The 251,217-nt window shown below is 42.8% G+C and overlaps 1 protein-coding gene and 2 long non-coding RNA genes across 10 annotated transcripts; 1 reads left to right on the top strand and 2 right to left on the bottom strand.

Annotated features, from left to right (window-relative positions):
- Positions 1–42,062: 42,062 nt before the first annotated feature.
- LOC120406184 lies at positions 42,063–46,905 on the bottom strand. Its single transcript, XR_005599126.1, has 2 exons — positions 45,257–46,905; positions 42,063–44,538 (listed from the first exon to the last, which is right to left on the bottom strand). It is a non-coding gene; the product is annotated as an uncharacterized LOC120406184 (long non-coding RNA).
- A 4-nt stretch (positions 46,906–46,909) lies between these two features.
- TBC1D1 (TBC1 domain family member 1) lies at positions 46,910–236,665 on the bottom strand. Of its 7 annotated transcripts, none has more exons than XM_039540595.1 (22): positions 236,485–236,665; positions 224,229–224,733; positions 152,330–152,863; positions 148,253–148,342; positions 141,802–141,906; positions 141,118–141,250; positions 139,405–139,496; positions 132,103–132,213; positions 127,940–128,068; positions 124,077–124,163; positions 120,583–120,818; positions 118,721–118,879; positions 116,439–116,558; positions 115,064–115,203; positions 97,186–97,371; positions 87,355–87,516; positions 82,950–83,108; positions 70,855–71,099; positions 70,125–70,284; positions 59,107–59,276; positions 53,585–53,755; positions 46,910–47,702 (listed from the first exon to the last, which is right to left on the bottom strand). In XM_039540595.1, exons 2-22 carry the CDS (start codon positions 224,643–224,645, stop codon positions 47,502–47,504), a joined length of 3,807 nt encoding a protein of 1,268 aa, XP_039396529.1. In that variant the 5' UTR covers positions 224,646–224,733; positions 236,485–236,665; the 3' UTR covers positions 46,910–47,501. The 7 variants fall into 7 exon arrangements, with proteins under 7 accessions (XP_039396529.1, XP_039396527.1, XP_039396528.1 ...); XM_039540593.1 differs by having other exon boundaries at positions 235,969–236,665; XM_039540594.1 differs by lacking the exon at positions 236,485–236,665 and adding an exon at positions 235,781–235,886.
- On the top strand, positions 170,934–173,309 carry LOC120406183. 2 transcript variants are annotated; one of them, XR_005599124.1, is made up of 4 exons: positions 170,934–171,050; positions 171,441–171,593; positions 172,411–172,527; positions 172,697–173,309. It is a non-coding gene; the product is annotated as an uncharacterized LOC120406183 (long non-coding RNA). The 2 variants fall into 2 exon arrangements; XR_005599125.1 differs by having other exon boundaries at positions 170,935–171,050; positions 171,387–171,593.
- Positions 236,666–251,217: the final 14,552 nt, after the last annotated feature.

The raw sequence follows: 251,217 nt of genomic DNA on the forward strand, positions 1-251,217 counted from the left end.
TGCCAAATCACATGAAATCTCAGTGTTTCATTCAGTCTTGTTAGAAATCAGGGACCATACAGAGACTCGGTGTTTTATTAATATTAGCACCACCAAGTCTCCATCACAGTCACTGTGCTGCCCTTCTAACTACAGTGCTTTTAATTAGCCTCCCCAGCTGGTGAGATAATTAGCTCCTCATCTTATTAATTCCCAGTCTTCTTAGGCAATTAAGTACTGTCCTCCTCCACCAGGTCTTTCGTGGTGGAGCTAATTATTGCTTAAGTGATCAGAGTGTGGGACCCTGCACCCCTCCCACACCCCAACCCCCTGCCCCATCATGGAGTCCCCTTCTGTACCCCAAACCCCTCATCCCTGATCCCATCCCCAGCTGGAGCCCTCCCCAACCCCAGGCCCAGCCTGGACCCCCCTCCTACACCCCAAATTCCTCATCCCCGGCCCCATCCCCAGCCAGAGCCCTCACTCCCCTGCATGCCAACCTCCTGACCCAGCCCAGAATCCCCTTCTGCACCTCAACCCCATACCCTAGCCCAGTGAAAGTGAGTGAGGGTGGGGAAGAGTGAGTGATGGAGGGAGGGGGGATGGAGTGAGCGGGCAGGGGAAAAAGGGTGGGGCATAAGCGGGGCCTTGGAGAAGGGGCGGGGCAGGGGTGTTCAGTTTTGTATGATTAGAAAGTTGGCAACCCTAGTGGGAAACCTACATAAATGTAAGTTAAAGTTCTCATTTAAACATCCAAACATGTCCTAATAAGTGTCTTCTGTTTGAAAATACCCTGAAGAGGGGGATCCTGAAGGTCCTCAACAATCTTATTTGTGTTTGGTCAAAAGGTAACAGATTCCAGTAAAGTTCAGTGAAAAAGGAAAGTGACAATTAGAACAGGTCCAAAAAAGAGCCATAAAAATTATTTGAAGTCTTGAAAAATGCCCTGTGGTGAGAGACTTAAGAAGTTCAGGCCATTAAGATGATCAAAGGGTAAGATGTGACTTGATCATGTTCTATAAGTAGCTACATAGGGAGAAAATTTTTGACAGGAGAAAGATATTTACTCAAGCAGACAAAGATCCCGTGGCCACCAAACTGCAGACATATTCAAACTGGAAATAAGGAACAAAGGTTTAACGGTGAGGGCAATTAACAATTGCGACAATTTACTAAGACTTGTAATGCAATCTCCATCACTCAACATTTTAAATCCAGACTGAATGTCTTTCTATAAGATTTATCCAGAAGTTATAAGGACTTGTACAGAAATTACTGGGTGAAATTCTATGGCCTGTATTATGCAGGAGGTCAGACTAAATGAACATAGTGGTCTTTCTTTATCTTAAAACCCATGTAAAAATCAGTCATTTTCCTTGAGGTGTACAAGTTGGTAATATGAAGAGGACAAAACCATTGCACCAGAGGCCAGATGGTATGATAAAAGATGATTAATTGAACCCAGCAAGAAACATATCGCTTTACTCACAAAAGCCAACATCAGAAAGACCAGTCCTGCCACTGCTGTCAGTAAGTTACTTAATGGCTGAAAATTAACATCTGGGGCTGGATGCTCAAAAGGAATTAGGAGCTCAGTTTAGGCACTTAAGTGCCACTTTTGGCTCCACAGTGATGCCCCAAACCTCCCCCCGAACGCTGTATGCAACTGAACACAGTCAGTGCCTAGGCTGGGCTTTCATGGTTAAAGTTCCCTAAGCACATAAATTGTCACTGGTAAAGTGCCCTCGGGTATCTCAGCTTCCACCTATGGGCACAAGCACTGCTACCTTACTATAGGAATCTATCTCATCCCTCAGCCCCAGAGTAATGCTCAAAATACCTGGGGATAGACATCCACACACCTATCACATCTGCAGGGCCTGACCTAGTAAGTGTGTGCAGACCACGCCCAACACCTGATTTCTCCCCACCACCATAGGGCAGAATGAAGGGCACCGATGAGTACACAGTCCCCCAGTCCATACATAGAAGCCACATGGGGGGCCATGGAGAAGTATAAGGTGAATGAGAGAGAGGTGTCTAGCCTGAGCCAGTGAAACAGACAGTGAGAGACAGCAATTTGGGGACCCAGCAGACTAGATAGAGCTAGATGTAGGGGGCAGATGGGAATGGGGATTGGGTTAGTATGCAGGTGGACAAAGCAGAGGTTAAGGACAGCTGGGGTAGACAGCTAAGGAGGGGAAGGGGAAACCACTGATAGAGCAGGGAAGCAGAGAGGGTATCATAGGGAGGGAGAGGGACGGCTTGGATTGAGCTAGAGATGGGGGAAGGACAACTGTAGGTGGAAGAGGGTGAGGGAGGGGGAACAGCTGCTTGGCAGAGAAGGGGCAACCAGACCTACACCAATGATGAGCAACAGCATATTCATGCTGCAGCACTGTCTCCAGCAGCAGCATCAACACAGGGAGCAGAGGCAGAGGTGCCCCACCCTGGGCCTCAGTCCAAGCCTGATGGCAGCTGGCTATGCTGCAACTTCCTGGGCCTTTTATGGGGGCCATGTATGCAGTGCTACCAATTGGACCCAGACACACTGCCACACCAATGCAACATGCTGCACAACAGTCTTACCATCACCACGGACAGGAGCCATGCATCCTTCATCTCGATGCAGATCAGCATAGCCCTGGCTGCACTGTCCTCGGGATCCTTTCAACAAGTCACTGCCCAGACCTTCAACATCACCTCAAACCTGGCCTTCAGGTATGTGACGTTATTGATATAAATTGGGACCATATAGAACATGGGTTGCAACCAAGGTCCTGCAGTGGCACCAAATCTTAGATAAAGGGGGTCATCTAAGGTGTCTAAGACCAGATTATGGGTTGCTGGTTATAATTATGCTGTCTGTATGTCTGTATCATTTTTAGTTGAAGTTATGAATGTTGGCTCTATGCTGTCTGTATTTCAAGTTTGTGCTGTGCTTCTGGGGGAAGCCTCCCAGACAAGCTGGTGTTAGCTCTGCCTAGCCTGCTTGATGGCCCATTAAGGACCATCAGCTACACAATTGACCCATGGAGAGAAGGCAGACACGCCTTGTGACTCAGCAAGGTATGCAGAGACTTGTCCATGTGACTGCAGACTCCATTTTGCTGTGATTTTCCACAGTGAGAACAAAGAGATTATTACACCTGGAAAAGCCTATATAAGGCTGATGCTTCATCTCCATCTTGTCTTCAATCCTGCTTCTTACCTAAGGAGAGACTTTGCTACAAACTGAAGCTCTACACAAGGGACTGAGGACCCATCCCAGCGGGGGATGTTCCAGAGACTTGATTTGAACCTGCAGTTTATGCCATCGCTGCTGCAAACCTGAACTAAGAACTTTGCCATTACTGTATGTAATCGATTCCATTTAACCAATTCTACCTCTCATCTCTACCTTTTTCCCTTTGTAAATAAACCTTTAGATTTTAGATTCTAAAGGATTGGCAACAGCGTGATTTGTGGGTAAGATCTGATGTGTATATTGACCTGGGTCTGGGGCTTGGTCCTTTGGGATCGAGAGAACCTTTTCCTTTTATTGGGGTGTTGGTTTTCATAACCATTTATCCCCAGGACGAGTGCACTGGTGGTGATACTGGGAGACTGGAGTGTCTAAGGAAATTGCTTGTGTGACTTGTGGTTAGCCAGTGGGGTGAGACCAAAGTCCTTTTTGTCTGGCTGGTTTGGTTTGCCTTAGAGGTGGAAAACCCCCAGCCTTGGGCTGTGACTGCCCTGTTTAAGCAATTGGTCCTGATTTGGCACTCTCAGTTGGGTCCCGCCAGAACCGCATCGTCACAAGGTACTACACCAGTTTCAGATTGTATTCTCCCCCGGGGGAGAATGCAATCAGCTCCTTTCCGACTCAGCCACCCAAAGGTGAAATAAGCTAGATTTTTCCCTGACTGCAGCCTTCCCACACATGCTATGGCTGGTGGATGGCACGTATGTTACTATCAGAAAACCCCAGCACAAGGTGCATGTCTACATCTCCAGGCATTGAATGGATGCCATGAACATGATGGTCATCAACAATGCACATCTCAAAAGCCACTATTATTTACACTTGCCGTTCAGAGGTGAGCACCATCACCAGACACCCGAGAGTGCCAGCCTTGAGGACCTCCTCTGGAATCACATTGTGCAATGCATAAATCAGATACTTTCACTAACCTGCTGTCCTGGGACAGGGACCAGGGAGGTGGGTTGGAGGGGCTAGAGCAGAGGATGAAGGGGAACAGAACCTTCCTGCTTTGTCATTGTGGCTTGTGCCTTTGCAGTGGTGTAAGTACCTTACCCAAGTGCCTTCTGTAACTGATGGCCCATAAAGTGCTTTCCAATGTTTTCTTGAATCTGTCCTACTTCTATTACTTATGGCATGGCCAGTGAGTGATCCACATGGTGTCCGGCTCCCCAATCTCCAGCACTGCCAGGGCTGAGAGGGTGACCATTGCCACTCTCAGCTGTTTGGGAAGCTGGGACACCCAGGCTTTCCCCACACTGGACCTCCCCTTCACCTAGCAATCACCTGCAAGGCAACCTTAGCCTGCTTCCAAATAAGTCTCCCCTTCATCTTAATGGCCTCCAGTCCCTGTGACCTCCCAGGGCATTGACCCAGGAGCTGCCTGCAATGCCTGTCACTATCAGCAGAGCTCCATTCCTGAGGCCAGGCATGGGTGAGTTCCTCATCTTGGGCTGCCATAAAGTTGTTAATGGTTTCAGTTTCAGGCTCAGTAAAATTAGGCCTACACTGAGCATGCCACCGCCTCCACCCTGGTGGCCAGTGGCTGCTCCCTTGCTCTGGGACCTGGGACTTTTAATGCTGGTGCTGGGGTGCAGGCCGGTTAGGACCCAGGCTTCAGCTTTATTGGGTGGTCAGAAGTGGTACTGTACAGTGACTTCATGAGCCCATGCTTGTGTGTGCTGCTGAAACCTGACCCTTTCTTAGCACAGAACAACTGTGTAATGCCCAGGTCCAGCCACTTGGGTGCTACTAAGCATCTCTCTCTGCCATAGGCAGTTAAGTAGTTGCTGAACTTCTACCTTGTTTGGCTGCCTCTCTCTCTCTACAGACTGGCAGCACGCCAGCCTGACCTGGCGCTGGGTGCTGGGTTGCACGGCAACCAGCAGCTGGCACTGAGCCCAGCTGTAGAGTAATGCAAGACACTCTGGCGGCAGGTGGGAGGGAAGAGGGAGGATTACCCATGCCCGGGAGTTTTGAAGCAAAGGATTGCCCTCTGTTGAGGGTCGGGATGTGAGGGGACCCCTTTCCCTGTGTCTCCCCACGTTCGTACTTATGTCTTCCTCTGGCAGTGTATGGCCCTGATGGAGTGGTGGGGTTCCCTAGCTGGGTCCCGTGGAAAGGGGTGGGCTGTGCCTGTTCTGGGGCAGCTGTTGGGGCTGTGTCCAGCTGTATGACTCCTGTTCTTCCCCTGCTCATTCTGTCCCCAGCATTGGTGAGTATTATGGTGCTGGGCATCCTATTGTGGTGTTCTGTGGGAGCTATGTATTGAGGGTGGGCACTGTTTGGGGAGCATGGGCCAGAGTGACAGGGGTGCCGGTGGGGTGTTGTTTTGGAGAGTGGGCAGGGACCATGTGTGCTGTCTTCCCTGCCAGCCTGAGGCTGCCATGTGGTCCCAGAGTGTATGTTTCAGCATAGGAATGAGTTGATGGTGGATTTTTGCAGTGGCAAGCTGGCACTGTGACAGACATTTGGATCATCAGGTCCTCTAGGGCAGCGACTAGTCCTAGAGGGAGAACATGATAGGAGACAGCACCCCTCCCTGTGAAGATCAGATCAGGGAAGACCATTCTCTTAAACTGCTCTAATGCATAGACCCATGGGTCCTCTGCTGCCAGAAGGTGCAGGGCTTCTCTGATGTGACTGAGTGTGACTGCTGCTAGAATGTGCCTTGGGCTGGGTCTGCCAGGTTGCTGAGCCTGTGGAAGAGGGATAAGGCAGTGAGTATGTGTGTATGGAGTTTCCCTTGTTCACACCTTGGTTGCTTTGCCCTCCTTGGGTCTGGGACTACATGTTTCTCCAGTGATTTGGAAAGATTTTTAAACTCACCACGTGTAGAGTCGGTTGCCTGTGTATCTAGAGTACTGGAGCAGTGGAGCTGCTTGACAGTCAAGTGAAATGGTGTTTTTTGAGAGGAGCGGGTGTCGTCTTAGTTGGTGTCCTTGTGATTTCATGTTTTAAGATAGCAGTTTTTAGGAGGTTCTGTACATGTCTGTCTGGTTACATTAGAGCTGACTTTCAGTGGGTCTATTGCTCTGCTTGACTATCAGAGGTGGAGACTCTGTCATATGCATGTCAGTCAAGGTTGCCATGTGTGGGCCTTGCCAAGTCTCCGGGCTGGAGTGAACACATCCTCACAGGTATTTACTCCTGACTTCCATTGACATCAATGGCAGTTAGTCACCTACATACCATTGACCATCTGGCCAATGGAACCTCACTTGGTTTTCTTCTGAGCATCATTTTGTAAAGTGTCTCTCTCTCTCCCCCTTCATACTATGGGAGCCTAAGAGGCTAACTCAGGCTTTGAGCAGCTCAGTGCTGTTCCTGTGATATTTTTAGCAGCCTAACACTTAGGCAGTATGACGCTCAGTGTCACAACGCCTAAATCCTTTCAAGCATCCAGCCTCTGCTCCATAGGAATACTACTGAGATGAGAGTAGAAATGGATGTTACTGATGCCTTGAACTCTTGGCTAACCAGAAGTTGAAACAGACAGGCTGAATGGAGACTCTCTCAAACCCCTGGAGAAACTTCACCAGATGAATCATCCAGACTGTTAAGATGTTTTTTTCATGTCAAATTGCATATATTTAAATTTATCCATACAAACTCACTTTGGTTTAAATCTTGGTCCTTTTCAAGTCCATGGAAGCTTAGCCATGGACTTCAGTTGAAACAGGATTTAGACTTTCTAACATTTAGAAAGGAAACATTGGGCCTGATTCTCTTCTCACTTCCACTCATTTTACACCAGTATAACACCACTGAGTTCATTTACCCCTCAAAAGAATCAAGCCCGGTCATTTTCTGGACAAATGTATTCTTATATTGAAAGAGATACAAAACAAGAGAATAACTGCAATGACCCTAAGGGGTATCTTAATTTACATAGGGAGAACTGAGAGCTGAATTTGGCCAATAACGTTAAAGCAAAATGGACACAATTGATCAGAATGGCATGACCAGGTAATACAATTATCCGGTTTCCTTTGCCAGTCTGATGTTCAAACAAATCATAAATGGTGTGTTTGAAATGCATTAGTTCACTGGAAGGCATCTGGCCTCAGGTCAGGAACTGAATGACAAAGTGTATGACTTCAGGCATTTACTTTAGGATTGTGTAGCAACCTGCATGGATACACCCTCCATACTGAAACGTATCCAGCTAATCTGGTTCATCGGGTCAAAATAATCTTTGCTTCCAGTTCCAACCCCACCCAACATCCCCCTAAAGACTAAGCATGCAGTACACTTTTAAATTGGTAGTGACTGCAGAATAATGTCAAAAAGAGCTCGGCGTAAGCTCAAAAGCTTGTCTCTTTCACCAACAGAACCTGGTCCAATAAAAGATATTACCTCACTCACTGTTTTCTCTCAATCTAAACTGGCAAGACACTAATACAAATGTACAGTACAATGATCCACCTTTCGAAAAGTATGTGCTGAACTGAGAATCTAGTGTGAGGGGCCAGAACAAACACAGAAACCTCTTCATTCCTGTTAAACCTTCTCAGGTGTGCAAGGCACTTTCCTAACTCTCGTCCCTTGAAGTCAATAGTAAAACTCCCATTCGCTTCAGTGGGAGCAGAGTTAGGTCAGTCATGAGTGCTTCTGAATTCCAGTTGGATTCATTTATTTTTACAGCACCCAGAACTGTGCCTGATGCTTCAGAGTACAAAGAAAAAGCCAGAGACTCAGATCTTCAAAGTTTTTAGGTGCCTAGATCACACTGTGGATGCCTTCGAGGCTCTGGGCCAGAGTCTCTTCCTGAAATGTTTACCGTCAAGCTTTTGAATGAAACACGAGAATAATAAACCAAAAAGGGGAAGGGCTGAGGCAGGACAAGCCTAAGCGCCGACTCTGGGAGTGCTCTGGGGCTAGAGCACCCACTGGGGGAAAATGGTGGGTGCCAGAGGTGTGCACAGGGGGTGTGCTGGGTGTGCCCAGGCACACCCTAATGACCTGAGCAGTACCAGCAGGTTTACAATGGCGCCAGACCCATGCTCAACAGGGACCCATCAGCCGGCCAGGCGCTGCACTTCACTTGCGCTGCCAGCCAAGAGGCTACCACAGGCTGGCTCCTCTCCTCTCTAGCCCCTGCCCCATGCTCCGCTCAGCTGTCCGGCCAGCCCAGGTATGTCCACCCCATCCCCTCCGCCCACCTTCTCCTCCGCTGGCTGGGAGGCTCTCAGGAGTCACATCCCACAGGGTTCTGCCTGCCCCACTCCCCAGTGCGGCTCCGGCTCATCTTGCTCAACCTGCCACCTCCCAGGGACCTGAGCCACCTGGGACCAATGCAGGGACCAGGTCATTCACAGCCAGCATGGGCGGGGGGGCTCGTCTGGGCCCCAGGCAAGGAGGTTCTGAGGGAGCCCGGCCCAGGCAGGCCCCTCCGCTCCCACTCTGATCCGCCACCAACCCCAGCTGTGACGCTGGCTCAGCCCAAGCAAGGCAAATAGCCCCCGCCCAGCAGGCCAGTGAGTGTGGCTGGGGGGGCAGGCAGGGTTGGGGGAGTGGGTCTCTGGAGGTGGCGCTGGGCAGCGGGGGTCTGTGTGGGGCACTTCTGGGCCCCAGGGGGAATGAAAACAGCCCAGGTCCCCCTCCTGCAGCGTTCTTTGCTTCCCTGCAGAAAGTGAAGGAGAAACAGAAGTGTGTGATTGGGAATCTTCATGGCATAGTTTGGGGGCATTGCCCCCACAAATAGAGGTGAGGGCCACATGGGGTGCAAGGTCACATGCTACTTCCTCGTGCCCCTCCATTTCTGTGAACGCAGAGTTGCTGCGCAGCCCTGCTGAAAAAAGGAGGTGCTGCTCACCTCCCTGGACTTTGCAGCTGGACACCACCTTCTGGGTCCTAGTGCTGGTTGAGCTCCCTTCTGTGTGCTGGGAGCCATCCTTCATTTTGTACAATAGTGAGTTGTGGGGCGGGGCAGGACAGGGCATGGGGAAAGAGGCAGTTTGGGAAGGAAGGGGGTGGAATGGGGAGGAGATGGAGTGGTGGGGACAGGGCATGGATGGGGAAGAGAAGGGGATAGAAGAAGTGGGGGCCCAGCGTGCAGATCCCCTTGGCAGCAGCTGGGGCTCCCCGGTTAAGCAGGCCCATCAAACCCTCACTCTGACAAGCCCCACCTCCCCTTCACCTGTACCACCCCAATGAACCCCCCCAGACACCCTCCCCACAGAGCCTCAATCACCTACATCTAGACCCCCGCCCAAATGAACCCCACCTCCCCTGCACCCAGACCCCAGCCCCCCCTGAGTTCCAACCACTTTCACTTGGTTCCCCCTGCAGACTCCCATTGCCCCTGCACCTGGAATCTCCCTGTACATCCAGATCCCCCACTGAGCTGCCTGCACCCAGACTGCCCCACACAGAACCCTCTTACCCGTGCCCGTCCAGCCAATTGCTGCCTCCCCAGCGCTACACGTGACCTTTGTTGACTTACGTCAGTCATAGCACTCTTCCACTGCTGTGCTCCAGCTTGGCTGGCGTTTTCTGTGCCCGTCCCATAAGTGCCGTCACATCACTGGTCAAGGGGATGTCCAGGGGGTGGAATTTGGTGTGGACTCTGTTCTGAGTGGCGGCATGGTAAGGGGGCTGGGCCGGCGGGATTGGATATGGGTCAGAGGGTCTCGGAGGCAGTCAGGGGACAGAGAATGGGGGTGTTGGATAGGGCGTGGGAGTCCCAGGGGGCCTGTCAGGGGTGGGGGTGTGGCTAGGGGTTGAGGCAGTCAGGGGACAGGGGGATTGGATAGTAGATGGGGTCCTGGGGGTGATTAGGGGCAGAGGGGGTCTCTGGAGGGGGCAGTCAGGGAACAAGGAGCAGGGGGCTGGATTGGTCAGGGGTTTGGGGGCCTGTTGGGGGCAGGAGTGTGGAGAGGGGTTGGGGCAGTCAGGGGACAGGGAGGATTGGATGGGTCAGGGGTTCTGGGGGGGGCTGTCAGGGAAGGGGTGAGGAGAGGGGTCGAGACAGGCAGGGAGCAGAGGGAGTTGGATGCGTTGGGAGTTCTTGGGGTCCTGTCAGGGGGCGGGGAACGGTTGGATAGGTGTGGGAGTCCCGGGGGGTCTGTTTGGGGGGGGGTGTGGATAAGGGTCGGGGCAGTCAGGGGACAGGTAGGGGTAGGGTCCTAGGGAGGCAGTTACAGTGGGGGTGTCTCAGGAGGGGGCAGTCAAGGGACAAGGAGCAGGGGTTGGGGGTTCTGAGGGGGGCAGTCAGGGGGTGGGAGATGGGAGGGAGTGGATGGGGAGAGGGAGGGGCTCCCTGGGTGTACACCCTAATGAAATGTGCTGTGCACGCCTATGATGAGTGCTGAGCACCCACCAGCAGCCCCCCATCAGCTTCCCCACCCACCCCCTGCAGATCAGCGCTGTTTCACAGCATGCAAGAAGCTGCGGGGCAGGGAAGGGCAGAGGAGCGACGATGTGGCCCACTTGGAAGGAGCGGGTGGAACAGGGCAGGAAGAAGGGAAGTGTGGGTGGGAAGAAGTGGGGCCTTGGGGGAAGAGGTGGAGTGGGGGCGGGACCTGGGGTGGAGCCGGGATTGAACACCCCCCCGCCGCCCCCGGCACTTTGAAAAGTCAGCACCTGTGAGAACAAGTGTTAATGATACAATGATGTAATCACACTGTTATGGCATGTGCATAACCTGGCTGTTCCACTGTTTGTAGTGTTTTCTTTTACCCCTGCTCAGTTAAACCCTCTTCCAACTGCCCCCTTGATTTCCCCTTCCGGTGCCTCCATACTAGTAGCCCCCCAACCGTATTTCCTAATCTCTTCCCCCCACTTCCCTCAGGACAGTAAACAATCCTTTGCTGCAGACACAATCACACCTGGAGTCTGTTACTAATCATGTCTGGGGGACTCTGAGCTCCAGGACTAGTGAAAGGGTCTCTCCTAGTGCTCCTACTCTTCCACCTGGGGAAAAAGGGGCCTTTCACCCTGGGAGGTTTGGGGGAGGGGGCATCTCCTGTCCATGTGGTAGCTAAAGAGGAAAGGCTAAAGGCCCTACCTCCCTCAAAATCCTCAGCCCCTGAGCTTCTGGCCCTGATTGTTTAAAAAAATAAAATGAATACTGAAAACTCAACTAGGCTACCGCATTCTAATCTATTTGCACCAAGGGTCAGTCCCTAATTAGGGGGGTGTAAATGTGCTGGAGGGCATTTTTTCTATAGCTAAATCTCCACACAACATTCTGCTACATTTGTCCCCAAAAGAGCCTACTTCAGCTTCCACTGAAGTCAAATGACCGAAATGAGACTTGGATCAGCCCGGAAGAGAGATCTTGCATGTATTTCCATTAAGTGCCAGAGCTAGCTGAACTATACACTAGCAATTAGATGACCAGGAGCAAATAATTTGGAGCTTAAGCAGAAATATAAACAACTGTTTTCTCTTCACTAAAGAAACTATCAGTGACTTCTCATAACTGAAATAATCTGAGGAGAAAAGACATACTCTGGCTCTTCCCTACCCTTCTCCCAGTGCAGAAAGGCATTTCCTACTACCGCCTTCCCTCTCCTTTGTCATGCCCTGCAGAATGTACTTCCACTGCCTCCTTCACTCCCATAACTGACCTGAGTCCAGGTGTCCATCCCAGCCACCCATTTTGTCCCTCCCCACTTGACTCTGCTCCACAACACAAACCCCCTAACCAGATGTACCTTCCTTCCCTTACACAATCTTAGTGAAATGGGAGAAGTGGGTGTGTTACATGTGTGCTTGTCCTGGCAGGTGACTGGCTGCTGTTGTACTTGCTGAGAAAGGACTTTGGAAGGTTAATGCAGTATCAACTCTTGCCAAATTGGTGTCTCTCCAAAGGAATTAAGATGCGCAGACAATAGAAAAAATATAAACAAACCTCTTTGAATCTTTGTACAAAGTATTGATGGGGCTTAGCTCAACTAGCTGCTAAGGAGTGGCTGCCCCTAGAAACTATTATGGTTTCAGTTTGTTAATATAAACTATCTGGCAGTAATTTTGTAGGTTTATTGGTTAGGTTGTCTCAATACTAAAGAGTCACGTATGTATTGCATCCATCATTTTAGAAAGACATCCTGGCATATGGGTGGAGACTGGAGTCTAAACAAGTGAGCAATAATGTCTGAAGCCAGAATATGAGAAGACATCCTGTATACCATGTCACAAAGGAACTTCCACAAAGAAATGTGTGAGGCATCTCAGCCAGTGACAGCCAAGGAACTATCATTATCTCTCAGTGCCTGTATTGGCTGTCTGGCAAGTATGTATGTGTGGTATTCAGTGAAGTAGTTTTCCTATCAAGTAAGCATCCTCAACTCTTATTATCTTCAGCTGGTGAGGAGCATGGTCATCCCCTATTTGGCAGCAGGCCAATGAACACCTGGTAGGATTGGGTCCCTCAGTAATGCCAAAATGTTCTTATTGGATCATGTTAAATATTTGGATTTTTTTTAATGAAATAAATAGTGAAAACTCAGCAGTGTTATGTATTAATATGCTAATTTCTTGGGTTAAGATGCTGAAGTCCCATATTTAGGCTCCCCTGCAATCCACAAGACTCCGACTGAACCCTGCAGGCACCTAAACTCACTCAGCACCTATGTTTTCAGGATAAAAGTTCTCTAGGTGTCTAACTTTCTGCCTCTTGCACATGCACTGCTGCACATCCAGATGCCTATCTCCTGCCTAAGCCTCATAGTGACCCACAAACTAGGGAAAGAAAGGCATTTGCCTGCCTGTCTACCTCACATGCAGGTTTTGAGCTGGTAGGCATGCTGAGAGGCTGCCTCCCAGAGCAGGTTCCATTCAGAATCTGGCCATCACAGGAGAAGGAAGAGGTGGTGATGCTGATGCTGCCACCCACAGGATAGTTTTTATCCCAGTGGTTAGAGCAGTCACCTGGGATGTGGGAGACCCAGCTTCAACTCCCCACTCAGGAAGAGGAAAGAAAGAATTTGAACACAGGACTCCCACATCTCAGGCATGTACTGTGACCACCAAGCTATGGGGCTATTCTGATGTGAGGCTCCCGCACTTTCTCCTGTTGAAGCTCCTCCACTGTGGACCCCCCCTGCTTAGCATGCTGGCATTTGTGGATCACAGTCTAAGGCCCCTGTCTCTCCCCATTCATTGTATAGGAAGCCATGGTGCTTAACTCTGGCTTTGTGGATTGCAGTGTGGTTCCTGTGATTTTCTAGGCATTGTGACACTGAGTGCAGCAACACCTAGATCACTTTGTGCATCCAAACTAGGGTGACCAGATGTCCCAATTTTATAGGGACAGTCCTGATATTTGGGGCTTTTTCTTATATAGGTACCACCACCCCTTGTCCTGATTTTTTACGCTTGCTATCTGGTCATGCTAATCCAAGCCCAAATGTCTCTCTGCTAATTTGGGATTTGTAAACATACTGCAGTGTACTTCAGCTAAACAAGCCTTAGCTGCATTCTCTTTTAGTGTTAGCTAGATATTAGTTAAGTGACCAGGAGCCAGCAGTTTGGAGAGGACAGCATCGCTAGCACAAATATAATAAACACAAGCATTCTCTCTTCACCAAAGAAACTATCAGGGGCTGCGGATGCCCAGGTTATTGGTCCTGAAAAGACAATGCAGATGTTTGTTATGCAGCCCCCAGAACAAAGCTCTCTTCCCTCTGTACAGAGCCCGTCTCTGCTACCTTTTTCTCTCACTTTTTTATTGCTGAACCTTCTACTCCTCCCACATCCTATCCAGGACCAGGTGCCCAGCTCAGCCACCCCTTCCTTCCCTCTTCATCTGAATCTGCCCCAGAGACATGCCCCAAGAAGCCACCTGCTCCTTCCTTTCCTTACACAACTTTGGTGGGAAAGAAGAAGTGGTAACAGCAAGATTGATTTTAAATTATGGGCTATATTCTTCCTCTCGATAGTACAAATGCTGCTTGTGGGGGATGGTACAAGGAGCCTTACCCCACTCTGTGCACTTGTTATGAATGGGATACAGCAAATAGCAAATTCTGTGCTTATTGGAGTACCAGGACTGTTCCTTCCTAGCACCTCACGGTACAAACAAGGAGACTGACCAATACCAGTTCTCCCACCTTCCACACCAGCTCACAGAGCTGGCTAGACATGGCAGGGTGAGCAGTCTGCACCACCCAAAGGCATAATGCAGAGTCCACACTTGCGCTTTGTGTGGAGGAGCTCCTGAAGTAATTGTGTAACCTTTGGCTAGCGTTTACTTCACCGCCCCACTCCTAATGCTCCAACACAACTCATATAGTAAAGCACATGAGACCTAGAATTCAGTCATTGAGGATTTTCAGCAAGGATTGTATAGAGTCAAACTCCTCACAATCAAGTCCAAAAAGAACAAAAGGAATTAACTTAATTCTTAAGTACCAATTTTATATAATCTTATAATTCTAAAAAAAATCATAATTTCTACTAACAAGGCTACATCATAATCCACATAATCTTCAGTGATACATAAATTAAACAAAAGAAAAATTAAATCTAAAGCAGTCAGTACCCACAGAAACACTGCAAGAATCAAAAGCTCAAATTGAGTTCATCTGTGTCAGTCTTTGTTCATCAATTCTATACAGTCTGCTGAGTCAAAAGCAGCACAATAATATCTTCCCTCTTCTTGCTTACAAAAATCTCCAGTTGGAATCCAGGCAGATTCTTTCTCCTTCTTTGGTGGATTGTGGAATTACTCAATTAGCTAGTCAGCTAACTAATTAACCAGCCAATCAGTATTACCTATATAAATGAAAAACCCTGACGCAAAATGCTTCAGAGTTAGGGGAAGCGAGCCTGCTTTCTGATGCCATGGTTGAGCTTCTCCCTACCCATGCAGGTTACATGTCTTATTGCAAAGCAGTTGCCCTGATTACTTACTTTCAATAGAATCTATTAGTCCAGCTACAGGAAATCTATTGAGGATGCCTAAATCACCACACCTAATGCCAGAAACTTCTGGGCATGGAATGCTAATTGTGCATCCGCCTAGCAATAGTGATCTAGAGTAGAGAACTCATTCCTCTCCCCTCCTTCTCTCCAGATCTCTTTAAGAGATCCCTATTAGGCATGTGGGTTAGAATACAGGCCAGAGGCTAAATGTCAGAGTCTGGCTCTTTGAAGAACTAATTATTCATCAAATACATACACAAGTAGTGTCACACAATTCACTGGCACTGGACAGGTCGGGAACTTTCTTCTGGCCATTAATGAAATTCTGACTTCCTGTGTCAGGAATCACTACCAAGATGTATAGAATATATGTACTGACATAATGTACAAAATGAGCAATGCAAGTCTTGACTGCTAGTGCCATAACCAAAACTTTTACCATGTAGTAATTAAGGCTTTGTAAACTGATTTGGATCAAAGTAAGAGCCACACCCATATGACACTAAAGTCAAACCAAAGCATGGACTTCAAAATAAGTTAAATTTAAAAAAGAAAACACTTCTACATAAGCCTGCACTTCCTGAGTTTGGCTGAGACTGGAAGTACCAACATACCACAAAAAAGGCAGCTGTTCTAATGTTTCCAGCCCAAACTGTGCATCAAAAAATTGAGCTAACATCCTCAACTGCTTTGGATAAGAGCACAAGCTTCTGAATGACTTATCCAAACACAGCTACTGAATCTTCTGAGCTTCACTCATCCCTAGCTGTCATGGAGTTCTCTCATGACTCTGTCTGGCTCAGGAAAGGCAGTCTTTACATTACAGGTATCTACGGGATAGCTGTAATAGCTGTAAACTGACTGACGTGGCAGACTGGCAAGGGAATCTCGAATAGGAGCAGAGAGGTTATTTTACCTCTGTATTTGGCACTGGGGCGACCACTGCTGGAATAGTGTGTCCAGGTAAAGGTGCCAGAGTGGCATACAGACTTGTGGGGAGGATTTCCTTGGTGCAGAAACAGAGGGAGACAAGACTTAAGACTTCCTTCTGGGCTTTGCCAGAGGCAGAGGCTTTACCGGGGCAGGACTGCAGCATGCAGTGCTATGGAGATTCTGTGCAGCACTACAGTCCATGTGGCAGGCTTTGGAAGCTGTTGTAACTGAGGCGCTGCAGCGCTGGTTGCAGCGCTGGTAGAGGCTTTCCAGTGCTGCAACCACCGCTGTCCACTGCAGGGCAGCGCCAGCGCTGCTGCCTGGCCTGGGCTGGGCCCTGGACCCTGGCAGCGTGGGCGTTGCGATTGCAGTTGGTGATCCAGCGCTGCTCATCAAGGGACACCACACACACTCAGCGCTTTCCTCCTCCGGGAATAAGGAGATATCCCAGAATGCTTTTTAACTAAAATTTTTTGTTTTTTTTGTTGTGTGGCCCTGTTTTTGTTTTGAACTGCCCGTTTCCGTTTTCTACGGAGCTTCAGCTGTGATCTGCTGTGTGCAATCTGTGAACAATCAAAACAAATCCTCTCCCTCCTCTGTTGTGAACAGCTCTGCTCCTCTCTTGCTTGCACTGCTGCTACAAAAAAAACACACACAGCTCCTGTTTTGCTGATTCCTCTGTACCTGGCTGTAACAAAGGAAGCAGGCAGGCAGGAGGCACAGAGGGAGTCGTGCAGGCTGTTGTTTGCAATTAAGACTAAGGGTAAGGGGTCAGAAAAAATTTTTTTTTTTTTCAAAAAGCTAAACACACAGTGTTGGCTCCAAAAATCCTCTCTCCTTTCCCCGCTCCTGTCACACTAGACCCCCACACCCCCTCTTTGAAAAAGCATGTTGTGGCCACTTTGAAATGCTGGGCCCATAATGCAATGCATCACTCCCCGCAGCGCTGGCAAATGCAAATGCCACCACACAGCTGCTGGCTGCTGTGAGTGTGGCCACACACCAGCGCTGCTCCTACACAGCTGGATGACCAGCGCTGCAAACCGTAAGTGTAGCCAAGCCCTTAGGGTACATCTACACCAGTGCTACAAGGTGTAAACGCAAGCTCCAGGAGACACACCCACACTAGCACTCTAAAAATAGGGTTTCACTGCAGTGGCTATTGGGTTAACTGCCCCGAGTACATACCCATCCAAGACACTCTACTTTTAGCACAGTAGCTCGCTCAGAGCACATACTAGCTGGAGTATGTCTTCTGAAGCTGGGAATTACACCCCCACTTTGAAGTGCAGCCATATCCCTAGATAGGCCAGGTCCCTGTCTGGAAAGGGTTAATCAGCAGCCTGAGGCGTAAGGAGTCTCACCCTGCTGCATCTTGTTAAGCTTGAGAAGGGAATTTAAAAGGGGGAAGCCCAGCAGAGCAGACAGGCTGCATTGTGGTGTCTGGCATATATCAGAAGCCAAATAAGTACTACAGCCTGCTTGAGGCTCTGTGCTAGTCTCTAGGGGTACATCTACACTACAGGATTATTCCGATTTTACATAAACTGGTTTTGTAAAACAGATTGTATAAAGTCGAGTGCACGTGGCCACACAAAGCACAATAATTCGGCAGTGTGTGTCCATGTATTGAGGCTAGCGTCGATTTCTGGAGTGTTGCACTGTGGGTAGCTATCCTGTAGCTATCCGATAGTTCCCGCAGTCTCCCCCGCCCTTTGGAATTCTGGGTTGAGATCCCAATGCATGATGGTGCAAAAACAGTGTCGCGGGTGATTCTGGGTAAATGTCGTCACTCATTCCTTCCTCTGGGAAAGCAACGGCAGACAATCATTTTGCGCCCTTTTTCCCTGGATTGCCCTGGCAGACGCCATAGCATGGCAGCCATGGAGCCCGTTTTGCCTTTTGTCACTGTCACCGGATGTGTACTGGATGCCGCTGACAGAGGCGGTACTGCAGTGCTACACAGCAGCATTCATTTGCCTTTGCAAGGTAGCAGAGATGGTTACCAGTCGTTCTGTATCATCTGCCGTGCCATTATAAGTTGGCGATGAGATGACGGGTATCAGTTGTTCTGTACCATCTGCTGCTGTCATGGGTGCTCCTGGCTGGCCTTCACTGAGATCGGCCGGGGACACAAAGACAAAAATGGGAATGACTCCCCAGGTCATTCCCTCCTTTATGTTTTATCTAAAAATAGAGTCAGTCCTGACTAGAATATGGGGCAAGTGTACTAGAGAGCCAGTGTATCAGAGAACCAGAGAGCACAGCCGCTCCGTATCAGATCCTGCAGAAATGATGAGCTTCATGCCATTCTAGGGGGTGCCCCTGCAACAACCCCACCCGTTGCTTCCCTCCTCCCCCAACCCTCCTGGGCTACCGTGGCAGTGTCCCCCCATTTGTGTGATGAAGTAATAAAGGATGCAGGAATAAGAAACACTGACTTTTTAGTGAGATAAAATGAGGGGGAGGCAGCCTCCAGCTGCTATGATAGTCCAGGCAGTACAGAATCTTTTCTTTAGACATGAAGGGCGGGGGCTGATGGAACTCAGCCCCCAGTTGCTATGATGAGGACGGTTACCAGCCGTTCTGTACCATCTGCCAGGAATGACCGGGAGTCATTCCTATTTTTACCCAGGCGCCCCCAGCCGACCTCACCTGAGGCCAGCCAGGAGCACTCACGGGCTGATGATGACGATGGATAGCAGTCATATTGTACTGTCTGCCGTCAGAAAGGGGATGCTGGTGTTCAGCGCTGCAGCACCCCGTCTACCAGCAGCATGCAGGAGACATAGGGTGACATTGAAAAAAGTCAAGAAACTATTTTTTCCCCTTTTCTTTCACGGGGGGAGGGGGCGTAAATTGACGAGATATACCCTGAACCACCCCAGACAATGTGTTTGACCCTACAGGCATTGGGAGCTCAGCCAAGAATGCGAATACTTTTCGGAGACTGCAGGGACTGTGGGATAGCTGGAATCCTCAGTCCCCCCTCCCTCCCTCCATGAGCGTCCATTTGATTCTTTGGCTTTCCGTTACGCTTGTCACACAGCACTGTGCTGTGGACTCTGTATCATAGCCTGGAGATTTTTTTCAAATGCTTTGGCATTTCGTCTTCTGTAACGGAGCTCTGATAGAAGAGATTTGTCTCCCCATATAGCGATCAGATCCAGTATCTCCTGTACGGTCCATGCTGGAGCTCTTTTTGGATTTGGGACTGCATCACCACCCGTGCTGATCAGAGCTCCATGCTGGGCAAACAGGAAATGCAATTCAAAAGTTCGCGGGGCTTTTCCTGTCTACCTGGCCAGTGCATCCGAGTTCAGATTGCTTTCCAAAGCGGTCACAATGGTGCACTGTGGGATACCACCCAGAGGCCAATACTGTCAATTTGTGGCCACACTAACTCTAATCCGACATGGCAATACCGATTTCAGGGCTACTCCTCTCGTCGGGGAGGAGAACAGAAACCGGTTTAAAGAGCCCTTTATATCGATATTAAGGGCCTCGCTGTGTGGACGGGTGCAGGGTTAAATTGGTTTAATGCTGCTAAATTTGGTTTAAACACGTAGTATAGACCAGGCCTAAGTGTGAGTTTGAAGCTCAGGAATGGGGGGTGGCATTGGCACAGTTTATTCTAGCTGGTGCTGTTGCATCGCAGGCGTATATGAACAAAGCTTTTCAGTCAGTTTGATTAGCAGCAAAAGTCATTTATTTCTCTCCAGCATACATCTTTATACTCTTGCAGCAGGCAAGCAAGCAGTTGCTAATTGGTTAACAAGGTACACACACCCGCAGCTGTGACTTCATAAACTAGCCAAGGCCAACTTCTCAAAACAAAGCTCAAAGCCTAATTAACCCATCTTAAAAACCTAAACATTCTAGCTTCCCACAATACCAGCTGCCAGCTAGCAAAATATTTCCCAACACCTCCCCCCTCTACCCAAAATCAAAAAAGGAGGGAAAGAAAAAAAGGAATAAAAACATTAGCAAAACATTTTCAACTTATAGCATCACATTACTACAATCTATTACACAGCAAAACTAAAAGCAAATTTAAACACCAGCTGCCTAACTAAACCGTAACAATATCTTCCGCAATGCCCTACTTTTACCTATACATCCTTCCTCCAGGTAAAAGTGGTGGCCCAAGGGGCCAGGAGGGTTCTGCCAATATGCAAACACCCACAAAGCAGGTTTCCAATAAGGGCTTCCACTGCAGCAACATCAAACAAAACAAACATAAATACACAAAAATCAAACACATAAATGGTGTAAATTCTACAGGATTCCCCCCTTCTCTATAGCACACCAACTTGTGGCAAACTTCTATTAAATCATCCTCAGATGTCAGGCGATCAAACTGACACTGAGGAGGGGGTCCTAGAAAAACACAACATAAACCACATAAAATAAAAGACAATTCTGGCCAGAAAAACAAACAAACAAACAAACAAACATAAGACACAGAACATAAATTTAACTCTGTAAACAAATGCATGGTATATCAAATACTAAGCAGCTAACATCCATATTCCTCGATTATCTAAAATACAAAAACAAATATACCCCTACTGGGCAATCAATCATTACTTAAAATACACAAATACCCTTATTAATTTCAGACAAAACAGGGGAATCACTTCATCAATTAAATCATTTACAGTAATACAGTTGCATCTTGGCTTACTTCTAAATTCAAAGCTATTCACAGCTTAAGGGTTCTTACTATTAACTTCTACCTTTAAACACAAACAAAAAACATCACCACTTATATGCCCTTAAGCCTAATACAATTTCAATTACATAGCACTATATACATTCTTCAGCTAATACAACAAAATTATTTATAACCAAACAATTACAAACTAATAACTTTACCTAAATTTATTTACAAACATTTCAAAAACACCAAAACTTTACTCTTTAGCAACTTTGCAAAATTCAACTGCTGTTCCCTCTAGCAATCACAGAGTTAACTTTTACTCTGCCTAACATTACTCGCTTGTAGTTAATTACCTTCTCTATCAACTACACCCTCAAGGTTATCAACCAGTTTTCCAAGCTTCTTGTCTGTTGCCCGCCGCCTGGGCCCGATCCTTTTTTCCTCTTCAAGTTCTCTATCTATCGCGTGCCTGCCTGGGCCCGATCCAAAGCACTTTACATAAAGGTATTTTGGGTCACATAAATTCAAAGCCATTCTCCCAAATTACCTACATTTATGCCTAAATAACACCATAAACTCCCCCCCCCTTTGAGAATACTCAACAAACCTTTTGGCTGAGTTTTCTCAAACTTTAAACAAAAACAATTAGGCTCTAAAAACAGGGGTAGTAATGGGGAAATACCATTTACAATCCAATTAGGGAGGGCAATACATGCTAAAAAAATTCCACAACACAGGGCGCAGCCTGTAAAATAAACCCCAAAATCCAATCAATACCACATTTTTAGCAGGAGTCCCACATTTTTTCCTGCCAGTGTGCAATTCTTTGCTTCTTTACCAGGGTCAGTTCTCAATGCCCTTTTAGTCAGGAATTTCTAGACATTGGCAATATCAATGATGTGAGTGTTTTTTCTTCTGTTCCACCACCATCGTGGTTCAAGTTCTACGGGGGAAATTATCAGGATATCATCCTATACATTCAGGCAAAGCAAAAATTATTTCAATCAATTAAATCAATCAGGGAGGATCAAACAAACGGGATCCTGGCACAGCTAACAAGCAGTTGTTCTCCAAGGGCTCAGGGTGTGTACATCTTGTTGCTTTCTCAGTCATTCCATCCACCATTGCAGCAGTCATCTCTAATACTGACACTGTTGCAGTTTCTTCAGTCCTACTGTTTGCAGCCTCAAATCCTGAATGAGCAGTGGTAATATCTTGGACTAGTTCAGGAAATAGTTTTCCAGGCACTGCTTCTAAAGGCTTTAAAGTTTCAGCTGAGGTTTCCATAGATGTTACAGTTTCTGCAATGATTTGTTCTTCAATTGCTGCAGCTGTAACAGGCACAAATGTTTTTTGAGCCCCAGAGCTTTCAGTACTAAAAATGGGTGAGCCAGTATCTGCCAGCTGCACAGCTAAATTCTCTTGCTCCTCTTCGTCTCCCTTTCCACACACAGGCAGTTCTTGAGGACACATGGCGCTCTGTAGAGGGGCCCCATTTACAACTGCCCCTGGGCATTCTGATACTAGGTTAGATGGCGCATCTCCTACATCATTCTGCATGGGGGCCTCAGCTGCAACCGCTTCAGTGGGCTCTGATTCCAAGGTAAACACAGTATCTTCTACCTCTGTCGTCACAGGTGCCTCAGTTACCCCACTCTGCATTGTATCCCCCATAAGAGCTTCCTGAGTGATCTGCCGCCCATCGGATCCCTGAAGCCGAGCGGTTCGGGTGGGCTTGCGCAAAGTGATGTCCATAGCAAAGGCAGTTTGGGGAGGGCCAGTGGAGCCAAACCCTCGAGACCCGCGGTCAATCGGGGTCGATCGGGGCACACATCCTTTGAAAGGTATTAATTGAGCAAGACGTGTACCAGCAGTTATAGTCACAGGGGACAGAGGTACGTACCATTATCCCAATATTCCCCATATAGTCGGCATCAATAAGGCCAGGCAAAACAAAAATACCTTGTTTCGATGTTGACGAACGGCCAATCAAAAGGGCACTCAGGCCAAATCCTAATGGACCATCGGTGTTGGAAGGAAGAACTTGAACCTCGTCAGTCTCTAAAACTACATCTGTCGCTGTGGCCAAATCCACTCCGGCACTGCCACGGGTTGCTCCGGGAGGTGTTCCAGGCAGCCGGGTTGGCGGGTGGAGGCACTGTGCCGCGCGCCCTCCGAGGGGCGCTCCGTGATCCGCTTCCGGCAGCGGTGTTCCATCCTTCTTGTAACGCGCCCAACAGTCGGCGCGCGATGTCCAAACTTATCACATCGTGTACAAGCGCCAGTTGCAGCTTCAGGTAACACATCAGAGGCCCGCTGCTCATTTTGCATAGGGCAGTCCCGCCGGAAATGCCCGGGTTTTCCGCAACCAAAACAGGGGCCGGCTGGCCGGGTAGGTTTTCTAGCCCCCCGCTGTCGCCCGAGCAGGGGTTGTAATGCCACGGCCAGTGCAGAGGCCTGTGCCTTAGCATGAATTGCTGCCTTATCCGTCTCCTCAAGCATAGCGGCCCTACCACATGCCTCAATCATTTCCATCAGGGTCGCAGTCTTGGGCAAGGTGGCTAATATCGGCGGCAAGTGGGATTTGCATTCTGGGTTGCAAGATCAAGTCCAACTGCAGTTCTGGCCTCTGGCGTCAGATTAGAGAGCTATCAATAGCCTCTCGGCGATCCAAAAAGGTGGAATAAGGTTCCGATAGGCCTTGCATAATTTTAGCGTAGGGAGGGCTCAGCTTTCCCATCTGGGGCACCGCTTTAAAGGCAGCCAAAGCCAGTTCCTGCGACTGCTGCAGGATCCGGGGATCGAGGCGGGCTTGCAAATGCGGGTCAACAAAGCGACCGGCTCCCAAAAACGTATCAGCAGTGGCCACGCGCCGAGGATCATCATCCGGTAAATCCAAATTGCGGACAAGAGCCAAGTCAACTCTCTTAGCCCAATCATCTTTCCACAACAATTTCTGTGTAGGTGTAAGAAGCATGTCAGCTAGCTTAATCGCATCATACGGACACATTGCTTGGCCAGCAAATACCTGTTCAATGATAGACTGTACATACGGATTATCTAGTCCATAAGCCATGATCGATTTCTGTGCCTCACGGATCAACTTCCAGTCCAAAGGGGCCCACCGTCTATGATTAGGGTGTTGAGGGTCTGGCGTAATCACCGGAAAGGCCTCAGGTGTTAGACCTTCAAGGATGGCTTCTCTTAAAACCCCATGCCAGCGCTGTACCGGATCCGGAGGGTCCCCAGTTGGAGGGTCCGCGGCCAGGCGGGGCGGAAGGGCAAGTCGGATGAAAGCGCTCGTGAAGATGCGGCCGCGATGATCCAGGTGGAGAACCGTGCAACTGGTCCAACTTGTCACACATATGCTGCAGCTGTCGACCCTGGCGCTCCATCTCCTTATAGAAGGCATCAGACTGAGTAAACTGAGTAAACGTAGTCAAATCGGGATATGGCTTTGATGGCACATGTTCCACCCCCCCCTTCGCTCCCCGCAATCGTGGCACCCCAGGTCCCGTGGACACGGCATGGCTTTGGAGATACGCAAGGCTGTCTCCATAGGCTCGGTATCGGGGTAACAGGACCGTAGCAGGATCAATCATGTCGGGGCCGATAGCCACATTGGAGGGTAGCGGGCCGAGCAGGCAACATCATCCATAGGGTAGGGGTTGGAAGCCAAAGGTATCACCGTGTCCTCACCACCGAAAAACTCTCTGGCTCCAACCGGCAACACAGAAGGCATTCCGGGCGTTGGGCGGCAAAGCTCAGAAAGGGCCACCTGCACTCCTGCCTCGGCCACGAGAGTTTCTACTATCTCCTTCGCCTTATTCCATACTGGACTCAGGGAGAAGGCCTCCTTATCGCCCTGAGCCACCGACTTCCAAAGCTCGGAGCCTAGCCGCTCCCAAACAGTTTTATCAAAAATTGTACTTGGTTGAACAGAAAGTCCCCTTCTCCGTCCCCACCGCAGCAGAAGGGATAACGACAGAGGAGCTTCCCCTGCCGCGCTCGATGCGCATCAAACATTCATGCACCGTCCTTTCTTCCGCTGATGCAGTGGTTCCCATATTAGCTGCTCACCTCTGGGCTGGGGTGTGCCTCTCTTTTCAGATGCCCTGCGGCTTGCCACTCGACACTGAGCTCGGGTGCGCCTTTTTTTCGACGCCCCCGGGCTCCTAGCCGCTCGACACTGAACTCAGGTGCGCCCTTCTCTTCGGACGCCCTGCAGCCGCCGCTCGACACTGAGCTCAGGTGCGCCCCTCTTTTCGGACGCCCTGCGGCTCCTAGCCGCTCGACACTGAGACTCAGGTGCGCCTCTCTTTTTCTCCTTTCAGTTCAGGCCACCAACACTGTCCTCATTCAATCACGTCGGGGTCACCATTTGTTGCATCGCAGGCGTATATGAACAAAGCTTTTCAGTCAGTTTGATTAGCAGCAAAAGTCATTTATTTCTCTCCAGCATACATCTTTATACTCTTGCAGCAGGCAAGCAAGCAGTTGCTAATTGGTTAACAAGGTACACACACCCGCAGCTGTGACTTCATAAACTAGCCAAGGCCAACTTCTCAAAACAAAGCTCAAAGCCTAATTAACCCATCTTAAAAACCTAAACATTCTAGCTTCCCACAATACCAGCTGCCAGCTAGCAAAATATTTCCCAACATGGTGCTTTCCTGCAAAGAACAGGGCTAATCACTTTGACTATGTGCGCTGAAGATTTTGCTGTTTTATTATTTTCTGTTGGACTCTAAGCAAAGGCTGTGGAAGAAGCTGGACTTTATAAAGTTGCCTGGCTAGAGAAGAAACTGGACTGGAGCTGCTGCAACACTACTTTTGGCCATGAAAAAGTGCTAGAATGGTAGGGTCTGTCTCAGATACACCAGGAGCAGCCCAGGATTGGGAGGGTGCAAAGATAGCCCCACCCTCTCCTTAGGCTGTGAGTTCTGTGCTGTCACCCCACTGTGTTGTGTCCTGAGGAAGGTGTGGTTGGTGGCAGAGAGGGAGAACTAGCTATTCCAGTGGAAGGCAAAGATCTGCTGGAATCCAGCCATTCATAGCATATCTCCCCCTTTTCCTCACACTCCCTGATGTCCTCTCAAGTGCTCACACCGCAACTCTTATCTGTCTGGCACCACCAAGCCAGCCCCTCCTCCATGATACCTCCCATCCACAGCTGGGTAAAGCTAGAGAAGGTGAGGCACTGTTGCTCATGCAGCAGTGCATTTTGCATTTTTAACATACTTGTTCCCGAAAAGGGAACATGCTGCACAGTCAGGATAATCTGCACACACTACTCTCTCTTCCTTTACCATGCCCCTTTCACCCCACTCCCCAGCATTGCATAGCTTCTAGTGGGGCTAGCAGCAGCAGCTAGGCTAGGAGGGGGATACTTCTACATAGAAACCATTTCCTTCTAGGCAGGTCTCCCATTGGCTCTGCTTCCCTCCTCACAGTGCGGCAGAGATGGACAATATGTACCTTTATGACTTCCCATAAGTACAAAGGACTGGAAGAGACCTCCTGGGTCATCAAGTCCAGTCCCCTGCTATCTCAGGCAACCACACCATCTAATCAAATCCTTATCAGCCTCTTGCTATCAGCATGTCTAGTCTTACAAAAGTCTGCCACTTTGGGGCTGCAACACTCCCTTTTGCTGAGAAACTCAGCCCATTCTCAGAGCTAGGCTCATACTGCTGTGTGACCTTGCAAATGTCCTTATTGTTGGGTTAGCACAGCCCCCTGCAATAATGCTGCCGGTATGAATTCAGTTTCACAGAACAACAAGTATTTGTTATTGGGCAAGGGTACAAAGGCAGCGTTCCTCGTGCTGCTGGTAAAAACAGCTTCCCTTCCTTCCCAGGGCAGGAAGTGCACACCCCCTTCAACTTCCTCTCAGAGTTACTTACTGAGACGGGGTCCTTTCTCACTGAGAGAAGCCACACCCTTAGGGTTGGGTGTGGATATGCCACATACAGACCCAGCCAGAACAGAAACTATTACAATATTCAGCCCTGCATTGGAATCCCCAAGGCTGCATCTATGCTGGCCTGTATGGGATCATAACTAATCACTACTGCCCTTGTGTTCCGAGCAGGGTTAGACAAGGCCCCTGTTAAGGCAGCTTTACATAGACTTTTGCTGTCTTATCACTTGATTCCTTAAATGCTGAAATTCTCTTTGTGTGTTTGTTAGATTGTTATGCTCCCAAAATAGCCTGTTAGCTACAATAAAAAGGTGTGGCGTGGGAGGAGGAATTGTTGGGAGGGCCACAACATTTTTTGGTTTGCAGTTCTTAATCTTGAAACACTCTAAAGACTGAAGAAAATATGGTTGCTCTAGTGTTTGTCAGTAGACATGCAGTTGGGTGTGAATTACTTCACAGGGAAATCTTATCTTTTAGAATCTTCAGCCAATCAGGTTTTTCAGACAATTAAATTTACTTGCTAATTTGGACTCTGAATGTTCAGATTTAGGCAGTGTGATCTCTAGTTCCCATAATGTTGCCTGTAGCCCCTTGCAGCAGTTACTTCACGTCTATTTTTGTGTTACAAATAGTTGGCACTTACTGTATGTGTTTCACTTTTGTGTGTTTTGGGAAAATACCTGTTTCAGGCTCTCTGTCTATCGAAACACATTCATTCGGGGCAATGGAAGTTAGTAGCCTTTTGCTAAAGTAAACCACCCACTGCACTTTCCTCCCATTCAAAGCTGTCAATAATATGAACCCGGGTCATTTTATTTTTATGGCACTCTGTCTGAAGAACGTGTAAATATTTCTGCTATTTAAGGGTTAAGATTTCAAGTAAATGATTAACCATGCTCTTGCATTATGCACTTTTTCATTTACCCTCCTGTTTCATTACATTCCCCCTTCTTGTACTATCCATCACACACACAACTAAATTCTATATTTATTTGGGCAGTAGATTGTTACAGTTCTCTATTCAAAATGACATGGCTGAAATGCTGTCAGTGGTTTGGACTAGGCCAGGGGTCGGCAACCTTTCAGAAGTGGTGTGCCGAGTTTTCATTTATTCACCCTAATTTAAGGTTTTGCGTGCCAGTAATACATTTTAATGTTTTTAGAAGGTCTCTCTCTATAAGTCTATAATCTATAACTAAAATTGTTGTTGTATGTAAAGTAAATAAGGTTTTTAAAATGTTTCAGAAGCTTCATTTAAAATTAAATTAAAATGCAGAGCCCCCCGGACCGGTGGCCAGGACCCGGGCAGTGTGAGTGCCACTGAAAATCACCTTGTGTGCCGCCTTCGGCACCTGTGCCGTAGGTTGCCTACCCTTGGACTAGGCAATAATTTAGTTTCAGCTCGTTTTTTCTGAGAACAAAGGATGCTATCTGGCATTTGCTATTAATTATTTGAGTGAGACTAATATGGAATTCCAATATTTAATTGTAAAAGGCTCGTATGAGAGTATATAAGGATCTAGATTGCATGCATGCATAAATCCAGTGTACATTTTCTTGGAGTGGGGGTGTTGGGGGAGAACCCTAATATCTAATTACATTCATTGCCTGTTGCTGAAAATGTCTCTTTCACACAAGGTAATACTCCTGTTCCTTTGCGCCATGCTACTGATTAGTAGTGTTCTGCATGTTAGCTAATATTCTGTATTTAGTTTTATGAAAGGCAGTGTTGCCTAGTGGGTAGGTCATTGGATCGGGATGGAGGACACCCGGCTACCATTCCTAGCTTTGTTTCTAACCTCCAGGGTGCCCCTGAGCAAATCAATTCATCTTGCTGTGCTTCCATTTCTCTGCCTGTGAAGTGGGGATAATAATATCTACCATCTTTGTAAAGTACTTTGAGATTTACAGAGAAAAAGTACTATGTAAGAGCTAAGTAGAGCTGGTTGTAAAATGGAATTTTACACAAAATGCCCACTACTCAAAATCTGTTTTTGTTCTGAACTAGAACAAAAAGCTGAAATTTCAAAATTCCTTACAGTCAGGAAATTCCAAAACATCTTGATTTGGAAACAGTAAAACATTACGTTTTTGTAATGTCAAAACATAATATTAATGGATATTATATATTAACATTAGAATACAATATAAAGGTCAAAATGAAATGATAACTGACCTTCCTTTTGAAAATGTCTCAAGTATAGACACATGCATACAAAGAGTTAATCTTAGGCAAAACTGGACTTTCTGAAAAAAAGTGTTCCATCAAGAATCTTCTGGCTAGCTAGAGCTAACTGTTTTTTAAATACAAATCTAGGGGATAAAATCAACGTGACATGAATCATATGCAGTGGTATATGTGAGCCCATTTGTGTCCAAAATAGTCATGTGCAAGGCAAAAGTGACATAAGGCAGGCCATCTATCTTGTCCCTCTTTCCCCCATAAACAGCAGAACAAGTGAAATTGTTGGGGTCAAATTCTACTCGCACGTATGCCAATGTAAATCCAGAGTAACTCCTTTGATTTTTGGATCTATACTGATAGAGCTGGTACATGGAAATAGACGCAAACTGAGATGATGGTGGTGGTTTCCCACACTTCCCGTGCTACTTTGTATATGAAATCCACCAAATTGACTGTACTGGCTCTGCAGTCAAGCATGCTATAGAAAGAAGTGACTAACACCCACATATGACTTATCATTCAGCATGCTTTCAATTTTGTGTGGTTTAATAAAGCCAAGGGAGAGGCTCTGGGTGTGGGTGACACACCTGCCTTGTTTTTGTTTTTAGAGGTTGGCTGCTCAGTGTTTTCCCTGAACAGGAACACCTTGTTCATAAGAACTAGTTGCAGTCTGGGTGCAGATAGGCCACAATCTGAAGAGATGGATTCTTACACCAGTGGAGGCTAGTGATGGACTTATTACTGATGATAATGAAAAGATTAATTTTCAATTGCTCATATTAAAGCAGCTGTTTGACAGAGGGCTAGATTCTGATCTCAGTTACACCAGTGAGATTGAGATCAGACTATGAGCCAAGGTCTCCAAGAGGCACGTAACTCTGCTCTTTTAAAATAAGACCAACATCACGCTGAACACGAGCTTCTCCTCAGAGTAACGTGTTCTTTAATCTTCAGGCACCCAGTCCTGACATTTGTATTTGCTCCTTCCTTACTGAAGCAATATCCCTGTAGTGGTGGTTTTGCTTGTGCAAAGACTGCAGGGTTTAGCATGATTATAACAAAGCGTGCTTACCCATTATTATTGAGGTCCAGTTCACTTGCATGTCTTGTTTGAGATATAAAGACCTGAAATAGATGGATGTCACTATGACACTGCAGAACAGTGAGCAAGAGAGGATTCAGGACTGTTCTGTACTAGATAACTAAAGATAGCACCACAGTTGCATGATACAGATGTGTTTATGGTACATGGCACTTACAGGGGACCTGCAAAGATTTCAGACAGTATGAACTAACAGCAGGGTTATGAGTGCCATAAAGGCTTCAAAACAGCCAAGGCACCAATAAATAGCTTAGTTTATAATTAGATATTTATTATCTTTACCAAAAAGTCCAGGTTTCCCCATCAATAGGCATTTGTTACCTCACTACATTTTGTCTCATTCTGGGATGTCCCAAGTACCACTCAGCCTTTCTGAACTGTGGCTCTGACTATAGACTAGTGGTGGCCAGTGGTTAATGCAGCACCTTCTATTGTGAGAAAATCACTCCTCACTTTGATTTAAAGAAAGGGTTGGCTTTGTTATCCATGCCACGATCAAGCTGCATATCAAAGCTCGCATAGCACACAGAAGTGCAGCCAGTGGTAGGAGCCATTAGATAGAGGGGCATGGAGGGGAAGCTGCTGCTATTCCAGTCTATATGTTACATTAGCAGTAATGGGGAGACCTCAACACAGCACTCCAATCCAGGGCTGGATTAACGCAGGGGCTTTAGGGGCTGCAGCTCAGGGCCTTGGGCTAAGGAGGCCCCAGCAAAAATAAATCCATAATTATATACAATTCAGTGGTCACCAACCTGTTGATTGTGATCAGCTGGTCAATCCTGGAGCTCTGCCAGTTGATTGCAGTCTCTGGGCTGCTGAAAGTTCAGTGGTGCCAGCAGGGCTCAGGCAGGCTGCCAGCCTGCCATGGCCCCGTGCTGCTCTCAGAAGCAGTTGGCTGCTGGCATATCTCTGTGGCCCCTGATGGGGGGGAGGAGGCTCCATGTGCCGCCCCCACCCCAGCACTGTCCCTGCAGCTCCTATTGGCTGAGAACTGGCCCATGGGAGCTGTGGGGGTAGCAGATATGGGCAGCATGTGGAGACATGCTGTCCCTCTCCTGACAAGGGTGTGCAGAGATATGCCAGCAACTGACTGCTTCTGGGAGTGGCATGGGGCCACGGCAGGCAGCCTGCCTGAGCCCTGCTGTGCTGCCAGCTGGGAGCTGCCTGTGGTAAGTGCCTCCTGGCTGGAGCCTGTGCCTTGCACCCCAACCCCTTTATAGGATATCAGGATTGGAAGGGACCTCAGGAGGTCATCTAGTCCACCCCCCCTGCTCAAAGCAGGACCAATCCCCAGACAGATTTTTGCCCCAGATCCCTAAATGGCCCCCTCAAGGATGGAACTCATAATGCTGGGTTTAGCAGGCTAATGCTCAAACCACTGAGCTATCCTCCTCTCCTTACCCCAGGTCAGAATCCTCTCCTGCACCCAAACTCCCTCCTAGAGCCCACACCCCTCACCCTCTCCAGCCTCGAGCCCCCTCTTGCACCCAATCTCCCTCCCAGAAAGAAACTAATATAACAGCTGTTCTAAGGTAAGAAGTAGGCTATTTTGAATTAACTGAACTATATTCTACATGTTATAAGAGTGAAATGTACCCACAGAATGGCTTTACATTAATTAAAACCCAAGTTTAGTACAGCATTAATAGCCTTGATGCCATAATTGTGATTTTGTTTTAAAATTAGGAAAAAAACTTGTATGTAAGGGCCCCACAAAATCTAATAGCCCCGGGCCCACAGGAGAGTTAATCCAGCCCTGCTCCAATCAGTCCATTCCCCCTTTTGTTCCTGGCACACAGGTAATGTAAATATTAAGAGTATATCTGTATGGAACTAGTACAGATAGAAATGCCAAGGTACTTAGTTTTGACCTTTCCTACTATATATGTATTGAAGCATTCCAAACACAGCATATGAAGTGAAGTCAGTGGTTAGGGTGCTAGCATGGGACGCAGAAGATCTGAATTCAAGTCCTGGTTCTGTCTTGAACTACCTGTCTGACCATCAGCAAGTGATTTAGTCTCTCTGTACTTCATTTCCTCCTTTGTAAAAAGGGGATAATAGTACCTTCTTACACCATCCCTGTAAGGTAGGGATCAAGGCACTAAAGATTTTGAGGTTCTCAGATACTATAGTAATGCCTGAGATAAGTAGTATAATTGTATAAGGTATTATACTAGTCTTTCCCAAAGGTTCTTCCCACCCCAGTAGTTGCTCATGAGTTAGGATTCTCTTGAACATTATCAGCTCTAGTCAAATTTTCCATAAAAAATCTTTTCAACAAAAAATGATTATTAAATGGAAATTGTCACAAAAATAGATTTGTGTGTGTGTGTCAAACTGTACTGGGGGAAAAATGACTTCCTGACCAGCTCCTCTCATAACTACCACCACCTTTAGGAGTTTGTTTCTCTGCCAGGGAAAACATCTTTAAACACAAGTTGTCTGAAACAACATTGCCATCTAGTGGAGAACTAGATTCTTAAATAAACAAAGAGATACTGTGCCCATCTAACACATTCCTCCATTCAAATCTCTCACAGATTTACAAACAGTGAGTATATCCCTACTTTGCAATGGGAAAACTAAAGCACAGAAAAGTTAAGTGACTTGCCCAAAGTCACAGAGATATTCCAGTCCAAAATATGAATCCAAGGGCCAAGATTTTCAGAAACGCATGTGTGATGTTATGCTCCTAATTCCATATTTAACTACTTAAGGGAGTTAGTAGAAGCTGCTGGGAGCTCAGAACTTTTGAAAATCAGGCCTTTTTGTTTAGTTGCCTATATGTGGCCTTAAGAGCCTAACTTTAGATACCCATTTTGAAACTCAAGGCCTATTCACCACTTTCCACTTTAAGAACATAAGGGTCTTTGATTTGTCCTATAGCTCAGGTCTTTATAGAAAACTCTAACAGTGAACAAGAGCCTATAAATATCATTTGTAACTCCATATTTAGAACCTTTTCAAAAGGAAAACATTTCAATGTTTACTCCACCACATTTTCTTTTTCTGAAGGAAAAAAAATAGAGACAATTCAGCTGACTTCTAAATACATATAATCAAATTTGGAGACTTAGAATACGTCTACACTACCCACCGGATTGGCAGGTAGTGATTGATCCCTGATCGCGCTGCCATTGACTCCTGTACTCCACCAAAGCGAGACGCGGAAGCAGAGTCGATGGGGGAGCGGCAGCAGTCGACCCTGTGCCATGAGGATGTGAGGTAAGTTGACCTAAGGTACGTCCACTTCAGCTATGCTATTCTCGTAGCTGAAGTTGCGTATCTTAGGTTGATCCCCAACGCCGTGTAGACCAGGCCTAAGTCAATCGATAAAGGATTTTTTTAGCAATGCTTTAAGTGGAAATAGGGTGACCGGATAGCAAGTGTGAAAAATCGGGACAGGGGGTGGGGGATAATAGGAACCTATATAGGAAAAAGCCCAAATATCGGGACTGTCCTTATAAAATCGGGACATCTGGTCACCCTAAGTGGAAATCAGAACATAGCCTTAATTAGGGAGTTGCTCCTGATTCCTCAATAATTGGGCATGACCAAAACCCTTGTTGTCATTTAAAAAAGTGATTTTTCCATTTATTGGATGGTTGGTACCAGTGAGGATGAAGACTGTAGTGGTTTCAACTGATGTAACATCTGTTACAGTTGATTGGTCTATTAACAAAGTAGTGCTGGCTACAGGAGTTTCAGTTCCTTCTCCTCCACTCCGCCCTATCTACATTTTCCTCATAAACATGTGTCTTGTTTACCAGTTCTCTTTAAAACACTTTTTCAGTGCCAGTTGATTTCTTGGTACTGGCATGGGAAGCTATGGTTTGTTTGGGGTCAGCTGGGAAATTCAGAACAATCAGGAACCTTCAAATTGCACAAAAGTTACCTATTTAACAGTGATCTTATTTTTATTACCCATGTCCTCCCATCTCTCCTTTTGTCTGTCATACTCTTGTTGCATCTTTTCTCAGATGAGATTGTAAGCTCTTTGGAGCAGTGTATGGGGTCAGAACCCATCCCCATAGATTGGATAGATTTGGTCTAGTTCAACCAGAAATTATGGACTTGATGAAAGAATTACTGGTTGGGGTTTTACGGCCTGTGTTATGCAGGAAGTCAGACTATGTCATAATGGTTCCTTATGGCCTTAAAACCTATGAATTTAGCAAGAAAACAGTATTAAACAGAGAGAAATACCCCTCTCTGTGAACAATTTACCATTTTGTGAGGCATTCAGATGTCAGTGACAGATTTGGTACTTGGTGCAAGAGAGAGTGTGGATGGTGGGAGAGCATGTCAGGCAGTTATGTCTCCCTAATTCTCAGGGCCAGTGTGCATTAGCTCCATTGATAGAGAAGCCCTGCAACTGCTCTAAGTTAAGCCACGGGGGTAGGTTCCATTAAAGGTGTACTTCCTATGCCAGTGGAGGTTAGGCATAGAAGAACTCTGAGCTGATACATTTCTTCTCTCCACTCTTTTCTTCCACCAATGTACCTCTGTGCTGGGAGGGTGCAGAGTGGGAGCAGGGTGGTAGCACAGGACCAAGTAGTGGCACAGTTACACCAGTAGGAAGCTCTCATCTCAGAGGGGAATTCTCTGCTGGCCATTTGTGTCTCTGCTCTGCCCGAGTGACACAGTATAAATTACATTTAACCTGCACCACACTGAGTAGAACTAAGTGTCTCTCATACCTACTTCAGTCAGGAGAAAAACTGCTTATCTGCTTTGGAGAATCATAGGCTTACATCTAAACTTTAGAGGGAATAAAACTGCTCCCCCCAGCAGACTGCCCATCTAATATTAAGCAATAAGGAGAAGATAAAATGAAACAAGAAGGGGGGGCTCTGCCAAAAGGGGTCTTTTTTAAAAAAAAAAGCTACTTCTTCCCTTCCTGATAAACATAAAATAATTTAAAAAAATAGAAGTGCAGAAAAGTCACAAATTACTTGATGGCTGGAGAAAATGCCTTACAGTGAGATTTACAGAGCTCAATCTATCTAGAATATAAAAAAGAAGACTCAGCGGTGCCTTGATTAGGATGAATAAGTACCTTCACTGGGGAGAAAATACTTGGCACTGAAGGGCTCTTTAATCTACCAGAGAATGGCATAACAAGAACCAATGGCTGGAAGCTGAAGCCAGACAAACTCAAATTACAAACAAGGCATAACTTTTAACAGTGAGGGTGATTCCCAAGGGAATTGGTGGGTTCTTCATCCATTCATGTCTTCCAGTCAAGACTCTGTGCCGTTCTGGATGATATGCTCTAGCCAATCACAAGCTACTGGGCACAATACAGGGGAAACTGTGTGCAATTTAATATCCTGCAATACACATAAGGCCAAACTAGATGATCTAATGGTCCCTTCTAGCCTTAAACTCTATGGATACTCCAGCAAGTACCTCAGTATTAAACTACTATGGCTGTTACATCTTAATACCATTAGGCTAAGTCGTAGGCAACACAGCTCACAGAAGACTCATCTTGGGTCTTTGTGTCCCATCTTTGGTTTATGAGATATGGTGGATGATGGGAGAGGAATGGAGAATGGACTTTTAATGGAACGTCTACAACAACCTTCCTTATGGAATCACAACACTATGGCTTCATCTTTTTTTCCAAAGTCACCCCTGTAGTCCACAGTGCAGAGACATTTCATGGCACTTGGTGGGCTCTGGCTGGGTTTGCTAAAACCTACAAGTCACACAGAGGTTTTGGATAAATCCCTGTTGTCAGCTTTTTACTTCTTAAACTCTCATTTCCTCCTTTCACGCATGCTTTTATTCTAAAATGTCCTATAACCATTGAACTTCCTACTTCTTTTTTAAGTAAAGGCTGACAATGAATTTTTTTTTCCCTTTGGGTGAGGCATGAAGCCATAGAAAAGGGGAAACAAGATTTACTGCCCTTCAAGGCATAAGCAAATGCCTGGTGATTAATAATTTATATGAACCCATTAACACTAAGCTCTTAGTTAGCCCAGAAACTGCAGTCAGGGCTGCCCCATTCTGAGGCAGTTTAATAATGTCTTGTAAACATCTGGTGGAAGGAAAATAGACGTTCTCTTCTTTCTGAAACTAATGTACATGGTTTAAAAGAGGGCATCCATTTCACAATGCACCTTCTAAAGGAGAGGATCTACTATGTTGCATTAGTAAATAGAAATAATGAACAGTAATTAAATAAGCTACCTAAAGATGTTCAGTGGATAAGACACACCAACAATTTTGTTCACCATGGGACAGATTCTAGGAGAAATAAGTTTTATGAAACTTTCTCCTTCCCCCATGCAATGTCTACCACAATTGGAATGCAGATGCAAGTATGCCTCACCATCCTGCCTTCTACACTTGCCAGCAGAACTGACGTGAGATATGCATGGTTCAGTTTTTCAAAGGAGAGGGGAATATGTGGCACCACCATGGGCTCTCCTTAAGCTCCAATAGGAACCCTGAGTGAGTCAGCTGCAATTTACACTGGGGGTCCCACTTCAATACCCCCCTCCCTTTTCCCAGCCCCTCCCCCACAAGTCAGTGAATTAAAGCAGTGATCTGACCCTATTGATCTAGTTTAGCAACCTAATGATTACAAAGATTTTATGGCCACACTGTTGAACTCAGGTGCCTAAAAATTTAATCCATATTTAAAGTACCTTCATCTTTTTTCAGGCATTTAAAGAAGAGACTGTAGCAAGGTTTGAGGTTAACTGCAGATAGCTTAGTGATACGATTCTGGTGAGGACCTTCGAGTTGTAGGGCAGTGCAATGGACTAACTATATTTATTTCTGTCTGACCCAAGGCACTGAACTGCTGCTTGTTACTATTTAGAAACCAAAATTAAATAATGAATGGCCTGGTTGTCTGAAGTATTGTGCCCCCACTGATGTCTCAGATTCAGTTTGAAGAAGTTTTCCTATTACGCAGACCACTTTCCCCTCTCTCTCTTGCAACAGTCACAAACCTTCACGACCACAAGGCTCAGTTACTGTAACTGGTCCTTAGTAGGGCTTCTTCACTGCTTGGAGTTGGACAGTGCATTTACTCACTGGTTTGAGAAGCCATGAACACACTTAGGCCGTCCCACATGCATTCCACTGGCTGCAAATAAAGTTGCACATTTTGTTAAGCTGGCACAGTCAATTTTGTAGGCCTTGGATGTACTTAACTAAGCACAAAATCATGTCTCTGAGGGTACGTCTTCACTACCTGCCGGATTGGCGGGTAGTGATCGATCTATCAGGGATCAATTTATCACAAATCGATCCTTGAATGCACTTCCTGTCGACACCAGAATTCCACTGCTGCGAGAGGCGGAAGTGGAGTCGACGGGGGAGCGGTGGCCGTCGATCCTGCACTGCGAGGACGTGAAGTAAGTCAATCTAAGTCAATCTAAAACATGTCAACTTCAGCTATGCTATTCTCATCACTGAAGTTGCATATCTTACATCGATCCCCTCAGTGTAGACCAGGCCTGAAATGATGGACCTGAAGGTATATTGCTTATGCTCCTTTGCCATCAAGCTCAGTCCACTTGTCCCAACTTCTAAAAGTACCCAAATATTTACCCCTTCTGAAAAAAGTAGCATAATACTTATTACCTCTCTGACGGCTCACTTTTCCTGTATGGAGCCCACTCAAAATGCATTATTATTCTTCACTTTAATATTTCTAATTTCATTGCACTGTAGCCATTTGTAGGGTCCCATATTCTTTTTTTATCTGTATATTGCTTCAACTCCCAACACTGAAATCACTATTCTGGATTCCTCACCAAAAATACTTAGCGTAAGGTGTGTAGCAGGTCAAAGACTAGTCAGCAGATATGGATCACACTCAGTGGGACTGGCCTCTCTGATGGTTTGGCTTGAGATGAGGTGCCCTGCAGAAACAAACTATTTTCCTCAGTTGAAAGCCACAACACCTAGCTGTAGTCATTTCAGGTAGCTCTGGCTTGGCTGAGAACACAGAACTCAACAACTATTCAACTTTCCAAGCTCCTCTGCTCTTTCCAACTAACACTGGCAAGAAACGCACCTGTGAAGGGACCAAGGCTACACTTCCATTCCACAACCTTTCATACTGCAGAAGCCAGTATCACCAGGGAAAACATCCTGAATCAGAGGAAATCCAGTGCTGGAAATGTACAAGAAACAGACTCCAGGTGGGAGTAGTAATAGGCCTATACATTCTACAATAGATTTTGCAAATAAATCTGGGAAAACAGGACAAACCATGCTGTTTCTGGAAACAGAGGATGACTTCCTAATCCCTAGTTAACTAGTCAGGAACAAGCACTTTCTGAGGAACAAGATGCATCAAGGAGTAGCGAGCAGGCTCTCTCCTCCCAAGGGTCACCCTGAGTAAGTTTACTTACAAATAACCTTTGAATTGGAAACTTGCCGTCTTGGAAGAAGAGAAAGCCACAGCAGGGTAATGGCTGCATTCCACTTTTAGTTGGAAGAAAAGAAACTTACTCAATCACATTTTAAATCAGTTATTCTAGCACATCGTGTTCAAATAAGGAGAGAGATTAAAGAATTGTCATAGTCACTTCTGAGGGAAATAGTCGTCTTATCAAAATGATACCTGGGGGTTGATATGATCATGTAATTTCAGAGTGTCTTTCTTCCCAAGACCTGGATCCAATTCCAGAGCAGATTTAGGACTCCACCTCTCACTCTCTCTCACCACCTCCTGCTAGGGAAACATTCCCTTTTAGAAATATCAGATAAAAGTTTCCCAAAATCTCTTTGTAGTTTCCTAAAACACCCGGAACATCCCTATGCCTTCCTTATAATCACAATTTTATTGTCTCCATCTATTCTCTATAAGAATAGCCCATTTGGTTTTGCTTTTCATATATAAACTACAATCGTGACAACTTCAGTGATGTCCAGTATGTTAAAAAAGTAATCCCCTTTAAGCCATTTATATAAAGAGGCCAGAAGGGTCTTCCTGGTTATGAAATATTTGTTGACTTGCTTTTGGTTAACCTGAAAAGGCCTGTTTTGAGGGACTGGACCTTGCAGCCTCAGACTATTCAGGTGAAAGGAACATTTTCTGGCAACATCATTCATCGGCAAATGATCCACCCTGTGTTAGGTTATATAAAACTAAGGAGGTGGGCCTTTCAAAGGAGGTGTCCGGGTTCTACCCGGATCAGTTAGTTTTATTGCCCATTCTTTGTCCTCCCACATTTATTTTAGTGAAGCTCTATTAAAGAAAGACTATTCCACATCACAGGGTGTCTGTGGTCGTAAGTTAAACTCTACACCCAGTAGATCAATCTAAGGAAGGTTAGGCCTCCTGTATTCAAAGCATGTGGTCATCATATTTACTGGGTAATCAATTCTATCTAGGTACTTACGTGGCCACATCACCATAGCATCATTTCACAGTCTTTAACATAGTTATCCTTGCGACACCCCTGGTAAAGGAAGGATGTAAATCCCAATATCTCTAAACAGATGGAGAATGAAGGCAGAGAAAGACTGAGGCCCAGATCCTCCAAAGGGTTTGTGTACACAGCAACTAGACACCCCTGGCTGGCCTGTGCCAGCTGACTCAGGCTTGGGCTGTGGGGCTGTTTCATTGCTGTGTGCACTTCTGGGCTTGGACTGGAGCACCCTGTGAGGTGGGAGGCCTCGGGCTCTGGCCCAAGCCCGGAAGTCCACACAGCAATGAAACAGACGTGCAGCCCAAGCTGGCTAGCAGGGGCCAGCTGCAGGTTTTCTTTGCCATGTAGACATACCCAAAAGTTAGGTGCTTAAATACTTCTGAGGATTTTGGATTAAGTGACATGCTCAAAGTCACAGACACTATGTGGGGGAGCAGGGAATTGAACCTCTACCTGAGTTCCAAGCCAGCACACTAACCATTGGGCCGTTCTTCTGGTGTTACTATGTTTAAATTTTGGGGAAAAATCTTAAGATAGAGGTTTGCCGGCAGTGCTGTACTGTGTAATTGTTAGATGGTTTTTGGCAACACTCTCGCACTGACTAACTACATCACTAACGCTACAAGGTGCTAGATACTCAGAGTATTTTGGGGAGGGGGAAAATGACACTGCAGCAGTCACTAGTAGAACTTATCAAACAGGGTAAAATGATCTTTCAATTAAGAAAGAGGGATATTAGCCAAATATCATGGAACAAACAGTATTCAGTCAGCTCTGATCACCAATAGGAAGTCACCATTTAGGTACAGATGCCACACAATGGAATCTGAGATACCTCCATGGCAGCCTCTTTTGTACATAGGGAAATACTCATAAAAAACTGCTCAGCTGTTACAGGTCACATAGTGTCTCCCTCAGTTGTATTATGCTTTAAATGAAAGTTATGTGCACACAAGTAAAAACACTCTTCTAAAAATAGGTCACTTGCAAGAGGGAGAGAAAACCTAGTAAAATATCAAGATTAATTTAGAAATCAGATCATGTACAGGAAAAGATTTTTGGATTTGAGAGAGAAAATTGTCAGAACCATTTCAATGAAAAGGACGGAACCATCTACCTACACTCAGGCCAAAAGACTGAGCAAGCATAATGTTTAGCATATGGTTCCTTGCTCCCCTCCCCCACTTCTAGCACATAGCATAATAGTATATAATGCAGCTCAAGTCTATCCATAGGGGCCAGGGAACTGTCCTGCTAAAAGAACTGTGGTGTGTGTGTGTACACACACACACACACACACACACACACACACACACACTAAAGCCTGGCTCATGTATGTGTTACATTCTCTAAATTCCTTTTTAAGTGTCTTACAGCCATCAGTCTATTCACCAGCTCTCCACATTTGTTCCATTATAAGTGTCTTAAATGGAAATGTAGAATACTACAGTTGCCCTCCTACTATTGGGCCATTGCCTTCAGATTCCTGGAAGTACCTCCAACTACATAACCAAACCCCATGAAACCATATTAGCAAAGGAGAAACATTCACCCAGATGCTCAGCCCTCGGAATCTCCATTCACCCAATCAACACTCCAATTATCCGGCAACTTGGAGACATTCAATGGGCAAATGGAGGTTATGATGCTGGTATGATCCATTCCCTCATACCCTTACCCTTTTAGTGCAGCTGCAACCTAATTGTAAAGTGTTTAACTCCAGACATATCGGCAGGGAAGTTTGAGTTTTGGAAAGAAAGGAAATGGGATCTGGGAGTGACATGGGATGGGCTTCTGTACAGAATGGAGGCAAACAGCAGCTGGAAGGAATCAGCAACAAAGATCAGACGTGTCTAGAAAAAACAGGAATTCCTTCAGCTGGTAATGACATGATTTAAAATGTTAAATCCATTAGATTTAGAAAAATATTTTTCTCTGCTCTGGTCTTCCATGTCATCTGTATTCAGTAAGGGGAGTGCAGAGGAGAAGTGGGATATAAAGATCTTCTGTTTTCATATATAGACTGAGTGAAATCCTGGTCCCATTGCAGTCAGTGGCAAAACTCCCACTGACTGCAATGAGGCCAGGATTTCACCCATTGAACATTTTTTTCTTTTAAAATTAAAGCATGCAGTTTAATGGTCACATTATCATGTAATACATGCTCGTCTGTACTGACAGAAGAGGAGTGTAAAAAGTTAGTAATACATGTATCCAATCTAGGTGCGAATGCATCAGACTGATCATTGTGGAAGACAGGGGGGAGGGATAGCTCAGTGGCTTGAGCATTGGCCTGCTAAACCCAGGATTATGAGCCCAATCCTTAAGGGGACCACCTTGGGATCTGGGGCAAAATCAGTACTTGGTCCTGCTAGTGAAGGCAGGGGGCTGGACTCAATGACCTCCCAGCCCTATGGGATAGGTACATCTCCATATATTATTTATTATTACAGTTCCATCCATCATTGACTTGGATGGCACTTGGGTCTTTCAAACCTTAGCAATTAATTGTTTTTGCCCTATACAATAGAAGCCCATCAAATAGTTTTCAATTTTAAGTTATATAAATATTCCACTGCTTTATTTTCATTTTGTTAATCAGCTGTATATTCAGTTATAGCGCACTAACCTCCATGCAGAATGTGCTTACTACAGCAAAAAATATACAGGTGGAAATGAGTGTAATGGAAACACCGATATTCACACACACTATCACTACAGTAATTTGATAAAACAAGACCAGAAGAGGTTAACATTCAAAAATTAAATTTACTGGGTAAAAACTGCAATATGCAAACTTAAGTTCACTGATATAAAAATACAAGTCATTTATATGTTGTATACACACAAAATATATATGGAAATCATTTACACAGCTAGAAACCAGGAATAAAGTTCAGGATATGATCATGCAAAGCTTCACTCCTGTCACTCGCAATGGTACTGCCCAGAGACTGCTCACATGTGTAAGGCTCACAGGAATGGTCTTAAGTCTCTTAAATTCAAGGGGAGAAATGTGTAATTGTTAAGGTTGAATGTGGAGACCATTACTGGGTAGCCTTAAAACTTGTCAGATGTGTTGTTCTTATTCCACAATAAGGGTGAAATTGTCTTCAAATAGACAAGACATGTGCACTGAAAAGAATGGGAAAGGTGTATGCATATAAAGGTGTATGCATATAAAGTAAAAATGTGGTTTATTATTCTCCCACGAGCCAGCTACAGAATTTCTATTAATTAATGGATGTCTATTTGAACGCAACATAAAAGAACGCCCATGCTGGGTTCTCATTAATATTCAATTGTAGAACCCCAACCTCCCCAGATGCTCTCCCCTGCCCAAAGGAACTCACGCTTCTACCCCATTCTTTCCTCTGACCAATGAGAGAAATAGGATTCTACGAAATTCTATCCTTTTGTGGAACTTGCTCTCATCCTTGCTCTCTAGCCCAGACCTAGCAATTGATTCCTAATGACTAGCAAAAACAGACAGAATCTCTCATCCTCAGGCCAATAGGATTTGCTGCCCATCGCATCTCTGCCCCCTGACACCAGACCACCTTGTCTGTGTAATAGGAGTGCTCTATAAAAGAGATGTCTGTACTTAAGAGTTAGGTGATAAAGTACCAGTAGATAGCACTCAGGAACACACAGCACACTTCCCAGGTCTTTTTAGATCCCAGACACTAGTTGCTGTGCATTTCCAATGGCTTCTTTACTTCACCCCTCAAGAGCTTGGAAAAGGGAACCAATTTAACAAATCTTAATCTGCTCCAAGAAAGGGAAAGTGGCCAAACCACCCAAATAACGGTCTACCCTTTTTGCCAATAAACCCATTTTCACAGCCCAACACAAGACGTCCCCATTCAGCGAGCACTGATGAAACAAACAGAGCTTAATTTCCACTAAACAAATAACGCTTTAGTTCAATATTCAAATTCTGCAACTGTAACAGGGCAGAATTTTTTTTTTTTTTACATATTGCTCCAGCAGTTCCGTAATATCTACATGTGTCTCAAAAATGGGGACACATACATTAATGGGGCGTATTAAGTAGGGTGGATCAGAAATTTTCCATCAAACCTGGTTTTGGACAGAAAATTGGGTTTTGACTAAATGAAATTCTTAATGTGAAGTGTTTGGTTTCCATGGAAAATTTCAACTTTGTGCTGAAAAACCAAAGACCCAAAACCTCCAATATGAAAATACATTCATGGTGCCTCAGGTTCCCATTCTTCTCCATGAGCCAAGCTTCCCAGCTGAACTACGCCTGTGTGGGTGTGAGATCAACGGGAGAAGAGTGTAATTACAGTCATTGGGTCAGATTCCAGCCCATGCTCTGCCCATGCTCTGCTTTTTACACTACTCCAGCACTGTGTCCTCTGGACATTCTGGGCTGCAGAATAACACATTAGAAAGTCTGAGGAAGCTGTTAGTAGTCAGACCAGCCCCAAGACACTGCTCTAATTAGTGCTAGAATCTGAGAGCCACAAAGGTACTGAAGCCACCGTCGATCCCCTCTGCCTTCCTGTGTTCTCTCTCCTGAGAGTTGCAGCACAGAATCTGGCCTAAGGTTTATCCACCTCCTTTGAAAGCATGAAGAAGCACTCTCATTGTGGAGTGTACATTTTGGAGTGGGGAAGGGAAGGAAAAAGGGGAATTGAAAATGAAAAGAAAATATCACGGACCATAGTAACATCAGAAAAAGCCAGAGATTTTGAAGTAACCAACAAGGGGCAGAATTATTTAGTGTTTGAGAGTGCAGGTCTGGGACTCAGAAGACCTGGATTTTAGTCCCAGCTACCACTAACACATTGTGCAACCTGTGACAAATCTCTCTGCTCCTTTGTGATACACTTCCTCACTCTGTATTAAAGGGGAATCATAATGTTTACCCACCTTTGTAAAGTGCATCGACCTCCTCAGATGATGGGCGCTGTGTCATTATTCTCAGGTTCTATATAATGATCTCTTAAAAATAAACAGACCAAGGTATAGACATGCCAACGAGAAAACAATGAGGGCAGCGGCGTGTGTGTCATCAGCACCCTTATATTACTCACAGAACGAGCACAGCGTAAGGCGCAAGTTGTGCATGGGAATGAACTCTTGGGACCACCTCCTGGGGAATCCTGGGAAGTCGCTCTCCTTTTCCCCTTTTCTTTTTTCTCCCCCTTTTCTGCACACCATCGGGGGAGGTGGGGGAAAGGACAGAGACTAATCACCTGTGGGAGAGGCAAGGGGGAGAAAATTCTGTGAGCTTCAACTTGCAGCTTTCCTCAGACCGTACCCTTGGAAGGGAGGGAGGATTTTTCCCTTTTGGGTCTAGGACATGGATTTATGGGTTTCCAACTCGCTAGTATCTCTTAACTACAGGTAAGGGAGCTGCTTTCTGTTCTGATACAGCAGCCAGCCTGTAGGGATAGTTCAGGATCCTCTCCCTCAGCAACACAGAACTATACTGCTATTGGTAGAGTCCCCAGAAGCAGAGGGGAGCTGAAGGTGTGTGTCAGAGGTGTCATAACACCACCAAGCTTTATTACTTCTCTCTCATTTCTGCATGGAAATGCCTGGGCTTTGCAAGGGTTGGTGACTTGGAGCAGGGCACCTCCCTTACTCCACATTCTTCCGTCCTGCCCCTCCACCCCGTTGAGATCTAGTGGCACAGGGCAGAAGAGGCAGGAAAATGATCCCACAGAAACAGCCCACTCATCTGATGCCATGTAAGCAAGGGAGATCCTAATGCAGTTCTCCCATTAATGCTCAGCTCCTGTGCTGTGGATGGCCTGGGCCTCAGTGTGTCAGTCAGGTGGGCTATTTGGAACTTTAGCAAAATCTGGTGCATTTGTACATGGACAGGTTTCACCCTGGAAAACTCTGCTTCTTGGCAAAATCAAACGGTCACAAACATGTGGACACTTGAGACTGAAAACGGATGCCTACCTACTAACCACACTCTCCTCTGCGAAGTTGTTTTAGCCCCCATTTCAACTCAGCATCATATTGTCTGAAGGAAAATAAATTCTTGAAAAAGTCTTTGGGCCAGAGGCTTTCCTCCACTTACACTGGGAGAGAAGCAGAACACCAGCCAAATTACTGCACAACTTGAGTCATACCAAAAATATACATCCTAAGCCAAGAGATACAGAGGCAGGTCCCAAGTTCACAACTGGGGCTCTTAGTGTGTCTAAAAAAGTTTGATGTCCATCAGTTTTCATTAATAACTATTTAAAAATCATACTGTGATCTCAGGGAAACTCTTAACATATTAGCTTCTGAACTATCACACAGAGAATTTTGTTTTTGTACTTAGATGCAACAAAACGTGCAAACATAAATTTTGGCATGGATCATTAACTTTTCTCTGTTGCTCTTTTGTTTAATATAAAAAGCCAATGTATGAGTAATGGCCCCAAGATGTCCAAATGCAACATAACTTAGCCCTCAAACTGTAAAAGAGTATGATGTAAAGAGATTTTAACATGTGAAGTGTGAGCTTCTGTATGGTTTCTCAATTCAAAAACAAAACACAAGAAGTAAAGAGATTTGTAATGTCTGGCTTGTATAGAATTTAGACTCTAAGCAATCAATGTGGATTTGGAGAACCAGCCACATCTAAGAAATTTACAGGAATCAATCTGTAACTTAGAAATTAAAGAGCAAATTCTCCAGTTTAATCCACATGCTGGTATTTGATTCGCACCAGAGTGCACATTACAGCTGCAAGCAGAATGTACCATAGAGAAACATGCATGAAGATAAAAGATCTTCCACCACATTGTGGATTAGAGAAATAAATGTGCCCTAAAATTTTAAGAATAAGAAATTGACAATTTAGGAAACTCGCATCTGAAATACTAATCTCTACTATAGCAGCAAATTGATACCTGTAACACTGAGTTTGGGGAAGAACAATTTTGTGGTACTATTTGGTCTAATTAAACAACAACAAGTTATCTGGATCTCCTTGGACATTATTGCACCTGTAGTTGAAACAGTGATGCTTTAACTGGCCAGAAAACTACTTGCATTGTATATTACAGAAAAGCGAGCTTTTTAAAATGTGTAATCTTCCGCAAAAGATGCATTGTAAATAGGCCGCGGTCCTAATTCATACTTTAGCCCAATATCCTTTATAAAGCAGTTTAAGTATGTCTGGCACAAAATCAAGCTTTGAAGTGCCTCCACCATTTCAGAGAAAGAGTCTTAAATATTGTTCTTCTCCAAAGGGTGGATGGGCACCGAGTACCAAATGAAACTAAAACTCAGCAGGCATTCAGTTCCCTGAAAGAGGCTGTCTGACATCACACAGCAGATCAGAAATAAATAAAATGATGCCTTTAGGCATGATGATAAATCCACTACAATACTGTGAGAGTGACAGACTCCGCCATGACAATGTCAGTATATTCTGTTGAGAAAGTAAAATGCAGTTACCTTCAATGGTACATTTATCAGATCATGTCAATCAACAGTACTAAAACAATGGATGTCAAAACAAAACATATTAAAACAGTATGTTTTATAAAAACTGATGGCAAAATGCCCCACAATTATAGTTACGCACAACCAAGTCCACCTCTCCAGGGTCCTTTAAGCACACAAAGCAGTTATCAGAGGCCTTAATAACATGATTAGTGGAACCCAGCCAAGCCGCAGGGGAATTACACCCTCAGAAATCTATCGAGTATGATCACAACCTATCTGTGAATGCTAATACTTTGTAGCCCCAAAAAGGCAGAGTCAGTTCAGAAGCTCTTCACTGCTGTAATTCTCCAGCCTTTTACAGGGCACACTATTTTACATGGAGTTTTCTAAATAGAAAAAGGAACACACGTAACCAATATGAAGCACTTAGGTTTAGAAGCACTTATGGAAGAGTCCATGACCGCAGATATTTACAGTACATTGTATCTGGAGTGTACATATGTTATTTAGTTATTCATTCCTGCCCATCATTATACTGCATATTTTATAGTTCACAAGAATTCTATAAGTTAACAAGCAAGAGTCTCCTCCCTGAGAAACGTGCTTCTCGTATTTTTGCAGACACTCCCATCCCCTCACTTGGCTACAGTAAGGCATGGACAATGCTAAGAAGACAGTGTCAAATCCCAATGATGACAGTAAAAAACAGTTCTTCCCTTTCTCTTTGTGGAACTTGTCTGGTCCATTACAATAGCAGCTGTCAGTTGGCATCCAGGCAGTCTTGCCTGGTAAGTAGATGTTTTCCACCTGGGCTGCCTGTCTGCGTGCGTAGATCTTCCACTGTCTGCAGCAAGGCTTTCCTCTCCAGCTCTAAAGTGAGAATGGATTGCTTCAATTTGCACTCACTGTTCAGTAAAAATTCTACTGTAGCTTCTAGGTTTTGGATCTTTCCATTTGCCACCTTAAGGGGAAAAAGAAAACAAGAATTTCCTAAAAACTGTGAAACCAGTGGACCTTACAGACAGAGTTCTCCTCAGTCCTTCAGGCTTTTAAGAAGTCCTAGTGAGATATGTCATGTTTGCAGCAGATTTTCCAGTTATGTAGAAAACACACACTGAATTAAAGTGTAAGTACTGCTACTTCCACAAACCCAGTATTACTTATAAATAGCATTGTCTACAGACAGCAATCCATTTTTTTCCTCTTTCTCTCTCTAATCTTTATTGTTTAGGTGCTAGTATGATTAAGCCTAGAATATAATACAGAGCAGATTAAAAGTTAAATCTACAAATAATTAGCTAATAGAACTTTACATTTATTAGCTGCCACCCTTTAATTAAAGATAGCATCACTATTAATCCAGGAATCTACTCACTACAAAATTACACTCCATAGATATCAAGGAACAGAAACATTATGACTCAGGACTAGCCTAAATAAGTAGAAGTCGCTGCAATTTAGAATTTTGGGCTGTGTGCTTGCTTGAGGTGCTGTACCGGGCTTGGAGCTAGCCGCACCATGCTTGCTCGAACTGCGCTCTGTTGGTGCGGCGGTGGTTGGATGCTCACAGCAGCCACACAGCCAGCTCTTGAAATTCTGAATCGCAGAACACTTGTTCCAGCCTGGAATGATTTGAATTCCCACCTGTCTCTTGCAGGCATTGCTGCGAGCTGGGCGATTTTCCTGTCTGGCCTGCCTCGTCGCAGCGGAATCCGGCACCTGCAACGATGCAAGCATCTCCTGCGCAGAAAGCCAGGATCAAGTCCAGAATCTGGGTCGTCAGTGGCGCGAGACCGGGAGCTCGGGCAGCGATCGCTGTGAGCGGCGAAGTGTCAAGCTGAGGGCGAGGAAGTGCCGGAGCCAGAAAAGAAGAGGAGGAAAGCCGTGAAAGTGAAAGAAAAGCAAAAGATGAAAGTGATGCAGCGCGGAAATGCGGCAAAAGGCAAAAATGTGAAAAAAAACGGCAGACAAGCGACAGCGGTGCCCCCAGACTGCAAGCGGGCGGCGAGCCCCCCACCAGTGGCGCAGGTATGCCGCAGCCACTGCCCCGGGTCTGCCGTGAGACATGGTGAGTCTGAGGAGGACTCATCCCAGAAGAGTGCAGGGGGACAGCTCCTCCTCCCTGAGCGCTCGTTCCAGGGAAGTAAGATCAGGAACAGCTGGCTGTCAGCCCCGATCCGGCCATGACCCTGACCATCATCCCTCGCCATCCCATCTCACACCAGCCCCAGACAAAGGATCCGCCCATTTACCGGCAGGGAAGGATATACACAGAAAAAGGATAAATAAAGTATTAATATAACTAAATAAGGAAAAAATATAGGAATAAATAATAAAAATTTTATAAAAAATTAAATATATATAAATAATCAAACAATAAAATATAATAATAGCAGAATGGGGATAGAGAGAAAAAGGGACAGAGAAAAGCTGGAAAAGCCTCAGCTGGAAGCTCTCTGGAAGAGTGCTTTCCTGAGAGCTTGCAGAATGGGTGCTTGGGGGCCTCAGGTCTCTGCTCTCGCCATTGCCATGGGCCTCCTCAGATGGGCCTCTCTCTTCAGGGCAGCATGTCTGGTCTGTGTGCTGCTCCCTGTCTCTCAGGGCTTCTCTGTGTCCAGTCTGTGCTCTCTGTACTGTGATGGGTGATGTGAATGTGTGTACTCTGTGTGTGTGCACTTTAGAATTAGTGAGTGCCTGTGTATGTTTGACTTTTACTTTTACAGAATTTTACTTTGCATAAGAATTTTACATTTTATAAGAAATTTTTTGCTTAACAAGTTTTCTTAGCATAAGAATTGACCTTTTGCCAGCCAGTTTTGACCCACAGAGACTTTAGCATAACAGAGTGGCCTCTTGTGGCAGGCCTCAGGACTTCGCATGCTTTTCTGCTTTGCACCTGCGCAGCTTTGGCTTTCAAGCAGCTTGCACAGCTAAGCACTTTTGTACAGCACTCTAGGCTTTTGCAAGCTTCAACTAACTGAAGCAGCTGCACACTGCTTAACACTTCGCTAAGCAGCACTCTGTCAGCTGTGCAGGACGTGCTGCAATCATAGGCGACTGTCGTGCTCTCTCTTCACTTTGTTCTCTCTTCATTCTGAGACCTGTTCCTGACTCTTTTAACTGACTCTGTTCTCCTTGTATGTGTGACTTGTGTCCACCTTTGACCTTTTCTGTGTTAGCTGCACTTTATCTGTTACTTTTTCAACATCTGTATGCCTTCGCTCATCCCACAGTCGGATGCCACGAAGAAAAGAGGAATTCCGGAGCCCAGAGACAGCCCCTGAGCCAGACTGAAGGCGAGCAGGGCAGAGAGAGCAGGAGGCGGAGCAGCCAGCCAGAGCCTGAGAGCACAGCAGAGCAGCAGCAGGGGCAGGGGGAGAGGAATAGCAGGCAGACCAGCAGCAGGAGAGAGGGGGAGGATGAGGGAGCGCAGGAAGACCAGCAGAGCAAGACTCGCTTCAGAGTCCCGAGCACAGCAGGAGCAGAGCCCCCTGTGTAGTGCACAAGACCGCCCCCTCAACGCCAAGAGTCCTGTCCCCCTCACCCAACCCCTGTCCGTGCCAGCGGTGAGCCGCCCCAAGCCCCCCTCTGCAACTCAGAAGTCTGACAACTGTCCTGATGTGTAGGGGCGGAGCAAACTGGCTGAACTAACACACTACCAAATAAACCAAGCACAACCCAACTCCAATATTTACTGTTTTACATTATTTGTGTATTTTGACTGTTACTGTCAGTTTTGTTTCTGTTTTATTGTCTGGTGTTTCTGGTGTTGTTACTCTTTCTGTTGTTCTGTGCCCACAGCATGTGTTGGCTCACTTGTCTGTGCTGGTCACTGCAGTGGGCACACACAGCCAGCACACACACACACCACAGACAGCAGTGGCACCAGGCACTGCACACATGGTGGCAGCTGCATGGGCAGTGTCTGTGCTTGGTGCCTGTGGTGGTTAAAGGCAGGCTTCCTTCACATGCATGTGGCTTGCAGTCCCCATCCTCCTGTTCCCGATCCCCCAAACCCATAGACCTCCCCCCCCCTCAATCACCCCTCTCCCCCACCCCCCTCCCCCCAACCCCAACCCCCACCCCACCCCCAACCCCACCCCCAACCTCTCCCCCCACACCACCCCCCCCCACCCCCCCCCCCTCACCCCCCATCAAACCCTGCACACCCACACCACCCACCCCCCACCCCATGCACAAACACAGAAAACAAACATCAAGAAATGATTGAACAACGAAAAAAAAGAAATTGAAATTAAAACAAAAATTTACTTGGGAAAAAAAAAATATGATTTGGGAAAAAAAGAAGTGGAAAAAAATGATCTTGATCTTGCTCTCACAGAAAAAGTTCAAGTCAAGCTCTCTCTCTTCAAGCCCGCCACTGCCGCTCCTCTCTTCCCTCATGCCGCTGGGATATTCTTTCTGAATCTCTGATTTCCTGCTCTTCCCAGCTGCCAAGATTTGCTCTCACCAGCCAGGCGAGCCAACTCTCTCACAGATTGTCCCAGCAACAGCAAGGCTCACATCACACAGCAAGCGAGCACGAGCGGCAGCAATTTTGAAGGTCCTGAGTTTTTGCGAAAGCACGGAGTCCACCAGTAAGGTCGCCATCTCTCCACACCTGTCCCACCACCACTCCACCACCATTCTGCTCTTGTTGCCGGTTTCTGACAGGGGCATAGGCGTGTTTAGGGCGGCTGAGGCCAGCTTCATAGGCCAGGGCAGGGCTGCCAGTAGGCCGGGTGAGGTCTTTGTGGTCCCCCTGCCTTATTTTGCCATTAGGAAGAAAGAAACTGCCTTGCCACGCCTGAAGCGTGCAGACCAGCCAGAGTGAACTGAACTGCAGCGCGTTGCCCACCCCCCAGCGTTGATGGCGTTGATAGCGTGCCCCAAGGGCAGCACCATTGCCATTGGAAAATGGCTGGCCGCGTGGTAGTGATGTGCTGCGCTGGTGGTGCTCCGTGCCAGGGGCCCCACCATCTGAATCCCATGCCACCGCCACCCGGCCATCCCAATCATGCATTCACCATCTGCTGCATGGCCTGGACATTGACAGTCACTTGATCACAGTTGCTAGCAGTTTGACAGTTGCGAACAGCCGGTTGAATAGCAAAAGTGGTGGCCGCCTACGTGTGCCGCTGTGCCCAGCTGGCTGGTGGTGCCGGCTGGTCCCCAGAGGCTGCTCGGCTCTGCGCTGGCTGGCTGCGCGCTTGTGTCCTGGGCTGCTCAGGCAGGGGCACAGGCAGTTCAGGGCACAAAGGAACACAGTCACACAATCAAGAGTTTTTCGCCTACGCTCTGTGTCATCCCAGACCTGCAGCACTATGTCCCAGACCTGCAGCACTATTGTTTCCCCCCCCCCAGAATTGTTTCACCCCACCACCCACCCCCACCCCCCCACCCCACCCTGCCCCACCCTGCTCCTGCTGGAGGCTGTGCTCTCTGACTCTGCGCGCCCTCTCTCCTCTGCTGCCGGAGCTCTCTCGCTCTGTCTCAGCATCACTGTGTGGAAGTGAGGCGAGAGGATAACAATGGAGTTGACAACAAGCATGAGATCAGAGCGCTCCATGCTCGCTCAGTGTGTGCTGCTCCGTCCTGTACGTAACCGACCAAGAGAAGAGCGCGACAGATTTCGCTTCCGCTTTCAAGAAAGAAGGAGACGGGGGGGGGGGGGTGATTTCAACACATTTCCCCCCCATGCATGCATGGGAAATCAAAAAAAAAAATGGGCAGGCGGGGGGGCGGGGATGGGGGGGTTCAGTGCACACCCCACCGCCAAAAGCGAAGCTGGCCCTGTGAATGTGGGATAAAGAATTAATTGTTTGTTATGTAGATATACACAAATATTATATCGTCGAATCGTCGAATCAAAATTTTAAGTAGATTCGAAATAGTCCTGTAGTGTAGACAAGCCCTCAGAAGGAAAAAATGTGTCTGCCAACGACTGAGGAACAAACCTGCCACTATGTTTCCCATGCCTAGAGGTGACTAAGATGAGTAGGATTTGAATAAGCATCCAAAGGCCTGTATTCCATCTTACCTACTATGTCATCTAGCTTCCAAGTTTTTGTTTTTGATCCAAGAGGCTTGAAAATCTAAATATAGAGCCCATCCCTTACCCTCATATTCCCTTTAAATTACCCATGTACTCAGAAGTTGTATTAACATGTTTTTTGCAGATCAGACAGAAAGAAGGAGCACTGAGGAGTTCAGAATGGATCAGCTCCTTCAGAGACCAACCGTACCATCTCTGAAGACCTGCCTTGTCTCTCTCATCTCACAGAGGGCGAGTTTTGAAGCAGCCACCGACACAACTGCAGACTGAATGGACTGAGGTCAGATACTGGACATCAAGATGTACTATTTCATGTCTTTCTGATCATCCTGGATCATGGGTTCTCAAACTTTCTCATAACAAGGATCACCTCTTAATAGAGAATGTGTCTCATAGACATCTCTCCCATTTGTGACTGCCTGACTACAGCAATTGCTTAAATGCGAAAATAATGTTAAGACTGTATTAATGTATCTTTAGCTGTCTTCTCCAGCTGCTAAATTTCATTAACTGGAGTGAGCCAGCATCATGTGACCCCAGCCAGCTTTCCATAGGCCACCAGCAAGCCCTACATTCGGGAACCTCTGCTCCACACAAACTTAAAAGGTTTTAAATACTGGTAAGTCCACCTGGTACCAACTGTAAATAGGAAACACTGAAGACAGTAATTTCAGTTATGCCTTAACCTGGATCAAATCTGGCCCACATCTCCTCTATACAATGGTCTCTTCTGAAAATATGTACAAACAATGGTTCAATGGCTCGTTAGCTGGAAATATAAACTGTACCTGCAACTCCTCCAGTAGATCAAAGTTCTGTTTTCTCAAACTAGTGTTTGCCTTTTCCAACTTATCCATTCTCTGATTGTCATTGAGAGATGAATCTATCAACTCATCCTGAAGCACGTGATATTCAACTTCGTAAGCTTGCAACTGCTTGGCGATATCCATTTCAAACACCTGTTATACACATATCAGTATTAGATGCTATGAAGATCAAGAGAATCAAATGCATAAAAATTCTGTTGGTTTATTTTTAGGGTGTAGAGTACTTTTCTAGCTTATGTCCCATAGTCTTGAGACAGTGCTGTCCAATGGGTAGATGCACGGGAGTCAGACATGAGTTCATTTCAAATTCTGACATTAACTTGTTGTATGACTTTCAGAGGTAACTTACACCAAAGTTTACAAAATGTGGCCACCGTTTTACGTGTTTCCATTTTTAGGTTCCAAACTCAAGTCAAGTTGGGCATCCAAAAATGGAGGTGCCCAAATTTAGGTGTCACTTTTGAAAACTGTAGCTCAAACCCCTTTGTGCTTCAGCCACCACACATGAAAAATGTGGATAATACCTATCTACTTTCATATAGCACATGAAAAGTACTGTGTGTGCAAACTACTTCACCTATTTCTGATCTTGTTATAATATTTTTAGTGTCTGAAAAAATATTAAAACTCTATCATTACTTCAAAAGATTTCATAGAGAAAACATTAAACCATGTTGGAGCAGAATTCTATTTTTAATCACTAGCTGTTAATCATTGACAGTATCCTCAGTTTGTATCAAGACAAATATTGAGCCACACCCTGCTCAAGAGACCTTATGCTTTAAAGGCAGACAAATAAAGCAAAGTACATTGAGAGAGAACCACAGGGAAAAAAAAATACTATAATGTTCTTCCCCCTGCTTGTGGTCTTAGTATATTTGCTTTCCAATTTTCCAGGAAAGCTAAGTGGTAGACCGTATTACTCTAAGGCCCCGAAGTACCTCACTGAATGCAATGAAAAGATGAAATGAGAATGACACAAATGTCAAATCACAGAAACAAATGGAAAACAAAACTTGAGTCACTCAATAAAGATACAATAGGAAAATACCCCAAGTACAGAAGTTAATCAGTTGTTCCTTATTTTAACTTCTTGTATCATATTTCTCTTGGAAAGGAGTCAAAAGTCAATTCCCATCTGAGATACTCATTGAAGTAATGAGAAATATTGCCCGTTTTCCTCATTTGCTTTGGGATACAAGGGGTAAAGTTTTCATTGCTACAGGAGGGATATAACTTAAGAAGATATCAGCTGTATAATAAGATGACTGTAAAATCTTAGAATTCATGTTACCTGCTTATTACTCACACTATAAAAATGATCCCTAATAGTTTTATTGCAGCATGAGTGTAAATGTTTGGGCTTCTGAACATTAAAGGCTGGATCTCAAACATAGTTTAGGTACAAGTAAATCACAGAATCATAGAAACATAGGATTAGAGGGAACCTCAAGAAACAGGACCAAGAATACATAGATTATCCCTGACACCATCTTCTTAACATATTTGAAGATTGTTATAGGTTCCCCCTTAGTCTTCTTTTCCCAAAACTAAACAAACCAGGTTTTTTTTAAATTTACAGGTCAGGTTTTCTAAAACTTTTAACATTTTTGCTGCTCTCCTCTGGACTCTCTCCAATTTGTCCACATCTCTCCTAAAGCATGGTGCCCAGAACTGGACACTGTACTCCAGCTGAGGCCTCACCAGTGCTGAGTGGAGCAGGACAAGTACCTCCCATGTCTTACATATGACACTCCTGTTAACATACCTCAGAATTATATTAGCCTTTTTAGAAGCTGCATCACACACATTCAATTTGTGACCCACTATAACCCCCAGATCCTTTTGATCAGTACTGCTGCCCAGGCAGTTATTCCCCATTTTGTAGCTGTGCATTTGATTTTTCTTCCCTAAATGTAGTACTTTATTGAATTTCATCTTGTTGATTTCAGACCAATTCTCCAATTTATCAAGGTCATTTTGAATTCTAATCCTATCCTCTCTAGTGCTTGCAACCCCTCTCAGCTTGGTGTTATCTGCAAATTTTATAAGTGTACTCTCCACTCCATTATCCAAGTCGTTAATGAAAATATTGAATAATATTGGACCAAAGCCAGATCTATGCTGGACCCACTAGATATAGCCTCCCAGTTTGACAGCGAACCATTGATAACTACTATTTGAGTATGGTCTTTCAACTCATTTTATAGTAATTTCATCTAGACAACTTCTCCTAGTTTGCTTACGAGAATGTTATGAGGGACTGTCTAAACCTTACTAAAATCAAGATACATCACATCTACAGTTTCCCCCTGATCCACTAGGCTAGTAACTCTGTCAAAGAAGGATGTGAGGTTGGTTTGGCATGAATTGTTCTTGACAAATACATGTTAGCTATTACTTATTATCCTCCAGATGTTAATAAATTGATTGTTTAATAACTTGTTCCAGTATCTTTCTATGTATCCATGTTTGGTTGACTGGTCCAGAATTCCCTGGCACTTCTTTGTTCCCTTTTAAAAAGAACAGATCCTATGTTTGCCCTTCTTCAGTCCTCTGGGACCTCACCCATCACCCATGAGATCTTGAAGATAATCGCTAATGGTTCTGAGATTGAATCAGCTAGTTTGTTAAGTACTCTAGGGTGAATTTCATAAGCCTCTGCTGTTAGATGTATACATCTAACTTATCTAAATAGTATTTAACTTTTTCTTTCTATATTTTGGCTTGTGTTCCTTCCCCCTTGTTAATATTAATTGTGTTAAGAATCTGGTCACAATTTACCTTTTTAGTAAAGACTGAAGCAAAATAGGAATTCAACACCTCAGCTTTCTTGATAGCATCCATTAGCTCTCCTTCCCCTCTAAGTAGAGGACCTACACTTTCCTTCAGCTTTCCCTTGCTCCCAATGTATTTATGGAACCTCTTGTTATTGCTTTTTATGTCCCTTGCAAAGTATAACTCATGTTGTGCCTTAGCCTTTCTGATTTTGTCCTCATATGCTTTTGCTACCTTTTGTACTCATCTGTAGCAATTTGTCTACATTTCCACTTTTTGTAGGATTTCTTTTTGATTTTCAGGTAATTAAAGAGCTCCTGAGGGAGCCTCATTGGCTACTTACTATTCTTCCTATTTTTCATTTGCATGTATGGGATTTCCATTTTCTATGAAAATGAAAGATTCAGTAGAAAATACACAGTTGTGACTTTCAGAATCAACCTATGCAATTCAGCAAGGCAAACTGTTAGTTTTGTCATGACCGCTGTCTTCCAAACTCCCTTGCACTCAGAGAGGGGAGGGAAGTCCCTGCTGTCATAACCAAAGCATCAAATCCAAAAGGACAGAACGTTAGGCAAATCAAAAATTTCACCTAAAAAGCTAACAAACTTAGGGCAAGTTATGGCATGGAAGCCACAGGCTACAGTTGGGGGAGGTGGGAAGATACGGATTTGCCTAGTAGCCTTGTAGAAGTTGCGATCAATCAGCTGCTCTCTAGAGCAGCAGTCCTCATCAAAGGAGAGCAGCTGTTCAGTCCTCAGGTCATTTTACCTGCCTGCTCTGAAACTAGAGCAGTTTGAACGCAGGGCAAAATACCCCGTCGCTTCTGCTCAGACCTAGCAGTTTCCCTCCCTCAGACCTAGCAGTTTCCCTCAGGCATAGGTCTCTCTGTAAAACCCTGCACTCTGGCTTTTGTGCACTGTACATAATCTACCTCTGGAGAGTACCAACACTTTTAATGTCCTTCCCCCTTAGATCCCAATCCTCTCTAATTTTGCCCACCTTCCTCTAATATTAAGTGTTGGGAAAAATCCTTAGCTAGTTTAATGAGCATGTTTGTTTTAAAGGAGCATTGCTGCCAGCAAAGAGAAAGCCATTCCCCCAAGGCCATTCTGCAGGGTTGTAGTGCTTTCACCCTGGATCCTTCTGGCTTGAAGGCCACTCTCACTTCTCCCCCCCCAAGTCTACCTGTGGACAGGCAAATGCAGCTCCAACTGCAGAGTGAACCTCATCATGTTTTGGGGAAAGGGGAAAAAGTCACCACAATTCAGTTCTGTGTTTGTACTGCACCTAGCACAAGGAGGTCCTGGTCCATGGTTAGGGCTCCTAGGCACTACAGCAATACAGATAATAAAATAGCAATATTTGCCATCTGTATTTCCCCTCACTGTGACTCAGTTGTCACGGCCAGGTCATTTTCAGGATAATAGGGTCTATATGCAGACCACTGCAAACACGGGTTATCTGTGTTCTTCACAGACCCCCAAATACAGTATACTCCTGATTATCCAAACAGCCTGGGCAACATGGATTTTATTCAGATAATCGGGATTTCAGGAGCCGTTCAGCAGTGGGGTGGCTACCAGGTCCTCCTCCTTGCAGTCCAGGCTAGGGGGAGATGTCTCTGCTCTATCCTGCCAGCCACCCTACCGTCCCCCGGCACCCTCTGGGAACAGGTGTCACTGGTCCTGCAGCAGTGCAGGGAGAACGCTGCAGCTCTGCTGTCATGCCCCTGCTCCATCACTCCTGTGAGGGTGAGGCTGCAGAGGTCTCCCTGGCTGCCACAGGAGCCATTCCTCAGCAGGGTGGCCTCCTCTGCACGCGGGGTCTCGTCCTCCTCTTCGCAATGCTGACTGTGGGTCTTTTCTCTATTATCCAGACCTCCACATTATCCCAATCCCTTCCTTGTCCCCCAGCATGAGAAAGATGCCCTCTGTAGCATGTACCTCACACCGAGGGACAAGGAAAAGATTTGGATAAATGAGACTACACTGTGCATCCGTTAGAACCACCTTTTATCACAGCAGTGTTTCATCATTTCCCTCCCCAATGGAATAACTGACATCTTGAGGGATGACTCAATGTTTCCCAGTACTATGACGGAATGCAGGAGACTATACCATCCCATCTCCTCTGTCTGGAAGACAAGTTTGCTGTTCCACAGCATTTTGCTATGTATTAACAAACTTGCATCAGACAACTTGGCAGAGCAGACATCATCAACAAAGAGACGTCTATGGCGTGGGTAAGAAAAGATAACATGCACAAGGCTCTTGTAAAACTATTTTTTCTTCTGAAATTAGATGTAGAGAATCAGACTCTGGAAATGGGTAAGCCTAGTAGTCATTCAGCCCACCTTACTGCCTATCCTGTAGAATGCACTGTACCTGGGATACAGTATTATTGCCAACAAAATGAAAATCAATTAAATACACTTAGTAAAAATCAGAACTGTAAATGTAATTAACAATGCAATTAATGATGACTAACTAATATGTAAGGATGCCCAGGTACTATATAAGTAATATGGTTTGAAAGCTTCTTTAACATATTCCAAACTACAATTAGTAACCTATTCTCAACTAGGAATAGCACAAGCACTTTTCTCCATTGTGATTTTACAAAAGAATACTACTGCTCCTAACTTCTGTTAATAAGAACATAATTTCTCTTGATAATAGGTAAATGTTCAGATTGTCTCATACTTGATTAATGGTCTTTTCCATCTGTACCAAGCTCAGGTTTGGGAGAGTGTTTTTAATAAAATCCACTATGGTTTCTAAGTTCTCATGTTGCAGAATCAAGGGTTTGTGACTTCCCAACAGGCTTAAAGCCACTTTAAATATAACCTCTGATCCCTGAAGAAAGAGCATATCTGTGAAAACAAAGAAAAACAAAAAGTACGTAAAACAAGCACATCTTTTGATAAGAATAATACAACAGTAAAATTTCCAAAGTATAACACCTTCATATACTATAGAGATCAAGAGACTAGAAATATTCACCAATCAGGCATTTTTATAATTGTGTTTTCTAGTTAAACAATTTTTTTTTTACAGTACCTTACACTAAAAGCGGAAACGGAACTTTTATAAAAGTTTTACACTGAAAAAGAAACATTTCTTTAATCCATGGAATTTGCATCACAGGAAGTCAATAAGACACACAGTGTGGGGGATTTTTGAAAGGATCAGATATACATATATTTTATGTCTGAACTGTATTTTCAGCTATGCTAGCTAAGTCATATGCTTCAAGGGCATGAACTGAGCAATGCTATGTAAGGCCTGGTCTACACTAGGAGTTTATGTCGAATTTAGCAGCGTTAATTCGACTTAACCGTCACCCGTCCACACCAGGAAGCTAATTAGTTCGACCTAGAGGGCTCTTTAGTTCGAATTCTGTACTCCTCCCCGATGAGGGGAGTAGCGCTAAATTTGACATGGCTATGTCGAATTAGGCTATGTGTGGACGGAAATCGACCTTAGTAGCTCTGGGAGCTATCCCACAGTGCACCACTCTGTTGACGCTCTGGACAGCAGTCCGAGCTTGGATGTTCTGACCGGCCACACAGGAAATGCACAGGGAAAATTTGACACGCTCCAGCGCCTTGTGGATGTTCTGCAGGACCGCAGGCAGGACAGAGCCCCCCTGCACTGTATCTGCAACCGCCCTCCCCCGCCACAAAGTCCCAAACCCCCCTCACCCAAAGTAACAAGAAGGAGGGGCGACAGGGGCCGTGAAAACTGTCACTGCTCCCCTGCAGAGTGCACAAATACAAGAAGGCTCTCATTCCCTAAATGTTGAGAAGTCCTTCCCTTCCTGGCTCACTGAAGCCCCAATCCCAGTTTCATCCCCTAACTGTGTAGTTGAGTATTAAAAGTAGTTTGCTGTTAATTACTATTTCCATCAAGTTTTTCTACAGAAGACTGTCTGTGAAGGGAGGGGGGGGGGAAGGGGGTTGTTAATTGCATAGGACAGTCACCTTTACCAGGGTACAGACATGGGGGCAGGATCAACAGCAGGTCACACACACAGTGCAGTCAGTAGGCACCCTGGTCGGTCTGGGAGGTGTTTTCCATGTTCTGTGTGGGTGGGTGGTACGTGACTTTGTGGCCTGGGAGGGCGGTTACAGAACTTATGCAACGGTCCTTGTCCCGGACCACAGAGCCACGCAGCAGGGGAATCTGTAACCGTCCTCCCCCGCCACAAGGTCACATAGCCCCCGCACACAGAGTCCCGAAAAGGAGGGATGGCAGGCTCCGTTGAAACAACCAGTCCAGCACTGCAGACCGCTCTAGGAGCAGGAGCCTGTCATTCCTCGAGTTTAGAAGCGGTGTTAACATCACTGCACACCCTACCCACCACAGTCTGCGTCCCTGTTTCAACCCTTTAACGCGAATTCATTAATAAATAAAATGTTGTTAATTAACAATGTTCCATTAACTTTATTTTTAAACGTGTGTTGGAAGGGGGGAAACGTGGTGAACGGGGTATGTAACCGCAGAAGAAAGTCAACAGTAACTGAAGCAGGGGCAGGTTCAGCTTCTCTGTAAAGAAACTGAACAGTCACAGGTTACGCTGCTCGCTGAGGAACCTAGCTTTCAAAGCCTCCCGAATGCACAGTGTGTCCCGGTGGGCTCTTCTAATTGCACGGCTGTCTGGCTGAGCGTAATCAGCAGCCAGGCGATTTGCCTCAACCTCCCATCCCGCCATAAAGGTCTCCCCCTTGCTCTCACAGAGATTGTGGAGCACACAGCAAGCTGCAATAACAATGGGGATATTGGTTTCACTGAGATCCGAGCGAGTCAGTAAGCTCCTCCATCTCCCCTTGAGACGTCCGAAAGCACGTTGAATGATGACAGTTACCCAAGACCACCCTCGACACATTTTTCCCCCCAGCATGCATTGTGGGGAAATCCCAGAATTCAAATGGGCAGCAAGGACTGCGGGAACTGTGGGATAGCTTCCCACAGTGCACCGCTTCCAATGTCGATGCTTGCCCCATTAGTGTGGACTCACAAAGTCGAATTAGTGTCCTTAGTGTGGACAAACAAATTCGACTTTGTAAGGTCGATTCCACAAATTCGAATTAAGTTAAATCGAACTAATCTGGTAGTGTAGACATACCCTTTATGAGTTCCTTCTCCTGTTCTGCTGAAATAGTGTACAAATAGCCAAATATATGAGAGAATGAATGTGCATGTGTCCACACATGCATGCGTTGTGTAGTGGGCTGTGGTTTTTTCTAAAGCATTAGATGCACATGTGGCATTATGCCCCATATTCTTCATAGCAATATTATTATGATATGATTATGGCATAACTATGATGTATTTCATGTAAGATATCACTGAAAAGGTTATGATTCTCTGAATATGATTATACTATTTGTATGCATGTATCATTTTGGTATCTGAAGTTAGGAATTTTGTCTATGCACCTATTACAAATGTGTTTACACCTGGGGAACGCCCAGTAGGCAGAAGGCAATCAGTCTAGATGGCTGGCTGGGAAAGGCCATTAGGAAGAACAATAGGTTTTAGAAAATGCTAATTTCCCACCAGGGAGCCTTCCTGAGGACACTATAAACAGCCTCTGACTCATGGCTGCTATGGCCCTACAGGGACATGTGACCAAGTCACCTGGTACTGGACTCCATCTTAGAATACCAGTGTTTTTGCACTGAAAGGCATGGGAACTAAAGTTGGAGACAAAGAGTTCCTGCCATATGCAAAAGCTATTTAAGGGGAGTGACATGACGTGGTTCTTCACTGACTCCCCGCCCAAAGGAGATGCTTGGAAACATCTGAGAAACAAGGACTGAACTGGGAGAGAAAGGCTGAACCTAGGCTAGAGGGATTTCTAGCCTGTGAAAGGAATACTTGGGGTTTTAAGCTGCAAGCAAGTGAAGAGTGCCTTTAAGAGCCTCCAGTCATCTTAAATCATCATTTAGGGTGAGAATGTGCTACTCATATCCAATTTCTTTAGTATATTAAGCTTAGATTGCATTTTTGTTTTATTTGCTAGGTAATCTGCTTTGATCTGTTTGCAGCAGTGGCTCCAGGCACCAGCGCTCCAAGTGCGTGCCTGGGGTGGCAAGCCGCTTAGAATCTATCTTTTGTAGTTAATAAACTTGTTTTTGTTTTGTCTAAAACCAGTGTATGCAGGAGCTATTACTTGGGGCAGAAAACTGTGTATATTCCTCTCCACATTGAGGGAGGGGGCAAATTTAATGAGCTTACACTGTACAGTTCCCTGTGCAGTGCAAGACTGTACAATTTGGGTTTACACTCCAGAGGTGAGTGCGTGCCTTAGGAACTGGGAGGTACCTTAGCTGAGCATTCCCATGAAGAGCTGATCTTAGCATTTGTGTGTAGCTGCAGCTGGGTGTGTCCCTTCCTGTGTGTGTGCTGGAGGGGGCTTGAGGCCTGTCACAGCAGTACAGTGTAAAGGGAGCCCAGGCTGGTGGGTCAGGCGGGCTCTGTGGTACCCCAGTTCCAGTTGGCACCCCGGGGGGAACCCATCAGAATACATCAGGACCATTATTTTTCAATTATTTAAGTGACAATTGTGTGTTTCACTAGCTAGATCAATTGCCCTGGTTGGTAGGGTGACCAGACAGCAAATGTGAAAAATCAGGACAGGGGGTGGGGAGTAATAGGAGCCTATATAAGAGAAAGATCCCAAAATCAGAACTGTCCCTATAAAATTGGAACATCTGGTCACCCTACTGGTTGGTGAGTTATCACCCAAGACATCCAGTACATATTTAAGCTATGTATAAGCTAGGCAATGCAGTGAAATTGGACAGTGTTACCTCTTCTTGTATGTGTTATGTTTTTTGAAGGGGGTCATGAGAACTCAATGAGGAAGTAATAGGAAGCAGCAGAATTTATTGTTCAGATGTCAGTTCTGAGCTTGAATGGGATTATAAATTAAAGAACTTTAATAAATCAGTAGGTATCTACACTTTAATTATAAGGACTGAGTGTAATCTTTCTTCAGCCCTATTTCTCACCTACTGGAGGGAAGTGGAAAACTGCATTAGGAAAATGTACCACACTGCGTATGGGACTTGAGTTAAAGAAATCAGTTTTCTAACAGTATCTGGTTTATTTGCTTTTTAATATAAGCATCTGATAAACATAATAATATCCTAACAAGCCACACGACTAATCACATTTGTAGTATATCTTGATATCTTACTAATGTAGGCTGTGTATTAATGCTGCAGGTGGCCCCATGAAGACAGCATCCTGGTACACATTCAGCACAATGCAGCCACAGTATCTAGCTACCTTTCAGCATAACTTCCTTTCCATCTCTTCCTTTTTCCTTTACAAACAGCTGACAATCTAGCACAGGTCTTTACGGAGACAGGAAATACATGAGAGCAACCCTGCAGCAGCCAACGATACTGCTCACAATCATCTGGCCAGAGGAGGTACAAAAAGCTCTTTTCCTCCATAGACTCTCTTGCTACTAGACCTCAAAATCTGCTCTGGGTTTTATAGAGCGACTTTCATACAGGAGGAAGTATCCAGTATATTACACAAAGTTATTAAGGGGAGGGGAAAACCATATGGAGGGTAAGTGGATTTTTGTTTTCAGTTCAGGTTTGCTAATTACCAAATATATCTGTGTTTATACAAAGGCTTCCTATCTCTCTTCCTTCTACTTCAACCTGCAAATGAAGTCATGCTGCTGAACTGGTAGCATCACAATAACTTACATGGCAATAGGCTGATGCCAAACACATCAGAACTTCATGATCAAATAGAAGGAGAAATTGAGCAATGAGGGAAAATGCTAATGTCAAAACCACAAGTCTCTCTGGTGCAGCAAAGAACATAAGAAAACACTGGCTGACTACATTTCTCTGTACAAATATTCTCTCTTTTGAAGCTTGCATCAGAATGAAAGTTTCCCCCTACAGTTCCTTGACTTTACCCTGAAGTCATAACTCATTTCACTCCTTTCCTGTATTCATCTCTCTCTCACAGAGGGACAGACAGAGCATGAAGCACATGTAATAACTGATAATAAATCTTATATTTCTGCCCCAGTCATCCTAAAAACAGTGCAAACAGCTCCAGTTCCAATTCGGTACATTCTATAAGAGGTAGGGCTGCTCTGAAAGATGTAATGGAAAGTGAGCATCTGTCTTCATGTGTCTATAGAAACTTGAAAAATACAGGACATTGCTCTTTAAAGGAATCTACAGTATTTAATATTAATACAGAGAACACCAAGTAAGAATCAAGAAAGATGAAGTACAAAGCAGAACCTAATTAAGCAGAGAATAATACATCTACATGACCCAACACTTGCCCCTAGAAGAGATGCAGATTAACTCAAAGTGACCTATACAGTATTATGGTATGAGCTGGATTGATTTTATACTTCTGAAATACCTCACTCGTATATAAAATAGTGAGCAGTGAACAAAGGCCCATTTGTTTTAGGAGCTTATCCATCCCTAAGGCTTGCTGTAAGTGGGCTGCAAGCCAGCGACAATGCAATGTAGGCATCCAAATTAACGTCAGCATGACTGGCAGACATCAGGATTTCAAATCAAGTTATCTACAATCTTGGAACAGAATAAATGTTGTTCTTCCAAGTCTCCTCCACCACTAAGTAAATAGGAGGTTTTAGAGAACCTTTGTTTTGCAGTACCCTCACATGACCTTCTATTCTGAAGTGCTGAAAGCTTGGACAGATGGAGGAAAAAGGAAAAAGGCAATTTTGCTACTTTCTAGCATGACACAGCTTTGTAACTCCAGAACTTCTTTATAACCTATGGCTTTAATACACTGGAGTATAGCCTTCAGAAGACAGTGGGCTGTAAGGTAGTCTAAATGCAGTGTACCTTTAACTACTACATTGTTACATAGCAATTGGGTTGCAAGGAGTCAAGGAATGAAAGATTGGTGCATATGTGCCTCATGCACTTCAGTCCAGAGTCTCTAGCCAGCAGTATCTTGGCATACACCCTGGTCTTTACCCAGCAGGACCAGGCAGTGTGCATGTGCCCTGAGAATCCTCATGCTCTGCATCAAGGGCATATAAGGGCAGAGAGCACCAGTGCTCCTCAGTGCCTCTGGCTTTGAGAGGGAGCTGGCAGTCTGCGCGACTGCCAGCTAATTTCTACTGAGTAGTTAATAGTTTTGATATTTTTAACAGCTTTTAGTATGAAATGGTCAAAGCGGAGACTCTGAGGTTACTGCCTGGGCATAGGCAATAGTGGAATGTGCATATGGACAACCACACAAAGGAGAATGGGAAGTTACTCGCCTGTACGGTAACAGGAGTTCTTCGAGATGTGTTCTCTGCATGCACATTCCACAACTTACCCACCACCCCTCACCGTTAGAGTCCTTATCCTTGAGATGCTGCAGTTGAGAGGAAACTGAGGAGCACTGGGGCACTCTGTTCTTATATGCCCTCGATGCAGAGCATGAGAACTCAGGGTCATGCACTGTCTGGATACTGCTGGCCAAAGATTCCAGACTCAAGTGAATGAGGTGCCCATGCACCTATAATGGAAAGTGCATATGGACAACACCTCTCAAAGAACTCCAGTTCCTGTAGGGTAAGTAGCTTTCCGCTGAACGGGCTGCCCAGTCAAAAGTTGGCAGGTAAATCAGTTTGCCTGGTTAGTCTGCATTTGAGACACTAGAATTCAACTTTTTTTTCTTCCTCCCTAGGAATCTAATAAATGAGTGGTAAAACCAAAACCTCTCAGGTTGTGCAAAACTGAGTGAGCAGTTGTGTAGGAACTGCCTGGTTCCCAGCACTATGTGCAGTATTGCCAACTCCAACCATTCAAAAATCATAAGATTGGTTTAATAGTGACAATTAAAAAAAGAAGTTTGAGGTTTCTATCTTTCTTCAGGTTTCTGAGCCTTTGGCATGGCTGAGGATGAGAAACTTTCATTTTAAAAAGGTGCCAGTTCAAGATTCTCACCTAATCATATGCTCCCAGGAGTTGCTGTTTTAAGAAAGCCACCAAATATTGTGAGTTTCAATGCTGGACCTGTGCTTCTGGGAAACAACTATGATTTTTAGGAGGTGGTTTTAGTCTCACATGCTCCTCTGCTGTGACAAGACCCTAGTTCCACATAAGTCATTTACTTATCTCAACCTTTTATTCCACTGTAAATTCCTTGCTTTTTAAAGCTCTATAATCTTCCAGTGGCAAATTAAAAGCAAAATACATGATATGCAAATCTATATATTGAGGAGTCACAAATGTATTAGGTTGGGCATAAACTAAAAGCATGTGTCTTTTATGTATCTGCAGTCAAACAGTTCACACAGGATCATACTGACACATGATAATTGATAATACAATTAATCATGGATGATTGAAAAGAGGAATGTTGATTATAAACTCAGTGCATGACACTTTGATTTTCATTCCAGATTCCTGAACAGAATTATTGTCAGTGAGGCTAGCCTGTTTAGAACACAACCTTGTTCCCTGATTAGGTGCTGTGCTCACCATAACTAGCTGTGTATCAAAAAATGCAGCAAATATAGATTTTATCTATCTAATCTATTCCATCATTATCACCATGGTATCTTCCAATTCCATATTTTGCATTGACTTAAACAGGAACAGGACTATTCTCCTTGAAATACATATTTATGATTTGCTTTTGTATTGAAAAAGAGACTGATTAGAAAGGTTAGGAAGGTGGTCATTTTAATGCATGAGTCATTAAATCTTTGCACCTTGTGTGCTTGATCCCTCAAATCTATTTACCAAGATAGGAAATGAGAATGATTAGAGGCACAGAAACAACTTCCATACAAAGAAAGCTTTAAAAGGTTGGGAAGAGAGGAAACAAATGAAAGGACACGCTAAAGATATATGCAATGATGAAGGGCATAGAGACGGTAGACTGGTAAATAGAAGTGCTCATTCTCATAAGAAAAGATCATGGGGACATTCAATGAAATAGAAAAGCAGAAAATTTAAAACTGATAAAGGGAAATAAATACCTTTTCATGTAACATGCAGTTAGTATACGGAACTCATTGCCACATGATATTATTGAGGCCAAGTTCTTAATAGGATTTTTCTTTTTAAGGAACTGGATATTTACATCGATGCAGACAATGGGTAACAATTTTCAAAAAAGTGATACAACAGCCTAAATAACATTGGGACTTAGGTGCTTTTGAAAATTTTACTCAATAGCCAGAGTTAAAATAGCCAGGGTTATTCTTCGGGGCATCACCCAATCTCTAACTAAATGTTATTTAGGAAGAAACTTTCCCTGTGGATAAGTTGTCCATAACTGTGACTGAAAGGTTTTTTGCACCATTTTCAGAAGCAGCTGGCCCAGACAATTTTGGACGCAAGCATACTGGAGTATGTGGACCACTGGTTTTACAACAATTCCTATGCTCTGAAAACAATGCTTGATTGTATGTTTCTCTCGATGTGTTTCTCTGTACTGTGAAGCTAATGTATTTCTAGGATATATAGCACCACTGTACTATACTATACTGTCTCCTGGGCTCTTATATGCATCAGCTCCTGCCTATTGCCTAAGCAAGTGGCTCTCAACTTTTCCAGTCTACTGTACCCCTTTCAGGATTCTGATCTGTCTTGCATATCCCCAAGTTTTACTTCACTTAAAAACTACTAGCTTACAAAATCAGACATAAAAATACAAGTGTCATAGCACACTCTTACTGAAGAATTGCTCACTTTCTCATTTTTACCATATAATTACTAAATAAATCAACTGGAATATAAATATTGTACTTCCATTTCAGTGTACAGTATATACAGCAGTATAAACAAGTCATTGTCTGGATGAAATTTTAGTTTGCACTGACATCACTAGTGCTTTTTATGTAGCCTATTGTCAAACTAGGCAAATATCTAGATGAATTGATGTACCCCAGGGGTACGCGTACCCTTGGTTGAGAACCACTGCCCTAAGCAAGCAACTAATCTGGTTGAAATAAGTCATTCTTGTTGTCTTATTAACTTTTGGCCAGTGTATTTGTTCTTAGTGAGGCAATTCATTCATCTACGCGTGGCTCCACTACAGCGATCCAGGCAAAAAACACACTTTTTATTTCAATATATAGGTATAGTTAGTTGAGCCACCCATTTATGGGTATACTGATTTAGTCATGTATCAGAGGTGTAGCTGTGTTAGTCTGGATCTGTAAAAGCGACAAAAGAGTCCTGTGGCACCTTATAGACTAACAGACGTATTGGAGCATAAGCTTTCGTGGGTGAAAACCCACTTCGTCATGCATCTGACGAAGTGGGTAGTCACCCACAAAAGCTTATGCTCCAACGTCTGATTTAGTCATGGGTCACCAATTGCCTGGTTTTGAGTATGCATTCTATTGTATTCCTAGACCACTGTGTGACAACACTGGTCTTGTTCACCTAATTATAAAATGTTAGGCATATAGCTCCTAGAATATCTAGCTCCATATTTATTGGGAGATATTGGAAAGAGAAAATGCTGATGAAAGAGATGGACCACAAGTTCTAATACAAAGGATCAAAGAGATTGATCCAAGATTCAGAATGATCTACCTGTTGAAGTCAGGGTGGAAGCAACATACAGAAAGTCAACGGATCTACACTACTGCTTAAGTCAATGTAACTTATCTCATTCAGGGGTGTGAAAACAACACCCCCCTGAGCGATGTAAGTTACATCGACTTAAAACAGTGTCCACACCACGCTATGTTGTCAGGAGACTGTCTCCTGTCGACATAGCTTCCACCTCTTGCGGAGGTGGAGTAATTATGCCGATGGGAATGCGCTCTCCCATCGGCATAGTGCATCTTCACCAGATGTGCTGCAGCACCGATGTAGCACGGTAGTGTAGGCTTGCCCTAAGGTGTAAAGAGAAAGACAGAGACTTACTCCCCACTTGTACACAACACTCGGTGATGTCACCAAGAGGGGATGAGAGGGAACAGGCTCTATGAGTTCATTTATGCAAGCTAAATTGAAGGGATGGACAAAAATCTAACAGTTACTATTATAACAAAGGGACACCAGAAATAAGATATGAGAGGATTAGTGCATATGGAATACTGGTGAACCTTGAAAATATATAAGGAATCAACAACATCAACAACAGATGTAATGCCTGCAAGAGAATGGGCAATGATGGGTCTGGAGTCAGGCAAGCGGAACAGTGTAAAATCTCAGAAAGTGTCTGACCAGATGTTAAATGAAAAGATTAGATCCCTACTGAATACTTCAGGAGCAAAGCAGGCTAAAGTTAGCACTATTATACAGCATAGAACAATGTTGATATAGCCTCACTGCAGCAATGCCAGCATTCCTTTGTGAAGGGGAAGCCTTGGACACTGCAGAAGTGGGATTTCCAACTTAATGAACACAGGAAGGCTCAGTAATTGGGAAGTATTATAGCACTCGGCTGAAATGAGAAGAATGAGGCAATCCAAAGAGAAAAAAAAAGTTAATAGAGGTGAAGAGACAAGACAGTCAGTTCCAACCTTCTACTGTCTCTGAACAGCATTTTGCTATAAACTCCACAACTTCGCTTCCTATAAATTGACTTTTGTCACTACACAATACATCAGTGGAAGGACCTATTCATCAAAAATAGGATAAATATTGTCTTAGGTGTATGAAACAGCCTGGACCCTGTAGCAATACAAACACAGTTTCAAGAAGACCAGAAAGGTATTTTTATGCAGTTACCGAACACTCTGGCAACAAATCCCAGGGGAAACTGAGAGGCAAACATGGTCAGGAACCAGGGGGCAGCATAGAGACTAGGGCCAATCTCATGCTCCTCCAAGTGATTGTAGAGATCTCTATGGTAATCATGAAGAAGTCTGGAAAGTTGATACATCTGGATCTGCAAAGAAGAGAAAAAGAAATGAAGAACTGACTAAGAATAACAGACTAACTGAAAGTTATAAGAACAAAGCTCATGCTACACTTTCTCATGAGAAAGAAGGAGTGAAAAATATCAACCAATTAATGTTCAAACACACTTATAAGAAACTAAAGTAACCTGGAGCCTTTTCAGTGACTCAATGGGTAGCACTTCATGATTGCCCACATTAACCACTCCTCTCACCCCTAAACTGGCAGAGGTAATGCTCCCTGTTTCAGAGTTCCCTGTATTTTCTCCCTACAATAGCAAACTATGCAGGGCTATCTGAAGACACACTTTCATACAAGGGCTACTTGAATGTAAGTTAGTCTTAAGCAACAGAGTTGTGTGTGTTTTTCATAATTTCCCCATTGCCTCTCTTAAACTGAAACATAAATCTCTTTAAGATCGAATCCTCTTTATAGCCCCCTTCTCCTCTTTCGTGATTCTGCATTGGAGTCAAAAAGCAGAATCTGACAATCACATCACTAAAAATTATATTGCTATTATTAGCAGCATCCTTTTTACAGAGGCATAAAAAACAAATACCTGTAAAATAGTCATGTCGGGACGATACTGTTTCCTTAGGCCCATGTCAAACATAAGAAACTTCAACATCTTAAAAGCATCTTCTTCAGTCATATGAAGCAGCAGAACTCCTGCTACAAAACTAAGGCCCTGGCAATACCCTACTTCCGGATCCAGAAGAGAATAGGCCTTCAAAATATTGTAGAGTGACAGCTGCCCAGCTCCCAGTTGTGCTGAGAAATAAGGATGTGTTGGAAAGGTGCGTCCTGTGAAAACAACTGAGGTTAGCAATTCAAACTTTAAACAAAACAAAACAAGCTTGCTAGGTTACCAAGTTAAACAATCTTTTTAAGTCAACTTTCAATGCTGACATTATTGAGTTTATTATGTAAGGCAAAGAGAGCTTTTGTACCTTAGAAATATACATATTTTTGTAATTTAAAAAAGACATGGCTTATCGGCAACTGCTGGGGTCCAAATAAAGAAGTCTTAGACCAATGTTCAGCTATTTGGGCCAGATTCTGATCTCAGTTTCTCAATCATAAATTGAAGTCAGTGGTGTAAACTTCAGATTTACAGTGATGCAATGATAAGAATCTGATCCTCTAAACCTAAAGCAAACAGGACCACCACTTCCACCCTCTACTCATTATCAAGGAAGTTTTAATACTTCTTTTGTTCCAGGGCAAGTGAAGTGTCTTTTGTAGTTGCCCACTTGTTAAATATCACCCCACCCTTCAGCTTCTGGAATGTTGCTGCACTGCTCCTGCTGGAGGTGTGCTGGCAGATACCATCAGGGCTCTTGTTTCAAAAAGACAAAGCCTGGGGCTGGTTCTTCCTGCATTCTGGTTACTGCTCTGAGCTACCAAGTGAAAAGCCTGCATTTGATTATTTCTGAGTCTGGTCTCATGGCTGCCAAGGCTGTTAAGGAATTGAGCACTGCAGAGGCAGTGTGATTAGCTTCCCAAGCGAAAGAGCAGCTTGCATTTTTCTGCAGGGACTTCTTTGCCTAAGCTAGGAGTTATTCTAATACATTCTTATGAGAGATCCACATAGCCTCTCTCTGTCAGCAGCAAGGCCCCCCCCAGCACAAGTCATTCAGAGAGAAGATATAAATTGCAGTCTAGAAAAAATCCAGTACAGAGGGGGGTCCTGAAAAAGGAGTGGGTGTGGTGGAAGCAATGTTGCTGATCTCACTATTTGGTGTATTTCTTAAAGCCCTAGCTGCTGATGGAGTCCTGTAATTAGATGAAAATCAGCTTTTCCTTAAAACAAAAAAATTTGGGGCCCTCATAACTGCAGAGAAAAAGCTTAAATATGTGACCTAAATGCACCCTTAAAGGCTCAGATACTAAAAGGTAAATAAAAAAGCTCTAAATTTACTTTTGAAAAATATTGATTTTTAAGCTAATGCTTGAAGTTGATAAGTTTGGGAGGAGCGAGAATACTGCAGGCATTTACCTCTGAACATGGCACATCCCTACACTGTAGCGCCAAAAAGCCACAAGCCAACAAGCTCAGCAGGAGAAAAAAGTGAATGTAAATCCAGTTATTTGTTCCACATTCACTCGTGCATTCTGAGTCAGAAATCTCCCATTGACTTCAACAGGCTTTGGATCAAGTCCCATGAAAGGCAAGATATAAAAGTCATCTTAACGTTAAGTAGACTGATTTTTTTTTTAAATGTACTGAAGCTACAAACTCCTAAGAGTTCTGTAACTGAAAGATGAGACCAAAAAAATCCTCTAATTTTTAGTTTATTTTGTTCATACACAAAGTGCTGTCAAATCCACAAGTGAAACAATCTCAGATTATCCTCCTCAACTAGCCAGTTAAGACTTTGGAGGATCAGGACCTACATCAAATGAACCTCGTGGCTCTAAGGTGAGCAGAGATTCTCATGTGTAAGTCTTTGCAGGATTGGCCACTCAGTTTGTATAGATACTTCACAGAACAAGAGGGAAAAGAAGTTTTTTAAAAACCCAAACAGGAAAATGTGATTAAAAAAATAATTTAAAAAAATGGCAGAGAAACTGAGGCAGGTGCAGTACATGATTCTATATTTTTTTAATTGAGCAGAGTGTAAGCTCCTTGGGGCAGGGACTGATTTTTTTGTTCCATGTTTATACAGTGTTTATACAGTGCCTAGCACAATGGTCCTAGTCCTAGTCACTATCACAATACCAACGCAAATACATTTCAAGCAGACAGTGATCATCTGATGGTTCTGATAACAATGGCTATACCACTGTACAATTAAGTATATCCCCAACTTCAGAATGAGACACAAATATTTAAATATTTATACTAATGCATAATCACAACAGGATGCTCCAGCTGAACTGTATTATATTGATTCATGGCAGCTGTGCTGTCACTGCAGAGTCTTCAGTGCCTAGCAGCACACTGGGCATTGTTTAATACAATTCACGTCCTTTTGAACCTTGTTTTCTTAGGCAAAGTTAACATCAACAAGGATTTGTCTTTCTTCACGACTCCAGCTCTGACAAGGTCAGATTCCAATGCCCTTACTCATAGTTAACTGTACTTTTCAATTCCGTGAATTCATTGGCACTTCTTGTGCTGCTCATTAGTTTTAACTATGAGCCTGGCTGTGCACCTGCTCAGGAGTGGGGGCATGAACTACTCACATTGCCAGCTGCAACACAGGGAGGGAGAAAAGGCCAGCATCTTCCAGTGGGCTGCTACTGCATGTGGGCAGAGCATGGCAAGAGCCATGACCCAGCAATACCAGGAGAGATAAGCTGGAGTGCCGATGAGAAGCGCAGTCAGGAAAGTAACAAATACTTTCCTCATGGACAACCAACCTAATTCTCAATTACTGAGGGACAATCTCCACTTATTGATATATTTTGCTTTCCACAACCAAATCTCTGTACAACTTTTCATGAGTGATGTACCCGAGTATTCAGATTCTAATATGTAAACTGTATTGTTAAATCTATTCACCTAAATTTGGGTTATTGCTGATTATGTACTCTATGTATCCTATGCCTTGAAAAAGGGTAATCTAAGTACTATACCCAGATGTACAGACACTCTTTTGTCAACCTATGTATTATATAATTTTTTAAACATTAGCTTTAATAAAAATTTTAAGCTACATGTTGAGAAAATCCCTCTTGTCCTCAGAACACACAGGTTCCACCAAACAGCTATGCATTCTTACACAAGAATTTTTGAAGATCTATTTCAGATAAACGTATCTGATAGCCTAGAGAAACGCTAGTTGAAACATGCAAATTCTTTGTAACTACCTGTCCAGCTGTTGCTGCTTGCCTGTTCACAACATTTTTTTTTTTAACCTCCCTCCTTAGGAGTATTTAGTTTTCTTGTTTCATCTTATTAAAGTTTTAAGGCTTGGTCCGTCCTTCAGATACCGCTTTCTCATACAGCTTGAAAACGTTAACGACTTAATTTATGCAAAAGTGCACAATTACTACTTTTGCCAGGACACGCATTTGTTTTATATATCTGAGCACATAACTGAGACCATGAAGAGACAGTGTGTGCACACACACTTTTATTAGCATGGGGCAAAAGACCTGTAGGCTACTGAACCATCAAGCCCCAAAAGTCTGCTGGTGAGCCATCTTATGCAATATTGACTAACTACAGGAAATGCTAGCCAGACCTCCCTCCACCCCCACCCCCCAAAAAAACAAAACAAAACAAAAAAACTTCATACTATGAAGCTGACTAGCCAGAGTAGATTTCAGATAAGATCACTGAAGCCTATATTCCCTTCTCTATTCTTAGCCTATCTGTGTCACCCTGGGGCATGACCCAGGTACCCCTTGGTGCCAACTGGCAGAGGAAACAGGGGTTGCACAGGGTTTTAGAAGGATCCCCTGGGTTGGATATCTGCATAATATTTCACCAAAGGTGGCATGTGAGGTCTCTACCAAGAGTCAGTTGCTCACTGGTCGACACAATCATTGTGAGATGTACATATAGACAATCCTTAAACAGTTGGGTATCTATACTGAAAATTATGCTCTTAAGATCTTAGAGTTAAGTCAGGTCACTGATAGGTGACATACCTTGGAAATGTTCCTGTCGGACAGGATATAACTGACACATATAGTTGGTCCAATAAAAGATATTACCATAGCCATCTTGTTTCTCTAATATCCTGATGCCGAGTGGCTACAACACTGCATACACCTATCTCCCTTTCTGGCCATTTGTGTATTGTATGTTTCACAGTGTATGCTAATTTGCAAACTGATCCAGGTGCAAACTGCGAGATTGCAAAATTTACAGGAGAGGAAATCTACAGCAGAGGGTCTCAACCTTTCCAGGCTACTGTACCCCTTTCAGGAGTCTGATTTGTCTTGCATACCCCAAGCTTCACCTCACTTAAAAACTATTTGCTTACAAAATCAGACAGAAAAATACTAAAGTGTCACAGCTCACTATTACTGAAAAATTGCTTACTTTCTCATTTTTACCATATAATTATAAAATAAAATTGGAATATAAATATTGTACTTACCTTTCAGTGTATAGTATATAGAGCAGTATAAACAAGTCATTGTATGAAATTTTAGTTTGTACTGACTTCAATAGTGCTTTTTATGTAACTTGTAGAATTAGGCAAACATCTAGATAAGATGATGTACCCCCTCTGCGTACCCCTGGTTAAGAATCACTGATCTACAGGACCAAACAAACAGTAGGGAGCTGCCCTGTTAATGAATCCAGACAAAGGATTGGTGTGGTACATCTTGGAGTTCAATGAAACACCTTCACCTAGGAGGCAACTGACAGCATGCCTGCCCCATGGAACAAGGGTCATAGCCTGCCTGCTATAAAGCACTACAAGGATTTTGGATCAGCAATACTTGGTTAGACATGAGAGTATCTTGTTAATTAACTCTAGGCTCAGTCTAGAACATGTTAGGAGGGGTCAGAAGCTGGAAAGAGGTGTGGCGGGGGTGGGGACTTGGGGGAAGGGGTGAAATGGGGGCATGAGGGGGCAGAGCAGGGGCAGGAAGAGGTGGGGAAGAGGCGGGGAAGAGGCGGGGAAGAGGCGGAGCAGGGGCAGGAAGAGGCGGGGCAGAGCGGGCTGGGGCCAGGTCGCTCTCTGCTGCCGGTGCCAAGTCCCCCGCTATCCCTAAGACCGCCCTGGACCCCACAGCCCCTTGAAGCATGGGGACCCCCAACACGCGGGGCCTGGGGCAGTTGCCCTAGTCTGTCCTATGGACAGCCCAAACATTGGTGGAGCCGGGCCCAAGTTCCTGAATATTGGTGGAGCATGGGCACCACAGGCCCATATAACTTGCTGCCTATGTGCAGAGGGACAGTGGGGCCTGTGAGGTCTAGAGGAGAGTGCTTGTGTGTTGCTTGTGGCCGGTGAAGATGGGGAGCTGACCCAGGGCAGGCACAGCCAAGGCTTCCTGATGCTAAGGATGGGTGATGCCTCACAACACTAGGTACTGCTGGGAAGCGTCACATTGGGACTATTCTTAAAAGTTATTAAAGGCAGATCAATGGCCACTGCTCAGCCAACAAGCTGTGCAACTGGAAGTGCTCTATATTCTTTTGCTTTTTTCTTATTTTTTGTGCTGCTAAATGTTGGAATGCGATAGGCTAATAACCCTCAGCACTGGCTGTGACAGAGCAGTGCACTGGGTAACACAAATATTTAAATACTCATAATGTGAATTGCAAGCAGTTGGTTGGCAGCCGTAGAAGTAATATCATGATCAAATCTACATCAGCCAAAAACCCTGCACAAAAATGTCCTCATTTTAAATGTGTTTTTGGCCTTTTACTATCAGCCCTAAAACAAACAGCTTTGTAATATAACAAAAATTATTTAGCCAGATTCCCTCTCCTTTATTAGTAATTAACCATCTCTCTCCACTTTTCCGAAGAATGCTAAGCTCTTTGTAGTAGATGCAAGTGTAGCCATCCACCAACTAGAGGGGAGAGGAAACATTCTTCTCTACCATATAACATCTGTATCACTTTAACTAATCCTAGCCAATTCCCTCACAGCTTGGTACCTGTGTAAGCTCACCTGCCTCTGCTGAAGGAATTTACCTCTTTTCCTCACAAGTAAGAGCTTGTCTACACATAGAGTTGTTCAGGTACAACCCTAGGCACTAAGACAATCCCTTACAGTAGAACCTCAGAATTATGAACACCAGAGTTACAAACTGACCAGTCAACCACACACCTCATTTGGAACCAGAAATATGCAATCAGGCAGCAGCAGAGACAAAAAAACAACAAAAAAGCAAATACAGTACAGTACTGTGTTAAACCTAAACTACTAAAAAATAAAGGGAAAGCAGCATTTTTCTTCTACATAGTAAAGTTTAAAGCTGTATTAAGTCAATGTTCAGTTGCAAACATTTGAAAGAACCATAACATTTTTTTCAGAGTTACAAATATCCTCCAGTCCTGAGGTGTTCATAACTCTGAGGTTCTACTGTATTTCAGGAAAGGATGTAAAACTTCCTCATACCCAACTACTTCTGGTGAAAGTCTGTAGTATATTTAAAACTGCCTGATTCTAGGTTTAAAGTATAGTTCATTCAGTTATACTCTCTATACAAAGAATTGTAGTTTGTCTTCCCACATGCATATTACTGCCAAAGTTTACTGATTTTATTAGTCTCAAACACAATTTTACCATAATCCTTGGTTACTGGGGAAAACCAACCTAGGGCCCAATCCCACAAGGGGTTGAATACGCCTTTGTGCTGATGCAAAAAAATAAAAATAAAAAGATCCAACTGCAGGATCAGAATCTGAAGGCTCAGTTGTGCCCAACCTCTCAGAGAGGGCAAAGACTGTATACTCTATCGATGACAACTTCTATATGAAGAATTAGGCCATGGTCAACCTATTCCACACCAGCCAGTGATATTAGATAGGGGCAGAGGGAGAAAATGTTACACCCTCCTCAAGGATGACACTGCAGCCATGCTTTCTTGCCAATCCTGAAAGCATCGACCTTGTGTGAGGAACAGTGCCTCACAGGTGCTCTTGCTGGACTAGTGAGTGCATCTCCCTAACATGGGGCTGAGGTTTAATGCAGCAGTTTAGTCCCTACATGGGGGGGCTCCAGGCCCCAGCACGCCAAGTGCATGCTTGGGGCGGCATGCCACGGGGGGCTCTCTGCCGGTCGCCAGGAGGGCGGCAGGCGGCTCCAGTGGACCTCCTGCAGGCGTGCCTGCGGCGGGTCCGCTGGTCCCGCGGCTGGGGTGGAGCATCCGCAGCCAAGCCTGCGGGAGGTCCACCGGAGCCGCGGGACCAGCGGACCCTTCGCAGGCACGTCTGCGGGAGGTCCACTGGAGCCGCGGGATCGGCGACCGGCAGAGCGCCCCCCACGGCGTGCCGCCGTGCTTGGGGCAGCGAAATCGCTAGCGCCGCCCCTGGTCCCTACTGCTCTCAGCTAAATTACTATTCTACAAAAATTCTTTATTGGACTAATAATAATAATAAATATGAGGTCCACTAGGTTAGCTATGTGCTACCTCTTTAGGTTTACTAAACAACATCTAAAATGCTCAATGTGTATTAGTCATTTAGATTAAAGCAAAAAGTTGTACCGATTTTCCCTCAAGTTTTAACCAATTAACCAAATGACAGTTGGTTAGCTATTTACAATTCATGCCTTCCATAAATGACAACAGTTTCATTACAATTTTTAGTAATCTATCCTAATGATTATTCTTTCATGGACCTGTGAAAAAAACCAAACCATAAACCACATTCTCCTTCCATAGTACTCTGAAATACAGGACCAGTTTATTCATTTATTGTTGTAGAATTCAATGCATGTTCTTTAGTCTTAGAGTTAATCAGGGATTACAACTGAGGAATAGTTGGAGTCTTATAAAAATAGATTAAATGTTTGTGTTTGAGACTGTACACTGCATTAAAACAATTATCTAGGAGGAAAAAGGAGAATATTTATGTTTTCAACAGGGCTACAGGCCACAGCATACCAAGTAATTATGGCTATGTAAGCAAAATTTTAATTGCCCTTCAGCCCCTAGCAGATTACTCCTGGGGGAATTCTGTGCCAAAAAATTCTGTGCACAATATTTCAAAATTCTGTATATTTTATTTGTTAAAATAATACAATATAATCAGGCCACTTTCAATTATTTTGGTAATTTATTTTAGAATATCTGTCAGCAAGTATTCCTGTAACAATACAGACAACAAAAAAGATTCAGGAAATGTTTTTTGACAAACATATTCCTTACTAGGCATAGTAATACTGAACTCTGAATACAAATTAATTTAAACTACAATACAGAAACGTATTTCCTGCACTCCACAAAAACAGTGCAAAGGCGTGGGGGAGGGAGGGCCAGGGGTAACAGAGGAGCTGAGGGACGTAATTGCTGAGAAGGAGCTTGAGTGTGATCTTGGAAGGTTGTTGGGTGTGCGTGGGAAAAGTATGCAACAGAGTTTTTTTTTGTGGAGGAGGGATTGTTAGGGAGTTGGGGAGCCTCCTCTGTGCAGATAGCCTCTCCTATTTAGTCAAGCACATCTGTCCTTGTATGTTCCTGCATCCTCCCATGTGTCACTGCATCCCCACTCAGCCACTGCTCCTCCCCCCATCCCCATGTGTCACTGCATCCCCACTCAGCCACTGGTCCTCCCCCCATCCCCATGTGTCCCTGCATCCCCACTCAGCCACCGCTCCTCTCCCTATGTGTCCCTGCATCCCCACATAGATAACCCATCTCCCTCCAGCCCCAAATGTCCCCTCACACCCACTCAGCTACCTGTCCTCCCCCATCCCCATGTATCCTGCTCCCCCACTCAGCCAACCATCCTCCCCTGTCCCCATATGTCCCTACACCCCCTGGTCCCTGCAGCCCCATTTGGCCCTGCATCCCCACTCCCATTTAGCCCCTAGCTCAATGCTTTCACCCCACTAGCTCCTGTGACCTCACCCCATCTGTTCCCACCACTAGCCCCTCCACTAGTCTACGTGACCCCCCTAGCAGCTCCTAATGCCCTGCTCTATCCATCCCCCCTATATCCCGTGCCTCTTTACTTGGCCCCACGGACAAGGAGCTGTGAGTAAGGCAGCTTCTCCCCATTCCTCTCCATGGCTGGCTTAGCTTGCTGCCCTCTCTTCTGGTGCCACAGCAGCCCCTGATGGGCAAAAGGAGTAATTGCAGCACCTTCCTGGCAGAACGTATTTTCTGCGGGGGGGTGGGGGGGAGTAGTCTGTAGGGGACATGAATTCTGTGCATGCAAAGTGGCACATAATTCCTCCAAGAGTAATAGATGGCCCAAGATATCTGGGTTCCAATGAGGAAAGACAGCTAACAGTAAGGATAAGCCTGTGGCTGGGATCATGGAAGGTTAGGGACAGTCAAGGGAAACCTATCTCGGAATGGAAAAAACAAATCTCTTTTGGGTGGAAGCTATATACTGCTGGTGGGGAGGAGAGGCTGGAGTTGGTAGGGGACTACCGTTGAAAGAGGAGAAAGACTGCAATAGAAAATACCAGGAGAGGACAAGAAAGCAGCCTAACAAAGTTTGAGAAACAAAATGGCCGACTCATGAGTGAACATGGCTGGTATGTTGGTTGGGGAAGAACATCGCTGCTGGTCACAGCTCTTAAGAGGTCAGTCTTGGCAATGCGCCGACATAATAGGGGATCCACATCATAAAGAACACATGCTTCTAGGATTCAAAGTCTTTTGAGCTTAGTCCTCTTTTGTGTTTTGGGGCAGAACTGTTATATTTTGGCAATTTGAGAGAGAGGAGTAATGCTGACAAGGACAGAGAAAAGGAAAAGAAAAATGAACTGATATGTATGAAATAATGTCTTTTGGGTGGCCAAAGACTGTCACCTTTAACTCCCTCTCACTCTTAATAAAATTAGCTCAAATCACTCCTCTTTGATCCCACCCTAAAACAACAGTTTCACACAATTTAGTCTTAGTATCTTGTATTTCACCCTGATATTATGAACACCCTGACAAGCTTTAAATGAGATACAAGAATGAAAGATGAGTACAGGCAAAGATTTTCTAAAATGTTTGCCTAAGGTTAAGCCTCCTAAATCTATAGTAACTGGCTTGATTAACAAGAATGCTGAACATTCAATAGCTCCCTATGAAGCCAAGGGCAACTGCTGAGTGCACAGCATCTTTGAAAGTCAGGCTGCTTGTTCAGGTGCCTAGATATGAATTTAAGAACCTAATCTAGGCTCCTCTTTTTAAAAACCTTGACCATAGTGTGACGCTGGCAGACCAGATGCCAGCTCATGCCAAGGCCTCAGGCCTCACTGAACACTTACAAATTCATAGCTAGAAACCTGTGTGTCAGCATTATCAAAATAAATGTTAGATGTTATGTTGATAAGAATGTGTTTAGTGTTTTCTGAAATACTTGTAGGATGCTGCATGGTATTGTTCTCACTCAGCTATATCCCATGTTGTAAAGCGAAAGCAATCATTTGCATTGTAAACCTCTGTAACTTTGTAACTCATCAAACAGGAAGGAAACATTGTGTAATGAAAATGATAGTGGTCTACAAGAAAATGTTAAATTCTGTTCATTAAATGCAGATGAGCCATTGTATGGGATCAAAGATCAACCAGTGGCCCAGTTAGCACACAGCTGCGGGTCCAGGGGTTGGGTCCAGATTCCCAGTTACCCAGCACGTCAGGGTTTGGGACTGCAGCCTGGCTCTGTGAACTCCGGGGCAGCTGCGCAGCAGGTGTCTGGGGCTTCCAGCTGGCCCCATTGGGTCAGGGGTCCAGCGGAGCCGCCCAGCCCCGTGAGCTCTGGGCAGGCGTGCCACAGGGGTCTGGTGCCCAGGGGGTTGGGCATGTGGGCAGCTGGCTGGCCCTGCACGGCGGAGGTTGGGGACAGGACTGCCGCTGCCCTACCACCCGGTCCCTGCGGCCCAGGTAACACATTGTGGGCCACGATAGATAAGTTGAGAACCACTGGTCTAGATTCTAACAGGGCAGAATAACTGAACAAGAAGTTTGAGATCCCCAGAGTTACTCTGGGTAGCCCTTAAAGACTTTTAGAAAATGGGCAGAGTACTACATCTCTGCTGCCTTTTGAAATTACAGACTGTGACTCACATGTACATATATTTTTACCTGCTTTAACCTCTCAATAACTCTCATTCCTTTTTCTTAGCTAATAAATCTTTGGTTAGTTTACTATGGAAGTAACTTCAATAGTGTGGTCTTTGGTGTGAGATCTATGGTGCAAACTGACCTGGGTGAGTGACTGGTCTCTTGGGAGTCAGTGTAAACTGAATATTTTGTAATTTTTGGTGTAAGTGACCATTTATCACATAGTCCAGCTTGCCTGAGTGGTAAGATAGCCTGGAGTGTTGAAGGAAGCTGTCTGTGACTCCACTGTAAGACTACTGTATTACTTTGGGAGTTCACATTTGGTTCTGGGTTGGTGAAATCTAATGATAGAACATACCCCGAGTGGGGTGTCTGCCTTACTTTTTGACAGTCTGCCCGGAGGTTGGCATTCTGGTCGTGAGCCACTCCAGACAGCATGACACACAGTACTTTAGAGGAGAAACTAAGTGAGACTCAATAAATATCTTGCAAGATATTTGAATTTCCGTCAGAGAGAGTTGTTTTATCAAAATAAAATAAAACCAAAATAATACCCATTAGAACCAAACTCCTACACTTTTCCAAGTAAAGCTGTCTTAAATTAAAGGCAGCACTGAGGATTAGAAATGAATCGTACCTATTTTTAAACAAGCCTCAACTCTTACAAACAGATTTGATTCCCTGGCAGTTTCTATCCCATTGACTTTAGCAACTCCCTGTCAATATCTGAAGTATAGCTGCATTAATCACATATACCAAAGTGCTTATTAATGCCCTATCTAATGAGAGGAGACTGTAGAACATTTCTGTATTTGAAATATGGATTTAATGATTTGCTAATAATGTGAAGTAATTATTTTCAATTATATCAGATTAAAATCACTTCTCACCCATAATCTATTATTAACCCAAGAAACATTTTTAGTAGTTATTTTCTTTGTTAGAATTCTCCTGCTCCAAAGGTTGTGAAACTTTAGTTCTCATTTCACAATACTGCTGTAGACTTACCAAGGTCGATAAGTATTGCATGTTGCTGGGAAGTCAATTGTTTTAAGAGTTCTTTGTAGGGAGTGTCCTTTGGCTGCTGCTTACTTGGAAACTGATGTTTAAGATGGTATTGTTCTGCTAAAAACGTCCAGATCTCGCCCCTGTGATGACGTGGTACTCCTTGCAAGAAAGGGAAAAAAAATAAGGCTGAGTGGGAAATACATTACTCTTCTAATCACAAGAGTTAAAATATGTCTCAAGTAAATAGTCCAGTAGAACCTGAGAGTTCTGAACCCCTGAGTTACGAACAACCTCCGTTCCTGAGGTGTTCATAACTCTGAGGTTCTAATATATTAGCAGGAATGAGGCTTGGAAGATCTGTCTAACAGAAATTATCTGTGACCGTCCAAGTTATACACCCCGTGAAAGACTATAGAAGCTGGCTATGCAGCAGGCCTACCTACTTGGAATTCAGGTTGATCTGGTTTGCAAAATGTACCCTCTTTCCCCCACCTGCCAAAGCATAAAAATCCTAACAGGGAAGGTACACACTGGTCGTGGGGTTGGCCTGGCAGCTGCATAAGGCTGAAATTAGCATTATGCATTCATTTTGAGAGAAAAGCACCATTAACAAACAGCTACTGTACCAGTTTCCTTACGCAAGTACCAGCCACATAGGCCTCTAAGCAACCTAAGACTGTCAAACTGTGAAGTTACTTGTCTTCTCCACAGCTTTCCAAGTTGAAGTACACAACCTAAAGCTTTTGGCTGGAATTGATATAGATTACTTTCTAATACCACAAACTGCACTGTTGTCCTTCTGGTTGGCACAAGGTACAGTGCACATGTGTCCTATTCCTACTTCTGCTACAGGCTTGCTGTGTGACTTTGGGCAAGTAACCGTGTTTTAAAGCCTCACTTTCCCCATCTGGAAGAGGAGATAATGCTACTTTCCCAAATCACCTAGGTGATGGGAGGCATAATTCATAATTACTTGCAATGCACTGAAATCTATAGATAGAGAAGTGCAAAATATTATCATAACTAGGGCCCTACCAAATTCACGGTCCATTTTGGTCAATTTCATGGTCATAGGATTTTAAAAATAAAAAATTTCATGATTTCAGCTATTTAAATCTGAAATTTCATGGTGTTGTAATTGTAGGGGTCCTGACCCAAAAAAGAGTTGTGGGGGGGCCACATGGTTATTGTAGGGCGGGTTGCAGAACCGCTAACCTTACTTCTGTGCTGCTGTTGGTGGCAGAGTTGCTTTCAGAGCTGGGCAGCTGGAGAACAGTGGCCGCTGGCTGGGATCCCAGCTCTGAAGGCAGAGCTGCCACCAGCAGCAGCGCAGAAGTAAAGGTGGCATGATATGGTATTGCCACCCTTACTTCTGTGCTGCTGCTGGTGGAGCACTGCCTTCAGAGCTGGGCACCTGGCCAACAGCTGCTGCTCTCCAGCCACCCAGCTCTGAAGGAGCGAAGAAGCAAGGGTGGCAATACCGCGATTCTCCCCTAAAATAACCTTGTGAACCCCCTGCAACTCTCTTTTAGGTCAGGACCCCCAGCTTGAGAAAAACTGGTCTCCCCGTGTAATCTGTATAGTATAGGGCAAAAGACCTGATTTCACGGTCTGTGACGCGTTTTTCATGGCTGTGAATTTGGTAGGGCCCTAATTATAATGGGTCAGGCTGTGTTACTATTCAACATGAGTAAAGGTACTTTACACTAAAAAGTCAATAGGACTACTCATAGCATAAGATTCTATTCAATGCAAATAAGGATATTCCAATCTAGTCTTAAATGTGTTGGAATCAAGGGTTCAGTGTTAGAGTAATCTATGAGTTGTGGTTTTTATTGTTTCTTTTGGTAAATATTGTGATAGACTCAGGCCAGTTGGGTACAGCAGAATAGCTGAAGGCAGATATACTGGCCACTGGATTAACAGTTTTCTGTTCCCTGACTGACCAGAGCAGGGGCTGCTCCAGGCTAATGTGACCACCTGACTCTAATTAAGGCCCTGCTGTTACTATAAAAAGGGCTCACTCCAGTCAGGCAGAGGAGCCAGGGAGCCAGAGGAGAGGAAGTGCAGCTGAAGGGCTGGTTACTGAAGACACCCTAAAACATTGTTAAAGGAGCCCTAAGGTAAGGGTGAAGAAGGGAGAAGCAGGAGATCTGTGGGGAAGTGGCCCAGGGAAATGTAGCAACTCTGGCAGTGAAAGGTTGGCTGCCAACAACTGCTACCATTAGGGTCCCTAGGCTGGAACCCGGAGTAGAGGGCGGGCCCGGGTTCCCCCCAACCCACAACTACAGGAACAGCTCCTGGAAGGGAAAGTCAGGTCCCTGTCAGGACAGGAGGCTGAACAGAGACTGTGGGAGTTCTCTCACCAACCTCGTTGCAGCCTATGATGAAAAGGCTCAGTAGACTGTAACCCTGGCCCTAGAGAGAGAAGGGCTACGTGGAGAGTCACAGTGAGCCACTGAGGCTAAGCATAAACCGCCTAGAAGCGCAGGACCCACAGGAGCAAGGTCAGAGCTCTGCCACAATATTTAAAACATAGGAAGAGTTCAATACAGCAGGTCAAAATTAACTCAGTTATCAAATACGGGCTGAGTGAAATCAGACCAAATTTTTTTTCTTTTTTCTTTGTGAGGGGTGCGGGGGAATGCAGATTCTGCTACACTAAAACAACTTTTGTCAATTTCACTCAATTGTTTCAATTGGGGGAAAAACCATGTTTTATTTTTTTATATTTGTGAGAAAAATTATTTTTATTAAAAACAGTTTTGTGTTTTGAGATTTCCTGTAATTTTATTTTAATTTTTTTTTTTTAAATTGAAAGGTTGAAATCAAAGATTTTTTTTTTTAAACAAAAAATTTTCCTTGACTTTTCAGAATTGCCCGTGAACTGAAAAAAATCTGTTATTGGCCTAGCTCTAGAAGAAATATATATGAGAACAATTTTACAGTACTTCCTTACATAAAAACTAAAACGAATAAGTATTTTTCTGATATGTATTTTTAATAGACCATCGTCATCTCCAGATCTTTACTTTATAATGAAACTCCAGTAGGAACAAGTTAAGAGCAAAACTGATATTTGAAGCAAAACCACATCACAATGTACAGAGGGAGGGAGTATTTTCACAAACTACTTTCAGTGTTTTGAACTTGGTTACTGAATAAAAACACATCAAATGGTGTAAACAGGCTTTTGGATTCACTGAAGGAACCAGATTCTGTTCTCAATTACGCTCCTGCAATTCCATTAGCTTCAACTGAGTGAATAGGTAACTGACAGTAGACTTTGGCCAACAGTATACACCTATTGCTACTGCATACACCGTTATAGATCAATGAAATCCCCTTCAGGGCAAAATAGTTGATAAATGATTCCTATATCAATTATATCTGTGCACACTGCAACATCCACATAAACAACATATTTAGTCCAGCATTTCCACAATTGAAGATATTTTGTATTTAGATTCTATTATTGACTAAGACTCATTCTGGTTGAAGAAAGCAGATAAATATATTTAGTATAACTGTAAAAAGTTACTAGAAAAAACTCATTCTGAATTAGGATTTGGTGTATAATATATGTTTGTTCAATTTTGCCTTTTTATTTATTTATTTATTTGCCATTCATCTCATGTTTTCCTCCCCGTTTTTTTTTTTTTGGTGGAATTTCTTTCTAAAATCAATTTAAGGACTTTTTTTCATGGTCATGAATTAAGTTAGAAACTTGAAGCCTCACACTGGTATTTTGGAGTTATAAATCAACTGATCTGGTGTCACTTGCCTATCTAACAGTGGCTAGATAGACAGGCTCAACAACTTTGCTGTCCAAATCTCTCTTCCCCTTAGGATGAAGTTTATTAAAAGCGAATGTCACATACTTTATACTCAGCTCCATGGTTGCAACTATGGTTTAAAATCAGTGGGGGTTGCACATGTGTAGCTAAGGGCAGTGGGCCTCAAATGTATCAATTTGAACAGTGTCAATTGTTTATTTAGACCACTGTGAACACCCCACTTAATAAGGTGATAAGAGAGAACTGATATTGGTAGAGGCTATGGCTACACTTGCACTTCAAAGTGCTGCCGCGGCAGCACTTTGAAGTGCTAAGTGTAGTCAAAGCGCCAGCGCTGGGAGAGAGCTCTCCCAGCGCTGTCCGTACTCCACCTCCCTGTGGGGAATAACGGACAGCGCTGGGAGCCGCGCTCCCAGCGCTGGGGCTTTGACCACCCTGGTGCTTTGCAGTGCCGCTATTTGCAGCGCTGGAGAGGGTGTGTTTTCACACCCTGCTGTAGTGCTGCAAATTTGCAAGTGTAGCCATGGCCAGAGAAAAGCAATTAGAGTGACTTCTAACATTAAGTTGTACATGAATTCCACCATTTCAAAAATATTGGCTATGCTTACCTCGCCCAACAGCAGAATGTATTGTTTCCATGTCAATTTTTGTCTTTGACCTTCCTGGTGTACTCAGCATTTTTTCCCAAACCAAAGTTACATCTTTCAAGCACGGAGTGATTTCTTCATAATCAAGTTTCAGACGCCTGTTCAGCAAATTGTTTTCAGAAGCTAGGAAATGATATTAACAGTTTACCAGTTAAGACTGTACAATACTATCAAACAGATTCACTTACACAGGGCCTTATCATGCAAACATCCATGCTGATGCCCAGGGCCAGCTCCAGGCACCAGCCCAGCAAGCAGCTGCTTGAGGCGGCCAACGGTGAAGGGCGGCACATCCGGGTCTTCGGCGGCAATTCGGCGGCGGGTCCCTCACTCCCTCTCAGAGCAAAGGACCGGCTGCTGAATTGCCGCTGAAGTCTGAAGCGGCGGCAGTAGAGCTGCAGATTGCGATCGCAGTTTTTTTTTCTTCTTTTTTTCTTTTTGCTTCTTGAGGCGGCAAAAACCCTGGAGCCGGCCCTGCTGATGCCTGTCTACATAACTGAAGATGTAGAACTTTTGACAAGCACCGTAAGAATTTCAGGATGCTTTTTTGTTTTAAACTGTTCTAGTTGTGCAGTTCTGTTGGAAACTATTCTGTTAAAATACATTCTGCATGGCAGCTCAGATGAAGAGCCTCACAACTAGTAAAATCTTTAAAATTGAAAGAGATATTGAAGATGGTTAATGAAATTGGCAAGATATCAAAATCGTCTTTAACTTTTTCCTCTTCACAAAAAGGATTTCGTGTAAACAAGACCAAAACTGAATATGAGATATAAAAGTAACGTAGTCTGCCCTGTTGTAAGCTACTCTCCCTTTCAATTCAGAATGATCGAGGAGTACTGCTATTTATTAGGAGTACAACGCAGTTACAACAGAGCACATGCCATAATAAAAGTCTGTGGCAAGTCTACCGAGAATTTTAGGGATAGCTTTTTTAATAGGATTTTGAAGGGATCAGGGAGTCAGTTGATTTTGTTGGAGGATGGTGGTGATATGGTCAGAATCTTTGCACATGTGAGAAAGTAAGCAGAAGCACTATTTTGAGCATGTGGAGGCTTGGGGAGACCCTAGAAATGCGAGAGAGACGAGAGGAAATAAAGGGTCTGTCTCCTTTGTAGAAACCCGCTCTGGCTTGTGGGGCTCGGGCTAACTGTGGTGTCAGCAGGATCCTAGTGCCTGTGCTGCAGCCCAAGCCTGAATGTCTACATTGCAGTTAAACAGTTCCTTAGCCTGAGACCCTTAGCCTGAGTCAGCTGGCACAGGCCAGCTGCAGACTTTTGATTGCTGTGCAGGCATACCCAAAGAGGAGTGAGGATTTAAAGTGTTAAAAAAGTTAACTCATATTAAATCCCAAGCAGCTCTCCTGAATTGAAACCATGTTTAAAAAGCAGTGTCATAAAGTTTCCGTCACTCTAATGATGTTTGTGTGATATATGCATAAAACCTCATTGCTGTGACGATGCATTACAGTGTAGTCATTCCGAGGACATATTATTACCATACATCATAAGACTACTGTCACTTTGATTTAATACCATAATACTTCATCAGAACAACACTCCTATTTATTACTGTGTTGAGACAATCTAAGTTAAAAGGACAAAGTAATTTTTTAATAGTTTAACTCTCCATTGTTAAAGCTTTTATATAAATTTAAGTCTTGTTTTCCTTGCTGGTTTTTCCTCTCTCCCATTTGCTGTAGTTTGTATATTGAGAACAAAACTTTAAAAAAATAATTAATTTACAGTATCTCTGATCATGCCAAAATACTCTGTATAACAGCACTATTGACTGTGTCATTACAGCTCTGGGTATACACCTCTATCCTGCTATAACACGACCCGATATAACACGGGTTTGCGTATAGCGCAGTAACAGCGGGGCTCTGGCGATGCTTTAAAGGGTCTGGGGCTCCGGCTGCTGCGAGGAGTCCCAGGCCCTTTAAATCACCGCTGGAGCCCTGCCGCTGCTACCCCGGGGCTGCGGCAGCGGGGCTTGCCGGCGATTTAAAGGGCCTGGGGCTCCCCGCAGCGGCTGGAGCCCAGAGCTCTTTACATCACCACCGGAGCCCTGCCGCCCCACCCCACTATAACGGGGTTTCAGCTATAACGCGGTAGGGATTTTTGGCTCCCCACGACCGCGTTATAGCAGGGTAGAGGTGTAGTTTGTTATATAACTACTGCCACCGAAGTTTTTAAAGCACTGATGTTTGTGGGTCATATGAAGCAAGGGCTATTCTTCAATTTGTCAGAAAATAATGGTAAATTGGATATAGTTAGAAAATTTTCACCTTTAAATTATATAACAATTCAGGCCCCGATCCTGCCAGCCTTTATGCACGTGAACAACTCAGTGGAATTACTTGTGTGAGTTAAATTATGAGTTTTTGCAGGATCAGGGCTATTTAGTTTCCCAAGGAATCAATCTGTAGGCCTTTTGTGACATTTCATTAATCTGAATAACCTAAATCCCTGAAATTTTAAATTTTTTTTTGTTCCTAAATCCATTTTGAGGTAACAGGTTTCCCAGAACGTAAGTTAAAGGCATCAGCAGAGACTTTAATCACAGCAGTGTTTTCCAGGGCAAGTGAGCCCACCTTATAACTTAGTTTACTCAGGCAAGCAAAAGTAACCAGTGAACCCAGCTGTTCTGTTTCACATCCCATACTAGTACGATATACTCTTCTAGAATGCTATCTGGCCTTAGAAGCACAGATTGCAGCACTGAATACTGAATTCAGACTGTGTAGGGACGATTATGCAAACTAAACAGTTACACTCATATGGCAATCCGATGCACAAGATTGAATTCCCACTTCTGTTTCAACTATGTGGTTTTTCCTCCTCCCAAGTTAACTATGTAAGAATTTACAAAATTAAAAACAAAAATGCTTCACCCTTACTGGATATCATTATAATGACCACCATTTTGCAGATGGATAAACCAAGTCACAGGGACATCACAGATTAGATTTACAAAGGCATGTGCCTAAAGATGCACCTTACAAAACACCTAAACAAGTTAGGCACTTAACTCCCATTGAGTTAGGTGCCTAACCTGCTTATGTACATCTGGGTACCTGACTGCATCTTCAGGCACTTAAATACCTTTATAAAGATAGCTCCAAGTGACCTGCCCAAACCTTTGATGATGTCAAATATGAAACTGCTTAACATTAATCTTCAAGATAACTGACTGCAATTATGATGAGAACTAACATGAGAATTAGTGGTATAGTTTACTATATGCTTCTAATCTGTCTGTTACCCTAAACTTTCTGATAAAGAACCTCTATGTTTCCATACTCAAAAGTCCTTAAGATTGATTTGTTTTAGGATTTGAAATGATGCATTCCAACTAGAAATTATTATTTAAAATGCTTGTAAGAGGTCACTTTTTTCATGTTTGTCTGTTTCCAAATCACAGTTGCCAACTTTCACGTGGTAAATAAACACCCCGTCTTTCACAATAAGCCAAAAATCAAACTAATCCCATTTCAAAACAAGGCCAAAACAAGCCAATCCCTAAGAACCTCAATACTCTATGTGACTAGATCCCCACAGTGTGCAGTCTGGGATTGTGGTAGACCCACTGTGCACCCCTGACTCTCTCTCTCACCCCCTTGTCCCTGCTTGCCGGGAGCCGATCAAAAAAACAGCTACAACAGGCAACAAGCTACAAGCCAAAAACTAGCCAACAAGCAACTCACAAGCCAAGTAAGCCAAAAACAAGCCTGATTTCTGCATTATTTTTTTTTGCAGGTTTGGCATGTCTGTTCCACATATCCACCCTGCTATGCCAAAGGTATGGTTAAAAAACCCAAACATAAATTTTATCCAGAATCTCCTTTTAATATACCAGAGATTTGATTCCGAGTAAAGGAATAATTATTTATTACTTTTTAAATAAAGTGAAACAGACTTTCACTTTACACTCTACAAGGCATTTTAAACAAAATGACAAGGGTCATGTTTATTACTCTGCCTTTTCTGGCAGGCTCAGTGCTGGAATTCTGCTTTTGGTACCACCTCTGCCTTTAAAGTCAACTGTTACTGGTATCCAGTATTTCATGCCCAGGGTCAGGGCCAATTGGGAGGGAGGAGGAGGGCAGGAGGGCCATTTGGCCTGGGCCTCAAGCTCAAAGAGGGCCTCAAATGTAGACACTTGTTAATTTTCTGGCATTTGATAAGTTTTGCAACCCTATCGGACCAGAAAAGCATTTGTTAAATAAAAAATTATTCAAATTATGGCTCACTCTTTTTTTGATTCCTTATTTTGTTTTCATGTGTCTTTTTTTTTTTTTTTTTTTTTTAAACTATGGCTAGGGTCCTCAAAAGCTGGAAGTGGCCTGGGACTCTCTGGACCTCAGAGAGGGCCTGCCCAGGGTCATATAGAGTTGGCTCAGGAATGGAATTACAACCACAAAACAAAGAACACATCTACATGGGGACTTTTGGTGAGAGGAGTGAGTGAAATCAGGATACAAAAAGAAACCCTAAAGATTAAAAAAAAGCAATGCACCTTTGTTTTTGTAATGGTTGGTTGCAAATTTTAAAAAAAGTCTAACTCCTTAACTTCTCTTCTTCTCTTTCCTCCTCTTCACACTGCCATCATGACTGTTTACCTTCAGTACTGCTGAAAGCAAGGCTTCAAAGAATCTAACCTCCTGTGACCTCACTCTTCAATTTCCCTCCTTCGCTGTCCCTCCTTCAAATGATGAGACTTTTGCAGTGAACCTGAGCAGTGCTAGTAACAAAGAAGGTTTGTGCAGAGAATAACATACAAATAATGTGATTTATTCTCCCCTAGGTCTGCGTACCTACCTACCAAAGGGAGGGAGCTCCAGAGTGAAGGGGAAAAAATGGTCTGTTGCTGTGTTAGCCAGGACTACTCCTTTCAGATCAGTGTTTAGACTCATCGTACTGGTATGTTCAACAAATATGCAATATGTAATTAGAGGTGAGCCAAACTACTATAGCAAAATTAGAATAGGATATTATACATGTTGATCTTTCTGTAGGACAAGAATTAGGCACTCTCGGGCTAAACAAATTCAGACATATTGTGCTTACACTTCTATTGAAGTGTGATTTATCTACACGTTCTTGTTAGGACATGTCATAAGTTACACCCTGATGTTCCAACATCTTTTTTACTACAAATTGCTCTATGCTTAAACACTGAATTAAAAGAATTATAGCACCAATGGGTATTATAGTTGTGTCAGCTTAGAAAGTAACTCTATAGCTCTAAATAAATGCAACTCCACTCAATAGAGGAGCCAACTTGTTCACATTTTCTTCAAGTCAAAAAGAATATTATATAAAAAAACAAAACCATAAGGCCCCTGGTTTTCCTACCTGAACATAATTTTAAAATAAGCACCGCAGTGGCAGGTTACATTAGAGCTGATGGGCAAACTCACTGGAGTCACTTTTTGTTTATCTTTGCAATTAACAGTATTATCTGGTACTTGAACATTTGGAAGCATAATTTTACCTTGCTGTTCAATGTACAGAATACCCATGGAAGTGCTATGCAAAGACTGAGGGTAGGATATACCCTTAGTAAGTGAGAACACCTGGACAGCAACAGTAAATATTTAAATGTGCAATAATGTATCAGGAGCTAAAGATGGTAAGTAATGAATATTATACTGCACATTTAATGCTAGCACTTTTACTGCTCAATTTAGTAGTAGTCAAAATGAATGTATTCTGTGCTTATTGAAAAATTATTGCATATTAAAATATTTATTGTAAGTTCCCAAAGATGAAAACCCCAGAATATGTGGCTGATAAAAAAGCAAGCCTGCTCAAGCATGTTCTCATCTGCTTTTCAAAACGTGTCACGGGCTGGTTCCATTATATAACAGCAACTCAGAACACTTCCTGAAATTTATCTGCCTGTAAGGAAGAAGAAAAAGCAATTCCAAGATGTATGTGCTCCTGTTTCTTTAAATTCATAGCACACACCCAAGACTTGTTTCTTTCATTTATTGACAGGTTTCAAACATACCTATTTTTAGTGTATTTGTGGTTGTTTAGTAATTAGTGTCTATTTTCTCTGGACAGAGTGGTGATCAACATCTGACTAAGCTTATTTTCTTACTTGTCATAGATATAAAAAAGTGTCACACAGTGATTTAACATGTTATCCGTGGGTTTCATGTCAGTTTCACTTTGAAGGTGGAAGAGGCAAGAAATAAATCATCAGTGTATTTAAAAAAAAAAAAAGAGGAAAAATATACTTTTTAATGTTAAGTCCCCTAAGAACAGAAAAAACCTTAGGTTCCCACATGTTCAGAAATTCCCACAGCAACTGCATAATACAGCTACCAGCTAAAGTTCTAACTGGAAGTTTTAGAAATCTCTGCCTGAGTCGAGCTTTCATATACTACACAAAATCTTTCAGGACTGGCACAGACCTTTGCCTAAACCAACCTTCCCTGGGTTGGGCTAATCTTTCAAGACAAGACTCTCAGGCTAGGCTAGGTCTTTCAAGACTGGCGCAAATCTTTTGTGTTGGGCAAGCCTTTGCCTGAGCCAGGCTTCCAAGCTAACTTCAGTCACAGGCTGACTTCAGAAATTGGAGCAGGAGTTTGCCTAAGCCAAGCTCCCAGGCTAGACTTGACACTTTCAAAGCTGGGACAAACTTTGTAGCTCCTTAACCGCACCCCCATTAAACTCAATCCATCAGCAATCACTCAGTCAATGACCACTCCATCACAGCTATCCAGGACAACGGATAACATTGTTAAAAGTGACTCAGGTACGTAAGTCCCATTTTCAGAAGTGACTTGGGCTGATTTTTCAAGGGCACAAATGGCACTTAGGTGCCTAACTCCCACTGAAAGTCAATGGGAGTTAAGTGCTAAGTGTACCTTTGAAAATCTGCCCCTAAGTCAAGACTGAAAATGGGACTTAGGCACTTTTGAAAATTTTACCCTAGGTCTCAATATTTTGACTTTGTAGTGAGACACCAAATTAAGTCAACCTGATTTAATGTCAACAACCTGATCCTTAAAACAAGAAGGGCTAATAATGGAATGATGTAGATTCTTTCTAAAAAAGGTAACGCAAGTACAGAAACACAAGTAGATGCTTAAGGAAATACAACACAGTGCACATCATAAAGGGCAATCATCCATTCAGATTTCAAGGTACCACAGAAACCTGGACCCAGGTTTCACTGTCCCCCAAGAGCTTTAGCTCAGCTTTGAGAGAGGATTCCATTCAGGACTACTGCAGCTCCTACAACCCTAGGCCTCTTTCTATACAGTTGTCCGCCTTGATAGACAACCCTTCCTCTCCACGCATCTTACTCAGAGATTTATCCGAGGTTGGGGGGGAGAAGGGGTGTCCTCCCTCACACACAATCTTGGTGCCAGGTGCTCCCTCCCTCAGAAGTCTTCAGAGGATCATCATGACCACTCTCACCATTAGTGTCTTTGACAGAGCTAAGAGGTCCTCCTCCTCCAAATCCCAAACGGTCTTTGGACCCCCTCTCATCTCACCTCAAATCAGAGAGGCGTGGCCAAGCCAACAAACAAAGTTTAATCTTGGGCTTTCTGTAAAATGGAGGATATGGAAAACAGGGAAAGAAATGAATAGGAAGGCCAGAAACTTCATCTATTTAAGTAACCATTAAAGACATTTACAAAATACTTTAATAGTGGTACCTTAGTCTATTTAAATTAAAGAAAATATACATAAAAAAGGGAGTCATAAATGCTGGAGATGATGTGAGGGAATAGTAACCTTTCTGCATATATGGTGGGAATGCCCTAAGTTAACAGTGTTTTAGAGGATAAACAACAAATAACATTTCCAAAATAACTAAAGTTAAGTTACCCACAGAAACCATAATGATTCTTTTAGGTTACAGTCCAAAAGGAGGTTACTGACTCAGGGAAGGACTCACTGATAACACAATTACACTGCTAGCAGACAGATATAACATAGCTCACTTTTGGAAAAGGACAGGTCCCCCCAACATTAGCATCATGGAGAAAAGTATAGGGAACCCTTTAATGGAAAAATGACAGACCCCCTTGCATCAGGATCAAGTAGATGTTGCAGTCTTTTGGAATTTGTATATAAGGTTGACCATACACAAATAGGTCTATGAATAAGGTAACAAAACCAGGTTATGCATAAGATTTGGTAATATTTGTATGGAAATTTCATGTACATTAAAAATGACAAAATAAAAAGATCAAAAAAACAATTAAGCAGAAGGGAAAAACTCTACTAGGATGAAAAGCACTTAAGTCTTACTACCTTATCTTAATTTCTAATACCTTATACACTTCTACCCCGATATAACGCGGTCCTCTGGAGCCAAAAAATCTTACCGTGCTATAGGTGAGTCCACGTTATATCGAACTTGCTTTGGCTCCCCTGCTCCTTGTCACCTGACTGTCCCCCTCCAGAGACCCCCATCCCTAATCACCCCTAGGATCCCACCCCCTACGCAACCCCCCTGCTCCCTATCCCAAACTGCCCCGCCCCCTATCCACACTCCCTGCCCCCTGACAGGCACTCACTGGCAGCGGCGGGAAGCGGAGCAGCCCACCCCCAGCCCGTTCCACTCCACCAACTCCCAGCCACGGCGCTGCACTTCCTGCTGCCGGTGAGTGCAGGGAGGTGGGGGAAAGGACGTCCCCCGTACTCACCTGCGGTGGGAAACGGAGCGCTGCGGCCCCAGCCCGCTCCGCTTTCCTTGCCCTGGCCCCAGCCGTGTTGTGTGTGTGTGGGGGGGGGGGGGTTTGGGGAAAGGTCCCACGCTCAGCGGCAGAAGCAGAGAAGCCTGGCCCCAGCCCGCTGCACTCCGCCAGCTCCCAGCCGCAGTGCTGCGCTTCCCGCTGCCAGTGAGTGTGGGGAGGTTGGGGAAAAGACGCCCCCCCATACTCATCCGATTTCATTGTCCCGGCCCCAGCCATGTCGCGCGCGCGTGTGTGTGTGAGTGAGAGAGAGATCCCGCACTCACCAGCAGCAGTGGAACCAGAGCAGCCCGGACCCAGCCCACTCCAATCCGCCAGCTCCCAGCTGCGGCGCTCCGCTTCCCACTGCAGGTGAGTATGGAGGGCGTCCTTTCTCCAACCTCCCCACACTCACTGGCAGTGAGAAGTAGAGCGCCGCGGCTGGGAGCTGATGCGCTGATCCACCAGAGCGCTGCTTTACCGCGTTGTATGTGAACCCGTGTTATATCGGGTCATATTATATCGGAGTAGAGGTGTCACTGTTTTCTCATCTTCCTACACAAAACGCACAGTTAACATTATATTATGTTACTAAGAGTCTGCATAATGTGCGCATAATTGTCAGCACCATGGTAATCAGTATTTCACCCACAGATTAAAGTACAAAGCCAACTCCTTTAGGACTCTGTTTAACTCCTGGAACGGCTTAACAGGATTTAGTGAATGACCAATATTTAAACAGTCACCTGTGCATCAGAATATACTAAAGAGGCAGTTCAGAAGGACAGCACTGAGCTTCTTATCAGCACTTCCAGGAACCAGTCTAAAAACATCCAATGAAATGGCAACAATAAAGTGGCAATTAAGATAAAGTAAATAAGCCATAGGTAAAAGATTAAGAGTAAATGAAGGAAAGAAGGAAACACCATACATAAATAAAGAGGATTGGGAGAGACAGTGCTAAATTGACTTATATATATTGCTTCTAAAACATTTTAAGACCTTATCCTATTCACCACAAAAGCTTCAATACAAACCAAGAACACATAATTTGCTCTCCATAGGATCTAATCAAAATTTTTACTAACCTTGCAACTTTTGATTTTCCTTTTCCATTCTGAGGAGCAGTATCTGTTGAAGAATGGCTTTCTGCCACAGTTCTCGAAGCTCCCGAGTTGTCCGTTTCCTGTCTTCTTTCACTGGCCCAAAGGGACCATCTTCACAAACTGGTTCTAATGGGGACCTGGGTGGAAGATCTCCCAATTCAGAGTAATCTTCAAGAGACAGAAATGAGCATTACCCATTTAGGTTTCATAGTCAAATAAAAGTGCACTTTTTCAAAAGCCTGTTGCCACTTGTGCACATGTAAAACGTACTACGTATGCATCTAAACTTTGCAAGTGCAAACACCTGTGTGCACTTTAACCCATGCATAAGCAGTCTCAATAGTGTAAACACCTATCCAAGTGCAAGTAGAACCAATGGATTTTGCAGCTGCAAGTGTTAATATTTTGTGTGCAGGTGCTTAACTATTGGAAGTACTGGTGTAGGTATTCAAATTTCTGAAGCGCACACAGAGATATATTTGCTCTCGCATGTGTACAGAATTTTGGGCACTCGTGTCAAGAGTATGTATTAATACCTGGGGGAGCAAACAATTGTGCATATCTCTCTATCAGTGTTATAGAGGGTGAACAATTTATGAGTTTACCCTGCATAAGCTTTATACAGGGTAAGATGGATTTATTTGAGTTTAGACCCCATTGGGAGTTGGGCATCTGGGTGTTAAAGACAAGCACACTTCTGTGAGCTGTTTTCAGGCAAACCTGCAGCTTTGGGGCAAATAATTCAGACCCTGGGTCTTTGTTGGAGCAGACGAAAGTGTCTGGCTCAGCAAGACAGGAGTCTTGGAGTCCTGAGCTGGCAGGGAAAACAGGAGCAGAGGTAGTCTGGGCACATCAGTTGGCAGCTCCCAAGGGGGTTTCTGTGATCCAGCCCGTCACAAATGACCATACTGGATCAGACCAAAAGGTCCATCTAGCCCAGTATCCTGTCTTCTGACAGTGGCCAGTGCCAGGTGCCCCAGAGGGAATGAACAAAACAGGTAATCATCAAATGATCCATCCCCTATCACCCATTCCCAGCTTCTGGCAAACAGAGGCTAGGGACACCATCCCTGCCCAGCCTGGCTAATAGCCACTGATGGACCTATCCTCCATGAATTTATCTAGTTCTTTTTTGAACCTTGTTCTAGTCTTGACCTTCACAACATGCTCTGGCAAGGAGTTCCACAGGCTGACTGTACATTTTCGTCTTTCCTTCTCTTCCTCACAGCTAATACTCCAGATTGAAATAAATTAATTTACCAAAGAACAAATATAGCACAAGCAGTAGATGGGCCAGATTCTCTAAGACCTCCCTGCCCATATCTCTCAACTCTGACCTAGAGGAATTTAACTTATAGGGTTAAAACTATAGTTCAGTCCCTCCTTGACCATTTGGCTGAGACCTCCAAGAAGGGAACTAAGGGTGATGATGGTAGAGATTTTTGGTGATGTGCAAAATTCTCCCTTAGGAACCTGACAATAACATAGGCCTCACAGAAGAATTATGTTTTCATGAGGGACCTGTTGGTGAAGACATAGACCAGGTCAAGGAGAGGTATCTGAGCATAATCATTAGCTTTATCCTCAAATCTAGTTGCATGCTGCTCAAGTTAGTACTACCTGGCGGTGAAATGGGAAGCCCAAAAGGTATACCACTTTTACAGCACCTTTATCTGGATACCTCAGGGCTGTTCTCTAATTTATACTGGCTTGTATCAGCCCTACGGCAGCACTTATGCCAGCAAAGGAGTGCTGTAGCACCTCCCCTACCCAACGCACTCCCTACGCCAGAGGGAGCGGAGTTGGCAGAGAAATGGCTTTGCCAGGCAAAATTTCACCAGCTGCCAGTTTAGGGCAGCTTGCAGCTCTTTTGCACCACTGGAGTGACTCAAAGGATCTGTAGCAGAGGCCAGAAACTGGCCCATTATTTCTCCAAACTATAAAGACATTAAAACCACATACTTATCCAATGGCCTGCTAACTAAAGCTTTATAAACCGGATACTTCAATAAATTACAGAAGCATATGCTAGCAACTGAAAGCTAGTATGTCTCAGAGATTTTAAAATGATCAAAATTAGAATATAAAAAAATAGCTAAACTAAGCTTGACATAGAAAACACACAAACCTTAACTGCATAAACACAGTACCAATACAATTCAAAATACAGTGGGATGAATACCAGTTCCCAATGCAAATATTCAGTAATGTAGTCACGAACCCCTACAACTAATGCAAACAGAACAACATTCAAGAAGTGTTTGTTCTAGCTTCTAGCTTTTCTGTCACGTCATAACCTTTACCTTTCACCAAATTTTTCACTTATGATTGTGTACTTAAGTACCTTTTGCAGTAAGTCAAGCATGCAAATAGCCCACTTAAAAAATTCATTACAGCAGATCTCTTAAATCAGTCACAGAAAAAAAATTCATGAGAATAAAAGAGGAATTATTCTTTATTTTTAGCAAAACATTGAACAATATTGTTCCTCACCAAAATAAGTACTTAAGCTTTTTTTTTTTTTTTGGTAACTCCTGCTACAACAACATCAGTAATTAATTTAATCTGTCAACTCTATATATACAGATTTAATTTCACCCATCCATTAATGTGTAGCCATTTTATATCGCTACACTGATGGACTCATTAGCCTTAGATGCATACAGTATCTAGAGGGAAAATAACTCATTTTCTCTGCCATGTGTCATGTCTCCCATGCATAATTGTGTTTGAAAATATACATCTCTTTATCCCAAGTTCCACTATAAGGCCATCTCCATGGGACTTCTCCCTTCTGCCAAACAGAATGAATGCACACCCTATCCAAAGGGAAGAGACAGGTCACTCTGTGGCTACACATGCAAGGAAATGCTCTGCTCTAAAAGCAGTAAAGTGAACCCAAACCCTACTCTACCCAGTCAAGGCCAAGTACATCTGTGCATACTATTTCACAAAGGTTATGTGTACACTGCAATTAAAAACCCACAGCTGGCCCAGGCCAGCTGACTCAGGCTCACGGGGCTCAGGCTAAGGGGCTGTTTAATTGTGCTGTAGACACTGGGGCTCAGGCTGAAGCCTGGATTCTAGGGTCCTGTGAGGTGGGAGGGTTCCAGAGCTCGGGCCAAGCCCGAGTCATCTGGCACAGGCCGGACATTCATGTCTAATTGCAAGGCAGACGTACCCACAGAGATTCTCTCCTTCTAGAAGTTAAATTAAATAGAGAGGTTTTCAGCATTTTAAATTCTGTTTGGAAAGCCACTACCTTGACCTCTCAGTCTCTAAGTAGCCAGTCTTCTCTCACTTGCTCACAGGCACTCCCTCTGAACTTGGAAATCCACTCATAACTGACTTGTTCTACTGTTGACTTCTGCTTTTATAAACTGTATCACTGTCAGTCTCTCCTCTCAAAGAGTCAGCGATAAAAGGGCTGGTCCAAACACCACCTATTCCCCCACACAGTGCTTATGGAGTGTTACCTGAAGTTCAAGATCTAAACAGATGTATGTAGTAACAACAGAAAGCAGAGGATTGGAACTAGAGACAGCTTCAGTGGGCACAATTTAAATCCTTATTCTTGCTCTCAGCACTTAATGTAAATGACCAAAGTACTTGCAATATTCCCTATTCTAGGAGAACACAGTGAATTTCACAGTAAAGTAAATTAGGCAAAAGGAAAACTTGTGACAATTCAGTAAGAATTACTGATAATTCCAAAAGGAACTAGCAAATGTTGACAAATGTACATTTGAAAATACAAATGTCTGCTACATGTAAAAATTTGGGGGGGGGGGGGGAGATTTACAGTCACCTCTTGCAAAAACTTTAAAAGGTGGGGTAAAAAGTCTTCTCCATGCCAAGACAAGTTCAAGTTTTTCCCTAATCATAACACTGCTTTATAAGGGAAGTTCTGAGCTGCAGCGGGAAAATCAATTCGCAGAAATAGGCTCATATTCTGTAACTGATTTAGGGCTCTTTAAACACAAAGCATTTTTAATTACGCATTTCAGACCTTTAAGGTTGCGTTACACATATGCAAAGACACACAAATATAACAGATTGTTTTTGTTCATATCAAACTGTCACAAAATTTTAATGCAATAAGCAACAGTGGTGCAACTAGCAAAATCTTTACACAATGTATATCTGCTGTGATAATTTTCTTCTTTATATTTTTGCATTAAGATACTTGTGTCTTTTGGGGAGAATAGATACCCTTAATAGTTTACAAGTTTCTTCTAGAGTTAGATATTCTACGAACATTTTATTCAGGAAGAAATCTGTCTTCTAGTAAGGAAGCATCATATTATTTACAAAGACAGTTTGAGGTTGCCTGGTTCCAGAAAACAGGTTGTCAAACACAAGGCAAAACTGATTGGACACACGCACACCAGCCTTTTTAACTCTTCCATAATGTTAGAAGTAAATACACCCAGAGAATGTGATCCAAATTCCAATCTTCCTATTTTTCATCTGTACATCCTCCCCTCTCAGTGAAAACATGAGCATACTGATCTTCTTCAGTAGCAAGAGAAAACCTACAACGGATCATCTTTTAGTTCACTGCACGTGTTATTTAAACAATTTTAGCTCTTGTGAATTCTCCAATAAAAAAACATCATATCAACATGCATCAGTGTGGGATATTAACTAGTCAGCACAACAGTTTTTGCTTCCAGTTCAGCCATTTTGCCTAAACTGATCCAGGTTATCTTCAGACAGGAAAACTTAAACCATGGCACTTCAGGCTATAAAAGAGGGATCCATAATATGGAGATTATGAAAATTATAAAATAAATTATCACGGTGACCAACCCTACCTCTAATCCCACCAAGAATGTATCCTAGGCTCAGTTTTCGCCTTACAATTGTCAGCTCTTGTGGTTTTTTTTCTTCTTATTGTTACCAGACATTAAACAGACATCTTAGTCTTCTCAGACAGAGTTTAATACACTAATTTACCTTCTCTCCCTTGGAAGCTGTATCAAAAAGGAAACAGACACTTGACAATTCAGCCCTTACCAGTATTCATGAACATTCAATGGTGTCAATGATGGCCATGCAATACGGCTTCCAGAATGAGAACAGGAGCCAAAGGACAATTTTTAAAAAAATTGAACGTTTCAATCTTTCTTGCAAGTGTTTTGAAGGAAGGCAAAGAAAGGAGAGAAAAAAGGCAGAATAATTCATTTGAAAGTAATTAGAAGTGCACATTCCAGTGAATCCAACTGTCATGTGCAAAAGGTTAAACAGTGTGCAACTTTCAAGACCTATAAAAGGATAGCAAGTGCACTGAGACATAACCTGAGCATACTATATATAGTACTATATACTATATATCTAAGCATACTATTAGTAGGAACTGAAGAAATCAGTTTCCCTGTTCACTTGCCAACCTTATCGGATTTTGTTGACCCTGCTTTGCATCTAACCCATATAACTTTAAATGCACTGTGAATGAAAAATAGCCCTCCCCAGGAAAATTAGATATAAAACTCTAATTTAAATTCATAAAATGCTTTCCTGGTTCATATTTCCTGGCTGGAGACAATTTTTTAGTTCAGAAGGTGGAGAAAGCTACTGGGAAGGGGCTGTTCTAGATTTGATTTTGACAAATAGGGTGGAACTGGTTGAGAATTTGAAAGTGGAAGGCAGCTTGGGTGAAAGTGATCATGAAATGGTAGAGTTCATGATTCTAAGGAATGGTAGGAGGGAGAACAGCAAAATAAAGACAATGGATTTCAAGAAGACAGACTTCAGCAGACTCAGGGAGTTGGTAGGTAAGATCCTATGGGAAGCTAGTCTAAGGGGAAAACAGTTCAAGAGAGTTGGCAGGTTTTTTTAAGGGCACAAAAGCAAACTATCCCACTGCGTAAGAAAGATACCAAGTATGGCAAGAGTCCACTCTGGCTTAATCAGGAAGTCTTCAGTGAGCTGAAACTCAAAAAAGAATCCTACAAAAAGTGGAAAATAAGTCAAATTACAAAGTATCAATATAAACAAATAACACGTATGTAGGGACAAAATTAGAAAGGCCAAGCCACAAAACAAGATTAAACTAGCTAGAAATATAAAGGGTAACAAGAAAATATTCAATAAATACAGTAGAAGCAAGAGGAAGACCAAGGATAGGGTAAAGCCCATTAATCAATGAAGGGGGAAAAACAATAACAGAAAATGTGGAAATGGTAGAAGTATTAAATTACTTTTTTGTTTCAGTTTTCACCAAAAAGGTTAGTAGCAACTGGATGGCTACCATAGGGAATGCCAGTGAAAACAAGGTAAGCTCAGAGGCTAAATAGGGAAAGAACAAGTTAAGAAGTACTTAGGCAAGATGTCTTCAAGTCAGCAGGGCATGATGAAATACATCCTAGAATACTCAAGGAGTTGACTGAGGGGATATCTGAGCCATTAGTGATTATCTCTAAAAAGTCATGGAAATCAGGCGAGATTCCAGAGGACCTGAAAAGGGCAAACATAGTGCCCACCTATAAAAAGGAAAATAAGGACAACCCAGGGAATTACAGAGCAGTCAGTTTATCTTCAGTACCCAGAAATATAATGGAGAAAATCATTAAGCAATCAATTTGCAAACACCTAGAATAAAATAAGGTGATAAGTAACAGTCAGCATGGATTTCTCAAGAACAAATCATGGCAAACCAACCTAACAGCTTTCTTTGACAGGGTAACAAGCATTGTGGATAGAGAGGAAGCAGTAGATGTGATATATCTTGACTTTAGTAAGTCTTTTGATACTGTCTTGCATGACCTTCTCATAAACAAACCAGGGAAGTACAATTTAGATGGAACTACTATAAGGTTGGTGCATAACTGGTTCTCAGAGAGCAATTATCAGTGGTTCACAGTCAAGCTGGAAGGGCATAATGAGTGGGGTCCCGCAGAGATCAGTTCTTGTTCAATATCTTCATCAATGATTAGATAATAGCATAGAGAATAACTTATAAAGTTTGCCGACGATACCAAGCTGGGATGAGTTGCAAGTGTTTTGGAGGATAGGATTAAAATTCAAAATGATCTGGACAAACTGGAGAAATGGTCTGAAATAAACAGGATGAAATTCAAAAAAGACAAATGCAAAGTACACCATGTAGGACAACACATTTAAAATGGGAAATCACTGCATAAGAAGGAGCACTGCAGAAAGGAATCTAGAGGTCATAGGGGATCACAGGCTAAATATAAATCAGCAGTGTAACAATGCTGCAAAAAAAGGAAACATTATTCTGGGATGTATTAGCTGGAGTGTTGTAAGCAAGACACAAGAAGTAATTCTTCCACTCTACTCTGCACTGATTAGGTCTCAGCTGGAGTATTGTCTTCAGTTCTGGACACCATATTTCAAGAAAGATATGGACGAACTGGAGAAAGTCCAGAGAAGAGAAACAAAAATGATTAAAGATCTAGCAAACATGACCTATGAGGGAAGATTGAAAAAATTAGGTTTGTTTAGTCTGGAGAACAGAAGATTGAGCGGGGACATGATAACAGTTTTCAAGTACATAAAAGGTTGTTACAAGGAGGAAGAAAAATTATTCTCCTTAACCTCTGAGGATAGGCCAAGAAGCAATGTGCTTAAATTGCAACAAGGGCAGTTTAGGTTGGACATTAGGAAAAACTTCCTAACTGTCAGAGAGGTTAAGCACTGGAATAAATTGCCTAGGGAGGTTATGGAATCTGTGTCATTGGAGATTTTTAAGAGCAGGTTGGACAAACACCTGTCCGGGATGGTCTAGATAATACTTAGTTCTGCCATGAATGTAGGGGACTGGACTAGATGACCTCTCGAGGTCCCATCCGGTCCTATGATTCTATATTCAGAGGTAGGAACTTTAGCTTTATAATGATTACATCTGGTCCAAAAACTGTATTTGTTTTACATAAAAAATAATATTGTTGTCTACATTTTCCATTGAATTTCTCTTAGTTCCATAGAAAATTTCCATGAAAATTTTCAGTTTTTCAACAAAGGTGGACATTTTCATGAGAATTTCTAAGTTGCCCAAAACTGATTCATTTTTCATTAAAAAAGAGTTTTGACCCACTTTCCCCCCCACTAGCTCTCATAATCATACTTCTACGTCACTAGCCTGTGATCGCCAATTAAGCATACCTGGAGAGATTCATGTGGTGTGGTGGGCTGGCAGAAGGCCCTCTTTTCATTACTAACTGCCCTGCACAGGTGTGAGCTGGGGATGGCATTGAAGTGCAAAAGTACCGGTGCACTTCATACTTGTCATGGAAAGGATTTCTGTGCTGGTCACATATCCTACTGCTTGTGAAAGGAGACGCTGGGAGCAGACCAAATTATCAGTGTTTACTCTTATCCAATAGACTATACCCCCTGCACAATTGTCTTCCTATAGGCTGGAATGGAATCTGTGCAGCAGCTCCACCCTCCTATATCCAGACCAATCCCTTGAGCTTGATGTGGGTGGAGTTAATTCATTATATGCATTAACAAGCTCCTGCCCTGAGAAGACTAAACAAACTCATGCGCAAGGATGAGAGAGACAAAACAATAGGCCAAAAAATATTACAAAGAAGGCACTACAGTACAGTATTGTCACAGAGCACATGAGAAAAATCTAAGGAAACTGGTGACTGAATGTGATACAAATGAAGTCAAACAATATTTATCTGTTAGAGTAACAGAATTTGCAATCTATGCTACTGGACTTTATAAGCTTCAAGAGAAGAGACAGAAATAGAAAACATCGCTGGGACCTCACAGAGTTTCATACTTTCATAACAAGTCACTAAAATGTTGCCTTCAACCTTTTTTCAAAAAATAAAATGAGTTCCCTATACTAGTTATCAATGAGAACAGTTTTGTTGTATTCGCCAGTAGTTTCTTGGTCACAAAATCTCATTTTTTAAATATGACTTTACCAAAAACCCACCAGGCTTTTCAAAAAGCCTATTTTCAAAAAATATTCTCTCAGAAGCACATAGTTCAATTAAGCTCAAATATCCAGAATAAAATTTGTATCCAATTAGAGACCACAACATTTTAGGTAGAAAAGAGGATTCTGTTGTTATTTGTTTTAAAGAATATTACGGGGAGGAAATTTAACTTAGACTGTTAAGTGTTACATTGGTAAGCCTGTTACAGTCTACAGAATTGCTACATGGCTCTATAATCAGACGTTTTGCCTGGAGGCCTAAGGATAGTGTTGTACAGAGATATGTGGAAGAGCTGGGTTTGATTCTTGCTCCCATCAAACTTGCCCTCTGGGGTGTCCATGAATACAAAACCAGAAAAAAAGAATTGCTATCTTACAGCCATATCCCCATGGACATGTGACCTTTTCAGAGTTTATAAACTAAGCAAGATATGCCTTGGTCTGAACTCGGAGAGGACAATTTCCGAGGAGTTTTCTCTTTTGTGCACTAGAATATTCATACTTTCTCTTGCTGCATTTTTCTCACTTTAAAATAATTAATTTTTTTTAAATAGGAAACTCTTTGCAACCTCTCATTTTAAATTCCACAAAGAAGTAGATTTCACAATAACCTTAAGCCTTCCCAAACGTTTTCATGCATGTATTTCAACAGTTTATTTCGTACATGATCACAACATGAGGCAATGCTGCATGCTATTCAGCTAGTAATACAAACTCAAAGAGAAACTGCATCTACTGCTATAATTGTAGATGTACAAGTACAGCATTTTGCATTATTTTGCATACATGTCTGGAGTTTTTAACCTTCAACAAACGCTATAAAGCACATATAGCTAAAATAGTCAGAGTCCTTTTGCTTCCAGGAGAGTCAAAAACTGGAACCATATTAAAGTAACAAATTCCTTTAGTCTCATACTCTGCTCTAAGGGCGGGGGAGGAAGACAACTGAATAGCTAAATGAGGAGCTTTTGAAAATCTGTATATTTTAAGATAACTGTTTTGGTTTTTTGTTTGTTTTCTAGCCAAGAACTTGCTATATTCTGCCAAAGCAATACTATATTCTGCTTATAAAATCCACCTCATTTGCTTATGTTATTAAGACTTCACAAATCAAAACCCAGGCATTTCAATGGGCACACCAGCTGTCAGATCCCAGTGGATTACAAGTGGCAAAGTCTACACCCATAATCCTGCCCAGCAGGTCAATGTGGGTACATGAAAGCTATGTGTCTGAAGGGAAGAAAACCAAAGAGCTCTCTATAAGCTCAAAAGCGTCTCTCTGTCAGCAACAGAAGTTGGTCCAATAAAAGATATTACCTCACCCACCTTGTCTCTCAAACTTTTTGTGAGAGTAGATATTTCAGACTCTAAACTCTTTTGTTCCAATGTCAGCTCTCAGCTTAACTATTCTGAGTTTCGAAACTAAAGCTATTTCAAAAAGATCTGTCTCCTTTGAAAAGACAATACACTACATGGGCTCCAAAAGAGGAGGTACATTTCAAAGTATGCTAATGAATTGGACCCATCAAGTTTAAGGCACCAGCAGAGGGTGTGTTTGCAGGAGGCGTCCTTAGAAGTTTCTTCCCCATGGGCCCAGCTGTAGCACTCTAAGACCTGGTCTACACTAGAAAATTAGATCAGTATAACCACATTGCTCACAGTTGTGAAAAATCCATACCCTTGAGTGGCCTAGTTAAGCCAAACTAAGTCCCCATATAGACAGTGCTATGCGGATGGAAGAATTCTTCCACTGACTTAGCTACCACCTCTTGGGGAGATGGACTACCTATGCTGATAGGAGAATCGCTCCTGTCAGTGTAGGTAGCATCTAAACTGAAGCGCTGCAGTTGAGCAGATGTGCTGCTGTAGTATTTTAAGTATAGATATATCCCAAAACAGATTTTGAGTAAGACTAAGGTAGAGAAGAAATTTTCTTTGAGGAAGGTTTTGTGGTAAATAAAGCTACAAAACATAAGAAGATAAGATTTCTTATAGTTAGGTAATAGTAAAACCTCATACTACATATTTAAACTAGGATTTCTAAATATTGTAAAAAAAGAAAAACTATAATAGTTCTCTCTGCAGGAAAACAAGGGTTGTTAAAACAGTGGTGGAAGAAAGTTTCAAGTAAATAATTCACTGACTCAAATTGTATACATTTTCTGAGTTATGTGCATCAAATAGAGAAATAAAATACAATCCTTAAAGTATTTGCCATTATGCACTGTTGCTAAATGAATTTATGAGTATTTTTACAAATAGTTGCTAATGTTTTAGGTTTATTTGCAATAATGATAAAACTGAAATAGTCTTTGTTTATCCACTTACCAAATAAACTGGCAAGCTTGGAGAACAGGATTCCTCCGAGACTTTTCTAACACTACAAAGCAGAAGTATTTTTTAGGACCTACTGTTCACCAATATGCTGTAATATTAATGCTATAATATAGTCTATCTCAAGCACCACTAGTTTGTCAGAGTTGGAAACCTGATGAAAAGATTTTATTTCTAATATGCTTTTTTTTTTGGTATTTTTTTTTTAAATTGAAGTAATTCTTACACGCAGGGAGTCAGATTTCCAAGTGTGGTATAATTACTTTGGAAAAGTAGTCTCTTTGTTTCATCTGAAAGCCTTCTCTGAAATTCTGAGTACTGCTAAGCAGTACTGAATTTCTCATTCTCCGAAATTATGGTTTGATTCTTATATGATATCCCACTATAATGCCCATCCCAAAACAGATCATCACTCATTCTCGAATCTGAAACTGACAGAGCTGTCATAAAAACCTTATTAACCCTCCATTACTAAAACACCACTCACAGCTGCCAGCAAGATACTTTCAGTAGAAAAAATGGATTGTTTCCCCACCATTTATTCCAGGAGATTATATACACGTCTATTTAAACCTGATATTTTATTTTTATGTTAATCTCTACTAAGAATTTTTGATGTAGTGTTTGAATATGTAGCCATTATGATAAATTCTGAAAAATTATGTACTAAATCAAGAATTGAAACTGGCAATAAAACTATGAAAATATACCACAGCACCAGGATTTAATCTTTTCAGCCATTTAAGAAAGAGGGCTAACTAGCAAATTAAGGCCCCCACACCTGCAATTAGATCCAGAGAAGCAGACCCTTGCACTTAACGTTTCTGAGCACAATCAGTGAGGCTCCATACAGGTGCAAGGACAGTCTGTGTGAATCTGACTGCAAGCTGGGGCTCAGAGAAGCATAACTTACAAATCCAGGAATTCTAAACGTTTTTGAACATTTTCAAAGGATTGTTTGTGATGTTTCTTTTGAGGATTTAGTCATTCCCTAGAAACAGACAAAAGATTAGAATTTAATGAAGAGCCAGATTATTCTGCTCTCAGAAGAAATACTGTAGCAAGTCATAATGCATAAAAGGACTAAGATCAGAAACTACATTTTCCACTAGGAACACAACACCAGAAAGACAGAGAAAACAAAACAGTAGCATACAAATTTAATATGAATTCTCAACAGTTCTAGCACGAGAAACAACACCACCTAGTGTTCATACAACTACAGCTATTCACAGTAAATTTATTCAACATATTTTGCTCTCTTATCCATAAACAAACATTTGTTTTTGTATTAATTTGTTTTTTGAAACTGTTCTAACACTTTACAAACCCTGTGTCCACAAACCATGTCTTAGACTGCTTTTGGCATGTGGCTGGGAAATAGTCACATGGCAATGTTCCTTCCTGCTCAGACTGGATTACCAGAAAAAGAAAGGATATTAAAGAGGGCTTCATGGACACATTTTTCACAAGACTAACTCACCAGGACTGTTCTTGTGATTGTGAACAACAGTTCTTCCTACTTTATGTTAATTATTATTTACTATAATTCTATTAGGTACTTAACAAGGGAGTATATCTAGCAGCAGCCAACAGAACATTCATTTTAACAAGCCTTTCACTGGGTCATTTGCTTGTACAAAACTACTCAAATAAGCGTCACTCCAATCTAGATCTGCCTATTTTTATTTTTTGATCTAGAGATGTAAAGCTTGAAAGGTTCCATGGTTTGTGACATTTACACCCACACCCAATTTATCCTATGAAGTTTAATAGAGAACTCGGTCTTTTCCATAATATTTTTTAAAACCAACATATGGCTGGTACACAGCAAGTATAAAGTGCTCTATTCAGTTCTTCAGGCTGATTTAGAACGTCTATAGGAAGGACAACCTCCTTTTACACGCTATATGTTTAAGAGTAATTTTTATAGAAGATGGTTGGTTTCATCCTTTTGAAATTCTACTGACCTGATTCTCAGGTCTGGGCAAGCTTGTCTTTTTCACTACCCCAGATTATGAGGCTGTTCAGGCAATTAACTATTCCTAGAGTGCAGAAGCATTCCAGCTACACCACCTTTCTGTTGGCCACATCCCCTACGAAGTGCATTGTCACAGAACTGCTGCAATCAATTTATAGCCTGAAGCATGAAAGTTTATTACCCCATTATTGCATGAAAACTATCCAGACAGGAATTGTGCAAAATATAAGAACGTAAGAATGGCCATAGTGGGTTGGACCAATGGTCCATCATGCCCAATATCCTGTCTTCTGACAAGTCACTGGCGCCATTCAGAGGGAATGAACAGAACAGGGCAATTATCGAGTGATCCACCCCATCATCCAGTCCCAGCTTCTGGCAGTCAGAGGTTTAGGGACATCAGAGCATGGGGTTGTGCTTCTGGCCATCTTGGCTAATAGCCATTGATGGACCTATCCTCAAATGAACTTATCTAATTCTTTTTTAAACTCAGTTATACTTTTGGCCTTCGCAACATCTCCTGGCAACGAGTTCCACAGTGTGTTGTGTGCTGTGTGGAGAAATACTTCCTTTTCTTTGTTTTAAATCAGCTACCTATTAATTTCATTGGGTGACCCCTGGTTCTTGTATTATGTGAAGTGATAAATAACACTTCCTTATTCACTTTTTCCATATCATTCATGATTTTATAGACGTCTATCGGGTCCCCTTCTTAGTTGTATCTTTTCTAAACCGAAGAGTCCCAGGCTTTTTTAATCTCTCCTCATTTGGAAGCAGTTTAATACCCCTAATCATTTTTATTGCTCTTCCCTGTACTTTTTCCAATGCTTATATATCTTTTTTAGAGCTGGGGTGACCAGAACTGCACATAGTATTCAAGATGGGGGTGTCCTATGCATTTATATAGTGGCATTATGATATTTTCTGTCTTATTAGCTATCCCTTTCCTGATGGTTCCTAACATTCTGTTAACTTTTTTGACTGCAGCTGCACATTGAGCAGATGTTTTCAGAGAACTATCCACAAGGACTCCAAGATCTCTTTCTTGAGTGGTAAAAGCTAATTTATACCCCTCATTTTTTATGTAGAGTTGGGATTATGTTTTCCAATGTGCATTACTCTGCATTTATCAACATTGAATTTCATCTGTCATTTCATTGCCCAGTCACCCAGTTTTGTGAGATCCCTTTGTAACTCTTCGCAGTCAGTGTTGGACTTAACTATCTTGAGTAATCTGTTATTGTCTGCCAACTTTGCCACCCAGCTGTTTACCCTTTTTTCCAGATGATTTCTGAATATGTTGAACAGCATAGGAGCCAGTACAGATCCTTTGGGGACACCACTATTTACCTCTCTCCACTGTGAAAACTGTCCATTACTCCTAATTTTTATTCCCTATCTTGTACCGAATTACTGATTCATGAGGGGACCTTCCCTCTTATCCAATGACTGCTTTACTCCTGGGGAATTCTTCACCAAAAATTAAAAATTCTGCACCAAAAAATTAAAAATTTTGCACACTATATTATAAAATTCTGCAAATTTTATTTGTCAAAATAATACTACATAATCACACCAGTTTCAATTATTTTGGTAATTTATTTCAAAACTAGGGTGACCAGATGTCCCGATTTTATAGGGACAGTCCCAATTTTGGGGTCTTTTTCTTATATTGGCTCCTATTACCCACCACCCCCTGTCCTGATTTTTCACATTTGCTGTCTGGTCACTCTATTTCAAAACACCTGTCAGCAAGTATGTCTCTAACAACACAGACACACACAAGAATTCCCTCAAGAGTAGAGTGTTAAAGAAACACCATGACCAACCCAGTTCCTGTTTCTCTGCACCCACCCCCACCCCAGAGCCCAGCTGGGGGGCCAGCCACCAACAACCCCTCCCCCGGAGTCCACCCAGAGGGCCCCCCGCAGCCAATACACCCAAACCTCCTTCCCCCACAAGCCTACCCGTGCCCGCCCCCAGCCCAGACACCAGATCCCTTCCCTCCCAGAACCCAGCCGTGGCCTCCCCAGCCTAGACACGAGCTCCCCTCCCTCCCAGAATGCAGCCGTGGCTCCCCCCCCACCCCAGACACTAACCCACTCCCTCCCAAACCCAGCTGACCCCTAGTGGCAACCAGCAGCACTACAGTCCATTTCTGTGCGGGGAAGGAAATTCTGTGCAAAAAACATTAATTTCTGCAAAATTCTGCATTGCACAGTGGTGCAGAATTCCCCCAGGAGTACTGCTTACTTTACGTAAGAGCCTTTGGTGTTTGCCCTTTTCAAAGGCTTTCTGAAAATCCAAGTACACTCTATCAATTGGATCACCCTTGTCCATATGCTTGTTTACATCCTCAAAGAATTCTAACAGATTAGTGAGGCATGACTTTCCTTTACCAAAGCCATGTTGACTCTTTCTCAACATATCATGTTTATCTTTGTATCTTATAATTCTATTCTTTACTATATTTCAACCAATTTGTCTGCTGCTGAAGTTAGCAAGTTCTTTTAAAAGAAGTCAAGATAAAGTAGAGCAGTTGTGCATATACTAAGCTAGTCTTAATTGTCCATCATGATAAACCCTTGGGAGTAAGAGATGCACAAAAGGTAAATATCTTACATTAGTAAGAAAGTCAAAGTAGAAAAAATGAATAGTAAGCTATAGTGAATGAGTTTAACACTCTGGTTTCTATTTATAAATAGGTATATACATGAGGGAAGAGAAAGAAATCCACATATATTTACACAGAAAAGGGGAAAAAATGACTAAATCATGTAAATAGTTCCCCTAATTAATACTTACTGCTCACATCTTAGCTTCCCTTATTTCTGCAGCTACAATGTTTATTCAGCTGTAGATTGTTAAGACAGTATCTTGCTGCTGCAGTGCACAGTCAAGCCCCAGAGGAAGAGCCAGAACAGGCAATCTAGGTGGTATTTCTTTTTTAAAAAGAGAAACTTTGAAATCACGTGTAAGACTATTTCTGTCAAGGACGTCAAACTTGCAAAACTTAGCAGATTCACTGCATAGCTCAAGTTAAGCAGCACTCTATATCCCTATTCTATTCAGGTTCTTATACTGTGCCCTCACCATGGTATCTGAGCACTTGTGAGCAATGAATTAAGATTAGTATCTGTCATGTACTGTGACTTTTCCATTCCTCTGCTCTTTCCAGCAGGGAAAAAGGTGTAAGGATTTGTCTTTGTTTGTTCTGTAATAAAAACCTAGTGCTTCATAAGGCCAGGTTGAAGAATTGTGCTTTGCACTTGGAACTGAAAGTAGTGAGCTTTGGGGTGATGCTTTAGAGAAAAACCATACAGCAAATCTATGGGTAATGGTCTTCAGTTTCATTTTTGCTTGTTCAACTTTTAGTCCAAAATAATAAAAGCCTTTTGGGACAAGACTCCCTTTTCATTGTTCTTGGTGTGCCTTATGGAAACTCCCTATAAGATTTCTAAAAATGGTTTAAGAAATTCACAGTAATGAACACCACCTAATTAGAGGTAGGCAAAACTTCCCTAGCTACTCTGTGGGAGAGAGTTTTTTATTTTCAGCACTTCCCACAACCATATTCTATTTCAGGGGTCGGCAACCTCTGGCACGTGGCTCGCCAGGGTGCTTACCCTGGCGGCCCGGGCCAGTTAGTTTACCTGTTGTGTCAGCAGGTTCGGCTGATCGAGGCTCCCACTGGCCGCAGTTCACTGTCCCAGGCCAATGGGGCTGGCGGGAAGCTGCGGCCAGCACATCCCTCGCTGCTTCCTGCCGCCCCCATTGGCCTGCGACGGCGAACCGCGGCCAGTGGGAGCCGCGGTCCGCCAAACCTGCCGACACAGCAGGTAAACAAACTAGCCCAGCCCGCCAGGGTGCTTACTCTGGCGAGCCACGTGCCAGCGGTTGCTGACCCCTGCTCTATTTTTTTTAAAAGTCCATCCACAATCGGTTCAGATTCCTTAAAGGAATTAAAGGAAGAAATTAAGAGGACGGAGATAAGAAATTACTATTTAAGATGAAGGTTTAAAGAAGGCAAATGTTATGGACTGAGGGTACATAGTTAGAGCTAAATTCAGACCAGTTTTAAGCAGATGCAACTCCACTGTAATCAGAAATGTTACATCCCTTTGCACCAGGTAGATGTGAATTTTGCCTTTGAGAGCTCAGTTCTATGGCCAATACGCCAATACATAGAGATACTGTAGTTTCTTTGATGATACATAGTGATCCACACTCTGTACTAAAAGGCATCACTGAGAAAACAATTATTTTCACAGAATTAATTAAAGGAAATAGGTATAACAAGGTATGCCCCATCCTCTGCCCCCCACTTTTCTTTAGCTAGCTGGTGTAATACAGTCGCAGATATTATTGTAGATATAACCTAGAGTTGAAAAATAAAAGCTCCATAGCTCAGTAAGCCATGCTATGACACAAAAGAGGGTGGGAAACTGACAATGGAAATGAGCCACCTGGCAGCTGATTAAATAGCAACCAAAAATTAATACAGGTAGTTCTCCTCAAGCTGTTTAAATTGTCACCACCCTACTTAGCAAACATAGGTACAGGAGATTAGTACTTCAGTGGTCATTTAGGGCTGTTTACGTGCAGCCAGATATGGATCTTACCATCATGTCGGCTGGGAGAATCACATCCTTTCTGTGGAGTTGCCACTCGAAGGAATATCTGTTGTCTCCATGAATGCCGGCGAGTCCTTATAGGGGTGTCATTGCCAACATCCAGCTGGCTTTGTTTAGACTCATAGTCACTAAAATTACAGAGTACAGAATGGCTTATGAATAAGTTATGACAGACACAAGAGTCGTCCAATGACACTGAAGTGTTAGGTTTCAGTGGACATAAAAAACAAAGCTATCAAGGAAGGTAGGCTGTGTCCCCCGCACATGCTGGGTCAGCCTCCCTGTGTTAAATGGGTGAAATTCACCCCATTGCTGCAGGCCTGCACAAGGGCATATGTATCACTCAAGTTAGTGATTGGGCATATGGCTTTGTGCAGAATTTGCTTTCCAAGATTTAATGAACTTATTGTCAACATTTTATAATTTATTTTGTGATAATACCTAAATACACAATCTGTAGCAGGTGTACATACAGAACAGTGAAAACAGTGCGTATACACACTAACAAACCTTTACATTATTTGTTAACAGCACTTTTCATTTCTCTAATCCCTTTAATTAGTGGATCTCAAGGAGCTCTATTAACATCAGTTAAAACTCTCAACTCCCTGTGAATTAGATGCATATCATAAGCCTTTTTCATATACATAAATTAAGTAACATAGAGGTTAAGTGACTTTCTCCAAGTCACACAATAAAAATCAGTCACAGAGCTAAAAATAGTCCCCAGAAATCCAGCCTTCTATTCCTTTGGTCTAACTGACAGGCTTCACAAAGAGCGTTTTGTTAAAATTCAGAAATAAATAATGAACAACAATGATATCTGTCCATTTAAAAATCCCACTGTTACCTCTTCTAGGAACTCAAATCATTCTTTATTTTTCTTTTCAGCTACCATGGATTGAGAGTGTTGTGGGAATTTGTGTTGAACGCTGAAGGGGACAAATAAACTTCAAAGAGCAATGGTAGTAACTGATTTTCTAGGCCAGGAACCATTTCAATAGGCTCATTCCAGCCTGAGAACATTGATGTAGTGTGGGATGTACCCTGTATTTTCTTAATGGTGAACTGGTAATATGAATATGCCCCTTTGGGTAGGAGTAGTCAGATAGTGGGAATTAAAGTTGTATTATCACGACATCTGGGTTCAGAAATGGACAGCAGATCCATAGTCATTATAGAACAGAAACCATGGTAACCTCCAGACCTTTGATGGCATCCTCATTTAGCTTACTTCATCTATTACATGCAACTGAATGATAAATTATTAATTTCTACAAACACATAAAGTGCTCTCAAAATTAAAACAAAGAATCCTTTGAATGATACAGTTTTACCTCCAGGCTTAAAGACAGAACCCTACCTTTTTGCGCTCCTAAAGTCAGAGGTGTTATTTTCATCTACAGGAGCCAGAAATTTTAAGAAATTTGGCACAGAGGAAGAAGAATGAAGCTTTTTCCGTAGGGCAATACGGTAGGAGGTGCTGAGAGTGCAGTTGGGAAAAGTGCAGTTTAGAATGAGAAAGTGTAAATATGCAGAATAAAAAAAAATACACAGTGCAAGCTTCAAAACAAAAATACTTTCAGGCATGAATACCAAGGAAAATAAAGTAAAAACTAAAATTGTGTAACAAGTTCTACTCTGAAATCATATTTGGGTCACCTAACTGTTCCAGTATTAATATACTTTAATGAATTAATTGTCTGCTATGCTCAAGGATTCATCACCCATGTTTCAACCATATTTATTTAATCCTATAAGAATTCATGGCTATTCTATAGCCGAACAACTGCTAAAATTGGTAGGCACATGTTCCAGTGTCCCACATTTTTGGAGGGGTGGGGGTGAAAAAAAATTGACACTTCTGTAACTGGTATGGGGAGGGAGGGCATCAACTGAATAAGCTGACTATGCAAAAGTGCCTACAAACATAGTAACTTTCACACGACAATAGAATTTTCAGCATCTGATTGTTTAGGTTTGTTACTCTTGTGTGACAGGTAGAAGCACCAATCAAATCTAGAAGCATTTCAGCAAATATAACTCTTGTTCCCAACCTTTGTCTCCTAAACTATCTACATGAAGCTCCTACGGCACTCAGAGGAACATTAATGGGTAGTGGTTTAACAAGAGCAGCTGAGTTAGTGACAATTTCTGTCTGGAATTGAAGCTGATAAAGTCATCTGGCATGTGGTAACTAAAAGGTAACATTGCTAAGAACTAAGAAATCATACCAAAATACACTACTTGGGGTGAGTTATTCTGTATGGGTCTCTAAGTCTCTCTTGTTGAAGCTGTTCCACTTTGTATAAAAAAAACATTTGAATAGCCATTGAGCTAGAAGGAATTATTCTATAGCCTGGTGGTTAGAATGCTCGCATGGGAGACCCAAGTTCCTGACCCTACTCCAATGACAAATTATTTATACACAGTGGGACAGATTCAGCATGAGATTGAGATCCCCCACACCAGAATATGCCATAACCCAATGGCTAGGATGCTCTTCTGCAATGATGGAAACACAAGAACAAATCTCTTTTCCACAACAGGCAAAAGGGGGAATTGAAGCCTGGTCTCCCACATTCCAAGTGTGGGCCCTAGCCACTGTGATAAATGGTATAAGGGAGGTCGTGGCGACACCGCTTCCCCATCTCTTTCTGTTTTGTGAATAGTGCCTAGGCCCAAAAGAAAAAATGTTTTGACAAACTATTTGGTGAATTCACATGACAGTCACAAACAGTTTCAGGTTGATTAAAATTGAGTTTTTGGTGAATAAATTATTCATCCAAAAAATTTCACCCATCTCTAGTTTTAGGGAGCAGCTGGTCTTCTGACCATAAGGTGGAATGGCAGAGTGAGTAGCCCTGTCTGTAATTTTTCTCTCCACAAATGCTTTGGCTCTAAGGGCAAGAATATCAAACTATCACTTGATGGTATGGGAGGAATAGCTCAGTGACTTGAGCATTGGCCTGCTAAACCCAGAGATGTGAGTACAATCCTTGAGGGGGCCATTTGGGGATTTAGTTGGGGATTAGTCCTGCTTTGAGCTGGGGGTTGGACTAAATGACCTCCCTTCCAACCCTGATATTCTATGATGCTGAATGACTCTCCACAAGTCAGACTTTTATTACCCTTTTTACTTGGTCAAATTTCCAACAGTTAGCAAGTCACTTTCTCCCTCTCTCCTTTTCAATCACAAGGAGCAGGGACCAGTATCAGTGTTACTTTGAACAAAGCAGAGAGTGAAACTGAAAAATTCTGGAGAAACAGAGAGGTGTGAGAGTCCTTGGCATCTAAGTTTCAGGCACAGTTTAACCAGCGCTGCTTTCTGATTCATCACAAGAGCAACTGACCCCAACATATCAGCTGTGTGAGAGCACCTGAAGTAATTTCATTCAGTCAAAATGAAAAATTAGATCAAGTGCCCTATGATAAAATGCAGTGCTACAAAGCATTAGGAGAGGAGTTTATGTTCCCCTCATGTAAACACATCCCCTCTGGTAGGATTTTATTAATTATTTATTATTTTTTATTATTATTATTATTAAGTCACTGTGCACATAGTGAGTGAGGATAATGCAGTGTTGTGTGTTTATGATACAATAAAACAAACACTCCTCAAACTATATACAGCTGCTTTCTCACCTCTTTTGTGCAACATGCGCACATTGTTCTCTGCTTGAATTATGCTTTAGATATTTTAAAAAAGTGGGTGAAGAGGCCGAGGGATTAAGACGAGCTAGAGGAGAGGGAGCTGAAGATTGACCAGAACAGCTTTCAGACTTGCCAACAGATGTGCTCAAACTGAACAGTGAGATTCCAGCCATGTGGGGGGGATGAGGTAAGAAAGAGAGAGAGAACAAATCTCAGAAACAGAGAAAAATGAAATGAGATTGCTTATCTAGCCTCATTTTAAAATGTCCTACTACTGCCAGGTAACAATTACATAAATTTCTGATTTACAGCTCTATCTGCAAGGCCCGGAGCACTGTAACCTAATCCATCAAAGTACAGAAGTGTTTGCTTACAGGCCCTGATTCAGCAGGGTACTTAAGCACATGCCTAAATTTATACACGTGTTCCAGTGCTTCACTGGATTGGGGCCAAAATGCTCAGCATCTTGCAGGATGGTGTCTACATGCACTGTGGAAACTACCTGTAAACCGGGGCTAAGATTTTTCAAAGGAATCTAAGTAATTTAGTAATCTAAATCTCATTGAAAGTTATTGGGATTTGGGCCTAAATCCCTTGGGCACTTTTGAAAATTTTATCCTACAAATTTTTCTGAGAGCTCCATTTTCCCAACATTGTGTACTTCTTGCTTTTATTAGCTTGCTGGAGTATACCACTAAGAGCCCAATCCTTTGAGGATTAAGTGTTCTCAGCTGCTCCCACTGACGTCCTAGGATGGGACCAAAACAGGAATGGCAAAGGAAATTAAACATATATTCAACGTTTAGCTATAGTCCCACAGTAAAATAGGAATGAACTGAGAAAGCAGAAGCAAGTAGAAAGTTTTAAGGAGGCACTTGTAAAGTTAAACCAACAAGTGCTAAATTGCACCACAAAAGCCATTTAGCATTTAAAGAACAAAAAGGTTCAAAGAAGGGACAAAAAGGCAACTTGGGTTATGTTTCCTTTTAAATAACAACATTCTCTTTTTTCACTGTCATCATCTATCTCGAGCATTTACCTTAACCATTCTGCCTTCTGCAGGAAAAGTGAGCCAGCACAGAGACAGATTTACTACTGTCTAGCTTGTGTAAACCAGCAGTTCTGGCAGAGAAACAGAAGTCTACAGACAAGAATGTTTCCACAGTAACTGGAAAAAGCCAGAGAGAGAGGGAAGGAGAGGGGTGGTAGAGGGGAAGTCCCATAAAGCTTAGTGAGATTTCATGGGTGTAAAAGCAAGCCCTTAAAGGAGGACATCTGAAGAAGACTATTAAAATTTTATTTTTGTCAGTGAAACTTTGCAGCTTAATCAAGAATTGCTTTTATTGCACTGTCCAGTTTTAACCAGCCAGGAGTCTGTCCTCTGACACCGATTAGAGAATTTTATCATTTTTTAAACAGGATTCCTCTTCATAAATATGAAACAGAGAGGCACCACAAGAACCAGATATTATTTAGACTGCTCTCAGATACACCCAGCAAGAACTATTTCTCATTGGTTGCACAGGCAAACTAACCTCTCATCATCCACTTATATCATGCTTGTGTAGTAAAATGGCTTTCTGACACTTACTGTGAAATTGAAAGTTTCATATTTCGTCTCCCTCTTGAACGATACCAAATGAGCAGAGAAGATGCTCTTAAATATAACATGTTTTAAGCGGATGACACACTGCTCTAACACTAAGCATTATGTTTCTCTTTTGCTAAATGAACATACCTGATATGCAATGAACATCCCATAATTTGCCCCAAATATCTATCAAACAATATCCTGCTTTTAAAACGAGTCTTACTTTCGCTTGTGAGGAGTCTCTGTGCTCACTGAATGATACCTCATAAGTTTCCTTTGTGGAACAGATGGTGATGTTTCAACTGGTTCCAAAGATTCCTGGTATTCGATAGGCAAGTGACTCAATGTGTTTGCTCGCCGGCGAAAGCCATGCTGAGGTAATTTATCAGGCTGCTCGATGGGGTGACTAACTGGGTCACTGGAGAGATCTCCCACAGATCCATTGGTTTTGGCAGGAGTCTCTGGAAGTGGGCCTTCTTTTTCACACAAAGATGGTTCCTAGCAATATAAAAATATTACCCATGTAAAATATGATTTATAAATAATAATGTGAGGTTCTCTATCCCAGGCCTATTTTTGACACAATAAACAAATCTCCTTCCTGCTACAAAGACATTTATTTCTAAAGAAGACTACTTTTAGTCCCAGTTGAACATTTCCTGAAAACAAATACAGTCCAACGCTTACAAGCTTTCCTGCCTAAACTCAGGCACCCAAATAAGAGTGGCTGAGATTTTCAAATACAGTTGAGAACCTGCATCTCCCAACATGCTGGTGGAAGCTCAACAATTCTCCACGTCAGACAACTCTTATTTAGATACCTAACTTTAGACACTATAGTTTGAACATTTAGGCCATGGTATCTCACACAACGACCTAACCTTTAATGTTTCATTACTAATCAGCAAGGCAGACACATGCTATTATATTTATGCTTTACAGAGGGGGAAAAAGGCTGAATAGTAGTTATCTTCAATACTTGAAGAGGAAAACCTGAGACAAGAAAGGGGCAAATGAATATATGATATGTTATTGTCATGAAAGCATTTCAGACTACACAGAATCCACTTACATTGAAGATTTAACATATAACTGAACTTTTTATTGGATCTTTTTCTTAAAAAAAAAAAATCACCCATGATTACAAATGCAGATGCATGAGTCTATCTAGGTACTCATATTGACCCTATGCCCATCATATCTGAGCTCCTCACAAATAATGAATTTATCTTCACAACAAACCTGTAATGGAGAACTGAGGCATAGGCACACTAGGAGCGGAACTGTCACCCACTCAAGTCAGGACTTATTCAAGGTCACATAGGAAGCTTATGACAGAACCAACAACTGACCTTAGGCCTCCTGACTTGTCAGTGGCCATACCACAAGACCATCCTTCCTCTCTGCTTCATATTTAACTTACTTTACTAGAATCTCAAACCATACCATCAATATATAAATTCTTTACATTTAGAAGTTGAATTCTGTAGTCCTTGTGAATGTACAACTCCCACTGAAATCCAAAAAGTTGCATTTACTTTCAGTGGTGTTAACTAATCACCACATTGGAATCAACAGTCCTGAAGCTGACATATCATTTATGTTCACTGTTGCAATCTTAGAAAATGAATAATTGCCCAAATTAACCCCATCTTTTCTTAGCACCAGGAAAGAGATAATTTATAATCTAAATGCCTAAAATTTCTGAAAAAGAGAAAGTGACATGGAGATATCAGTTCCCATCTCTTGGAGAAGCTGCCAGGATAAGAAATTCCATTATGATCTCTCAACATGTTAACTCAAAATTGCTGTTTCTTTATGAGAGAGACAAGGTGAGAGGTAATATCTTTCATTGGACCAACTTCAGTTGGTGAAAGAGAAGATTTCGAGGTACACAGAGATCTTCTTCAGGTCTGTGAAAGGTACTTAGGCTATGTCTACACTGCACATCTTACAGCGGCAGCTGTGTCGCTGTAAGATACGCGGTGTAGCTGCTCTTTGTCAGCAGGAGAGAGGTCTCCTGCCGACAAAATAAAATCACCCCCAAAGAAGAGCGATAGCTCTGTTGGCGGGCAAAGCACTGTCCACTCCGGCACTTTGGTAAAACTTTTGTCAGTCAGAAGGGTGGGGTTTTTTTTGTTGTTTTTTTTTTTCACATCGCTGACTGACAAACGTTTTACTGATGTAAGTGCGGTGCAGACATAGTCTCTGAGTGTCACAGCTAAACAAGGTAGAACAGATTGTTTAGCACAAGTAATTAGCACATTATGAGAGACCATTCAATGTGAAGTGGCACATTAACACCCCTGCAGTCACAGGACAAAAAAAAAAGGGGGGGGTGGATTAGAGGGTTTCAGATTGTTGTAATAAACCATAAATCCACTGTCTTTATTTAGATAATGATTTTTAGTGTCTAGCAAAGGTATGAATTTAAGCTCCCAGGCTCATGTTTTTGAGGTGTTGTGCAGGTTTCCTTTAAGGACAAGGACTGAAAGATCAGATGTGGAGTGTTTGTTTTGTGAAAAGTGATCGCCTAAGGGTAATACAGTGTTTTTGTCTTTTATGATTTTTCTGTGTGCGTTCATTCAAGAGCTTAGGTCTGGTCTTCACTACAGACCTGTATCAATATAACTATGTTGCTCAGGGGTGTGAAAAATTCATAACCCCCCCCCCCCCATGAGCGGTGTAGTTATACCAACCTAACCTCCCAATGTAGACAGCACTATGTCAGTGGGAGAGCTTCTCCCGTTGACATACCTACTGCCTCTCGGGGAGGTGGATTAACTACGCCAGCCGAAAAGTACTTGCCATTGCTCTTGTAGACTTGCCATTAGTAATGATCTGGTTTCACCCATATAGTGATTATCGGGGCATTTAATGCACTGGATGAGGTACACCACAAACTGTGATAGCCATGCGTAGGACTCATGGATCTTAAAAGGTGTGTTGTGGCGAGTATTGATCATTGTAGCAGTGGAAATATGTCCACAGGTTTTGCATCTGCTGTTATGGCAGGGACTGGTGCTTCTTTGACTTGGTGGGTCCTAGTCAGTGGGGAGCTTGTTTCTGACGATTAGCTTGACAAGGATGGAGGGGGTGTTGTTTGAAGGCATGAAGAGAGGGTTTGGAAAAGATTTCTTTCAGGATGTGGAACCCATTGAGTATGGGTTGTTATTGTTTAATGATAGCCCATAGGGGTTCCAGTGTGGGGTGGTAGTCTCATATCCAAGGATGGGGTTTATGACCATATCACTGCTCAGGGGATTTAGATGCATTTTAATGTGGAGTGCACACCTGAGTAGGTTACCCACATTTCTTAAGTTGCCTACAGGAATGGGGTGAGCAGAAGGCAGAATTTAGGCCCTGATGTTGCAAGCTGATATCATGGGCAAAGCACCATTGACTTCTATGTGGCTCTGCATGGGACTAAGGATCTGCCCTCTGGGCCAGAATGCAAGACCAGAGCACCCCTTGGTAGAAAAAAAAACCCCACATTCTTAGCACCAAATTGTACCATATTATTCATATAGCTACATTTTTCATGTCTGGTGTTTTGTTTTTCTTCCCACACAATCAATTGGATTTTTTATTCATGAATTCATGAAAAAATAACAAATACAAGACATTAACAAAATAACAAATATAAGACATTAAAATAGATTGATTACACCTACACATCATATAATTGTAGCTAATTTTACAAAAAAAGTTATCAGAAGATTCTCAATTTATTCAATCATTATGGTGATTACTTACTTTACTTGTGCTGCTTAATGTACTGGATAAGGAGCTGTCCAAATCCAAACTTCCAGAACTTTCTAGTGAACCTCTGGCTTTACTACCCTTTAGAAATAAAGTATATGAAGCAATCAGAATTAGAACTCAAAAAATTGCATTCCAACAGAACATCCTTGCTGGAACTGTTAAATCACTGATTCTGCCAGTATCAAATTCAATTTCCTGAAATGCCTAAGAATAACTTGCCTCTCCACAAGAAACAGGTGCTTCCTTCAGGAAGGCCACAAATATTTTAAGGACCCTAGTAATTAATACACTCATGCAGGTCAAATTATTATTTTTTCAGCCAGGACTGCTATTGGCAGCATCATATCCTACAAAATATATATGTAGAAAGGGTTTGAATAATCATGTGCTTGAGATTGAATTACAAATATGATTACAGCACCTCCCTTAGCCTAATGTGAAAATTCATTTTATGGTCTATCTCCATCATAATGCAAAGATAGGAACTGACTAGTACAGAGGACTGAAGATTACATCAGCACACTGGACTCATGTAGACTTTCCCAACAAACATCACCTCTGTTATACTGATTTCATGTCTCTAGATCAGAGTGAAAATCCATAGAGTTTGGTACAATCTCTTGGACTGCAGCCCTATTAGGTTACCCAGAGGAGTGCATAGAAACCTGATAATGGGTAGCTATGCAGCTGTATGTCTATGGAGCAAACATGCTCTTGACCACAGGCAGCTAGTAGTTCTGAAGCACAAAGGTTAAAGTCTGTATGAAATTTTATTCCAGCTGCAACAGAGTAATTGTTGACATCATCATTACCATGAATAATTAATATTCTTTTTCTGAATCTTACTAACCTTTTTGCCTCAGGACTGTCTATCTTAGGGTTTATCAATATAGTTATATTGATCAGGGGCATGATTTATTTTACTGACATAGCTATGCCAATAAAAGCCCTAATGTAGATGCGGTTATATTCATAGAATCATAGAAATGCGAGGCTGGAAGGGACCTCAAGAAGCCATCAAGTCCAGTACCCTGCACTAAAGCAGGACCAAGCTTGACAAGGTTGAGGGGGCGTTGTTTGAAAGCATGAAGAGAGGATTTGGAAAAGATTTATTTCAGGATGTGGAACCCAGGGCTGGCTCCGGGCACCAGCGAAGGAAGCAGGTGCCTGGGGCAGCCACTGGAAAGGGGCGGCACGTCTGGGTTTTCAGTGGCAGTGAAGGATCCGCTGCCGAATTGCCGCCGAAGAATGGAGCAACATGATTGAGCCGCCGCCGAAGTGCCGCCGATCGGCTTTCTCTTTTTTTTCCCCCCTGCTTTGCCACTTGGCGTGGCAAAAAAGCTGGAGCTGGCCCTGGTGGAATCCATTGAGTATGGGTTGTTATTGTTTAATGATAGCCCATGGGGTTCCAGGGTGAGGTGGTAGTCTCATATCCAAGGATGTGGTTTATGATCATACCATTGCTCAGGTGATTGAGATACATTTTAATATGGGGTGCACACCTGAGTTGGTTGTGAACCAAGTAAACCTAGACCAACCCTAACAGGTGTTTGTCGAACCTGTTCTTAAAAACCTCCAACAAAAGGGATTCCACAATCTCCTTTGGAAGCCTATTTCAGAGCTTAACTACCCTGGTAGTTTGAAAGTTTTCCCTATTATCTAACTTAAGCCCATTATTTCTTGTCCTACCTGCTGTGGACATGGAGAACAATTGATCACTGTCCTCTTTATAATGGCTCTTAACATATTTGAAGATGGTTATCAGGTCCCCCCCTCGGTCATCTTTTCTCAAGACTAAACATTCCCAGTTTTTTTTTTAACCTTTCCTCACAGGTCAGGTTTTCTAAACCTTTTATCATTTTTGTCGCTCTCCTCTGGACTCTGTCCAATTTGTCCACACATTTCCTAACATGTAGCACCCAGAACTGGACACAGTACTCCAGCTGAGGTCTCACCAGTGCCAAGTAGAGTGGGACAATTGCTTCCCTTGTCTTACATATGACTTTCCCATTAATACACCCCAAAATAATGTTAGTCTTTTTTGCAACTGCATCACATTGTTGACACACATTCCATTTGTGATCCACTATAACCCCCAGATAATTTTGAACAGTACCATCACTTAGACAGTTATTCCCCATTTTGTAGTTGTGCATTTAATTTTTCATTCCCCAGTGTAGTACTTTGTACTTTTACTGAATTTCATCTTGCTGAATTCAGACCAATTCACCAATTTGTCAAGGTCACTTTGAATTCTAAGCCTGTCCTCCAAAGTGCCTGCAACCCCTCCCTGCTCTGGGTCATCTGCCAATTTTATAAGTGCATTTTCCACTCCATTATCATATTGGTGCAACATATCCGTCCACAACTTGTACCAATATAACTTATGCCAGTCAGGCACTTTTACACCGATATAGCAATGTCCACAAGAGGGTTTTATGGCAGAGCTATTCAGATGTTATCATATGTCATGTAAGGGCACATTTCTTTTATCATCCTAGGCCAGTCTATATGATAAACTTTTTCTGGGATAGCTATGTTGGTCAGAGAAGTGATGAAGTGTGATTTGTAAGCAAAAATGTCCAGTTATCCTGGCAAAACTGATTTTGCTGGGAGAGCTTAGTTTGCTTCAGGGTGGGTAGCTGTAATAAGCTACGCTGGTAAAAGTGCAATTTTGCTAGTATGAACTGCATCCATGTTAGGAGTACTTTGGCAGTGCAGTATTCAGGGATAGCTAAATTGGCAAAACACTTCTAGAGTAGACCTGCCCTTAATTTAACTGAACGTCTCCTTGCCCTTGTATTATGAGAAAGGATAAATGGCACTCCATGATAAATCTTCTCTACCATTCATTGTTTTGTAAAATTTATCTTGTCAACTTTTATCCATCACCTCTCCAAACTAAACGGCCTTGAATGTTCAATCTCACTTCATACAGAGATCTTTGCAAGCCCTTAATCATTCTTGTTAGACCATTTTCTGGACATTTTCTACTTTGTGTTATATCCTTTTGGAGACCAAAATTAAACAGTATCCAGAGAAAAGGGATTCCACAGGTTTAAGTGGTAGCATTATAATCTTTTCAGTATTTTTCTCCATTCTTATCCTAATAAAACCTGATATCTTATTTGTTTTTTTAACTGCTGCGGTGTATTGAGCAAATATTGCCAGCCATCTGACCATATCTGGATCTTTGTCCAGTGCGTTTACAGGTAATCGAGAGACCATCAGTGTGTAAAGGTTCAAAGAGTTCCTTCCAATGTTTATCACCTGCCACTTGTTTACACTGAATTTCATCCTCCATCATATTGCCCAACTAACTATCTCTGTAAGCTCCTTCTGAAGTTCCTCCTAATCTTCTCTAGGCCTGATTTACAATTAATTCTGTGGTATCTACAGATTTTTGCCACCATATTGTTCATTCCCCCCCCCACACCCATGTCATTAATAAATATTATTTTAAAAATCTGCCTTATTAAGGGTCTTTGGTCAGCCCACTATTAATTTCCTTATGTTAAAAATTGAACAGATTTTTCTATTTCTCTTAACCAGTTTCTAAATCCATGAGAGAATTTTCTTGCTAATGTCATAACTCCTTAGCTTCCCTTAAGCCTCTTGTGATGTTTTTGAAAAGTCCACATAAAAATAATATTTACTGCTTCTTTATCCACTAATTTGTTCTTTTCTTCAGTCTTAGAAAGGTATGATTTTCATTACAAAGCCCAAGTTCACCTACGTATTTCTAGATCTCTCTTTAAATAATTGTTCAACAATTTTTCCTGGAAGAAAACAAAAGTAGATGTAGACTGTGTGTCTATCACTCAAAAAAAGTCAATACAAATGACGATACCTACCCGTGACAAGATACTTTCTAATGATTCTGTTAGTGACCGTTTAGCTTTGCTCTTCAACATATCTAGTCTGAACCTGGGAGCACTGCTTGGCATCTCATTTCCAGTAGTCTCTCCACAAGGCTGTGAAGCCTATAATATTTAAGAAAGCAGGTGTAAAATACAGGGTTGTACAGAACAAAAGCTCACTGAAAGATTTTTGACATCTTAGTAGCACATTTCCAAGCTTTTCTAAACCAAAGCTATACTAAGCTCTGAATCCTCACATGCATTGTGTTTCTACTGACATAACAGTGCTGAAGCTTATTGAGTTAACCTACTGCTAGATCTAGGAATCTCTTTTCCAAATGACATTTATTTGTTAAGTGAAATATAGTGAGCACCAGGAATATTGTATTTCATAACAAAAATATGTCTCTTCACATGTTTACCTCAATGGTAGAGCACAATTATATCATCTGTAAGTAAAAGAGGAACAGATTCAGGATATCATGGGGAATTATTTATCTTAACACCTCAGATTAGACTTGACCAGTTTATTTATTTTATTTTTCATGGTAATTGTCTGCTAGGACTTTGAGTGAGTTAGCTGCAAGAACATATACCACTCCCCCAACTCCATTCCTTTGAAAGCAGGGTACACTGAGGTCCAGGAAGACATTCATTATTTAACTCTTGCCCATATATAGCACCACTAGGAACACTTCCATATTATGGATGACAGTCAACTCACAGCTGATTTTTTTTTTTTAGTTAAAAGTTTAAGCTCAATTTTAGTGCTTGTGAAAGTCGGACAGCTCTGGAAACTGAACACAGAACGGGTATAGCACCACAGAAGTGGGAATGGAGGGATAAATGTTGTGCCTCAAACCTAACCTAGTCTTCTCAACTATATGGACCAAAGAGTAATTCTCTGTGTCCATTAAATCTTGAACTTTTCCCCTGAGGCTGCCAACATTAGTGCCAGATATACACAGTGGTAACAGTATCAGAGATGTGAATGCATTAGACCAGTTGATATCACATGGAAAAGTGGACAGCTGTCAGGCAGCAGTAAGTTCTGGTCATTACCAATCCAGGCTGTTGACAGTTCCAACAAAATGACGCTACATCCTATTTCCAATCCCCCAAACAAAGAATTCAATCTTTTCCCTCTAACTCAACTCTCCGCAACCCTACATAGCAAGCCATTTAGTCAAAAAGACCTTGCAGTTTTCTGGTGAAAAATACTTGTTTCAAAAAGACTTTTTGGTTCAAAAAATATTGATGTTCTATGAAATCTCTTGCAGCTGTTTAAATTTAAATTCTTCCAATTTAACAGAGAACTTGCTTTCTGGGTGAGGAATCCTACTCAAGTGTGAGTAGCAATGCAGGAGAGAATGCAAAAAAAATTCAGGGTGTTTGGGTTATTCATCTTTGAGAGATGTTCCAGAGCTCTGAAGATAAAAGATGGAAGTAGATATGACATTTTCTACTAAGAAGAATGGTTGGGTGAGAGGCAAATCAAGTTTGCTACTAGAACTTTGGCATCTTTACAAGAGTCTGATTATTATTTTTTGGCTTCAGGGGCTGAAGAAACAGACTGCAGCATGTCTCAGCAGCATTAAAATCACACAGTTTTTATATTAAGACATCATCTTCCTCCTTAAAAACCCACTTTCCAATTGTTTTGAATCTGAAACTATTTGATAAAAATAATTGGCACTAATCCCAAATGAAAATATTTCACATCTGTTAACAAAAAACCCCAAACACTATTTCCTCCTGTCCTACCTCAGCCCACACTGCTCTTTCTAAGCCCACACATATCTGGTCAGACACGTAAATGACTGGAGAGTTGACAAAAACAGTAAATCAGAAAACAAGAATGTGAAGCTTTCTTCCTGCTTTCTCAGTAATGCTAATAATTAACCAATAAGCAATAAAAGGATAAGAGATTAAACACAGAGCTAGTCACAAAAAAGTGGGTGATGCCTCTCCAATTACTTCATGCTTTAAGTCTGAATACTTAGAGGGAGCAGAGTTCGAGGCAACTGCATGTAGGGACTTCAATGAATCTGACCCTCCAGTGTGTTCACTGTGTACCTAGCCAGCAGGAGGAGACTGCCTGGAGCAGGCATTCCAGTACATTTCCTGCTATTGCTAGATACTGAAAGAAATGTTGACCAAGATTTTCAAAAGTGACTACTGGTTTGGGGTGCCCAGATTGAGTCACCTTAAAGGGGACTGGTTTTCAAAAGGGTGGTGCTCAGCCTTTTCTACAAAATCAGGCCCCTTTAAGATATTTCAAGTTGGGCACCCCAAAACTGAGACATTCAAAATCACTAGTCTCTTTTTAAACCCCTCCTCTGGTGAGATAGCAGGAGAGACAAGCTGCTGCAAGGCTAGTGGCAGTAGGGAGATAGGCTTCTCCAGGGTGAGAGGCTGCTTTCCTCCCCATAGGGCAAATAACTAACCCTAAGTGTCTGTTTAGGGGAAGGACTGACACCCCGGGGCCAACAACATGACAACACACACACTGCAGCAGCGAGGGGGCAGGGAAATCTGTTTGTAATTTTTTTTCCTTTTGCTTGGTGGAGGAGACCCACCTTGGGCCTGCCCCGAGGCTCACATTGAAAATACTGACAAGTAAACATAGAGAGGGAAGACAACCACTGTCCAGAGCGGGGCTGATTTACCCCAGGCCTTGCCACCACCAGAGGGGGAAGTGCTAAATCTGGCGAGACGGGGGAGATACTGGGTCATGATACATGCATTTGAAGGACAATCTGCCCACATTCTTTTCTAGCCATATTGCATGTGAGGTTGGTTACCTCCCAGCTCCTTCAGATTTTTTGCCTATGTCTACACTACGGATCTTAGAGCGGCACAGCTGCAAGATCTCCTGTGTAGCCGCTCTATGCTGGCAGGAAAGAGGTCTTCTGCCAGCATAATTAAACCACTCCTAATGAGTGGCAGTAGCTATGTCAGGAGGAAAGTGTCTCCCGCCGACATAGCACTGTCCACACCAGTGCAACTTTTGTCAGTTGGGGGGTGTTGTTTTCACACCCCTGATTGACAGAAGTGCTAGTGTAGACAAAGCCTTAAAGACTGAACAGTAGTTTTGTCCTTCCTTTCTCAAGCGAAGAACACTGTCTCCTCTGTCAGTTCTGCAGCAATTTTTAACAACAACCTCTGTTTGCATCAGCCTCAATGATATTTCCACACAAACAAAGAACTATCCCCCCTATTACCGGGCAAGCCCAGCAGTCCTTCCTCAGGATAAATTCCAGTGGGCCTGATTCATCACTGAACTCAACTGAGACTGACAGGGAGCCAGAAAATGAGAGCTGAGTCTTTTTGAAATTACACATATAGGTTTCAGCTGTAATTAGTAACTGTGACAGAATGTAGTATTTTCATATGAATGTTTTCTATATCCACTGTATTGAAAAGATAAGAAAAGACTAACTGCAAAGTGGTCCAGCTAGATTGGTGCCAGCCAGTACCAGATACTTCAGAGGAAGGTGCAAGAGACTCCATAGCAGACAGTGCCACTAGTCATTTTCTTATGCCCCAAACAGAAGGGTTGATATTCTTTCCTCCCTTGCTATTAGCACATGGGATACAAGTATATTCTGACTGGACTTTCTCTGCCCATTGCTGAGTGGCTGTTGCTTCAACCCTTCAGTTCTCCCTCCCTCAGCGATTCCACTTCGGCTTCACTGAACACCTGCCCCTCCTTCCCCTGGCTTTCTCTGCCCTGTCCCCCTCCACTTCACTTTCTTTCCATTTAGAATATCCCCTCCTAAGTAAACTCACCCCCCAAAAAGTCATGGGGCTAAAATGACATTTGCTGCCAACCCATTGTTCACTCTGCTTCTGTGTTCTACCCCTTCCCCCAAACCCTGTGTCTGTCTTGTTTATTTAGATTGTAAGCTCTTTGGGGCAAGGCCTGTCTTTGTACTGTGTTTGCACAGTGCCTGGCCCAATGGGACCCCACTCTTGGTTGGCTCTTAGATCCTACTGTAAAAAACATGTTAAATAATAAATATCCCACCAGGAAAGAGCAAAGTGGGCTTTCAGTTCAGTGTTAATTTTACATTAAATACAAAGATGGAAAATCACCATTGAGAAGTTAGTAGGAGAGGAAAAAGACTATTTTTTTTAAATGAAGGCTCACATACCTGCTTTGCTTCCCCAACGTGAACATGATCCTTCTGTTTTTCTTCATACATGTTTCTTAGAATAGAGATAATCAACTCATTCTCTTTCTGATCATTTCTTGGTCTTAATTTCTTTTTTAAAAAACAGACATGAAAAAATAAGAGCTGCATTCATATAGTAGGTTTAAAATTATTCCCCTCTATTTTAACTTTTGTGATTGCAAGTATGTAGTTAATGCACACTGAATAGTTTAATCTAGTTGATGCTGCTGTATAATTCCACTAGAGGACACCAGTGGTTCAAGCAATGCAGCAACATAGCCAGATAAATATTTTAATGATATTTCACAAAAACACCACACAATGCTGTGACTAACAGCAGATATCAGCTGCTGAAAGTCATTTGAAGAATATTTTATAAAGCATAACATTGTCATAGCTAGAACAATTCTTAGTATAAATATCATTTATCAATATGATTCCAAAATAAAATTATAGTTTTACCTCTGTAGTGCATATGTAATATTTCTCTCTCCGTTATCTGACCATTTTACTATGAATCCAATTTTCATTATACAAAACTTCATATTTGTAACAAGCACCTCAGCAGAACATGGCAAGTACTTCAAAAATTAAACTTACATTTTAAATCCTGCTATTAGCTTTTAATCCTAAAGTTTTGAAGTAGTTTAAATTAGAAATAAATATCCAATGCAACTGTTATATTTTGCACAAAAATATTCAAAACATTTAGAAAAAATCATTACAGTTAATTACATTAATTAATTGCAAGTATACCTGCCAATTTAACTAAATGTTGTTTTGGTTATACAGATACTCAGTTATAACCACAATAGAGTTTAGAATGCATTAATGCACTGGTCCTAAACCAGGTACAATCTATTATTAAGGAACATCAGAGGGGAGACCAGATTAAAATATTTATCTCTGCTTATTCAGATTTCCACCTAGCCTTTAGGATTATTAGAAGAGAAAATATTTGTAAAATGATAACTACTATAGTACATATCACAAAGATGAAGCTTTTTAAATTCATGTAATTCTTACAATTATGCATATAACACATGTGATATATTATGAGCAAATATCAAATGTGACTGGGAGCAACTCTGGTTACGGCAAATATTTTTAGAAAGATAATTATCTCAAAAATGGAAATCAGGAAAACATATTGAACCTTAAGGACACACTGCATCTAAAATCCCAGACCACCAAAATTTGTATTAAAAAAGTGCAAAGAGATGACAGATTTTTTTGTTATGTTTTATCCAGGGGATTATTTCTACAGCCTTACAATAAATAAAAAATCATCTTCAACAGATATGTTTTAGGGACCTCAATGCAGTAAGACAAGCTTAGGTTACAGAAATGCCCAGTCAGCTGAGGCACTAGTGCCAGTTTACCCCAAAATACCCAGGAGTTACTATGTTCTCAACTAAACTAAATGTTTCATTTTTGGTTAGGCTGACCCAAATCTACATATTCCAGTTTGTCAAAACGTTTTGTTTTGGATTAGTTCCACATTCGAGTGAATCTGCCTGAGCTTCCATGTGCCATATGTTCCCATTTTCTTCCTAATAAAACTACTTTTCCCATGATGCATCGCACTCCCAAACTGTTACTCCCGTGAGACAACACAACTCAGCAGGATACAGATTAATGTGAAACTACTCCAAAACCAAACCAGTTTGATTTGGTTCAACAAACTGAAATATTTAGATTAAGGCTGTCAATTAATCACAGTTAATTCACGCGATTAACTCTAAAAAATTAATCGCAACTAAAAAAATTAATCACTATTAATCGCAGTTTTAATCGTAGTGTTAAACAATAAATACCAACTGAAATTTATTAAATATTTTAGATGTTTTTCTACATTTTCAAATATATTTATTTCAATTACAACATAGAATACAAAGTGTACAGTGCTCACTTAATATTACTTTTGATTACAAATATTTCCACTGTAAAAATGACAAACAAAAGAAATAGTATTTTTCAATTCACCTCATACTAGTACTGTAGTGCAATCTCTTTATCATGAAAGTGCAACTTACAAATGTAGATTTTTGTTTTGTTACATAACTGCACTCAATAACAAAACAATGTAAAACTTTAGAGCTTCCAAGTCCACTCAGTCCTACTTTTCGTTCAGCCAATCGCTAAGAGAAACAAGTTTGTTTACATTTGAGAGATAGTGCTGTGTGTTCTTATTTACAATATCACCTGAAAGTGAGAACAGGCGTTCGCATGGCACTTTTGTAGCCAGCATAGCAAGATATTTATGTGCCAGATATGCTAAACATTCCTATGCCTCTTCATGCTTCAAACACCATTCCAGAGGACATGCTTCCATGCTGTAGGTGCTTGTTAAAAAAAAAAAAAAAAGTGTTAATTAAATTTGTGACTGAACTCCTTGGAGGAGAATTGTATGTCTCCTGCTCCGTGGTTTCACCCGCATTCGACCATATATTTTGTGTTATAGCAGTCTCGGATGATGACCCAGCACATGTTTGATTTAAGAACACTTTCTCTGCAGATTTCACAAAACACAAAGAAAGTTCCAGTATCAGATTTCTAAACATAGTTACAGCACTTGACCCAATGTTTAAGCATAAAAAAAAAAAAAAAAGAAAAAAAAAAAAAAAAAAAAAAAAAAAAAAAAAAAAAATTTTTTATAATTTTTTATTTTTTAAACTATTTCCATGACTATATACAAATAATATATATATATATATATTATATAATATTACATAATTCTCTATAATACTCTTTCTTATCATCCACTACTTAATATTTATCTCTCTTGATCTCTTATCCATATTATAGAAGTCACTTAAATATAAAAGAATATTAATTATATTTCATATTTATATTTTGAAAAATTTTTTTTTTTGATAATTGTTTTTTTCATTTTTTTTTTTAATTTTTTTCCTTTTCCCCCCACCCCCCCTGCCCTGCCCCACTGCCCCAGCACTTCACCAGCGCTAACCCCCCAGCCCCTCCTTCCCAAACCAGCACCACCCCATCCAAACAGCTGTGGGCCAAAAGGGAAGGCAAGAGGGGGAAAGGAGAAAATTCCAGGCCAGGCAAATGAAAAACATTCTATGCATCTGAAGAAAAGTGTTGCTAAAATAAAATAAATAGAAAAGCATTCTAGTTCTGTTTGTAGTCTGAAACTAACTTGGCTTAGTCTACAGATGTCAGCAGTAAAACCTGACTACTGTGATGAACCTAGCACCACCATCAACCTCTCCCACCCCCCCCCCACCCCCCACCCACACCCCACCATCACCCCCTCCCCCCCCCCCACCCCCCCCTTCCCCACCTGTCCCTCCCCCCCCCACCCCCCCACCCCTCCCCCCCCCCCCTCCCCCCCCCCCCTCCTCCCCCCTCCCACCCCCCCCCTCCCCCTGCTCCCCCCTGCGCCTGCCTGCCCCCTCACCTCCCCGCCCCCCCGCCCCACTCGCCCCACCCCCCCCCTGCACCACAGCACCTACTACAGCCAAACCCCCACCCCACTATATTGCCCACACACAGTCAATCAATCAATGGATATTAATGCAAACATCAGTCAATCATTTTAATTGTATACTTTAACATGTTATTGTATTGAGTAGTAATATGTTATAGCAGGTAGGTAAGTAAAACTAAGTGTAAAAAGAAAAAGAAAATTGTCTTAAGTAGAAGTAGAATAGAATCTTCTCTTCTAGAAAAAAATAATGAATTCTGAATGAATGAAAATGAATGATGAATGAATGAATGAATGAGGTTGAAAGTGAGGAATGAGGAGAAGGCCAGGAGAGGGAGACAGAGAGGGGAGAGGAGGGGAGGAGCTGAGGAGTGGGGAGTTTGGGTGCTGGTGGGGTGGGGTGGGGGGAGTGGGGGGTGGGGGGCAGAGAGGGTGGTGGGGAGGGTGGAGGGGGGGGGGGGGGGGAGGGCGAGGGGGGGGGGGGGCGGGGGGGAGTGGGGGGGAAGGGGGTGAGGGGTGGGGGGGTGCCCCCCTGTTGGCCCCTCTCCCTAGCCTCAGTGGGGATGGCCCTGCCCTTGCCCAGTGTTTGTTTGAGCGTGGGCTGGGCTGGGGAAGTGGGGGGAATCCAGTTTTTACTCTGTTTTTCTACTCTTACTCTTCTTCACTTCTCCCTCCCCCTTCTTTCCTCCCTTCCCCTTTTCTACCTTCTTCTTTTTGGCTGTTTTTTTTGAACCACAAACCCCCAATGAGAAAACCCAGGCTGGAAGACTAGACTGAACACCCCACCAGCCCACCACCCTCCCTAGCCCCAGACCTGAGGACCAGTCCCCTGGGGCACCCCCCTGGCCCTCCTGGCCCCTCCTCCTGATTCCCCCACTGCCTGTGTGTTGTGTGGGTGCATCGGGATTTCCCTCCCCCCCCTAAAACCACACTTCCCACCCACCCCTGCACCCACCCCACTCTGAAAGAGCACCTGCCTTCCCCCTGCCCTAAAGCTGCTGAGCTGCTTTGAAGATGATATAATGATGATTATCACTAAATAAAAACCCAAAAAAAAAAAAGCTTCCTGAAAGCCCATTCCCCCCCTCCCGGTCTATTTCATTTGTTTATGGCATTGCAGGAGCCATAGTTTAATGGAAATATTCATCCCCCCTTAGCATCATCCCCAAGCAGAAAAGCAGGAAGCAAAGGAAGGTTGATGAGGGGGAGCTGGCCAGAGGAGCCCTCCTCCTTTGTCCTCCTTTGCAATTTGGAGAGATGGGAATCTGATCACTCAGTGCTCCAGCTCCCAGGGGGGGGGGCAGGGGGGGGGAGAATGCAAAAGCTTCGCATTCTCCCTTCCATCTTCTTTCTCCTTCCTCTTGATTCCTTTCCTCCTCTCTCCTCTCTCTCTCTCTCTCTCACCTGGAGTTCACTCAGCACCTGGGCTTTTTTTTCCTGCTTTATTTGATCAACACTTTAGTTTTGAAACAGACACAGGCAGGCACACAGACACTCACACAGCAACAACAAAACAAAAACAAAAACCAAACCACCAATTAAACCAATATCACACTTCAGGGGAATGGAAGGGGTGCACACAGGCACTGCTGACTGCAGCTTCTCAGAGCTGTCTCTCCAAGCTCCTCCCCCTCCTCCTCGTCCTCCAGGTGGGTGGGGGGGGGGGGGGGGGGGGGAAGAAGGCTGTGCCAATGACCTGCCCTCCTCCTGCACTGCCCAGCCAGGGCCCAGCCGGCTTCAGGCCTCCAGCGTTGCCTAGCAGCTAGCTGCAGCTGGGAGAGACGCTGGGGCGCGGGGGCGGGCCCTGGGGGGGGCCCGATTCAGGGGAATCGGCCAAATCGGCTTAAGGCCGGCCCTGGTTTAAGAATCTGAAGTGCCTTCCAAAATCTGAGAAGGATGAGGTGTGGAGCATGCTTTCAGAAGTCTTAAAAGAGAAACACTGATGCAGAAACTACAAAACCCGAACCATCAAAAAAGAAAATCAACCTTCTGTTGGTGGTATCTAACTCAGATGGTGAAAATGAACATGTGTTAGTCCACACTGCTTTGGACTGTTATCGAGCAGAATCTGTCATCAGGATGGACGCATGTTCTCTGGAATGGAGGCTGAAGCATGAAGGGACATATGAATCTTTAGCGCATCTGGTATGTAAATATCTTGCGACGCCAGCTACAATGTCATGCAAATGCCTGTGCTCACTTTCAGGTGATATTGTAAACAAGAAGTGGGCAGCATTATCACCTTCAAATTGTAACCAAAGTTGTTTGAGTGATTGGTTGAAGAAGAAGTAGGACTGAGTGGACTTGTAGACTCTAAAGTTTTACATTGTTTTATTTTTGAATGGAGGGGTTTTTTTTTTACATAATTCTATAAGTAAGTTTAACTTTCATGATAAAGAGATTTCACTACAGTATTTGTATTACATGAACTGAAAAATACTATTTCTTTTGTTTATTATAGTGCAAATATTTGTAATAAAAAAATAAATATAAAGCGAGCACTGTACTCTGTCCACATATCTATTCAAGGGACACCATCATAGGATCTAACTACATAATGTACATCTACATCCAGGGCTCATTCACCTGCACATCTACCAATGTGATATAGGCCATCATGTGCCAGCAATGCCCCTCTGCCACGTACATTGGCCAAACCAGACAGTCTCTATGCAAAAGAACAAATGGACACAAATCTGACATCAAGAATCATAACATTCACAAACCAGTAGGAGAACACTTCAATCTCTCTGGTGACTCAATAACAGACCTCAAAGTGGCAGTCTTCAACAAAAAACCTTCAAAAACAGACTCCAATGTGAAGCTGCAGAACTGGAATTAATTTGCAAACTGGATACCATCAGATTAGGCCTGAATAAAGACTGGGAGTTGTTGGGTCATTACAAAACCTAAACTTAATTTCCCCATTACTAATTTCTCCCTACTGTTGCTCACACCTTCTTGTCAACTGTCTGTAATGGGCCACTCTCTTACCACTTCAAAAGTTATTCTTCCTCCCTTAGTATCCTGCTGTTAACTGATTTATCTCGCTAGACTGACCTCACACTTGGTAAAGCAACCCCAATCCTTTCATGTATTTATACCTGTTCCTGTATTTTTCACTACATTCATCTGATGAAGTGGGCTCTATTTATGCTCAGATAAATTTGTTAGTCTCTAAGGTGCCACAAGGACTCCTCATTGTTTTTGCTGATACGGACTGAAACTCTGAAACTGCACACTTTGTATTCTGTGTTGTAACTGAAATCAATATATTTGAAAATGTAGAAAACATCCAAAATATTTAAATAAATTATATTCTATTACTGTTTAACAACGTGATTAATTGTGCTATTAATCACTATTAATTTTTTTAATTGCTTGACAGCCCTAATTTAGATTCAGGTTGAATAACAAACCAAGCTGAAATGAAGTATCAATTCAGGAACATCAAAACTTTTTGTTTTGATCATAAGTATCAAAACAATGTTTCACATCTCCAAATTGAACGTTCTGGCACTTGTTTTTTTCATGAAAAGTAAAATTCTCTACAAACATTTTTTGTACAAATTTCATTAGTCAAAAATCCAGTTTTCCATCAGAAAAACAGTTTAGTCTGAAGATCTGATCAGCCCTAGAAACAACAGTGAATGACCCAGAATTTAAAACAAATGGAGATTTCCAGATTGTCACTGAATACTGTAAGAAGCTGAAGAACAATTCTCAGGAAAATAAAAGCTTTCACGCTGGACACAGATTGTAAATAAAGACCGTAGCAATATAACTTTTAATTTAGAAACAAAAACACGCAAACAAAAAACACACATTACCTGAACCTGCTCAAAAAGAGCAGCCTGCTCCTGGTTATTTAGTGTTGTTAGATGCTTCTGGAGTTCTAGTTTAGTTTTAAAAGGATGTAGTCCTAATAAGCGATGAACCAAGAAAAAATGAACAAGTATTGTAAAAAGCAAGCTTTAAACTGATACAATACACTAATCATATGATATGCACAGAAGTTTAAATAAGAGGTATAATCATTGCTATTTAAATGAGTTATCTGCATTAGCTTTAGCAGATGGGTGCTGTAGTACATATGAAATGAGGAAATGAAATCTTTTGCAACAAGGAGTTTTGCTGGAATAAAGTGCAGGATTAGGCTTCTTAGCTGACCTAGAAGATTGCATGATCATGTAACACAGAATGAACCTAGATTCTGCTGTGGCTTATCAACAGACTCCTTATTGAGGTTTTATGCTGTATAGGTTTTGGGAGTTTGGTTTTTTTTTAAAATATATTTGCTATTAACTATTTTCTCATTTATATGCCTCGCTTTATAATTTGCCTCTTCAAGAGTTTTGCCAAGATACACGAAATACTGTATTCTCCAGCTTTTTTCTTCTGCTGAATTCGTTTACTGATATTTAAAAGCATACAATCCTGTGGCTCTCATTAGTTCTTCTTTTTCTTATCCTTGATTAAATTCTTTTTCTAGATTTTTTTTTAGCACCAACAGGTTTCTATACTTGTTAAGCATCTGATTGTCGGGTGTATATACTTCCCCATCAAGCTGGAGGTGGACAATAATATTCAATCAGACTCAATTGTCCTTTCAGTGCTCTCAGAATCATAGCTAGCCGAAGAACAAAAAAAAAAGTACAGGGTGGTGTAGTTCTGGAAACTCTCCTGTTCCTACAGATTAGTACCAGATATGTCTTGGTCCAACAAAATACTGTGGCTTTTCATTGATCTGACAGCTGCTGCTGTCCCTCATTCACCCCAGCCCTGCTTTAAATGGCTAAATTCTTAGCTGTGAAACTTGCTGAAATGCAAAATGTTCCTGACCTCATGTCTTTGCCATGGCTGTGGCTACACTTGCATTTCAAAGCGCTGCCGCGGCAGCGCTTTGAAGCGCTAAGTGTAGTCAAAGCGCCAGCGCTGGGAGAAAACTCTCCCAGCGCTGTCCGTACTCCACCTCCCTGTGGGGAATAACGGACAGCGCTGGGAGCGCGGCTCCCAGCGCTGGGGCTTTGACTACACTGGCGCTTTGTAGCGCCGCAATTTGCAGCGCTGCAGAGGGTGTGTTTTCACACCCTGCTGCAGCGCTGCAAATTTGTAAGTGTAGCCAAGCCCTCAGTTCATTAACAGGACATGCAGTTCTCAGCTAGGGCAGAATATTCCTTAAAAGTTCATTCAAAAATTATTTCCAATTTTTTTTACTGTTTATAAATTCAAGAACCAAGTAATTTTCAATGCAATTATATTTAATTTTTAAAAAGAAATAAAAGTTAAGTAAATATACAGTATGAATCAATTTAGCTTTTATTTGATCATTCTTGACACTAGTACTCTGATCTTATACTGTATTGAAGTTATTTCTTAATTAATTGACCAGGCTTCAAGTGTCCAAACTTAATACAGTCCTGGGTTTAAAAACTGTGTATTCCTTTAGATCAATGTTCACACATGAAAATGTATTCTTTCTAACTTACTTACCAGAGCAATATTTTTAAGAGGTTTCGTTGTCAACATTGCTTAATACTTACCTTCAATCTTTTCACAGAGTTTATGCAGGCATTGCACAGGGCATCCCTCACAAAGTTGGAGCTGAGCTTTGGAGGTTTGTTGCACAGCAGCTACAGTGAAAGCCTGTTTCAAAGTCATCATGATTTCATCAACCTAACAAGAACAAGAGAGAAAATCAAGGCTAACGAATTACAAGTGATTTCTGCTACACTAAGTTGGTGTTGTTTTCAACCCAACAAAGTCAGTCTCTTTAAAAAGGATACCTTCATTGTTCTGGGATTATGTTAGGATAATGAGCAGGGCATCCCCTGAGATACTGACCTTCTGATTGTGGGTTTGGCTTTCAAAACTGATATACCTACTGAATGTAATCAAACCTCTCCATTTATTTTAATGGGAGTTCTACTTTTAAAAACAAACAAACAAAACAAAACAAACCCATGATATACAACTTGACTTAATGCTTGGTGAAGTATGAAGTGCTCCATGGCCTCTGACCACTCCAGATATGCCAGTGTAGGAGGTTATATTTATTTTGAATAGGATATATATTCTAACCTCTTCCTTCAACAAAAATTCAGTTTCTCAACAGTTTTCTATCTTAAAAACAATTAAATTTTTATAAATGCAATGGAAGTTGAGAGCAAAACAACAACAAAAACTTAGCATCTTATGATATCAGGCCTTTAATTAGCGTCTCTTACCAGGGCTTCATCTGTGCACTGAAACACGTAGCAGACAAAGTAGCAGCCACCGTTTCCTGAAGACTCTCTACAGATGAACCCAAAGTGATCCACATGTCTAATACCCTGGCACAAAAGAAGTAGTAACAAAAGAGTCAGTCATGTTTACAAGTTGATTTCATACGTGTAATTATCACACCAACACATTAGACAGATGTCCAACAGCATCACAGCACCATAGTAAACCAAATATCTCATTCCAGCCATATAAAAACCACCTACCCCACTAAAGGATCTTTTAAATATATTTAAATCATAAATACTCATTTACAAATGTAACAAACTGTAATGGATCTGTTGGGGAAGAACCTGCATGGACAGACAAGTGCATGACCAGACCAGATTAAGTTTGATCTCCAATGTACAGCAGTAAAGGTTAAAACTCCTCCAAAGACATTGCATCCACTCTAAGGACTTAATTCAGTGACTCTTCCTCAAATTCAATAGTACTTACTACTCAATTGTATTACTATTGTCAGTACATATATCTCAGAAAAAGGAAAGGTTGCAGAATCAGGCCCAAGAATCGGAAACAAAACCCATATTAAATTATTCTGGCAGTACCCACAATGTGATGGCCCCAATACTGCAAAGATTTATTTCTGTGCTTAACTTTACTCGATTTGAATAGTTCAGCTGAATTCAGCGCAGCTACAAAATTCAGCATGTGCAAAAGGCTTTGCAAGATCAGATCTTCTGATAAGTAGTGTACAAAGGCTGCAAGAGAAATATAATCACATTTTGTGCAATTTATTTCATAAATACAAATTTATCTTTATCTCTACCTATCCGTTATTAGTTGGTCAATTTCATGTAGGCGTCATGCCACAAATGGGTTTTGCATGTTAAAGTGAACCTTCCATTAAGGATAGTAGAAAAGAGGCATTTGATTTGTTAAACCAAAAACCAGGAGCAGAGTCACAAGAAAAACGTGAGTTTCAGTCAGTTATAACTAATCTGGATATTAGCAAACAAGACATTTCTCTGGTGTTCCCTATCAATGTCAAATACTCAAGATTGTCACTATCATGAGGATACCAAAATCATAAAACATGAATATTTTTTTGGACACATATTGGCCAGGAGCACCAAAAACGAGAGCAGGTATATGTAGCAGAGCAAGGCCAGTCATCCTAAAGTAATGTGAACAGCACAATCTCCTTGCTATAAATATTAATAAACTTCCATCAAGCGCCAACTGAATAAAGAAAAATAACTTAATATACATGTAGATATCCAATTTCTCATAATATGATGGTTGCATACTCATATCACTTGGAAAAAGTATTATGACAAAGGCAAACATTTGGCATTAATATTTCAACAGAAGATATTAATTAGAAAGATAATTAAATGATCTAGAGGCCTCAGGTTCTTAAATTCTAATTTCCTATAAATGCCCAGTCTAGCTCTCTTACGGTGTATACTGCAGAGCCCACTGTTATAATATCTGAATGTCAGTTCCAGAAAATATGTGTTCCAGAAAATATAATAAGGCTTGATTTTGACCTCCCTTATATATATTTGCAACTCCATTGACGTCAAGAGGGTTTACTCCCACTGTATACCAGCATTAGCAAGATCAAGATGAAACTCAAAAAAATTTTCTGTTGGTTACTCAGAATGTTGCACACTTCATGAAATTTTATTCTTGTAAAATCTCTTCATGAGTCTGAGTGAGTTCTTAAATCTGGGAAAATGGAAATTCTATACTGATTCTGAATAATCTGCTAAATAGGATTTGCTTTGGAATTAGTCCGTATTCTTTGGAATATGTTAAAGCATAAGTAGATTACCCACAGCAGGCACGAAGGAATCCTTTATAACCCTCTCAGAAGAATCAAGTATTTTTCTGCGCCTGGAAGCAGTTTTCTGAATTTGATGAATTACAAAAAACAGTGATATAGGGACTCCTATGATCCTATGTTATTATCTACAAGTTTGGGTAGACAGTTTATAGCGAAGACCGTTGGATTCAGAGGCCACAGTACTCTTCAATTTCTAGATTGGTCTTAAAGCCTGTTTTATGGTTATGGGACACATCTTGTTTATTTATTTTAAAAGAGAATCAGTTCCATTTCTTGATGGACTGTTGGAGCAGGTCTCTCCTGACACTTCCAGAATTATTTTAGCAGACACATCCCTAACCATGCTTCAGATGGAACAATACCTCAAGTCATTTTCAATATACATCTCTACTTCGATATAACGCGACCCGATATAACATGAATTTGGATATAACGCGGTAAAGCAGTGCTCCGGGGGGGCGGGGCTGTGCACTCCGGTGGATCAAAGCAAATTCTATATAACGCGTTTTCACGTATAACGTGGTAGAGGTGTATAATAATTTTCTGGTGTAAAGAAGGAGCACTATTTGATCTCCATCTTTACAGAGAAACAAACTTCAGAAACGTGCTAAGGTGGCACCAGCAGTCCTCCTTCAGTAGATAGTGTCCTTCACTTCATTACAAACACTTTAAAAAAATGCCTAGTTTTTCAAAAAGAATTGCTCACTAATGCAGCAAGCACAGCATGTGTCCCTTCACCAAGTAGCTAGAAGAGGGGTGGGCAAACTATGGCCCGCGGGACCATCCTGCCCAGCCCCCAAGCTCCTAGCCAGGGAGGCTAGCCCCCGGCCCCTCCCCAGCTGTCCCCCCTCCCCTGCAGCCTCAGCTCGCTCGCTCCGCCACCGGCGCAATGCTCTGGGTGGCAGGGCTGTGAGCTCCTGGGGCAGCGCAGCTGCAGAGACCGGCCTGACCCCTGCGTGGTGGTGGTGGCGGCAGCAGCGTGGCCCAGCTCGAGCCTGGCAGCGCGGCTGTAGTGTCGCCAGCCACCAGTGCTCCAGGCAGTGCGGTAAGGGGACAGGGAGTAGGAGGGCTTGGATAGAAGGCAGGGGAGTTGGGGGTGGTGGTCAGGGGGCGGGGATGTGGATGGGCGGGAACAGGGTGTTGAATGGGGGCAGGGGTCCCAGGGGCAGTCAGGAAGATGGGGAGGTTGGAAGGGGCGGCAGGGGGCAATCAGGGGCAGGGGTTCCAAGGACAGTCAGGGGACAGAGAGAAGGGGTGGTGGCTGTATGAGGTAGGGGTACCGGGGGGCTGTCAGGAATGAGAGGCGGGGCTGGATGGGGCAGCGGGGATCCGGGGGCAGTCGGGGACAGAGAGCAGGGGTGTGTGGATGGGGCAAGGGTCCCAGAGGGGTCCTCAGGAAATGGGGGTGTTGGATGGGGCAGGAGTCCTAGGAGGGGAGGGAGAGATAGAAGGTGAGAGTCGGACCACGACCCCCTCCCCTAACCATCCCTCCATACAATTTACAAAACCCGAAGCAGCCCTCAGGCCAGAAAGTTTGCCCTCCCTTGAGCTAGAAAGTACCCCAGCTTGTTTTCTTAAAGCTCCCCAAACATACATCAGCTCACTAACATGGGCTGTAACACTATTAACATGCCAACTATTCTGCAGAGCAATCCACTAACAAATTCACAACTTTCACCTTAATCATAACCACAAACGCAGCCACCCTACATCTTTGGTTTTCAGTGGCAAGGGCAGTGAAACATAAGGCCTCCCAGGCCTCTCATCACCTAACCAGAAAAGCACAAAGCATCTGCTTAGTTTAAGCACCCATATATTCCCATGAATTCAAGGGGACCTCAAGGTTAAACATAGGCTTACATGCTTGGCTGGATCAGGGCTGGATTAGTAGGAGTCTTGCATCACTATAAACTCTGCCACACTCACAAGACTAATAATACCTGCGAGCAAGGCAGAGTATTAAAGTAATCAGGATTCCACTTTGAGAGCATGTGTTTGTTTCAATATCCCAATTGCTTCTAAGAACAAGAACACAGCAGGCAGAGCAGAGCAACTGAGACAGGCAACCTTACCCTCCTGCCTTGTATCGTAGTGGCAGCCATGTCCCAGCACTAACAGCAGAGTCAGGAGTCGGTGCCAACAGGCTCCAAGCATTAGCATGGTTTCGGGGGAAGGCACAACGGGCATTGTCTTCCCAAACTGCAAGCCTTGGGCAGGTGTGGAATTTGCCACCTCCATCCCATGCACAGCCCCAACTGTGATACTGCTCTGTGGCTGGCCACACATGGATGTGAGAGTGGAGTTATCTGCTCCCTCCCCTCTCCTAGTGAGATGAAGAGAAGCTGTATATGTCCAGTATCCCTAACTGACAAACCACCTAGCCAGTAAAGCATTCTTCAGGCCTGAGGGGACCCTGAAGTCAGGAATTTACTTCCTCTGCTGGTCTATCAAATAACTCAGGATTCTGGCTGAAAAAGTAACCTGAGGGAAGGTCAGGGTTCAGGTTCTCCTGTGATCAGGGAAGTTTTCTTTAATGGCTTTTTAATCAACATAGTGTCAATAGTTACATTAACACTATTATTTTTATAATTAGTGCACATACACCTAACAGGTGTGCAAGGAAAGTAGAGGAAAGGGCACAAGGAGCCCCCTTTTGCATGCCCACACTGGCCCAGGCACAATGGTAGCCATTTTCCTCATTTGTCACTTTAAACCATCTCACCCTCTTTTTGCATCTCTCCACTAGCTTTCCTTCTCCATCATAATGAATTAACTATTTGTCTTCACTTTCAAAGCCCTTGATGGCCTATTCCCACTCCATCCTCCATCTCTACAACACTGTTGAGAGGTCTTGCCTCTCCCCTGCCAATGATGCCAGCCTGTGTCACTCATTTGTTAAATTTTAAAACAAACGCCTTTGGATTTCTCCTCCCCTGCTGCCCTTCACCCATGGGAGTTCCCTGTAAACCTGCACAAAACTACCTCACTGTTCTCCTTCAAGTGTCTCCTTAAAACGCCCCTTTACTGTGATGCCTGCAAAAAGTTTTGACAACGGTCGAGCAGCTGCTGTGCTGATATCCGGTGCTTAATTACTAATGAAAGAGGTGCCAGGGCTCAAGCAATTTTTTTACTTTCACAACTGACACAGCAAGCACCGATGTGCCGGGACTATGAACTGTCAACGTAGAGGTGCCGTGGCTCAGCCCTGGCAAAAATTAAGCATTGCTGATATCACTGTCAATCATGCTGACCAGTGTTATCTCATTATTTCTTTGTGAACCTGTTTGTTTTTTCATTCCACCGATCCCCTCTTATCTGGTATTTAGATTGTAAGCTATTTGGGGCAAAGACCGTCTTTTTGTTCTGTGTATGTACAGCGCCTAGCGCAATGGGGTCCTGCTCCATGACTGGGCTCCTAGACTCTGTCACAGTACAAACATATAGTATCAAACATGTTCTCCTGAGTGCAAAGTCTTCTCTGAATTCACACTAGTCTCCTCAAAAGAGGTAGGGCCACAGTTGTGCTCTTCTGCGATGGCCAGTAAAGCTGATTCTATACAGAGGTAGAATCAGTTGCACTACAGCAAAGTTCCCCAAACTGTGGGGCGCACCCCCCCAAGGGGGGCATGGAGGAACATCCAGGGGGCGTGGAAGGCTCAGGCCAGCCTCTATAAGGGATGGGGAGGGAGCGCCACCCAGCCCCTCCCCGCCCTAACTGTGCTTTGGTCTTGCCTCAGCTACATCCCCAGCTCTCATCCCCGTGCCTGACCCCATCCCCAGCCTCGGCTCTGTTCCAAGCCCCAGGCCAAGGCTAGGGGCAGAGCGGCACCTGGCCATGGGCCCAGCTGCCAGCCCCCACTACAGCCTGGCTGTGGCTCTGCTCTGGCCTCCACCCCCAGCCTCGGCTCAGACCCACCCCCGCCGGTGGCCCCGGCCTCGCCCCCCCTTCCCCTGTCCACACACCTCCCCACCTCCAGAGCCGCAGCCACTCCCGGCCTCGGAGGTGCGCGGACTGGAGTAAGGGGCGGCGCGACCCCCAAAAGTTTGGGGATTACTGCACTAAAGTAAACAACCTCCATCTTCCCTCTATAACCCTGGAGGCATAGCATCTGCCTTCACAAGCTCCTACTGGGGTAGTGTATCTCTGTACCCCCTTACTATGAGCTGAGTGCAATAACTGTATATATCTGTATAGCCTACAAAGTAAAAGGAACCTGAGTTTGACTGTTATTTATGAAGTGTTCAATTAACTCTAAAGTACTGTTTACAAAGTCTATTTCAGTGACTGATAACGCACTGCACAACACACATACAGCCGAGGGAACCCTGAACCTGCACAGCAGTGAATCATGTCTTCTGGAATCTGAAAGCAGAACTTGACAGGATATTCAGTCCACTTATTTTTTTATTGCACAAAGAGAATCTTGACTTCAGACATTACAAGGCTAAACATTAAACAAGAAATGAAGGCCTTCCAAAATTACAGACTGCCAAGGCGTCTACTCACCCATGACATGTGGGGATCCACTTGGAACGAATGGGGAGGGGAGAATCAATGAGTATTCATGAATAGCAGAACCACCATAAAAATTAATGCACTTTACCTGAGAGCAAAAGGATATTTCCTTGAAACTTTTCTCAAGTGCTACTTTTTTCGTGTCAGGACTGATGAGATAAACTGCAGATTGCCCAATCTAAAAACAATTAAATAACAAGAGGATTACATTTAGCTTCAAGAAACATTATGGCAAATTTGTTCCAACTAAAAAAATGTTCCTTGGGTATGAGAAATCTCAAAATTTATTCCATTCCATACTTTGACTCAATGTAGATTTAAATTACAATAGTACAACACACACCACATTTTGCATGAGAGAAAAAAAAAATGATGCAAAGTTGGACTTGCACTTACTATTAAATTTATAGCATTGTAAAATACTGAATTGGAATTTCGTTCTGTTTACGAGGCAAAGGAAAAATTAAAGGATCTGCATTTAACTAGACAATAGCAAAACTATACTCACAGCAAATCCTGTATCTTGGCAGAGGGTTAGACAAGATGACACTTGCGGTCCCTTCTAACCCTATGGTTGTATGATTCTACAAAAAATCAGTTTTCCCATAACCTTAGCACATGTCAATTTAATCAAAGTTATGTGACGAAACTGCAGTGAAATCGAAAGGCAGGCCTGGAAGCTGACCGAACACCCACATATATTTTTTAAAAGTGTTGTTAGATGTACACAGTACTTTAAAGGCAATGCATCTCAAGCTATAAAAATGAGGTTACTGGAGTACATTTTGATGTACATTTAGCTGTAGACCAGTTTTGTAGCAGTAACCCTGTAGCTGCCGAGAAGCACTGCCAGGTTTGAACAGGAAACTTTTTCCCAGACAGGCACTAATTTAAAGGTGAAACAGCTGTTCAGGATTTTTCATGAGACTGGACATGGGCCAATATATAATGTTTAAATTGCAAAATTGTTGCCAAGTCTCTGGGGGCTTCTTCCTAGTTGCCAGAAGATTGTATCTGCAACCGGGTGAATTTTAGGATGTTTTCCTCTTAGAAAGGTGGAATCCCCCATACATGCACAAAAAAACCCAAACTAACCCAAAAAACTACAGCCACCTACAATTCCCAGAACGTACATTAAACCAGCCAGTGTGTCCCAGATACTTAGCTTATTGGAAAGAATCATCCAAGAGCGTAGGGGCGGAGAGTTGGGCTTCCTTCTTTTGTCTGTTCTAAGCATTTCCCCGTGGATTCACTCTTGACCCTTTCTCTCACTTGAGCCTCCATAAAACTTCCCACCATCTCCTTGTCCCCATGGCTTGTTTTCCTTTGTTGTCCCCCAGGGCTGACCTTTCAGCTTTTACTTGGGGGGAGGCATTCATCTCCTTGCCACTCAGCAGACCTCTCCTCTGTTTTTTGCTGGCTGCCTATTCCCGTGGCAGGCAGCTAGCTGCCACTTCTACCCCATGCAGTTGGAACTGTCAGAGGAGTGGGTCACTGTACCTAGGGCACTGGCCAGGATAACAATCTCCCAAGGTGGTTTATTAAAACAAATGACTGTTCTAGACAGATTAAGGGAATTGGCAAACATCCTAGTCTAAATGTTTTTCATAACATCTAATGTGCCAAATACTCAGCCTCTACTATACATTTCATAGAAAGCCATAACAATAACCACTGCACTCAAATAAAGGGTAGTTCAACATCTGAACAATGTTAATTCAAGACCGATCAACATTAGTTGGCTAACAAATGAATTCCAGCACTTAGATCAGCTAAGGGATGGTGGATACTGTAGTCCCTGACCAAGTCATTTCACTTCCTGCTACTGAGAGGCATTCCAACCAGATGTGTCATACAAGAAATCCAACTTTGCGTATTAAAGAAGCACCCTTTGTGACATAGTAGGAGACTAGGATGCCATCAGGCAAAAGTAACCAAAGTTAAAAGCTCAGAAAGAAGCCACATCTGAAAGTCAGGCCACTTTTTTGAGTGGCTAACTCTATACATTCAAGTCTGAAACACAAGGTTCAACAGGTGGGGGGGTTGGACCTAAATATCCCCCTATGCATTCTCCCCTCATCCTGCAAATGTTTGTCATAGTTTAATAGTTTTTAAACAAATACTTTTTCAAACTAAGACTTAATTATTTTAAACGGCACTATTGTATTTTTAAGGTTACAGAACCTGCCCTGCGGAAAGATGGTACATAAGGTATGGCGTTAGTGGGGCATGCACATTTTCCCCACACACATCCAATGTACCTCCCAGAAGAAGCCAGTGTACAGCTGCAGAGCAGCTCTAGAGTTCTAGAATAGTCATAGCTAATGCTGTCCCTAAGCTCATCCCTCAAGACATAATGATTACACTTCTATTCTGCAGGTGTAATGCCTCTGGGGTCCATGTTAAAACAGTGCATCTCCTCCACTACTCAAGGGAAGGCCTTGGCTCAGAGCCATAAGAAAGCCCTATGAATTTAGTCTGACACAATAAGGGCATGTCTACACTGCAAAACTAAGTCGACTTAACTTACATCGGCATACAGTCTATGCAGTAATTACATTGCTTGTGCATGTCTACACTTTGTTCATTGTGTCAGCAGTGTGTGTTCTCATCAAGAGCACTTATACTGATTGCACTGTCAGCACAGGGCATTGTGGGGTGGCTTCCAACAGCCAGTAACAGTTGATGTAAGCAGCACAGTGTCTACACTGACTTTATGCCTCTTGTGAACATGGTGTTATTAAGTCAGCATAGCAAGGCAGTTACACTGGCGAGAGCAAAATTTTAGTGTAGATACACCTCTACCCTGCTATAACGCGACCCGATATAACACGGGTTCACATATAGTGCGGTAGCAATGGGACTCCGGCGGCGTTTTAAAGGGTCCGGGACTCCGGCTGCTGCGGGGAGTACAGGGCTCTTTAAATCACTGCCGGAGTCCTGCCGCTGCTATACCGGGGCTGCGGCAGCGGGGCTCGCTAGCGATTTAAAGGACCCAGGGCTCCAGCTGCTGTGGGGAGCCCCGGGCCCTTTAAATCATCGCTGCAGCCCTGCCACCACTACCCTGATATAACGGCATTTCACCTATAACGCGGTAGGGATTTTTGGCTCCCCACGACCGCGTTATATCAGGGTAGAGGTGTACTTACATAGTTAGGTCTGCCTGGCGTCAACCTAACTCTGTAGTGTAGACCAGGCCTAAATTTAAAAAATATTGCACTGTATTTAAAAAACTTTGTACTAAAAAGCACAGAACCACCATCCCTTCTCTCGCCATCTCCATCTCCAGGGATAGCCAGCCCAAAGAAACACACAAAAGTACTTAATGTACCCAAGAGATGCACTCAAGATAACCAGCCAAAATATTGTCTACTATACTACCTCTAATTAACCAGTGTTGTACAGAATATAGTAAACATGAATGTATTTGCAATATAGCAGGAAAGTGAAGCAAAACTAACCTATACACTCTTCAAATCCTGACCTTAAACCACAGTAGGGGTGTAGCTGGCTAGGTGAATTTTGGATATAGACAGATCAACTTGGTGCCACCTCAACTTCAGTATGCTCAGAACTACCCACAGTAGCAGCCCACAGTTACACATACACACCGATTACTACTGGGAGTAGGTGCAGTTAAACTGCAAGAGCACCTTAACTAAACTACTTGCTATGGGACACAAAGTGAGTGCGTGCCTGCAGCCAAGTTCCAAAGATTCTGTGCTCTAAACAGGAAGCATCTCTCACCTATAAAGTTGTTTCTGCTGTAATTATTTAGCATAATACACACACACACACACACACACTATATATATATATATATATATATATATATCACAGAAATAATAAAAGTTAGTCCCAGCCTTTACATCAGACAATTATCAATAATATTCCCTAATAATTTCTCAACACTGTCTTTTTGAAGCTCAATGTTTTATGTGGTGCTGTTTTAAACTGTTTCACTTAATATACTTTGACAATGGGTTTTTACACTGAATGATAAAACTCTACAAAGAAATATATAAAATTTGATGTGTAACTTAAGCTCCAATAACTGCAGGAAGTTATTCAAGGAGGCACTCCCATCTTTGTAGGACATTTCTTTTGCATTTCCTATCCAGTGTTTAGAGACATAAAATGCTTGCAAAGTTGCAATTTGTTTTACCGTGAACAACATAGTCCGGTTTCCTGCAATGTCTGTTGGCTGCACGACATTGTGTCCATAGCTAAGGTGACGTTTTAGGTTCAGCGAAGTCTCAGTTTCATCAAAAGAGCTGGCAAAACTGTTACTCCTGCAACTCCCATCTTGCAAGTCCCTCTTAAAAGAAAAGGAACGCAGCCCAGGCTGAGAATGAGATTTCCTAATTGGCCTTTTCTCTTCTTCTTCACTGACCAAGGGTTGGAAAACAGATCGCAATTTATCACTGAATGATAATCCTCCAGAATTATTGGCAGTTTCACGTTGTTGGGACAATGAATTAAATTCCATTTTTTTGGTACAACTAACATGGTTAAATTTTTCGATACATTCATCTATTAATGCTGGGGGTGCATTTTTGTGTGCTACTGTCACTCGTCCACAGAACAACACCTCAAACTTTTTGGAAAAAGGGTCTTCAACTTCTGATGGATTATTCTGAAACTCTTCTTGGCGAGCGATTTTTCCAGCCTGTCGAATGGAGCCAATAATCTCAGGCACCTACGAGAAAGAGAAAAAAAACCAGTATCAACAAATGGTTCTTTATGCCTAAGACATTGGAATGCTAAAAAAAGACCATGTCAAATTTCCATTTCCAATTTCCAAGTGATCACTAATTTTGGGTGCCTCCTTTTTTGAGAGACCAGCTGGGGACGTCGTGAATTTATCTCAAACAATATGTGCATTAGTAGTTAGATATTGTTCAATAGAAAACCTTGCAGGGAGAATGAAAACTGGTTCATTTGCTTCCCTAACAAGAGATCATTATCATTAATACACAATCAGTGGACCTGATCTGTCAAGGTGCTGAGGATTTCCAAAAAAAGCCTCTGGACTGATTTAAATCAAAACAATTAAATCACAAATTTTAATCATTATTTAAATCAGCAAGTAGAAAACCTTGATTTAAATAATCGATTTTAATTATGTTCTGCATTTGTATGTTTTAGTTATTTTCCTGAAGAAAGGTTGATTCTCATTGGTTGGTAACCTTAAAACATGTTGATTTGCAATTAATTATAGCTTTTAGACTACATTTGGTGCTTCTTTTTGCTAACTAGGAGAATAAATTATATCTATATATATTTATTTAAGCAATTATATAGTTTAATTTAGGTTTATTCAGATCCTCAATTTTTACATTTTTATTATGTTAAGAAATGCATCATTCACCATGCTGTGTGGAGAATAAAATGATGTTCTTCATGAAGTAAAAGTGTCGAAACACTGTTCCAGTGTGTTCTAGCCCTGGCTCAAAGGACAGACTACTGAATAACCTATGGTGGACCCACAAGAGTCCAGGGATTCCACTTAGGGAACCACTGTACTAGATGATTCATTTTATACTTCTGATTTGTGTCAAGCTCCATTTGGCTGGAAATCGAATGAATAAAAAATGTGCAAAAACCAGCATTTAAAATCTATTTATTAGTTAAATAAAACTACTTTAAATGTGCTGGATACGTAAGAAAAGTTTATTAAAATGTTTTGCATTTAAAACTGATTTATTAAAAAAAGGAAATATCATCAATAGTTAATGAATTGCATTGACTGTTTCTGGTCACCATGTCATTGAAAATTGTAGAACTAGTAGGTCTCATCCTCCCACAGCTATTTTTCATTCATAGATTGAAAGAAAAAACAAACTTTCCTGCTTTTTCAGCTCCCATCTGGTTTCTAAACATTGAATGAAATGGTCATTGAAGTGAACTAGTGTGCTAAGTCAGAGCTTGTAAATAAAATTTGCTGAAGATACCAAGTTTGGAGGCATGATCAATACAGAGGAGGATTGGAACATTATACAGGATGATCCTGAAGACTGGAATGACAGAAATGGGATGAAATTCAACAGTATTAAGTGCAAGATCACGCTCTAAAAATTTCTGCTGCAACCTGGGGCTCCTTAGTTGGAAGCAACAGAGACCTGAGCATGTGGGTCAATTACAGGATAACTATGAGGCACCAACGAGATGAGGATATGAAAAGGGCAAATGTGATCCAAGGCATTTCTAGTAGAGATATAGAAGTATTAATGCCATTGTTCAAGGCACTGGTAAGACTTCATTTGGAATATTGTGTATAAATCTGGTCACCCATATTCAAGAAAGATTAATTTAAACTACAACAGATGCCGAGAAGAGCTACCAGGATGATCGGGGAATGTAAGGCCTATCTTATGAGAGGATACTGGAAGAACTTGTCATGTTTAGTCTAGCAAAAAGAAGGTTGAGAGAGGAGATGATTGCTCTCCATAAATATATTAGTGAGGTAATTTTAGAGAGAGTGTATTTAATCTAAAGGATGGTTTTGGCACAAGAACAATTGGATATAAACTGGCCATGAACATATTCAGGCCGGAAATTAGAAAGTTTCTAACAATCAGAAGGTGAGGTTCGGAAACAGCCTCCCAATAGGTGTTGTGGAGGCAAACAACTTAAATTAGTTTTACCAGAGAAGGGGAAATGTATGAATGCAATTATATGATGGTGTTGCTTATGATGGTAGGGGGCTGGGCTCAAGGGGCTCATGTCTGGTTTTTCATATGTTCCCCAAAGCTCAATCTTGAGGGTTTCAGCAGGAGTCAGGAAGGGATTGCCCCCACCCCTCTCCACCTGCTTGCCCCAACGTATTCTGGGAGGGTTTTTCTTTAAAAAAATAATAATAATAATAATTCCTTTCTTGAGGCATTAGGGATGGACATGACTGGAGATGGAGAAGGCCAGAGCTCTGAGGTGGCACCAAGTATCTCTTGCTCAGGTGCTTTGCTGGCTGATTCTTGCTCACATGGTCAAGGTTTACCTGATCGCCATATGTGGGGTCAGGAAGGAATATATCCCTAGGTCAGATTGACAGTGACCTTGGGGATTTCTCACCTTCCTCTACAGCATGTGGGGGTGGGTCATTTGCCAGGATTATCTGGGTATATCTCACTTAATCCTTTCCCTGTCATTAAGGGGACCTCGAGCTCTGGTGTACCTCAGTCTTTCCTATTTTCTGTCAGTGGCACATAACTGTATAATACTTTGGTTTCGTTTCAGTTGCTGGATTTAGTGTGCACGTGCTGGGCGGAGTGGGTGACTTGTGGTATACAGGAAGTCAGACTAGATGATCTAGTGGTTCCTTCTAGCCTTAAACTCTAAGACTCTATGATCTCCTTGAATAAGATGAAAAGAAGAAAATATTCTCTCTGCCCCTGCAAAAGAGACTATTGCTGTCAAAAGTTGGTTTAACCTTTCAACAAACTTCAGGTGCTTAGCCAGCAACTTCCATCAGTTCAGTGGTTTGACTTTCTTTAAAACTTAGCAGCAAATATGTACTGCTTACTATTATTTTTTAATAGAGCATCATCAGTTTAGGTCTTGACATAGGCTGCCAATTTCAAATTTAATTTTAAATAGGTTTATATTTTAAAATTAAACCTCTGTTTAATGTAATAATTTAATTTTTAAAAATCCTCAATTTTCATCCACCCCAGCCTCCACTCACACCCAGTGTTAGTATCAAGTTCAAACTCAAAAGGAAAGACAAATAACATTCTAGAATATAACAGTAGCGACAAAACAATCAGGAATGCCAAGCATTAATGTTATTGGTAGATTAATGGCAAATTTTGCGCACTTGTTATAACCTTCATAGTAGCACATTCTACCATTAGACTACAATATTTTTGACAGAAAGTAATTTTGTTTGAAAGAAACAAAATAATTCCTTTTGTCATATATTTCTATAATTCCACATGGTGGGAGTCCTACCTAAATTAATTTAAGAAACATTCCACCATTTTCAGGGAATCCATGTTAGGAAATACTCAGTTATGATCCACAGAAACTATAAATTATAAACAAAAGCCCAACTACTATCAGAGGCCAATATTTTAATTAATTAACATGAACTGAATCAATAATAGTTGGAAATCGCTTCTGCTGTCTGAATAGCACATGCAAGTCTTCTTCCAATGGTCTGCTAGGCCCATATTTATATTGTGTGTACCATACTTGGTTATGTCACACTACTTTGTGTTCTTTCGCAGCCTTTGATTGGAGTAAGGGATTATATTATCATATCAGCAACAAAGGCTGTAGAACAAAGACAAACCTGGTGCCATAGTGTATTCATCCAGCAGAGAATACTGCCAGGTATTTAACAATCCAGAATGATTTTGACAAAAGACCAATGAATACATAATTTTCTACAGAAATGGATCTCATCTAGTGAAAGAAGAAATTTAGGATTAAACCCACTTTCAGAATTATTATGTTCATGAAAATTTGATTGCTGATGCTGCAGAAGGAGGTCTGGAATAGCATTCTAAAACATCAAACCAGGAGAACCATCTCCCCAGACAAGTACTGAGATGGCAAGGTATGCTTGAACCCCAGAGAGCCCTTCTGGAGGTCACCTATGCCTTTAATAAACATATCCATGGTTTTTTAACAGTTTAAGTACAACAGAACTATGCAGAAACAATTGAAAGGTTTTACCTTCAAGAGTTTAGAAAGACCTCAGCACTGTTTTTTTTAATAGATAAGGAAGTATGGCAAAAAGTATTAGTCAGAGGATTAAAACAATGAATATGACAAATAACAATCAGTCAGGAAACATGACTTCACCCTTGAGCATGATGCATGAACCATCAGTTAAATCATACATAGAGGAAAAAAAGACAATGGGTCAGGACTTCAAAATTCTATTCCCAGCTATGCCACTAATTAGCTGAGCAGCCTTGGGCCTAGACAGCTCTGTGCCTTGGTTTTAACATATGTAAAACAGAGAGGATAGTTCTTGTTACCTCCAAGGGTGTTGTGAGGCTTATTATTTAATAGGCCAGACTGTGTGTTCTTCCCTTTCTAGACTGGAAGAAGAAAACATCTGTGGGAGACTTTAAACCATTTTTTCACCCTCCCTAACTCTAGCCCTGTCCAGAGGCACTATTGAGAGTAGATGTAAGGTTGCCTTATGCTGTGCCAAGTTTTAGGTGACCATATTTGGACTGTTACTCCAGCATAATAGCTTCCTCTCACACCCTCCTCTACCCATTGCAGAGCCAATACACCAGACCCTGAGGACTCAGTGTTTGTAAAGTAAAGTACTTTGAGACACACTCCTGAAAGCTGCTATTTAAGTGCAAAGTGATATTCCTGGAATTGAAGAGAAACTGGGAGTTGGATGAGGTTTGGCAATTTCCGATTCAGATTTGTGAATTGTAAGGAAAAAGACCCTTCATCTAGCCACATAACTTATGTAGTGTGTCAGTTACACATATAATTTGGTTATATATAGCCACATTTCAGACTATGTCTGTATGAGCATTTTCTAGGAAATCTTCCCTTGTTCCATCACCAGTACAGCTCCACCAATGGGAGTGCCAGAGTAGACCAATTACAAGTATTCGTATTACCATGTTATCCAGACATGCTCTGAGCAGGTTGGACGACACAATAGGCTAAAGACACTGACAGCTGAGCTACATTCCCATTCTCCTCATCGCTACCATTACCAGGATGGTGGTGGTGGTGGTGATGCAATAGAGGGAGATTTCCTGGAAAATGCTAACATCTGCAATGCAAAAATAGCCACTAAAGGGAGCTTACCCCAAATCAGTGAAACAGCAGTTTTATTCCTCCACGCTAGGAGTTTGCACCAGCACAGCTACTCCAAAAGGTGTAGTAGGGGAAAATTCCCAGTGTAGTTAGGCCTGTGACCAATTGCTAATGCATTGTTACTGAATTTGTTTTCTTCAGTGTTTATAACCCTCAGATACCCTTCGGACCTTCATGAGACTGCAGTTCTATAGCAAACCGGGCCTTCTATGCAGCTATAATTTAACAAACAAAAACGACAAAAGACAAACCTAAAATCCTAGGTTTACTTTAAAACAGTTAATGAACTTCACATTCAAAAAGATACACAATGGGCCTTAAAAGGGAGGGATAGTTTTTATTTTGCCCTGGGCTTGAATTTCCTGGTATTACATCATTTATAAATAGCAGCTGGGCTTCAATGCTGTGTCTATTTAAGAGTATTTCCTCCTTTGTTGTGTAAGAACATGAAATGTGTACCTAAGCTCAACACCTAAAGGGCATCTAAAGAGCAAAAACCGGGAGAAGTACTGCCACTTGCAACGTACATTAGATTTTAATGGTCAGCCTAGAACATCACTTCAGTGGCATAACTGCAACCATTTCTTTAATACATGTGCACACCACCAGGCTGATCAGGCAAACTGATGCAGCATGGGTCTAATATTTAATACTGACATTGAGTAGAAGTGATAAATCTGCACTTGGCTGTGCATTTAAACATTCTCCTTAATTTGTTAGGGGGATGAGAGACAGGGGAGAAAGAGAGATGGGGGGGAAACCCACAACTGTTTCCCAAAGGTCTTCTGGGGCTGGATGAAATTGTTTACAAATATTTTTACTATATTAGACTTCAGTAGTACACCAGACCTTCATGTACAGGTTTGCATACAGGTCTAGGATCCAGTAATTAATAAGTTTTAATGTTTGCTCTGTCCCCAACTCCCTCTGTGCTCCCTGGGAAGGGGAAATCACTACACCACTCTGTGTCTCAGTTTCACCAATTATAAAATGAGAATAATGCTTAGCTGCCTCACTGCGGTACGGTAAAGATTAACTAGTTTAAAAACTGTGAAGTACTTTAAAGTTGAAATATAATTGCTAAGAACTATTAAAGTCAGTCATGCCTGACTGACAGGCATGCAAACAGGAGGTTGGGAATCATTAAAAAAGGGATAGAGAATAAGATGGAGAGTATCTTATTGCCCTTACATAAATCCAAGTACACCCACATCTTGAATACTGCGTACAGATGTGGTCTCCTCATCTCAAAAAAGATATACTAGCTGATGCTATTTTTAGCAACACAGCCCAAGTCTGAGTCCATAGACCCAGGGCTCTGAAATGCTGCAATGGTTTTGTTTTGGGTTTTTTTGTTGTATAGACGTAAGCCATATGTACACTGTATGTACCTGGGCTTTCAGAACAAACAAGCCAACAATATTCAAAATTGTTTGACTCAGATCCATTTGGTGAAAAAAACCATTGGACTTGGGAAAATGTTTATGAGAGAGATCTGACAGGAGCAGTGTGACTGCTGGAGGGAGCTGATTGAAACAATAAACCTCAGCCACAATAGATTTTAAAAAAGGTGGGGGGGAGGAAGGGGTCACTATTCAAAATCTGAACCCTGATGGACAACAACCAAAGCACATCCTTGCAATCTTCCCATCCAAGTCACACACCAACTCATGTTAAATGGTAAACAGCCCACAAAGCAAAGCAAAACAAATCAAGTAGGAGTTTTTGCTCACTGCCCAGAGACAGCAAAAGTCCCCAGTCAGCAACTCAATATTGAGAAGCTGACAATAGCTACAGAAACCCTGAAGTGTGGAAAGACAGCTGGACTTAATGGTATACCTAATGAACTATTACTACACTTTGGGATGAGAGCATAGAAGTGGCTATTTGACTTCCTCAGCTCTCTCCTAGAGACAATGCAGATGGGCCTGCTTCGCAGCCTGGCTAAGTGGCTCCACTACTCAAACCCCATAAAGACTCCAATTCTGTAAAGAGCTACAACCCAATATCCTTACTCTGCTGAACCTACAAGCTATATGAGCAGATGATAGTGGATGGAATAATACTAATAGTGGAAGGGCAGCTGACTGATGACCAACCGGTTTCCACCCAGGACATTCATGCTGTGGCCAAGTTGCAAACCTAACTCAGTACATCAAAGATGGCTTCATAACCTGCAAAATTACAGGGATTGCATTGTTGATCTGTCAGCTGCTTATGACACCATGAACTATCATGCACTTCTACTCTAACTGGCAAGAATTTTGAGAAATAGGAAGATGGTCCAAGTCATCTCCTCCCTGCTTTCTAGTCAATGTTTCTTTGTTGAGATGAATGGTCAGAAAAGTCGACAGTGAACTCATCAGAATGGCTTGCCCCAAGACTCAGTGCTAGCCAGGGGCGGCTCTAGAAATTAGGCTGCCCCAGGCAGCGCGTGCCGCCGCCTTCCCTCGCCGGGTCGTCCCCCCGCCTTCCCCGCTCCGCCGAGCTCCGGCGGCGGCTCGGCGCAGCCGGGACCGCCGGACGGCCGGAGGAGCCGGGCGGGAGGGAGCCGGAGGAAAAGCGAACCGGAAGAACCGCTCCCGCGGGGCGCGGCGCGGTTCGGTTCGCGCGGCGCCGCGGCCCGCTGAGCTGGCGCCCTCATGCCCGCGCGAGCCGAGCGCGGCCCGCCCCCTCCGCCGCCCATGCATGCGCCCGCGGTCCGTCGTCCCGCGCTCCCCGGGACCTCCCCCAGGCATGGCTGCAGCAGGTCCCCCGCCCAGCCTGCCGCCCCCTAGATTTGGCCGCCCTAGGCAACAGCTTGGTTTGCTGGTGCCTAGAGCCGCCCCTGGTGCTAGCACCCTTATTACTTAACATCTACACAAATGACCAACTGTAATTCCCCAACATGCAAATATTCATTTATGTAGATGATCATTACATTACCACCAAACAGGAAAGATCTGAGGACACTGAGCACAGTCTAACTGGCTCCCCGAGAATTATTGGAGAAAACTATTGGACACAGTTTCTGACTGCCACCCCTAGCAAGACACAAGTGTGCACCTTCCGCCTGAAAAACTTTCAGGCCAAGGAGAAGCTCCAGATATTGTGAGATGGTACAATCCTTGAGCATATGAACATCTGGAGTATCTTGGGGTCATGTTAGGCTGAATCGAGACATTCAAAGAGCACATCAAGAAGCTGAAAAAGCAAGTGAACTCCAGGAACTGTGAACTCCAGAAATTGGCCATTACAAAATGGCAAACCAACCGCAAAACACTCTGAGCAACCAGTGTCTCTCTGTTACTCAGTTGCAGAGTACTGTCCCCCAGTATGATCACACTTGAGGCAGGCACACAAAATTTATACTGATCTCGAACAATCTTGTAAGATCATCACTGGGACTTCGAAACAGATTTCCACACTGTCGTTGTATTGTCTCATAAGGATTGCACCATCACCAGTGAGGCAAGATGCCTTCAATAGAAAGAAGGCACAAAAACAAGTGCAGGATTCAAGACATCCACTCTTGAATTCCACCATCCAAGAGATTAAGTACAGAGACATCTTTGACTGTGAAAATCCCTTACCCGCAAAGACCACTGGGAAAGTCTACAGAGTAACAAAATGGCAGGAAATGCCAATGATTCTGGCAAACTGGCTCCTTCAGAACTCCTTCTCCCAGGCACTGACCTTAAACAGAAATACTAATATCAGGCATGACCTGGAATGGAAAAGTCTGGTGACAATATGACCAAGTGTAAGCTGAGGAATGATTCCAAATGTCAATGTGGAGAGCTTAGAGTAGACAAACAATTGAACACTGCCTGATGCAGTGCCCCATGTCAAAATCCTGCACCCGCGAGGAACTATTCAACATAAGTGACATCACCAGGTCTTGGCTGCAGTTTTGGAGCAACAAGCTATGATGATGATGAGATAATGAATGTTAAATAAGAAAGTGCTGTTTTTACAGTCACATTTACCGTGACACATACTGTACAGGAACTAGTAATTGCATGGACTTTGCACCCTAAATATTTCCCCTACTCCTCCCGCCTTACCTGTTATCATTTCAACCTATGTCATGGTGTATGTCATCTAGTTTGTAAATAACTTCGGACCATGTCTTTTAATTGCCTGTGTTATACCATGCTCACATTGTTCTGTATAAATTAGAATATTCACCACGGAGTGACAGTTTCTTTCAAGTCCCACAGCCCTTCTCATCAATATCTTATCTAAATCAAATCGCATTTAAAGGGCCTGATTGTTAAAAAGAGCTGCTGTCTCTTCTTGCATTCCCAATATGCTGCTTGCAATAACCACGGGTGCAAATGAGGATAGAGGCTTACCTGATTTGCAGGTATAATTAGAAAGTTAGATGCCACCATCCTTTTATTTGTGCATATAACCACTGTGTCCACAAAATGAAACCCACAACAATTTGTGGGCACAAATAAGGGAAGCCTGTTATATACATATATAATTTCACATGCACAATTTTTGGTTCCTGGAATACTTGTATTCTTAAGTCTTCTCTGGTTCACTTTCTCTATTTAAATATATAATTAGTGGATACAGATTCTTTCTGTAAATCAGATAAACAGCTACTGTGGATAAAAAACTGGTTCCCAAAGCCACAAGACAAAATATTGCGCAACAGTGCAAATAAAGATGCAACTTCACCAAACAGGGGCAGTGCTTTATCAAGCAAGCTCCCTCCTCCTCCACCCCACACGCACTACTGGACCCGCTCTGGCCGGGCGCCGCGGCTGGACCCGCTCTATGTTTACCAGTTAACCAATTAATCTTTTACATCCCTTGTCTATGCTACAAAATTAAGTCGACCTAACTTACATCGGCATAGAGACACTGCAGTAATTACATGGCTTGTGAGAGTCTACACTTTACTCCTTGTGTCGGCAGTGCATGTCCTCAGCAGGAGCGCTTATATTGATTGTACTGTCAGTGTGTGGCATTGTGGGCCAGCTCCCAAAAGCCAGTAGCAGTCAACATAAACATCATAATATCTACACTGACACTGAGTTATTAAGTTGGCATTACAAGGTTGTTACGTCAGCAAGAGCAAAATTTAAGTGTAGACACTTCCATAGTTAGGGTTACGTAAGCTGTGTTGCATTGACCTATCTCTGTAATGTAGACCAGACCTGAAGCTGAAACATTATTAGACCTTTGGACAAAAAAACATTTTGATTAACTGCAGTTTGACTAGTCAATAGCTGACTATTATATATGACAGATTATTTTAATTACTTTTAAAAGGGTGTTTACTTCCTCATTATTCAGTGAACAAAGGGCTAAATAAAACACAAGGGATTTGTCATTTGATATTTAGCAGAAAATCTAATTGGCTACAAGCGCCTTTCTTTCTCCCTTCTCCCAGCAAAGCTCCATAGGGCTGAATGTAAGCTCCACAAGAGTGTAGCTGCAGAGGAACTCCACTCCTGTAGTTTAGGAGCTCTACAGAAGCTATACTCTGATGTAGGCCATGTCTACACTAGCACTTATGTTGGCAAAACTTTTGTCATTCAGGGGACTGAAAAAAAAAAATCACACCCCTGAGTGATATAAGTTTTGCTGGCATAAGCACTTGTGTGCTCTCCCGCCGACATAGCTATCGCTATTCATTGACCTGGTTTTAATATGTCGATGGGAGAGCACTGTCTCATCGGCATAACATCGGCTACATGAATGATCTTACAGCAGCACAGCTGTAAGCTTGTAAGTGTAGGCATGGCCTAAGTCAAGTATTGCAATATTTTAGTTACTAATACAGTGAGCATCCTTTAGTATATTTTGCAAAAGTAATGAATTTTAGCACTGAGCTATCACTACACAACTATTAAATCTTTGCGAAAACATGGGATCATTTATGAGATACACGGAATTTATTGCTAGAACACATTGTACTGTATTTTATTTATTTAAATTTGGGAAATGACAAAGAGGCACTTATCTTAGACTTTCCGAGTCTGACAATGATTGAAAAACATAATAAATCACATCAAAGCAAACAATAGCCCTCACAGCATACAATCATACCAAACAACCACGTAGCATGAAAAATCAAACAGTATTTCCCACTTCTCTTGAACAATATCAGCATTCATTAGTAACTGTATTTTGAACAGCCTTGTTCTTCTTGCCTGATTTAAACCTGTGATATTGGCAGGTTTATAATATTTTATTGTTAACATCTCCAAAGAAAGTGAAACTGAAAGTGAAACCCACAGACTGGGTTTAAATCTCTGTGCTGTTACCTTCCTGCTCAATAGGAAACATACTTTTTCAAAAAGTAAAATTCTAACATGAAGATAATGAAGATTTCTTTCACAGATATAAGCAGTATACATGCCTACAAGATTAACTGGAGAATGAACTGCAAACATTCTACTCAAAACCACAACACTTTAGTCTCCTACCAAGGCCAAAATAATATAAAAAGTAGAAATTCCTACAATTTGATATTTGCAGAGTATCAAGGTAGAAGAAAATAACTAGGTCACCTCGCCCATTTCAACTTCAATGCAGGACACTATTTACATTCCAGCCTAATTTTAAGTGCCTTAAACAATAGGACTCCTTCCTTTCTAGTACGTACTTCTTTTTCAAGATTATTCCTCAGCCTAAAAGATATCTCTGCCATTTTCCTGACATTTAATGGAAAATCTCTTTTTGTTAATTTCATCCTTTGACTCCTAATTATTCCCCCTTATAATACCATGAATTATTCTCCTCCGTCCACATTGCTGACTCATGTCCCCTCCCCTGTTAATCATCCTTGAGCCAACTTTCAGTCTTGTTTCATAAATCAATCCGTCCATCTCCTGAATGATTGTATTTGTTCTGTTATGAGCCCCCTCCAGTTTGTCCTACTTTTCTACACACAAGTACATGTACTGCACTTGGAACAGTGCAATCGAATCCATAGTAACATTTTATTAGAGGTTTTCAAGGCACTTAACAAAAGCTGAGTAGGCAAGAGATGATAGGGTTGTTCCCTCCCTGCTCAATGATCCAAGGACAGTGTATACAGCCCAGTAACTGCACTAGACTTTTTTGCTGCCATATCGCACTGCAAGTTCATGTCTAATTTACTGACAACTATCACCTATGTCTCTTTCAGCATCCCTAGTGTCTAGGTGTCTCTCTCAATGACTGGGCTCTGGATTTTCTCTCTAATCATTCCTTCCCATAAGCCTTGAGTTGCATGTTTTTCCCCACCCCACTCCCCACGCCCGCGCTCCACATTCATGGAAAGTACACCAAGCACTAAAGTTTCCTTATAATAAATATTACTGGCAGAACCATTTATCTATACAGTACCTAAAGTGCACTAGGAGCATCTCACAAAACTGGGTGACTGGGCAACAAAATGGCAGATGAAATTTAATGTTGATAAATGCAAAGTAATTCACACTGGAAAATATAATTTTAACTATACATATACAATGATGGGGTCTAAATTAGCTGTTACCGCTCAAAAAAGAGATCTTGGAGTCATTGTGGATAGTTCTCTGAAAACATTCACTCAATGTGCAGTGGCAGTCAAAAAAGCTAACAGAATGTTGGGAATCATCAAGAAAGGGATAGATAAAAAGGCAGAAAATATCATATTGCCTCTATATAAATCCATGGTATGCCCACACTTTGAATACTGCATGCAAATGTGGTCACCCCATCTCAAAAAAGATATACTGGAAAAGGTTCAGAAAAGGGCAACAAAAATGATTAGGGGTACAGAACCGCTTCCATATGAGGAAAGATTAATAAGACTGGGACTTTTTAGCTTGGAAAAGAGGCAACTAAGGGGGGATATGATAGAGGTCTAAAAAATCATTACTGGTATAGAGAAAGTAAATAAGTGTTATTTACTCCTTCTCCTAATACAAGAACAAGGGACCACCAAATGAAATGAATAGGTAGCAGGTTTAAAATAAACACAAGAAAGTATTTTTTCACGCAACGCACTGTCAACCTCTAGAACTCCTTGCCAGAGGGTGTTGTGAAGGCAATACTATAACAGGATTCAAAAGGGAGCTAGATAGATTCATGGAAGATAGCCATTGATGGACCTATTAGCCAGGATGGGCAGGAATGGTGTCCCTAGCCTCTGTTTGCCAGAAGCTGGGATTGGGTGACAGAGCATGGATCACTTGATGATAACCTGTCTGTTCATTCCCTTGGGGGCACCTGCCATTGGCCACTGTCACTGGGCTTGATGGATACTGGGCTTTATGGACCTTTGGTCTGATCCAATATGGCCATTCTTATGTTCTTATCACACAACAAATAAACACTGTGCATGCCTCAAGGAGTTTACATTCCACTTTTACACAAGACTAAGGTCACATCTACACTACAAAATTAAGTTGACCTAACTTAAATCAGCATACAACCGCCATAGTAATGATATTGCTCGTGCATGTCTACACTTTACTCCTTTGGCGGTGCGCATACTCACCAGCAGCACTTGTACCGATTGTACTGTCAGCGTGGAGCATTGGGGGATGGCTCCTGAAAACCAGTAATGGTGAATGTACACAACACAATGTACACAATCTACAGTGACACTACATTGACCTAAGTGCACTGACCATGACTCAATGCCGCTCATGGGGGTGGAGTTAAGTTGGTGTGGCAGGGCAGTTACATCAGCAGGAGCGAAATCTAAGTGTGGACACATCCATAGTTAGGTCTATGTAATCTGCCTTGCATTGACCTAATTCTGTAGTGTAGACCAGGCCTAAGGTTCATCATGTACCTGTCCAGCAAGCATCAGAAGGCAAAGGAAGGATGGCAGGGGTATGGGAAAAACAAAGACAATGGGAATAAGCTAAGAGAAAAAGTATGAGGGATTGAAAGGGATGTAGGGATATATAAGGAGGATGAGTGTAGAGGACCAGAATTAGGACCTCAGCAACTGGAGAAAGGAAGAGACCCTGCTGGGGGTTGTGGGATTCCAGTGAAAGACCCATGTGGCAGCTGCATCCCAGGCTATGTAAAGCAGCAGTCAGATGCAACCCCTACTCATTTATTTAAATCCAGATCTTGTTGCCCTGGACCCCAGAGGAAGCCCAGTGCAAGTCCCTATTGTCAACTAAAGACTTAGCACTTTTATACACCACTTTTCACAAGAAGCTGCTACACAATATAACTCTTAAATAGTTTGGGCAGGAACAGGTTCTTTGTATCCATTTTTAAAAAGCCTCACAGACTGTTAGCGTGATACCAATAAATACTATTTTTTATTAGGGATGTTACATTAACACTCTCAAAATCACAGCTAGAAGAGTTCATTTAGTCTATTCTAACCCATGCAGGATTATTACCTACTGTATGCAATTAAATGTTCTGTTCAGTCCTGTTCTAAATAACTCCTGCCTTTGGTCTTCCACCACTTCCCTAAGAATCTTGTATGGAAGGGAAAGATACTGGGAACCTCTCCTCTACACTAGTCAAAGAATCCTCATGACTGCATTGATCACAAGGAAAAGCACTGGCTCCTAGTTCACATATACCTTTCCTGGTTCACATATACCAAAATGTGGTAGATGGAGAGCCGCCCCTAGCCAACCTCCCCTCAAGGTCTGGGAAGCAGGAGCTGTGGGGGGCCACTTTTGAGGGCCCAACAGGCCCAGAGTGGCTCAGGGGATTAGCAAGGGGCCGGGAGCAGCCCGCTCCCCTTCCCTCGCTCGGGGGAAGGGGTTTGGGGGAAGGGATCCCCCACTCACCAGCAGCAGTGGGAAGCAGAGCAGCCCAGCCCCAGCTCGCTCTACTCCGCCAGCTCCCAGCCACGGCGCTCCGCTTCCCGCCGCCAGTGAGAGCCGGGGGAAGTCCTTTCCCCAACCCGAGCGACATGGCTGGGGCCGGGGCAAGGGAAGCGGAGCAGGCTGGGGCTGCATCTCTCTGCTTCCCGCCGCCGGTGAGTGTGGGGGGAGATCTTTTTCCCGCACTCACTGGTGGTGTGAAGCAGAGCACCGCAGCTGGGGGCTGACGGAATAGAGCGGGCTGGGGCCGGGTTGCTCCATTTCCCGCCGCTGCCAGTGAGTGAGGCATCGCTGGGGGAAGGAGTGGAATGGGGGCAGACCAGGGAAAAAGGGTAAGAGGCAGAGCAGAGGGAGTTGTCCAGGGCCCCACACCTCCGTAGGGATGGCCCTGCCCCTTGGTGGGGGGGCCGGATGAGGGATAGGGCTGGTCACCAGGGCTGGTGCTGCCGCGTATGCAGCACGCAGCTGCCATGGGCACCATGAAATTTGGGGCAATTTGGTGCCCCAAATTTCATGGTGCGCTAGGCAGCTGCGTATGCCTAAGGACGGCCCTGGGTAGATGGCTCCAGCAGCTCAAGTCTGGCTTTCTGAAACAGCAGCTTATCCTCTAAGCTAGTCTGATCAAATCCTGTCCTGCCAACAGAATGCCTAGAGCAGAGACTTACCCACCAGAATCTTCCAGCAGGACAGGGCAAGATCTGGCCCTTAGATATTTTCATTTACTTTGATAAGCATAATGTAAACTGAATTTCCATCAGTGACAAATAAATAGGGGCTTTTACCACGGGGCTCTGCTATTGCAGAAATCCTTTGTTTTCCAGGGATGGTAGTTGTCATGAGTCCTCAGGAAACTACTCACACAATTTGATCTTCCCTCAAAGATTCTGACTTGGCCTCAAATACAACATATAGATCAGTAATACTGGCTTCACAAGATGGAAAGAGAGAAGTGGAGTGGGTGGCCAGAACTTTTCAAAGGAGAGAAGTTTATGATTAACTAATTACACTGGTATATGTGATTAAGATGCCAGCAGCTGCTGCTGATGCATTGCCTGCACTAGAGTTCCCACGGTAAAAAGAGTGCTCTGTATCTGTATTTATGTAAATACTTACTAACTAAGGTGCCATCACCTAGTTAGCACTAGTAGCATAGTTCCTGAGTTTTGTAAAACTTCTTCTTGTGCATTGCAAATGGCTTCCTCTCTGCAGCTCTTTACAACAGCTCTTGACACCCATCATTGCTGCCTGCGGTGGAACTGCACCAATGTTAGCAAAGATAGCTTATTTTTCTAAAATTCTTTTCTGTGGACAAGACCAAAGAGAGTACATCATCACAGATCAAGGAATATGTTAGCCTGTCATAGCACAAATAGTGATGTAAATAGCTCTAAGACAGCAATAGCATAAACTCCACTATTCAGTAAGTACTGTGTACCCAACAAATACTCCTGTTTTATTTGGTTACCATATAAAGTCATAATGGGAATTGTAAATTTTCAGTCTGTTATAAATGACGGCTTAATAAAATTGCTAAATAAACCAGACCGATATAGTACGTGCTTTCTCAGATCACAATCCTTTTAATACTACTAGCGACTTGAGCTTGAGAATTTTCCATGTAACTGATGAGAACTACATTCCAAAGACTACCCTTTTTATATGGTCATGTGAGCAGAGAGTACTCCATGAAACTTAAACTGACTCAAAAGGTTTCCTGTCCCTTCTAAAAAACAATGTCTTAAGTAAGTGTTTACTGATCACTATAAACAAGACCAGAAATAGAACAAAACTGTACTCTGGGTTATACTAAAATAGGAAAGACTGGTGGGGTTTTTGCTGGTTTTGATTGATAGATAACATTACTGATGAGATCCAACTTTCACCTTCGTCCTTTAAGGGTCCCCTCAAAGTACACTTTTTCCATGAAGCCTGAAGTACCAGACCCCCCCACTCTACTAAACATTTTAAATATAAATACAGTGCACATGCCCAAAATTGCTGCACGCTTCTGGCCATCTCCTAGTCACATACAGCCTAATCCAAAACCTATAGACGTCAATGGAAAGATTCACTTTGACTTCAGTGAATCTTGGATCAGGTCCAAAGTGCTTTGGGCATCTGATCTGCTTTTCCGGGGGACCATCCTGCAAACTCTCCTCTTGTGAAACATCCCAATAGACCATATATAGAGAGCTTACATGATCACGTACTTGGATACTATGCATTCCTTGGATCAGGGACCATGCTTTATTTGGTCCTACACATCCCTGAACACGTTTGTAGGAGTTTAAACAAGGTGTTAATTGCTGAACTATTTTTATCTCTCCAGGTGATGTTTCTGTAACAGGTCTTACAGAAACCTGTTTCTTAAAAGCTAGAATTGTATTCCTTCTTTTACCCCACCACGGGCTTGTCTCCGGTGAACATTCAGTTTGTGGCAAGCTAGGGTGTGAATCTACCCCGCACTAGCCTGGCACACAATAATTCTGTGCGGGCTTGATGATGTGCACTAACAGTTTGTTAGTGTTTATTCTGGATGAGGACAAAAACAAATCCGAGTCTGATATACAGTAGTAGCAAAAAGTGAAATTTGAATGATGCAGTTATACCGATGTAAGTCTTTAGTATAGCCCAGACCTAACTAGTAATTCAAGCGAACCATTGCAGTGAAGACATAGCCTAAGTCACATCACCTCCCTAAATATCATTAACAAATATTATAGAATTAAGGCCCCAAGGACACAAACTGACTTTTTAAAAAGTGAAATATACACATGGGTTTGTAGGAATAGAGAAGCCAGAGACCATTCTTCTCTCACCCAGCAACCTCGGTCCAATTCCCAGTTACACTGCTGTAAATCCAAATTTAGCACAATAAAGCCAGTGGCGTAACTCCAGATTTAAACCCATGTAACAGATTAAAATTTACACCTTAGTTACTCAGATATGAACATTTAATATTTTCCCAGGTATTTCTCACACTTTTTTTGTTCTGTGTTTGTATCTAAGTAACTGTAAAAATGGCTGAATTGCAATAGGATTATCTCTGTCACAAGTCTGGTATTTTAATAGTGGGGTTACTATCTCTCATGAGCAATTAAAAAGAATTCACATCCATTGGCTTGATAGTTGTGGCTTCAAAACTTGACAATGCTTACCATTATGACATCATTCTTTGGTGTGGGAGACATGTCCTCTCCTTCTGATCACTCTGGCTGATTGTAGACATTCAGGGAGTCTTTCCACTGGCTTGAATGGGCATTGAATCAGTCCACTGGTTCATTTTGGGGGGATTCTACTTTAGCATCAAAGGTCCTATACCACTTTATCTCTGCCAAATGAGAGCTTTAATAGCTAGGTCATCACTTTCAAAAGTGATTTTTTGAATGCCTTTCTTTTTTGGGTGCTTGACTTGAAGCACTTGGAACCTGATTTTCAGAGATGCTGAGCATTCAAAACTGCATTTGAATTCAATGGGATATGCAGTTTTTAAGTACAGTGGTCTTAGGAAAAATTGGGACGGTCAGAATTTAGGGTGACATAATTACAGGAAGTTTCCCCACACAATGAGGAATAAAACTAGCAGCTAGATAGTTTTAAGAAGGAGACAAATCTTATTTGTCTATCAATATTTAAATTCTCCTGCAGGCAAGGAAGTGTTTACTGCTTGGTCACTTAAGTGGCACATTTGAACTTCCTCAGGTCTCTGCAGAGAAGGACAAGACTCCCAAAAGGACTGGTTAATCATGCAATGACTGAAGAACAGATTATTTCACAAGGGCAAAACCATCTTGAAAAGTCCCTTCGGTTTTACTTAAGAGAACCAACCACCTTCTTGTAAATAGTACTGCACTAGTAAGTCTTTTAGTGATGTTAAATAAAATGAAATATTTTTAAGGGTTAAAAATGCATCAGATGTTTTTACAAGAATGTTTCTTTGGGAAGAAGAATGATGTAACAAGTTATTGACCTTTAATCAAGCATTTTAATATTAAAAACACTCATTTAAATTTATTTTTACAAGTAATCCATGCTTTTCATAGAGACTGCTGTCTAGGATTAAATATTTCTAAAATATTACAGGATAATCACCCAATTTATAAGCTTCTGAAAGTTACTTTGACTTGAAAATAACCTAAAAAAAAAGGAGTGTCTGCAAATTTAGTTTCACAATGCACCTAAATGCGCCTTTCTGAAGTGCTCATCACTTATGATATCTAGGCATTTATGAAGAGCTGTTTTAAATTATTGATATGTACTATGTATTAATCCATAGTGCATTAAGGCAAGAAGAAAGAAAATAATGTATTTAGTGAAACAAGTACTTATCTCCAAGCAAAACATTTTGTTATGCCAGGAATTTGTAGGGAAATTTTAACCAACACCACAGAGAAAGAACGATATTTTGCATTTTGAAATGAGTCCAAGAAAACTTACTGACATCCTTGTGATTCAGCAGGGCTGTTTAACCTAAATCTTTCATTGTGTGACTTGAATGAGAACTATTCAACTGTCTGAGAAAAACGTAACCACAATGGCCACAAAGAGGAGGCTAGCCATGGTCCCCACTCCCCTTTTTGTTGTCAGCAACTAAATTTCATTAGCAAAGACAGTTAAAAATACATTACTTCCCTAATGATGTTTTCCCATTTAATGTAAACTATTTCTGTAGTTCTCAAGGAGATGGTACATGACAGTGACATGGCCAGGCCACATGATGAGACTTCTCAAGCAGGGCTCTCAAATTATTTCAGGAGAGGCACCTTACTGAAGATCACTCACCGAGAAGGTAAGTCCATCCCACCACCACCACCGCCACACATCACTGATGGCGAGAAAACCACACCACCCCTCCTTCCAATTAAAGTGTGCAACTGTCTTAAAAATCCCATAGGACAAGCTGAGTGATCAGCTTAAACATAAATCAAGGACTTGACTTGCTCTATTCTTTTTCACAGATCAACGAAAGGAATAATTTGGCAAACATCCTGCAGAGCAAAAAGAGAGCGGAAAGATGTGTGCATGTAGCTCTACCACACACCTATTTGCAGTGCAGATGTAAAGAGGCACCCAGCTCATCAGCTGGGGTTTTAAAGGGGCAATATCAACGTAAATATTACAATTGTCACCATTTTTAAAAAACTTTCTATTGTGACAAATACCACTTAGGACTACTTGAGAGATTAGAATATAGATTTCTTTTTTTCTTTTAACTTTTTGTATTTGACAGCAACTGTTTCTCCTTCTGTGTGAGTCTTTCACACATGACATCCATAGAGAAAAGAAACTTCAAAACAAAAATAACCCTTCCCACCACGCTAAAAACACAAAAACAAAAAACAAAAAAAACCAGGAAAATGTGATTGGTACCAAAATAACTGGTAGGGAGACTGGATTTTGAGTTAAAGGTGTCCCCACATTGGATAAAGGGCTGACTGGCATAGAAAGAGCTATTAAGTGTGGTAAGCTGATGGATAGGTGGGGAAAGTGGGGCCTCCGAACGTTTCTCTCCAAATAAACTGAATGATAGAGGAATACATTGTTGACTACTGATAAATAAAACAAACACATTTGTCCATACACTTCAAATAATAAATTTTCACTTCTGACTATAAAAATCTCTGAAACTCCCATAATTTGTTTATATTTGCCCCTTAATAGATACCTCCTTTGATCTACATAATACTCCAACTCCTTTGATGCGCAAAATAAATTCTCAATCTCTGTTCCCTTTTTAAGATTAAGAGACATCCCCCTTTTGAACATTTCAAGTCTCTTAAAACATCACAAGTTTTCCTTTATGCTATTTTTCTTGTTCTGTAAAGTATTAGGGCTGGAATTTTCAAAGGAACCTAAGGGAGTTAGGCACCCAGAGCACATTGACATTCAGAAGGAGTTGGGCAGCTCACTCTTAGGCTGCCGTGAAAATTCCACCCTAAATTCTGACCTTCCTGATTTTTCCTAAGACTACTGTACTTAAAAACTGCATATCCCATTGAATTCAAATGCAGTTTTGAATGCTCAGCATCTTCGAAAATCAGGTTCCAAGTGCTTCAAGTCAAGCACCCAAAAAAGAAAGGCATCCAAAAATCACTTTTGAAAGTGATGACCTGGCTATTAAAGCTCTCATTTGGCAGAGATAAAGTGGTATAGGACCTTTGATGCTAAAGTAGAATCCCCCAAAAATGAACCAATGAACTGATCCAATGACCATTCAAGCCAGTGGAAAGACTCCCTGAATGTCTACAGTCAGCCAGAGTGATCAGAAGGAGAGGACATGTCTCCCACACCAAGGAATGACATCATAATGATAAGCATTGTCAAGTTTTGAAGCCACAACTATCAAGCCAATGGATGTGAATTTTTTTTAATTGTGCATGGGAGATAGTAACTACACTATTACAATACCAAACTTGTGACAGAGATAAACCTATTGCAATTCTGCCATCTTTAATATACAGTTTCTTAGACTGTAAGCTCTTTGGGGAAAGGACTGTCTTTTTGTTCTGTGTTTGTATAGCCCTTAGTAAAACAGGTTTCTAGGTATTATAAGAATACAAATAAAAATACAATACAGACCTTCACATACTACACTGTACTCCATGAACAAAAGACAGCAATGGCTGTTTAAAAATAGGTTCTCTCATCAAAAATGCACGTCTGAATTCTGTTCCAGTGTGTCCTACTACCTCTGTTTTAAGAATACATATCAAATAAAAGAGTCAGGCATTTCCCCATCTAGCTGTACCCTATAGCTGGGGTTCTCACAACAACATTTTTGGTGGCCTCAGAGTGCAGTCACCAACTGTTGCTGGTGGCCACATTGACACTTTTTCCTAAAATACTTTATTAACTTTAGGAAAAATAAATACATATGCACATATAGACATTGAAATTATTGCAATGTACTTATGTGAGTTTATTTTTTTTTGCAGACTCAATAATAAAAACAATACTGTGAAAAGTGATATTTGCATGTTTGTTAATATCACTTTTCGCAGCAAGCCCCAGGACATATTAAGCCCTGGATGGATAGGTTGGAGAGGGAATCAGCAGGGGCCAGGGGTGATGGATGCAGGGCCATTAAGACAGTAGGATCCAGAGTCAATGGGGGAGGGGTTTGGATGCAGGGCCAGGGGAGGGAGTGGGGACCAGGGGTGATGGTGGTGGGTGGTGAGCCCCATGATCAGAGCTGAGGGTCGGCAGCCGTGCAACTGGGGATCAGTGCCCACAGCCAGAGCCCAGGGCGGAGCTGCACAGCCAGAGCTGGAGGCAGGAGCTGCACAGCCAGAGCTGAGGTCAGAGCCTGCTGCCATGTGCCCAGAGCTGTGGCTTGGTGCCCAGGGCCAGCACATGCCAGAGCCTGGGTTGGCACCTGCTGCTGTGTGGTCAGGGCTGGGGGTCGGCGCCTGGGGCGAGCACACGCCAGAGCTTGGGCAGACACTCACGACGGCAGCTGGGGGGCTAGCACCTGGGACCAGTGGCCGCTGCCACAAGGCCAGAGCAAGGGGTCGGCAGCCAGGGCCAGGGGTCAGCGGCCAGGGCCAGGGATCCACAACCACTGCTGGGGATTGATGCCCAGGACCAGCACTCGCCAGAGCCCAGGGTCGGTACCTGCTGCCGCACAGCCAGGGCTAGAGTTTGGCATCCAGGGCTGGAAGCTAGGGGTTGGTGGCCAGGGCTAGCGCCCGGGGTCAGCAGCCAGGGCTGGGGATCAGATCACGCAGCCAGGGGTTGTCACCATTCGGCCAGAGCCAGGGATCAGAGCCTGCTGCTGCGCGGCCAGGGATTGGAGCCTGAAGCCCCGTGGGCCTGGCCACATGGCCAGAGCTAGGGGTCAGCACCCAAAACATCACGGCTGGAGCTGGGTGTTGGCACCCGAAGCCCTATGGCTTGTGACCCAGGCTCCCTAAGTCCTGCCACCTGAGCCCACCGCCCAAGCACCCCAGGACTGAAGCCTGACCCGCACTGCACTCCCCACATAGGTCAAGAACTCACCTTGCTCCTTCAGCGTTGTGCAGGGTGGTGCAGCCAGGAGCAACAGGAAGGGCGGGGAAGGGGATGATGCTTTGCCCCCCTCCCCCAATCACCACCCAGGCAGGCTGAGGCCGCACAATGCAGCCATAGTGGCCACATTTGAGAAACGCTGCTAGGATACATTCCCACCGAGATGTTAATTGAAATGTGAAATTCCTGTCTTTTTTTCAAGTCAAAACTCTGATAACTACCAATATGTCTTTAAAAATAGAGCTTGTACACATAATACTTTAAAAAATGCAAGACTTTTTTTCTTCTATGTATATCTGGTTGCATTTTAGGAGGTTTGGGCTGTAGAAAGACCCAAAGAAACAAAAAGAGAGAAGTATGCAACATTTCAAGAGAAGTTGGAACCATCTACATTTTCATGACAACAGCTTCAGTGAGCTCACCTGATTGATGCTATAGCAGCAGACCAATGAGCCAACAAATGTGCAGAGTCAGCTCCTAAAATCTAACAAAATGTAACACTTCTTGGTGACGAAGCTCCTTGAAGTCACAGTCAATCTGATAGAAAAGGGTTGTTCACTTAGCTCGGTGTTGCCTATTCTGTGGTATATTTACTGAATGTGTGTGTGCACTTTCTTTACCTATCCCCTGGAATTTTGGAGCACATCTGCAGTCTAAAGTCCTGTTTACCTGAAACCTGCCAAATCTGGCAATTCTTGGCGCCTGGCAGTCGGACCGGGGAAGTGAGAAAAACTTTGTCTTCATCAGGAAAAAGGTATGTTCTTAACTCAAGTTAACTGTAACAAGGTAAAATCCTAGTGAAGACAGGCCAGTTTGTTGTTTTACATGAGTTAGCACATCGAATTAAAGGCTATAGGGGAGCGTAGAGTATACCTAGACTTACCCTGGTTTTCCAGTCACCACAGACTCTGAGTAAAGGATGTTTTTCAGACTGGTTTGGTTTTGGTATAGTTTATTTAGCTCTAATACCTATCATACACTTGGAGGATGTCTCTATTAAAGATTCAAAATTTCTCTCTCTTCTATTCTGGTCACAGTTTACAAAACCCCAAGATTTCCTCCACAAGACCAGATTTCTCATTCCCAATAGTTATAAAATAAATAATGCCTACCCTCCCCCCACAAATTTAAAAATAAACTCTTCAGGCCTTAAAGAAACCTCAAACCAACAATAGAGATGGCAGAAACCCAATTTAAAGAAACTCCTTTGCAAGTTACCCTCGAAGGAACTCCATTTACTCTAATCAATGCTTACTAGGTATGTGTATGATCTTGTTCTAACTCCACTGAATGGGTTCTATTCTAGTCTATATAGGGTTTTAGGCTATGCTCATGCCCATAGTATCTGAGCACCTAGTCAACTGACCCAAGAATATTGGCTCAGCCTTTCAGTAGCATGACACAGAAAAGGACACGGTGGAAACTGAGGCAGAATATCTGTTATAAAAACCTTACCAGATAAAGATACCTATTAACCTCTTCCCTATTCTTAGGGAAGCAACTTCACAGCTTTTGAACGATCTTCCTGCAAATCCTTTCTTGCTGCAAGAAAGGTCTCCCAGCAATAAAATACAACCACCCCCAATGAAGAGCAGTAGCTTCATTGACAGGAGAGTGGTTTCAGCCAAGGAAGCACTGTCCACACGGGCACTTTTCATCATTAAAACTTTTGTCTGTCGTTCGGGGTGTGGTGGGCTGGGGGTGTTTTTCACACCCCTGAGCGACAAGTCTTAACAATGAAAGTACAGTGTAGACAAAGCATAAGTCTTCACAGCTTCTCTCCCTTGAATTACTATCCTGTGCATCTGAGTTAATTGATAAGATCTGTTTAGGGCATGTCCCCTCACAGGTTTTGCATATCTCTGTATGCCAAGCAAGCAAAGGAACTCAGCGTTTTTTGTATTGATAATATACCTCTGCCATTTATAGGTCCATCAGTATTCCAGCTCTAACTTGCTAGTTTTAAGGGCATCTGGCTTGGTAAAATAAGTTTACTTCAGGCTATAGTTTGGTTAACGGGATCTCTGCTGAAGATTTACCTCCTACATCCTCTCACCAATGCCTGTGCCACACATACTGCCCCAAGTCCATCAACCTTTGAGATGTCTTTTCAAAAGTGTTTGATTTTTGAGAATGCAAGGGTTTACTAGCTGACACAGGGATCAGTGTATTCTCAACATCTTTTTAGGGTAGAGGCTTCTCAGAGACGATGACACTTTTAGAAATAGAGAAACACAAGCTGCAACATTCCTGCAATCCTGTGAACTGATCCATGACACTGATGGACGCTGGACCTGGCAAACCTGCATGGCCTTTTTGTGAGGCTGGAGCAGAGGAAGGTGAAAGGTGATGATCCCCAAAATGTTGATATGTAATTCGTACTGTTGTTGTGGATGGTCCAAGAAGCAGAAGCTAAAGGAGGCTGTCTGCAGAGGCTAGGGAGTGAATAATATTTGTTTACTTCTTTTGCTCAAGTGCTATTTCAGCATTGGCTGGGTTTTCCCAAAAGCCACTGGTGTCTGGGGAATTCAGTGCTGAATTGCAGACTGAGTATTCTCAATCACATTCATCTCTAATGTGCATTCCTAAAATAGCCATTTCATCACATTTGCAGTATGTCTACAGTACCAGCACTACAGCAACCAAAGGGGTTTTTCTGTTTCTGTAGTAAATCCATCCCCTCAAAAGGTGGTTACTAGTTAAATGGAAGAACTCTTCTGTTGACCTAGCTGAGTCTACAGTGGGGTTAGATTGACCTAAGGCGTGAAATTTTTCACAGCCCTGAGGTTTTCAGTGTAGACCAGGCCTGAGCCTCTTACCAAGATGGCTTAAAACCTAACTGATATTTCAGACTATAAAGCTGATAGCGAGAGAACTAAATAAAGATGAACTGTATAGTCAAATGTAAAGTTTAAACCACTCTGTAGTATTGTCTCATGTTACCTAAGGGGCCAATAACTCTAGTCTGCTCCCACTGAACCTAACGGTTGTTTTGCCACTGATCTGGTCCCCAAAACTGTGCTTGCCTTGTTCTTACAGGTAGTACTACTGACTTCAATAGGACTACTTGGGTGAGCAATGGAAGGAGGACTGAGCTGGGATCTAAATGTTGTATTTAGATTTGTAGAGGCTAGACCAAGAGTGGGCAAACTTTTTGGCCCGAGGGCCACATAGGGGTTACGAAATGGTATGGAGGGCCGGGTAGGGAAGGCTGTGCCTCCCCAAACAGCCTGGCCCCTGCCCCCTATCCGCTCCCTCACACTTCCCGCTCCCTGACTGCCCCCCTCAGAGCCTCCAACCCATCCAACCCCCCCGCTCCTCGTCCCCTGCCCGCTCCCTCCCAGGACAGCCCCCTATCCAACATCTCCCCCCCCCCCTCCGCTCCCTGTCCCCTGACTGCCCCGACCCCTATCCACACCCCCACTCCCAACAGGCCCCCTGGAACTCCCACAACTATCCAACCCCCTTTCCCCATCCCCTGACTGCCCCCCCCAGAACCTCCACCCCACTGAACCGCCCCCTGCTCCCTGTCCCCTAACCACCCGCTGGCACTCCCCACCACTAACCGCCCCCCCCGGGACCACACCCCCTATCCAACCGCCCCCTGCTCCCTGTCCCCTGACTGCCCCCCCAGGACACCCTACCCTTTATCCAACCCCACCGCTCAGAGCGGCAGGACAGGCTTATTGGAAAGCCTGTGAGGTAGGCGAGCGCAAGCCGTGCAGCCGGGCAGGATCGGTGGGCCAGAGTGCTCCCCGCGCGGCAGCATGGCTACAGGGGAGGGGGGCAGCAGGGGAGGGACTGAGGGATAGCCTCCCCGGCCGGGAGCTCAGCAGCCGGGCAGGATGGTCCCACGGGCCAGATATGGCCCACAGGCCATAGTTTGCCCACCTCTGGGCTAGACCCTGGTAAGAGTTATAAAGTAGCAAGCTTTATCAGAGGTGTAGCCGTGTTAGTCTGGATCTGTAAAAGCAGCAAAGAGTCCTGTGGCACCTTATAGACTAACAGACATATTGGAGCATGAGCTTTCGTGGGTGAATACCCACTTCGTCGGATGCATGTAGTGGACTAGTCTAGACTAGACTAGACTCAGCTAGTCATTCAGTCTGTCTGGAAATCAGTTCGTTATTATATTTGGAGGTCAACAAGGATCTGAAAGCAGATGCTTATAAGAACTTCACTCCAAAAGGCTTCAGTGATTCAGTAGAAAGCCTTTGCAAGCTGAAACTTATACAGCCAGGAACTTCACTTTAGAAAGAACTATTATTCATTTAGCACTATAAATATATATAGTATTTCACAAATACAGATAGTTTTTACACTGAAGAATTTATAATCTTAAAAAGACACAGGAAGTAGTTATATTATTGTTAAATTAGAAACACAACTGGATATGAAGTGACTGAAGTGTTCATACCCTGCACAACTGTACAACTGGACAGTTGTACCCTGGACAACTGTAAATAGCATATTGCACTTGTTTTTTTAATATGACTTCTCTGAAGCTGTGGGGAAATAAACAACATCACAAATTTATTGCAGAACACAAGTTCAGCTGTAAGGACCATTACTATGTATGTGCTTGGCACAGTACAACACAGTGGAGTTACAATCCTAACGTGGGCCTGTGGGCACTATGGTAACTAAATCAATTAGCTGTTTTAGGCATACTTTGATATATTATGGCTGTATAGTTAGGGTAAGGCCCTTTATTTTCAGTAGGTTTTTTTTGTTTTGTTTTTTAATCCCAGGAGTTTATCAGTGTTCATTCTAAAATTTTTTAAAAAGAGTGTGAAAATTGTAAACACTAAAATTGAAGAGCAGCAGGCAGAGGGTCGAGGAGGGTAGGGGTGCAGCGGAAGCAGATGAGGTTCTCTTCAGCCAGGGGGTCAGTACTCACAAGGTGCAGCCTTCTGCTCCCCTCCTGACCCCATCCCTTCAGCATGGCTGCATCCATTTCCTCTGTGAAAAAACTGCTGGTTTGGGGTGAAATTTGGGTGGAAAAAAAAATGGTAAAACCCACACATCAGCTTCTTCAAAACTCGGGAATTTTTCAGAGCAAACTGGAAAATACCAAAATGAAGGGCCTTGAATATGGGCCAGCTACAAGAATATAATGAGCCCAATTCTACCTTGCCTTGCATGTTCTATATTGCGTCACATCTGAGCAAAGAGGGCATGAACCAATGTTCACAGCATGAAAGAAATATACAGACCTGAAGAACCCCAAGGAACAGCCCCATTAAACTGAAAATTTCCATTTTAAATATCTGCAAGCAAACGATAATGACTTTTTTTTGCCCAAAGGAGCAAATGAGACTAGATTATCAGATAAATAGTTGAAAAATGTCTTGGTAAATTCTGAGACACCAACGGTTTGTACAGGGGTGTGAAATCTGGTCCACTGATTGACTCCCATTGACTTCAAGAAGGCCAGGATTTCAACCCAGGTCCTATGTTTTTCTCGACCTGACCAATCCATTGTTATTTTGCTCTATCACATCACATATTGTTGCCATTCTGTTTTGAAGAGCAATAGGTGCCCAATCCTTCAACTCTTACACAAGTAGTCCCACAGACTTCAACAAGCCCAAGCATATGAGCAGGGTTGGGGTGTTTTCTCCCCTAACTACCCACTTTCCTTCACTAAATTCTGCTCTTACAAAACACTTATCCAGAATGTCAGGGCCGGCTTTATGAAGAGCGGGGCCCGATTTGAATACTCGGTGGTGGTCCAAGGCTTCGCTGGCACTTAGATGGCAGGGGAGTCCACTCCAGGTCTTCCGTAACACCATGGTCCTGCCCGCACTCCACCCCAAGGCCCCACTCCCACTGTCTCTTCCCCCAAGGCCCCACCCTCGCTCCGCCTCTACCCGCCCTCAACTCCACCTCTTCCCCCTAGGTTCTCCCCACCTGCCACTTGCCCCTCTCTACCCCCTTCCCCCGTCACTCACCCTTAAGACAGGAGGGGGTAGAAAGGAGCAAGCAGCAGAGAGTTCGGGGGAGGGGACGGAAAGAAGCAAGTGGTGAGTTGAGCCTCAGGGAAGGGGGCAGAGAGGAGCGAGCAGCAGGTGGGGGGGCATCAGGAGAAGAGGCCAAGCGAGAATGGGGCCTCGGGGCAGAGCGGAGGGTGGAGCGTGGGCAGCGCCTCAGGGGGAGGAGGCAGAGTGGGGGTGGGGTCACAGTCTGGGCGCCAGTGCCCGCCCCCTTCTAGGGAGCTTCTGCACTTGCACATAGCCTCCTCAAATGCAAGAGTCATGCGCTGCCTGGGGATGGGAGCCAGGTTAACGGCAACACCCAAATTAGAGGGTGTTGGGTTAAATCTGCAAGGAAGATGTACCCAGAGGTAGCGTCAATGCCCAATCAGGGGCCTAATTCTGTGAACACGTTACTTTAAAGGGATTGTTCCTGTGAATAAAGTTACTGTCATGCATAGGTGTTTACAGGACTGAGACCTTAACAGATGCTACTAAGCACCTGCTCTATTGGGAGGCATTTTGTTTGTTTTTAAGAGGTAGAGTTAGAGAAGGCTCTGTTTTCTGGGCAGTTTTGTCACTTTGTACCACTCCTTATTCTGGAATGGACCAGAATGTGGTGAGGAGCAGATAGCTGGGAGGGCTTACAAAGATTGGCAGGACCTTATGTTTGTTTTTAAAATGTAAATAAGTATTTACCAGTAGGTAGACTCCTCCTAATTAGCTTTTGCTGATCTGGTTTTGCAGCCGGGACACTTTTCTGTGTTAACAGCCTAATTAGAAATTTCTACACACCAGTTTTGTTTCACTTTCTATCCAAATTAGTAATATTGATTAACTTCCATAAAAAAGTAGAATAAAATTAAACACAAAACAACTTAAAAATATTAGAAAAAATTTTAAAACCATGAGATATTCTTATAAACAGATAGGAGTATTGTCAGCAGTGCTACCTACTACTGAGAACTAGCCAAGCCTATGTACTACAAGCACTGCCTTGTAAAGTTCCAACCTTAGCTTCTTTTTGACCCACTGCTTTGTCCAGCTGACAAGTTATCCCAATTAGCCCAGTCTGATAATTGTTTAAATATTTACACAACAGAATCATCATTTTTTTTGGCAACAATCGTCCATAAGACTGTGTATGTTTGTGACAGCTCGCATGGAAGTGAGAGAATGTCATTTCCAGGGCAACCATAACAAATGAGTGTTCATGCAACAGACAGAGAATATGTAAGCGAGGGGATATATTGCTGTGCGGGCGAGACAGGACCAGACCAGTGACAGTAGAGGGGACAGTAATTTTCAACATGCCAGTAGTGCAATAACCACTTAAGCAGAGAATAAAGGCCAGGCTGGCAAATAAGGGGCAACTGCCTGCAAAATAACTAGAGTTTAAATTTAAAGAGGCTCTTTTTTCAAGATATTTTGCAAGATGGAATAGAAAACAAAACCTTTTATCTGAAAAGCGCAACAAAATTAACAAAGGCAGTCAAGTATTACACAGAAATTCATGAACGTATCCTCATAACACTTCCATGAAGAAGGCGTCACATCAATTTTGCACTTGGGAAAACTGAGGCACGGGGAAGTTAGGTGACTTGCACATTATTTGCCTACATCCAAAATTGGTTTCATATTCACTGTGAACTGCTAAAATTCTGAACAAGAACAGTGCAAGTGCCATTACATCTTTTCCAAAGCAAACAAGAACTACTACACTCAAATAAGCTATAAGGCCAGACTTACAGTACAGTTTTAATTATACTTTGCCTGATTTCACAAAATCAGCTGTAAGATACAACATCCAATAACAACCATAACTTCGGTTTATCTCAACACAATTTCATATACCTATATATTACAAAAAGTGCTTCTAGTTTTACTTGACACAGTTAAAAAGTGAAATATGGCTCTTCACCCCATGCCTCATTTCTGTGATTTAACAGTGTAAAAAAAATTTGGTAGTTCTTACACTTTTAAAAAAAAGAATACATAAGAAAGTGAGTGAAAACTCCTCCTACCTTAGCCACCCAGCTGAACAATGGTGACATCTTACAAGATCAGACACGCTGTTGTAACTTTAGCCACTTTCACTGCCTCTTTTTTCCACTTCTTGCCTGCCTTTGTCTGATAAACAAACCTCTTACATTTGCATCAAGCAGTAGCCTAATTTATTGTGAAAAGGAGAAAAAGCCTTCTTTAGAAACAGTTTTTTAGGCAGCCCGTCTCATGTTGCAAAGAAGCATGTTCACTTCCCAGACTCTACAGTAACTATGAGGTCACTGGTCTTTGAGACTTCGTGATTCCACACAGTCTATCTCAGAGATTCAGTGAAAGAAAGGAAAGGGCTGGGTGGGTAAGGGGAGGAGGGGAATATGCCACAGGCAGCTTTGAGAAGAGACTCCACCTACTTGGACAAAAAGGGAGAGACAGAAAAGTACTAACAGAGTGCTGCTGTGTGGATTATTCAGGAAGTTGTGAAATGTGCTTGCGCTTAACAGCACTGTAACAACATATCAATGATTTAAAGGAAAAAAATACAAACTATACTGCCAACCAGTGCTGAACTTTTAAGTAGCTCAGCTCAGCATAAAGACAGTATTCATAGCTGGTGTTTAAAAAAAAAACAGTTAACATAGCTTTCTAGAAAAATGCCAATGTCAAATAAACGTTTTAAATACAAATTGAAAGCAAAAACAAGCTTCTCTTTTAAACCAGCAAAAATGCAAGTTTCCTAAATAATCTTAAGTTATTTCTAAGTAAGCTATTGACATTAAACCCCAAATACTAGTATCTCTAGTTTAAAAAACAAACTGACATTAACAGAGAGTAGAACCAAAAATAACCTTTGAATCAATGTAAAGTGAATTTCAGGCAGCTCAAGACATGTTATTTGCCATCCAAACCATATGTGCTTCAACTACCATACCACTGCTCCTTCTGTTAAAAATGCTAGGAGTGTCTGTAAACATATCTGAAGAAGAGCTCTGTACAGCCTGAATGCTTGTCTCATATTGGACCAACTTCTGTTGGTGAAAAAGATATTACCTCACCCACCTTGTCTCTGTAATCATATACACACGTTTACATCAATATACACATACTTATATCAACTGACATTAAGAAGCAAGTTCTCCTCTCAAGTCACTACTCAGCTGGGAGTAGAATAAGGCATTAAGTCTCTTATTTGACATCAAAAGGCTATGCTGAATTTGAATTCATCAAGGAATGGCTGCACTCAACCTTTGAAACAAAGTGTAAAGGTCTGTAACATGCAAATACATGTGTTTGTTTACTCCATGTCAGTGTGTCACAACTCTCCATCCTGTATATCCAAGCCTTGCTCGGAAAAGAAAGCATAGTATTGTTCTGTGGAGCAGCAATGGAATGAGAGGGCCACAAGCAAGACATAGGTCCTGCACCATTTTGTACGGTAGCCTCATTTCAATCAATTTCCACATCACTAAACAGCAAGCAACTCTGGCAGAAAGTCTGACTTAAGTTTTAAGTTCTTCTAGGATATTCTTTGAAAATGTCTCATGTGAGAAACCTGTCCCAATCTGGGCTATGGAACACAGTACATTACTGCACTATTATTTATTTATATTGCTGCAGCACTTAGAGGCCATAATTAGGGATCAGGTCACTCACACTGAGTGAAAAGACAATCTCTGAACCAAAGAACTTACAATCTAAGTATACAATTAGAGACAACAGAAGGCTACAACAAACAGACAAGGGGAAATACAAGGTTACAGTGAGGCAATTATGATTATTGTAATAAGAAGTGGTCACTAGCCTTTCACCCTTTGGTGACCCGCTCATAACTGAGATAATAATCATGGATGTTGAATGCCCAGAATGATAGTTAGTGATAATGCAGGAGGGAGCTTACAAAGCACTGCTTGGACTATGCCCCAGTCTAGCCAGGGTCATTAGATTTCTCACTCTCATGGACAGTAGTCATTAACTTCATCAAGGAGGGGAAAAATCTGTTTACCAATATAATATACTTAAACATTTTGTACCTTTTAGCTGAGGATCTTTAAGTCCTTTGACATAAATATTATGTTCCTTTTACAGATGGATAAATTAAGCTACTGAAAGGTTAAGTGACTTGCTCAAGGTCACACACTGAGTCAGTGGAAGAACCATATAAAGAATTGCGGAGTCCTGATTCAAAGTCCTTTGCTCTAAACCAGTGGTTCTCAACCTACGGCCCATAGACTGCTTGCAGCCCAATCAGCACAGAGCTGCAGCCTATATGACATCCTCAGGGCCATTCAGGTAGTATTGGATGCGGCCCACATAATACATTGTGGGCCGCATAGGCGGCTCAAAATGGTAAACAGGTTGAGAACCACTGCTCTAAACACTAGACTGCAGTGTTTGTCCATGAAGCCAGAGTAAGGTGTCCAATTTCAGCTAATAAGGAGAGATTCATTGTCAGGCGAAATGGACTTTTTCATTATTCTTTATCTCAAATATGTTTTATTTTAGTGATCCTCCCACCTAAAATGCAGGAAGGGCTCTATCATGCAACCTTTACTCACAGCGGGCCTGATCTAAAGCCCACTGAAATCAATAGGAATCTTTCTATTGGCTTCAATGGGCTTTGGATCAGGTCCCAAGTTTGGGTTGCAGGTTCTGGCCCTACAACAATAAAAATGCAAGTTATTCCCAAGTTTCATAAAGGTGAATGGAAAACGGGGGTGTGTTTTTCAAAATAATTTGGAATTTTAAGCTTCTGATAATAAAATTGAATGGGTTGAAGGTCTCAGTCTGTTCTTCATTCAATGCCACTAGCCCAACTTGAACTAATTGGCTCTCATTGCATAGAGCCTGAGAATAAAATTATGCATGCAGTGTGCACTATGCTTACTCTCTGAAGGTGGTCTCTCCAGAGGCATTTTGGCAAGGCAACAAGGAGAAGTTTTCACTGCCGCTGATCATAATGCAGGTGTTCTGTAGATGAATTAAAGGCATCTCTTTTCAGGGCTTCAAATCCAGCATCTTTCACGAGCACTAGATGTACTTTTAAATCTAAGTGTATTTGTAAGTTAGGCCCAGATTTCTAAAGGTATTTTGATGTTGTGGCGCTCAGCGCTGCCAGACCAAACTGATATAGGCGCCTAAATTTCATTTTCAAAAAATTGCTAAGTGCCGCAACACCTAAATATCTTTAGAAATCTGGGCTTTAATCACTTTTTTTAAATAAAGCAATTGCGGGCATGAGGAAAGGAGGATGTTTTCCCTTATTTAGTGCTCATAATAGCAGGATCGGTCATCCATTATGTGAGAGTGTTGAAATCATATTCTTCCAACACTGATCATAAACATGTCTCTAAAGCTACTCTTTCTCTCCCTGCTTCACTGTAGATCTTCTATCTATACAGAAGCTTTTGCAGCTGTCCCTTCCTGGCTGGGTTCCTGCTACAGTTACAGTTTTAAGCAAACAATACTCATATCCTCCCAGTTTCCATTAGATGATGTTGTAGGTCAGGAGACCTGACTGGAACTGACTCAGTGTGTGATCCTGAGCCAGCCACTTAACGTCACTCTCTACATCAGCTTCCAAATCTGTGAACTGTAACAGTAATGTTTACATGGCTTTGTAAAGGGCTCTGAGGATTCTTTGGATTCGGATTCAGAAAATTAGGCATTGAAGTCCAAGTTCTGCCACAGATTTGATTTTGGGCAAATTGCTTATACTTTGTACTTCCCAGCCTTGCAAGGGTGAGGGGGAGCATGCATTAATTAATATTGTGAGATATGCAGATACTATATTGATGGAGAGTGTGCGTACATAGAGAAATATTTAATAATATCTGAAATATTTTAGCATAAATGGAAACAATTTCAATATTTCCCCTATCCTCCAAAAAACAGTTTCAGCAATTTAATAGGAATAGTAACTGTATTAATCTTCTAAGACGTCAGACGTTCTAAAAATAGAATCCTCTGTATTTTTCTGTTTTTAAAGCCTAGCTTTGCAAAGTTTAAGCAAATAACTTCTTTTCCAAAAGTATTGTACATCTGTTTTGGGTAAGTGGAAAAATTACATAAGGAACACATTTCTACATATAAACACTAAAAAGGAGTATTTGAAATACCTTGTCTAAATTAAAAATCTTTACACCAAAACAGTCTACTGGATATTATAATGGAAAATATTAGCAGATAATTGCTACTATTTTGAAAAGTTCAGTCACTAGTAGTAGCAATTTACATGCAGGAATACTTTAAAGCTATATTTTTAACTTTACATAATCAGAAAATGGCTTGTTCAGTTCTGCAGATGTCCACCATCAACTTACAAAAACAAAACAACTTACTTCTCCTTAATGACAGCGGTCTGCTTTCAAAAAAGCATTTGTAAATTTGTAAGAAGAATTTCAAGTTCAAAGCTCTTTTAGGTCATCTAGTTTGTCTTCTGGCCAATGCAAAGACCATTCCCTGTTATAGTCTAATTTTAAAGGCTGTAATTATCTTTGAGACTTCATTGGAGGCTAACAATGATGGGCTCATAAGAATTCAGACCACGCAGAGCACTGGCTAGGTTACTAGCTCCAACACTTAGTCTCTGAGCATTTGCACCTCACTTTCCAAATTATAATTCTGAATGCATTACAGAGGTAGACTCTCAGCTGCTGTCATGGTGCCAAGACTAGATGTTTGCTCAGTGGTGCCTTTATAGCAGGAGGGCCTAGTTCAAGCCATTTCTTTTTGGAATTTTTCCCCTGGTAGTGCATTCAGTTATTCACTCCTCCTTTTATGAACACCCCCACTTTCACCTTTATTACGGTTCAATAGGTTTCTTGAAGTTTTCCTCCATTGGCCCAAGCAGATATAACCTTTTTTCCCCAGCAGAGAGCGACAGGGAAAGGAAATGAAGAAAAGTTCTTATGGTGTCACTCTCCCTTAAGAAGGCTGAGTGATAGAGATTTCTTACATGAATTCACTGATTGATAATTGCACCCCATTTCTTGACATGCTTGAATAAAAAATGCTGAGACTGCTTGAAGAATTCCAGACCTCCATTCCACCTACCTACACCCTCCTTTTCCCTCCCCACTTCATCTCTCTTCTCCCATTTTATTACTGTAACCCCCACCCTCATGTGTTCTGCATAGTATTGTCTTGCACTTGTGCAGCTTTGACAAGCTGCAAAATTGCACAATTCGATTGGCGATCTCATGAAGAGAAGCTATTTGGGAACATTCACAAGCTGCTGTAAGTCATTTTCAATTTTGGATTTGTTATTGTCTATTTCGTTAAAAAGAAAATCAATTCAAATTAATTTAAAAAAAATACTGGCTGGCTTACCGGGCTTAGTTTGGGATTTTCTCAGCAATAAGGAAAAAAATAAATGTTATCACCATCCCTGGTCCCCTAAGTGGCCCTTTTACTACTATGGAATGCTGACTGGTAGAGGAGCATTCAGACACTGCATAAGACAGCCGAAGTGAACTTGTCATGCTGGCCTGCAGAGAGCTTCCACACATACAGAGCTGGTATGAATGTCTTCTTTTCAACCATGGCACTTCTTCCCTCTTGCATACACACAGCTAACAGAACTCTCATGCTGGCTCCAACACAGACCTAAGTGACTGCTTCCTCAAGGGAAGAGAGGGCTCTAAGTGGATCTGTTATCACCGCTTGTCTTCTGCAGATCTGAGACTTCACCTCTGTGAAGCCAGCAAGGTAAAAGGTGTGTATATGGATTTGAGAAAGCCAAGCGGGACTAGCAAAACTGTTCACATGAATCTACTGCAGGCAGGGAGAAAGACAGGCTTTCCTCTCCTGTGTAGCCCAGCCTCCAAGGACCTGGGTCAAACTAGAACTGCCAGCCAGTTCTTCAAAAAATATATCAGAAAGGACCATTTTTTGTTCTTTTGTTTTTAATTTTGGATAACTTGTTGTCAAGAAAAAGAAAATGACTAAACACAAAGACAAGATGGCTTCCTAACCTAAATGATCCAGCCACACAAGATCTGCCTCCACCTACTAGAGAGAGGGACCAAAAATACAGTCATCCAGTTACCCCTTTGTCTAAGCGGAAAATACATTAGTCAAGTGCTGATGGGGCATGGCTACTATTGTACCTTATACTGAATTACACAAAACATAAAATTTCTATAAGAGGGGATTCAAATAGTCTGCTTCCCTTATCAGAATTTACTGCATAGTAGAACAATGCTGATAAGCATGCAATACTGAATGCAGCGGTAGCCATTAGAAAAGCATTGATTGGGTCAAGAAAAAAAAAAGCAAACTATAAAATTAAAAAACAATAAGAAGGAAGATTAGCTATGGTGGTAATAAGAATTTTCCTGAGACTGACCTCTTTTTGTCAGGGTTGGCCACACAGCACTGAACAAGATTCTAGTGTGGGGAAGGCGGATCTGCCTTTCCTCAGCCTCATTCTGAGTGTGTTCTAGGTGAAGGGGAAGGTGGGGTTGCAGGTTCAAATACAGTGAATGAGTTCAGAGAAAGCTTTTCCCTCTTTGCTAGGGAACAGGTAGCTCTAATCATCTGATTCAGAATCTCAGAGAGGGAGGAAAACTTCCTTCATCAGCCAAGGACTAGGGAATTGGCATAAGAGGTCTTTCTACTGGTTTTGAGGGGTGGATTTATGGCCCTTCTGTCAAGAATCTTAGGGACACTGGCAAACAGCTAAGAAGAAGGCCCCCAAAAAGCTGTAGAAACTGAGGGGTGGGGTGGGGAAGCTGGTAGAATGCAGAGTGAAACGTGCGAGCAAGAGTCCTTTGATGCTGTCATCTGGCAATCTCCAGCCTTCCTTAAAACACCTACTATAGACCAAGCTGGAGGGAAAAGGAGACAGCAAAAAAATTCTGAAGAAAAGAGGTCTCAGCTGCTGAGGAAACATTTGCCTCTGCATACAGAAGCAAGAAGCCTTGGGAGCAGCATCAATGCAGTTCTGCAGGCCTGACCGTAGAGGGTGCTGACCAGCAACAGTACTGGGATTCAACCTTCCAGGCTTGGAAAAAGCGAAAAACCCAGCAGCTCCAAGCCTCCGGGAGCAGTGAATTCCCACGATTATTTAAATTTAGAAACTTCCAATAAGGCTGAAGATCTAACTTCAATGTTTGTAGTTCATGTTCACTCACAGCATCTAATTCAAGCAGAGCATAACAATCAAATAGACATATCAGTGGCAGTGGAATATAATTGATTTAATGATGTTTATTGGTTGAATTCCTTCTATGATAGGATATTAGGAATTAAACAATTAAATAAAGATTAATCATGTCTAACCAGGGGCGGCTCTAGGAATCTGGCCGCCCCAAACACAGCGGCATGCATCAGGGGGCGCGCTGCCGGTCGCTGGTCCCGCGGCTCCGGGGGACCTCTTGCAGACGTGTCTGCAGAGGGTGTGCTGGTCCCGCGGCTCCGGTGGAGCATCCGCAGGCACACCTGCGGGAGGTCCACCCGAGTCACGGGACCAGCGGACCCTCCGCAGTCATGCCTGCGGGAGGTCCGCTGGTCCCGCGGCTCCGGTCGACCTCCCGCAGGCATGACTGCGGAAGGTCCGCTGGAGCCGCCTGCCGGCAAAATGCCGCCCCAAGCGCGCGCTTGGCGCGCTGGGGTCTGGAGCCGGCCCTGTGTCTAACACTAAAGTTACAATGAAAGTTTCATTCACATCATCTGAGTTCCTACTCTTTTCTCTACCCCTCCCCCTAAGTGTTATATTTTCTTTCTCTTGGAGTCTTCAACTGTTCCCTGGAGATTACTCTAGTTAGTCATCAAGAAAGAGAACAGTTTGGTCAAAAAAAGCTTTAGAATGTTTAAGGAAGGGAGTAAAAAAATTTCTTAAGAGGAAGGATTGCAAACCACTGAAACTCTGAATAAATAGACATGTGATTGGAAGAACTTTCATTTTGAATCACAGTTCTTAAGGATTAAAATAAAATTTCCCTTCATTTTGAAATATGTTGTTAAAGGGAATTATTTAGCTAGAAGGAAACAACTTGATTTGGGAAGACATCTCATTCCTTTATGGGGGGCATTCCTGAACACTGGAAAACTTCATACACATACACACACACCTCTACCCCGCTATAACGCAACCCGATATAACATGGGTTCGCGTATAGCGTGGTAGCAGCGGGGCTCCGGTGGCGCTTTAAAGGGTCTGGGGCTCACTGCCGGTGCCCTGCCACCCCTACCCCAATATAACGGGGTTTCAGCTATAAGACGGTAGGGATTTTTGGCTCCCCACAACCACATTATAGCGGGGTAGAGGTGTATATATATATATATATATATATATATATATATATATATATATATATATATATACACATACACACACACACACACACACACACACACATTTTAAGTACTAAATAAGGATTTCAGCTTGTGTAGTCATAGAACTATAAGAAAATACTTTTTCCAGTAATGTTGAGGCAAAGGACGCAGGGAGTGGACATGAGATCTCATTTGATTGATTAAATCAAAACTCCTAGCTATACCATGATATTTTTCCAATGCGCTATAGATAATCATGACTAGCTACCTATATTAAATGGAGCATCACATTAGATAAATCATAGATGGTACATAATAAAATAATCTGCACATATACTTTTACAGCCTAAGGCCTTGGTCCTGTAAAGACTCATGCGTGTGATTAATGTTAAATATGGGAGTAGTCCCATTGACTTAAGCACATGAGTAAGTCATTGCAGAAACAGGGGCCCAAGAGGATTGATTTTAATACTCTAGAAGACTATTAAAAGTAGATTATGCTCCCAGTACTGCACAATTTGGCATCTTTTTAAATCTACTTATGACAGCATTCATGGTGTATTTGCCATAATCACACAGTTTTTTATCACTAAAAAACATGTTTTACTAATTGCTTGAAATAATATCAATTTAAATCTTTGTTTTCCAGTAGATCATTGATACTGCTGTTAAACACATGCAAACACAACACTGAAATCAACTAATTTGGTACCAGAAACATATAGTCATAAATTACAAGACATGATGTCTTGGCAGATATTTCTAAATGCCTGATTTTGAATTGGTCTTTAATTTCCTCATTATGCTGATGAGTAAAGAGTCACAATCTTCAAAAGAAGTCCGTATGTTCTATTGAAATTTCTCTTTATTTTTGGGTGTTCTAAGACAATAGCCATTGTCTAATAAATTGAAGAAAATGACACTACTGAACAGAACATACCAAACCACAGCATAGCAAAACACACTAATTTTCTAATAAAAACATAGCTATTAACTTTTTTTGTTTTTAGTTAAAGTAGCAGTTCCACTGGAAAGGAAGCTAACAGTAAAAACTCATAGTCAGGGCTAGAGCTCAGTGGGTGTAAATCATCATGGATTCACTAAAATCAACAAAGCACTGGCAACTTATATTTGCTGAAAAACTGGCCCGCAGGATGTAAAACTTTTTTTCAACCGGAAAGGGCTCCATCCTGCTCCCACTGTATCTTTTATGAATGCTAACTTCACCAAAGCAAGCAAAGGTAACACAAGGAAAAACAAATACCATGTTTTCCTGTTCTTTTCCAGAATCCAGCTGTAGAAATCTTAATTTCTGTAATGTTGCCCTCATATCACAGACCCCACTGCTCCAGTCCTCCCAGAAAACAAGCACTAGAACTTCAGCAGGACATAACTAATTCTTTCCAGACTGGCTTGCATAGACTAATTACCGCATCTTAACCAATTAAAAAGACCTTCAGCAATACTGACTAATCAAACCTCAGTTTTAGTGATTCTTTTTCACTGCCAGCCTTCATCTGATTAGAAGCTGCAGCATACCCAGAGATGCCATTTCCTGTGTAATGTTGTATTCAAATCATTACTGGCAACTTGCAATATGTGCAATAATTTTGCATGAGACATAATTTTATTTGTCTTTTGATAGAATTATCCACGATTTTTATGTTGCACTGTGGTGTTACTTATTGTATTCTACTTCAAAAACACTGGGAATAGGAAATTAAATAAGCAATGTTTGCTTATATGTATGTTTCATCTCCTGTTTCTCATTTTTCCTCCTCCAGTTTACTAACCCCTACCATGTACCTAGACAAACAGTGTGGACTCTGTACTCTTATGCTGTATATAACATGCTGTCTTTGGCTAAAAGCAAGAGCAACAAACATTTGATATAAGCTCAGAAATGAGATTCAAGCAATGACTATCACCCCCCAAAATCCCCTTTCTTCATTCCAATTAATACGTTATTAATTAAAAAGTACACGTTCCAGAATTTCATCAATTATGCTTTACCTTCTCATTCTTAGCAAATTCTTTCTAGAAGAAACATTTTCTAAAAGTACATTGCAAAATAATTAAATATAAAACAAAACTGACTTATAATGTTGCAATGAGATTTGTCCCCAGTGATCTTCCATGTTTTTGATCAAGCTTAAACACTTCAAAGGCCTTAGCATATTTTACTGTAAGACAACTGCATACTTCTGCCACATGTGCTGACTGTACTTCCATTTTCCTGTTAGAACAATGGACTCCTTAAGTAGCTTGATCTATTGTCCTCTAATTATAAATCCAAGCATACATTTCAACTGATTCATTTAGTATGCGTTCCTCTAACTGTTTTACATGATAGATCATCCCTTACACTTAATAACTAATGCCCCAATTCTGCAAACCCTGATGCACGTGTATGACTTCACACATGCAAGTGGTAAGTGCGTGGATACTACAGTTAAGCCCATGTGTGAGTGTTTTCAGGATCAGGGCATAAAATATTATTTCAAATGTGGCAGATTGTTTAGTTAAATATAAATAAAATAAAATATAGTTATACTTTTTCTTAATAATAATTTGAGCACTGATCCTGCCACTGGCTTTGTGTGGGTAGCCCCCTGTGTTCATGCAGAGTGCCGTGACTCCTCAGGGCTTAGGACATGGGCAGGGGTCAACCTGCGTAGAGCTAGCTGCAGGGCTGAGATTATAGTGCCTTTCATAATGCATTAAAAATAAGAACCAGCCCACCTACCATGGAAATGCAGCCACCTCTGAAGCAGAACACTATATGGCAATTTAGGCTGGAACACAGAGAAATGCTAGATCCCACTGTAATTGCAAGCATAATACAATTACCCATATTATGGACAATACTTTGATTTTATGTCTCACCCCAAAAAATACGTGTCTGGTATCAAGATGTTACTTACCACCAGGATGGGGTACTGGTTTAGTTCTGATTTAAAATAGTGTCAGAGGCCACTGAATACAGAAACCCATTTAATGTCTAAAAATGTTCTTAATCTCTTGTGGCAAACCCAGGACAAATGGCTACAAAGAGAGGGGTAGTAATTAGTCCCAGGGGGGTTAAAACACCTCTCCCTATCCACTGAGGAGAGATGGCCATGGGAAAATAAGGTTCAGTTGAAAAAGGAGTTACCAGGGAGCTAATTAGGTTCAGCTGGCCCCAACTGCTGGAGACCTTTTTAAACCCTCCCTGGCATAGAAGCAGGGTGAGAGAAGCTGCCAGCAAGTTAGGTATAGCAAGGCTCTGAACCTTTCTAGCAAGGAAGAGTGCACTCTGTCCCCAGAAGGGGAGAAACCCAGCACAAGGGATGGACTGACTGACTGACTGATGGAGGGATCAGCCAGACCCTGTGTGACCTGGAAGGATTTTCCTTTGCCCTAGCCTGTGTCTCCAAGACTAAAAAGGACTGAGCCTGCTGAGGAGAAGCAGGTACTTTACCACACTCTGTATAATTTACCATTTCTAAAAGTATGAACTGGCATTCCTTTGTATTTTCTTAATGTCTTATATAGCATTTATGGAGGACCCAGTGTAGGAATCAAAAGTGGGAAATGACATACTCAGATCAATAAGAAACAAAGATAATTTTGGCAGCAATATTTAAGCAATAGTTGTTGGGATGGATAAAAATTGTTTTTTTTAAATGTATATTTTAATGTAAAGCAATTTTTAAGAAATGTTTTTGTTTTGATTTAAATAAATTTATTTTGAAATAAACATGAAATTGATAACCTATGCCAAGGCCTAAATTTATTATAATCTATTAAAAACCACACATTAAATACAAAAAAATATTAAGCAGTATATGTGCTGCCAAGTTTTAAAGAAAGTCACTAAGCCAGTGAAAGTCATTGCTAAGCTCCTGAACCCAGTTTGTTGAAGTGCTAAACAAGCTTTTGACAGCCGTAGTCTCTCTGCACCTGCAGAAGAATCTATCTTCTTAATTTTAGCTTCATTCAGTTCAGTGATGAATTCATTCAAAGCTTAGAAACCAATTGGGAGTTGAAAAAGCAAAAAAGCTTGTTTTTCTCTTCCAATATGAATAAAAACTAGGTGTGAGAAGGAGAGATCTAGTTATAAAATCTTGAAGGACATGGTGACCAGAAAAATCAGTTCAGTTCATTAGCTACAAATATTTCCTTTGTTTAATCAATTGGTTAGTGTTAAGTGCAAAACATGGCTTGATGAACTTCAATAAACTTTTTTTATGTATTTAGCACTTCTAAGGTAGTTTTGTTTAATAAAAAATTGTAAATGCTAATTTTAATTGCATTTCCATTCAAATACAACTTGACACAAATCACAAGTAAAACATCTAGTAAATAAGAAATGCATCATTCACCATTTTCTAATATAAAAATTAAAAATCTGAATATAGGTAAATTAAGCTAAATAACTGTTTACACTATATCTATATACATTTATTTATTCTCCTGATTAGCAGAAACAAAGCAGCAGCAGCACCACATTTAGAGTAAAAGTTATATTTCATTACCAAATAGCATGTGTCATGGGGTGTCCATCCTACACAGGAGTGGAAGCCCTGGGGTCCTACAAAGGAGCAGTTGGGGTGAGTCCTCCAAGCAGCACAGAGAAGCTGCATGGAACACAGCGAATCAGAGAAGGGCTGCAGGAAGCAGCCAATCCAGGGCCAGCAGGCCCATATAAGAAGAGTTGCAGTGCAGAACAGGGTCAGTCCCTGCTGAGGAGTACCTTGGACAGAGCAGCTGCTGGCAGGGACCAGTGGAGCAAGAGCGAGTTCCTGACTGGCTGCTGGGTCTGGGTAGCTGAATGCCTTGAGGTGAGAGTGAAGAAGGTGCTGGGGAAGTGGCCCAGGGAATCATAGCAGCATTGAAGGAAGTTAAAGAGGCAGAGAAAGAGGTTGCTATTTACAGGGGCCCTGGGTTGGGACCCAGAGTAGTGAGCAGGCCTGGGTCCCTCCCACTCACCACTGATGAAGTGTCTGGATTATTGCACAATGATACCCCTCCCCTACCCCCCAGAAGAGGAAAACACAGAGCAACCCAGCCAGAGAGCTGAGTCGTGAAGTGGATGTGGCAGTTCCTGAGGCTGAGAGAGAAGCTGCGGGTGAGAGTGAGAGCAATGGTGTGCAAACTACAAATGGGGGCATTGACCTCAAGAAAATCCCAAAGTGACTAGATGCCTGCCCAGCGGTGAGAGGTGCGCTCCATGACACCATGTTTTAATGCTCATCACTTACTGAGAATCAACCCTTCTTTAGAAAAATAACTAAAATGTTCAAATGCAAAACAAAATTAAAACTGATTTAAACAAGTTTTCCTATTTGCAGATTGGTGATTTAAATTGCAATGATCTCAATCAATTTACCATCATAGTATTGCTAATTATTGTTGGTGGCATATAATTAAAATAATATAAGATTAGATAAAATGTCACAATCTAAATTTAGGAGTTCCTTAATTATCACCATCTAATAATGTGGCAGCCTGCTCAATGAATATATATTTTTAAATGTAAAAAGCTTTATACAAGTCAAAAGTTATTTCTTTTGGATGAAACAAATAATGTGTCTCTCTCCTTTTGTTCTATTCAATATTCTTAATCTTTGGTGAAATACTTCTTTTGATAACTTAATGGTTAATGTCTTCAAAGTGCTTTCCATGTTAAAGCTCAAACCATGTTAGCCAGAACAGACTAGCTAACACATTTTGAATTCTAGTGTACAGTAAACAAGTCCTTAGGACTACTTTACCTAGTAAATACCATGCTGAAGTCAGGAAACGTGCTTTTGTTTGGCCTGTTTAGATAGCACCAAACCCTGTTACAAAGAGCTAGGTGAAAAATGAGTACAAGATGTAACGGGGAGGGACTGAAGGTGTTTCCATTTTGCCATTTGAAATTTTCCCAGATATTTACACTTAAACTTTTATTGAAATCATTTTCAAAATAGTTTAACATTTTTCACTGACCTAAAATATAATTTCTGATCAAACAAATTTCTACAGGCATTCTGAAAATGAGAGAATCAACCCCTTTACATGCTGAAATCTGAGTTACTCCTGCAGTTTACCGGAAGACAAAAATTGGCCCTCATGGCCCAGTATCTGGATATGGGTGTATTATGTCAAGCCTATAGCATTTCTGACAGTTAACGTGTTTTCGCGCCTACCAGATATCCTGGAGAAGGAACTAACAGAGACATTCCAGAACATTAACTGCTGCCAGATACCAATCACTGTTGAGCATATGCCTTGTTTTATCTATTTAAACAGATAAAAATAAACTCAATTTTCCTAGAAAAATGCTGTCCCTTAGAAAGCTAGTATTTCAAACCCAGAGGCACCACTTTACCTGAATTCTGCACTTTGCCATTGACTTCAAAGTTTTGGATCAGACTCTAAACTTAAAAAGACAAGAAATTCCTCTGGTGGTAAGAAAGTGAATTAAGTAACCGTCCTTCACGAAAGATACTGTGATATTTGTAACACAACTCTGGATAGCCACTAAGTGGCACTTGAACACTTCATCATAAGATGTTGCAAACTGTTGTGGTGAAGGTGGGAAAAAATAATCAGCCATCCCCTGGATGTCTAATCTTATGTGAAGAATGAAATTTACATTCTGCTATTATAGGAACTCTCTAAGGACTTGACTACATGGCAAAATGCTTCTGGGAAATATTTTGTGCTGTGCCTCATGAAATAAACTTTTTTTTTTCTAAATTCCACTTCTGCTGAGGAAATCAGAGGGCCTAATTTCAACAAATCTTCATCCATAGTCATGCCATTTTGAAACACACCCCACCTCAGCTGGGAACACCAAACTACAGTCTCATAAGAGATTGGGTTGACGCTATTTTGGTGAAGGGCAAATTTAAGAGGCTCTGAGTTCTTGACACAACTTCTATAAATGCCTAAGAGTTAGATTTCAATTAGAGGTCTCTGTAAAGGCTGCTGCTGTTTGTACTGGCAGAGGTACACTATGACAGTTTTTAGTAGTTGGCAGAGAGAGATAAAAATGACAAATGATGCTAAGCTCTTCTTTAGACCCTAGTGTTTTATAACTTCTCTGAGTCAGATGCTACACTGACATTTGCATTTTTAATTAAAGGCATAAACCTGGACTGTTTTTTCTATTAGCAAAGCTAAACCAACTATGTTAATTAATCAGTAAAATTCTACTGAATACTCTATTGCATTCTATTTTAAATTTTCCATTCCATCTTTAAAGAAATTCTGCCTCTTTGGTTTAAAAAAAAAAAATCCTATGATGTAATAACATATATTAAAAAAATCAATTACATAAATTAGGATAATTCTCTCTGATCCAACCCATATGAAATCATCTCAAACAACTCAACTGTTATTGGGGGCGGAAAAAGCCAATTATAAGACAAAAACTGTGACTGCAACATGAGGTTTGAGACCTCCATCCTGTAGACATTTATACATGCAAGTAGTCCTGTTGACTTTAATGGAACTATTCACACAGGTAACATTAAGTACGTGTGTTAAGTATTTGCAGCAGTAAAATCTTAGGGTTAAGGTTTACATAGTAGCCTAAAAGGTAAACTGCAAAGAAACACCACAATTTAATCCCCGGTTCATGTGTTCAATACCCCCATTAATACTAACCTCTAACTTTACCACTTATTTTTGTGCTCAATGCTGCACAAAGAGTGGGACATTCAACAAAGAAATCCAGGACTGACTGAATTATGAACTTTACCTTTTAACTCTGCCTCCTTGTGAAAGCACAATAGAGGAAAGTCTTTCATTACATGGTCACACAGTACAGGATACCAGGCTCTACAACACAACTCAACAGACTACACAAGATATCATCACTAAGAGGAACTGCAATATTTAATAATGTCTTGCTTATCTGTGTGTGAGGTTAGTGCTCTTGAAAAATGATGGCATAACATCTCTGGAAACTGAAAGCCCATTGAACCAGCTACATATAGGGATTCAGCTTAACTCCCTGCATGGCAGGGGGTGGGGGTCCTCCAGTGGGTGTGAAGGTCATGGGTGGGACAAAGGGACATGACCAGTTCTAGGATAATAAAGTCCAAAGAGGCCTAATGGTCTCAATATCAGATCCACGTGGCTGGACCCTGGAGCTCCACCTGTGCAGATCCAGTTGCTGGCCTGTGGCCTATATTTGTCCAGCCACAGAAGTCATTCTCTTGGGAAATGTTTCCCAAAGTCCCATCTGCAGAGTGAAATTAATGGAGTGCAAAGAAGCAGCAGCATAGGACTCTCATACCTTCACCGGGCAAAGGAAAGTATTGATTCTTATTATGTGGTTTATTACTCTTCTTCACTTTGACGTAGAACAGGAGGAGAAGTCATGCTGCTGAAGTATTTTCATAATAAATAGTTTCTGTGCTTATAAAATGTCTCCTCAGCTTTGCTTTTGTGTTGAACTCATTAGTCAGTCAGAGCCCAAATCTGCTGCCCTTGAGGGCACAGGTTAAGGTTTGGCTGTTCACTCAGGCCTTTGCTTGAGTGGGACTGATTGTAGAGAGGATTTGGAGCAATTTCAGGAAGGTAGTCCATTTAGTTTGATATTATTAGGATTTTTTTCATTTTTAAAAAAATACATGCTTAGAGCTTTTCCTACTAATCCATTTTTTAAACAGAAAAATAAATAAAAATACCTGTAATAGCTTCATACTGCCTTGTGATCCCACAGTTATCAACATTAACTCCATATATCAAACTGTCTCAGAGAGAATTAAAATCAAAGTTCCAGATAAGCTTGTAAAGCATCAAAGAGAAAATGAAAAGTATTTTATTTTTATTGGGTCAAAAAAATAATTGTTCCGGCAGGCCCCATTCCTGCAATCTGATCCAAGCCAGAAGACTCTTGAGTCTGTGTAGATACAAGGGATTGCCTACACAGATCTGCCCATGGGATAGGGCACGTAATTTATTTGTGTTTGGCCAACAGTGGTCTTTCAAACAATTTTTTAAAATATTCTGTCTGCTTTTAAACACTTTTCTGTTAGCTAAAATTACATTTTTCATAGTGTTTTGTTATGTATAAAAGCTGACATTGAACAGTATGAGTCAAGACTAAATATTTTTATGGAAACCTGCTCTTTATCAGGCCAGTTTCATCTCTTCTCTCAAGATTTCACAGTTCTAAAACTGATTATCATCAGGTGTATGTTTAAAAAAAATCTGGATCTTACATGCTTTGATGTCTTAAGACCACTTTTAATTACAAAACACATGCTGGTGAATTCAGATTTTCTGACTTCTTAATGTGGAATTGTATTCCAAATACACATTTGTTCTTCTAAATGTCTTTCAGTCTTCAATTAGCTTTAATAAACCACAGCAAAGGTTAATTTCAGGAAATGCAAGAAACTTCCTTTCTCATCAAACCCGGTCCCTTTGCCGTCTCATACATTCAGCTCAAATGCCTACGTACATGTAAGCCATATCTGCTGTTGAAAAGAATAAATCAGCATTCTTTGTAATGTTAATTTTATATTTGCTTGTTCATCTATTTTGTTATTTGTATTGCTGTAGTGCCCAGAAGGCTCGCTTTTGGTTGGGGCCCTGTTGTGCTAGGTGATGTACAAACACAGTCTCTTACCTGAGGATCTTACAGTTTATTTCAAGGATCGGCAACCTTTGGCACACGGCTCACCAGGGTAAGCACCCTGGCGGTGCGGGCCAAGGGATGTGCTGGCCATTGCTTACCGCCACCGCCATTGGCTTGGAACAGTGAACCACGGCCAGTGGGAGCCGCAATCAGCCAAACCTGCAGATGTGGCAGGTAAACAAACCGGCCCAGCCCGCCAGGATGCTTACCCTGGCGAGCCGCGTGCCAAAGGTTGCCTATCTCTGGTCTATTTTATGACTAAATGCAATGTTAGTATTAACAGAAGGAACACTATGATCTTTAATGGGACTGCGAAATGTTCAAATTCATTTTCCAAATTAAGTTACCCTTAAACTACAGCTCCACCAAAACTTTCTTCTAAGAGACTAAAGTTTTAAAAATAGGTTGCAAAGGGATAACTTCTTTTGGTCAGAATATTACCAGTAAAGCAAGAAGATGGCCAACACCAGTGCCAGTGAGACAATGCAATAAAGAAAAACAGGGTAGTGAATTTAATTAAGCACCAAGAAGTTTGGGAATAAGGTTAAAACCACAAAAGCAAAGAAGAGATTGCCACACCCCATTCTACTGCAACATATTCAGTTGTCTAGATGTGGGTCCACCAGCATCTCTAAGGCATAGTACAAACTGACTGTCATCTTTTACAAACAGATTATGAAACTTGAGTAAGAGATTTATTTAGATCCTCAAATCTCCAAAAGAAGTAGGGACAAGAGTGAAAAATGACAAGGGGTCAGATTCTCCCCAGGCAGGGTTAAGAAAACTCCATTACTTGGACGTCATGGTTTCCTTGGTATTTATTCGCCTAGGTCTACAAGGTTTGCCTCCCACACAAAGAGCAGGAGGTTCTGACTCCAAAGCCTGTGACTTTCCCATTATTTATGCAGTTCTGTGCCATTTACTTTTGCAAGGCCTCCTGTGCTCTTTCATCTGAAGGTACTTTTCGCAGTGCAAGTTAATACTGTCCCTGTCATTGTTAATTTATTTATCAAACTCCTTTGGGAGATAGGAATTGCTCTCATCTGTGGAGCGCAGCCCCATTGGAGCATCCCTAGAACAGCATTCTCTCCCTCCACCCCGTTTTCACTTCCTCTATGTACAGGTGTGCCAAATTAAATTACTCTATACTCTCTTTTTTTCTACCCAAGTTTGCCTTAGCGTGAAAGCCTGTCTTGGAGACACCTATATCCCAATTCTCAGGCCTAGTCAAGCTGAGCTCAGCACAGGAGCCTGGAGAGGCAAAGGTGGATTTATACTATAGAACTGCTTTAAATTATGCCCAGCTGTCCCCAGGTGCCGCTCTGCCAACTGAGGATCATTGGCCCACAGAGGCACTATGGACATACACTCTGTATCCAGTCCCCTACCCCACAATGCTGGAGCTAATGAGTGGGTGGCACTGGGCTGGTTATATGGTCTTCACCACTTGGGAACTGCCCCACACTGGGTCAGACTGTTATCAACTCAACAGCCTCTTTTGCATAAAATGCCTACCAATCACCTGTTTATAGAAACAGAGAAACACAAGACCCCTTCTTTTCTTTTTGTGTAATCACATACTGTTGCTTATTGAACTTCAAGCATATGGAATCTTAGAACACAGCCGTGAACAATTGTGCTATGTAAAAAAGGCTGTGGAATGTGTGCTCATACTTTTCCTTCAACCATTCTCCCCTGCACTAGTACCATATATGATTGGGAAACTGCATTTCATTGCACAGTGGCGCAATTATCATTTCCAGCATTAAAAACATATAAATGACTTCTTATGCAATAAAGTTCCTGAAACAAGCCAACGGTGGTTTTACAGTCAGTCGGCTCTAAACACCACTGCACAATTATATTGAACCTGTTACAACCTCTGTATGTGGGAAGTCTCAGGAAAATTTTTGGCACAAGATGCCAAGGTTTCCATGCCCACAGGTAAGGGGAATGAAAGAAGCAAAGCACATAGAGATTTGCAACACCTAAGAGAGGAAAAATTTGTCTGAAGGAGCTCTTGAGCCCTCAAACAACTTCTAATAGTGTGAGAGAAAGAAACCAAATACAGACTGTTGGGAATGTGGCTGGTATTGTGGTAGATAAATATTGCCTTCTAGAGAGGAATAGTGGTCAAGTGGCTAAGGCATTATTACCCTTAGATCCAGAAGATCCAAGTTCAATCTCCTACTCTGATAGATGCTACATGAAAGGCTTTAGGCAAATCACTTAGGGTATGTCTACACTGGAAACTTCAAAGCGCTGCCGTGGTAACACTCCCACGGCAGCACTCTGTAGTGCAAGTGTGGTCGCGTGCGAGCACTGGGAGAGAGCACTCCTGGTAATCCACCTCCATGAGGGGATTAGCGCTGCGAGCACGGCTCGGAGCCTGTCTACACTAGCACTTTAAAGCGCTCAGACTTGCTGCGCTCAGGAGGGTGATTTTTCACATCCCTGAGCCAGCAAGTTAGAGCATTATAAAATCTAAGTGTAGACATGCCCTTAGTTTCTCTGTACCTCAGTTCCTCATCTGTAAAATGGAAATAATAGGGAAGAACTATCAAACAGGGGCATTTATGAGGATAGCTACATTACTGACTGTGAGATGCTCAGATACTATATTAATCATAGGCCTGTTTAACCTGTCTCAGGACATGTACTGGTCCTGATAAGCGAGCAGCACCAAAACTCTGATACTCAGCAATGGAAAATGCCAGTGGTTAAATCAGCAGCAAGTTTGTAAGCACTTTTTGTAACCTCAGTTCCACTATTCTGCATTTCTCATATATAGTTCTCAATTCTCAACAATAAGAGAGAGAGAACACCACATTTATGATGAATGTAGGCAACTTGGCTCTGAGATGAGGGTCACTGTAGCAATATGGAAACACACTGTGATATTACAGATACAAATTATCTGGATAGTGCTTATTTTTAAGGGTCAAAATCTTAGATCCAGAACTTCTCCATGTCACCACCAGGCCATCCACTGATTCTGAATGTTGTTGACCCTTCTACCTCAGTCGCAAAACGCCTATATAGCCACCCAACACAATGACCTCCTCATATACCACATACCTGCCATAGAACTGGGGGTGGGGGACTTCAGGAGGAGCAGTGCTTCCCCAGTGTCCTAATGGGAGCAGGTTTCTCTGCAGCTGACAATTAGGAAGGCTGAATGAGCCACAAAGCTTAAAACATTCTCCTTGGTCCTAAGCCAGCGAATGACGATGGTATTAGGCTGAAGATTTCCACCATTTGGCAATCCAGGGTTGTTGACGGAAGGTTACACAACATAACTCCTTCCCCCGTCCCCCCCAAAATCATAGGAGATTAAATCCTGGCCCCACTGAAGCCCATGGCAAAACTCCCACTGACTACCTGCACAGCTTCTCTGCCTGTACCTCCCCTCACACAGAAGTACTGCAAGTATACTACTATGTGCAGGGCACTGTGTAGGGGTCCTGTCAATGTGTGAACTGCACCATCAAATCCCCCTGCCCTAGAATGGCTAGAAAACGAACATTACCCCAGTCAGATACACTAGAGCAGGTGTTCTCAAACTGCGGGTCGGGACCCCTAAGTGAGTCACGACCCCCTTTGAACAGGGTCACCAGGGCTGGCTTAGATTTGCTGGGGCCCAGGGCCAAAGCCAAAGCCTGAGGGCTTCAACCCAGAGTGGCGGGGCTCAGGTTGCAGGCCTCATCCCTGGGGCTGAAGCCCTTGAGCTCGGGCTTTGGCGCTCCCCCTATCCCGGGCAGTGGGGCTCGGGCAGGCTCAGGCTTTGGTCCCCACTCCGGGAGTCATGAAGCAATTTTTGTTGGCAGAAGGGGATCACGGTGCAATGAAGTTTAAGAACCCCTGCACTAGAGAAACAAATGAATGGCACCACCTCTCAAGCATAATTTCAGACTTTGCCAGGATTTCACCCAGGAACTCCAAGAACCTGTTCTAGTCTATTTTCCTTCTGCAAGAGCCCTACAAAGGTTATGGAAGCTGAGGAGAGTCAGAAAAAGGGTCACAAAGAACTGCAGAAAGTTCCCTGAGAAAAAGGGGGGACTCATGCACAAATCCCCTATTCTTTCCTTTGCACAGCTCCCAAGTACAGAGTAGCCTCAGGAAAAGCTGGCCCAGCGTGGATCCTGTTTACTCTGTGACAACTGGTTACTGAACCCTGGCAGTCACATTACATAGTGCCGTGTTTGGATTCTACACTCTAAAACCCAGGGTGACTCTGTTAAGAACTGTAAGCCTAAAAAATTGATCTACAAGTTCACATTGTTCTTGGTTTGTTTTTCTTTCTTTGCTTTGTTTTCGTTTTTTTAACAAATGCCTCAGAATTTTGTTCCCCTTTTCTCCCCCCTACCAAAAATAAGTAGCAGCAGCTTGCAATTTATGAGCAATCCTGCAAGAATAAACTAGTATGTGCTGATGATTTAGGAACAAAATGAATAGGGCCAGATTCAGCTGTGGGTTACTCTGAAGTGAGTATGGAATAACTCCACTGAAGCCAACAGAGTTCTGCTGGTTTTACACTGATGTAACCAAGAGTGCAGTCAGACTCACAGGTTAAATCCCCATAGGGTTATCAGAAACAATAGTATATAAAACAAATTGCTTTAAAAATTATTCCAACAAATACCTTGCTTAAATTCTTCTAACAAAGAGATGCTTAGGAACACTGCTGTCTTAGTGTCTAATGTCAAAAATAAATTACATAATAATCTTCAGTCATGAGGCTAAACCTACAACAAATACTTTGAAGTTCATTGGGTCTTTGCTGTCCTTTTTATAGCTAAATAATGTAGCCCTCACCAACTCTCACCCAGACTCTGTGTGCAGCTTGGCAGAGAGCTAAATGTTGATTACCCGAAACCAGAGTATGTCAGCCTATAATCCCACTCAAGTCAGATCACCTACAACTCACAACACAGTGTGCTGTACTTAATGTGATACAACATTACGTGTGTTAGTGTGAATGTCACGTACCATGGCACATTTAGAACACAGGGTTCCTACAAAGCCATTTGCCAAAGCAACCGCTTAGACAATCTATGACATAAAAAAAAAAAAATCAATAAACCTGCCAAAAAAGGATAAAATTTCTGTGCACCAAAGACGACTAAACTAACAGGAATAAGTGTTTTCAATGTTGTCGTAGCCATGTTGGCCCCAGGATCTTAGACAGACAAGGTAGGTGAGGTAATATCGTCTATTAGATCAACTTCTGTTGTGGCAGGGATGAGCTTTCGAGGTCAGGTCACCTGAGGAAGAGCTTTGTGTTACTCGAAAGCTTGTCCCTTCCACCAACAGAACGTGGTCCAATAAAAGATATTACCTCACTTACCATGTCTCTCAGAAATAAGTGTTCCATTTTTAAAATACACACAATAAATGCAGATGCTCCCCATCTGTGTCCACCAGGGGGCAGATCCAGCAGCAGTGAACCAACAGGAATTTTGCCATGAGTAGGATCAGGCCCTATGCTGGAGTTACCATCCACTGGTTCTGCACAAGCATGGATTCAGTGGCCCTTAGAGTATGTCTACACAGTAATTAAACACCTGCAGCTGGCCCATGTCAGCTGACTCAGGCTCGCAGGGCTCAAGCTTTGGGGCTGCAAAATTGCAATGTAAATGTTCAGATTTGGGCTGGAGCCCAAGCTCTGAGACCCTGCAAAGGTCCCAGAGTTATACTTGTGTAAAGCTGGTGTAACAGAGTGGAGAATCAGACTCTACATGTTTTTGTGCCTTCTGTAAAAAATTTGATGAAAAGGTTTAATAATAAACCATATCCCTGCATGTTATGAACTGAAACCCAATAGCGTTATGGGACAGAGCTATCACAGCAACATGGGCCCTCGAATGAGCTCCACTGTTGTGCCTTCTATGCCTGGAAATTGACACCCAAGGAACAAAATTATGAAATCTATGATAAAGTGTTACCAGCCATCAAGGCTGTATGTTAGCAGTGGTGCCACCAATTAGAAGGTGCACACTTTCCAGTCCAGGTGTTCACAGATCATAAAAATTTGTAACATCTCCGAACTGCCACAGCTCTTAATCAACATCAGATACGTTGGTCCCTCTTCTTTTCTAGATTCCATGACCTACCATCTGGAACCCAAAATGGCAAATCCGAAGCATTATCCCGCAAGGGGGGAGTACCTGAATAAGGGGGATAAACTTTCTGAACCTGTCCTACACTGAAGTCCTGCCATTCTGTAAATGTGCTGGCCAACACCAATCTTTTGGCCCTTGTAAAGTCTTCACTGCCCAATGAACCGCTTGCGGTGACATTAATGTCAGCCAATTCTGACCCAAACTTCTCAGTCAGAAATGAGGTACTCTGGTTCATGGATCACATTTATATCCCTCGCGGACCACCCCTGCTTACTGTGAGGCATGTGGCCAGACAAAGAACCCCATGCCAAACTTCTAGATGCCCTGATCCTGCTTCCAACCCCACCCCAATCCTAGGCATCTATCTCAATGGACTTCACCACTGATCTCCCCAACTCTCAGGTCTGCATAGCTATACCAGCCATCATCAATTTCTCACCAAAAGGGGCGTATTTCATGTCTTGTCAGAAGATTTCCACTGCAGAAGCGACGGTTCATTTATTTTTTGGCCACATCTTCAAGCTCCATGGATTACCAACCAACACTGCATCTGATCATGGGCCATAATTTGTCTCTGATTTTTGGAGAGAACTGTTCAAACTCCTGTAAGACACCCTACACATTTCATCCTCTTCCCACCCCAGACAGACAGACAGTTGGAATGGGTAAAGCAAATTCTAGAACAATAGCTTCACTGTTTTAGGTTCCGACTTTTGCCAGATTTGCCTTCAACAACTTCAATCACAGATCAAGCCACCAAAGTCCCTTCTATACCAATTATGGCTTCCACCCCCGATTCCACCCATCTGTACCACCGACTGCCCATGTCGCCGCAGCCTCTGATTTGGTTCAGCATTCCACCACATTCAAGAAAAATTAAAACCACACTGAATATCTGACAAGGAGTAATACAAATGATATGCTGATCTCCACCGACAGAACGATCCTCCCATGGCAGTCAGACTCAACTCTTGGATTCCCCGCAACCTTCAAGGAACCTAAACCACCATTAGCATACCCCATTCTAGACAGATTAACCCAGTGACCTTCAAGCTCCAGTTACCCTTTATTATGAAGATACATCCAGTATTCCCTGTTTTCTTGTTAAAGAAATATGTGAACAACTTCTTTCCTGGATGCACACAACCACCTCCATCCCCCCATCATGGTTCAGGATCAGGAAGAATATGTGGTGAGACAGATCCTGGATTCTAAGTTCCTCCAAGGATGATTTATATACCTTGTTGCCTGGGAAGGGTATGCCCCAGCTGACCATGGGAATCAGCCAGTAATGTACATGCACCCGACCTCCTTCAGGAATTACATCAATCACTCCCTGACAAGCCAGCCAAGGATGCTTGGAAAGCATCCAAGGGGGATTGGGGAGTCTATAAGGTGATGAATCAGCCCTGAACTAGAGCCTGATTAAGCCACATGCAGTGATGAGTCAGTCCTGTGTTAGGCTCCAATCCACAAGCCAGGAGCTGTCTGGTGACTCTCAGGGCACATATATAAACCTCACAGGAGAAACAGCAGCTTAGTCTGCTCATGGCTTGGAATTCTCCTTTGCATGATAGTGCAGTGTGGTGACACACTCCACAGGCCTTAACCTGCTCCAGCCCTGTTCTGGCTGCAGCCTCGCTCCCAGCCCTACTCTTACCTTGTTTCAACCCTGCTCTTGACTGCTGATTCCAGCTCTGACTCCTGTCTCTGTCCTCTAGACCCAACTGTCACCACTCCAACCACTAGACCTATTTACCACTGCTCCAGGCACTAGGCCTGATTATCTTTGTCTCAGTTTCTAACACACAGGGCCAAGAATCAATCACTGTAGGACCCTACCAGAAACACTCCCACTCAGTGATGATTGCCTTTTTACAATTACATTTTGAGACCTGACAGTTAACCAGTTTGTAATGCATTTAATGAGAGTGCCGTTTATTTTACATCATTCCAGTTTTTTTTATCAAAATGTCACGTGGTACCAAGTCAAATGCCTTACAGAAGTCTAAATCTATTACGTCAACACTATTACCATTATCAACCAAACTTGTAATCTCATCAAAAACAAAATCAAGTTAGTTTGACAGAATCCATTTTCCATTAAACCCATGGGTATTGGCATTAATTATATTACCCTCCCTTAATTCTTTATTAATCAAGTCCCATATCTGCTGCTCCATTATCTTGCCTGGGATCAATGTCAGACTGACAGGCCTATAATTACCAAGATCATCCTGTTTACCCTTTTAAAATATTGGCACATTAGCTTTCTTCCAGTCTTCTGGAACTTCCCCAGTGTTCTGAGACATATTGAAAATCAGCATTCTTGGTCTGACAACATCCTCAGTCAGCCCCTTTAAAGCTGTTGGATGCAAGTTATCAGGACCCAGTGATTTAAAAATGTCTAACTTTAGAAGCTGCTATTTAACATCCTCTTGAGATATTAATGCAATGGAAAGTGTCTTATCATACAACATGACTACATCACCTGTTTTCTTCCCAAATATAGAACAGATATTTATTGAACGCTTCTGAATTTTCTGCATTATTATTGATAATTACACCGTGATCATCAAGTAATTGATCAATACCATTGTTAGGATTCTTTTTGTTCCTAATATACTTTAAAAACTCTTCATTTTTCCTTAACTCTGTTGGGCATAGATTTCTTTTTGTGTCTCTTTGCTTCCCTTATCAATTTTCTACAACTCCTAGCTTCTTTGATTCATTACTATCAACTTCCCCTTTTTTCCATTTGTTTTTATATATAAAAAATGTATAGTTGCCTTCACATTCCCTCTAAACAGGGTCAGTTTTTTTAACCCATATGGCCTTCTTCCTCAATTGTGGCTTTTTTGGGCACCTAGTAAAGTGTCTTAAACAATTCCCAATTATCATTCACATTTTTCTGATTAAATTCTTCCTCCCAGCTGATTTGGCTCATAATGGTTTTAAGCTTTGTGAAACTGGCCATTTTAAAGTACCGTGTGTGTGTATATTTTGTTTGCACATTATAAATGTAATCAGGTCATGATCACTTGCACCTAAGCTACTATTAGTTTTTAGTTCTGTGATCAGTTCCTCTTTATATGTCAAGACAAGGTCTAATATGGAATTCCCCCTTGTTGGCTACTGTTGCGTCACAGTGCCTCTCAGGCGGGCACGGACAGAACCCAGCAATCAATGTGATTGGTAGCAAAGTCATTTATTTCTCCCCAGCATGCTCTTATATACAATTATAACAGGCAATCAAGCAATTGCTAATTGGTTAATAAAATACACACAGCCACAGCTGTAACTTCATAGGGTAATTATCCTCCTGTACAACTTTCTGGTTTATTATCCTGTTTACTGCCTACTTGGCAGCTGAGAACCAGCCCAAGGCCATTTAGCCTCTAACATACCCAAACATACCCATGTGCCAAATTCCCACATCTGCCCCCTCTATTCAAAATCAAAAGAAAAAAAAAGAAAAAAGGAAGCATTAGTAAAACATTCCCAACTCCACACATCAAAACACTACAATCTATCACAAACCAAAATTAACTCTATAAAGCCTACCTATAACCATGCAATCCTTAACATATAACACCAACAACATCAAACAAAACAAAACAAAATAAAACAAAATAAATGGTGTAAATTCTGCAGGGTTCCCCCATTCTCTATTGTACACCAACCTGTGACAAATTTCTATTACCAATCCATCCCTCATGTGTCAGGTGATCAAGCTGACACTGAGGGGGGGGGGGGTCCTAGCAAAAAAAAACACAACATAAACCACATAACATCTTAACAACACCACAACAATTCTTCTGGCCAGAAAACAAACACCACAAGACAGAACAGAAAACACAAAACATAAATCTTAACTCTATTAATAAATGCATGGTACATTAAATGCTATACAGCTAACATCAATTATCTGTAATAGCTAAAAAACAAAAACAAATATACCCCTACTGGGCAATCAATCATTACTTAAAATACACAAATACCCTTATTAATTTCAGGCAAAACAGGGGAATTACTTCATCAATTAAATCATTTACAATAATACAATTGCATCTTGGCTTGCTTCTAAATTCAAAGCTATTGACAGCTTAAAGTTTCTGACTTTTAAATTCTGCTATTAAACACTGAAAAAAAAAAACACCACCACTTATATGCCCTTAAGCCTAATACAATTTCAATTACATAGCACTATATACATTCTTTAGCTAATACAACAAAATTGTTCATAACCAAACAATTGCAAACTAATTTCTTGCCTAAATTTATTTACAAACATTTCAAAAACACCAAAACTTTACTCTTTAGCATCTTACAAAATTCAACTGCTGTTCCCTCTAGCAACCACAGAATTAACTTTTTACTCTCCTTAAAAATTACTAGCTAGTCTTCCAACAGCCACTTACTAATCCAAATCACCATTCCAAATATGCTCCTGAATATTTGAAATCCCCATGTTCATGCTCAATTACCTTTTCTATCAACTACACCCTCAAGGTTTCCAACCAGTTTTCCAAGCTTGTTGTCTGTTGCCTGGCTGCCTGGGCCCGATCCTTTTTTCCTTTTCAAGGTCTCTGTCTATTGCCTGGCCGCCTGGGCCCGATCCTTATTTCCTCTTGCTAAACCGTTCCTTTCCTGGATACCAACTTATCCCACTATCAATTTAGCTAGGAGGGTGTACTTCTTAACTAGCCCCTACCCTTCTGGTCTCTTCTGTGAACAATTATCTGTACTTTCCCACCGTGGGGGCTACACTCTCAAGCATATAACTTTAAATACAACAACTACTTTCAACCTATCTATATAATATAAGCTACATCTAATATCAAGCAATCTTACAACTGCCAATAATCAACACATAACACAAAATTTACAAAAATCTAATAAGGCTAACAAAAACACTTAACAGAAAGGTACTAAAATCACATAAATTCAAAACCATCCTCCTAAATTACCTAGATTTATGCCTAATAACACCATCAACTCCCCCCCTTTTGAGAATACTCAACAAACCTTTAGGCTGAGTTTTCCCAAACTCTAAAAACAAAAAACAAGTAAGCTCTAGAAAATTGGGGTTAGTAATGGGGGGGGGGTAATATCATATACAATCCAATTAGGGAGGGCAACACAGGCTAAAAATTTTATCCAAAACACAGGGCGCAGCCTGTAGAATAAACCCCAAAATCCAATCAATACCACATTTTTCAGCAGGAGTCCCAAATTTCTTCCTGCCAATGTACAATTCTTCGTTTCTTCACCAGGGTCAGTTCTCAATGTCCTTTTAGTCAGGAATTTCTGGACTTTGGCAATGTCAATAATGTGAGCGTTTTTTCTTCTTTTCCACCACCGTTGTGGTTCAGCTTCTACGGGGAAAATTACCAAAACATTATTCTGTAGTGGTTTTGCTTCTTGGAGTTGGTTTTGCTTCTTTCAAAAAAAAAAAAAAATCCAATAACACAATGGGGGCTGCAGCGGACAAGGGAAAGATTAGCCAGCACGTCACCTTGTCCTTTTTTCCTGCTGTTTAGAAGCACAATGAAGCTAAATAAAAATAAAATAAAATAAAATAGGCCAATCATCAGTAGTAGAATCCTCCTGATGTGAAGGGGTCTTTTTGCAGTAAGAATCATGGGTCCAAGCAGTCAGTCTCCTGGTTCCAAGACTTCCAGGGCTGCTAGGATCTTTGGGCAGCTCTTCCATACCTGTGAGAAGAGACAGCTAACACACTCCGTTAGTGCCTGGCAGGGGTTTGCAGCTCTCATTAGCTTTTTTGGGCCCAGTCAAGCCTCTTTGTCTAGGCTGTCCGCCAAGTCTTAGCTGTGCCGCGTCCTTGACTGGGGCCAGAAAAGAATGAGCTGTCTTCGGCTAACTCATTCTGTTCTTTTTTCCTTCCCTGCTTGGCTTCTTTTAATCTGTGAATCCTGTGTCAGAACACCCAGCTGTTGCTGCTCATACCGGAGAAGCATAACGGTTTTCCCGGCATTGTCCCAGGCTCAGACCAGCCAGCGTAGGACGCCTTCTCCAGGCTCCTGCCAAAACAACTTACTTGCTTGTAGGTCCGAACGACCTCCGGGGCCACGGCACGAGCCTCTGCCTGTTCCGTGCACTCCAAAGTCCTCCCGTCCAGGGCTCGCTTCCAGCGGAGCACCTCCTCACAAGCCTCTGCCTGCGCCGTGCACTCCAAAGTTTTCTCGTCCAGGGCTCGCTTCCAGCAGAGCACCTCCTCGTCGTGTGCCCGAAGGGCGGTCCGGAGCCTCTCCAGCTCCCCCTCTTTCCACGATGATCCAGCTGGAAAACCTTGCATTTGATTTAACTTATTATAAATGGCCTGCAGCTGTTGACCCCGGCGCTCCATTTTCTTATAAAAGGCATTAAACTGGGTAAACTGAATAGGCGTAGTCAAATTGGGATAGACCTGTGATGGCACGTGTCTTACCCGAGCCTCCTTTGTTTCCCCGCATTCGTGACACCCCCAGGTCCCGTGGACACGGCATGGCTTGGGAGGGGGTGCGTACGGCAAAGCTGTTTTCATAGGCTCGGGCGTATCGGGGGGTAGCGGGACTGTAGCAGGATTAGTTATATCGGGGCCGAGGGCCACATTGGAGGGTAATGGAACCATAACAGGGGCAACATTATCCAGGTCGGAAGCCAAAGGTATCACCGTGTCCTCGCCACCGAAAAACTCCCTGGCTCCAACCGGCAACACAGAAGGCATTTCGGCCATTGGGCGGAAAAGCTTAGAAAGGGCCGCCTGCACTCCTGCCTCGGCCGCGAGAGTTTTTACTATCTTCTTTGTCTTATTCCACACTGGACTCAGGGAAAAGGCTTCCTCATCGCCCTGAGCCACCGACTTCCAAAGCCTGGAGCCTAGCCGCTCCCACACAGTTTTATTAAAAATTGTACTCGGCTTAACAAAAAGTTCCCTTCTCTGTCCCCACCGCAGCAGGCGGGATAACGTATCAGAGGGGAGCTTTTCTCCCTGCCGCTTCATAATGTGCAATAAAGGTTTCTGTGTTATCTTTTCTTCCGCTGATACAGCGGTTCCCATGTTAGCTGCTCTGCCCTTCTCCGCCGCGGCTTATAGCCGCTCTCCTCAGGGCTCAGGTGCGCCTCTCTTTTCGGACGCCCGGGGGCTTCTCCAGCACTCCCCGCCGCAGCTCCTCCGCCTGGAACAGGCCACCGACTCTAGGCCACCGACACTATCATCATTCGATTCGAATCACGTCGGGGTCACCATTTGTTGCATCACAGTGCCTCTCAGGCGGGCACGGACAGAACCCAGCAATCAATGTGATTGGTAGCAAAGTCATTTATTTCTCCCCAGCATGCTCTTATATACAATTATAACAGGCAATCAAGCAACTGCTAATTAGTTAATAAAATACACACAGCCACAGCTGTAACTTCATAGGATAATTATCCTCCTGTACAACTTTCTGGTTTATTATCCTGTTTACTGCCTACTTGGCAGCTGAGAACCAGCCCAAGGCCACTTAGCCTCTAACATACCCAAACATACCCATGTGCCAAATTCCCACAGGCTACAACACTTTTGAAGTTAGGAAATTGTCATCTATAATATTTAGAAATTCCGAGGATGTTTTAAGACTCTCAGCATGAGACCTCCAGCTTGTGTCACTCCAATTGCAGTCACCCATGATCATGAAGCTTCTTCCCTATGCATTATAGATAGGTGCATAAGAAGGCGGTCATCTTGTTCCCTAATGTGATTGGTGGGTCTGTAGCAGACACCAACTAATACCCCATCCTATGCTTTGTCTGTTAGGACACTGATTCATAAGCATTCAAGATAATTTTTCTTCCCTGACCCACCTTCAGTTCTCCCTTCCACGCCAACATATCTGCAGCCAACATGGAGCATACCTACCAGACCCTCAGGCAATCAATGGTCAGCCTGTACAATTGCTATGACTGTGGCTCCCCACACAGGGGATTCTGCTGTGTGGAAGGCATTGTGTGGGAGTCAAATCTTCTTGCTGTACAGCAGGGGTTCTCAGCCTTTTTCTTTCTGAGCCGGCCTGCAACATGCTATAAAAACTCCACGGCCCACCAGTGCCACAACAACTGTTTTTCTGCATATAAAAGCCAGGGCCAGCATTAAGGGCTAGCAAGCAGGGCAACCCTGCAAAGCTAAATTGCTCAGTTTTCCATTTCAGCCCCGGGTGGCAGGGCTTCAGCTTTCTACCCTGGGCCCCGGTGAGTCTAATGCCAGCCCTGCTTGGTAGACCCCCTGAAACCTGCTTGTGGCCCCCCAGGGGGCTTCAGCTCTCTGGTTGAGAACTGCTCCTGTAGAGTAGCTAGAAAATTAACATTATCCCAGACAGATACATCAGAGGAACAATTGAGACACCACTTCGTAGGCACACTTTCACTCTCTGCAGAATGAAGACTTTGAGGGTGCACATATCTGCCTTCTTCAAAGATGCCCATCAGAATCCTGCTTGAATCAGTTGTAACATTTCTCTCCACAATAAAAGTGAATGATTCTATCCCATGTTTTTCATTAAAGGATTAAAAGCCCTGATAAACACAAGAATGGCAAACTGATTAGGGGAAAAAATAAGAACAGAAGTTAACCTTTTCCCAAAGCTTAACTTTTGTGCGGCTTTCATTTGTGCATGCTTCTGCTTTTCCTGGTTCTGCAGGAACCACTGGAAATCTCACAGAAATGCCTGTTCCCATAAGATGTCCAGCCTGGGTTTGCAGACTGAAAAAAATGGAGGGTTTGAATAAACAGCCAAACTTCAGTTCTTATCAGAAATGAACCTTCAAATATGCTACTTCACTAACCCCTAGAGAGTGGTGAGAAGGATTTTTCATCACTGCATTGCCAAGTGGAATTTCTGACGGCCAATCAGATTGTTGGATCTGATTGTTGGATTCACTGACCACTTAAAATAAACACAACTCTGCTCTGAAGAACACATTTCTGGATAAGTTGGTCTCTGATGTACTGTATCACAGATTTTGCCTGATGCTTCTCTCACACTTATGTAAATCAAGAATATCATCATAGAACTTAATTGCTTTACAGAAGTCTAAAATTTGTTTGAGTAAAAGTATAATTATGCCCAATTTATCCTATATCTAAGCCATCTTTAATACATCATTAGATCAATTACAGTAAAGTGACCAAATTTCCATTTGCCATACAAAACATCCATCAGGTAAAATGAATACATGTACATGAAGCCAATGATTTGATATACCAAAGAAAAATCATTGTAATGCGGTACAAAATCAGTGTCTCCTAAACTGAAAACAAATATAGAGCTTTACCACTACATTTATTTTCTATGAAAATCTTGTCAGTTATGTAGCAGTAGGAGACCAATATCCTGTAACAATGCTCTATCAGCTTGTAATTATCTGTCTCTCATACAGTTCTCCCCAAAGTGGATTTAAATGCTCAAAAAGGTGACAGACTAGAAAGAGCAACCACTAAAGTCCTCTGTTTACCCCTGGAGAACAGCAGTACAGGTTTCCCCACCTTCACTTCAGTCCACCATACCTCTCCATCCATAAAATCCCAACTTGGGAAGGGAGGGAGGGAACCGTATTAAAAAAAAAAAAAAAGCCAAATAGAAATTCTGCCTTTCTGATGTAAATAATTTTCAACAATAAAGCTGAGGAAGTATCACATTTGTGTGGAACATAAGCCACCTTGGGACCAAAATGAATGATCCATCAAAATGAGGGACACTGGGCACCATACCAACATACAAGTCTGCACTATGACCTAGAGGGAATATCTCTAGGAATTACAAAGCCCACTCAATACCCAATCACTCTGCTGAGACTGCCAATAAGGTTACAACATGTGATGATGAACTGTGTGTTGTAGAACCCTGTCCATTAGAAATCAGACTCAAATCACCAGCTTGTTTGTTTTATGTACGTCATCAACTGGAGGTGACTTTTAGTCTAACAGCTTGGGAGTCACATTGTACTCTCCTGTGGTTAACTCGCGTTCTGAGGACAAAGAGTTTGGGAAACTACAATAGTGTCACCTTGCATAATTTTCAACTAATGGTCCCCTCAGAGTGGGACCATGGATGAATCGCGTGGTTCAGCCTCCAAATCCTACAGAGTTCAGGGATTTGCATGAAATGGGGAGTTCTAGGCCCTTTGACCCTGTCCCTCTGTAAAGATGCTCTTGGCTCTTCTGTCGACACCTGTGCAAAAAAACCCTTTTAAGGCATGATCAAATGCAGAACAGAACATAATACTGCGTGGGGCAGAAGGACTGCATGTGCAGACATTTGCATGGTTCTGAGCCAGGTCCCCAAGGGAGTTTAACACATACAGTATGTCCTCTGATACTCTCCTCCATTTACCCCTATACTCCATCCAGAGCAGCTAAGCCCTAGCCTCCTGGTGCGGCAACAGAAGGGATTCTATAAGTTCCTAGAAAGTGATGGAACCATACCACAATGGGTCATTGCTTCCTTCTTGGGCAGGGCATTTCAGAAGAAGGGAAGTGTGGCTACAAAATCTTAACACAGAGTCATGGCATTATTTGGAATTATGTAGAGTTCATTACTTGGAATAGTAGGATACAGAGCCTTTTACTCTCTAAATCTCTGGTTTAAATCCAGGCAAAATACCCTATCTTATCCACAGGAGGGTGTACCCACTGGTCTGGATTTGAGTCAATGCTCCAAAGGCAAAAGGCTCTGTATCCCATTACCAAAATATTTTACCCCAGAATAGGAACAACATTCTTTCACAAGTGATCAAGCCTACATTCTGGTTCAGTATGCATATAAAAAAAGTGTTCAGCTAATGAAATCTGGTCTATTCAGAACACTGTTACGGAGATACTTTCTCACTCTCTGTTGTTATGGCTATGCTATCCTCTCCCTTCAACACCCTCCGCTGGCTGTCTCATTTCCATGCACTAAGTTCAAGCTTTCTATCACCACTTTCAAGGCCCTTCACAATTCTGCTCCTGTCTCTTACCACATTGCCCCCTCCTTACCCTGTCAATTATACTAGTCTTTCTTATTTGCTTCTCCCACAGCCATCTTCCTGCCTTCTTCTGTCCACTGCCCTCTCCTCCTTCAAATTCCACCTTTGGACTTGCTTCTTCCCTGATGCCCACAAGCAATTGACCAATTAATTATGGATAAGGCAAGAGGTAGTGAGGTATATATAGTCGACATGTATTTGTTCATTTATGTGAATTTTTAAAGAATACTTAATGTACTATCCAGCAACAGCCTTGCATTCAATTTTAAAAATTATCCTATATAAAGAAGAGTGACGTGGTTTCAGGAATTGTTTGGTAGTAGGATTGCCACCCTTCTAATTGCTGGCAACTGGACCCCCAAGACCCCGCCCCTACTCCTTCTCTTCCCCAGATCCCTCTACCCCACCTCTTCACCCAAAGCCTCATCCCTTCCCTCAAGGCCCTGCCCCCATTGCTCGCTCCTCTCCCCTCCACCGTTGCTCACTGGATCATCTCAAGGAGCCTCCTTGAAGGTATGAGGTGGCCCTGGCTGAGCAGGGGCTGGCACAAGTTAACAGAATCATAGAAGATTAGGGTTGGAAGAGACCTCAGGAGGTCATCTAGTCCAACTCCCTGCTCAAAGCAGGACCAACACCAGCAAAATCATCCCAGGCAGAGCTTTGTCAAGCCGGGCCTTAAAAACCTTTACGGACCTAGGTGACCTATTCCAGTGCTTCACTACCCTCCTAGTGAAATAGTGTTTCGTAATATCCAACCTAGACCTCCCCCACTGCAACTTGAGAGCATTATTCCTTGCTCTGTCACCTGCCACCACTGAGAACAGCCTAGCTCCATCCTATTTGGGACCCCCACTTCAAGTAGTTGAAGGCTGCTATCAAATCCCCCCTCACTCTTCTCTTCTGCAGACTAAATAACCCCAGTTCCCTCAGCCTCTCCTCGTAAGTCATATGCCCCATCCCCTGATAATTTTCATTGCCCTACACTGGACTCTCTCCAATTTGTCCACATCCTTTCTGTAGTGGGGGTCCCAAAATTGGATGCAATTCTCCAGATGTGGCCTCACAAGTGCCAAATAGAGGGGAATAATCACTTCCCCCAATTTGCTGGCAATGCTCCTACTAATGCAGCCCAATATGCCATTAGCCTTCTTGGCAACAAGGGCACACTGCTGACTCATATCCAGCTTCTTGTCCACTGTAATCCCCAGGTCCTTTTCTGTAGAACTGCTGCTTAGCCAGCCAGTCAGTCCCCAGCCTGTAGTGGTACATGGGATTCTTCCATCCTAAATGCAGGACTCTGCACTTGTCCTTGTTGAACCTCATCAGATTTCTTTTGGCCCAATCCTCCAATTTGTCTAGGTCACTCCAGACGCCATCCCTACCCTCCAGCGTATCTACCTCTCCCCGCAGCTTAGTGTCATCTGCAAACGTGCTGAGGGTGCAATCTATCCCATCATCCAGATCATTAATAAAGATGTTGAACAAAACTGGACCGACCTGGACCCCAGGACCGACCCGTGGGGTACTCTGCTTGATACCGGCTGCCAACTAGACATCGAGTCATTGATCACTATCCATTGAGCCAGCTTTCTATCCACCTTACAGTCCATTCATCCATATCATACTTTTTTAACTTGCTGGCAAGACTACTGTGGGAGACCGTATCAAAAGCTTTGCTAAAGTCAAGATATATCACATCCACTGCTTTCCCCATATCCAGTTATCTCATCATAGAAGGCAATCAGGTTGGTCAGGCATGACTTGCCCTTGGTGAATCCATGTTGATTGTTCCTGATCACCGTCCTCTCCTCCAAGTGCTTCAACATGGTTTGCTTGAGGGCCTGCTCCATGATTTTTCCAGGGATTGAGGTGAGGCTGACCAGCCTGTAGTTCCCCGGGCTCTCCTTCTTTTGTTTTTTAATGATGGGCACTATATTTGCCTTTTTCCAATGACCCAGCACCTCCCACACCCTGCAGCAACCAGACTTTTGGTTCAGGTGTCAGTTAGGGTTGCCAGGTCTCCTTTTCAACCAGACTTTCCAGTCAAAAACCAGGCACCTGGCAACCCTAAATAGCACCTGGACATAGAAACCAAAAACTGGACTGTCTGGGTAAAATCCAGACGGGTGGCAACCCTATTTGATAGCACTTGTGAACTCATAACCATATATTTTTTGTTGTAATTCAAGACTGGTTTTTCAATCTAATTTGCGCAGGAGCCCTGTCTTAATGTGAATTCCATCTACATCAGCCACAGCCTTTTCCAGATTCATCCACAGAGATGCAAGTGGTTGTGGACCTTGTATCTTATAACGTTTTAATCGTGGAGACCTTTTGTCCTATAAAATAGATCAGATGTCTGTCTAATTATTACAACATTTTGGAGAGAGTCTCAGGGGGATTGGTAATGAAAAGTAACACTTAGAATATGTAATTAAATTTTCCATAGCTGCAAACACTGTATTAAGTTATATTTGACCCAATGGAGAGATTTAATTTCTCCAACGTACCCAAATTCTGCCTGAGTTTTTCACAAAGGTTAGATCATAACTTCTAAACTTTTATTCACTAAAACTGGACTGATAAATAACTATAGTTAATCCAGTGTAAGTTCAAGACCCGCTCTGTGGGTGGTTCGTATACAACAAGGTTTTAATACTTCAGCTCTGTCACCAAGCTAATTTGGACTGTTGTGTCTCTTTCTGAATAACAAACACAAATAGAAAAAATATGCAGAACATTTTTTGTCCATCCTAGGAGCAACAGAGAGGAAGCTAACCAGGCCAACACAATCTAAATATGGAAAACTGCTGTTTGATTCCTCAGAGCAAATGTTGCAGGCAGTGAAAGGAGTCCTCTGGGACAAGAGAGCTAATGGACTGGAGCAAGAGACTGCTGAGTCACTCAGTCCACAGAAGTTAGTCTTCTAATATTTGTTTCTTCTATAGAAGAACAAAATGGAGATAAGCAATTCCAAATTAAAACAATAATGATCCTAGACTATGGCCCGTGGGCCGGATCCGGCCGCTCAGGGCTTTGGATTGCCCCCCGTGGCCCCACGGGCCCTGCGCCACTCTCAGAAGTGTCCAGCACCACTTCCCTGCAGCCCCCAGGCAGGAGGGCAGAGGGCTCCATGTGTTGCCATTGCCTCCAGGCACTGCCCCCCCCCCAGCTCCCATTGGCCAGGAACGGGGAACCGCAGCCAATGGGAGCTTTGGGGGAGGTACCTGGAGGCGCCGCAAGGGCAGTGCATGTGGAGCCCTCTGCCCCCTCCAGGGACCGCAGTGCTTCCTGGAGTGGCGCAGCGTGGGGCCAGGGCAGGCATGCAGGGAGCCTGCCCTGGCGCGCACCACTGCCACCCCAGAGCCTCTTTAGGGAAGCTGTGCCAGGCCGGAGCCCGAACCCCTCCTGCACCCCTCTCCCCAACTGCCTACCCTAAACCCCCTGCCTGCACCTCGCACCCCAACTCCCTGCCCTGAGCCCCCTACCACACCCCGCACCCTTCCTGCACTCCGCATCCTTCCTGCACCCCAACCCCCTTCCCTGAGCCCCCTCATACACCCCGCACCCCTCCTCTGCCCCAATCCCTTGCCCTGAGCCCCTTCCTGCACACCACATCCCCTCCCACACCCCATACTCCTCCCACACCCCAACCCCCTGCCCCGGCTCTGCATTCAATTTCCCCACCCAGATGTTGCCCTCAGCCCAAAAGGTTTGCCCACCCCTGTCCTAGACACTGCTGTGCTCCCAATCTGGGTACCCTGCTGTCTCAATACACAGATATCTCTCTCACACACACTTTGATAAGCATACACAACTTTCAGTAATGTTAATGGGAGTTACACGCATACATCAGAAACAGAATAAAAGGACACTGTAAAGGAGAACAAACGGAGATAAGGCAATTCCAAATTAAAACAATAATGATCATAGACACTGGCATCCAAAATCTATGCAGGGCCGGCTCCAGGCCCCAGCACGCCCAAGCGCGTGCTTGGGGTGGCATGCCGCGGGGGGGCGCTCTGCCGGTTGTCGTGAGGGCGGCAAGTGGCTCCGGTGGACCTCCCGCAGGCGTGCCTGCGGATGCTCCACCAGAGCCGCGGGACCAGCGGACCCTCCACAGGCACGTCTGCAGGAGGTCCACCGGAGCCGCGGGACCGGTGACCACCAGAGCGCCCCCCCGCGGCCTACCGCCATGCTTGGGGCAGCGAAATTGCTAGAGCCGCCCCTGAATCTATGGATACAATTGAAACTGGAAACCCAAGTCTTTATATTTCCCCCTCTCTCTTATTTCAAATAGCTCCAGGAGTCTGATCAAGCAGGTGGAAATAGTACTTTGCTTTTCACTTTGTTGTTACAGAAGAAATTGTACTGGAGGTGATCAAAGTTGTTTATTAACCATGATCCTAACAAAATCACAACCCACACAATGAACTACATAAGTACATATTTAACAGCTTCTTTCTACTCAGTGCCAAGTCCTAAAACATCTACTCCCCACCCTTAAATGCATACATCTTATATCTTATTGAGTAGCCCATTTTTAATTTGACAGTATTTTCTCACTTAAGTGTTTGTGATTTAAGTTCTGTTTTGCCTGTTAGTTTACTTAGCTGACATTTTATCTCGGGGGAATTTAATTAAAGCTGTGTCCATAACCATGTATCCAGCTCTGAGCCAGGCACTATGAGTTTGGTGTTATGCCCTGTCTTGCTCCAGAGCAGGTAGCTGTAAGTACATAAATCAATCCAATCAGCTGTACACATGCAAACAGTCCCTCTGAGGTGCTTCAGTGGGGCTACTCTCGTGAGTGAGGCATAAAGGATTTGGCCCAATGTGAGCTCCACCTCCAATATTAATAACTACATCTTAGACCTCAATGGTGCCACTGCTTTGCCCACTAAACATCAGTGGTCAGCTGCAGAAACCTAATGCCCAGCTTTACTCATCTTATTCATGTGAGGATGTGGCTTTAGCAGATTACTGACTTGAATCAGAAGAGCAGAATTGGATGCCTATTTTTAGCACTACAGCCTTCTCAGAGGGAACACAAGCTACTCATATAATGTAGGATTGGAGAAGGTCCAAGGCAGTTTATGGGTGAAATTCTAGCCCCGCTGACATCAATAGAAAAACTCCCACTGACTTCAACGGGGCCAGAATTTCAGCCCATATCACTAGCTTATTGTAAACTAAGCCCTGATCCTGCAAAGACTGACACAGGCCTAACTTCACACAGTAAAACTGAGAGTGTGTAAAGTTCGGCCCATGTGTTAAGTCTTTGCAAGACTGAGGTCTTACTTTGTAAAAAGAGTTTAAAGAACTCAGGCTGTAATGAAAAGATCCAAAGATCAGAAAAGCTACCTCATTTTGAAACACACAATATTAACTTCTCTTGTGCATTTACATCATGCCCTATAAATCAGCTTCTAATATCTCATGGAGCGAAGCAAGCTCTGAGAATTGCTTTTTTACTTACTTTTGTTGGATCAGCAGCTCTGAATACATAACAGATACTTTGCTGATTTACTGCTCCATCCTTTATCAGACAAGCAAAGTAACTTGGATCCTGGCTATTGTGAATCAGCTTGTGGACATGCTGTGGCTTATATTCAAACAGGCTGGAACAAATCAAAGGATCCCACTGTTGGCTCTTTCCTGTGTCTGGTTCACATCGCAGGCCTGCTGGTGAAACATAAAGCCGGATTTGGCTGGTGCTAGGTTCTTCGATGGAAGATTGCATACTGAGCCGCCGAATCTCTGCCACAATCCAAGGAAGCACTGGCATGGTGGTTAGAGAATGCACTGGCAGAGAACCAACAAGCTGGAGACTAAAATCCACTGAGATATCAGTGGGTGCTTGAAGTTTTTTAACTTTGAATGATAGGGGCTCCATTTTATAATCATCAAGGAAGCTAGGAATAATCCACCAGAGTTTCAATTCCCAGGAATGAAGATTCCTTTCATTGCACAGTAGTGGAATTCTGAAAGGAAAGATATTTATACAGTTACAGGAACAGTCATTTAGAATTTTCTATTTAAAAATAATCACCAATAATGTAAATATTCATAGGGCATTTCTACACTGCAATGTATACCCAGGGTTCAAACTCAGGTTCAAGCCTAATCCTCCTTCCAGCTACATACAAATCATGCTAACCCAGAGCTTTGACCCTATGGTTTGAGGGTTTAAGTCTGAGTCAAGCTGGGACTCAGTGTTCAAGCCCTACTGCTCTGCAGTATGGGCACAACCCTACTAGAATCATGTTCTGGGAGTCTGACAAAGGTATCCCACAGTTCCACAGGCTTTCTTTGTCCTCTTGACAGTCAAGTTTGGTGAACAGTCAAATTTTCCCACACTTCACCATGAACAAAGGGCTAGAGCAGCCACATTTTGGGAGGGCTCTAGGAAGTCTGGGATCTAGGTAGTTCAACTCAGGCCCGCATAATGTAGTGTAGATGCCGGAGCGCCAGGTTGGGGCTCAGGGTTCAACAATTTCAAACCTGGAGTTACAAATAGGTAGAAATGCTCAAGCCCTGTGTTAACAAACTCAGAGTCTTCTAACTCAAGTTCTACTAACCCTGGGCTTACATTGCAGTGTAAATATACCCATCGATTTCAAGACCAGAAGGCACCATTTAGTGTAACCTTCTGTATACCCATAGGTCTTCGCTGAATTAATTCCTGCTTCAGATCCAATAGCTGTGGTTGAACTAGACCATATATATTAGAAAAACATCCAATCTTGATTTTAAAATTGCCATAGATGGAGACTCTACCACAATCCTGGTAAGTTGTTCCTTGAATCTGTCACTATAAGGCATGTTTTCCAATCCTTTAGTCATTCTTGTGACTTTCCTTTGAGCCCTCTCCAATTTATCAACATCCTTCTTGAATTGTGGGTACCAGAACTGGACACAGTGTTCCAGCAGCAGTCATACACAGGCAATATCACCCCCTCTACACTTCCTCAAGATTCCTGTGTTTATACATCCAAGGATTGCATTAGCCCTTTTGGCCACAGCTTTGCACTGGAAGCTCACATTCAGCAGATTATCCATCATGATCCCAAAGTCTTTTTCAGTCATTGCTTCCCAGGATAGAGAGTCTCCAATCCTGTAATTCTGGTGTGCATTCTTTGTTCCTAAATGTATGACCTTACATTTGTTTATATTGAAATGAATATCATTTGCTTGTGCCCATCTTACCAAGCGATCCAGAGCGCTCTATCAGTCTCCTGCCCTCTTGATTATTTATCACTCGCACAATATTGGTGTTACTTGCAAACTTTATCAGTGATGATTTTATGTTTTCTTCCAGATCGTTGGTAAAAATGATAAATAGCATAGAGCCAAGAACCAATCCCTGCAGGACCTCACAAGAAAAACAACAGCTCAGTGACGATTCCCCTTTAAAATTACATTTTTAGACTTATTAGCTAGCCAGTTTTTAATCCATTTAATGTGTGCTGTGATAATTTTGTATCCTTCTAATTTCTAAATCCAAGTGCTATGTGTATCAACTCAAATACTTCAAAGAAATCTAACTATGTAACAAACAACACTATTACCTTTTCAATCAAACTTACAACCTCATCAAAAAATTATATCAGGTTAGTTTGACAAGATCTATTTTTGATAAAACCATGTTATTTATATAATCCTCCTTCAATTATTATTTAATCTAGAGAACATAAGAACGCCATACTGGGTCAAACCAATGGACCATCTAGCCCAGTATTCTGTCTTCCAACAAGGGCCAGTGCCAGACACTTTAAAGAGAAATGAACAGAAAGGGGCAATTTTGAGTGGTTCATCCCCTGTCATCTACTCCCAGTTTCTAGAAGTCAAAGGCTAGGAACACCCAGAGCATGAGGTTGCGTCCCTGACTATCTGGCTAATAGCCATTGATGGACCAATCCTCCATGAACTTATCTAATTCTTTTTTGAACAGTTATACTTTGGCCTTCACAACGTCCCCCGGCAACAAGCTGCACAAATGGACTGTGTTGTGTGAAGAAGTACTTTATGTTTATTTTAAACTTGCTGCCTATGAATTTCATTGGTGACCCCTGGTTCTTGTGTTATGTGATACAGTGAATAACACCTGCCTATTCACTTTCTTCATACCATTTATTGTATAGACCTCTGTCATATCACCCCTAGTCATCTATTTTCTAAACTAAACAGTCCCAGACTTTTAAATCTCTCCTCATATGAAAGCTGCTCCATACCCCTATTCATTTCTGCAGCCCTTCTGAGTATCTTTTCCAATTCTAATATAACTTTTTTGAGATGGGACGACCAGAACGGCACACAGTATAGCAAGTGTGGGTGTATCATGAATGTGTAGTGGTTCTATGATATTTATCCCTTTCCTAATCTTTCCTGACATTGTTAGTTTTGACTGCCATATTGAACAGATGTTTTCAAATAACTAGTCATGATGACTCCAAGATCTCTTCCTTGAATGATAACAGCAAATGTAGACCCATCATTTTGAATGTACGGTTGGGATTATGTTTATCCAATGTGCATTACTTTACATTTATCAACACTAAATTTCATCTGTAATTTTGTTGCCCAGTTACCCAATTTTGTGAAATCTCTTTGTAACTCTTCACAGTCAGCTTTGGACTTTAACTATCTTGAGTAATTTAGTATCATTTGCAAAATTTACTACTTCACTATTTACCCCATTTTCCAGATCATTTGTGAACATGTTGAACAGCACCAGTCCCAGCACAGATCCTTAGTGGATGCTGCCAATTATCTCTCTCCATTGTGAAAACTGACCACTTATTCCTACCTTTTGCTTCCTATCTTTTTGTCAGTTACTGATCTATGAAAGGACCTTCTCTCTTATCCCAGGACTGCTTACTTTGCTTCAGAGCTTTTGGTGTGGGCCCTTGTCAAAGGCTTTCTGAAAGTCCATGTACACTATATCGACTGGATCACCCTTGTCTACATGCTTGTTGATACCCTCAAAGAATTCTAGTAGGTTGGTGAAGCATGATTTTCCCTTTACAAAAGCCATGTTGACTCTTCTCCAACACATAGTGTTCATCTGTGTGTCTAATAATTCTGTCCCTTGCTATAGTTTCAACCAGTTTGCCTGGTATTGAACTTAAGTTTACTGACCTGTAATTGCCAGAATTGCCTCTGGATCCTTTAAAAAAAAAAATCAGCCTTACATTAGTGATCTTCCAGTCATCTGGTACAGAGGCTGATTTCTGCGATAGGGTTACATACCACACTAATTCTTGATTTAAATTGATTACTGATTACCAGTAGTATTTCTGCATATCTGACTTCCTTCAGAACTCTTGGATGAATACCATCCATAAATGGTGACTTATTACTATTTAAGTTATCAATTTGTTCCAAAACCTCTACTGACTCCTCAGTTTAGGACAGTTACTCAAATTTGTCAGCTAAAAAGAATGGCTCAGGTTTGGGACTCTCCTTCACATCCTCTGCAATGAAGACTTATCTAGTCCTGTATCAGCCATTTCCTGTTGTTTTTTCGTTTGGTTGGTTGGTTTTTTGGTTTGTTTTGCCAAGGGTTAATGTCAGGCTGATAGGCCTATCATTACCCAGGTTATCCCATTTTTAAATATTGACATTAGCTTAGTTCCAGTCTTCTGGAACTTCCCCAGAGTTCCAGGACTTATTAAAAAGAAATGTTAATGATCCAGATAGAAACTTGACCAGCTCTTTTAAAACTCTTTATTACGAATTTTCTTTTTCAAGAGACAGCTATAACAACACTGTAAACAATCATCTTTATTGTAAGTTTATTTTAGCAAATCTATTATACTAAATCATGTACTTCTTTCTTTATTATAGCTACAGTAATTTTGTTTGTCTTTCTTCATTCATAGGGTTGGCCAAAACAATGGGGGAAAAAATTGCAAAAATTTTCATGAAAAATTAGTCTGTTTTACCCATCAAAATTTTTGAAAAGTTTCTATCAGCTATGTGAGTAGTTGCAAACATTAGATGAATTTTTCAAGGGGTTTTGAGGGAGTGGGGCAGGAATATAATACTATTAGAAATATTACATTGCATTTAAAACATAACATTTTCAAAAATGAAAAAAACGACCACTTTACCAAAAAAAAACAACCAAAAGGGAAAACATGGTTCTGTAACTACTTTGCAGAAAGAAAAAAAAACAAGATTTAAAGATGGATACAGGTGTTGGGCCTTTTTACAGCCTTCTCTTCTGGAACTTTTGGATCCAACTATGGATGAATGCCCTTTTTGGCTTTATTATTAATGATTCCACGGCTGATGAGCTTAGCAAGAGAATCCTACAGTGTAGGTCTGCAAAGACAATCCATGAGCCAGAACTCTGAATCTGCTAACAATCTAGATGCATGAAGCATTTAAGAAGGCCCCTAACAGATGTAAATACTATAAGAAATATGAAATATATATTTGTAGGCCTCATTTCAATTATATTAAACATCTTCCATGTACAGCTCTTGTTTCATATACAGACAGCAAGGGGAACAGTCCAGAAATCTCTTTGTTTATAAACACGCTGTCACAGAAGCTGACCTCAGCTTAACAAAGCACTTCTATATTTGTCTAACCAACAAAATGCTCTGTAACATCATTACTGCTGTGCTCTTGCAAAGGCTTCTGTCAGGGATGCAAACTCCCCATAGGGAAGTGAAGCTCTCTCTTCCTTGTTTGAGATGCAATTGTGAAACTTTTTTTATTAACAGTGACAATGGAAAACAATTCAGCAACTCTCCAGGAGGTTTTGATTCATTCAGGGCTCAGCAGGTACACAACGCAAAGACCATGAAAATCGAGCTCACTGATTATAAACTTTGTTGTTACTTAAGGGCGAGCATAATGGTCTCAGCATAACAAGGCTAAGTAAAGTCCATTCTCAGTTGAAATCAGTATGGTTAACATGTGCATCAGGACTAAATTTGAGCCTTTATCTTCACATATCAGTAAATCAAAAGTTTGCTTTCTATTTTCAATTTTTTGGAGTAAACGTAGTGATCCTTTTCTGCTCAGGAAAGTGAGAGGCAGACACCACTTCCTAGAAGCAGGCACAGTGATAGGCAGGTGCTATGCAAACTTCTTTACAAAAAAGTCTTTTACCCTTACCTGCAACTGTAAATGTGGGTCTCATGAGCACAGACTGATCACAAATTATGACCAACTGAGGACTATCTTTGTGTCATGCACTAAAACCAGCAAACTCATTTCATCTGTGACTCAAACTAACTAGGAACTCAGGGCTCTGTATTTGATACCACACTCCATCCATATTCTCCTTCTCTTTGCTGAGGCTAAAATACACAATAATCACATATAAATGAATAGCACTGCTGCTTCTAATCACAAATATCAAACAACAGCTAATCTCTTTATCTTAGGTACTTGTATCTGAGCACCTCACATCTTTAGTGTATTTTTCCCCTCACTCCACTCCCATGAGGGAGAGAACTATTGTTATCCCATTTAATTTGATGGAAAACTGCAGCAAAGAGAGACTAAGGGCTTGTCTACGCTACCGATTAAGTTGATACAACTTACTGTAAACAAGTTATATTGACTCTAAGCTCTGCCTCCATCTCCCACCAACATAGCTTCCGCCTCTCGTTGAGGGAGGGGGAGTAAATGCGTCGATGGGAAAATGCTTTCCCATCGATATAGCGCGTCTTCACCAGAAGTGCTATATCAGTGCCACTGCATCGATGCAGCAGCACTGATGTAGTGAGGTAGTGAAGACAAGTCCAGAGTGACTTGGCCAAGGTCATATAAAAAAGCTGTGGCAGAGCAGGGACTTGAATCAAGGTCTCCACACTCCCAGGTTAGCACTCTAACCACTGGACTATCCTTCTTCTCTATTTATGGCATTAGCTCAGGGGTGGGCAAACTATGGCCTGCAGGCTGCATCCAGCCCACGAGCTGCACCAGCCACGGCACTGGGTCAGAGCTGGACCACCATTTTGTAACTGTGCATTTTATTTTTCCTTCCTATGTTAAGTACTATGCACTTGTCTTTACTGAATTTCATCTTGTTGAATTCAGACCAATTCGACAATTTGTCAAGGTTGTTTTGAATTCTAATCCTGTCCTCCAAAGTGCTTGCAACCCCTCCCATCTTGGTGTCTTCGGCAAATTTTATAAACATACTCTTCACGCCATTATCCAAGTCATTAATGAAAACACTGAATAGCTCCAGACCCACGACTGACCCCTTTGGGCCCCACTTGATACGCCCTCCCAGTTGACAATGAACCATTGATAACTCTTCTGAATATGGTCTTTCAATCAGCTGTGCACCCACCTTATAGTAATTTCATCTAGACCACATTTCCCAGTTTTCTTTTTCCCAGTTTCCTTGAAAAAAGGATTTTTTTAAATTTTAATCAACCATTTTCATGAAAATTTTCCAATTTAAAAAAAGGTAATTTTTTATTTTAAAAAAAAAGGTGTATTCATAAAATTGTGCCCAGCTCTAATCACAACCTCCAGTTCTCTTTTATTCCAGTACTGGAAAATGTTGCATCCCTAACTAGAGATATCTAACATTACAGCAGAGAGTAACATGTTATTTTCAATGCTAAGTCTAAGGATTTAACTATATTAAACAGTGAGCTGTTTTGTCATACTTCAATAAGAACTGAACTGCTGAAGTGTATTTAATATAAACTAAGAGATTCTTGACATCAACTTGCTTTTTTAAAAAATAAACACTTGAATCACTTTCCATGTCCACACCTATACTATTTTCAAATGGACCTTCTTTAAAAAAAAACCCACCAAAACCTAACTTTTCAGAACTAAAATTATCAACAGTAATAGAAAAATCAGATTCTCAGCGTTCAATTTTAATAGTGCCCAAGAAGTAAAGGAACATAATTTCAACCCTTAAAACATGCAGCTCATTAATCTAACTAGCTTCAGAATCTCCCTGTAGTCAGCCTCCACTTCTCTTCCTCACATGCATTCTTTCTGTGTCACTTCCTTCTGTTGTTCTTGTCCTAACTTAGGGACAGATTCTACCCTAAATTACACCAGTTTAATGCCACTGAATTCAATGGGGGTCTATTTAATGTAAACTAAGGGCTAAATTCTGCTTTAGGAACTGATCCTGCAAACATGTATGTACGTGCTTAACTTTAGGCCTATGGGTAGTCCTATTAACTTGAATGGGACTACTCACAAGCATAAAGTTAAGCACATGTGTCACAGTTACAAAGTGAGCTATACTTTCATCCCCTAACAGTCCCTCTTGAGTGCCCTCTTGGGGAACAGGTTGTGCTATCTTCATACATATCACATAACCAGCATAGACCCAGACTGGGATGTGAGAGTTTTCAGAGCGTCAGTGGATAAGTGGGCTCACGTACGCCACCCATGGAATGTACTAAGAGTCCAGGAACAGATTTAAAAGTTTATTAGAAAATGTTTAAAAATAGATGATACAGAGAGTTTGAAATGTCAGTTATTGGTCATCGAGGGTAACATACAGAGTATAGGGGGATGCTAGTATTTTGGTATTGGACAGCACATAACATATACAGTCTGCAATGTCCCCAATGGGGGGGTATACGGTGGGTGAGATCAAGATACAGTCAGCAAGCAGTGAGGGTACATCACTCATACAACAGTTAAAACTACACTTGATCTTAGCTCAGTTAAGTGCCAAACACACCACAGCTCCTGGCTACAGAGAAGACAGACCTCACAGAAGAATTAGCATGACTTGGCAATGTGGCGGGGCAGTATAAGGAAGTGGTCAGGACTCCACCACTGCATAAATCCAGAGGCCTACACAGGGGATGAACAAAGGCCCCAGCTGTCACCTCAGCCCATGGAGGTTAGTTGCAGAACAGCCATGCAAGCACTTCACACCAGATTACTGAGTTGGAGAAAGGATTCCTTTTTTTCCCCTGTATCCTCCTAGCTACCCTGAGGGAGGCACAGTTGGTCTTAAAAGAAGCAAAAATTTACCCCATTTGTCTCTACAAAGTGTTGGCTGTGAAGCCTAATCACAATTCAAACATCAACATTGTAAAATATTTCACTGCTGACCATTTTAACAGAAACATCAAACTACTCTGGGATGCCGGGTAGAGTTTTAGCCTATGTGCAGAATAGGGTGACCAGGCAGCAAGTGTGAAAAATTGGGACAGGGGGTGGGGTGGGGGCTAATAAGAGCCTATATAAGAAAAAGACCCAAAAATCAGGACTGTCCCTATAAAATCGGGACATCTGGTCACTCTCAGGCAGAATTCTGGAATGTAGACAACAGTTAAGTAGCACCACTTTGCCTCTCAATCTGACCCCTGAGATACAGGTTGTCTGCACCCATCCTGATAGATTCATTTAAAACACATCAGCCTTACAGCACATATAAGTATAAATGACAAGACTATGCTTGAGATATGTGAACGACAGGTGGCGGGAAGTGTCACTGTTATTAAGTAAAAGTTTTCACCCTTTTGGTAAAGATTACACACTAAATTCTCCCCTATCCTCTATCGCGTCATATAAAAACTAATAGATTATTAACAATATATATAACAATTTCTGTCCTTTTGTTTTCAGCTTCATTTTAGGTTTTCAATCTGTTTTATTGTTATAGGATTCAAATAAGTACACAGAACTGCTTAGATCATATCATGTAAGCATTACTATTGTATCTGTGTCGGTCCCAAGACACACTGTATCATATGTCATAGGATGCTTTTAATTTTCAAATAGTTTTAATTTGATCAGCTACACAACAAAGAAAAAAACAAAAACAGGTAAGTAACATCTTAAGAGTGCTTTTACACAATATATCCTGCCTCTGCACTAACCAGTACTCTGCGGACTTCTCAGCTACCATGTACTTTCATAAAATCCTGGCTCTTCAAGGAGTCTTTCCATTGACTTCAGTGGGCCTTGGATCAGGCCACACATTTAGCTGTTTTCAAACCTGGGTAAGTCCTTTTCCTTGATAATAAGTAACCACGCCTAAAATAATTACTGTCACAGCTATTTTAACTAGTACTTTGTTCTATGGCCTCAGATGAATTAAACACAGTTAAATAGAGAGTAAAGAAACAATTATGCTTATTTTCAGGAAAGTGGCAACAGACTCTTGATTATGCTATGAGTTACAAAATGAACGGTGTAATAAACAAATCTGGAAACCATCAGCAAATTAAGAAAAATGTTTACTGTTCCTGCTCTTGACATCTGTTGCTATGTGCTATTGCTGACAATAGAAATTAATACTCTGCTGCCTGACATTTTGAGTATTGAAGCTTCTGAAACAATTTAATATTATCTAAACTACAAAAATTAATAGATGCATTAACAATCAGCACCCAAAAGTCAGAAAAAACCTGCTGTTTGCAAAGGATATAGACACAAGCCAGCTTGCTAGACAAGTTATAATGCAGAAGCATGAAAAAAGTATGCAGCTGCCAATCATGTTACACCCTCAACTTCATTTCACTTAATCTATTCAATGACATGAATGTCACAAAAATGTACACCTAGAGGCACCAATTTTTCATTTGACTAAGTTCTATGAATTCATGTGAAGAAGCCACATCATGGAATGCATCCATTTCCCTTTTGACTTGTCATTTTTCCTCCTCTCCTAGTACTTCAGCCAATAGTATTTTTGTACAGTGCTTACAGAAAGCTTCATAGTTTGAGCATTTTATATTTCATTACTTATAAAGTAGCTCATGAGCATTCTTATACCATTATTGCCATTGTCCACCGCTCAGAGCCATTTGTGCTTTAATACATGGCAAGAGTACATTTTAGTCGCTGTGTACAGTAATGTTCCACTCAATCTCTGGATTTAACTAGAATCACAAATCCCTCCATCTGTACTGCAGTGGTTTTCTACTGTAGAGCTGCAATATTAGCTTCTTTTCTAAATAAAATGCAACACACAAGGTCTCGACCTTTTAGAACTGCACTAAAAATAGTTACACATACGTCATAACTCTCCCGCACACTCTTCTTTTAAATGAATGTTAACGTTAAAGGGATTGTAGTCCTGTTAACTGTGTTTAAGGGATCTAAATTTGCATTCTGAGACCCCTGGACTACCAGAGGCTGGCTTCCTCCCTATGAGAAGAGCACTGTTTTGCTCTCAAAAAATCACTCTTGTTCTTTCTGACATATGGAGCAATGTTGACAGGTTCTGGAGGGAATTACGGTCTTCGGTCTTGTGCTCCTGAGCTGAAGGAAGGAGTGTAGAGATAATGATATAGACCCTTTATAGGGAAGAGTAAAGAGAAGGAAATTGTGGACTCTTGAAGTGCTCAGACTCCACAACATACACTCTACACAAAAATTAAGCAAACTTTTTTAAAATGGCAAGGCGGGCTCAGTTTATACTAACAACCACCAGAATATTCTGGGTGCACCCACAGCAGGCAATGAAGTATCCATTTTCCAGCACTGGTGCAGCTTTATCCTGCCAGTGACAGTATACTGGGCTCTGGTGTTTTGACCACTCTGCAGTAAAAATCACACATTGGTACAAATGCCTGCTTACACTGTTGTTAGCTCTTGTACAGTTTCACACTTTCTAGTAAATGGATACAAAACTGTTTGGTGTGTAAAACCCCCAGAACAAAGGCAGTATGTAAGATTACCCTGAACTCATTCTGTTGTGCTTCAGTGCTGTAAGTAATATGATCCTCTGTCAAAAGATCTCAAAACATAAACAACGTACAGGTTCAAGGTGTTCAGAGCAGAGAGGGCATCTCTGTATCTCCCTGCTTGCCTCAATTTAAACCAGATCCTGTAAAGTCATTTTGGCAGAGCTTTTGAGCCTCAATGAACATGGATCTAATCTGAGGACTTAATCCACACCACTATCAGCCCAAACAAGGGGGAAGTGGAACAGGCAGATGTCATCCGAACGGCTAAACATCATTTCATTTTGGCATTTCCATAAACTCATTTCAATTATTCTACTTCACACAACTATAAAACTGCCCCCGGTTTTAAAATATTAAAAACTTTCGTACTTACCATGCTGGGGGAGCGGCAGGTGTCTTACAGCGGACAGAGTTGTGCACTGAACAATGTATACCCACACCTCCCTATTAATCCCGGCCACCCCATCCCACTCTAGGTAGCACTGCCCCCAAGTTCGGCGTCTATTTCGGCCCGTCCCAAGCAGATCCCCAGGAAGGGCTGCAAACGCTCAAACGACTTACCTAAGTTAGCAGGATGTGCTGGCGCGCAAGGAAGCGCCGCTCTGCGAGCGCCGGAGGAGGAGTCCGACCCCACACGGACTGTAGTTAGGGCGCGGAAGGGCAGAACCCAAAGCGGAGCGGGCTGGGGACAGCGGCCATGCAGCCCCAGGGGAGGGGAGGAGGAGGTGGTGGCGGCGGCCGCATGCAGCACGCTGGATGTACCTGCTGGTGCCTGAGCCCCCTGCCGGTCTCTGGAGGCGCCGGAGGGCCCCGCCGTGGCTGCTCACTGCCGCCGCCCGCCTGCTGCTCTCTCCCCCAGAGGAGGCTGCCCTGGCTGGGGAGGGGGAGTCGCGACACGCGCTGCTCCGGGGGCCCCCTCCCGCCTGCGGGGCGCAGCTGCAGGTCGGCGCGGTGCAGGAGGGGCCGGCGCTGGGGGGCGCCTCCGCTTCCCGCCCGCGCGTGTGACTCTGTGCCGGGGGAGGGGGGGGGCAGCCCGCTCCGGCCTGGGAGGCGCCGCTCCGAGAAGCCGGCACGTACCGAACGATCCGAAAGCAACAGGAGCCCGCCCGGCTCTGGCCTCGGGGCACTAGGACTAAGCGTAAACCTGGTGCAGCAGGGACAGTCCTGGGCTGCCGCTCACATGCGAGCAACAGCTGCACTGCAGGGAGAGCTGCTGGGTGCGAGCCGCTTCCTGGCTCCCGGCCTGGTTGTCTGTGCTGGGGGGACGGGGTGTGCGACAGACAACCCCCAGCTCGCCCTCTCCTCCAGGGACCTTCTGTGCTGGAGCTGCCCAGGCAGCGCCTAGCCCTCCTTTGAGGGGTGGCCTGCCCCACCGTTGCCCAGCAGAGGAGAGGCTCACTCACTGCTTTCACTTTAAGCAGAGATGGGGCCTAAGCAGAGCTGGAGGGGAAAACAAGAGGAAACAATTTCGGGGAGGGGGGTATTGAACATTTGACATTTTCATTTTGCAGGGCTCAAAACAGAACCATTTTTAAACCCTCCCACCCCCGAAATTTGTTTTGTTCGTATTTTTTAAAATAAAAAATGTGTTCTAAATGGTTAACAGAACTTTTTGATTTCCCCCAACTAGGTTTTTGGTAAACAAAAAATTAGCAATATGAATGTTGATTAAAAGTGTTATGAGAAGTAGTATCACACAGAACAATTTGGAAAAAAAATTACAGATTTTTGTGGGGAAAAAATGTTAAATAAAGGCCATTTAAAATATATATATATTTTCAACCAAAAAATGTTGACCAGCTCTAGTCCCAACATTAGCAATTCCTTCGGCCCAGTTTGTTCGTTTGGGCCCATCTCTAATTATAAGCTAAGTCTTTAAAAGTACCCCATTGTTCTCTGAAATAAAGTTACTGCTGTCACTCCATTTCTCCACAGCAGCTATCCACATGACATAAATCTCTGCCTCCATTGGCACTGCTTGATTTCCTCCTTACTAGAGAGGCTAAGGTGTGAATGGGCCTGGAGAATGAACTATCCTTTCAATCTCCAAGGTGCTCCTTTCACCCTAGGCTCCAAATCTGAAAAATACTTGTCTACACTGGCAAGTTTCTACGCTGTAACTCCTGTGGTGTACACACTGCCAAGCCACTTAGTGTGCAGAAACTGTGCAGTTGCAGCGCTGTTTAAAAAAAACCCACACACACTGACAAGAGGTGTACAGCTTTCTGCGCTGGGGCTACAGCGCCACTGCGCCGGGTAGACACCCTGGTCAATTACAGCGCTGCAGTTGGCCTCCAGGAGGTGTCTCACAATGCCTGTCAGTTTCAACTCTACTGTCCTGCAATTAGGTGACCAACAATGAGACCAAGCTGTCCAGTCCCAGCTGAGCTCCTGCCGTAGGAATTATGATACTTACGAACAGATTTCACCATGCATGACAGAAAGGGGCCATGACTGGGACACCCTGCAGGGCAGGGTCAAAGTGAAGGAGCTGCGGAACACTCACCACAAGGCGTGGGAGGAAAACCACCATTTCGGTGCTGCACCCATGAGCTGCCGGTTCTACAAAGAGCTGGACACGATACTTGGTGGCAACTCCACCTTCACTGCGAAGGCCACTGTGAATACTTCAGTGGCTCACATGCCAGTCAAGAGTGGACTGAGACAGGAGGAGAAAATCTTGGAGTGGGAGGGGGGCCCAGAGGCAGAGGATGACTCTGAGGTCAGAGATGCATGCAGCCAGGAGCTCTTCTCTACCCAGGAGGCTAGCCAGTCACAGCTATCAGAGCTTGGCAAAGCGCAAACAGGAGAGGAGGACTCTGGTAAGTGGCTTTGATTTGGGGAATCACTGAAACAAGTTGTTGGGGGGCAGGAGGGTTGCAGAAAGCAGGCTTGTGTCTGTATGATGCATGTACCAACACGTGCCTAGTCTGAAGGGTAGTACAGGGTGTTAACTCCCTCACTTCACAGGAATCTGCCTCAGGGATCTCCACAAAGCTCTTGTGGAGATACTGGGTAATCCGCTGCCACAGGCTCTTTGGCAGAGCTGCTTTGTTCCTTGCCCCATTAAGGGTAACTTTCCTGTGCCACTCTGCCATCACTGGGTGGGGGGAGACCATTGCTGCACCCAGGCGAGAAGAATAAGGGCCAGGGCAAAAGCCACATGCTTGGAGAAGACTCTCCCTTGATTCCCTACTCACCCTCAGCACTGAGATATCTTCCATAATGAACACAGCCTGGGGAAAATGTGGGGACAGTAATGATTATAAGGCCCCTCCTTTCAGTGCTGGCTCTTCCCAAGAACCACGTGCCTAGTGTACAGCATGGTCCTGGAACACTGATTTCCCCTGCCCCTGCGGTTACTCACCATTTGGGGGGCCTTGTGGCTCATGTGTGCTTGCCTGGGGTCAGCCAGTTAGTGACAAGTATGTGAACAGTGGCTGTATTTTAAATCACTGAATCAGTGATCTATGTGTTGCAAACGATACTGCCAGGGCCGGCTTTAGGCCAATTCACCAATTCCCCCGAATCGGGCCCCACGCCTAAGAGGGCCCCGTTCCCAGTGAGAATCTCTTCCCTGGCTAGAGGCGCCTTTTTAATTTTTACTCACCTGGCGGCACTCCGGGTCTTCACCGACACTTCGGCGGTGAGTCCTTCACTTGCTCTGGGTCTTCAGCGGCACTTCAGTGGCGGGTCCTTCAGTGCCACCGAAGACCTGGAGCAAGTGAAGGACCCGCCACCGAAGTGCTGCCGAAGACTCGGAGCACTGCCCGGTGAGTACAAGCCCCATGTGTTTTTTACATTTTTTTTTTTTTTAATATATAGTCATCCCTGCCGGGGCCCCATCGAAACTGTTCGAATTGGGCCTGCACTTCCTAAAGCCGGCCCTGGATACTGCTTCTGTAAATGTTGCATTTTGGCTTCACAAATATGACCTTGGGAGCCCAGCCTCCCTCTTTGTTATTGGTGGCTGAACGGCTGCGCAGAATTAGAAAGCAGCCACAAAGAACTAAAGCATTAAGGGGTAGGCAGGGTCTCCCAGAATCACAATGGACATTTCGACTTCCCCTACTGTGATCTTCTGCTCCGGGAAGAAAGTCCCAGCTTGCAGCTTCCCGAACAGGCCAGTGTTCCAAAAGATGCATGTGTCATGCACCTTTCCGGACCAGCCTGCGTTAATGTCCATGAAATGCCCGTGGTGATCCACAAGCACCTGGTTTAATGTACTGAGTGGCTAGATGGTCTGGTGCCAGAATTGGAATGTGTGTGCCATCTATCGCCCCTCCACAGTTAGAGAAGGCCATTTGTGCAAAGCCATCCACAATGTCACGCATGTTGCCCAAAGTCACTGTCTTTCGGAGCAGGATGTGATTAATGGCCCTGAACACTTCCATCAACATGAGTCCAACGGTCGACTTTCCCACTCCAAACTGGTTAGTAACTGATTGGTAGCAGTCTGGAGTAGCCAGCTTCCACAGTGCAACTGCCACGTGCTTCTCCAGCGACAGGCAGCTCTCATTCTTGTGTCCTTGTGCTGCAGGGCTGGGGTGAGCTCACACAGTTCCATGAAGGTGGCTTTCCTCATCTGAAAGTTCTGCAGCTGCTGCGTGTCATCCCAGACATGTATGACGATGTGATCCCACCACTCAATGCTTGTTCCCTGAGCCTAAATGTGGCATTCCAATGTGATCAGCACCTCCAGGAATGCCACAAGCAATCTCATGCTGTGGCTACTATGCGTGGTGAGATCAATGTCAAGCTCCTCTTGCCTTTGTAGTTTAAGGACTAACTCCACTGCCACTCGTGACATGTTAGTGAGAGCAAGCAGCATGTTGGTCAATAATGTGGGATCCATTCCTGCAGACCGAAGAGGCAGAGCGCGCAATACACAAACCATTGAAAGATGGTGCCAAATGCAGATGGAAGCACAGGGATTGCTGGGATGCAAAGCAATGCATCATGATGCATTGGGACAGGACCCAGGATGCCCCACGTCCCCCTTTGCCTTCCCACAGCTCTTAGCAGCAGAAGAGGAAGAGATGCTCTGTGGGATAGCTGCCCAGAGTGCAAGCTCTGAATACTACTGCAAGTGTCACAAGCGTGAACATGCTACTGCACAGGCAGCTGACAGTGTGAACACACAACAGCGGTTTCCCTTCAGCGATCTCTGAGCGGTGCTGTAACTCTCCCAGTGTAGACATGCCCTTCCATGTGTACTTAACTTTAAACCTGTGAGTAGTCTTACAGGCAATGGGAGTGATCACCTGCTTAAAGTTAAACAAGCACATGTTTGCAAGATCAAGGCCTTAGGAAACTTTCTGCTGCTGCATCTGTTGTAACTGTTCAGTGAATAGAGGAATCTGATCTAGTAGACTATGAAGCAGACACCTTGCATAAGCACTACAGTAACAAAAATTAAGAACTCAATTCTAACGTTGATGCACAGCCTCGTACACACATTTAGGCTTGTGAGATTTAATTTTTTTATAATTTCAATATCAATTTAAAAGCTTTTTTGATGTTTATCAATTTAAATTTTCACAGATGTGCAAAATTATCAGAGGAGGATCAGACAATGCGGGGGGGGGGGGTTGACAATTATTTAATGATAGTGGTGTGTCTCAGATTTTGCAGTCAAACAGCTCCAATACAGTGAAATTAGCAAGATTCTAGTAGGTTTCCTGGCTGCTTTTCAGAGAGCAGCAAGGGGGACAGACACCAGAACTAGTCACAGGGGATGAGGAGACACAATTAGCTAAGACTCCTCTCCCCCCATAAGCAGCCAGGAGGCTGGAGAAAGGATAGAGTAAAAGGGACAACCACTCAACTTAGAAAGAAAGAGAGAGCTGCTTTTCCCAATACGTGGGGGTGAGGAGTTCAAATATATCAGATATCTAATAGCCAGAGGCTGATATGAAAGACGGAGCCATAAACTGAACAGCACCTCTAGTAGAAATCCCAGCTCACTCTTCATCACCAGCAGGGAATGGCAGTGAGGCTAGATTAGGTCTGCACAGGAGTTCATTTAGGGGGCCCTCCATTGTCTTTCCTCTCATCTCTAGTTCATATGCTTAATCCCCTAGCTAGTAGATGTTTTGTCAATTTTTCAAGCTCTGATGCAGGGTTTTATAGACCAAAATAAATTCTTTGAATGACACTTACATTTGCAGTGGTTTAACAGTCCCATTTTCTTTGGGTTTTTGGTAACTTTCCCCCCTTCTCTTTCAATACAAGGTTTTTTGCTACAGCTAAAGTGAGAGAAAAACAAAAGCATTCAGCATTCATTTATACTGGCAAAAAGCTTGAACATTTAAATTCAGGAGCCCATATAAGCAGAGAGAGATGATCTATTTAATACAACCAATCTATCTAGGCTTTTGTATTGTATTTATCAGCATAGTATAGTATCAGTGTAGTATTGAATCATCTCAGAACACAGCTAATTACCCAGAGTAAAGAAATTTGCAATTCACTGTATTGAGAAATAACTGTACAGATATACAAAATTGCACAACTAGTGTACATGGATTTGCATACTGTACTATCATTGAGAAATAACTCAAGATTGGTTATACAGCTTGTTCTGGAAATCTCAATCCCGAGTTAATTGTATGTATGAGAAGACAATATACAGTTAGTGATAGGTAATTAACACATCCCTACACTCTGGCTATGACAATTTTATTTCAGAATATTCTATTTTTTTTAATTAAAAATCATTCCAATTCATCAATATCAACAAATAAATATCAGTGGCTTTAGAAAGTAAGTATTTTTCTTGTAGTCACCAGTTTAACAATGTACACAAATGCACTGATAGGAATAACATAATATTAACAAGATGTAGTGGACAGATACACAGGTCACAACAAACAGGGCCAAATTCTGCTGTCAGTGGCAACCATGTAAATCTAGAGTAACTCCATTGATTTCAGTGGAGTTACACTGGATTTACACTGCTGTAACTACTAACAAAATGTGATATTTACGAACTATATACAAGAAAAAGTCGATGGTGAGACTGAATTATTTTAATGAGGAGACGCATTGTTATAAACATCAGTTTTATTGCTGATAAGAGGAGAACAAATGGCTCACTCATATGAGACAGGAAATGCTACTGAATAGCAGCGCAGTGAAGCTGCAACTATTTTTTCAGATTCTGCCTTTGCAGCAAAAGAACACTTCAGAAGTAATTTTGCTGTTTACTTTCTATTCTTTCCTCTTATTGCTGTCACATTTATCTACCTCACAAACAAAGTTTGAGTATATCCACCCTAGTACAGTGAAACATTACAACAATATTAAATACCACCATTATGCTACAAAAATACATCATTGTATCCATTTGGTCACAGGATGCCTGTAAAGCAGTGGTTCTCAAACTTTTTTTCTCGTGGACTTGAAAATTGCTGAGGATCTCGGCAGACCACTTAACAGTCTTTCCAAATGTTGTTTGTACCATTATCTAACTATTGTAAAGCAGTTTGAATAAAAGCGCTATATAAAAAAAACCCTTAAAAATAATAAACTTTTTTTGTTCTACAAATTTTAAAAGCACACAACGTATATGTTAATATCAGTAGTCTTGCCTTTCTAATGGAATGGATATGCCCCCTCTCCCCACCGCGGCAGCCTCCAAGCTGAGACTGGGAAGGAGGGGGGTCTCCCCTGCTGTGGCAGCCCCCGAGCTGGGGCTGGGAAGGAAGGGGTCTCTCCCCCACCACAGCAGCCACAGAGCTGAGGCTGGGAAGTGGGGCCATCTCTCCCTGGCAGCCGCAGCCCTGGAGCTGGGGAAAGTCGCCTCTTTCTCTGGCTGCCGAAGCCCTGCACGTCCCAAATTTCTCCCATCCCCCTCTTCTCACCCCACTGCCCCCTCCCACCTATCCCCCCCAAGGCCACCACCTCACCTTACATGTGCGTCTTCTCCAGGGTCCAGGTACCTAATTAGTGGAGCAGCGCCAGCACAGATCCACTAATTAGGTGGGTGGCCCTTCATGCTCTTGTGCGCGGCCGCCTAGGCTCGCATCTTAGAGGGAACTATCTGTGGACCACCTGAACACATACCACAGTTTGAGAACCACAGTTTGAGAACCTTTACAGTTTGCTGTAAAGAATAGGAGACAGTTATTGGTGTATCATCTTATTTTCATTATAACAAAAGAGCTTATGTTGCTATTTCTGGTTTATTTGATGAAAATCTATTTAATACATGTTTAAGGGCCTGATCCAAACCCTACTGAAGTCAATGTGAGACTTTCAATTGACATCAGTAGGCTTTGGATAAATCAGGGGTTCTCAAACTGGGGGTTGGGACGCCTCAGGGGGTTGCGAGGTTATTACGGGGGTGTCACAAGCTGTCAACCTCCACCCCAAACCCCGCTTTGCCTCCAGCATTTATAATGGTGTTAAATATATTAAAAAAGTGTTTTTAATTTGTAAGGCAGGATCACACTCAGAGGCTTGCTATGAGAAAGTGATCACCAGTAAAACAGTTTGAGAACTACTGCACTAAATTCTTATCTAATGACATCTTCTTCTTCTGGTTTTATTTATGTATTGTTCCAGCTACTCCTATAAGCAGAATTTGAATGATGCTATTTATCACAGTGTATGTTTGCATGATTTATATTTTGAAAGAACACATAACAGAATTTGTATACAAGTAAACAGTTATAAAAGAGCTGAGCTGTTGTCACATATTAGGCATGTTGCTTTTGTATTTTTGCACACTTATTTTAGATTTTCTGATTTATTACCCACCCCCATAAGTACATTTAAAAATGACCTGCCAATGAACATACCCGTATTTTAGGCCTTTCCTTTTGTTCAGAAGCTGCTGTTATGCTGTCATCTAGATCATATTTTATTTAGATGTGCCTGAGAATGTGATCAGATAATTTAATATGCTTGTCCCATTGTTAAAAATGTCTGGACAGCGTGTGACCTGATTTCATTTACCTGGTTTTCTGAAGAGCAATAGCCAGAAAACAAAATTATTCCTTCCAATGGGGAGCTGAACTACAGAATATAGCATTTTGGCTGCATTTGTGTGCTTTTATAATGCAAGGAAATGCTATTTAAAGAATGAAATTTGCTAAACAAAGAAAACCTTAGGTCAGTTCAGCCATGCTCATGCCTAACTTCTCCTGTTTCCATCACTCTTCCATGCAGGCTGGAGGGTGGGTTGAGAGTTTTGGTGCTGGAGATCTTTTGCTGGGTGATTTTTCTTGGTATATGATTAAATTATTAATTTTATTTATGTATAGGACCCAGGTGCCCTCAGGCCATGGAGGCCCAAGAGGCCACTGTCCTGTAAAGATTTATGCAGATGCATAAACTTTACTCACTGTAGCTAGTCGTACTGACTTTAATGTGGCTAGTCACAGTGCCTAAATAAAGCACATGTGTAAGTCTTTGCAGCACTAGGGCCACAGTCAGCACTCAGGGCTGGTCATTGTTTGTATACTGACATCAACATCAGAAGGATTGAAATATTAAAACTTTAAAAACAGCTACCAAGCAGAAAAGTTTAATTCACAGTAACTTTAGAAGGGATATTAATGACAAGTTTAAGCAATATACATATACAATACAAGTCTTTTTGTTTTATAGACCAATTAATGTGCATGTTAAACGTATCATTTTTATAGGACTTGTTAGCTCAGTGAACAGCAACAGCATCAAGTGTTCCCTTCCATAGCTCAAATAAATAATATATTTGAAATATGTGCTATGTATTAGAAGTCACAGTTCAGGGCAGCAGCACCCATATTGCCCCTGTATGGGGCAGCAAGGATACCCACTCTTGAGCTTCTGGACCCCAGTTGTCGCCTCTCTTGGGTAGAGACATGTGTCGATCTCTCCCTTCTGCCCAGGGTATTTCCAGGCTGCACCAGTTCACTGTGTTATTCCCAGCAGAAGACAGACTGCCTCACTAGACCTGCTTCGCTTCTCTCCACAGAAATGTTACACATTGTAGTGGCTACAATTAGAAGTTACCATACAATTCTTCCTAAGCAAGCCTATTTTATTCTTATGATAAAAGCACGACAGAGAAAGCACATGAAGAACAATAAAAAAGCCTACACAGATGCTAATAAGCTTACCATAGATCACACCCTTGAACATGGGTTCTAGCAGGAGCAGTCCTTCAAAACTCCACCCAGGAGTTTGCCTATGATTTCATATTCATCCCACGCTTTGTTGAGAGTTAGCACCCAGTCTTATCAGGCCTTACTCCATCAAAGTCCTTCTAACCCTTCCCTAAGGACTGGGACCCTGGATCAGAACAAAAGCCTAGAATCGTTCACCACCATGTTATTTATCCCAACATCCTTTCTTTGTCTGCTGGTCTCTAGAGAATCCAGTCTTAACATTTGAAGAGACTATTAATAGATAAGGAGCCAGACAATGGGTCCCCTCCCCATGGCAAAGCTTCAAGGGGTTGGTAGCCAGAGGAATTGCTTAGGCATAACACCTCCTCCTAGAGAAGTTACACATATAATCTGACAACAACACATAATGAACAATTGCATTTTTAATACAATAGACCTTACAGGTATTAATCTTGATTCAGTAAGGTTTAATCAATATATTGTGTATCTGTCACACTAGATGCACAACTTGCAATGAAAATAAAATGTATTTACTTCCTTCTAGCCAACTTACTTTAGGAAATTTAAAATGAAGGTAATTCAATCTACATTTAAATCATATTTAGGTTGCAGCTAATCAACAAAACTACCAATTTCAAAATGAAAGGTGTCAATCCATCCTTAGCATATCCCATTGTGCTTTTAAATATATATCATTGCTAGTTTCTCATCTTAATCCAACAGCATTTTTCTCATTAGTCAATCAACCAGCTCATTTGCCCGGGGCCTGATTTTCTTAGATGATGAGCAATTGAAGCTTCTGTTGACTAACTGGAATTGCAGGTGCTCATCACTTCTAAAGATCAGGCTCATTATGCTCATCTGTAGTGATTTTGGGATCCAGCTCTCAGTAAAACCAACTAGGATTTTCCTTGTGCTCTGGGGCTCAGTTCAGATCACAAACATTCTTGATGGTGGTCTTAATAATTATTATTTCTGGAGAAAATGTCAGACAGTTCCTAGATATTGCACCTATTTAGTGCAATACTTTCAGCATAGATCTCAATGGTGAGTATTCATTTTCCATTTTCTTTGCAGGTGTTCCAGATTCAAGCCTGGTTATTCAGACAGTCCATTTGTGTGTCTATGGTGGGAATAAACATTTCTGTGTTATCTAACTTCAGATTTATTATCTCTCACACAAATTTTGTACTACCTGGGGGATGGGAGATGAAGACAACTGTGAGGAAGATTTCTAGCTTAATAATGTCTGTTGGAATACATGATCATAGAAATCGAGGGCTGGAAGGAAAGGTCATCTAGTCCATCCCACCCGTTCTGTATACCTAGACCATCCCTTACCTGTGTTTATCTAACCTTTTCAGAAATCTTGGACACAGAACTGGACAAATGAACTCTCTGAGTAATCAGTCTTGAATCTTTCCTTCAGAGTTCTTTTTCTTCTTTATCTTCAGTTCTTCATTTTAGTTTCAGTTCTGTTTTCTCCTCCCCCCGAAATATGTAAGAGAAGTTTGAGTAAAATCTCTGGAATTAAGTAATGGCTGAGCGACTGTTAGCTCAATCCTCTAAACAAGAGATTTGTTCCTGTGATGTTGGCCTGTTTTAGAGATGTTCGGGAAAGAAGCAGCAGATTTTTCATCACTGAGAAGGCAGAATTAGATATTTTCTTGTATTTAGAATCTTTTAAATCCTTGCATTAATCAAAAGGCATTTAATATACAAAGTTGCTAGGCACATGCACCTTTTCAAATATAATAATACAAATCATAATTGTCAAAGTCATCAAAAAGCATCTCCCTTCCCCAGTACCGAAATGCCATCTCTTTTTCCTCCACTCACTCTACCAATAATAATGACCCACCCATATGAATGCTCTACCCAGCTCATTCACACAGGGAAGTTAGGACAGGCACAGCATCTGACCTCAACTGTCATAGTCTGCATGGGCAGAGAGGTGGTCTCTCATAGAGTTAGGACCCAAAGCATGTAAAACTTTATAAGTCAACATCTATATTCTCTTAATATATATCCAGTGGTGAGCTGGAGCTGGTTCACACCGGTTCGCATGAACTGGTTGTTAAATTTAGAAGCCAGTTTAGAACTGGCTGTTAAAGAGCTGGGCATGGTAAGGGGGCCAGGCCAGGGCTGGCAGGAGGGGTTGGATAAGGGGCAAGGAGTGGTTGGAGGAGGCGGAGGTTCTGGGGGGGCGGTCAGGGGATGGGGGGCGGTCAGGGGATTGGGGCAGACCGGCTTCCCCAGGCGGCAATTTAAAGGGCCTGGGGCTCCCAGCAGCGGCTGGAGCCCCAATCCCTTTAAATTGCCTCCAGAGCCCCGCTGCTGGAGCCCTGGGGTAGCGGTAGCAGGGCTCTGGGGGCTATTTAAAGGCCAGGACTCCTGCTTCCTCTACTGCCCTGGTCCCTTTAAATAGCCATCGCTACTCCAGGGCTCTGGTGGCTATTTAAAGGGCTGGGGTAGTAGAAGCGGGGGGGGGGGGTGTCTCCAGGGGCTATATAAAGGGCCTGAGGCTCCCGCTGCCTCTATGGCCCTGGCCCTTTAAATAGCTGCCAGAGCCCTGCTGCCAGAGCCCTGGGGTAGCAGCGACAGCTGAGGACCCTGGCAGCAGTTTAAAGGGCTGGGGCAGTAGCAGCGGCCGAGCCCTCAGCTGCCGCTGCTACCCCAGCAGGGGAGGACACTTACCGGTACAGGGCGGGCTGGGGCTGGCTCTGACCCCACCACCATCCCCACCCAGCTCTGTACCGGTAAGTCCCTATTTCTATTTTCACCCCTGGGGTCGGGGCAGTCAGGGGACAGGGATTGGGGTGAGTTGGATAGGGGATGGGGCCCTGGGGGGCAGTTAGGGTTGGGGGGTCTTGGGCTTGTACTCACCGGGCAGCGCTTAATAACCAGTTCCCTACCGGGTCGTCGTTGGCAGGTCATTCACGTGCTCTGGGTCTTCGGCAGCACTGAAGGACTCGCCGCCGAAGTTCCGCCAAAAACCTGGAGCGAGTGAGGACCTGCCACCAAAGTGCCACCAAAGACCCGGTAGAGAACTGGTTGTTAACATACTGGCAGCTCATCACTGTCTATATCCCTTGCAAAATCTAAGTGTGCAACACATCATACACGTGTATATATACAAATCCGGCCCTCCTGACATTTTCATCCAGCCCTCAAGCTCCTGCTGGGGAGCAGGGTCCGGGGCTGGCCCCGCTCTAGCACTCCAGCTGGGGAGCGGGGTCAGGGCCTTGCCCCACTCCACGCAGCTCCTGGAAGCAGTGGTATGTCCCTGCTCTGGCTTCTACGTGTAGGGGCAGCCAGGGGGCCCCACACGCTACCCCCACCCCAAGCACTACACCTGCAGCTCCCATTGGCTGGGAACCGCAGCCAATGGGAGCTGCAGGGGCAGCGCCCACAGATGGGGCAGCATGCAGAGCTGTCTGGCTGCCCCTACATGTAGGAGCCAGATGGGGGACATGCCGCTGCTTCTCGGAGCTGCTTGAAGTAAGCGCCGCATGGAGCCTGGACCCCTGATCCCCTCCCACACCCTAACCCCCTGCCCCAGACCTGATCACCCTCCTGCTCTCAAACCCCTCAGTCCCAGCCCAGAACACTCTCCTGCACCCCCAGCCCCTCATCCCCAGCCCTCACACCCTCCTGCACCCCAACCCCCACTTTCATGAGCATTCATGGCCCACCATACAATTTCCATACCCAGATGTGGCCCTCGGGCCATGAAGTTTGCCTACCCCTGTCTTAGGCAATTCTCACACTGACTGGGCCCTACAAATGCTGACTTATTCATCTGACAAGAAACAGGATGTGGGTGGTTTGCTAGAATGGCTCTTGTCCTCATGCATATGACAGAAAACTGGTTTAGGCATCTTGCATTTCACAAGCCTACTTACAGTTTTAACAAATTAATTCAGAGAACATAAGTAGCTCTCCTCTGGGTTCTCACTAGTATCATTCAAGCACTATAATGCATTTCAAAACAAAAGACAATTCATGTGAGACTTCCTGCAGAACGACTCAGCTGCTGAAAGCATGATTTTAGTTTACATAAAAAATAATACACGTATACTATGGCTAATAGCTTACTCTTGATCACCTAGAGTGGTGACAGAAGGAAAGATAGTCAAGATCATCTGCTTTACAGCAGGAGCATGCTGCTCTGCTAGTACAGAGCTGCCTTGAAACCGGTTTACACCTAGCCTCTGGAGGACTTTTCCCTATAGAGGGATCCTCAGGTAATGTAGAGCTGCCAGCCACAGTGACTGAGGAAAATGAGGTATGGCCAGGACTCCCTGGCTGCTGTACCATCCCATTCAGGTTGCTCTAACTTGAACCACAGAACTGGCCCAGTGCAGAGCGCCCTCAGGATTGGCAGAGAAGTAGAAGCACCTTATATATATATATATATATACATACACACACACACACTGTTGCATCCAGTGTGACTGGGCCAGAGTTTAGTATTTATCCCTAATCATATATTGCATCTCTCCTAATTGAATCTGCCTATTATTTTATATTGTAATAGACTTTCAGTAAACATATAGGAGAAGAAATGGGTAAGTGGTGAGGATGGAGCCAGACACTGTTAGCAAAAGTCAGTTTCAGAACCAAAGCAAAGTTAAGTGGTTTAAAATATATGGGTTCCTACCGTCTGGGAATCCCGAGACAGTTGGAGAAGCCAAGACACATTTTTGCCCTTCACAAAGAGAAAAGCAAGAGTGGAAAGTAAGCAAGGGTTTGGGGACTTTTCCATAGGGACAGCACAAAACCCAATAGCTACACCTTGAATTTTTTTTTTTTTTTAAGAATTTTGATCGTTATTTTGATAGCATCCTAAGTAATGTTTCTGGTAATTCTGGGGTAAATAATATTAAAGGGTTGGGTTTAAGTTTTAAAAATTGGAAATAACTTCTGATGCAGCATAGAACAAAAAGGAGAGGCCAATGTATAAATAAATATTTAAGGAAGTAATAATAATGGTTGATAGCAGAATAGGACAAACATGGAAAATATCTGGAAAAACACTAACTGGGCTAAGGACCTCATTTATTGTATTATGTGTTAGGGTGCCGAGAGTCTGGGATGGATATCTTGTCAAGAGATACTGCTGATGATGTCAGTCAGTTTTGGATCAAGGCCTAAAATCATTAGTTTCTAGATTCCTGCATGTGTTAGCCTTTAGAAACCCAGAAACCAAAGACCATGAGAGCCTCAGTTCAGCAACAACCACTCACTGTAATTACAGAAAGATCAGTCGTGTGGAATATGCCCACCCAACCCTAGCAGATGATCCCTGCTCAATACTCCAAAGAAAAATGAGCAACTATAAGTCCCTTCCCAACCCTAGCTCTGGTAACCAGTTCAGACCTCTATATGTGAGCAAGAATCACTGTGGTTAAGGACCTAAGCCACATACACCTAATTTCTGTTAAGGTGAAATTAAGATTGTGGACACACAGGTGTGGTTTCAGTATACCTATCAAGAATGTGAGTTGAAAAAAATAATTAGAACCCATGAAATTCAGAGTGTTTTGGTTAAACTTACAAGATATCCAAAACCTTGAAAATATTCAAATTGTTAAGGTTGAACTAGGTCCCCACAGAATCTCAAACATGGGTCTTTTAATGCAAGTGCAGAAAGACTTCTTCTGCATGCTATTTAATCATGAAAGAGCAA

The sequence above is a fragment of the Mauremys reevesii genome, linkage group 5, assembly GCF_016161935.1.
Source record: "Mauremys reevesii isolate NIE-2019 linkage group 5, ASM1616193v1, whole genome shotgun sequence".
NCBI lineage: Eukaryota > Metazoa > Chordata > Testudines > Geoemydidae > Mauremys > Mauremys reevesii.

Excerpts from the sequence above, each read along its gene's own strand:
- TBC1D1 (XM_039540595.1), bottom strand. The coding sequence starts at position 224,645 with ATGGAGCCCCTATCATTCAAAGTTAAAAAACTTCAAGCACCCACTGAT. Across the intron at positions 120,819-124,076 it reads CATTAAGCAGCACAAGTAAA|GAACCATCTTTGTGTGAAAA; the intron begins GTAAGTAATCAC and ends TTATATTGCTAG. Across the intron at positions 53,756-59,106 it reads TGGAAAAGACCATTAATCAA|GTGTTTGAAATGGATATCGC; the intron begins GTATGAGACAAT and ends TGTGTATAACAG.